Here is a 229,750-nt window from a genome sequence, read left to right on the forward strand (position 1 = left end):
ACAAGTGGATCAAGTTTTATTACCATGTATAAGCAGATTGGTTTCTAGTAGGAATCCTGTTTTTTTGTAAGCTGAATTGAAACATAGCAAATTATACAAATTCTCCTGTTGAAAGAAACTTATCAATTTACCATATCAGTTGTTGGAGACAGACGATACAAATCCAACGAAAAGATTTCGAGCTGTCAAAGTACATGTAATGAAAAGTGTTAAATTACAAGAAAAAGTCCTATTTGCTTTATTCACATGAGCTGATAATTCTGATCGACTTACCCCGTCGTACCTTATTCAACATGAAAATTCACTTTAAAAATTGAAATTATCTGTCTTCAAAGGAAATGTTGAAACTTATTCCAAAGTGATGTTTTTATTTTAGATAATTCGGTGGACTGGGGCAATTGAACCTTTTCTCCCCTCAAATTTGGGCCTGCTAAGAAGTATACACGAGCTTGAATTCATAGGTAGTTAAAGAGAAATTGTGTGAAAATTTTCCTGATTTCTTTTCTCTCCACGACATGGCAATATCTTTGTGAAAATACAGAGCCTGCTTTGCAGCTTAGTTTTTTAAAAGCATTTCTTGAGTTATTAGCTGAAAACTTTAGTTGATAGATGAGCTATTTTTACATTTATATATTATGTGATTTCAAGGAAAGTCAAGGCATGATTATTTTAAGGACATTCAATATTTTTTACAGTATGAACCGTCTGATAATCGAACCCAGATTCCTTCAGAATGGCTTTTCTTTGACGTTGGCACTTTAAATATATCCTGTTCTGTTATACACCATTGCAGTAAATCCATAACCCAGAATGCCGAAAAATCGTTCTCCGATTTCCTAACGCGACCAAAATTCACGCATATGTTCGGGCAATTACCACATAATATATTGTTTTCGTTATGGCAACGAACCGAAATAGAAACGATCCGCAGAAAAGGTAATCCATCGATCCCTCGGTAGGGAGCACTCATTTCATCCCTTTCACAATTTTAATTCACTTCTCTGCCTGTGTGGCGTAATAAACATGTTGTGAAACCGCACCGATGATGTTTGTTTGTTTGTTTGCATCCAAACCAGCCAAAGCGAAATTAATGACACTACGGGTTAATGTTGACCGATTTTTCACTTCTAAACCTCTGTTACAGTGCTTCCCAAACTGTGCGCCACGGCAGTTATCCAGGTGCGTCACAAATTGATGTACAACTTACTTGGAAATCAGCTCATAATCATGAAACATATTTACATAATCACTTATTGCCATTGATTTGCAAAGCCCCTGATTGAAATGCGAGTAAGCTGAAGCTCAAAATTCTAGTGATTTAAATTTAAACTATTTTTAAATAGGCAAATTATTTGACTTTCGTTAGAATATTTATTATTAGCATTTTTATCATCATAGCTTCATCATTCGTCATTTCCATAAAATTGGAAAGGGCGCCACGATCAAAAAGTTTGGGAACCTCTTCTCTATTGCATCGGTACGGTGTTGCTGCTGACTGGTTGTATGAATGTCGGTAGGTAATAGAGTGGTAAATTATGTGTCCCTTTTCATTGCAACCAGCAACCACTCATAATGGGAATAACATTAATAAAATCATCATCTGAGCCAATCGTTTTGTATCGGTTGGTTCCTCCGCTCAACTCCAGGAACCCCTCGAGTGTGATCTTCTCTCCGGCATAATGCACCCAATCGCCAGTCGTCGGTGATAAATTATCAAAACCTTTGTGGCTAAAGAATATTAGTCCTTGTGGAGTGAATAATATAAACATTTATATTTTATTTGTATGGTCCTCTTGACTTATTCACAACTCACCCAGATGGTATGTAGGGCTGAGTAGTCAAGAGGGGAGGTGGTATCGCATTTTGCACGAGAGCAGCGAATAAAAATCCAATTGAATATAAACGGCCATGGCTTCATTCTTCCAGTAGAGGCGATTCTTCCTTCCCCTTGGCTCGGCTCATCGAGATGCCGCTTTTGTTCGTCGGCTCCGAAAAGTGGAAGTTTATTATTTTCAGATTTGACATAGTGTGAACAAGAAGATTTATAGCTATTTTTCACATGCTTACCCTGGTGAAAGGTGCGCGATTGAAATATAGGGTGTTCTGTTTGTGAATAGAATTACTTAAATTTATAAAAAATATAGTTATAGGAATTATATGTATTCATTATTCCAAAAGAAGTTTCGAAAAATTATATATATATATATATATATATATATATAAAATATATATAATATATATATAAAATATTTATTTAAGAAATGATGAAATTTGATCAAAAAAGGGAATTCAGTTAGTTTAATTTAAATTTAATGGATATTTTTAATACCTTCCAGAGCATAGTGTATGCTTCGTGATTGTCATTACCGTTGGACGGAAAAATAATCTAAAATCCAACGGTATTAAGTCGCTGCTGTTATTTATCAAGCTTGTTACAACTTGCGAAACATTTCCGATCATGGACCCATACAGATGGGATCGAAGCACATCGTGATTCGTCATCAAATGTGAACGAATTTTGCGATGTCTATCAGCATTAGACTGATGCAAATTTTGTAGTTTTTGCTCCCCTATGCTTAAACGATGTCAATTATGATGAAAATGATCCTCCCAAAATTTGAAGTGATTCGGAAGAAATTTGGTTGTGCACACGCTATTTGAAGTTTATATGGAGATTACTATGGAAAAGGCAAACCTTTTGTGTTTAGTCCTCTAACTGCTCGTCATAATAATCTACGGAAAAGTGAACACTCTCATCTCATGTGAAAACTTCCCAGCTACAACTTTGCCGAAGACCACATTTCGATGGGATGTAAGGATAATTTGTTATTTTTGATAACAAAGTCTAAATCATGCTGGGATGATCATTCAATTACTTTCAGAGCAACACTGCTTTTTTGCTGTAGAACATAGTAGCCTGGATTAATTTGATCTATTCTTCCCGCCAGGAGCTCCAATGTTGCCTGACGAACAGTTGGTGAAGCATGCCACATGCAAACCAACTTTATGATGATGAATAACAATTTATCCTGAGGTCCAATCAAAAAGTGGTCTTCGGCAAAGTTGTAGCTGAGAAGTTTTCACATGAGATGAGGGTGTTCACTTTTCCATAAAATATGATCACGAAAAGATAGAGGGCTGAACACAAAAGATTGGCGTTTTCCATAGTAATCTCCATATAAACTTCAAATGGCGTGTGCACAGTCGAATTTCTTGCGAATCATTTCAAACTTTTGGAGGATGCTATTTACCATAATTAAAATCGTTTAAGCATAGGGGAGCAAACATTTTAAAATTTGCATCACTCTAATCAGCATGTGTGTATGTGTGTGTTAAGCGAGTGAACAGTAGTTTGTTGCTGCTCAGTCAAAGATGGTTATCAACTGGTGAGCTCGTTTTATGATTTTGTTTTTTTTTTTTAACAAATTACTGAGGTTGGCATGATTTATCAATTTTCAGAAAATCACATTTTATTGTTAAAAATTTTAACCTGTTTAGAATTGAAGGCCGGAGGAGATTGAAGAACTTGTTATTCATGATAATACCAAAATATTTTGCCAATATTTTTCTAGGGTCATGGTTTTAAGGGCATTTGCGTCTAATGGGTTTGAAGCGCCTTTATTTTTTGTTAAAGTTTAATGGAAAATAAATACAGAGGTTAATAAGAATGGTAGACAACTTAAATCAATACCAGCTCATATGTTTTTAGTAAAACAGAGCAGCTTATCATACTTGAAGGTTCAAGCGCGGTTGTCCATAATAAGTTGGTTATACCAAAATATGTTTAAGTTTCTAGCGCTCTAAGCATAAATCCGACTGTTTGAGGCAAGGTCAATGATTAATCTCACCCCATCGTAGACATTTTAAAATCTTTCATCACAGATATATCCAACTAGGAGACTGCATAATATCAATTGAATGAATGCTTCCAATTCCTCTCTAGTAAGCAGAAAGTAGCAGATAAAAATCATGTTCAAATTGAAAAATAGAGAAATTTAAAAGTAGATGGAGTACCTTGTACCGTCAAATGGGGTATCTTGCAGCAGGGGTGAAACATGCGACACTTCGACATGTAACCGAATTGTCGTTTGGTGCAGCATTGCGTTGAATTATTATAATTTATTCCGCCGTTTATTGACCTTAGGTATACAACAGAATGTTTTGGCGAGGGTTTGGGTATTGTTTCTTTTTTGATTGATTTGCTGGAGATGAAAAACAAATTACACATTGGATTGTTTGAAGTTAATGCTGAAAAACGTTCCTCGTACCACACAAACGGGGTTCTCCGACATTACCCGGAAAACCATTACCCGGAATGCAATTTACCGGAAGAACATTAACCGGAAAACCGTTTACCGGAATGAACCATTTACCGGTTGTGCTATTTTTCGCCGAGTGTCAATTCACCGAATGTCGTTTCTGTAAACGTCAATCAACCGAATGCAAATCCTCCGTACATCCTTTTTTCTAGAATGACCCATTTCTCGCATACTTCGAGATAACGCCCTAAAAGTCATTGGTAACAAAGTGCGTAGCTCGTTGTTTCTGAGCAAATGAAAGAAATAGCATTCAAACCAACATCACGGGCAGGTAGATATTGATCCTTTCTTCCCCATAGCGTTGTTAAATAACATGAAGATCCATTCAAATGCTCAGAAACAACGAGCTACACACATGGTTACCAATGGCTTTTAGGGCGAGATCAGAAGTTATGCGAGATTTTAGGTCATCTGATATTCACCCTTCTTTATTTGGTTGGCGGTTCTTTCGAGTTCCACCGATCTCGGCATTTTTGGCATAATGTTTTTAGTCGAAAATTACCAAACATTTTCTTTCTTTGATTTCTTACTGTTCTTTCTAGTATATATATCCTGTATCCTGGCATTGGATTCGGGGTACAGACATTCAGAGTTATGACATTCGTAGATAAATGCACAATCAAGCAAATTCAAAGGAAAAGTAGATCTATTGAGGTTCAATATTTCGGAATCCAGAGATGGACGTCACAATGGCGCATAGTGTCCCTACTCTCGATCACCGAGGCACTCTTAGTTTCGTCTTGAATTTTTAGATTTCCTCAAACCATAAAGGCTCCTCTAAATCAAGGCGATTTTTTTTACGGCCAGACTATTGATTCACTTCGGCTGTGGGGTTTTTCGAAACCTACTTAATTCATACTTGGCCACAATGTGCGTCGTACTGTAGTTCCTCTTTTTGCATGATTTCAAATAACTCGGCCGAGAAAAACCTGTGGAAGTGCCCAAGTAGCTCTGCACCCTATCAGGCGATTCTTTTCTAATTGAATCGCAAATAAATTACATGTGCAATTGGTGTCGTAATATTCGTAATTGCTATCTGCTCCAGTACTTAGTAGTGTACAAATTGACCATATGAAAGTTTTGTTAATTTGATACTTAAACACTATAAAAATTCAAAAATGTTCTTGACTACCCTTGTGGGGTAGCTTGCAATAGCAATTTTGAGCTCAATTGTTTGATATTTCTTGCCGTTTGTTTTTGAAAACACATGAAAAGGCAAAAATTGAACATATATTTATTTGTTCAGTAACATTAAACCTTTTGTACCTCAATCAATTCAATACACATTTGGTACTAAATATTATAAAATTTACATAAATCGCAAAATTATGAGGTTTAGTTCTATTTTGATCATAAAATAATGAATTATTTTGAAAATCTGTATAAAATTAATTTGCAGATCTGCATGAAATATGATGAAAGTTGTGTCAAAAAACCAACAGAGACCAATGTAAGACATACATATCAATATGTGATACGTCGCTTTGATTTAAACATGTGTAAAAAAATAAATTATGTGGAGTAAAACCTAAAATGTCATTGTATTTGAAGAAAAAGTTGCATTAAAACGTTTAAATGACAAAAGTTATGACATGCAAGAATTTATCCGTGTGGACACCCTATGCAATGCCAATGGAGTTTTCAATCGAATTGGTTTAATACTCATAATTCAATCAGAATAATAATTTTAAGATTAAAGTAGCCTGTGTCTGATTATTGTCATGCTTTTACTACAGAAAATTGATAAATGATCATAATAACACGATATAGGATTTGTTTTTAATAGTGTACTTTGGGTAGCACTGTGTGTTGCATGTTACCCCACATCAGAGGGAGCATGAAAAAGGCATATTTTTCGTCTCTCCTGATCACAGAAAACCAAGTACTGATAAAATTAATATCGCGTATACCAGATGGTTTTGTCTCATCTAATTTCTCAAATTTTTCATCCATGTAGCTTTGAAGTTGAAAATTGTTGCAAGTTACCCCGTTTGACGGTACCTTCTAATGCCGCCCCTAAATGCTTATCTTTGTTAGATACGCGTATTTCGACTACCACTTGCAGTCTTCTTCAGTGTCAGTTACTCGTATCCACTGTGGATACGAGTAACTGACACTGAAGAAGACTGCAAGTGGTAGTCGAAATACGCGTATCTGTCAAAGATAAGCATTTAGGGGCGGGATTAAGAGGTACAAGGTACTCCATATACTTTTAAGTTTCTCTATCGAGATTCTACTCAGAGGATTCAAATACTTATTGATGTATGTAGTGAAAAATAGAGTCTCAACAGAATAAACAATACAAATAATGAAATACATTTTTATTTTGTTCTCCTTTTTCATATAAAAACTGTCTTGTTATATCAAAACGTTTGATAAATCAAGTCACGATTTCATTTCTGAAAGTTTTGTTCACCCTATTGCATAGAAGTTTCACGTTTACCTTAGACTACATGGAAAGTTCTATGCCTCTCACACGCAATGAATCACTGTTTGCTCATCGGAAACCCAGATTGATTAGACCCTTACCAACTTTTGCCTTGCTTCAAAACGCTTACGATAGGTCCACCTCTAGCACCCTGTCCCTTCGCCATTCACTGGCGCTAGCTGCAAAAGGCAATCGAACAGCAACATAAACCAAAATGTTGATAGATTAGCTTTGGCAACTACCGGACGACCGCTTTTAACGAGAGTGGCGAGAGCGAGCGGTTTGGTATCGCATTGCAATCTAAATGCCGCCAGGTGGTATCATTTGTATTCATATCGGATGTTTGCATAATCTCCTGACTGACCAAGCCATCGTTTGAATATTGATCACCACACTTCAAGAGTTAGCTGATCTTGTTTGAATGATGAATAATGTAGGGCATCAGGTTGATTGGGTCTCTTGTGTGACGCTTGGCACCGATGTTTTCGATTTACCTACTGTTGACATATTAGCCAAAATCTTTCATAACTTCTGAGTTAATCTGATCTCTTTGTCTGTTCCGATCTCTTCGGTACAATGGCTACCATTGACATTTATGTCATGTCAAGAGCACTGAACAGTTTTTGACGAGCTTGTGTGTACATTGGACACGCGTCAGGGATCAGAGGCTTACACGTCATGACGAGGATTGACGCGACGACAACGTAAACTTGTCTCGTGTCTTCAGTCGTTCAGCGAAACATGAAAAAGGTCGGCACTTCTATCATCGCAACAGCACCAACGGTGGCAAAGCGACGACGCGTGTCTCTGACTTTGGATGGTTGGCGTTACGTGCCTTCATTTTAACCACCCTAACGTCGCACATAGGAGCAGCTGGGCTCAATTCATGGCCAAAAGTCGATTGACGTGGCTTTTCTTCGTCTGAGATACTTGGAGGTATGTTTTATTAGGTTGCGATATTATAAATACAATTGGACGTTTTTCTGGAATGGTTTCTCAATTCAGACATTTTTTGCACATATTATTTCATTTACTGTAAATCATAGTGGAAAAGAATATAACAAATGAATTAAAAAGCAAAATATTACTTGATGTTTTAACATTTAGATAGAGAGTGTTTTTTACCTTAGATGATACTTGTAATGCAAAAATGTTTCAATTTTAATGTATGGTGAGTATACGCTTAGTAGACAAGACTTGATAGCCACACTAGTGTTTTTAACAGCCGTGTTGCTATAAATCATTGCAAAACAATAAGGCAAACGACCGCTTAAGCGATTAAAACCTCTATAAACCAACCAATCAACGAACGAACCAACTTTGCAATCATGGAGGTCAGGAGATATTTATCTAAATAACATTGATTGACAGCTCAATTTTGTCAAGGAAATGATCAAAATACGGTAAGTGTTCCCTTAGTTGCGGTTTTGCCGTTTTCACTGATTTCTTTACATTAGCCACAGAACCGACCCTGCCAATCGACGTATTGGCTTGTTGATACACGGAATAGTTGAAAAGAGCGTTCAAATTGTTTTAAAACTCATGAAATACCACTTAAATTGCTTAAACTTTTCTTACTTGTACCAATAGTTGCGGTAAAGTGTTCCTATGGTGGAGGTTCCCATAAGAAAACAATAAATACCGCAACTATAGGAACACAAATTAGAAATATACCGCAACTAAAGGAACAGTGTACCAATAGTGGAGGTATTATTTTTCTCTGACGTGCCGTGCATTACTGCGATGAAATTATTTTTCTCATTAAGTAAATGGTCGTTACTTCCCGTTACAACATTAACATTTACATTAATTGCGCTTCTTAAAATGAGACGAATCAATAAAGTTCAATCGTGCTTAGTGCCTCCACTATTGGTACATCTACCCTAAATAGTTTTATTGAATTTAAGCTTTCCTGCACCTACAGTTGTGATATTGTACCTATAGTAGCAATACTAATTTTTATTGAATCAAATATTTATCAACTATTTACATCAATCGAAGGCTTATTTATAGGAAATATATAAAAGTATTGATAAAATTCGATTTTGATTTGTGCTTTGCCTGCATTATGAAACTAGTGCTACTATAGGGATAGAAATTATAAATTGCGCTACTTTATGTTCATGCGTTCCTATAGTGGCTCAAGCAATAATTAAAACACTTATATGATATTTTTTTGTGGTTTTTACATTTTTTTATTTATTTATTTATTTATTTCGTCAAGCATAGGTAGACTACATACAAAAATTACAATACTTTCTTACATGCTATGGATTACTTCTATTGTTCTTTAGTTGTGTTTCAAGCTGCTCTTTGGACATAGTAATGCCAATGAATTCGCAATGTACATTATACTGACGCACCATACGATTTATTGGTCCGTTTTGAGCATAATGCGTTGATTTGATTTTTTCTGCATGATTTTTCTGAAAATAATTTTCTTGTTCTTAAATGCCGAGAGGGTGTGTAGAAGTTTAGTTGAGAAAGAAGTGCAGCAGAGTCTATACGGTTCGAAATAATGTTTCTATGCGTTCTTCGTGTACGACATGATACGGGTTCCATACTAGGTGACAGTATTCCAGAATTGGTCTTACATATGTAGTATACAATAGTTTAATAGTATATGGGTCTTGAAAATTGTTGCTGAACCTCTTAATGAAGCCAAGCATGCTGTTTGCTTTGTTTATTATGGAATTATAATGTTCTACAAAAGTGAGTTTAGAGTCTAGGATTACGCCCAAATCCCTTACAATTTTACACTTCTGCACTAGTTGATTTCCTAAAAATACTTCAATTGGTGGTGTTACATATTTTCGACTAAATGCTATTGAATTACATTTTTTTATATTGAGCTGAAGTAAACTTTTTTGGCACCAAGTGAAGAATAAGTTAATGTCATTCTGCAATTCTTCTGCTTCGCTAGAATTACTTACTTCCATGAAGAGCTTCATGTCGTCTGCATATATAAGACATTTTATTTTTCTAAGTAAAAAGGAAGTGTCGTTTACATACAAAATAAAAAGAAGTGGGCCTAAATGAGAACCTTGGGGTACTCCAGAGGTTACAGAAATGGGTGCTGATAATTTATTTTGAAAGCGCACAATTTGTTTCCTATGTGATAGATATGACTGGATCCAACTCAAGAGTCCTGGCTCCATTCCTATTTTTTTGCAATTTGAAGATTAATAATGGTATGTCGATTCGGTCAAATACCTTACTGAAGTCAGTGTAGAGGGCTTCTACGTGCTTGCCATTGTCCATTGCGTTGAGAATAAAAGATACAAATTCTAGCAGATTGGAAGATGTTGAGCGGCCTTTAAAAAAGCCATGCTGCCTACAAGTAATTTGGTTTTTTATTTGCTGGAAAATTTTGTCGTTTACGAGAGATTCGAAGAGTTTGGGAATACATGAGATAATGGCAATTCCGCGATAGTTCCGTATGTCAGATTTTGTACCTGATTTGAAAACAGGCACCAAATATGAGGATTTCCAAGCTACTGGGAATTTTCCATTATTTAGAGACATGTTGAAAAGGCGTTCTAAGGGAAGGGTAAGTTCTTCTGAGAGATTTTTGAAGAACACGGGTGCAATGCCATCCGGTCCTGCTCCCTTAGTTGCGTCCAGGTTTTTTAGTGCCGATAACATTTCTTGTTGTGATAGTTTTTCAATAGATATACTATTAGAAATTTCTGGGAAAAAAGAAAAGAAATTGTGGTCGCGGTCTTCTTCAGAGTAGGTGGTATACACTTCTTGGAAGAAATCTGCAAAGAGGTTGCAGATATCGGAAGAGTTTTCACCTACGTTTCCGTCAAAATGCATTCGCGAAGGGAAATTGCTACTTTTTAATTTTGTGTTTACATAATTAAAAAAAGTTTTTAGGACATGATTTGACTTCGGATTCGACTTTACGATTATATTCTTCATGTGCGGAGTTAATGGCTGAGTTGAGTTGGTTACATATGTCATGATAATTTTGTAAGTTGGTGGCAGTATTTTCTTTTTTGTATAATTTATGCGCTTTCTGTTTCTTGTTCTTTAGGTTTTTCAGATGTGGGCTAAACCACACCGGTAATTTGTTATTTTGTATACGTCTTTTTCTTCTTGTTGGCACAGTTTCATTAATTATTTGTTGAATAATTGAATGGAACTTGTCTACTTAGGTGTCGACATTTCCTTCAATACTTATGATATGTTGCCAATTAATTGTACATAGTCTACGTTTGGCTTCTTTGTAATTTGCTTTATTGTATTCCGGCACTTTCTCGTACTCCCAGTCGCTGGGGAGAGAAGTTTTATGTATGAAGATTGAGTATTCAATTGCTGTGTAAAATACTTCATTTTTCCATAGAGGTGATAATGATGTATACACACAGAAATCTTCAGTGCAATTTGTAAATAAGAGGTCCAAGTAAGAATTTTGCTGTTTTTTACGTGATTAATTTGATTTAGGCCAAAATATGATGTTTTGTCGAATAAAAATTGTAAAGTACTGTCTTTGCCTATGACTGGGAGTAAATGTGATTCATTTTCATTGTCTGCAATGAAGTCGGCATTGCGTTGGTTGAAGAATTATTCCTACAACTCCTATTCTTACTAATCGCTGGCATTTTTTGTTAGATTTCATGCAAATACAGTCAACTCTCCCGAACTCGATATTGAATTTGATACCTCCCGAGTTACAGAACACTCATTCAGCATTATATGCGCTATTAACCCCTCTACCGGTAGCTTTATTTTTTACCGCTAAAAAAAATATTCAAATCGCGATAACTTTTTTGTTTCTCGATATTTTTGCACCATTTTTTCACAAGCTCTCAAAAAGCTCTTCTAGCTTTAGAATATGTGTCGAAATTGATAATTGATCATCTGGATCCAGAGATATTCCAAAATTCCTTGGGGGCCGACGCGTAGCCATAACCCTCGTAAATATCTCAGGCTACTGAATTTTATCGTTTTCGGATATTTACTCCTCGGAATGATACATTAATGCGAGTATGTTGTGAAAAAATGAAGCAGCCGCCTTTGTGTTATGAGCATTTATGTTTCTGGTACACTGGAACCTCAATTTACGAATCAGATTGGGGGTGCGTAAAACGAGGGAGCTTAATTCGTAAAACGAGGTTTTGGCTTTTGGAGTCCACTTGTATGATATTTTTATTACTTAGAGAAATTATGCTCTTTTAGTATCAATAATATATTATTAATATATTTGGTTCTTAATCAGGCTAGATTGTGTGCAAGTTAAGGCCTTCCAAGAACTTTTTGGAGTTTGGACATATGATTCTACATGAGTTAATGGAGATCAATATATATCATTTCTAAGTAGAACAATATCTCACAATACTGGACCCTAGAAGATTGTTATGTTTTGAAGAATCGTTCATATTTCCAGGTCCATGTTTTGGTAACTAAGTGAGTACAACAGGTGTTCTAGTTCATCATAAAACTTCCTGGAATATATATCTGCAATGTATTGGCATATTTAGCGATCCTTCGATGATTTTTTTTGTAGATGGAACGGGCGCTTATCTATTCATAGCAGTAAAATGAGTATTGTTATATTTTTTCCGATGTCTTTAGTCCTCCAAGTACTTCATCGAGTATAGGCCTTAGGATCTACAAGCGTGATCAATGGTATATCAATAGTTACAATCTCTTAACCAGTCATTTAAGTCGTCGGAATATTTTGTTGGTTTGTAAGGATGTTTTGATCTTGGTCCCCCAAGATCTATAGTGAATATAGGCCTTAGGATCTACAAGCGTAACCAATAGATGCTTTTTTGATATGGCACACATCCTTATCTATTCATAGCAGTAAAATGAGTATTGTTATTTGTACCGATGCCCTAGGTACTCCAAGGACTTCGTCGAATGTATGCCTGAGGATCTACAAGCGTGATCAATGGTCTATTGATAGTTTTTTAATATGGTACAGTCTCTTAACCATTTATTGAAGTCATCGGATTATTTTATTAGTTTGTACGGATGTTTTTGGTCCTCCAAGGACCCCATTGAATATAGGCCTTGGAATCTACAACCGTAATAAGTATTTTATGGTTGTAGTTTTGAAATACTCCAAAGGACTCTAACCATTTATGTGAGTAAACGGTGTATTGTATTAGTTTGTGTAGACGTTCTTGGTCCTCCAAGATCTCTATCAAATATAAGCCTAAGGATCTACAAGCGTAACCAATTATCAATAAATAGCTCTTTAATATAACGAAGGCCCCTTACTATCCGTATTAGTAAACGAAGTATTGTATTGAGTTGTACCGATGTTCTTGGACTTCCAAGGACTGCACGGAATATAGGCCTAAGTATTTTCAAACATATGTTACGGTATGAAATCTTAACTCTCCATATAAGCAACTGGATCAATGTACTGATCTGTACTGATGGTCTTGAATTTACTTCGTAAAAAAGTGACGTCCTTTGAATTTAATTAAGAACAGAATTCGTTAATTAAGGTTTCAGTGAATTGGGTTCCAAAATGGCGTCGGACATTCTTTATCCCCTCTTAGTGTCCGTTCCGAAAATACTCATTTTGCAGGGGTTTCCAACGATTTTTCCCAACAAGAGGTCGCCATCTTGGATTCCATAATGGCGTCGAACATAGATTTTCGTTATCCACTCTTCGTTCCCGTTCTGAAAATACCAGTATTGTAAAGATTTTCTACGATTTTCCCCAACCGGAGGTCATTCCATTATATAATATCCAACATAATTGTCTAACTCGATTTGTACACTTCGTAAAAAGTAACGTAAATTGTAATTACTTTGTTAAAAAAGTGAAGTAAATTGAGTTCAGTGCTGGAAAAGATCGCATCACAAAGCAGCTCACGAGTGTACACCAACGCATAACAAACATCACAGACTCGCGAACTGGATAGGTAAGCCCGTATCCGCCCGCTCGCGAGAACATGTCAAAAGAAGTAGCAACAAGCTCGGGAACGTTTACTCGCGAGTAACCGAGCAGGTTGTGATTTATTATGGTTCTGACAGACAAATTAATTGCATAACCATCAAGTCGACATTAAACTACTAAATTGTAGTCAAAAACCCTTGGAAACCATAAATCTTGGAGGGGAATCAGCTGTTTTCCCAAAAATACAATTTGATTGTCGCTGTCAACTAACGTACCGTAATCCGGGGGCAAATTGATCACTATTTTACAACTTTTTGTTGTGTTATCCTTCGGAATTCAAATATTGTCAAATAAATTTCGACAAAATCAGTACTCCATTGATCTTTATCAGTTTATGGAATCGACTGTTCGTGAAATAATATTTAACATGTCATAAAAATAGTTTTAATATTAAAAAAATAAAATGACACATTGGGGCGAAATTGATCACCGTATAACGAAGCAGGTTTAAGAATAAAACAATTCTCTATCTACTAAATTTGAGTCTCCTGAATCTGAAAATGATGTTGAAATTCTTACAACTCGAGTATTTCATCATTTTATTGCAAAATTAAACATTCGAAATCTGTGTGATACGCCTAAATGTAGGCAATTTCTCTTGAAATAAGCACATTTTTTTAGAATAAACGGTTTTATGGGTTAAAAACTATCCTTGCTATGCTGTATGATATTAAAAATGAGTTCAGTAGTTCATATTTGAGCTTACACAACATTTTGAACACTCAAAATTAACATGCAGGCATAGTACCAGTGGATTGTTTAGCATCGACATTTCCAACTGTATTGCTTACACCTTCAAAAAGTGTGAATATTTCAATGTAAAACTGACCTTAATAAAAATGAAATAGTTCAAAATCATCATTAGACATCTATAAACTAGAAAATATGGAATGTCTGTGGTGGAAACGAAACCGTCAGCATCCTTAGGAGAAAATGTTTTTTGGTACCGACCTGATCAAATTCACCCCAGTGATCAATTTTCCCCCGGATTACGGTAACGCCTCCGTGAGGAGAAAAACAAAAATTTCTTCCATGTTATTTCGCCAATGTTATTGTTTGACATGGCTACTTTCTTCGGTTGAAGTCAACTCGAACTGACGACCCGGTGATTTTCGGTGAAGATGATATATGCTATGCTACCTATAAACAGATACGTTGCAGGAATTTGTAGTGCAAATGTGGGCATCGATCAAAATTCATTTAATCAAGGTAAATAAATCACCTATTAAAATCATTTGCCTAATCTATGTCAGTAAAATCATGATTGTGGATCTATCGCGCTTCTTCCAATGAAGCATACAAATAATTTATTTGCTCTGGCCGGTTTCCGTCGCGGCAATCATGTAACTCGTAATCTCTAAATCAATTTGTTTAGATACCAAAATCGAAACACGAGAGTAGAAAAGAGACAAAAAATCAGAAATACAATACCTGTACTACTGTTTACTACCTGTACTGTACTGTTTTTCATCGCACTCGAAAAGCAATGAAACTGCATTTCGATTGCTTAGAAACGCAGTTGAAATACTCAAATAACACAAAGATTTTAAATGTCAGTGCATCTGCTACATTCTACAATCCAGTCGAAAATGTTGAAACAACCTTTTTTCTTATCATTTTTAGACTTAGCATATCGATTTGTTAGGCTCAGCTACCAGAGATCATGGCAGAGCCTAGTTTTTTCTAACCTGTGCTCAGCGTTATTTGTAAGAATTTTTGACAATTGTTTTGACATCCAAAATACACACAGTTAAATCAATGTTAGGGACAGTAATTATAAATAGGTTAAAAAATAGATATTTTTGGATCAAATTACTTGGATTAAATTGCATGGAGAATGTTTTGCATAATTTTAAGATTACTAATTACTCGAAAACTGTTGATTCCAAATGAAACACCCAAGAAACTACTAGCCCACTAGTTCACGTTTTCGGCCTTATAGGGCAATTCATTTAACTCAAAATTTTACCGCTAGGTGGCGCCAGTGTGCATGAAACTTTTACTTTTGTTTTGCAGATATCTCATGAGCCTATCCCCATAGAATGATGACGATTTCGACAATGTAGTTCAGTAGATCAAAAGCTATAATTAATTGAGCAGTTTGAGTTTGGGGCCCAGATAGCCGTAGCGGTAAACGCGCAGCTATTCAGCAAGACCAAGCTGAGGGTCGTGGGTTCGAATCCCACCGGTCGAGGATCTTTTCGGGTTGGAAATTTTCTCGACTTCCCAGGGCATAGAATATCTTCGTACCTGTCACACGATATACGCATGCAAAAATGGTCATTGGCATAGTAAGCTCTCAGTTAATAACTGTGGAAGTGCTCATAAGAACACTAAGCTGAGAAGCAGGCTCTGTCCCAGTGGGGACGTAACGCCAGAAAGAAAAAGAAGAATTGTTTGAGCAAGTTGATTGAAAATTTTGCCACTAGGTGACGCTAGCGAGCATGAAGCTTTGCAAAAAAATGCTCACTAGAGCATCCCTTCTAAGTGGTCAAAATTCTGCGATATCAGCAAAACAATAGTTTTATGCACACTAGTACTGCCTGGTTGCAACATTTTGAACCCCATACCTCAAATACAGATAGCTCTTCAGTTACTGAACAACTTTGCCGAAGATGCCATATTTGCAAGTGGTCAGGATCCTGATATATCTGCAAAACAAATGTTACATGCTCACTGACACCACCTGATGGCAACATTTTGAATCAACTAGCTCGAACTATGATTGTCCTTGGCCTACTAAACAACTTAGTCGAAGACGCCATCTTTGGAAGGGGCTAGGATTCTGAGATATCCGCAAAACAAAAGTTGCATGCTCACTAGCACCACCTGGTGACAAAATCTTGAATACAATGTTCCTTTGAGCTACTGAACAATTTTACTGAAGACGCCATCTTTCTAAGTGGACAGGCTCCTAAGATATCTGAAAAACAAAAATTCCACGCTCACCAGTGCTATCTGATGGTAAAACTTTGAATCAATTGACTCAAACAATTGTGCTTATTCTGCGCGGCGTGTGAGTCGAGACGAGTCGCTCTCACCGCGAGTGACGTGAGACGACTAATGTTAATCAAATGGGAGCGAGTCGACAATTGTCACCTTATTCGACTCGTCTCACCTCACCAGCCGCGCAGAATAAGCACAAATGTGAGCTCTTGAATTATTGAAATTTTTTGCCGTAGTTGCCATCTTGGTTATGAAATTATCTAATAAATATTTACAAACCAAATCTTTCATGGACACTATTGCCGTCTGATGGTGGCATTCCGTAACTGAATGAGCACTGCATGTCAGCCTAAACGATGATAATGTTGAATAAAGATGATAGAGATGATTTTTCTATATTTAATCTAGATTCTGATGTGTTTTATTTTGAACACGAAAATCCGTGGTTATTGTACAAAGTACAATGCGTGATTACTCGCGTTAAAAAGAAATTGCACTACACCCAAAAGCCCAAAGAGAAAACTGTAAAGTTACTATAAGCCCCTGTCAAAAAGTTATGCACCATTTGATCTAGTAACAAAGTACTACATGTTTTACAATTATAATTGATTTGGATTTTTATCAAATATTTCCAATTGGTGACCCTAAAACTTTTACAGGCATTGAATAGATTTACGGTCTTCACTATCTTTTTTCTATCAAATCAACCCATAATAGATAAAAATCACGTCATTGATGAAGGACTATGTTTATCCTAAGATGTGTTTTTGTAATGTGATGATGATTCCTAATTTAAAACAATAAAATCTTTGCTTTTACGGCTCATGAACAAAATATATGTAATTCAAACGCCCTTAAAATTTTTGACCTTCAAATTGGTCCAGTTACTCCTATGTGCGTCGATGTCGACTGTTGAGAAAATATCCTTCGCTTGCCGCTCGAAAGCTACCTTCGATTCACACTCGAGTAGCGACAATGTTCTTATCTCGCTCATCTTGAAGTAACCCCTGTTTTGTCTTTATTATTTCTGAAAATTACCTGAAGAAGACCCATTAACTAAATTATCCTTTTCCAACGATTGCTAAGAAGGACAACAGTAAAACAGAAAAGTAACGCAATATTCTGAGTGATTTCGTTGGCCGCAATCAAGGATCGCTTTTTCCTGTGGGCAGGTGTTTTTTTTTCGATTGTGGCTGAAAGTGTAAAAAAGGTTCCCACACAAAACCATTATTCCGATCGTTTACGAAAATTGAAATAATCCGTTTCGTTATCAAGATCACTCCCACCGCGAGAAAAGCGACCGAAAATGAAAATCTCATTATAACTGGGTGTTCGCACGCACGTTTTCCAAACAACCCAGCCGCCCAAATCCCATGTCAAAACTCGTTACAATAATTTTTCCAACCAACTTTTCACTTTTCATCGCTTCATTGTGCCCGCGTTTCAATTTGCGCTATCAGTTTCCCATGGCAGCATCCTTCCGGGCTTCGACACCATCAACGAACAGGCCGTCATCCCTTATCCCTCATCCCAGTCAGTCAAACAGTCATTCAGTCAGTCAGATAGTCCGTGCCGTGAGTGAGGAATAGGCGAACCGGAATTGAATGCCTCGCCTCGGTGGTCCGTTGAGGATTAATACCATCCTCGCCTCAGTTAGTCGTTCCCTTGTATGGAGGAAGTACCGTAAACCGGGGTAATTTTGATGGATGTTTTTAGGAGAAAATTTGATCGTTTTTGCATTCTATTTCAAGGGTTTTAGTTTTATATTTTTAAAACAAGTTGGAGAAAAGCACTAATTTTCTTCTTCTTTTAAGAGGTCTGTACCTATTTTGGGATTTTCATACAAAGGTGCTGGGTCTAAAATTGGTGCTCCTCCCCTATTGGTATCTTAGTTATCGATTGCAATTGGAATATTAATTTTGAATACGCAATAAATTTTCATAGTAGGTTGGTGTACCAATAGCTGCACAGCTAAGAACAAATATTCGTTAAAGGACGAAACAAATTGCCATCGACATTTTTTTTTTTGCAATTTCTCATCATAATAGGTTGTTTTTCATTACGCCAATCTGTCATGGAATAGCCTACTTTCATGCACTAAATTATGCCGTGTCGTAATATTCAATACGCAACTAAAATCAGTTACGTAATGATTATTACCGAACGCTTGTTCATTACGCAACTGTTTTGAGTTCCGTAATGAATCATTACACAACAATTTTCAGAATTTTTTAAATAATGGAGAATGCATCCCGATATGATTTCTGATGCCTTCAAGTGATCTTCTACGAAATTGCAAAAAATATTGTACGCAACTCGTTGCAGAGCTCGATTTTTACAGCACTCGTCGAAATTATACAACTCGGCAAGCCTCGTTGGATAAATGTACGACTAGTGCCGTAAAAACCATCATTCTGCGACTTGTTGCGTAAATTACTAATACGACATATGAAAGCTTTTTATCTTGGTAAGAAACAGTAGTTTACGGAACAAGTTGCAGAATGATGCTTTTTACAGTACGAGTCGTAAATTTATCCACGAGGCTTGCCGAGTAGGATAATTACGTCGAGTGCTGTAAAAATCGAGTTCTGCAACGAGTTACGTACCACATTTTTTGCAATTTCGTAGAAGACCACTTGAGAATATCAGAAATTATATCGGAATGCATTCATTACCATTTTACAATTTCTGAACAATTGTTATGTTAATTACGCAACTCAAAACAGTTGCCTAATGAGAAAGCGTTGCGTAACAAGAACAGAATCGCTTCACAGTGATCAACTTCACCCCATTTCTCGGTACCATAAAGCATCTACCACCGAGTTCTGGATGATGATGATGGTAGTGGTTGTGGTATATTTCAGTACACCGAGCGGAGGATGGAAGATTTTCATTTCGAACCATAATAGAATTCAATTATATTTGCACATTCAATTCATTTCGGTTGCGCGTTATCTCGCGGCGAGCAGGATTTCCAATTAAACCGACTCGGATGGCTTTGAAAGAGGGGTAGTTGGATGGTTGGGTCGCTATCGATACATTTAGTTTTTTTTCACAACAGCATAAACGTTTCGAAAACTGTCTTTTTCATGGAAGGTTCGTGATGTTAAGGTGAAATATGCCGGAATCTAAATATGGCTGACACAATGGCCGGCTTGTATCTCTACTTACGATTACACTTATCTGTAGAAATAACAAGCATATGAAGTCTATCTTCATATTTTACATTTTTTTTTCTAGAGCACAAATCTAAAATAGAAATTGCACTGTCGTTTGTCGTTCACGAGATTTGTGCCGTCAAAGTTTTGGTACATTATGGAATTTGGATGCCAAATGCTTCACTGATTTGCAGAAATGTAGTCGCAATAAGTCTAAATTTTTTGTATAATTCACATCGAGTATAACTCAAGACATGTTACGGAAAATATCATTGAAATCATTGAACCACTTCTACCAACCCCTCGTTCAGAAATGCATGAAAAAGATTCTGCGCTCATTTCCAGCTTTACGGGATTTGCCTTTTGTAGAACTGGGTTGCACCTCCTGTGGCATGCGGCTCTCCGTTTTTATTTTTTCGCTCATCCCTCACAGCTTCACAGCTCAATAAATGCCAGTCAGCATTTGGCACTTGACAGCGCGATGTTGACTTCTATCAGCTAGGTGGCTGGTATATGTATAATTATAAGCGTTGAACGTAAAAAGCCGTACCCATTTCCGATTTTTTCCCCATCTATTTCTATAGGGAGGCGAGCACCCTCTACGATGCGGAAGAACCGATTACACTCTATTAATTCGATGTACGCAACACTACTTTCCCAATATGTTTTTGCACTTGAGAAGGGATTTATCGTATCCCTCGTCCTTGGAAGTGCTGTTTGCTCCGATTCAAATGCTTCACTGGGTAAAGATCTCAAGGGATAAAAGTCACACCACAAACTGTTAATTTGGATTTGATATTTAGGGTGACGATTGCTTGTTGATATTGGAACTTTATCTGTCGCACTTCTAAACGGAATCAAGTTTCGTAGAAAGAGGCAAACATAACAGGGTGGTTTTCGATGTTTGTAGGTGTTGATAGCGTCATGAGTAAGTGATAATCTTATGGAAGGGGGAAATGTAACAATCGTAAGTCAAGAGGGCATGCTTGGGAGAACAGATGACTTGTGCTGTTTAGATAGAAGCAGAGGATTATATAGTCATGATGCTTGAACGATTCGATGTAAGGTCGGTGTAGCACAAATTGTTGATTGAATTTTGCTATATGGTTCCATGAAACGGAGGCTTTTGTGAAGAGATTATCTCATCAACTTCAGAGACATGGGAATTTAGGTGTAATCCTCAAGTAATGGGACTTGATGGAATCACGAACCTTTTCTTTTTCACTGAACTGGAACTTCGCAAATAACACAAATTAAATCAAAGTTTTTCTCAAACCTCAACTTGAACCTTCATTCACGTAATTTCTTTGTACGTAAATTTCAATTATCTACGTATTTTAATTTACCGGCTGACTAAGATTATCCCAGAATTTCGTAGGAATTATATCTAAACAGGCACAGACAAATATGTCCTACAAGTGTTTAAGCCTATTCAAGACTTCTATTGGGAATAGGACTTTACTGCCCATAACTGCATATGTGTAATATTCGACAAAAGTAGGCACTGAGTAAATGGAATACCAAGTGTGCATTTCATTGGAGTATGGGAGGAAACTAAAATTGCAAAAAATTACCAGGAACTTAAAAGTGCTTATTTGAGGCTGATATTTTGTACAACTCATATCATATACTAGGTAAATAGTCAGAAAATAATTCTGATAGAAATTTCATTGATATTACATTACGAGGCACATTTATAATCCCAATGTGACTGTTATGCAGTTATAATTACCAATGTGACAAAACAACTTGGTATTTTTTCGAATTTTCTAGAACAATATCACAGATTTAAGTTAGTTGATCGAAAGTATTTATCATTTGATGACTCTCCATGGTATTAACTCCAATTTGTCAAAAATGTCGAATGTGACTGTTTTGCAGTTATGGGCAGTTTAGGTCTATTAACATAACCAACGATCTCTCAAAGGTTGTTGACTTACTTTACTTTTGATGGCGTTACGTCCTTCAATACACGACCTGTGCCACAATGTTACGCCAAGTAACTCGATCCATGGCTGCAAACCTCCAGTTTCTCGATCGCCCCACGCTTCCAAGATCTTGCTCCACTTGTTCAAACCACCTAGCTCGTTGTGTTCCTTTTCGTCTAGTACTGGCCGGATTCGAGGTGAACACCATTTATGTCGGATTGTTGTTCGGCATTCTCAAAGCGTGCCCCGCCCATCGTACCGTAATCCGGGGGCAAATTGATCACTGGGGCGAATTTGATCAGGTCGGTAACAAGAAACATTTCCTTCCGACGATGCCAAAGATTTCGTTGGCACCACAGACATTCCATGTTTCCAAGTTTATAGATGCCTAATGATGACTTTGAACTATTTCATTTTTATTAGGGTCAGTTTTGCATAGAAATATTTACACTTTTTGAAAGTATAAACAACACAATTAGAATTGTCGGTGCTAAACAATCCACTGGTGCTATGCTTAGATGTTAACTTTGAGTGTTTAAAATGTTGTGTAAGCTTAACAATGAACCACTGAACCCTTTTTTGATATCAGTATAGCAATCATAGTGTTTTGCTCATAAAACCATTTATTCTCAAATAATGTGTCCATGGAAATTGCCTACATTTAGGCGTATTAGGCAGATTATCAAAGTTTAGTTGTGTAATAAAATGATCCAATACTCGACTTGTAAGAATTTTGATATCATATTCAGATTCAGGAGACCCAAATTTAGTAGATAGGGATTTTTTTATTCTTAAACCTGTTTTGTATAGTGATCAATTTCGCCCCTATGTGTCATTTTTTTCATATTAAAACTATTTTTCTGATATATTGAATATTATTTCATGAAAATTTAATTACATAAACTGATAAAGATCAATGGAGTACTTGTTTTGTCGAAATTTATTTGACAATATTTGAATTAAGAAGGACAACACAGCAAAAAGTTGTAAAGAAGTGATCAATTTGCCCCGGTTTACGGTACCCTTCAGCTTTGGCGACTTTGTGTATACTGGGTTCAGTTGCGCAAGCTCATGGTTCATTCTTCTCCTCCATACGCCGTTCTTATATACTCCGCCAAAAATCTTCCTAAGCACACGTCGTTCAAAAACTCCTAGCGCTTGCAAGTCCTCTTCGAGAATTTTCCACGTCTCATGCCCGTAGAGGTTTACCGATCTTATCAGCGTCTCGTACATGATACACTTAGTACGGAGGTGAAGTTTACCAGACCGCAAGGTCTTATGGAGTCCGTAGTAAGCACGACTTCCGGCAAGGATACGTCTTCGAATCTCTCTGCTGCGGATGTTATCCGACGTTACCAATGATCCGAGGTAGACAAATTCGTCCACATCCTCGAACTCATCTCCGTCGATCATTACGCGTCTGCCAATGCGAGTTGTATCGCGCTCGGTTCCTCCAGACAGCAGATATTTCATCTTCGACGTATTTACCTTCAATGCAACGCATTCTGCTTTAAGAAAAACCGTGGCCTTGTCGAAGTCCTTTACGTGTTTCAAACGAATCCGGATGGTGGGCTTCGTAGCCGTGGGTTAGCGGCGTCAATCGTTTAGGCGTATTGTGCTACGGAGTGTGGGTTCGATTCCCGCCCCAGCCGGAGAAAACTTTTCGTCAAACGAAAAATTCTTCACTGGTCCACTGGTCGTTCCGTGTGTCCGTTGTCTAATGTTAGTTATGTTCAGTCTGTGCAGCCTATGGCTGAAGACGGCGTTGATTGTCTTTATAACGCACCCGATATCTTCGCACAGCACTGTACACTATCCATCGTTGCCTTGATCAATTTAGTTAGTTTCCCGGGAAAACCAATCTCGTTCATAATTTTCCATCGCTCATCCCGGTCGATGGTATCATAGGCCGCTTTGAAAGCGATGATGGTGCGTAGGGACTTGATATTCGCGACAGTTTTGGAATATCTGCCGCAACATAAAGATTTGGTCTGTTGTCGATAGCTTTAGAATACAGGACGCTTCGTCGTGATCTACTGGTTCCCCTATGACTTTTTTCACAAGTGTCGGATTGTTTCGCGGTCTTCGGCAATATTCTTCATCGTAAAAATACCTATCGAGGTCTATGTTTAGAATTTTTATAGAGGACAATGGGCGACCTCTGGCGATTTTTCTTTGTAAAAGTAAGTTTTCCCATAGTAAATCCAATACAAACTTTGAACGGCTGGCGCTAAAATATAGTTTCTCCGATCGAGCTGAAATTGCACAGATGTTATGGGACCTAAATGCAATCCAAAAAGTGGACTGGAGCGAGAATCCAAATTTTGTCCCACACTACTGTATAGTGTATAAATATCAACTTTGTTCATCGTCCCAAAAATTATTGGTTACACTTGTAGATCCGATGGCCTTTGTTTAAAGGTGTTCATGTATAATTTCAAGCTCAAAATATGACAGAATAAATTTTCAAGGTTGGATTCTTCTGTTATGAACTGAGAGCTTTCTTAGCCAAATGGCCATTATGCTCTATGCTCTGAGAAATCGAGAAAAAATTCCAATCAGAAGAAAACCTCGTCCGGCGGGATATGCGACCCTAAACTTGGTCTTGCTGAATAGCTCAGTGTTAACCGCTATCGCAATGTGGGCTCCAATTGTGGGTATAAATTATGAACCGTCACACAAGCTTTGTCAATCAAGTCTTATTTTGGTCTTTTTGATGTTACGTTAACGAAGGTTTCAGTGTATTTGATATTTCCATCGTGAATTCCTGCTTCGATAAGGGTTGTACAAAAATGTCCAAGAACTTGTGCAATCTGACAATTTAAAAAAAAAAACATCCTGAGCAAGCAAAAGCATAGTTTTTATTAAATATTTCATTTCAACTACTGCAACACAGATTCAGTAGCCATTATAATCTCATTAGCTTGGATTTACATACACATCAGATCGTTTTCAATCAAAAGACGCCGTCACATAAAACTGCTAATCTCGTAAAGCATAAGATTGATGAAATTATAGTTGAAACCAGCCGCTGCAAGAGAAATAGTCAATTATGCTCGGAGTTTTCTCGAACCCTAATGTGAATGCTTCACAAAAATCACTGCGTGCTCTCAACTACAAAGTGTAGCCTGACAACACGCACATCTCTTGTCTGGGGAGTACCCGCTCTCCGACGCCTAATCTCCACTATAAATGGCATAAACTTGCTCATAATTTGCTTCAACATCGTTTTGCACTCGAAGACGTTCAATTATATGCTAATTATCATCCCACGAAAACAGACGAGTTTTTGCTTCCACTCGCCAGAAGAGATTGGCAGTGGACATCCACCTATGCACAAAGATCCCGGAGTAATCGGGATGCCCCGGAGCAATCGTTTGTTTTAACGCTTTTCATATCTGGTCCCTTTTGCCAGGGTTTTTGCGGATGCGAGGATTTGTCCGGGCTTAGAAATGCGCTCGCAGGCACAGGTTCTTCGTTCGATGCGCTTCCTTTTAGACGCGATTAAGCGTAATCAAAGCCAGTGCTACGCGCAAGCTAGCAGCCCCCAGACGACGTCAACGATGATCGCACACGGTGTTCACAAGACCAGTATTATCAGAAAAAAAAATCCATTCAATATTAGCCCACAAGATGATTTAGGTAACGGCACATCTTGGAAAAATCAAAATAAAATTTTTGGGCCCGTTTTGAATTTACGTCCTTTTGATGATATAGGACTACAAAACGAAAAACAGAAAAATTTACTCGTTTTTTTGCATCTACCGTTATAACATTGCACTATGGTCCAGAAAGCAGTTTTACGCGGAAAGATTTTGAGCTTTAGAATGAAACATTAGACGAAAACGGTCTTCCACAAAGCTGTTTGTATTAGTTAGGCCTTTTGTTTGGTGTTATTGAAAATTATGGTGGTCCATGGTGTAACTACCTATCTTATTTGTTGAAATTATATTATAATTGGTTCAGCAAAGTTGTAGTCTATTCAATGTCGAACAGTTTTGACAAAGAAAGAATGTTTGCATCTCTTAAATTGACCGATTTAGAGCTTTTTTCCTACGGTGATATAGGGTGGTCCGAACAAAACTGGTTTTCTGGCTCTAGCGTTTTCAATTCAAATATCTCATCAAAGTAGCCTATGAAACACTTTTAGAGCTTCAAGAAATGCGTAAGTGGAGAAACTCGATATCTTTTTCGTTTGGGAGTCATTGTTATTTTTCTCACAAAAACATCCAAACAATGATTACTTTAAAAACAATGAATCTAGACACTTCTGTTTTTTTTTCGTTTAATAAGTAATAGTCTCAAAAACATCTAAAGCGGGTATATGAAGTTCTTCTTAGCTTTGTTAATCTGTGACAGTAGATCAAAAAGAGCGTTCAAAAAATATTTCACCGAATTGACAGAAAATTTCAAGCACCTACTTAATTTATAGAGAAAAAATATGGTAAAATATTTCTTATAGCTTTCATTATTGGTTTAAATTTGAAATGGATTCACAATTTTGATCTTTTTACTTTTTAGGGTCCTAACAGGCGTGAAGAAAAAGGTTTCTATGACATTTTTGAGGCATTTGTAGTTCTCTATGGAATATGTGGCAAAAACATTCAGAACCACGAGAGCAATAATTTGACAGCCCGAAACACGCAAAAGAAAGAAAGATTTAATTTAAAGTAACAGAAAACATCAATATCGTTTATTCAAAGGTACACCGAAGGTTGTAACAACTTCTATGTTTTCTGGTAACGCATACATAGAACAAAAATATGGAACGCTTCGCTGTTTCTTGTTCCGAACGAGTAAATGTCAGCGAATATAACAAGTCGCGACACACATAGGCCAGAAGAAGTGGTTGATTTAGAATGAAGTTATAGCATAGAAACAGTAGATTTCGTTTGAAAATTGACAAGTATTTGAATGACAAATTCATCCACTATGTATCGTTTAGCATCACCCCACATCAAGGCGTTGATAGGCGTGTGGTGTAAGTACGAGCCTATAGATCACAAGGTTCTTATTTCGATTTCAGGTCACCGCGAAAACATTTTTTAGTTTCATAAGGCAAAGTTATGAATTTCAACCCGATTTCTTGTGGTGAATTTTCAAAAGGGATTGCTATGTATTTCGATAGTGTATTTTCATGATAATAGTTACATACTCTTTACAACGTAGTTAGTATATGTACCGTAATCCGGGGTAACATTGATCAGTTTTTATGATATTTCTTGAATATATCATTTAAAAATGCATATATTGCGAATTTATTATTTTTAATACATGTACTGCCGACTATATCTCGTAACTATATACTGTATTTTATTTTTGGAAGAACAAGCACGTTTAAAAAACGTGTTATGCGATTTTTTTTATTTAGCTTAACTAAGGGGTACACAGCAAAAAAATCGTAAATTTACGTGACACGTAAACTTTTATGATAATCATGTAAAACGAGTTATAACTGAATATTCAACGATACATAATGTAAGCTGTCTCATTGCATTCAAAAATGCTTGCAATCTTGAGTGAAACTGAAAGATTTCATGATCTTCTATCCAACATTTGCCCATATTGCATGCTTTCTTGCATCTAGAAAGTGAAATTGCAAACAAGAATGCTCGGTTTTCATTATTTTACGCTGAATATTCTGTCATATATAATGCACATGGATGAATCGACGGCTTGTCATTTGATGTGCATTATTTATGATTGAATTTTCAGCGTAAAAATCATGGAAACCGAAACGTTTTGCATGTAACATTCTTTAAGAGAAGACGTTTCGTGTTCAATATTAAATATTTTGCTAGCAATGTTGAATATAATAGATGTGTTTGTAGGTTTTATCATTGAATAATACATGACAAAAGGCTGTGCATGATTAAAGCTAGAATTACGTTACGTGTAAATCTAAGTTTTTTTTTGTGTGTAACATTAATCACTAATGTAAAAAACGTTCGGTAATATTGAAAATGTCGTTAGTTGGTTAAATCATGGCCCCTGAAGCCGAATTTAAAGGCTAAATGGTAACAAGTCATTAACTTTTTGAGTTGTTTTAAAATTAAAACACCTCGAGCCGCGGAATACGCCTAAAGGTAGGCAATTTCCTAAGGAAATTCTACATTCTTAACCCGTATAGGCCTGAGTGAGAACCAAAATACTAAAACCCTCACCGCTCAGCGAATTGTTAATGGATTGAAATGATTTTTTGACAGTATACTGGCACACATATCTAGTTTCTAGAAGTGGACAGAGGAATGCGGAAATATTCTTGTGGCCGGAGTTATTCCGGTGGATCACTGGGTCAGGTCGGGCGAGAAGGGTACTGTACGTTTGTGCTCCACAAGGTAGGCAAATTTCATGTCATAGATAATTTCCGGAATCGGCTATAATGTGGCCACTACATGACGGAATTTTAAGAAAATTGCATCAGTGTAAACCTTTTGAGGTACGATTGAGTTGGATAACAATGAGTTTTGCATTGGATCAATACTACAAATGATCATTTTTGAGTCCCGGGACGACTCAACCTTATGATAAAGTGGCCAATTTGTATCTAAACATCCGTGCCAAGCTTATGGGAACGCATTTTAGTGCAAAATTATGTATGATTTCTACTTTTCGAGAATTGAAACGGTTTAGTATCCAAAAAATCTACAGCCGGTTCTTCCGGGCATAACGTCCAAATGGCCACATCCGGTATATTTTAAACGGTGCAAAACTCTTTATTTATAATGTTGAATATCAGCTCTAAATGATTTATGCAAATTAAAATTATTTTCATTGCAAATAAATAAAGGTAACTTGGCATGTCCCAAAAAATAGCCCTATTTTATCCGACTTGATCCAGTAATCCACCGGAATAACTCCGGCCACAGAAATATTTCCGAGTTCCTCTTGCCACTTCTAGAAACTAGATACCGTTTTGTCTCAAATTCCGAACAGACTCATATTCCGAACACTCGGTTTTTGTATGGCGATTTGGTTGAAATGTTTCGCTGAAATATGTCACCAAATAACAAGGAAATGGCAGTCAATTGCAATTCAGTTTTAACCTTTCCAATATAATTTTTACCGCGGGAGTAGTGATGACTCTCGAGTTAGAGGCCAGTAGAACAAGCTCAAATGAATTTATTTTCGAAATTATTCATTTGAATACGATTTATTCGTGCTGTTCGGAATTTGAATCAAGGTGTTCGGAATATGAGACAGAATAAGCACAGTGTTCGGCATTTGAATCAATTTGTTGTTCCATACTTTAACGTAAAAACAATGCTAAAACTAATTAAATCAACATTATTATTGGTACACCCAACACTAACAGTAAGGCTTTGCGAAGAAATTAAAATTTACACAAATATCAGCTAATTTTTGCCAATCAGATGCATTTGAAGTCACTATTGGCCTTAAGTGTTCGGAATATGAGTCAAAACGGTATGTGATCCAGTAAACTGACAAAAAATCATTTGAATCCGTTAAGAATTCGCTGAGTGGTGAGGGTTTAAGTATTTTTGTTTTCACTCAGGCCTATACGGGTTAACGGTTACTCGGTAATGTTGCCTAACTGAACATACTTATGAAGGTTTTGACAACGGAATTGTTTCCGGCGATGCCATTTTTCCTTGCTCATATCGTTTGCAGAACTTATGTGAAACATGAATCTTCAGTTGTGTCATCCTTAACCATTGAAATCATTGTTTCGAAAACTTGACAAATTTACGCATGACGTAAAAGCAATTTTCGCAAAAATCTTAATTTTTATTAGCTTATGAATATAAGAAGGGAAAGCAACATTCATGTAGGAAATATCCCTAGTTATTACACCATTCCATCTTCAATCAATCAAATACGCGTTTTTGATGAGAACTTCGGATATCGCGAATAACGTTTCTTACGCGGCAATTATAAAACAAGAGTATATTCTACAATAATCAGACTTATCTAATAAAACACGACCGATCGGTAGCCCTCGCAGTTGAACACTACTCTCGAGTGATTTTGCTCCTTCTCGGGAAGACCTATATTACCTTGAAGTGTGCAACAGCGAGAGCCCGTGACCTTATTTAGGGGTACACTGGATATAATTCCAACATTCATGCTTTGGAAATAATTCATCAATGAATGATGAAACCAACTTATTACGAGATGAGTCATTCCGAACAATGTTATCCCACTGAAAAATGATACCCTGGTTTACAGTACTCGGTTTATGGACAAAAGGTCGAAAGACAAATGGTCGAAAGGGCAAAAGGTCGAAAATAACTTGCTTTGTGAGAAATCGACCTTTCGTCCCTTCTTTTTTTGTTCTTCGACCTTTTGTCTTTCGACCTTTTGCCATAAATTCACCCTATGACAACTTTCAGTCATAAATTCACCCTATCACAACTTTCAACTCACTGCTCAGAACCTTTATAGGCCAGGGGAAGTGGTTCACCTAGAGTGAATTTCTGTCAAAGAAAAAGTAGATTTTGTATGAGATTTGACAGAAAAATGAATGACAAGTTCATCCACTTCTCCTGGCCTATTATGTTTTACAATTTTCGTGGGTCAGAATTTAGAATGCGGGGATCAGACCTGATACAGTTGGACATAGAAAAATTTGAACACCTCGAGTTGTGTGCGCATAATGCACTTTTACAAGTAGAATAATAGAGTCAATTTTGAAGGCCATTAGGGTGCGGCATTTTTTTCAAAGTTCTCAGAACCAAAAATTCTTGTACTCCTGTGAATTCAAGTCACCTTAAAAGAGAAACCTCAAAGTTTGAGCTTAAAATATTAACATTTAGGGGTGGCGCAAGCGTCTTGAAGGTGAATTTTCAAGTTATGAAAAATGACCTTCAGTAAAGTCACCATAACATTGTTATTTTCCAACCAATTTTGAATCTTAGCACCATTATCTTCAAAGTTAAATTTATGGAAGCTTTGTGAAACATAAAATTTGTCTTAAAACGAAACTAATCTTAGTTAAAAATAGTTTCCCCAAATTTTTCCTCATTTTACTAAAAAAATCATCTTTGTTTGGCCATATCTTCATGAATACTCAAACGATTTACATGTTTATGGAGCTATTTAGTTGTTTCAAACTGTTTATACAACACATTTTTCGAAAAAAAAAAAATGGTTTTGACTTCGTAATTCAATAAAAACTACTCAAATATACGATTTTTTAATGAAAAAATAAAATTTCTTTGAATGGTTTAAGTTTTTTTTCAAAAAATTGTATTTTTTCTATAAAACTTCAATTCATAGATTATCTTGTTTGCATTTATGTTTTATCTTATTGTTAACCTATAATTGGATGAAAAACCGAATATAGTACTCTAGTGGAATTAAAAGATATAGTACTGAATTCGGGTTTTACTTATCTTGTTTTAATTACGAATCTGATAGTGTATATATGTTTTACCATGTGCAGAAATATCTTTGATTCAAAATTATTGAAAAATATGTTGCAAAGGTTTATCAAATGAGAAAAACCAGTTTCAGCTTCAGAAATAATAACTCGAAAAAATGGCATTCTACAAAATCATGTTTTTGCGAAGTTTTTGTTGAATAACTTGGTCAAAACAATATTGTAGTGAAATGTGTTGTATGAACAGTTTAAAAAGCTTCAAAAGCATGTAAAAAGATTTGAAATCGGTGGAGTATTTATGAAGTTATTATCAAACAAGGAAAGGATGAAATATTTATTAAAATGAGCAAAACATTGGAGTAAATTGCATTTAATTAAAACTAGTTTTGTTTTTTTTCTAATTTGGTGTTTTACAAAGTTTTTTTGAAATTTAATTTTGAAGGGAATGATGCTAAAAGTTTAAAAATTCGAAGTTATGAATACTTCACTGAAGGTCATTTTTATAACTTGAAAATTCAGCTTCAAGTTGTTTGCACCACCTCTAAATGTTAATATTTGTGGCTCAAATTTTGAAGTTACTCTTTTCATGCGATTTGAATTCAAAAGAGCACACGCACCCTAATGGCCATGGGTTTTATGAAACGGTTTGTTGTGACTTCCAGCTATAATACATTCCTTTGGATAACATGTGGTTTAGATGATACAGTCGATGACTCCGATTGATAATAAGTTGGTAAATAATTCAATAAAAAATGATCAAACAAGAGAGAACTGTTTTCATCCTGTTTATCGCGTGAGGTGAGGTGAGACGAGTCGACTTAGGTGACAAATGAAGACTTGCTTCCATATATGATCACCTCGTCGTGAGTCAACCGACTCGCAGAATACGCCTGAATGAGAAAAAATGACATCAAGTAAGGTCAACAATGCAATCCAAACAACCAAAGTACTAGCGTCAAAATGTCACTCTGAACAATAATCTGAAAAATCCTTTTTCCACTAAATTTTCGACTAAATCCCTTTCGACCAAATGTCCTTTCAAAGAAATTTCTGTTCAATCGGACATACTTTCCACTGAACTTCATTTGAGCAAACGTCATTCGACTAAATGTCATAGATTCTCTTTCACGAACGATAAAAGCCATGCGTGTTGTGTGAATGCGGGCGCATACAAGGGGTAAAGCCCGTCTTAAACTATAATAACATTTGAAGAGTGGAAATGAAGGTAATAAAAAAAATACTTTGAATTTTCCATTCCGTTATATGGATTGTGACGAACTAAACGTCACAGTCCTTATAAAGATTAATTGGAATTGATTTTTCACGCGCTATAAAACATTACGGAAACATATTCTATGTTTATGATATAAAGCATCAGTAACTGTTAATAAAAATATCACTAACTGCTGTGATAAAATATCACTTTAACTTATAATGTGTGGAAGTTTCAAATTACTTTTTCAAACTTGGTCAACGTACTAGCAAGAAGTAGAATATCCAAGATTCTAAGCTTGGAAAAGCTTTAGAAATATATGTTGTATGTTAACCAAGACTATTCTGTTTGCCTTTCGATTTGGTTTCCGGATAGGATTTGTCTCACAATGATTTTGCATACAAGGCTATGAAATGATCAATGATTATCGTACTCTCTTCGAATTGAAGAAAACTTATTATTCTTTTGGTGTTGTACGCTCTAATCACAGTTTTCTGCTCTGCGGATTGTAAGTCACTGTATTTTGATTTCAAGTGCCATGGAACAAAATAATAATAGATGCTCCATCATTTTCATTATTTGCTTCCAACTATCGCCGCTTTTGCTGTCATTAACTTCTTTTCATTTCGTATACTAGATTACAGAGAAATAGAAAAAAAAACTAAATTAAAAAAAGTATCATTTTAAGCATTACTCCGACGAAATACTTAATTTGTGCGTTTGCATGAATGTATGTATAAAAACGAAAATTTTCAAACACTTATTCTTAGGGTTATCAAACTTTCTAAATTGTCCTACAAAAAATATTCTAATTGTATGATGATATTCGTATTGCCTCATAGTGCTTGAGCCTATGAGTATTAAGTATCAAATACATTTATACCATGCAATTATGATGTTTTTGAGCACATTTAAAGACAATTAGCAATATTCGAAAACTATGTTGCTATTCTTTTTTAGATTTTGTGGGCTAATACCATACAAAGGGCAAAAACTTGAGAACTGGCTCTACATTTTTATTTTAGCTGGTAAACTACAGAAATCAAACTGATTGCGCACAGATTTGATGAAGAGTTTTCCGATAATAACGATCTGGGAAGCACCGTGTGATCATCAAGCGATCGAAGACGTTGAGGGAGGCAAACGACACACAGCTCACAGCAATCAAATGCGGCAATCCTCAGACGTGTCTCACAGACCCTTCAATTTCGAGCTTGTGCGTTTCAAATTATGCTTGAATGTTGCTGTCCGGTGGCGAGCGAGTGCAGGTTCCAAGCAAATATCATCAAGGTCTCTTGTGGCAGACTTTGGTCGGTTGGTTGGGTTGGCTGGCACGGAGGTTTGCAAAATTCCATTTAATTTTCATGCAGTAAATTGTTGGATTGAAGGATTTGTTGAGGATCTAAAATACGCTGCATTAGAGTATGACCAGAGGGCTCGAAAGAATTAGGTTAAGCGCACTGAGATCCGTATTGCGTTTAGCAAGAGTTGAAATGGAATTGGTCTTCGTTAACCTTGATCGAATTATTCGCTCCAAAAAGAAAAAAGGAGATAAATAATAAGTTTTTATCTCTCTTCTTTTGAAAGCTGTCGTTCAAGCCAATGGCTATGTTTTCAAAAAAACCTGAAATTTATCTCAATAATTTTCTTTCTTGTAAAATTTTGTTATTATACACAAGCATCCGATTTAATCAGAACATATTTCGTCTTCTTTTAAAATTTCAGAAATGCATAATACTTTTTGTTTCTCTTTTTTTAGATCTCCCATATTTAAAAAATACGAAAATAGATTTGCACCAAGTTTGGTAGCAAGTGAATGCAGCAAAAAGATCATCGCAAAAAGTTATCAAAAAGTCTTCATCGCTGGAATAACCTATATTTTTTACAAAATAAGATGGCTTCGTTAGGCGAGTAACTGATTTGCTACGATTGAATCAACATTTTATTAATAAATATACAATCGTAATATTAGGTTTTCACAAATTTTTGTGTGATCGTAACGGTATTCCAAGATGAGCTGATTTCTTAGTTGGTTGTTAAATAGTTTGTGGAGTTCAGTAGATGACTTGGTGTATTATTTTATGTAACTTTCTATCCAGCACCCCCCACTCGTGCAGGAAGCATTATCATAAAGGCAAGCAAAAATACTCATCTTTGGGATGCATAAAATTACCTCCGAAAACACCGACGATTTGCTTAGAAAACACAAACCTTTTAACCAGTTCTTAAAGTGCAGAAGAAAAACTGCCCTGCATGGAATCCGACAATCAAAACATACGTTGGCGTGCCGATCTAATTTCGTATATGAATATTGCTTCTTCTGCAGCCAGCTAACTCGGTGCTGGCGCGACTCATGCGTGTTCGGCGATTTTGTGTAGAAGTTGCAATCAAGGCTGATGCCCGAAGGATTCGTCCTGAGCAGAACGGGTTATGAAGAATGTATTTATAACGATTTGTCGGAAATAATTGTGGGCGTAAACAACTCAAACGTTTTTCAATTGTACTTGCTTTCGGTGCCTGTGCAATATCCGAGTAACGGTTCCAAACAAATATTGGAGGCGTTTGAGCGAACGGGTTGAACGCTAAGAAACGCCTAAAGCTATGCATGCGCGCGGTCACGCATCAAGCTTTTAAGCGCATGTGGCTTAACCGGTTCTTGCATTTACGGTTAAGACGGTTGAGTAGTTAAGTGCGCATGCAACTTGAAGTGGGATGTACTGGGAGTTAATTCACGATTGCTTGCCAGGAGGTTTGAGAGAAAGCGAAATCAGGTGACGTTAAAGTACCGGACCAGGTGGAATTTACTACTCGCTCCTAATGACAGGACATTAGGAGAATTGTACGCTGGAGACAAAAGCCGAAACATGTAGCAAATATACCATGAAGAAAGATTAAGAGTTGGCTTTCGATACGGAATGGAAGGCAGAGAGAAGAAAACGAGCAGATGAAAATATTGAAGCGTATATGCGCAATCGAGTGGGAATAAGTCAAGCATTAGGGACCTAAAGGCAGAAAAAGTCACTTCTTTTTGGGTTACATTAGGATAATTGCTACGTTGCAACATTACCACTGAGTGTGCTTCCTCGGCCAGAGGCTGCTTGATGGGCTGGATCCTGAGCCGAGCCAACACTTGCACTTTTGTTTTCGAATGAAGGCAACGGCAGCGCAGCGGTCGCATCAATCCGTCACGAAAAAATGACGTGTCAGCCTGTTTCTGCTTCCTTTTGATTGAGCGCTCATCATTCGTCCTACTTATAGAGGAATTCGGGGCAAAAGTTCGCAGTGGGTCTATTTTAGCATACGAGGTAGAAACACACTGGTATTACTGTATGGGTTTGACGCCTTATATGGTCAGTTGTTAGGTGATATAAATTTAAATAATTTCATAAAAGTACTACGATGTTATAAATGGAGATGTGTTATTAGTAGTTCTGAATTATTATCTGAAAATAGTTCAATAACAGTTTTGTATGGTAGAAAAAAAATGAACTTTAGTAACTAATTGTTATATTCTGATTGATTTTAGGATACATTTAATTTGATCTAAAGCTTCAAGTGCTCCTTTTTAAAGACAGTTTGGGGTCATCCATAGACAACGTGCTTTTTTATGGGGGGAGGGAGAACAAAACGAAACATAATAGGAGTCAGAAGACAAGAGTTTGATTGTGATAGCATTAGAGCAAACATTTCTCTAAGATCTAAGACCTTTTTGAGAATTCTTTGTAACGTTACGACAAGTACCGGGTATCCCCGTTGGTTTGACCCCAGTTGATCTGAACACTTTTTAATTTGACCCCAGGTCATTTGCACATCGTTCAGATTAAAAATAGTTCAAACGTCATTTAGCTCATGGAACGGAGTAAAGTGAAAATGAACTTGTAGAATGGAATACATAATCACAACAAAAACAGCCAAAGAGGCAACCATAAATACGTTTTTCTGTTGTTCATATGGTCGGCGTTAAGTCAGAGTGGACCAAGTGACATTTTTGATATTTCGAGAAAAATGGGTTTAAAGTCTAACGCTATGTAATTTTTGAACTCGTTATAATTTTGGTTCAATATTTCTACACGTCTTTATATTACTTTCAAACAATATAATGTGAAGTGATAATCATGAAAAATCATAATCCAAACCTCTGATAGAACGATTTTTTGAGTGACTAAGTGTACTTGGTCCACTCTGACTGAACTAAAGACCATCGTTCAGTGAGTTGGTTCACTCTGACTGAAAAATTTCTTGAAAAATAACAATCATTGATTGCTTGCATGGTCAAATTGGGTGCATATCTCTAAGATAAACAGATTATCAAGACCCTTCGACACCAGTATCGTAAATTCTTAAATAATTCATATAGTAAATACCAAAATCAGTGGCATTACGATAGCTTGAAAATTAAGGTTTCGCAGGGTCAGGGCATTGAAGACCAGAAATATTCAAATATGCGTTCAGTCAGAGTGGACCAAGTGAAAATCTTGAGTACCGGCCAAAATATGCTGGTGCAATAAGCGGGTCCTAGGACATGCCATACATACACCATAGAACTACTGTAAACTTCTATCGGACTCGGAAATTGACTCAAAAAATGCAGTAATCAATCATTTTATTGCTTTTCAACAGTTGGAAATGTTTTTCGTTTCCTTGCATTCCTCAGCGCGCTGATCAGTTTCGCTGTTATGGTAATAAGCACTTGGTCCATTCTGACTGCACACTTTTATCGATATATGTTGATCATCCAAAGTAAATTTATTACATATCACTCGCAGTTTACAACATTTTGCAATTCTGATCAAAGTGTAACGGAGGTAAGGTAATTTTGTATCTAATGAGAGAATAATCCAATTTTCCCAAGTTTTGTACTTGGTCCCCTCTGACTTAACGATGACCATATGGTCGGCGTTAAGTCAGAGTGGACCAAGTGACATTTTTTATATTTTGAAAAAAAAAAACGGGCTCAAAGTCTAACGCTTTGTAATTTTCTTTACTCAGTGAAATATTGGTTCAATATTACTAACCATCTTTGTGTTACTTTCAAACAATATAGTGTGAAGTGATAATCATAAAAAATCACAATCAAAACCACTGATAGAACGATTTTTTGATGGACTATGTGCACTTGGTTCACTCTGACTGAACTAAAGACCACCGTGCAGTGAGTTGGTTCACTCTGACTGAACAATTTCTTGAAAAATAACACTCATTTAATGCTTGCATGGTCAAACTGGGAGCATATCTTTAAGATAAACATATTATCAAGACCCTTCGACATCATTGCCGTAAATTCACCAATAATCCACATATTCAATCCCGAAATCAGTGGCATTACGATAGCTTGAAAATTAAGGTTTTTATAGTCAGGGCATGAAGACCAGAAATATTCAAATATGCGTTCAGTCAGAGTGGATCAAGTGAAAATCTCGAGTACCGACCAGTATATTGTCCAATAAGCGGGTTCTAGGACAATCCATACATACACCATAGAACTACCATAAACTTCTATCGGACTCTGAAATAGACTCAAAAAATGCAATAATCAATCAGTTTATTGCTTTTTGTCACTTGGTTCACTCTGTCTGCATAGAAAACCTACTCAAATACGGTAAATGGTCAGATATCAAAATAAAATCCATCGAATTATGCCATATTTATGAATTTCTATTAATGGATGGAAAGAAGCATCATTCCATGTCGAAAAATCTGGAAAATAACTTGAAATGTCTTGGATTTTCTAAACTTTCTCAGCGCACTAATCGTTTTTGTAGTTATGGTAAAAAGCAGCTGGTCCATTCTGACTGCATACTTTTATTGATTTTTATAGATCATCTAAAGTAAATTTGTTACATATCTCTCCCAGTTCTCAACATTCATCAAATTGGATCAAAGTGAAATGAAGATAACATTATTTTGCATCTAATGACAGAATAATTCAATTTTCCCAAATTTTGTACTTGGTCCACTCTGACTTAACGCCGACCATATGGTAACTAGAAGTTCAAATCAAAAATGAACCTTGATGGTTTGCATGAGATACCATCGAATTAGCGAGGGTGCACGGAGTTACTTTATGCATTTTTCATGATTTTCTCTAAGAATTTCATCAGAAATTTATCCATGTATTTGCCCAAATGTCCAGATTTTAGTCCGGAAATTTTTAAAAGAGTTCATTTAGTAAGAATTTCCCAAGGAATTGCAATTGTCAAGGACAGCTTAAGAGTTCATCTTGAATTTTCCCAAGGAAAACCACATAAATGAAATGTCTCCAAAGATTATTTTAGAAATCATCTGTCTCCTCCTAACTCCTCCATGATTCTATCCAGTGATTTATCCATCAATCCCTCTGGCACATCCCCCAAGATCCCCCGTCAGTACGTCTTCTAAAATTTACATCGAACTGTATTAAATTATGAAGATTGATTAGTGTTTTGAACTTAGGGTTCATTCATTTATTTCATAACGCTGAAATTGGCCATTTTGGGCACCCACCCACCCCCTTGTAACGCTTTTTGTATGAATGTTATTCAATTTTTGTATGAACTGTAACATCGCTAGGACACCCACCCACCCCCTCTAGCGTTATGAAATTTGTGAATGGGCCCTTATGTTTACAAACTTCTATCATTATCGTTTTGTATTTCAAACAAACTATGGATGGTTCGTCAATTCAAGTGTTGGCATAAACCCTTGTTCTTATTGAATATAGTTTAGTTATACATAGTCTTCTTTTCTTGTCTTTACTAAAAATAACTTTTGAATGGTTCGACATTTGAATGTCGACATATTTTGTTAATCTTCTATAATAGTACCGTAAAACGGGGTAACTTTGATAGTTTTTTCGAAGAAAACTTGAATATTTATGCATGCTGTTTCAAAGAATTTAATTTCATATTTTTAAAACAAGTACTGGTATCCTAACTATCGATTCCAGTTGATAGATTTCCAAAAGATTTATTCTTAATGGATTTATAATTTTTCATATAATCGAAAGTCGGTTTTCTGTTTTGGGGTAACTTTGATAATGAAGCATCACTCGAACAAAATTGAATGAATTATAGAACATTTGTAGGGCGTTGCATATCTTTAGGCGTTTAACGCTATATGGAAACTTCTGACTTAGATTACAAAAATGGTCCCAGTTTGTAAAAATAGTATTCGCTAAGAGTTTTGAGACCGAATTCGAGTTCTACTATAACTAAGCTATCAAGTATAAGTGACGAATTCATTATGACTTCATCAAATAGTGATCGTATAAATTTTCCATATTTGCATATAAATCCTCTAATGTACTTGATTCCAACGGAAATAGCTTTAACATGAAGTGTCATACTAATACTTTTTACTTTTGCATTCGTTTTGCTTAACAGATTAACAGGAACTTTGTTATTTCGTTTAGTATGTTGAGAGTCTCGCATTATCAAAGTTACCCGCATTATCAAAGTTACCCCGTTTTACGGTATATCTTTTCACAGCGAGACAAAATTCGAAAAAAAATTTAAGTAAAAATCGTATTTTTCCTCCTTATCCATGGATCGCATCACCGACCAAAGGTGATTCCCAGATCTTTTTCCTTCTTCACTAATGAACACCCTTTCCGTGGTGATTGTGGAGATGCAGAGGTATTCTCGGTCTCTAGAAGCAACAATCATTACACCCATTCCAACTGACTGTAAGGACTTGGCCGGTGCCGTTATTGATCAATAAGCAAAATCTCCCATCCCTTATTCATTTGGATCGAAGTGCAATTCTTACCAGTTCCGAAGTATTCAATCACGGAGTAGCAACCATTGACATGTACAGTAAGTCTATGCTATGCTAAATGTTATATATTGAAATACAAATAAAGCTTTGAAAAAATATAGTGAGTAGTGTTTGATCCGTTGAATCTGTTGCATGCGCCTTTGAGGGCGAGCGACGGAATCCGGATCAATTGTGTCCGGACACAACACTATGTTAGCACAAAATATTAAAAATGAGTCAAGCATTACGAATGATGTAAAGTTTTGAAAGTTTTCATACAACAAGTGTTACGGAGGGGGTGCGAGGTAGTAATTAATTTCTAATTTTAGATGCTGCTTTACAAGCCGAAATACTTTTAGTTCCGAGACAACTTAGGTGCGAACTTTTGCCCCGCAGTCCGCTACGTGATTCGGTTGGCTGCATACTCCAATGCTTTGTGCGGTGGCTAAGGGAAGGATGATACTTCTAAAATGACGGCAAAACATGTCAAAATAGTCGAATTATAAATTTATCGCGGCAAATAATCGTGGCTGAAAACTGTATCTAATTGGCATATTTCTGAGCGCGGTTTTTGTCTTTGCAACTTGCGGCAGTGGGCAAAGTAGCTAATGTAAAACGGAAGTGGGAAGAGAAACCTATTAAGGAAGCTGCAGCGAGACGGGCAGGTGAAAACGATTTGTAGGATGAATTTTTCTTTGCTTAAAGTGTGAGGTTTGTTGCGGTATTATTTTAATTGCTGTTGAAAAGGGTGTTACGAAATGGAACCATTTTACTCATACGCTCAGAAAACTTGCACATCAATTGGTCGGCGTTAAGTCAGAGTGGACCAAGTGACATTTTGAATATTTTGAGAAAAATGGGCTTGAAGTCTAACTTTTTGTATTTTTTTTACCTCGCTAAAATTTTGGTTCGATATTTCTACACACATTTGGGTTACTTTCGAACAACATAATGTGAAGCGATAATCATGAAAAAATATAATCCAAATCTCTAATAGAACGATATTTTGATGGACTATGTGCACTTGGTCCACTCTGACTGAACTAAAGACCACCATTCAGTGATTTGGTTAACTCTGACTGAACATTTTTTAGGAAACTAACAATCATTTAATACTTGCATTGTCAAACTGATTGAATATCTCTAAGGTAAACAGATTATAAACCTCCTTGGACATCGTAGATTGTTCAATAATCCACATCTTCAATTCCAAAATCAGAGGCATTACGACAGCTTGAAAATTAAAGTTTGAAGGGTCCGGTTATTGAAGACGAGAAATATTCATTCATGCGTTCAGTCAGAGTGGACCAAGTGAAAATCTTGAGTACCGGCCAAAATATACTTGTCCAATGAGCAGGTTCTAGAACATTCCATACAGAAACTATAAAACTACCAAAAACTTCTATCGGACAAGTAGATGAAAAAACCGAATTTAGTACTATACCATTTAATTCCACTAGAGTTTGTATCCTTTGACAGATACGGGTATTTCGCCCTCAACTGTAAGGCCGTCTTCAGTGTCGTGTACTAGACTCGACTTCAACTCGACAGTTCAGGTCGAAATACGCGTATCTGTCAAAGGATACAAACTCTAGTGGAATTTAATGATATATTACTAAATTCGGTTTTTTCATCAACTTATAGGTATTCTACTAAACAGCTCGAAGATTTGGTATCATTCTATCGGACTCTGAAAACGATTAAAAAAAAAATGCAATAGTGAATCACTGCCGTTATACGCATAACTGTCCCATGTTCCAAAATATGCAATCGAGAAAAACGCGTTTAAAGATTTTAACACATTTAGGCCTCGTATTGACCAGGAGTGTGGTTAATTAAAGTACAATCTTCACGATAGTATAAAGAATACCGTGTTCATTCGAGTCAAGGATTTGTATTATGGGAATAAAGTAAATTTAGCTACGAAATTTAAAGTGGGACTGTTATGCCTAGAAACACGGGTTTTTTGGTGAATTTCTACGCATAACAGTCCCACTGGTTGTAGTGACAAATTATGTGCTAAGCATACTGCTGTAGATGACCGTTCTTCCGTATAGATTGTACCGAATGTAGAGGACGTATATTCTCAAGAGTATGTAAAGGCAACTAATGAGGGCTCAAGTGACATGTGCCAAACGGAGCCACGTGTGGAGAAGTGAAGAAATAAGATTTTATAGTTTGGGATAATCAGAAAATGTATGAGTTAGTGAAAGAAAGAGTGGATGAGTAAGCAAGATAGATAATATGTAAATTCCTATATCGACTCTTCCGGCTACAGTCTTGACAGAAACTCGTCTTCGAATTCAAGGTTATTCTGCGGAGTATATATTTAACTCAAAAATCACGACACAAATCTTCACATGATTTGACACTTTTTTGGACTTGATTTGCAAAATCACGATATTTGATAAATCGCAAATTCAGTTTTAGAACCACCAACATATATGCCACTTGCACCGAAGAACTAATTATCCGGAATAACCCAGTACTTATGTGACCAGGTCATCCAAAACCTCTTGAACTATTCTTCTTTGACTTGATTTTGACTTCTTCTTGACTTTATCAAGTTTGATATGTCGCAAGATAGGTCTCAGAACCGCCAATATAATGGCCACTTTCTCTGGGAAACAGGATATCCAAAACAACCTGGCATGTTATCAAGTCATCCAAGAACTTTTGAATTACCCTTCTTTAGCCTTGATTTGGGAATTTATGAAGTGTGATGTTGCCAGCTAGGTTTCAGAACCGACAGTTTAGAGGCCATTTTCTTCAGGGAACCGGGAATTCGGAACAATTCGACATGTGGTCAAATAATTCAAATCCATTTGAACCACCTTTAGGCTTGATTTGCAAATTCATGAAAATTGATGTGTCACAAGCCAGGTTTCAGATTCGGCAATATAATTACCACTTCCACCAGTGAACCAGTATTCGGAACAACCCAACATGTGGCCAAGTCATCCAAATACGGGCGAACTATTTTTATTTAGACTTGGTTTGCTAAATCATGAAGTTGATTTGTCGCAAGCCATGGACTCAAAACTGAAGTGATTACCTTCAAGTGGGATTATTTCAGTACTCCCCGTGATGAATCCAAAATTACGGTAAACTTATAATCGATGACCGTGGTTCCAAAAACTAGAAGAATTTTGTGATCAACCCTGAAAATTCAACTGAAATTTATTGGAAAACGGATGGGAAATAATATTTTGATATTGAAAATTTCAATCAGCCTGACGTCAAAGCTCTCATGAATGATGAATGTATCCCCATAATACAAACACATAAAACAGGTTGTGTTCCATATGGGGTGCAAATCCAACGTAAGAAGATGTTCAAAACGATTTTCCCAAACACCAGCTTATTCAAAAACTGCCTACTGAATATTTTGTTCGAGATCAGCGCAGCGAATTGTATAGTGTGACAGTTATGCGTAGAAATACAGTAGTGGGACAGTTATGCGTGGAAATTCAACAATGGGACAAATTGAATTACGTGCTTTTTATTGAGTTTCCGAACAAAGTTAATTTTTGGTAAGTGTAATCTAAAACTATAGGGGGAGATCCCCCAGTACCGGACACTTAAGCCACTTAATTCATAATTCGAAAAATATTGGTTTTGTGAGCTCGTGTTACCCATTTATGATAAATATTATCATTTTTATAGTGTATAAAAATAAATTTGAAAATATAAATATGAATTATGACATTGCATTTTGATGATGTATTTTAGTACCAAACTGATCGATCTTGAAACGTGGCACCCAATACCGGACACGATCTGAAAATACGTCGAATTCTGTAAATTTGAACATCATTGAATATGTTTATTATAGGAATAGAATACAATTGCCAATTCAATGCATTTGCAACATTTGCAAGAACAATTTGAGTTTTTTCTTAGTTTACAAGATGTCCATCAAAATCCTCTTTCATATATGATGAAAAATAGCACATTTTACGATGTTGTTATGAATGTTCATTCTTCTTAATTTTATCGCATGTTTGATACCATGATCGACGGAATCCATGAAAAATGAATGTATTTTGAGACACTGGTGCAATAATTACAAAGATAACATTTAAAAAATCAAGCTGTCCGAAACTGGGGGACAGGATGTGCTTAACCCAAAATTGTAATTTGTCCGTATTTGGTTCAATTATGGTATAAAATACATTTATACTATCAAATTAGGATTATTTTCGAACATGCTTGCGTAATCCAAAGTATTTTTTCATATTCAAAATAATTACTCAAAAGGCTCAATATTTAGGCGATACGTCAATTTTTTTAAGATTTTCAAACTTTTCTACTTTTTTAAAAAGGCATGCATATTTCAAGGATGTGTTATTCTACGCAAACATTAGTCTCCATAATAGCTTCCTTTCCTTCTAATACACCATCTTGATTGGACCATGATTTCTCAATGTTTCGACTTTGTCCGGTATTGGGTGCTGTCCGGTACTGGGGGATCTCCCCCTACGTAAAAATAAACTGTTTGATGGCAAAAAGTCAAAATGTACAAAAAGTAACATGGGACAATTATGCGTATAACGGAAGATCAGTTTACTGCTATTTTGACACTTGGTCCGCTCTGTCTGCACAGAAATCGTTGCAATTTCTGACCACCCATCTATGGTAAATGGACAAAATTCAAAATCAAATGCATCGAATTAAGTCATATTTATGAATTTCTATTGATGGATGAGATGATGAATCATTCAATGTGTAAAAATTTTACAAATCACTTGAAATGTCTTTCGGTTCCTCGCACTTCTCAGCGCGCTTACCATTTTTGCTGTTATGGTAATAAGCACTTGGTCTCAGAGTGGACCATACCTGCATACTGTTATGGATTTTTATTGATCATTTAAAGTAAATTTGTTACACATCTCTCGCAGTTTACCGCATTCATCAAGTCTGATCAGAGTGAAATGCAGGTAAGGTAATCTAATAAAAGAATAATCAATTTTATAAAAGTTTTGTACTTGGTCCACTCTGAATTAACGTCGACCAATTGTATGTTGGTTTGATGCTTTGTCATGACAGAGCTTATTTGGATCACAAAACTTGCAGTCATTTGGATTTCAAAGTTTGGAGCCATTTGGATGAAAGCTGAGACCAGTTTGTATGGGAAATGAAAGCTAAACATTACATATACTCTGCAATTGGATTAAATGTAATTTGCGAAAAAGTTACACGTCTTCTTGGTGAGAATCGAACTCACATCTCCCTGTTCACTATAAAGGGTGCGTTAATACTAAGTCACGTGATGACTCATGGACGCAGAAGTTAACCTGAATTCGATTTCAACTCAATAATCACGTGGTCTTCTTTCGCAACGATGAATTGATGCTCCCGAATAGCAAATTTTCCAGAAACATTTTTGGCACTCGTAATTGTCATAACATTATATATGTCGGAGTGGTAAACAAACTAATCATCTGATATGCATCCTTCTTCGAGTAATTGGTGGTTCTTTCGAGTTTCACCTCTCTCGGCATCTTAGACCATATCAATATCTCCTTCTTGGAATTTTATGTCGTCCTTTCTAGCTTACCACTCTGTTAGTGAAGACTAGTCTTGCACCGAAGAGAATTAAGGACTGTTCATTTTATAAAGTTGACACCTTATTTATGCCTGGGGGCCCAGATAGCCGTAGCGGTAAACGCGCAGCTATTCAGCAAGACTAAGCTGAGGGTCGTGGATTCGAATTCCACCGGTCGAGGATCTTTTTGTGTTGGAAATTTTCTCGACTTCCCAGGGCATAGAGTATCTTCGTACTTGCCACACGATATACACATGCAAAAATGGTCATTGGCATAGGCTCTCAGTTAATAACTGTGGAAGTGCTCATTAGAACACTAAGCTGAGAAGCAGGCTCTGTCCCAGTGGGGACGTAACGCAAGAAAGAAGAAGAAAAACCTTGCTTATGCAATATTTTTTTAATTTATTGATTAAATCGTATTCGGTTTTCTTTGCATCGTTCAACTATTATTCTACAAAGTTATGAAAATAGAAAAACTTGCAAAATGCTTTTGGATGAAGAACCGAATAGTTTTTCCAAAAACTCCTAAGAAGAACTGTTCGTCAAAGTTAAGCATTATTTTTTGTATGAAAATAATCCTATTTTTTATGAACAAATTGTATGTTGGTATCCTTTTCTACTCTACTAAAGGTAGAGCTTTAAAAACATCACTATTCTCAGACACTACATAGCAAAAAAAAATCGTAAATTTACGTGACACGTAAACTTTTATGATAATCATGTAAAACGAGTTATAACTGAATATTCAACGATACATAATGTAAACTGTCTCATTGCATTCAAAAATGCTTGCAATCTTGAGTGAAACTGAAACATTTCATGATTTTCTATCCAACATTCCTTTTTTGGTGTGTAGGTCACTTTAGTGATTTATTCATTTTGATAGAATATGCAAATACATCATCCGTTTAGTCCCAGCAAAAAGTAAAAATAAAAGCGTGTTAAAAATTGGTTTAGATTACTTATGAAGCAATATTTGTATAAAAGAGAACTAAATCTTGAGTTTCAATTGCATTCTTAGGTACAAATTTTACTCTTAATGGTCGTTTTATTGAATAATCTCATACTTTTAAAATCATGTACGCATAGGGTACCAATGGTTGTAACAGTAGATTGGACTATGGAATAAAATGTACATTTTTCGATTAAAACGACATGCGCTATTTTCCGTGGATAGATCGCCTCTAGCTTAGTCGATTTTCCAAATTTCAGCTTTTGATTTTATCAAAAAGTCATATAGATAATTAAGTTTACTCAAAAAAATTGCTTCCTTGCACCAATAGTTGCCGTCGTGTTCCAGTAGTGGATCAACGGATGGAAGCAGTTTTTAAAATGGATGTATACAAATGAAGAAAAGTCCCAGAGCTGATCTTTATGCTTCATTCGAAAGATATTAGTTGCTGTTCCGAGGGAAAAATGTTAAACCTATATAAAAATTTAACATTTTGTTTTAAATTCCTTGTATCATTCCCGAACGTCTACTACTGGAGCACTAGCGCAACTACTGGATCACGTGTACCAATAGTGGCTCAAGCGATTTTATGTTAAAAAAATAGTTTTATCACTCTTATTATATTTTTTACATTTAGTAGAGGTTGATTTTTTTCTATTGACGCCAAAAAGATCTCTGTTAAGGCTTTTCGTTATTTTGTTATGATTTTTATAGCTTAGGTAGTCCACTAATGGCACCGGCACCTTATTTATCGATCTACAGCTAATTGTAGGCATTTTTCTCCAAATATTTTGATCGGAAATCTTGGAAAAACATATTATGAAAATAATACTTGGAAAATAAATTCGATTTCATTACAACAGTGCTGCCAATTTTAATTATTGTCATTTTGCTTTGAGACGCACGCTATGTCTGAACTAGACGATTATCAAAATCGAATGTACATAGGATTTTTTCTCGCTAAATGTTAGTATTTGGTCTATACTTTAATAATCTGAAGGTTTTAAAATATTCTATCGGTGAAATTTTTTCCATACATTTTGTATGGGCTGAAATGCGCCGAAAATCGCGTTTTTCATAGGTTGTAGTATGAAAAATAGCTAAAAAGTGTAAAGTATCAAAATTTCACCGATGGAATATTTTAGAACTTTCCGATTATGAAAATATAACCCAAAATCTGAACAATGGCGAGAAAAAATCCGACGTACATTCAGTTTTTGTAATCTGCTGGTTCAGACATAGCGTGAGACGTCTTCTGAATATAACTCTTCTGAATTGTAACTCCAAAAATAACTTGATATTTTGCAGCAGGCTTTTGATTGTTGATGCTTTCGAAGTATAAGCCTTTTTTTGAAAATAAAAAATATAGATAGTCGAATTTTCCAGAACATTTCTACTTATCATTGATTTTGATAGCCTCCCAAAATCGATCGTTGTAAACATTGTGCCCTATTCATGTGAAATTTAATTGTTTTGGTGGCTTTTTTATTATTACAATATTGTACAACATTACTCGAACGATGTACAGAAAACCGATTGTGATTTCATTAATAAATTAAAAAGATATTACATGTTCAAGGTATCCACTTTTTTAAAATGAACAGTTCTTACATTTGGGGAAAGGGTAATATTAAAAACTAGCCTTCCGGGAATGACATTCTGGGAAACGGTATTCGGAAAAAAGGAGCACAATCGCTGTACCAATACCATTGTTGTAATACCAGGAAGAAGCTCAACAGAAGATTTGGAAAAAATGAAGATGATTCTGAAGATGGATCCCTGATATTCTAATTAAAAATACATAGAATATCCAATGTTGAAACATTGGATCGATCGAACAAATCGTTACAATCTATTGCCATGTGTTTAGTAAATATACAGTATGGCCCATAAAAAAATGCGAAAATCGCCATATCATGTTTTACGGTAGTTTTTACTAGGAAAATGTGAACTAAACATAAATGTTATTCATTATTTGCATTGTTTAATCTGTTTAAACTCAGGTTTTCGCTTTGGACATGATTTTTATCTGTTACTTTCACCTTACTAGAAAGAAATTGGAAGCATACCTTCAAATTTTATCATGCAGTCATCAAGTTCAATATATTTGTGATTAAAGTTTCTAAAACGTCAACAATGGGGTGAGGACCTTCACAGGCCTTGTCTTTAGCATTCGCCTACATCAAATGATAGAATGGATTCATACCTGGATCATTGGAGTCATAAACATGTTATTGAAAAAATTGCTCATTTTGGAGAGCCGTATTTGAACCTTCATATAAGTGTAATAAGCGGCTCTGTATTGCTCAAAACCTATGAGCTAGTATTGATATAAGTTGTCTCTAACCGAAGGAACAATATTTTTCCTCAAAAACTTTTATAAACCTCTGTGTTTATTTTTTATTAAACTTTAACAAAAAATAATGGCATATCAAACCCATAAGACACAAATGCCCTCAAAAATAAGACCCTGTCAAAATATTTTATAATGACCATGAAAAACACGTTCTCTAAGAAGTCCTCCATCCACTGATACCAAACATACTAATATTTCCAACAATAAAGTTTGATTTTCGAAGGTGGAAAGTTTATCACCAGAGTATACGACAATCAGACGCTGTTTGTTGCTTTGAGCGGACAAAACCTTTGAACTTCTCTACTTTATTACATTATTTTGGACAGTAAGAAAATTATGACAAAAATTTTCCTAGATAGCAAAGCATTGAAGACGTGAGCGAGCATAATGAGCATGAACTTTGCACAATCAAAGCGACCATGTTTCCCGAACTGTGCTACTCAGTTTGACTCCAGTTAGTGATCATGATCGATCACTGTTGGGATAAACAATGAGCTCGGATTTTCACCTAGCAACACTAAAGTGAAACACTACCACGAGCCACGATTGCTACGAACTGGTTCAAAACAAAGCAAACCAAATTGAACCTAAATGTCACTGAATTTTCGAAAAAAGATGTTGTGGGAACTTCAATCTTCGGCTTTCTGCAATGACATTTCAATATAACACGCTTGTCTTGAACCCGTATAGGATGGACTGAATTTTGCCTTTGACAATCACAATCTTTTCCATTAATTGATGCCATCGACTCATAGATCAAGCGTAAGGCTTGTTGGTCGACTTGCGGATTATAGAATTATGCTTTCGCAAACAAAAACATCCCAATCTTAAATCACCAATTTTCTATGGCAGTCAGGTGCAAGAATAGCGGGAATCGGAATCCGATAATGAATTTTCCGATACCTAGTTGAAAACAGTCACTAGTTTTACTATCAGGATGACTGAAGTGAGCCACACGTACAGCGCGATACAAAACCACAAAACATGGTGGACTGCCATTTTCATTCTTAAAATCTCCCACCTCCCGCCAACCGACTTCGATATCAGTCTCAAGCGAACTCCATGTGTCCGTCGCCTTTAGCCTTACAGATCTGATTCATTGGTACTGAAAATGGAAATCAAACTCAAAACAGCTTAATATAAACACTCCGTATCCCTGTAGAATTCTCGAAAGGGGGGAAAATTGCCTGCTAAAACTACAATTGCTTCAAATTCGTCGATGGGCTATCGTGATCACTTGGTTTCTAATTGCTGATCTGCTCTGATCACGTATGGGCGTTCTGATGAGCGTCAATCCTCAACGAGCTCGCCAACTCACCGCCTACCCTTTAGCTGAGCATCAACGATGCCTAAAATCGACTGATTTATGCCCGACCATGATATCCTGGACATGATTAGTTGGAAGTCTACCAACATTCAGGCATTTTTATGTATAGGATGATGCTGGAAATCAACTCATGACACTTTGAACGGTAGCCATTTCAATATCGACCCCATCTCGATAAATGGAAGGTAATATGTTGTCAACAAAATGTGAAGAATAGCTTGAGCATGATTGCAATTCGTAGTTGGTAGTTGGTGATTGACAAGAACAACCAAAATTGCACAAGGAACCAACAAACGGAGCTAAGAAGAAGGAAGAGGGGGGGGGGGGTGGATTCTTAGAATTCCAAACATTACAGAGTCAATAAAGACGCCGACTACGTCCTTATGGTTACTGGCGAAGGGAAGGAATCTTAGGTTGACATCCATTGTTACTAAAGACCGAGTATACCTCTGCATCTTCTTGGTTGTCTCGGGAAGGAGTTTTTGTTATTGGGAAGGATTCAGAAGCTACAAAATCTGGATTTACTTTGATAAGTGATGAGTTTCACGTAACTTCAATTGAAAAAGTAACCAAAGATGACGACTGAAGGAAGATGTGTTTTCATGTTACAGTCGTTAGGTAATGAAAGGATTCTTTGTGATATCCATTATTATTAGAGACCGAAACCAATGTTCAGAATAGCTTAATATAAAATAGTTTTACCAAATTACCACCATGATAGTGTGGTCTACATAACACATGAAAAAGTAGAATTGCGCAACCAATAGTTAATAAGCAAACTGGTGCAACCATTTTTGAGTAATGGGTATTTATGTTTCTGTTACCACTCTGACCGTATAAAGATCTTTAAAAGTTCAAAAACCATAATTTTATAATTTACAGATTTCTGGAAGACCACTAAACCGATTTGAATGTTTTTTAGAGAAATTCCTCAATACCACGTAATAGCACATATTTATTTTATTCAATACGCGAATTAAACCAAAATGAAGGCAAAGAAAATTTATGAGTTAAGTGCCGGTCCCTTAATGAAGAGTTTCTTGAAAAGCTTGTGACCAATGATCAAATTGGACACATATTCTAAAAATAGAAGTGTTTTTTTAGAACATATGCTAAAATGGTGCAAATATCACGAAAAATTAGAAATATGATTGTTTGAATATCTGACATTACGTCTTTACTGGAATAAATCCTGCTTCTCAGCTTAGTGTTCAATGAGCTCTTCCACAGTTGTTAACTGAGATTTTTTTTTGCCAAAGTTGCCATTTTCGCATTCTTATACCGTGTGACAGGTACGATGATAGTCTATGCTCAAGGAAGTCAAGGAATTTTCCATTACGAAAAGATCCTGGACCGACCGGAAATCGATCCCAGACACCTTCAGCATGGCTTCGCTTCGTAGCCGCGGACACTAAACAATCGGCTATGGAAGTCCGATTATTTATTTTTATTAAAATGGTGCTGCAATGTTAAATGGTCTAAAAATACAAGTTTTTTCTTTGTAGATGAGTGGTAAAGCATTTCATGTGAAGAGTTTGACGATGACGTAACGTTTAGTAAGGAAACCATTAATAAAGGTTAGAGACTACTTAGAGGAAGTGTGTCAAATTACTCAATATCCTGAAAATTCAAAGAGAATTTGAAGAACATCGTAAGTGATCAACAAAGCTCCATGGACTCTTAGTTTGTAAGAAAATCCAAACCATATTTCCTGTAAACGTTTACGTAATTAATGAAGGACCATTCAAAACGTAGAAAAATATGTACCTGATTTGTTTAAAATGAAAGTTTTTATTTTCTTGTAAAATTTGTTGGTTTTAAATAACTCCTCTATAAGCAATTAACAACCAAGGAAAAGTGTGAAACTCGGACCACCAACAGTTTCACATTTGATCAGTCATTTAGCAGTTTGTTTGCAGTTGATTTAACAGTACGTAGGCAGAACGGGTTCAGTGCCGCAAAGAAAGAGACAGCCTACTTGCACAAGATGCATGTGAAACTAAGACAACTATCGGTGTGAATAAAATGAAACGGCACTAGTATACGGTTCCGATCGAATCTTGAGGGCGGAGCATGGAAGCATGCTGTGTGCAAATCCTCGCCGCAGTAGAATGAGAAATCCCAACAACGTGAGCCACCACACAGAGAGCGAGAGCGAACGTTGCATGGTTTGGTGATGAACACGCTCGCCGTATAGATGGGCAACGAGAATGCATAACCAGCACGCGACACGGCTTAGCTCCCTTCTTTGCTCGCTTTTCTGAGGCGTTTGAAAGCGTTTCGTTTTCCGGAAGAGGGTCACGAGGCACGTTGATAGCCGATTCGCCGTGGAAAATTGGGAAAGAGGATTGGATGAGCGAAGATAATGAGTGTTTCTTGGAATAGGTACATCAGAATAATGAATCGTCTTATGAAAGAGGAGAAAGGTAGGACATTCAACAATTCACTGTAATTCTACAGATAAATGAAAATTCAATCCGAATGTTGCCTTCAATTGTTTATCGATTACTCTACTGTATAGCAGGAACTTACATTGATATCAATTTTTATTACCATAATGTTTTTGAAATTGCTTGAACATATCATACACCTTGCAAAATTAAAATAGAACCAAACTATCTTTCCAGTACTACGAATAAGTTAAAACTACAATTTGAACTTTAACACTTCACTTTTTACAAAAAATAAAATCACTAGTTAGGCGAGCAAATACCTTTAAACTCTAATATGTGTTGCTTATTTTGACAGATAGGCCTATTTCGTCTGCGACTTACAGACTTCTTCAGTGTCGAGCACTCGACACTCCTGCTATCTGTCGGATTGATTTCTCTCTTTAACTAATTTCTTTATTTTGATTGGAAGAATGAGTTTTTACTATGGGATAATAAGTTTGTACTTACATTGCAGTACTAGCGTGTTTGGAACACATCTCGAAATTTTTCCATAGTAATTGCCATATAAACCTACATTGTCTTTGGGACACCTTTAAATCACCACCTAGAAAGCTGAAAATTTCACAGAACACTATTTTTATGATAAGAATTATAAGAAACATATGGGAGATTGGATTCTCAAACATTTTTAAATTTTGAACCGCCCTAATACACCATAGGTTTAATATTATTAAATAGGGTAAAATTTCAAATTAATTGTAATTTGTTTTCGTGTTAGTTAAACAGTTTTTGTTGTTTTTGAAACAGAATGCAACCCTTCTGTCACTTTTTGCAGAAAAGTAAACCCATGTAAGCTTAAGTGTAGGCACACGGACTCTTTCTCCGTTATGACGATGATGGCTCTGTGATAGGGCCCCTTCCAACTACGAAGAAGACCAATAAGATGGAGACGCCCGTGGCCTGACTTGTCATTGTCCGATGGTTGGTCGTTAAATTAATTAGGAAAGGGGCTTGCTTCTTGTGCTGGACCCGCCGCTCCAGGGGGAAAAGACAACGACAACGAATGGCAGAGTTTCGTTAGCTTGCGCTTCGTTGTTACACTACTGGCAGGCACATGGACAGAAGAACATAGAAAATTGATTGTTCGGATGTCAGGAAGCGATAAGGGCGATTCCCTCTACCACCCAAATTTCTATACCACAAACTTAGTGGTGGAATCGTTTGTGAAAGGTGATGCACATTGCCAGGGCTGAAGATAGCAATAAATGGCAGGAAGACGTACATAATAGCTTCATTTGCGATGGCATGGCATGACACTGTGGAAAAGCGTTCCGATAAGGCCATTTTGTGGCACGTGGTGCTAGGATGGGGTATGAGCCGACCTATGTCTATGGATAATGATAAATATAATTGCGGTTGATTCTCGGTTAGAACACCATAGATATTGCCATATTTTGTCTGAAATGGCTTTTAATAGAATTTATTAAAAGAGTTTTAAGCTATTCAATATGGGGCCCAGATATCCAAAGCGGTAAACGTGCAGCTATTCAGCAAAACCAAGCTGAGGGTCGTGGGTTCGTGTCTTACCAGTCGAGGATCGTTTCGTAAAGAACATTTGCTCGACTTCCCAGGGCTTTGAGAATCATCGTACCTGCCACACGATATAGGAATGCAAAGAAAGGTTAATTGGCATTCGGTTAATAACACATGCAATTATGGCTGAAGAAGTTCAAAATTGGATTACGTTTCTTTAACCCGTGTGGGCCTGAGTGGAAGAAAAAATACTGAAAAATACCCTCGCCGCTCAGTGAATATCCAACGGCAGCAAATATTTTTGTCGATATATAGGTAGGGTCGATGTACCAATAGCCGCATAGCTAAGAACAAAAATTCGTATAAAATCGAAAAATAACGCTATCGTCATTATTTTTTCATCATCTGAAAGCTTTTTATCTTGGTTTTGTGGGAAAAATATGAAAACTACGAAAACTCAAATGTTTGCATTTATCATCGCGTGTGCCACTATAGGAATACATGTGCCTATAGTAGCACTATTTCTAATTTCTGTTCCTATAGTAGCACTAGCATCCCGGCGTTGGCAAAATACTTATCAAAACCGTATGTTTACAAAACTTTTATATTTTTCCTACAAAGTGTGGATCAAAAGCTTTCGTTTGATGTAAAAAAAGTTCTTGATTCATCAATTATTTTGTAAAATAAAAAATAGTTTATCTCAGTAGTGCTACTATAGGAACAATAGGTTTACTATAGGCGCAAGGGAGCTCAAATTTTAAGCAAAACTAATAATTTAGGTCAATTTTTGAACAAAACTAAGCTGTGTATCAATGGTACTTAGATAAATAGCTCCTGACCTTCATGTCAAAAAATGTTTTGACAAGGTTTATAGCAAAACGGCCGTAAAAAGCCACTAGTGCGACTATAGGGGACTGTCCACTAAGGGAACACCGACCCTACACATATCTAGTTTCTTGGGTCTTACCCAAGTGGTTAGAGTCCGCGGCTACAAAGCAAAGCCATGCTGATGGTGTCAGGTTCGACTCCCGGTCGGGCCAGGATCTTTTCGTAATGGAAATTTCTATGTCTTCTCTGGGCGTAGAGCATCATCGTACTTGCCACACAATTATACTAAGCAAACAAATTCTCACTCAGATTTTTTATCATTAGAATGCTCTTGATCTGCTGAATAGCTTCGCCGAAGATACCAGCCTTCTATCTCATCGTGATCTTGAGACATCCATTCAAGACCAATTTTGGCCTCCTCGCACCCACGTTTTTTCCGTTATCTTGGCAAGGAGAAGGGGTCAGGGGGGATAGCCCACTGGGCTGTGTCGATTTTTTGCAAAAAATCGAAATCAATAACGTGCCTGATAAATCAAAAATTAAAAAAATCATTGCAAAATATAATAATTTATAAAAATCATTTAGTTTGTGCGCTATCGAATTGAAGTTTAGTTTGGGAATTTAAATTTTACAGAATGGAAAAAGTTGCATTTTCAAGAATCATCGAAACAAAAAACCATTGCAAAGCAAAGTTAAAAATCCGGTCGCATCTTGATGAATTCGGGCACACATTTGCGATGGTTTTTGTCGAAGATACGAATTAGCTTGGATCAACAGTACGGAAGTTATTTAACTTTCAAGTTTGACAAATCTTTGCCACATGATTGATTGCTTGTTAAATCGGCAACACGGAGAGAGCACTCTCAAGCCTCCCCCAAATCAACGCAATTTTTTTTATCAACGATAGCGACGAAAAATCGCCGTAATTTAGTCGTTGTGTCGTTGCAAGTACTCTTATATGACTAGTCCAACGTGACGAAAATTGCATCGAAATCGTGCCGCCTTGGCTTAGGCACGCTCATTAAACTGTGCATGCAGCGAAACAACAACGAAACCGCGGAGATTTTTTGTCGGTTTCGCTGAAAAAATCGCATTGGTTTGGGGGAGCCTTCAAGCAAAAAGGGGTTGTGGTCGGCGTTTTATTTTTCACAGACTGATAGAAAAGAGGCGGTGGGTGACGGATAGATTCGATTTTTAAATGTTAAATTTGGTCATAATTTTTTCACGTTATATACAGTATTGGACAAAACATTTGCAACTTTTTCGATTTTTCATACAAAATGGATCAACTTTGGAGGCTCAGATCTCAGTTATTTGTGGACCGATTTGAATGAAATATTTTTGAGAGATTTTTCCAGTCACGAGTTCAACAGCAATAACAGTTTGACTAAACCGAATGTTTTGACATTTTTTTTTATAATTTACCTAACTTAAAAAGTTGAAGGAATATAATTATAGGGGGAGATCCCCCAGTACCGGACACCTAAGCTTCTAAAATCATAACTGAAAAACTATTGATTTTTTGTGGTCTTGGTGCCCAATTATGATAAATATTATCATTATTGTAGCGTACAAAAATAAATATGGAAATATAAATATGAATTTTCACATTGTATTTTGATGATGTATTTTTGTACCAAATTGACGTATCACAAAAGGTGGCTCCCTATACCGGACACGATCTGGAAATGTCCCGAATTCTAAAAAATTGTATATCATCGAATGTTTTTACTTCAGGAATAGTATTTTATCAATAATTCAATGCATTTGCAACTTTCACAAGAATAATTTGAGCTTTACTAAGTCTGCAAGTTGGTTATCAAAAAACCTCTTTCTTATATGACGAAAAACAACATTTTTTATATGTTGTTCTGAATTTTCATTCTTCTTATTTTTATTGCATGTTCGATACCAGGATCGATGAAATCCATGAAAAACGAATGTATTTTGAGTCACTGGTGCGAAAATTACAAAGATATCATGTAACAAATCAAACTGTCCGAAACTGGGGGACAGGAGGTGCTAGACCAAAATTGTAGTTTGATCATATTTAGTTTAAATATGGTACAAAATACATTCACACTTTCAAATTATGATTTTATGCGATCATGCTTGCGTGTTTTAAATTATTTTGCCATGTTAAAAATAATTACTAATTAGGCTTAAATTTAGGGCGATACGTCAAATTTTTAAAAATTTTCATTCATCTCTACTTTTTTAAAAAGTCAAGCATATTTCAAGGATGTGATATTCTACGCAAACATTACTCTCCATTATAGCTTCCTTTTCTTCTAACACACCATCTTGATTGGATCATGATTTCTCAATTTTCGAACTTTGTCCGGTATTGGGTGCTGTCCGGTACTGGGGGATCTCCCCCTAATATATTCGGCAAAGTTGTAGATTTAGACAATATGAACAAGTTTGCTGAAGACTATTTATGTGTAGGGCTTTCCTATTTTCAGATAAATCATTTACAATTTTTCGTAAAAATTTCACTTGAGTCAAACCGTTATTACTTTTGAACTCATGATTAGAAAAATCGCTCAAAAATATATGATAAAAATCAAGTTATGTCTGATGTGCTGCGAAAATTTCATACAAATCGAGATCTGAGCCTCCAAAGTTAACCATTTTGTATGGGAAATCGAAAAAGTTGCAAATGTTTTGTCCAATACTGTAAGTATAGTGTCCTTGGGAAACTGGTTAACAAGTTCAGGGGCTACACAATGGTGGGTTCAGCAGGAAGCGTTGACATATTACGTAACGTAAAAAATAATTTTATGTATATGGAAGTATTGAAACGTGTGTGTTAATCGCAACTTCCACCCTACTATACTAAGCTTCCATCCCACTATACTGATTACACGATTTGTGAAAGGCCCCCTCTGCTCAAAATTTGAACCCACTGTGTAATCCGTTATGTGACGCTGGGCTTGTGCATTTAATCTTTTTGGAGATGTTGTCGAATAGGTCGTATGTATTACAAGATAGCGCAGTAATGTCTTTGGAAAAGTTTTAGTACTCAGTACGATCTTCTCTTAGATATCGTTCAAATATTACGTAACGCAACAAGGGGAGATAAGGGGTCTCACATAGTGTTACGGTTCATACAAAACATTAAAATTTTCCACGCAAAAGCTGTTACGTGGGGGAAGAAGGGGTCGTAAATTGACAGTTTTTGCTTTAGGTAATATTTGAATAACCCCTTAGAAGTCAAGAAACATCTTTTAATTTCAGCACATGGTTGGTAGGGGTGCCTTTCTAATTTTCTTTATATGAAGCTTATGGGAAATTTACTTAATCTTTGCATCATGTACTATCCAAAGATCCTGACGATTTGGAAGGTTGACGTCTTCAACAAAGTTGTTCAGAATGTCAATGGCTATCATTATTTGAATCAATTAATTCGACATTTTGCCACTAGGAGGCGCTAGTGATCATGCAAGTTTTGTTTCGTAGATGCCTCAGGATCCTAACTACTTAGCAAAATGGCAACTTTGGCAAGGTTTTTAAATAGGTCAATGGTTATCATTATTCGAATCAATTGATTCGACATTTTGCCACTAGGCAGCGCTAGTGATCAATGCAAGTTTGTTTCGTAGACATCTTAGGATCCTGACTACTAAGAAAGATGACGCGTCGTCAAAGTAGTGCATTAGATGAAGAGCTGTAATTATTCGAACCAATTGATTTGACATTTTGCCACCTGGTGGCGCAAATGAGCATGCAATGTTTCGCAGATATCTCTGAATATCTGCGACTACTTAGAAAGATGGCGTCTTTAGAAAAGTTGTTCATTAGGTTAAGGGCTGTCATTATTCAAATTTATCAATTCAACTTCTGTCACCAGGCGCTTGTGAGCATGCGAAAGAAAGCGTCTTCGTAAATCGTAAATATCTACTAAGAAAAAAGGCGTCTTTGTAATTCATTGGGTCAAGGACCATCATTATTCGAATAAATGGATTCGACATTTTGCCACCAGGCGGTACTAATAAGCATGTAATTTTTGTTTCGCAGATATCTCAGTATCCTGACTCCTTGGAAATTTATAATAACATTTTTTACAAAGTTGTCCATTAAATTAAAGACGGTCATTATTCAATACAAACGATTAAAATTGTTGCCACTGGGTGGAGCTCCAAGCATTCAAGTTTTGGATTCGCTCATAAAACTTTCGAATATATCGCAGGAACCTAAAAGAATGGAAAGTTAGCCTCTTCGACAAAGTTTAAAAGATTTCTATACGTTGATTCTCCCGGTTGGCATTTTGCCCTTTGAAATTTTCTCCACACTAGACAACAGACTAACATGTGACGCTCAGTTGTACAGTCGAAAAACATCCCACAAAAAAAAAGTTCAATAGACTGAACCGACAATCGAGCACATTTCTTTACATAATTCAATTTAATGCCTGACGATACTCACTGAACGGCCACGATGCCCACAAAGTTGTTTATTAGGACAAGAACTATCAATATTCGAAACAATTCATTCGAAATTTTGTGGCGCTAGTGAGCATGCAATTTTTTTCGAAGGTGTTTTGAAAACCTGATTAGTTATAGAGAAGGCTGTCATCTTTGGCCAAGCTGTTCAATTAGTCTTAACCCCTCTACCAGCAGTTTCAATTTTTTACCATAAAAATATTTAAATCACTATACTTTGTTTGTTTCTTGATATTTTTTTTCATAAGCTGTCAAATAATGATGATGATCATTGGTCATCCAGTTTTGAAGATATTCCGATGTTCCTTGGGGACCAACATTTCCCATATAAAATTACTTTAGGAATCATTCTCTTTTTAGTCAATTGATAGATATAAAATATGGGCTATATAATGTTAAGAAATAAGGAACTTCTAAAAAAATCGTTTGACTTGTTTCCAAGAAATCTTACAAAATTATGTTTTTTAAACTTCTGTGGGTCTATCTACGCCCAGTGTGGTACCACAAACTTAAATGCTCGATTTATGGACAAAAGGTTGAAAGACAAAACGTTGAAAGTACAAAAGGTCGAAAGACAAAAGATCGAAAGACAGAAGGTCGAAAGGACAAAAGGTCGAAAATGATTTGGTTGATCGGAAATTTTTCCATCTTTGAAAATATATTTTCGACCTCTTGTGCCTCCTTTTTCGTTCTTCGCCCTTTTGTCCTTTCGACCTTTTGTCTTCCGACCTTCTGTCCTTTCTACTTTATGTCTTTCGACCTTTTGTCATAGACTTAAATGCTCATATCTAAAAAACGGTTGTACCAAATCGCTTCATTTTTACAACAGACACTCTTCAAAGTATCGTTTTAAAAAGTGAATAATCTAACATGAGAAAAATCTATAGCCTAAGATATTAAAGTGGGTTATGGCTACGTGTCAGTCCCCCAAAAACTTTGGAATAGCTCCCAATTCAGACGAGACGACCAATGGTTGAAATCAGATTCTAAAAGCAGAAGATTTTTTGAAAACACGTGAAAAATATTGAAAAACGAAAAAGTTATTGCGATTAACCTTTTGATCATTTTTGTCGAAGACGCTATCTTTCTCAGCAGTCTCCGAAGATATCTACCAACATCCTTAAAAGTGGACATATCCTAAAAGTAAACCAAGAAAGCTGTTTTTTTTTTTTCAAACGATGTGCACAGAATACCACCGTTGCTTTGGTATGATCTCGGATGGCCTTCTCTTGGTCCTCCGGAAGATCCAGAATCGTAAAAGTAGATATAATCCGCAAATTGACAGTTGGGTATTTTTTTTTCAAACGACTTGCAGTGGTGATCTTCAAATTAGTATGCCATCGTTTCCTCGGTATGATCTTGAAAGGCTATTTTTTGGTCCTCCGGAAGATCGAAAGACAGAAGGTCGAAAGGACAAAAGGTCGAAAATGATTTGGTTGATCGGAAATTTTTCCATCTTTGAAAATATATTTTCGACCTTTTGTCCCACCTTTTTCGTTCTTCGCCCTTTTGTCCTTTCGACCTTTTGTCTTCCGACCTTCTGTCCTTTCGACTTTATGTCTTTCGACCTTTTGTCATAGATTTAAATGCTCATATCTAAAAAAACGGTTGTACCAAATCGCTTCATTTTTACAACAGACACTCTTCAAAGTATCGTTTTAAAAAGTGAATAATCTAACATGAGAAAAATCTATAGCCCAAGATATTAAAGTGGGTTATGGCACGTGTCAGTCCTCCAAAAACTTTGGAATAGCTCCGAATTCAGACGACCAATGGTTGAAATCAGATTCTAAAAGTAGAAAATTTTTTGAAAACACGTGAAAAATATTGAAAAACGAAAAAGTTATTGCGATTAACCTTTTTAACATTTTTGTCGAAGACACTATCTTTCTCAGCAGTCTCCGAAACATCCGTAAAAGTGGACATATCCTAAAAGTGAACCTAGAAAGCTGTTTTTTTTCAAACGATGTGCATAGAATACCACCGTTGCCTAGGTATGATCTCGGATGGCCTTCTCTTGGTCCACCGGAAGATCCAGAATCGTAAAAGTAGATATATTCCGCAAATTGACAGTTGGGTATTTTTTTTTTTCAAACGACTTGCAGTGGTGATCTTCAAATTAGTATACCATCGTTTCCTCGGCATGATCTTGAAAGGCTATTTTTTGCTCCTCCGGAAGATCCTTAACATCCGTAAAAGTAGACATATCCTGAAGAGTATGAATTTTGTTGGATTATTTGTATTGATATATGAAACAGTAAAAAATTAAAGGAGGAATTTCCCGCAGTAATCGTCTTTTTCGATGCAAAATAAAAAATGCAGCGGATTTCTTGCATCTAACGCAATGTTTCCAACCTTGGTTGGGTAAATATTCACATGTTTTTCTAGTACACCAACTTTAAACGTTTCTTTCTTAAATTACAGGCTTTCATGAATCAGAAGCAGAAATAATCATTCAGATCATCGATGCGGAAATCGTCCAACAAATGAATAACAACGATGATACAGACCCAGTGCTTTTAAGGTGAAGATGAATCGAAGCGAAATCTCAAATTTTCAAGAGCACAAATCTGGAGAACCGAACACCCGTTTGAGCTGAGAACTTAATCGATTGGTCACCACCAGCTAGTGATCAATCGATTAAGTTTTCAGCTTAAACGGATGTTTGGTTCTCCAGATTGGCTTGGCTTCGATTTATCTTCACCTTAAGCAGTTGGGGTATAAATGGCTATATCAACGCCAAATCAAAAGGATGACAGTGACGTATTTTCAGTGACAACAATTAAACTCCTATACAATTTTATTATCAATACAACATTTTGTGATACAATTTAACACCTCAAAGCATTCGGTTCTGTAGGTCAATAATGCTGGAAATTATCAAAGAATCAAAAGAAATGATACTCAACACCAAGAGATACATTGAAAATCAAGTAAGAGCTCACTTCCAGTGAGCTTGAGCTTGAGCTTGAGCTTGAGCTTGAGCTTGATTGGCCGCCCGTGGATGCACTCCAGTATCGCCAGATCAGCTGCACTTACACAAGGAACCAACCGAATGACTGCTTGGGACTAACAGGCATCCTCAGTGTATAAGTGCTGGTGATCTTCTATTTTTAGGCAACAATGGCACCTGCCACGTCAGAATGCAGACCAATGAGGGGAAGGGGGAGGAATTGATGATGCATTGAACTGACTCCCACGTAGACCGTATATTCCACTGCATCCACGTCAGTTCATGCGGGAGTGTATGGATTGGGGGAAAGGCATGGCAGAGAGGTTTGCTTTTGTGGTTAGCAGACTGCCTATGTATCAGGCGTAAGAAAGGCGTGCGCGTGGAAGTAGGAAGCGTTAGGGAAACGGTTTCTTGTCCGTCTCTGGTTCTAGCGTTTGCTATGAACGAATAGTATGAGTGGGATATATTTAGAATGGAAGATAGAAGCAAGTGAGAGATATACAACTACAAAGTACGATGAAAGGGACGGGCCTGGGATTGAACCCATGACCTTCTGCATATGAAGCAGAAGCGGTAGCCATCAGACCACCAACCCCGTCACAAGTAAGAGCTCACTTCCAGTTCCAGTAAAATCCAATTATCGAATGGTGAATATGTTTTGGTTGATTTTAGTTCTAGCAAAGTTCTAAATTATGTAACCATTTTCCTCAGGGCTTCAATTTGCTCCAATTAAATTTTTAAATTAAAAACAAACACTAGGCTTCAACCCTAACTTGAACCATCGTTAGCCTAGAAAAACCTTTTTAATTTATAAAAATGTTCCGTTCCACGGAAAATATGTATGTTTGTGTTCCTGAAATCTAGACACTACGGCTTTATTACAATAATCTTTTAACAGCCAGTGCTAGTATGATAAGAATATGAGACATCTTCTTCTTATTATCATTAAGCTCCTACAGTGATGAAACAACAGGCCAAGAAAACCAAGTGTAAAACTCCCATCAAGCTCATCGAAAAGCAAGCAGAAACGGAAGCATGGCATATCTACTGCCACCGGAGTATGTAGCCACGCTGCTATGTACTCAACCGACACCATAGCGCAGCATAAACTTTGTCACACATCATCCCGCTACCGTTCCACCACCCTCCCATTCTGACTATTACAAGCTCGTGTTCTGATCATCCCACCATCCATCGTCACCTCTCCGCATCATCACCGTACACTGTGGGCCAGAAATCAGAATTTCGCAACGAAAGTCCAAAAACTTTTTCTAATAAATGAATTTGGTATGTGAGATAAGTAAGACAAGAATACCATGTGATTATTGAGTTTGTTAAAACTTAGACTCAGTTTTGGTTTGGTTTGTAGATAAAAATTCTTTATTTCGTCTGTTAGGTCATTATTGGTAGTCAATGTTCGATAGCGATGTAAATAATCCAATGTTTATAATTCAATATGATTCACATGATAATCCAATAGCATTACTCGCAACACTGAATTCAAGTAAGAATATTTATGAACCTATCTGCAGCAGAACATTTATAGCGCCCCGCATACAACCTCGTATGCAAGTTCCCGTTGGATCTCGTTTGGGCATTATTGGAATGACATGACATACGTCATCAATCCTTCAATGCTGGATTGTTATTATTTTGATCGAATCTGATCATCGCGATCTCCTCGCGAATAGTTCCGCGATATTTCAACATTTCCCCTCAATCCGGACATTAAGGATGTTCAGCAGTTTCCTATGTTGAGCAGCTGGAAGTCCTTTGGTGAATGCATCAGCTGGTTGATCCACCGTCGAGATATATTCTATCTTTAGCTTCCTGCTCCTGACGAGTTCCCGGATGAACATGAACTTCAAATCAAGGTGTTTCATTCGTTGGTGACTTCGAGGTTCTTCAGTGAAGTTTATGCATGGAATGTTGTCTTCCATGATTATGAATGGAGAACTTTCTATGCCCAGTTCATTCAGAAGGTTTGTTAACCACAATCCTTCTTTAGCAGCTTGACAGAGTGAAATTAATTCAGCTTCTGTTGACGACAAACTAACCGTTTGTTGTCTTTTGGTTGACCAAGACACAAGATTGCCGAAAACAAGAAACGAATTTCCAGAAATTGATTTTCGATCATCGATGTCGTTGGCAAAATCGGCATCAGCAAAACCCAATAAAACGTTTGAGTGTTCTCTATTGCTGAATACGATTTTTGTGTTCATGGTTCCTCGCAAATAACGCAAAATGCGTTTCAATCCTGTCCAATGTGCATTTGAAGGGGAAGCTTGGTATTTGCTTAGGATATTTACTGCAGCACTGATATCAGGGCGTGATACTAATGCTAGATATTGCAAGCAGCCAAGCAATTCTTTGAATGGATGTGATGTTAATTCATCATCATATGACTTGACCCATCGTACATTCGGATCTAGTGGAGTGCTAACTGGTTTTGATTCGGACATTCCAAATCTTTTTAAGATTTTCTCTGCATAACCTGCTTGAGATATTTCCATGATTTGGTTCTGATAATCTCGGTGTATGTCCATACCCAAAAAGTGTTTCACTTCTTTTAAATCTTTCATTTGGAATAGCTTCCCAAGTTCAGATTTTATCCAGTTTAGTTGTGATTCCTGTTTTCCAAGAATGAGTATATCGTCTACATATAAAATCAAAATCAAATCTTTTGCTCGAGACGTATACACACAACAGTCACTCTTTAATGGAATAAAACCCAGCTTTTTAATTTCGTCATCGAATTTCCTGTTCCAAGATCTACTAGCTTGTTTTAAACCGTACAAACTTTTCTGTAGACGTACGATTTGAGAATTACCTATCTCATCGTTTGGAAGCTTCATGAAGATCGTTTCCTCTAAATCTCCATAAAGAAAAGCTGTCTTAACATCCATTTGATGAATAAAAAGTCCATTCTTATTTGCGACTGACAAAATTGTCCTAACGCTTTCCATTCTGGCTACTGGAGCAAAAGTATCCTGGTAATCAAAACCAGGTCTCTGTGAGCAACCTTTTGCAACTAGCCGTGCTTTATAGCGGCCATCGTCTTTCACCGAAAAAACCCATTTCGAATGAATAGCTTTTTGGTTCCTCGGTAAACAGTTGACCACTGTCCAGGTTTTATTTTCATGAAGAGAATTTAATTCTTCATCGATGGCAATTTTCCAATTCTCCCAGTCCTCCCGTTTCTTCAATTCGGCTACTGTTTCTGGAGCATCTTCATCGAATGTTGCAGAAGCTATCTTGGCAGAACTCGGTTGGAATCTTTGGGGAACTTTTCTTTTCCGTGTACCACGTCTTAGCTCTGATTGCTGCTCATCGATGCCCTCATCCTCCTCAGCATCCGCGAAAACCTCATCAGACGTCTCGATTATTACAACTTCTTCTGCTTCCACTTCTTCCTCAGGCTCAGGAAGTCGAATCACCTCTTCTTCATCATCTTTGTTTGTTTTGCTCTCATCTTCGTTGCAGATTGAAATTTCTTCCTCCTTATCTTCATTTTCGCAGTGTTTCTGCTCCCTCACAACAATTGGTAGATGAACATCTTCGGTTGTTGTATTACTGCGAACAATTGATTCATCAAAGACAACGTTTCTGGATATTTCAATTACTCGGTTGTTTTTATTCCACAACCGATATCCGTTATTCGCATAACCTACGAATGTCAATCGTTTTGTCTTCGAATCAAGCTTGTGACGTTTCTCTTTCGGAATTTGCTTGTAAGCATGGCTACCAAACATCTTTAGATTACTAAGGTCTGGTTTCCTGCCATTCCACATTTCAAAAGGCGTCTTGAGTTCAACAAGAGCATTTGTCGGAGACCTGTTAGTGACGTAAGCAGCCACATACAATGCTTCTCCCCACATTTCTTTCGAAAGTTCACTTTGATGGAGTAAAGCTCGAACCTTCTCCATTAGCGTTCGATTAATCCTTTCACTTACTCCGTTCTGCTGAGGAGTATAAGGAACGGTAAAAATCATTCTGATACCTTTATTCCTACAGTAGTCTTGGAAATCTTTGCCAAGATATTCTCTACCGTTATCGCAACGCATTTTAGACAACTTTTGACCAAAGTGAGCTGTTGCCATTGCCTCGTATTCTTTAAAACGATCGAATACGTCACTTTTTCTTTTAATGAGATAAACAACAGTGAAATGGGTAAAATCATCGGTAAAGGTGACGAAATACCGATACCCATCGTAGGTGGATTGCTCCATATACCCGCATACATCTGTATGCACTAATTCAAGTGGCCGACTTGATCTGGGTAATTGCATAGAAAGAAACTTCTTGCATGATTGTTTGCCTGCTAAACAACTCTCGCAAACTTCATACTGTTTGACTAAATCATTTGATGAAATATCTATTCCATCAACCATATTGTTTTTGAGCAGTTTTTCAAGCCCCGAAAAACTAAGATGACCGAGCCGTTTATGCCAATCGGTTAGACTTACCTTCCTTTGACTAAACAACGCTGCTAGGTCGTATGTAGTATGCTCCAAAAACATATCAACGCAATACAAACCATTTTTATCTTTCCCTTCAGCGATAACCTCGCCTTTATCTTCAATTCGAACCTCTTTATCCTGAAAAGTGACCCTTTTCCCCATGGAATTAATCTTTCTGACTGAAAGGAGGTTTTCTTCGAGATTGGGAATGAAAAGAACATCGTACAATTCAATACGTTTTATTTTGTTCAAGCCAACAACCGATTTCAATGTTACCTTTCCTTTCTTCACAGCCTGTAGGGTCTCCCCCGACTTTGCTGTGCTGATGGTAACCGGTGTTACCAGCTTCACCGCTCTCTGTAACAATTTTTCGTCGTTCACCATGTGGCTTGAAGCTCCAGAGTCCACAGCAAACGATACCTTCCGAGATTCCTTCTTCTTTTCTCCTGCTAGCATCGCATGACCTTGGTGATGAACAAACCGCTTCTTCTTCTTCTTTAACGCCGGGCATTTATTTTTGTAGTGTCCTGGCTTTCCACACCCAAAACACTCAATTACTCTTCTGGTCGTTTTTAGCGCCACGTCTGGCACCACTGGCTCATCATCGACCTCCATCGTCTCGCTTTGCTCCGCATCCAACAGCATTCGTTTTATCTCCACTAACGGCTTCTTGCAGAGTTCATCGCACGGCAAAACGGTCAATGCTCCCTTGACGTGCTGATATCGCTTCGGTATGGCTATCATCAGAGCGGCCATCTTCTCCGATTGATCCATTCGAGTACCCATCCGATCTAGCTCCCGGATTATCGTCTCGTACTCGTCGAACAAGGCCGAAATAGAAGTATGTTTTCTATTTTTGATCGAAAACAATCGATCACGCATGGCAATCATAACGCCCGTTCCAACTTTTTGGTAGGTTTTCACCAATAGATCCATAGCCTCCTTTGCGTATGAGACTCCGATTAGCTTGTTAAGGACGTCATTGTTCACCCACATAACAATTTCATCCAGAGCGTTCATGTCGTCGTTGATTCTCTTACGCAGCTTTGCCTTTCTCACTTCCTCTTGGGCTTCCGAATTACCCGCCACGGGAGTGGCGTATTCTTCTTCGTACGGAGTACGAACCAACGTATGGATGAGGTCCATCATAGAGAGGTGGTGCTCCATCCTCCACTTCCATGCCGCAAACATCCTCTCCGACCCATCGAAGATATGGGCACGATCTCGTACAGCAACGGCGGTATACGGCAGCTGCCGTTCGAAGGCTCCTCTCTCGGTCCGATTCTCAACCTCCTGTCGCTGGTTTGCAGGTTGACCACCTGCCTTGACTTCGACATCGTTCACAGACATCTTTCGATTTCTTCAAAAAAACTTGATCGTTGAAGAAAAATAAATCTTGCTCAGTTGACTACTGGGCCCATAACCTGTTAAAACTTAGACTCAGTTTTGGTTTGGTTTGTAGATAAAAATTCTTTATTTCGTCTGTTAGGTCATTATTGGTAGTCAATGTTCGATAGCGATGTAAATAATCCAATGTTTATAATTCAATATGATTCACATGATAATCCAATAGCATTACTCGCAACACTGAATTCAAGTAAGAATATTTATGAACCTATCTGCAGCAGAACATTTATAGCGCCCCGCATACAACCTCGTATGCAAGTTCCCGTTGGATCTCGTTTGGGCATTATTGGAATGACATGACATACGTCATCAATCCTTCAATGCTGGATTGTTATTATTTTGATCGAATCTGATCATCGCGATCTCCTCGCGAATAGTTCCGCGATATTTCAACAGAGTTGAAATCGAATTAAGGTTAACTTCTGCGTCCATGAGCTCTCTCGTGGTGTTAGGGTAACGCGCCCTATCTAGTGCACAGAGCGTCGTGAGTTCGATTCTCACCGAGAAGACGAGTAACTTTTTCGCAAATATTAAATTAACTTGTCCATTTATTCCGTGCAATTGCAAAGTATATGCAATGTTTAATTTTTCGATAGTTGCTAAAACTTCCCCTCGGCTTATTAGTCGTAAACCAGACATCATAATTAAAAAATTGAAAAAGAAAATTTCTTTATCTCTCTTACTCCAATCGGAATTCTGACATGATTATTTCTATAACCGACAGATAATGGTAATATGACACCTACTTGAAGAAAGGCCAATAAAGAATTGACAGACACATACTTTTACATTTTTATGTAACTATTAAAAAAAAAACTTTGAATAGTTTAACGCGTCGACGTTTTTGGAAAGATCTGATAGAGGACTATACATTTCATCTATATGACGTAAAATTTGAGCCCTTTTTACTAATACAAGGCTTTTCCTGTGATAATCATGAAGATGCAGAGGTATACTTGTTTTGGATATCACACACATTTCTTCATTTGCCCAACGACTGTAACACATACCGTAATATGAAAACATAACAAACACATGTCCTTTTTTGTTATTTAATAAGCCTTATACAGGTCGGACTCGATTATCCGGGGACTCGGTTATCCGGGATTCGATTATCCGGAATTTTAGACTCGATTATCCGGAATTTGTTTTTTGATGTTCTTGTTTTTCAAATTTTATGCATGAATCTAAGGTAATTTGGTATTGCAATATACAATATGAATGGTTTTGCAGTTTAGAATGTGTTTAAGAAAAGGGGGGTTGAAAAAGTGATTTTTTGTGTATGCCGGTATTTTTTTTGTAATTTTTTGGCTTTCTCAATTATAATTGTCCTCCCAGTCGCAACACCATCGGTAATTTTTTTTCTCGTAAAAAGACCCCAACCGTTCGTAGAGAAAATTTCTGGCATCGCCACCACATCATATAAATAAAACAACGAAAAAAGATAACGTTTAAGTTCTAGTGTCAAAGATTTTAATATTTTTTTTAGTGATTCGATTATCCGGAGTGAAAAAAAAAATCGATACTCCGGAAAATCGAGTCCGACCTGTAATGGATCGTCAACCAGTCGGTGATTTTCGATAGCGATCGATATCGCTTCGTTTTGAATCCGTTACAATCGAAATTGTTATACTGGTTGGTCTGGTAGGTATTGACATATTTACATATCAGATGTCTTTTTAATTGAGTCTACAGAAATCGCATCACTTATCAAGGTAAACCAAACTGTGTAGCTTTTGAATCCTTACCACTAACAAAGTCTTTCCCGTGTCAATATGAAGCTGCAGAGATATACTCGGTTTTTAGTAACAATTAATGTCACACTAATATTCCCTCCATTCCCTAATGATCGAAAGAACGTGGTCGGCGTCGTTATTGACTTCAAACAACTTGGAATTCTAGAAATTGTAAATTGAAGATGGCAAACTAATCATAAGTTTCGAATGTTAATTCCTTAAGCAATGTTGATTGTTCTGGTAAATCACGGAATAGGAACTATGAATCATACGCCCATCAATTCTCATGCTCATGCTCATAATGAAAAAGCTTGATATTTTGTCGCGAAATTTCAATTTCGGCCCCATAGTTCCATAGCATGGCAGAACTCTATGCGTGTGACCGACCAACCAACCAACCGCCCGACCGGGGGTGCTACTCTATTTGTCATGCTACACGCCTAGCGCACTTGCGCGCCAACATGGTCGTCTCGCTTTGGCATCCGGCTCCGGTCATGCACGTTTCGTTCACTCTCTGGTCGCGCGCTTCAATGTTCAGAGAAGCATAGCGTTGCATTGGACGGTTTCGAAGGATGGTCGCGCTTTGCGCCTTCGTTTTTCCGTCCTCTATGTTGCGGGGTTTCGCCTGCCTTTCCTCTGCCTACTGTGACTGTGTCTCTCGTTTCGGCGAGCGTGTGTTGTTTATCCCATCCTTACAGCCGTGTGCCATGTGCTCGGCTCGCTGCGGGTTCGCTTTCCAGTCGAGATTGTGAAACGGAACGTTTCGTTCGCTTCCCGCCGCTCGTCCGCAGTTGATACGAGGTGCTGGTTTTTTACCGGGCTGATTACGGGCTGATTCGTCGCCTGTCACGAGGATTTCGAGAGTTTCCGTGAAGTGCGTACTGTTCTGGGAAAGAATACTTGATTGGTTTGTGAAAGGTTGTTTAAACTTTGATCGACATCAAGATATTGTGGATTTGGAAAAGTGTCATGCAGAAACATAACTGTGATTGTGAAGTGGTTTGTGAAGGATACTAATATCCTTAGTAAAAGATCAAAGAGGATTTCATAACATGAAGCTACTATGCATTTGGCTGTGATGAGGATTAATGTATAATTAGAGTTTATTCAAAGGATTCAAATGTGCGTCGGTGACAGATTTTGCGACAGATTTGATTATTGAAAATTGTTCATAGGCGATTCGGCAACTCAAAGAACAACTAGCAGGTATGTTGAAATATGTAATATATCAAATATATTGATGGAAACTTACAAATTGTTGAAGATTGAAAAGTTAAATGATACTTTTATTATTTGCATTGCTCCCTAAAACTTAAATTTGAGGCTGTATCCAAATACAGTGTAGTGAAAACTGAGGGCGGAAGAAAAACAGTATGAAATTAAGGTGATCAATAATCACAACCAAACCTCAAATGTTCAAGAACACTAATTAGAACAACTAGGATGGGTGTAGCCTTAGTAAACAGTCTCCTTTAGTCGCACTAGTAGCTTCTTATGGCCGTTATGGAATAAATTATTGCAACCTATTTTTTGCCACAAATATCTGGAATTGTTTATACAGTAATGACCCGATTTTGTCAGCCCCCGATTTTATCTACCCCCGATTTAAGCAATTTTTTGGACCCGATTTTGTCAACCCCCGATTTTTTCATCCTTTGTTCCCGATTTTGTCAGCCTAAATTTTTTGTTTTTAATTAGACTAAACACGTCTAGGGTAGGTGTACCAGTTATGGACATAGTGGTTCCCTATTTCGCCATACGGGATAATTTGAATGTTTTCCCATCTTGAAAGATTTTGTGTGTTGTAGTAGTAAGATTTAAGATATATCTTAATTCCTAAAAATTCAAAAATATTAAAAATGCGAAAGTTATTGAAATTTTACGTACAAATAAGGAACCACTATGGCCATAACTGGTACACTTTCCCTATACTGGCAATATTGGATGCATAATGTCAATTATGACCTTGGCCACGTCTATACAATCATCTAAAGATCGAATTTTTGAAATTTGAAATTCTTAATAATTATACTAGAAACCTTGGATTACGGTACAAAATGGAAGTAAAAAAACAATGTTTATATTAACAAAATGATGAAACTAAGTCCTTAAGTTAAAATTAAACTTGAAACCAGTTGAAAATGTTTATCCCGATTTTGTCAATCCTAAATGCGGCATGGGGCTGACAAAATCGGAACATTACTGTATAAGTACCATTGATTCACTGCTCAAATTTGTCCAGTTCTCTTTCATCTAGTAGCGCTATTGTACCTATAGCTCTAGGAGCTCTGCTAAGTGAAACTATTTTTTTCTTATTAAGCTAAATAATGAAAGAAATAAGATTTTTTTACATAAATCAAAAGCTATCTTTAAAAGAAAAAAATATAAGTATTGTAAAAATTCGATTTTGATTTGTGTGTTGCTTGCGCCGTGAAGCATTCTACTATAGGAACCGAAAATAGAAATAGCGCTACTATAGGCACTATATATCCCTATAGTGGCTCAAGCGGTATTACATTGAAACTATATTTTGTTATAACTAAATCTATCTTTTTAATTACGAAATCATTCATTGTTTTCTGCAGCGAAACAGTTCCATAGCATGAATGTTGCCTGATTCATAAGAAAAATCAAATTTCTAAGACAAAACAAACAATTTTTATATTGTACCAAGCCTCAAGTTTATTTATTATTGAGAACGAGCCTTTTTACCCAACGTACAAATCATTGGTAAAAAATACAATTTACTGAGATATAATACAGTATTTTGCACTATGATTCTACGAAACCATTTCGTTGCAGAAAATAACGAAAGATTTTGTTGAGCAAACAATTAGTTTCGTAACACTAAAAAATTTTCATCCAGTGTGAATGCGAGTTCTGGACGAGTGCAGCAGTTATTATGAAATAAAAATAGCCATCCAATCCTTAAATGCCAGATGATTTCTATATCTATTCTACACATCTGGACAGATAAAAAAATCTTTGGTCGAAATTTTGAGTTACGCCCTCTTAAACATATAACTGTCAAAAACGTTGATTTTTAATTCATCAACAATTTATTTCAATACTGGAAGCCGGTTTTGGAATGTTTTCTATTATATACTTACTTTTGATGGCTCTACGTCTTTCAAGACATAACCTGCGACACTATGCTACGCCAATTGCAGATTTGCGATAACTTTAAAGTTTGTTGATGAAAAGCTCTGAAGATCTAGAAAATTTGTAGTTACTTTCTAGCAGTGGTGCAAATTGCAGATCAATCTGAGCTAGGGCGATTCAAATTTTAGAAATGTTTGAAAATCTTATCTCCCATATGCTCCTTACCATCCTTACCATAGAAATAGTGTTCTGTGAAATTTTCAGCTTTCTACGTGGTGATTTAAAGGTGGCCCAAAGACAATGTAGGTTTATATGGAAATTACAATGGAGAAATTTTGAGAAATGTTCCAAACACGCTAGTACTGTCATGTAATTACAAAATTTATCATTCCATATTGAAAACTCATTCTTCCAACCCTAATGATGGATGTTGCTGAAGAAACAAATCCCTTTTGAGCTAATTTTGTTTGGGGGTTTGTACTTGTTTGCAGGGTTATAATCCCATATTAAGCAAAATAATAGCAAACAAACTCATGAATATCTTTTCTGCTACCCGTCAGATTGGATATTGCTCTTCAGCAAATCTCTTTATTATGGATTGAAGAATGAGTTTTTACTATGGGATGAAAAGTTTGTACCTACATTACTGTTTTAGCGTGTTTAGAACATAGCTCAAAATTTCTTCATAATAATTTCCATATAAACCTACATTGTCTTTGGGCCACCTTTAAATCACTGCCTAGAAGCCGGAAATTTCACATAACACTATTGTTATGGTAAGAATGGTAAGGAACATATGGGAGATAGGATTCTCAATCATTTCTAAATTTTGAACCGCCCTAATCTGAGCCCTAGAAGCCAAGATCAAAGTAAACAAACTTGACAATTTTTGATGCAAAAATGGCCAATGCGTCTGTCTATTTCTTTACATACTACATTATTTGCTCGTAGGTCCAGGCAAGCGGGATGACACTTAGCAAAACAAGAGAAAAATCTGTAAGAGCTATTTACGATTTATTTTTTTGTAGTCGAAATGGTTGACAAACCGATTTAACATGTCTAGTATTTAAGCAACACAGATATTGATTTTTTTAGAGATGTAAACAATTCAAATTGTCAAACAATCACAAAGTAAGCCTTTTGATTACGAGGTTTTCTTCATGACGTGTAAGGCAGTAATATAATATATCATACTGCAACTAAAGTTCTTCTGAGCTGAAAAACTTTGGATATTCAATATCAGAAGTTGACTGTAAATCTTCTTAGGGTTGTGAATAAATAAACTAATCAAAAAAATAATAAACCTTGTGAAATGGGTCATGAAGGTTTCCAGAATTCATCTACCCTACGTAAACTGTAAACGTTTTGTAATGTATCTTCAAAATATAAAGATTATTATGTTGAAAAGGGAAGTTTGTAAGTAATTTCAAAATCAATCGGCTCTGCTATACTTTCTAGAACTTGAACCTGCACATAATCAGTTAATCGTGGTAAGTTCTTGTAGAATTGAATGATTTTACATAATCAAAAACATTCCAAACCGGCTTCCAGTATTGAAATAAATTGTTAATGAATCAAAAATCAACGTATTCTACAGTTATGCCTTTAAGAGGGCGTAACCTAAAATTCCAACTAAGGATAATCTACCCAGAGGTGTTAAAAAGGTATAGAAACCATCTGGCTTTTTGATAATAACGGTAAATGAATCACCGTGAAACTATTAAAACTTGTCAATTAGAAAAAATGGATTTCAAAACCTTACATTATTACACTGCTCCATGAAATTTCAATGAAGAAAACAAAAGATGCGCAAAAAAGCATAAACAAATCAAATATTATGATTTTATACTGCTTGACTGTTCATCTGTTTTATAAATCATTAGTTTATGAATTTATAATCTTTTTTTTTGTAGTTTTGAGCACAACGTGTTTATTTTGAAAAATATATATTTTTTTTACTGATATGTCTTTCAGTTAGTCATTATTATCGACAGGCATGTTGATTTTGTAGCATGCAATTTCAAAGTTATATATTTCAGTCATCATAAGTAATATTGATTCAGTAAAGTATCACAACTTGCGCTTACATGCAGAAACTATGCTGATACTTTTTCAGCAATGTCAATGCAAAACCAAGCGATTTTCTTTAATTAAAATGCCCAGTACAAATTTCAATGACGGCCTACTTCGCCTTAAACTCAATGTGAAAAAATGAATAAATAAACCCCTAATTTTACCTTGAGATGTGCTCTCCTTTTTCTTGAATTTGATTCCAAAAATTTGGTAATGGTGCTTAAATGTACGCTATAATAAGTGCCCGTTACTAGTCTGTGTTCAAAATGCTAAAAATATTGTCATGTCCTAAGAAATTGTTCACCCAAATGCAGTCAATTAAATAATTTGGTATAAATTAGTAATCAAATATTTTAAAGTGGCATATGAAAATATATTTTTAAGCCGAACAAGTCGCAAGAAAATAATAGGCAACATCTCTTGAGCATCAAATATTTTTCGATTGTGTATGTGCTTTAAGTCAGTGTCTAAACTTTGTTCCCGAATTTTGTTTTTCCTTTCAAAATGCCCAAGTTTGAGGATATGTACCTTAGTTTCTGGTAGTCCAAATCGGCTGAGATTTGAATGACAAACTACCATAATTTGAAGTTTGATCTGTAGTGAATTATTTAAATTACAGATATTTCCCAAAAAGTTTTAAATTCAAGAGTTAGTAACTGTGAGGTTTTTGGTTTAATTCTTAAACGGTCAGTTGTAACCTGTTATGTATATTTCACAAACTCGATGGTTTCTCCTATACATTCAAATAAGCAAGAGCTTACAGTATTAATTATATGGAAATATTAGTATTAATATTAGAAAAACGTAACCTTCAATGATAGCCCTTATTTTGAATGAAATAAAACTGGATTCATATAAATTTTAAATAACTAATGAATTATTTTAAATTCTGATACTGAACACAAAATTTTACAACAGTCTACGTGTACGCCACACTTGACCACAGAAATGTTGAAGTTAATGAAAAGTCAAACTATTTTTGTCTACGTGGTAATTTGACGGTTCCCTTTGAATTTGTTCAACTGATAAACATGCCGCTCTGCAATAAGACTATGCTGGAATTTGAAGCGTGGCCAGATTAAGAACTTTTCTGGTTAAAAATTGTGACTCCTTCCAAAAAACTGAGTTGTTTGTTTGATTACTACATAGTATATGAGTACATAAAATAGTCAAGATAGTTTTCGTATCGTTATCTGGATCTGATCACTTTGGCAAATTGGATCAGGTCGTCACCGGTCGGCACTAAACAGTATTTCCTTCCAATGATGCTGAACAGTGCTGTAATCATTTGACGTTTCTCATGCCGTTCGTTTCGCTTCCAAGTTCAGCATTCAATTGTATTCACAGCACGAGCAGTAGAATTAACATCGACAAACACAAAACCTGTGGAGTGAATGTCGACTGACACGATAACATTTTGCATAAATTTCAGAAACCTCCGGCCATGAACATCAAGAATAGTTCAATCTTGCTTGTTATGTAAAATATGGCAAACTTACTGTGAAATCAGCTCTTATTACTCTTATTAGCCCTTATTACGTGTGCCTACAACTCTGTTTCATTGGCATCATATACATTCTATGTTTGTTGGTTTATAGATGTCTACACAGAAAAAAATCCGTTCTCGTATCCGTGAACAGCAGACGTGAATTCGTCAACAAGCAAAAATACACCGTGAACTAAATCATGTTTATGTGACCTTTGGTGGTAGTTCATGGTGTATTTATGACAGTTCACGTTTTCCAGAACTCTTTTTTGAGCGTGTAATAGAGATATTCAGTTATTTGATTTTTAACTAGTGGTCCCGGCAAACTTCGTCTTGCCATCAAGTAGGCTGCTGAAAAACGTCAATGCTTATCTTTGACAGATACGCGTATTTCGACTACCACTTGCAGTCTTCTTCAGTGTCAGTTACTTGTATCTCGTGGTACACGGTACTCCATCTACTTTAAAGTTTCTCTATTTGAGATTCTGCTCAGAGGATTCGAACATTCATTAAAGATCTTTTTACTACCAGCAAAAAAGTAAAGTAATAAGCGTGTTCAAAACTGGTTTAGATTACTAAAAAAACTATATATGTATAAAAAAAAGCAAAATTTTGAGTTTTAACCGCATTCGTGGGTACTAAATTTACTCTTTATGGTCGTTTTATTGAAAAATCCCATACTTTTAAAATTATATACGCATGTTTATCGATCTAGAGCAAACTGTAAGCGTTTTTCTCAAAATATTTTGATAGGTAGTCTCAGAATAACACATTCTGAAAATAATACATGCAAAATAAATTTGATTTAATTCAAGCAGTGTTCCCAATCTTGATGATTGTCATTGTGCTTTGAGTGGTCTTCTGAAAATAAATTATTTGTAATTGATGATGCTTTCTAAGTACAACCATTTTTTGAAAATAAAAAATATAAATTGTCGAATTTTCCTGCCGATTTTTAATAATCCTTGATTTTGATAACCTCCAAAAATCGACCGTTCTAAACGTTGTGCCTTATTAGTGTGAAATCATATTAATTTGGTAACTTTTTTATTACCACAGCATTGTACAATATTAGTCGAACGATGTACAGAAAACCGATTTCGATTTCATTGATAAATTAAAAAGATATTGCATGTCCACTTTATAAAATGAACAGTCCTTAACATTGCCTAACTTGCCAATATTTCAGAAGGTATACAGTGGGGGACCGAAATCCGTACAGGCTCAAAATCCGTACATTTTATACAAATAGTACTTATGCGTTTTGTATGAAGTGTACGGATTTAGATTTATTTTTCTGGCATACGGATTTCGATCCCACACGGTAGCAACACTACTGTTGGAAAGGCAGTACTAAACATTTTGCTCGTGCAAAGCGTATTTGAAATGTTATCTAAGGTAGAGTGTGAACTACTGAACTCATTTTCAAAATCATTCAGCATTATAAACATAATTTGTTCAAATACACCAGTTCTAAAAATAACCTACACACTACTCACCAAAAGTATGGAATTGTTGATGATAAATCTTCAAGCTGTTTTGTGGAATACCAATAAATAGATGGAAAACCGAAATTAAGACTTAAACCGAATTTAGTACTATACTCAAGTGGAATTAAATGGTATAGTACTAAATTCGGTTTTTCATCTTCTTATGGAATCGTTGCAATACTGAGTATTGCAGTTTTCTCTACTAAAATAAAAAAAGACTAGTGACTCAAGGTAAACTAGCATCACCCAAAACTATGTAAAAAAGTTTTCTCTACTAAAATAAAAAAAGACTAGTGACTCAAGGTAAACTGAAATTTATTTTTGTAATCCTGAAATAATATTCATTTTGGGTAATGCTTAAAGGTGCTGCAATATCCAGTATGACTGTTGCAATGCGCGATTACATACTTATGATGGGTAGTGAAAATTATTTTTGTTGAATTGTCTGCTAATTAGTGATCGAAGAAATTTTATATGAGGAATGGATGTTTCCCAAAAATCGTTTTCATAATCAGCATCGACGGAGATTACCAAAATATAAGAGTTTTTGGGTAGGGAAATAATGGACATATTAAGAAAATTCTCGTTTTAAGACCATAAATGGCAATATTTTAAGTTACCCTTGATTAATTCTTAAGTTATGTATTAGCACAAAATGATGCATTCGTTCATGGTCACAACAATAATATCAGATGTCAGAAAAACGAGATAAAAAATTGTGCCAAAAACCGACATGGCAAAAATATCTCAGGCAATTGAACAGTCTCATGAAATTTAGTGATTTCAATTTAATAAATAACTGTCAATCATTCTGATATGTTAAAGGGCTCTTCCTGAATCACGCTAGCAAGATAAAAAAAAACTACTCTAGGGTGCTGAAAAATTATATTCTACTGACGCCTTGCTTATATGCTAGCCTGGGACACGGTTATATAAAAAATTTGGATTCTCGCTCCAGTCCACTTTTTGGATTGCATTTAGGTCCCATAACAACTGTGCAAAATTTCAGCTCGATCGGTGAAACTATATTTTAGCGCCAGCCCTTCAAAGTTTGTATGGGATTTACTATGGGAAAACTTACTTTTGCAAAGAAAAATCACCAGAGGTTGCCCATTGTCCTCTATAACATAGGTTCCCAAACTTTTCGAGTCCGCGACCCACCTAGCCGTCCGGCACATTCTTCGCGACCCACCAGGTGGAAAATGTTAAAAAAAACTAGTTTAACCAAGAGAAAAAGTTTTAAAACTTCTCAACTTTATCATGTTTGTGATTTTTTTCGGTAGTTAACAGCAATATTAAACAAATTTTTGCTGAGCTGAAAACTTTAGCGTTGAGTGTGCTGTTTATCACTGCACTTTCAGTGTCTGTAATAAAAATATTTTAACAAATACTTCACATTTCAGTTTTTGCTAATTAGGTGTATGTTTCATAAGTTTTACATGTAGTATGTAAATCTCGACATCTGTCAAAACTCTTTGTACAGTAGCATAAATGCTAAAAAGTTCTCCGTTTTAACGCAAACATTTCCTTTATGAGTAAAAGGTTTGTTTTTAATAAAATAGTTTGGCAGCTGTTCTGTTCTGTCGATGACAGTTTCAATTTACTAACATCTTTCCAAGAAAATTTTGAAGCCACATCAAGTGTCTTCACCATTAATATCTAATGATTGTCAGGCAGTCTAAAAAAATGCTAAAATCTCGCATAACTTATGATCTTATAAAATTCATTGATAAGCGAGTGTGTAACTAGTTGTTTTTAAGCTAATAAATTGACCAATATAAAAATTATCACCACTGGAAGATAGAGAACGATCATTTCTCCATTGCAACATTGTTAAAAAAAACGTTTTAAATTATTCGTTTACTCAGTAACTACAAGCTATACACTTGGTTACCAATGGCTTTTAAGACGAGATCATAAATTAAGCGAGAAATTATTAAATGAGATTTCAAATTTCAATTTAAAACCGTTTGCTTCAATTCGAGGAGACATTTGAAAAAATAGAAAAAAAATCTAAGAAAATTTATATGTATTAAGATTTTTTTCGCGACCCACCAGAGAGCATCTCACGACCCCCCTGGGGGTCGCGACCCACAGTTTGGGAAACTATGCTCTATAACAATTCTGAACACGTCCCTTGATAGATATTTTTACGATGAACAACATTGTCGAAGACCGTAAAGCAATCCGACGCTTGTAAAACAAGTTATGAAGCAAAGACTATTCGGAAATTTTGCACAATTTTGTTATTATTGTTATTCCTTTACGTGTTAATCATCGTTGCCTTGTCAAAAGGTTTTCATTTTTTTCACAAGTGACGGATTGTTTCTCAGTCTTCGGCAATATTCTTCATCGTAAAAATACCTATCGAGGCCTGTGTTCAGAATTATTATAGAGGTCAATGGGCGACCTCTGGCGATTTTTCTTTGCAAAAGTAAGTTTTCCCATAGTAAATCCCATACAAACTATGAAGGGCTGGCGCTAAAATATAGTTTCACCGATCGAGTTGAAATTTTGTACAGTGGTTCTGGGACCTAAATGCAATCCAAAAAGTGGACTGGATCGAGAATCTAAATTTTGTCCCACACTAATATGCATATATATTTCGAGCTGAGAAAAGTTATAGCCGAATTTCCAAGGACAATTAAGACAAAACTAAATTGTTATACCGTCAAACAGTTCATGTGCAATACAGATTTCATACAATGTACACAATGTTGATGAAATATGCATATTCTCAGAAAATAAGAGGGTGTCCATTTTGCTTCGTGTGTTTGAAAAACCTCTACTCCCCCTACATATAAAATTGAAAAACTAAATGTTTGGGTTAAGTTGGGCGTTTCTACATCATTGGTTAGCAATTTAAATAGAAGTAATTTTCGTAAACTTGGTTTAAATTCTAGTAGAGCCCGTAACAAATTATTTGGCAAATCACGAAAGCCGTTTGCAGGAAGCTTTAAAAACGAATGAAGTACATCGATTGCCATCACCAACATTCACCGTTTAGATTTAAACTTTTTTTGTGTACATTGACCAGAGTTTCTCTTTACGTCGTTTTTCTCTCTTTTCGAGCTTGATCTTTAATGGTCAAACATTGAGATCCACTTACTTCGCCTGGGTTAATGCTGCACCCGGTCATCGTCATCATCAGCGTCGTCAAACTCTGCCATCGGTGGGTGATGTGCGTTGGATGACGTTGTTTTCTGTGTTTAATTTGATGAAAGAAAGATTTTCGTAGCGCGATAAGAACCAAACCAACCAAATGAGGTGGAAAACATAAAGGGGATGTCCAGAATGATCGCATGGTAGAAGAGAAAGGAAGCGCTTCTGAAGCGCCCCCGGAGATCGAGGCTGTGGAACTGATTTGCCTACCGAGTTGTGCACAGTGAAAAATATATTGTAATATCACGTTATTTTAGCTGCACGTCAGCCCTGTCGCAAATGTGGTGTACAATTACACCTGTTACACGTATAAAACCAACCAGAGATATATTTACTCTTGTGAAGGCGTGCTAGAATCGAAATGAAAACCGTGAAGGGGGTTCTGTCGATCACTAGTCTTCGATTTTCAGTAGTAGCCGACTGTATGTAATCAACTTGTAATTGAAAACATGTAATTGTACACCATATTGGCGACGCGACTTATGTTCAACTAAAATGATGCAATATTACAATTCTTATTTTACTGTGTGTATGGTAGTGAGTATGAGGCGAAAAGACATGTGGAAGAGTGAGGGCACAAGCTTCCGCATGGCGTTGTGGCCCAGTGGTTTAGCCAATTTTATACAGAAAATTTCCTGCTAAGCTATAATCTTTTACGGACTGGCATGTTGATTCCCTAAATCAATAAATTTCGGGTAAATAAAATTTTATCTAATCTTTATTGTCCATCCTGTATGCTCATCATTCTGAAAAACACTTGGACACTGTCCATGGTCCTCGCTGCACGCATGAAAGAGCGTAGCGATACTGTGGGTGCTTGCCTGCCTGCTGCGAGAGCAGGAAAGAAGGATCGGATACGCCGAGATTTGACGGCTTCTGATCTTGTCTGGTTCTCTTTGTGCTTGATATCCCGCGATGAGCATGCAGAGAGCTACTCAAGACGGTACAGCAACGACTGGCTTTCTTATCGACTCATTAATAGACAATAATTGTTTGTTTAAATTTACATAAAGGCATTTATCATTTGGCTGCTCGGCCTGCGATGGGGAGCCGTGCTGAGCTCTAATCAGGTGACTTGTCAACACAGATGAATTAATAGAAATGCTCAACTGGAGAAGGACACACACGACGTTGACGTTGTACCCAGCGGGTGCGATGGCGCTACTGGTTGAGATTGACTTTCGAACTTGAGTTATGATGGGTGATATGGGGTTGAAAATGGGAAGTCATGATTTTGTAATGGTGGGAAAATGGAAGCTATTACTAATTAGCGACTAATGTGAGAAATGTATATTGACTAAAAATAATACAATATAACAAAGCGCACTAGTGTAACGTGTTATACTTTCTGAATAATCTCGTTTGAAAACATTCATGACTGTGCCTCGCTCCTAGAGAGGAAACAATTACCGTTTTGATTCATATTACGGACACTTAAGGCCTCTTTGAAGTGTGTGCTACCTAAAAGTATATAAATTAAATCAATCTTGCCGATTCCTTAACGTTATCATACTATCAGGACACTCACCTTTCGAATGGTAGGTGAAGATTTGAATTCCACAACTTCAACTAATTTCAATAAATAGAAATGTGTGCCCTCTTCATGATTCTTATTCCGGACACCACCTCACTTTTGCTTTCTATTCCGGACGCTTTGATTCAAATTCCGGACAGCTCGTGAAAAGCAAAGTTGGAAAAGTTGAATTGTAAAATAAACACTAACAGCCATTAGAAAAACGTCAAAACTAGTTGAGCATTGTAAATTTTCATGGATTGCCATGGATAAATCATATTAAAACGAGCCTCTAAATTGGGAACTTTTGAACGGCAAATTTTGAAACATTTCAATGGATCATTAAAATAACCAAAACGGCCGCTATGGAAAGCATAGATAGCGCCACCGTAGCCTTGTGTGTTTGACAGAACAGCAATGCTGTCACAATGTTAAATCCCATATACAGTGGCGCCTTTGTTTTGATGCAGTGAGCACTGTCAAAAACTACATTCAATGATCCATTGAAACCTTTCCCATACAAAGTTAAGTGTCCGGAATTTAAAGCTGTCCGGAATTTGAATCAGAACGGTATCAAAACTGTCAATCATATTTGTCTCGAATTTATATTTTTTTTTTATTTCTTATGTTGGTGCAGTGTTGACAGACCCACACTCATCTTTTATTTCTATGGTTTTGTCACAGACAAAGAAGAAGACGTTAAACTCTCACCATTGTCCATCGACTACCTTTTTAACGGTCGATACAAAAATATGGTAGGTGACCAATCTGTCACCCGTTTCACATTCTCCAAATTCACCACATTTTCCCTCGGTACTGGACAAAATAATGAAGCAATCTTATTTTCGATAAGATCTCATATCCATTTTTTGTATTCTAAGAGAGTGCTGCCAACCTCGAATATAATGTGGCGAGATACCTTTTTATATGGAATTCTCTATAATTTAAAGTAGACAAAATTGACCCGCTTATTGAGCTTCATTGATATCTGAAATGATTGTTGCAGGCTTATAAGTTCTATTTATTGCAAGAAAAAGATTTTGTTGTAAAACATTTTTTCCTTAACACAATTACCTGTCTTGAGAAGAAAATGATTAAAATAAAAAAAATACCATTTTTATAAATCGAATTTGAATTTTAAATATCAATAATTTTAGGTCACATATAAAACTTTTTATATTAGATTGTCTTTAATCTAAAATAAACTGATTTTATCAAATTGACTTGCTCATTGACTTTAATTAAATTCTAAAAAAAATATGACTTTAATGTTTTTTTTTTATTTTTCAAGAACTTCATACGGCCATATTGGTACCAGAAACAAAAATGTTCATTACTCAGAATTGGTTGAACCATTTTGCTTCATTTTTTCACAACATACTCTTATTGAAGTGTTGTTTCGAACAGCGAGTAACCGATCATGAGAAAAATACTGCAGACTGAGATATTTACGTAAATTATGGCAAAATGTCGGACCCCCAAAATTTCTGAATATCTCCGGAATTAGACGCCCAATGATCAATCTCAACACAGATTCTTAAAACAGAGGAGTTTTTTGAGGGCTAAAAATATGGTGCAAAATATCGAACAACAAAAAAGTTTTCGCTGTTTGAATATTTCTTTGTGGTTAAAAAATGAAGCTTCTGGTAGAGGGGTTAACAGCTAGAAGTTTGGTGTCCTCAGCAAAGCTTTTCAGCAGATGAAGGGCTAACTGGCGGTTAAGAGACTGAACAAGTACCGACAAACTAAACATTACATACACTTTGCAATTATGGAATAAAAGGACAAATTGATGTGAAATTTGTGAAAAAGTTATGCGTCTTCTCGGTGAGAATTGAACTCACGACTCTCTGTTCACTAGATAGGGCACGTTACCTCTACACACTACACTGAATTCGATTTTAGTTCTATAATCACGTGGTCCTCTTTCGTAAAGCGCACCTTTTTCGACCGAATTAGATGCCCATCCAAACACAATGCTTTCTATTGTATATGCAATGCCTAGGGAGACTGACTGAGAATTCGTTCGCAAGGTGGCGCTAGTAACGATTTTTTTAATCGTATGTATCTTAAGATCCTTATTAAATAGAAGGTTGATGTCTTCAGCAAAAATGTTCAGCTGATCAAGAGCTATCTTGTGGTTGAAAAAAAAAATGTGACTGGAAACACATCCGTAAGGTGTCACAAGATTCTCTTTAGCTTTGCCGGAGACAACGATATTCCGGTGTCTCCCGCAAAGATGTTCAGCAGAAAGGGATATCTGGCGGTGAAAAATGTAACGCACCTTCCTCAAATTACGCAACGCTCAAGGGGGATGGGGAAGTAGGCTTGAGCGTTACTAGACAGGCCTTAACCTGCTGAACAGTTTCGCCGAAGACATCAACCTTCCAGCTGACGAGTATCTTGATATACGGAAGATAGGAAAAGTGTTACTAGCGCTGCCTAGCAGATGAATTATTTATAAGATACTTTGCTGCGATATACTGCCCATAACTGCAAAACAGTCACATTCGACATTTTTGACAAAATGGAGTTAATACCATGGAGAGTCATCAAATGATAAATACTTTCGATCAACTTACTGAAATCTGTGAGATTGTTCTAAAAAATTCGAAAAAAATACCAAGTTGTTTTGTCACATCGGTAATTATAACCGCATAACAGTCACATTGAGATTATAAATAAGCCTCGTAATGTGATAGCAATGAAAATTCTATCAGAATTATTTTCTGACAATTCACCTAGTATGCGATATGAGTTGTACAAAATATCAGCCTCAAATAAGCACTTTTGAGTTCCTGGCAATTTTTAGAAATTTTAGTTTCCTGCCATATTGCCATAAAATGCACACTTGGTATTCAATTTACTCAATGCCTACTTTTGTCGAATGTTACAAATATGCAATTATGGGCAGTATAGTTCATGAACAGTTTTGCCAAATATATCAATCATGTAGCTGACCAAGATCTTGAGATACACATGATTTAATAGAATTTGTTACTGACACCACCTTGTGGCCAAATTCTCAATAAGATTTTTCATTGCCCTTGATATACTGAACAACTTTGCCGAATACACCTTTCTTATCGGGATCTTGAGATATTCGATAAATGTATAATAAGAACAATTTTGGACCCCTCGTGTCCACGCTTCCGCTACCCAGAAAAAGGGGAGGGGTCAAAGAAAATGAATCACCGAAGCATTGTAAGACCACTAACAGCAATTATTTTAGAATTTCAAATTATTGATCTACGGGTGTCTAAATCGTGGATTCCTCCCGGGATTTTGAGGGTTCAACAAATATTTTTTATTGCCATATTCAAAAAAAAAAAAAATAAAATAAAATAAAAAACATAAACAAAATTTGTTTCTATGTTATACACGATATTCAAGGGACCATCGACTAATAGAATTATCGAGTTGTAGAATATACCACCACACGGGTAGAAATCAGAATCCAAAAACAAGATTATGAACATGATATCAAGATTCCAGAGTGTTTTCAGCTTATGACCCAAATTGCCGTAACGCAACACACGCGTCATGTCTTAATTGCGGATTGTCCGGAATCATGAATCACATGCCCAAAATCATGGGTCGCACATCCGTTTGTGATCGACAACATAAAAAAAAAGCTAGAGCGAGATTCGAATCAAGAACCTTCTAATTGAGAATCTCACTCTGGATGTTACGCTTGTGAGGGAATCATGATTAAGACTCCAGGAATCATGATTTGTGGTCATGGTATCATAACCTAACTAAATTAGGAATTTCATAATTTCTGTATATCTAATACATTTATGGCCGACCTGTGGATTATAACTGAATTATTACAGAGTTTGTTACTTAGATGTGACATTTTGCGCAACAAAGTATGTTAAAATTGTGACTGGTTAGTAGTTAAAATAATTAAAATTATAACAAACCGCTTGAAGAAAAAAAATAGCGAGCCAACTTCATGAATTCTAAGCTTTTCGCTTAAATTGGCTTATAACTTCAAAACTACAAACTTGCGATCTTCAGCTAAAATGTGTATCATTACTTTCTCTGCAAAAGAAATTGGAAAAAGGAAAGTAAAACCAAAGTAACAGATTTTTTGGGTCCACCCTAAGTTTAAACTTTCAAAATCGATTAACTTGGCTAAAATGAAGAGTTAGATCGAAAATGGCTTTGACAAAGTTGTTCAAAATAACATTTTCTAAAAGTTGGCAGAAGAGCGCTGCCACAAATTTTCCCAACCAAGAAAGCTTGAGTCACAATTCAAACCTAAAGGGCCACCCTATTCAACTTTTCTCTTAGGATCGCAGCAAGACGTGCGCGCGGGCGGCTGCGTGACTCACTGGCCTCTCTTCAAGTAGGTGTCATATCATCATTTTCCTTTCCTTTCCTTGTAACGAAAAAGACGGGCGTGGCCGGCAATGGAAATTATCATGTCTCTGCATCTCTGACTTCCAACTGGATAATTATTTCATCCAAAATAGTTTTACATGAGCAATTGGAATAAGTGTTGTAAAGTTTCTTACATGACAGTTTTTAGTATGCAATCTACGAAATACTCCATTTCCACGCAACGCAACGCAACAACTCTAGGGTCAGGCGGGGCAAGATGAGCACCCTAAGAATTAGCGCGATTTAAGCCTACTTAAACGTTCTTATTTTGGTAAAATTGGTAACCATCCTTATCTTTTACATTATTACTTTCACTTCCAACCATTAAAAGTTTGAAAAGTGAAAAAAAGTTTTCCAAATAATACGCTAAAAAATAGCTTTTTTATCATCGGTCAAAAAAACTGCGGGGCAAGATGGGCACCCCCATAAAAAGATGCAATTTACTATAGAAAACTATTATTTTTCAATGCTTGCAATATCCCAAGATATTATCTTTAATATCTGATAGTATTTATCTTCAACTAGCTTAGTTTTTGAAACTTTTATCAAAAAATAAATACCTTCTCATAGATTGCTAAGATTTTATTTAAAAATCGATTAAATTTGTTGTTTGTTTATATTTTTTTAGAAAAAAATGTTTGTGCAAAAAGGATACCGCAAGTCAAGCCCACAGCTAAATGTGGTTCTATAATTTCACACTTTTACTTAATTTTGAACATGGTGCTCATCTTGCCCCAAGGGTGTAAATTTATTAATATAATCAAAACAATTGAAATATTTTTTAAATTTGAAAAAAATTTTGCTCCTGATTATCTACAGAAGATTATTCTATAAGTATACGGCCAAAAACGTATGAATTTAATGGTTTACGCAACAAAAATATTATTTTTAAATGAACAAATCTTATATGAAAAAGTAAATTTTTGGTCTTCTATGTATTTTTGACAATATTTACGTTGTGCTGTTGATTTTTTAGCTGAAATTTATGGCCATCATATCAATTTAATGATATTCATCAGAACCCCAAATAATTTATTGAAAAAAAAAAAATCGGTAGGAACGACACAAACTAGGGGTGCTCATCTTGCCCCACATTCCCCTATTCAACTTTTCTCTTAGAAAACTCAAATACGAATAACTTTTCCTGCTAAAATGTCGACGGTGTAACCAACATTGTAGATTATGTCAGTGCTAAACAACACACTGATGATAAGCCTGCATGCAAGTTTTACGTAGATAAAATGTTGTGTTATGTTAATTATGACCTAATGAATTCGTCTCTAAAAAAAAAAGGCGTAGCATTTTCGTTTTATGAACATAAAACCGTTATTTTCTCAAAAACGTGCTTGTTTTAAAGAAAATTACCAACCTCTAGGCGTATTATTCGCAATTTCAAAGTTTATTTTACCAATTAAATGATACAATATACTAGTTTTACGTGACACCTTTTCAGATTCGGGGTTCCCAAATTTAGTGGATAAGGTAATTCTTGCACATGTTTTGTAAAACACTGAAAACATCTCTTCGTATTTTATCCAAAATCCATTTCGTAAAACAAGATTTCATACATATAACGCTATTTTAATTCATTGTACGAATTATTTGTACTTGACAGAATTTCACGATTCAGTGACTTTACGAAATAATCGTAGATGAATTGTATAGTATTACGAAACTGATCGTTTAATCTACGAAATCATTCGTTGTTTTCTGCAACGAAAGGTTTCGTAGACACATTTCGTAAAATACATTATGACACGAACGCAGCCGAGAGAGGTAAGAAGAAGGGCGTATAAATGTTTAGTACATTATAACAATCATTGTTTGTTTTGATTTCGAGCTTGAATCATTTTACGAAGCTGGTTGCAAACATTTTACGAAACTGTTTCGTTGCAGAAAACAACGAATAATTTCGTAGTTCAAACGAACGATTTCGTAATATAAAACAATATATATTTTCAGTGTATGGTGATCAATTTCTAATAAAAAAATCTTAATTTTTGAAACTATTTTATCAATTGTTAAATGTTGTTTAAAAATCAATTACTTAGATTAACAGAGATCGAAGAAGTACTGATTTCGTCCACACTAGTTTGACAATACCTACCTGCAATCTTATTGATAATATAACATAATGATTTTAGGGCGGCCGGGACGTCAGTATAATCGCCCTACCCATTTGAAGAAGAAAATCTCAAGTACTACTCCATATATCGATGCGAAAAGTTTATCACTATATTCTGTATATGTAGTGTATAACCCATTACATTTTCAGCTTCATCGGTTTACTAAAACTCGACATTCGCTGCTGCAAAGTTTCGATGATAATTGTTAGAGCGAGACAAAAGATAGGGAAAACAACACGGTTTTCCGTGTCACCTCAAATACTGATTAGTTTGCCCCCGGTTCAGGGTATCTAGGACTCCTGCAAGATGATGTGCTGAAAAGTTTTGTGAAAAAGCATCTCATAAAGGATTCATAGCGGAATTCGTTAAGGTACCTTTAAAACCACAAAAATTTTGTAGCTCTATAGTATACAACATAGCCATATAAATGTTTTACAAAAAATACTCAATTGTTTGAAACCATATAGGTAATCCAGAGATCATAAACTTTTTCTTCACAGTATTGTAATACAATATGTTGACAAATGACACAAACAACAGCTCTCAGGAACGCCATCCAGGCTGCACGTAACTTCGTTTAATTTAAACCGAAGCCTTCAAGCTCAAAGTTTGACCAGATTTCAAAGCAACAACCCAGCCAGCCAGCCAAATCGGTCGACAGCGCGGGCCACGGCAAGCAATTTGCATAATTATGTACGTGTAAACTACCCTTGTATTATGCTAATCCAGACGTTATACTTTTCGGGTGGCGTTTGCCCTCTTCCTCCACCTTGCACCGAATCCTATGTGGCTTTGTGCCGCTCGAGTAGGAATTCAGGATCGAGGTATGAGGTTAAAAGTTGCATTTTCAAGAGTGGGATATGGAGCTTGGAAAAAAAGTGGTTTCACTTTCGGTTTCAACACGGATTATCTTCAGGCGGCAAACAACAACGGAAAATACATGTTCGTGCCAAAAGTTGACGGCTGTTTGGTGGAAATTTGAAGCTGGTACACAAATCGCATATTATCTCCGCTTGCTGTCGGCGGGCAATCTTTGTCGTTAGCAGTTTTGGTATGTTGGCAAGAGTCGGTGCACGGTTGAATGGTGTGAAAGAGGAATCGATTTTCTGGACACGGTTCGAAATCCATCATTTTGAACATATGTAGAACAAGTAAACTGTCAAAACAGTTCAAACATTTTATGAATTCGAATACAAAAACCGATTTATCCAAGCGTTTAGAACAACGCTCTAGATCCAAGTTACTGATATGAAAGGAACGTACGAAGAATTCAGGAAAACCTCAGAGAAAGGGGTGAGTCAGAGCCAGTATGCTTTGTCGTGACACATTCCTGCGCTAAATCGATTCAAATTTCCTTCCAATATTTATGGTTTCACTTCACGCGTACTTGTGACTAGGCTTCACTTTTCACGGATGGATACTATACGGAAGGCTGTGCTCGTTTGGAGGGTCCTCGGCGGCTACCGATAGCTATCGTTTATGCAGGAATTTGACTCACGGAGCTGTGCATTCTGACTGTATGATTTATCGAGGGAAGAATGAGCGTTGAAGTCAAGAACGTGCCTGAAATGGCTAGGCTTTTGACACCTTTTGAGCTCCGAATATAAGCAGTTATATGTAATCGAACAGGGTTAAGCGTGGAGTTATACGGTGACGTTTGAATCCTTCTGAAAGTGAACGTGTTTTGATCATGGGGAAGCATTCAAAATGTAATGGCTGTTTTGCACGCTATTTGAAATGGTAAGTTTAACACCTGATCATTGCCGCTGGTTTGTGACACCATTTGGAGTGCATTTTCCAGCGGTTTCAAAACGAACAGAATTGATGGATGAAGGAATAATTTCAAATTAAATGGGTATGCTGGCAGTAAAATCAATTTAATTAGAGGTTCATATTTTATTCATGGTTTGAATGTGTAGCACATACGGTTATTTGGAGCTGGAGATAGATTTCGATTATATTTTGATGTTGAAATGAAGATACGCTCTTGAGTTGAACAGTATCTCCTAGTAGATTAAAAAGTGCTAACAAGAATATCAGTATTTTGAGAGCATATATTTTGTCGCTGAAAATCATCTGCATAGAAATTGGACCGAATTAGTGATTTCTGGTACACATATGTCGTAAAGTCACTTGAAGTATGTCAATTTTTAATGTTCTGCTGGTAACTTACCGTATCCCTCTGTCGACTCATGTTATGTTTTGCAAAGTTCAGTCGTCTGTCAATGTGAGAAAAAGTCAAGTTTGTAGCTTCCACATTCTTGACCCTTTTGATGTGCGGACATTTTACTAAAACCTGACGAACTGTCTCCCTACTAACCTCCAAATTGAGTTCCTGTTTAATCTGTTTCAATGATTTCATGGAATTCGAAGCAATTCTAACAATTTCTCGTATGTCACGAGCGGAAAGCTAAGAGTTACCTGGTTTAGTCAATTTCTTGCCATTTCCTGCGGGATTTTTCAAGTACGATAACACAACTTAATAGGATCCACCAATACGGCGTACTATTTCTCGGATACCTACGTTTCCTTTCTCTGAAAGATATTTTCCCTTCGATATAATTATCGATTGTTGAACAAAACACTCTATAAAAAACACAGCCGAAATTGACAAAACAGCCAATATTGAAAGGCATCCTAGAAATACCGGAACATCTTCCAGTATTTTCTTGTCAGCATTACGATTTATATCATATCAGTAATATAACATAAATATTAAATTGGCCAGGCTTACTGTGAAGACTTGGGTAATTAAAAAATACGGCAATCAGTTTATCCACGTGTGAATAACCTGATAAACGCAAATATTTGAATTTTAATGGAAGGAACGGGGACAACCGTACCAACCGTTTCATTTCAGGGAGATAGAAACAATCGTTGAGAGTGGCGTGCTAAAAATGTTAATGTTCTTTCCATGTGCTGCTTCTCCTTCTAATGGGATAGGACACAGGCATTTCTTCCTTGTGCCCTGGTTCAAGAGCCTTGGCTTAAGCACCAATACTCGCTCTCTGGTAAAAGATAAAGATCTTCCGAATATGCAAAAAAAAGATAAATAACTTAAAATTAAACGATTCCTGTTAGCGGTAAAAAACACACAAATTTAAAGATTATATCGGAACGAACTCACCAAATCCTGCATGTCAACTTCGCTACCTTACAAATGGTATTGAAGAAAATTCGGTGTTTTCATCTACCTTCACAAATTTTGTCACGCTAAATTTCAATTTTTCCGACACCCTTTCCCCCATAGTCACGCTTTTCGTATGAGTACTCTAAACGTTTTGTAAGGCCTGTCACGCTAAGCCTGATCCCCTCCTCTATCTTGGAGCGTGACATAATTTGTGTACGATCCCAAAACGAATAAGGGCTGTATAACTTGTTCTAAAATTAGGTTGTTCACAGACATCACTACAGAATTTCTTAGCATGTAAAAATTATAAATAACTTGAGTTCTCACTTCCACTAGGCGTGCCAATTGTTCCTGTTCAATAAGATTGAAACTACATCGTTTGTAACAATTGTTAAATAATTAATTAACTAATTAGTTCTGAAATTGTGTTCTTTCACCACCCAATTCACACTTTCGCTAGCCGAATTAAATTTTACACGCATACGAGCAAAATCGTGGCAGTTGATTAGAAACACGTCTGAACTAGCGCGCGGCTTGCTACGATCCTATCGATTGTTGAACAAAATACTTGAAACTTGGACACCGGATAAAATCTCGCGGAACATTACTAAAGGACCTATGTACAAATGAGAGATTCTCTCCTCTCTCGTTCTCTTTCGGTTATAACAGTGGAATACTAGAGGTTTTGGGAAGTTTTTCACTATAGATCGAGAGTCAATTTCCTTGACTAGCTTTTTATACAAAAAACGTAACAGAAGAGGTTAATGTGACTCAGTTATTAATGAAAGAGAAAGTAAACAAAGAGAGCCTCTCAATGTTACATAGGTCCTTTAGTAATGTTCGTGAGAAATATTTTCACTGTAAAGCTAAGTATGCTGTTTCGCCCAAGAAAAGTAAAGAAATTCCTTGACTGAATGGGTCAAGAAATTTTCTACAGAGAGCCCCCTTTGAAGTGACATTTCTTCTCAACTGCGTACTGCGATCAGAAAAATGAGATTTTCTTGACCATTTCTTGGAAGAAATTTTCCACGCATCGAGATAGGCGATTCCTTTTCTTGTCAGTAGCAAACCAGCCTTAACAAACAAGCAAAGACAGTCCAGATTTATCGAGATGCTTTCACCAATACAAGCATAGTTCAGTAGGGTGGGACAAAATTGCAATATTATTTTATAATAAATGACAAAAAACTAGGTGGTCTTAAGCTAACTGAACAGAGTGTATTAACCTTAAAGAAATATAACTTACTTAGGGCCGATTTCTTCACCTTCGCTTAAGCCGTAAACCACGTTTACCCATACGATTAAACCAGGTTTAAGGGCTAAGCGGTGGTGAAAAAACCGCTTATTAGTCTTGGATCTTTTTGGGCTATAAACTTCCTGCGCCAAAAAAGCGATCTGATTCAAAATCTCGACTAGGTAACCGGTAACAGTTTTGCACTGGTCAGATACAAATTCCACCAACTTTTTTTTTCTAGTTATAATGCAGGTATCATTCAGAGAGCTCTTTCCAGAATTGATCTTAGAAACCCGTCAGGTATTCCTTATGAATTTCGAGATTCTTGTAACGATTTCTCCGAGTATTTCTTCAAATGTTTCTCAATAGCTAACTTTAACTATTTCCACTTCAATTTCTGAAGAAATTACATACGGAATCTAAGGAATTCTAAGGAATGTCTGAGGCGTACTGCTTATTTTTACAGGATTGAATAATTTATCTGATATTCTGTTATTGAACACTTCATGAATACCATCATGGTATTCTCCAAGGATGCATTCCTGATGAGTTTATCAGGAGATTTTAGAAATACATCCGAGGATTCATTCAAAAGTTCACCCAGAGATAGCTCTGACAACACTTTTACCTCATTTACGGTTTTTTTCACGAATATCTTGTAATCAACACCAGAATATATTTCAGAAATCTACATACTGCTCCCGGATCTACCGAAGATTCTTCAATTTGATAAAAATGACGTCTTCGAAAAAGTTTTTGAAAATAACAAGGCCTATTTTGAATTTTATTCAACTCATTTAATTTTTTACTGACCTTGCCTTTGTTTCAAATTCCAATCAACTATCTCAGTCTGTATAGCAAAATGTACAGTCGTAGTTTTACAATTATTTATTCTCAGAGTGCAGATATTTTCCTTAGCTCTAAAAGCCCAAAACATACGTTTTATTTTAATCAACTGGTGCTCAGAAACAAATAGAATTTAGTTTTTTTTTTGCATGGGGCGTAAGCCGGAACCTTGGTCCGGAAGTAGTTTCCGGGTAGAAGCCGAAACCAAGGAACACACTTAAATTTAACCCGAACCGACAAGACGTCTATTTGAATATTATGAAACCATCTCAGAAACCCAACACAAAACATCAACTCTGTTTTGTCAATTTTACCCAGTCAACGTTTTGGTTGGTATAACTTTTGCTTCAATCGTAAAGAATGCATGAACAGGCTATATACCTACCAAAGTGGAGGCTATATGCGTTACTTGGCACGACTTTTTCAGACTGTCTGCGATCAGAAATACGATCCCACAAAATTTGGATGAAAATTAAAAATAAAAGTTTCAAGCAAGCCCCGAACTCGGGACCTCTGGATCAGGAGCACTTTATCACTGTTCCACGAAGGGATACATATCAGATGAGCGATTATTTGCCAATAATAATTCATGTTTCATGTACAGCGACTCATACTTTGTTGTTCCTTGAGGCCCATCGTCAGCAGATACCAAGTTTTGGTGGTAATTTTTGCAAAGTTATTGTGATTTCATACGATGTTTTCTGGATTGATATATGATCTGTCAGTTTATACAACATAACGCGATGAAGCTCAGAACTAGGAATGCTCGACTGGTAGAACTTCATGAAATAGCCTTAGCGTTACTTCAAGTGCAAGTCTTGCCTATATGAACACTTCGGCCAGATGTCCAGACAATGAACGGATTCTGGGGTCCCTTCCGGTGAATCCGGTTATTGTCTGGTTTCTGGCCGAAGTGTTCATACAGGCAAGAAGCATATTCTTATAGCAACACTTCTTGAAGTTTGAGCAATCGCATGCCTAGTTTTACCTGTTATTTAAGATTATCTTCTGATTCACTGGAAGTGGTCTCAAAATCCGGTCTTTGTCTGACCATTTTGACGAAAAGCCAATACAGATATGAAGAATGTTCCAGCAGCCATGCTGAGGTTATTTCATGGAGTATGAACAGTCACATGTCTGATCTTACCTTTAACAGTTGGTGACAAAAGTTAATAACTAAATGCTGATTTTCCATACAAAATGCCCAAGTTTGGGGATCTGTATTTCAGCTTCTGGTACGCCGAATTGGCTGAAATTTGGATGACGAACTACAAATAACCTGAAGTTTTTGTGTATACTGAGTTCATAGAATTTCAATAATTTTCCAAGAAGTTTCAGAGAGTTGGTCAAAGAGAAAAGTAAGTAACCGAGAGATTTTTCGATTTAATTAAAAAAAAAAACGGTGAGCTGTCAGTGGTTGGTATGTTCTGCAAGTTTGTGGAACTCCCGAAAGTGAACAACTAACCAACCAACCGCTTTTGATCTAAATCGAAAAATCTGTCGGTTACTTACTTTTCTCTTTGACCAATCCTAGGAAACTTCTCGGAAAATGACTGAAACTTAGTGAGCTCAGTATACATTAAACTTCAGGTAATTTTTAGGTTGTCGTCCATATTTCAGCTGATTCGTACTACCAAAAACTGAAATACAGATCCCCAATCATTTTGCATGGAAAAACAGCATTTGATTACTAACTTTTGTCACTGACTGTATATATGTTTGTCTCCTGGTTCACCGAAAGAACATTTGCACATTGTCTGGTCATCTCACCTGAAATATCAATTCATGCAAGAAGCATGTTCTCACAGTAGCGCTAGTTTTGAGCTGCGTCGTCATCCATGTTTATCTTCTGGCTCACCTGAAGTGACCTTATAACCTTGCTTTGGCCATATGGTAAAAATGATATTAAATATTTAGAGTAGATGCTATGTATTGGGTTTCTGAGATGATTTCATGACGTTCAAGAAGCGGCATTGTTGCTTTGGGTGAAATTTCCAGTTTAAAAACCCCACTCGCAGGAAGTCTAACTCATCACCAGAGTTGCACAATATCGGTCATATCAGCTAATGGCTGATGGACTAAAACTATCAATATCAGTTGCGAACTATCAATATCCTTTTGATCTGACAACCAACAGCGGTGATGCGACATCGCACTCTACATCACTCTAGATGGTAATTACCCACGATATTAATGTTTTTCAGTGACCAACAAACAGTTTCAATCCGTCTGCAGCACTATCAAGAATATCGTACTGATAAATTGCCATTGCATTTGCTTAATTTAAGTTGTTGTTGTTGTTGTTGTTGTTTGAGAGAGATGTTCGTCCCTTCTTAATTTAAGGCTAAACTTTACCCATCAGTGATATCCATAGTCTATCGCTATCAATGCGTTGGTGATGGAGTAGAAAGCATGATGTTGATGTGATATGGAATGATTCTAATTGTATCGTAGTCAGCCTATACAAATCAGCAAATTTCAAGCGTTGATAGTGACAGCAAGCAACTCTGCTCATCACATTGACCAAAGTGAAAACCGCATTCCGTTAAACCGATTTGCTTCTGAGCCGCAGTCGATTGAAAACAAAAGGTCTGTTCCTGGGCTTTGAGGGTTAACTATTTTTCAATTTCTTACAGTTTTTTTCTTTTCCAGTTCCGACAAGTTTTCGGGTATCTAATATCAAGAGACCGCTCTGTTTGACCTACATAGACTTTACTTCCCATATATGCATAGTCGACGTATGCGCCAATGTGACCAAAATGCATTTTTTTATTGTGATAATTTAGTCTTAGTGTGACAATACTAATGGTGAATCTTAGTGTCTAGATCAGTGATGATGGACCAATTTTCAAAGAAGAATGTGCTGTGGTTTTCCAAACGTTCTAGCTTTTAGTGATATTCTGCTAAATCGCATTGGCACGGAAGTTTGCGAATGCCTCCACTCGAACTGGAGTGATCATCTTTAACAACAGATACCATATTTAGGAATCCGGTGAGTTTGTTCCATGATACTCATTAAGTTTTGTTTAAAAGAGCATAGTTAAATCGTAATAACAGCTACAGTAGCGATTCGTCTGTTTAATTCGTAAAGTTAGCTATCGTCGGTTCGGGATCACGCATAAACGGGTAAACCGCATTTGGAAGAAAATACGTTTCGAATTTGCTACTGTTTTCACATTTTCTCTGTTTGAAACGTTTTGTTTTTATGTGTGTAGGGCAAACCTGAATTTATTGCTTATATTTTGTTTCGGGAAAATCTTATGACCCTGAAAAGGTTTTAAGCACAGCGGTTGTTTTTTTGTGTTTTTTCTCCCAGTATTGACACTTCGATATCCCAGAGCAGAAAACTTTTTGATTCGCGTTATATTTCGTTCTTTTGTTTAGTTACACGACCCTGGATGGATCTGATTTGCTTCTAAATTGTTACTAAGCAGATATTTAGAGTCTTCTCTACATCAACCAAACCAGTTTATAGTACTATTCGAAACGAAATAATGTATACAATAAATAAAATAAATATCTTCTCTTTTGATTTCCGGACTTCAAAAGATAATAATTATAGAACTTTAAAAACAATTTTCCTCGGTATATCGTTAGCTTTTCAGGCGAATCCTGATCATATTCTTATTCAAATAACCACGTTGCACTTCTGAGGGCGTCGCTGAGTCGGTGGCCGCTTATTAAGTAAGTGCTACATCAACATTTTCTTCGCGGGAATAGCGATATTCATGCTTGTGGTATTCTTGTTCAAAATTGGATCAAGGTTTATTCACACGCCTTGTTCCTGAAAACAGTCAGGATGAGATTATCAAAGAGACACATGAATGTTGCTAGTATACAATCTACGAAGTATACCGTAACTACGCTAACGCTAGAGTGATAATGGTTTCCTAATGAATGCTTTTCAAAGAGTTCATAGAATATATGTACAATTTTTGGTTAATTCAAGTTCATCTTTATTGATAGTTTCATCTTGATAATTTTTTCAGAAAATTTGTATTAGGATGCACTTTATTCCGAAGCATATGCATGTGCCCGATACCTTAAAAAAAAAACCCTGCCAAACAGAACCAAATGCGCCAAGTCAAAGATCCGTCTCCCTAGGTACAGCCATTCTGTTCTGTTTGCTCACAAAAACATGGCAACGATTTTCGCCATGTTTGCCGCGGTCTCCCGCTTCCACCGAAAATCACCATAAAACACTGATATGGACGCAAAAAGTTCTGCTCTGTAACTGGATGTACTGCCGCCGCCGTCTATATCGCCACTTGAAATTAATACAAAACTTCAGCTTTACGACTTTATTTATATTCGGAGTACACATTTTGGGGCAGACCCGGTACAAGCCGAGAGTGCCTCCTTGGTTTCCGTGGTGTTGCCGCCGCCGTGGCCTCCGTTTCAGCACCGCAATAAGTTTTGGTCATCGCCAGCCTCGTTGTTTTACGATCTCTTTTCTGGTGTAGTAGGGTAAACGGTTCCTTAGTGGAGGTAGCTCTAATAGTGGAGGTAGACTATGTGATAGTTTTATATAAAGTACGATGCAGAGATGATACAAGCAATCGAATAATATTCATGAAATTTAATTTTTGAGCTATTTAAAACAAGTATTTTGCTTTAAAATTTGCTCCTTTGCTCCTACAGTGCTACAGATATAGTGGATTGTAGAACAGTGTTTGTGCAAGGGTTTCTGTAAGAAAATTCTGAATAAATCGTGATTTTCATACATTTTAATGATAGAAGGCTATAAAATCTATCGAATGATAAATGTATCATGACATATATATTCCTGCTGTTTTTCCTTAGGCGGCTCCACTAATGTCACATCTGCCCTATTGTACGAAAAAATCAACAATTCCAACAGCCATACAATCGGCGGGCGATTTCAATTAATTAAGTGAAAAATGGCATGTTTTTCCTTTCCGTTCCACAAATGGGTGAGTGATTTGCTAACCTATAGGCGACTTCCACCATTGCGAACATTTACCGCCGGATGAAGCTTCATCGTTGAATGGGTTTTTTTTCGGGCCTATCACGATCTCCAGGGTGGCGATAGTGGAAAATTTAACGACCATTCGCTGTGTGGTGATGGTTTGACCGTTGAACGATGAATACTTTCAAGACACAGACATTGATTAGCAATCTACAAATTGGATTTGTCGGCCAAAGGTGGTGTGCATTCGCGACCCTTAGCAATTCTGGTACTATATGGTCGGCGCTGAACGTTTCCGACATATCCGTTACAATGGTAGATTACAACTAGGTACCTTCATAGGAGGTGACGATGGATACGCTCTGCTCTACATGTCGAATAGTGAGGCAAGTAATTTTCACACCTCTCCGGAATTGTAATGTACTCGCGATTATAGCGGATCGACTCAACATACAAGGTTTCAAGTTGCCAGCTTTGTTCGATTGAACGAGATACAACAGTACATCAACACTGCAGATGAACAGTATTCTATAGGTACCATTTCCAGCGTACAACACTAACGCCGCACAGAGGAGTAACTAAAACGAACTAGTGGCTTTGAGTTTTGAATTTGGAAAATTAGGTTTTTTTTATAAAACATAACATATAGTATGTTGTAAGTTGTGTCCACATTGAGAAGAAGTCAAACTGAAAGTCTCAAAAAATAAAAACAAACACTAAAAAATGTGATAAGATTGCCTAAGAGTTTTTATTTGTTTTAATTTATTTCCCATTTCTCCCTATTGTTCTTTTGCAATTCTCGTTTTATACAATGATTTTTTATTAAATTTCTATATTTTTATACTTATTGTAACAAGAAAATCTTCTGCACAAAGCTTTTCAAAAACTATATTTTATTTGATTATTTTCAAATCAGTTTTAAATAACAAAATATTAGTACACCTTGAACAAAACCAAAAAGTTACCGTATAGGGCACGATGCGGCAAGTTACGGCATAAAATTCTTCCGCATCTCTCCAGCCTTAGAATTTTAAACCTGTGATGTTTATCGTGCATTTCAACTTGAATTCCTGATCAATTAACCTTTGCGTACTCAGCGTTTGTTTTTGAGGTTTCCAAATCTTCTATCAGCTTTTAAAAATTCATTTTCAAATCCTTTTTTTAAGTGAATGGCATCCGATACAGCTTTGTTGTAATTTGCAAGAGCTACATTATGGAACCGCACTGATTGTGGATTCCTTTGGGGTAAAAACCTGCTGTAATACAATGTGTCAAAACATTTTATCAGTAACCTGATTAGATTTGACATTTTTACACGTAAAACACTATCGATGTATACAATGATATATGTATAACACAAAATATAAAGGTATTATGTTTGGTGAACTTGTTAATAGACCTGATATCTTCAACTCAGTGAATATTGAGCACGAGAACGAGCATGAGCATTGATGACCGCTCAATTCGTAGTTGCTACTCCGTGATTGATCAGAATAATCTACAGGGAACCAACAGATGTAGCTTGGGAGTAGCAAACCATCTTCAATGTACATTGTTAAGGACTCTTAACTTAGTAATGTCAACAACGGCGCTGGTCACGTCCTTACAATCATTGGGGAAGGGAAAAAAGTTTAATGTGGTATCCATTGTTACTACAGACCGATTATACCTCTGTATATTCATGGTTGTCACGGAAAAAAGTTTTATGAGTGGGAGGGTTAAAAAGCTAATGATTAAGATTCACCTTGTAACCTCTGTTTAAGAAGTGTTCTTTCAATGCGTCGGCATATTAAACGTTGAACTATTCAAAGGTTTGAACCCCGAAATTTCATAAAACATAAATAAGTGCTTATGTCGACACTTAAAGTGGCGAATCATCCATAGTTTGTTTAAGAAATATATAGAAAAAAATATATTCCGAGATACAAACATGTTATAACAAGCATGAAACGAGCTCACCAGTTGATAGTTCTTCCTCGACTGAACAGTCACAATATTGGTTTCAACACGCATAAGATGGGATGTAAAATCACTCCGATGGCACGCGAGTAAAGCGCTCACTGAAGAAACAAATCAGTCCGAGGGCACGATAAAACGAATTGGACAGCTTGGGCCTCCGACAAAAAAAAAACACAAAAACACTCTGAGTACGCGAAAAACGAATCGGACAGCTTGGGTCTTCCCAAAGCACTGTCCAAACAAACGAAGGCAACCGACGAAAAAAAAAACTCTGATGGCGCGAAAAACGAATCGGACAGCTTTGGCCTTCGCAAAGCACTACAAAAACGAACGAAGCTGACCTACGAAAAAAAAAAAACATTCCAAGCGCGCGAAAACGAATTGGATAGCTTAGGCCTTCGCAAAGCACGAAGCTAACCGACGAAAAAAAAAACAACACTCTGAGCGCGCGACGAGTCCGATTGGTCGTTTAACGAGAAACTTGCAACGATCGACGCGCCACCATAATTCACTTAACGGAGGGTATTAGAACTAAGTTGGAGGTGATGATTTAAACATTGTTGACGTTGTTGACGTTTGATAACGAATAGCTTGGACCTTGCCACTGTCCAAACAAACAAAGCCAACCGACGAAAAAAAAAACACTCTGAGCACGCGAAAAACGAATCGTCCTTCGCAAAGCACTGCCCAAACGAACGAAACCAACCGAATCGGACAGCTTGAGTCTTCGCAAAGCACTCAAGTGGATATTGTACTTTAAAATTCACTCGGCAGATGACGCTGCAGCCACCTCCTGGAAAAGTTGGAAGATCTACTTTGACAATGCCAAGCCAAAGTTAGTAGGCACGTGATCTGATCCGGAACAAAACAAAATAAAATGGTCGCGAACATCCCAGTGCTGATTTACTCGCATGTGTTATGCTCGCGAATAAACGAAGCTAATGTGATTCGTGAACGATTTCGGAGCTGTTCAAGGTCAATTGCGTGTTTGAAAATAAAAAGCTATTTCCCCTTCGAGATTTCTGGTTTTCAAGGGTTTTCGACTACAAATTGACGATTTGATGGATACACAATTGATTTGTCTGTCAAAACCAAAATAAATCACATCTTTTTCGGTTACCAGCGATTATGTGAATGCTCGTGAACTTTTTCTTTTTCTTTTGGTATGTTCTCACGAGCAGGCTTGTGTGAACTTACTCATACCAAGCGTGTTCACGAGTCATCATGTTCGTTTTGCCTTGGTTTACATTCGTGAGATACTTCATGATGCGAACATTCCCACCACTAGCGTAGGTTCGACTTCTGCGGCAGCCGGTGAAATCATTTCGTCCAACGAAACATTCATCACTAGGCTGGTAGTTTCGTGTTGCCCGTTGCCTAAAGTTAGTGATCGTTCAGTCTCTGAAGGTGGTATAAATTGTTATTTATTTATTTGTTTATTTTATTTTAAACTTATTATCGCTTGTGAGTTTGAGTTACAGGCTAACAGGTTCAAAAAAAAAAAAAAAAAATAGATTTTTCATGGTTTCCAAAATAAACAAAAAATAGAGAATTATATATCGGCCCTAACATGTTCAAATTCATGTCAAAAAACTCATGCCGTAGGGTTAGATTTTGATACATGATTTTGGGACTAACAGACACACCCAGTGTATAACTATTTTTAGGCAATTTGGTTTGTCCTTTCGACCTTTTGTCCATAAACCGATATAAAAAGAGCGAGCCTGGGATTGAACCCATGACCTTCTGCTTATGAAGCAGAAGCGATAGCTATTAGAACACCAGCCCTATCTATAAGATAGTAGCCAACGTTCGGATGCCGTATGGTTGAATTAAGATTCATAAGTTTAAGAAATAGGGGATTCTTTGTGGTTTTAAGTAAAGTAATTTTTCATTGAAAACAAATATTTCTATATCATTGCTGCAGTAGGCCTTGACTAGGAAACACGTATTTTTTTTGCACCTGACAGTTTTCTCTTCTTTCAGGAGGAAAAAAATCTCGGAGTACGGATACAATTGGTTTCGTGTTTCATGGTGGCGAATGTTTTTGGATGCGAGCAAAGCAATTCAAGATTCGGATTACGTTCGATGATTGGTTTGGATTGGATTGGAGAGCGATCGAAGTTTTCTGAATCAAGTACAGATTGTGGGCTTTGGGAAGTTTTCAAGCTTGAGGTGGTTCTCTCTCAAGAAAGAATTCATCAAGTTCTCTATTGAATTTGATAAGTATAATTTTATTTATTCTCTTATTTTATAAGTTTCAGTTGTTATTACTTCTCGATTGTTGATTTTTTTTTTTATTTATATTCCCCGTTGTTTTCCTAATATGGAAACTGACGGGGAATCCTCGAATTCTAAAGAGGATGATCATTCGAATCTTCCTCCTTCAGTTTCTAAACCATTTAGAGTCAAAATTTTCCCATCTACTTTTCTTGGTCCTTATCCTGTTTATTTTAGAAAAAAGGATAAGCCAATTAATGTTCTCTTGATTTCTGCAGAAGTTTATAAAAGATTTAAATCTGTTAAAGAAATCAAGAAAATTTCGTTAGATAAATTAAGGGTAGTTTTTGGTTCACGTGGAGATGCTAATACTCTGCTGGAATCCAACTTATTTGGTAGTTCATACCGTGTATACGCCCCTTGCGACTCATGTGAGATTAGTGGCGTCATTTATGACGAATCTTTAAGTTGCGATGACATTAAAAACTTTGGTTTAGGTTTTTTCAAAAATAAATCCATTTCTCCCGTCAAAATTTTAGATTGCAATCGTTTATCTAAATTAACGTTCAATGGCAACAGTTCTAGTTATATTCATTCTAATTGTATAAAAATAATATTTGCCGGATCTGTTCTTCCGGATTATGTTTCAATTAATAACGTATCATTTAGTGTAAGACTTTATTTTCCTAAACTTATGCATTGCACTCATTGTCTTTTATTTGGACACACTTCTTCCTATTGTTCAAATAAACCTAAATGTTCCAAATGTGGAGATTCTCATTCTTCATCTGTTTGTGATAAACAATCTGATGTTTGTATTTATTGTAATCAGAATCATTTTTCAATTAAAGACTGTTCAATTTATAAAACTAATCAACAAAAATTTAACCAACAAATTAAATTTAAAAATCGATGTTCTTATTCAGAGATTTTGAAAGCATCTGGTGATTTTAATTCTTCCAATATTTATGAAGCATTATCTGATTATGATAATGATGACTTGAATGAGGATTCTAATAAATTTATATATAAACCTCCTATTAAAAGAAAAAAGGGCTAATTTATTATCTAACAAACATAATGCAAACTCTGATCCTCAACCATCAACATCTTTTGATAAAAACTTTCCTCCACTTAATGTTTCTTCCACTTGCCATACGATTCCTGGGTTTCAAAGAGTAGAGAATGACAATTCCTTTAATAGTAATAATAGGGATAATGTTGATAATTCATCCAACAATAATGATAATAATGACATTTTGAATATTTTGGAACAAATAATAAATTTATTAGGATTTAGTGATTTTTGGAAAAATTTGATTAAAAAATGTTTACCTTTTTTAGCGTTTATTTTTGAAAAGTTAAATTCTTTTGGACCCCTCCTTTCTTCATTATTTTCAATGTAATGGCTACTTCCAACAAATTAAATATATTACAATGGAATTGTCGTAGCATTATACCCAAAATTGATAAATTAAAAGTTCTGTTATTTAATCATAATATAGATATATTTTGTTTAAATGAAACTTGGTTAGTGGAATGTAAACACTTACGTATCCCTACTTTTGATATTATTAGAAAAGATAGAAATGCTTCAGCTGGAGGAGTGGTGATTGGTGTTCGTGAAAATATTCAATTTAAATATTTAAATTTACCTTTTGATTTTGCAATTGAATATATTGCTATTTCTGTTAAACATTTGGGTAAGGAATTTTCTATCATATGTTTTTATATTCCTCCGAATTCTCCTTTTTCATTATCAGAAATAAAGGCTGTATTAGACAATGTACCTTCTCCATTTTACATATTAGGAGATTTTAATGCCCATAATTCTGCTTGGGGTAGTAGGAATAGTGATGGTAGAGGTAATTTGATCATGGACTTGGTTGATGAATTGAATTTGAATATTCTCAATGATGGATCATTTACCAGAATTGCTGTTCCTCCTGCTCATCATACTTGTATTGATTTATCTCTTTGTTCTAATAGTTTAACGTTCCTTTCTTCTTGGAAAATAATTAATGATCCTAATGGTAGTGATCATTTACCTATTTTGGTCGAGATTTGTAATAATGACAATAAACAAACAAATAATGAATCTCTTAAGCCTGATTTATGTAAAAATGTTAATTGGTTAAAATTTTCGGATCTTATTTCATTTTCGTTAACTCATTTTGATTATTCATTATCTCCACTTGATAATTATAAACAATTTTGCGAGATTATAATTAAATGTTTAATAAAATCTCAAAAATACAAAATAACTCCAATTTCTTCTAGAAAAAAATGTCCTTCATTTTGGTGGGACAGTGAATGTTCTATGGCTTTAAAAAATAAATCTGAAGCCTTTAAAAAATTTCGTCGTTTTGGATCAAGGGAAAATTATTTTTTATATTGTAAAGCTGAAGCTCAATTTGTTCTAATTACTAAATTTAAAAAAAGGAATTATTGGAGAAATTTTATAGAAAATCTTGATAGAGAATCTTCTCTATCTTCTCTTTGGTCTGTTGCTAGAAATTTAAGAAATTGTAATTCTTCTTCTCCAAATATTCAGGAATATTCTGAAGAATGGATTAATAAATTTGCCTCTAAAATTTGTCCTGATTTTGTTCCTTGTTCCATAAATTTTAAAAATTGTCAGAGATATAATTATTTTCCTGAACTTAGTGCTTCATTTTCATTAGGAGAATTAGATTTAGCATTATCTGTTACAAAAAACACATCTCCGGGAATTGATAACATTAAATTTATTGTTTTGCAAAATTTACCACATGATGGAAAAATACATTTGTTAGAATTATACAATTCATTCCTTTTTCAAAATATTCTACCTTCGGAATGGCGTTCTATTAAGGTTGTCAGTATTGTAAAATCAGGCAAGGATCCTTCATTAGCTGATAGTCGTAGACCAATAAGTTTATTGTCATGTCTTCGTAAGCTTATGGAAAGAATGTTACTTAATCGTTTAGAATTATGGTTTCAGAAAAGGTTGTAGCACTCGTGATTGCACTGCTCTTCTAGCTTCACAAATTAATATTTCGTTTAATAAGAAGCAAGATATGGTTTCAACTTTTCTGGATGTTTCTGGGGCTTATGATTCCGTGTTATTAGATCTACTTTTTGAAAAATTTAAAAATTTCAATATTCCAAATATAATTGCCAATTTTTTATATAATTTATTTTCTTTCAAAATTATGCATTTTTTCCATAATGGCTCTTCCAAATTGATACGATATAGTTATTTTGGTCTTCCTCAAGGGTCTTGTTTGAGTCCATTTCTATATAATTTATTTACCAGTGACATATCATCTGTTATTCCAAATGGATGCTATTTTTATCAATTTTCCGACGATAAAGTTATTTCTATCAGCGGTAATAATAGAGAAATTATTCGTCATTTTATGCAATGTGCATTAAACAATATTGAAATTTGGGCAAATAATAATGGTTTTTCTTTTTCTGTTTCTAAAACTAAATTTATTTTATTTTCTCGTAAACGTTCTATTGTTAATATAAATTTATATCTTAATGGTCACGAAATTGAACAAGTTGATGATTATAAATATCTATGAATATGGTTTGATTCAAAATTATTGTGGAAAAAACATATTCAATATATCCAGATAATTTGTGCAAAAAGGATAAATTTCCTTAGAACTATAACAGGTACTTGGTGGGGGGCTCATCCTACTGATTTAATTACACCTTACAAAACGACCATTAGATCTATTATTGAATATGGATGTTTTACTTTTGTAAATGCAAGTCAATCGCATTTTTGTAAGCTAGAAAAGATTCAATTTCGGTGTCTAAGAATTTGTTTAAAATTAATGAATTCAACGCACACTCAATCTATTGAGGTTTTAGCTGGAGTGATTCCACTTAAAACTCGCTTACATGAATTAAATTGTAAATTCATGTTGAATTGTTTTATAAAAAAACACCCAATAATTGATGTTTTGAAATGTTTAAATGATATAAATCCAACTTGCAAAATTTTAGATTCATACAAATATTGTTCTTCTTTAAATATTGTTCCTACAACAATTTCTACATTCAATTATCATAATTTTGACATTAATGTTCACTCGTTCCATCCAATGATCGATTTATCGTTATATGAAGAATTAAAACAAATTCCTAGTAATGAGTATTTTCGCTTCGCTCCTTTATTTTTTCGGCGTAAATTTGTTGGATTAGATTCACATCAATTTTACTTTTCTGATGGATCATTAATTCAAAATGTTGCTGGTTTTGGAGTTTATAATTATTCTTCTGCTTATTTTTTCAAATTACAATATCCTTGCTCAGTTTTTATAGCTGAACTAACTGCCTTGTATTTTACTTGTTCTTTGATAAAAAAATGTTCTCCAAACATTTTTATTATATGCTCAGACAGTTTAAGTTGTTTGAAAGCACTCAATTCCGTTAATTTCAAATCTAAAACTCATCACATTATGTTGTTGCTGAAAAAAGAATTATGTCATTTGAATTCTCAGGGTTACATTATTAAATTTATTTGGGTTCCTGCTCATTCTAATATTTATGGTAATGAGCAAGCTGATTCTTTAGCAAAATTAGGAGTTCGTTGTGGCAGTATGTTCAACAGACAAATTTCTTCGTCTGAATATTTTACAGATTTAAAACAATATTCTTTAAACAATTGGCAGCTTTCATGGGACTTAAGTGATAAAGGACGATGGTGTCATTCAATTTTACCTAATATTAGTCGATTTAGTTGGTTTAAAAATTTTGCTGTCGGAAGAAATTTTATTTGTACATTGTCGAGGCTTATATCCAATCATTATGTTTGTAATAGTTATTTATATCGTATCAATATCAATGATTCTAATTTGTGTGATTGTGGTGTTGCTTATGAGGATATTGACCATATTGTTTTTCATTGTACGCGTTTTGCTATACCTAGAATTGCTTTCTTTAGAAATTTGAAAATATATCATCGTTTGCTCCCTCAATCTGTTCGTGATATTCTGGGAAGTAAATTCTTACCCTCGTTAAAAATACTTTATAGATTTTTAAATAATGCTTTGTATTACGTATGATTCTGCTTCTTTCTTTTTCTTTTTTTTTCAGGTTTGATGGAAACATTTTCAACACACCCATTTAATGATGGCATCAAGTAGTTTTCGAGTCATGGCCCTTTTTTCAAGATTTTTGGCTCTGTAATGGATAAATGCCGCCTGAGCCTATAGATTTATTTTTTATTATTATTACCATTTTATAATGTTATTTTGAAAAGATAAAGAGGTTTTGTGCCTTTTTGAGAAGAATTTCAAAAAGAAATCACTCAAAGGGGTTTTTCCCTCTTTCAAAATTTTTAGTTAAAAAATAAATAAATAAATATTTCTATATGTATCCTACATATTTGCATTGCCGTTCTGAAACTGTTGACGAGGAAACCAGCCAAAAAGTTTAATTTTTCCACACACAAATGCTGTTTATGGTTTGTAAGGAACACACTAGCATTTTCTTCCTTAATTAAATGCTAACAAATTTACATTCTTTGAAGCTGTGAGATATCGAGGAAACACATTTCAAGATTTGTTCTGAATCCACACCAAAGACTTTTATTTTGTTACTGTTGAAGGTTTATGGGAATATTACTATTGATAACAATTTCGAGTCTGAATTATAGTACCTTGGGATACCTTGGGCGATTATGGGTTAAATTTTTGAAAACTCATGTCAAAAACAGTGGTATTTTTAAACATACGTTCACCTCAAATGAAAAATTGAGCCTGCTAGCAAAACATAAGTCCGCGCTTAATTATCCATGGACTGTTGAAAAAACTTATTTTTCATCAATTGTTTGACCTTATGGCGAGCCTGGGCTTGTCAATTTATGTCAATCAAAACTTTTTTCAATTCTGTTGTTGGCATATTCTAACGAATTACTTTACTTTACGTTTGATGGCGCTACGTCCTTCAAGGTGCCCCAATGTTGCGCCAAAAAACTCGGTCCATGGCTGCTTGCCTCAGCTTCTCGATCGCTCCACACTTCCAAGATCCTGCTCCACTTGGTCAAACTACTTGGTCGTTGCGCCTCTCTTAGACTTATACTGGTTCGGGATGCACAAATTTTTGCAGGAATGTTGTTCGGCATTCTGACAATGTGACCCACCCATAGTACCCTTCTAGATTTGATGACTTTCTGGATCATTGTCGAGTTGCATAGCTAGTAGTTCATTCTCCTCCTTCATAAGCTGTTTTCACATACTCTGTCAAAGTTCGTTCTGAGCACAGTTTGTTCAAAACGTCTAGCGCTTGCCGGTCCTCTTCAAGCTTATGCCCGTAGAGGACTACCTTATCTTATCAGCGTATCGTACACTTTGTACGGGGATAAATTTACCAGATCGTAGAGTCTTGTGGAGTCTATAGTAAGCTCGCTTTCTGGCCATAATACGTATAGGAATTTCTCTGCCTCCAACGTTTTAATAAACGTTCATCTTAAATGAACTCAAAAACTGTTTATTTAGAACGGCGTGATTTTGGATCTAATTAATTTATATTTTAAGGTGTATCCCAATTCAGCCAATATTATGACATAAGAAGATAATTAAAAAACAAACATTATATTGACCACGATTGACCCAAATCACTCCTGTGTACACCAGTGTGGTCACTGGACCATAGCGTGTATGCGCTTCTCAGTGCAAAATCGCGAACGCTATCACGACATCTCATCAGCAAAAGTCGTGGTCGTCTCATCAGAATCAGCTTCGCGCGATGTCCACGACGACTGTCCATGGACTGCCCAACCACCGTCATCAACTAGCAACTGGTTCACTTCGGGCGAAAAGTCGCGCATATCGAAACGCCTAAACAAGTGTTTATTACAAATCACTCTTTGAATACATTAATATTTATAAACAGCGCCGTTTGGCGAGGACTAGTTTTTGCCGACCTTTTCGTGGATTGGCTGCTGGGGTCTGTCGCGATGCGATGCAAGAAGGAACCTCTCTTGGGAACTTACGGCGAGGTTCTATAGCGAGCGAACGTGTTGGCGGGCAGTTGGTGGAAATACAGTGCGAAACCGGCCGTTCCACAGTAGTCTAGGTTTTGAAAAAAAAATATAAATAAATTAGTAACGGGGAATGCTGAGTACAGGTTAAAATGAGTTACTGTTCAGAAAATTCAATGTTAAAAAGCTAAATTGGTGTTTTGGTAGCAAACGTTCTTGAGATGTTTAGACTATAAAACGGAGAAAAACATGTTGATTTTGAAATTTTCGTATGTGTTCTTAACAATCTAATATTGCTTGACTTTGTTTTTAAACCAAAAATGTTTGAAAATTGAATTTTTGTCAGCTTTTTAGAAACTGGACCTCTGCGAGTACGTGGTTATGCACCGAAGCTTTACACGCGAGTGAGTCTCACGCGTAGGAATCGGTCATCGTGAGCGCACATACGTGATTGGCTGTTTGTTTAGAAACTTACACCAGGTACCTAGCAGAAAGGGGAGGGGGTAATGCATGGCGAGCCGGTTTAGCACCTTATTAATCTAAACGACACATGAGCTCGGTAAACGTTTTAGCATGATAGAGGGCCATTCGGTGGTGAACGGTATACCAATCGAGATCTGGATTGTAAAGCCTGAGATTATTGAATTTTATTGACAGAAAGCGGCGAGCTGTATGAGCATCGACGCATGATATGTCGGCTCATGGCGTGAGGGTGAGGGTATGTTGGTAAGGTACGTTATTTGGTTTACAGACTTCAGACCCCAGTGAGATCGTGACAATTAGATTGAAACGGTTGAAGTGATTAAATTAAATGTCGCGGCCGGTATTGAAGCTTTCTGTGTGTTACATGGTGAGTGTAAAGTTAGAAGAAGTAGTGTGAATATAGGTTTTCTTTAGGAACAAATTATAAGTTTTCGTTTTCAAAAGTTGGACTCAATATTATATTTACTTTTATACTATCAAGGAGGTGATAGCATACTTTAATTGCACACTATTTGGCTATAAATCAAAAACCAATTCTAGATTCTAACTTCTAGCTTCTAGCTTCTAGCTTCTAGCTGCTGGAAGCTAGCTTCTAGCTTCTAACTTCTAGCTTCTAGCTTCTGGCTTCTAGAATCTAGCTTCTAGTTTCTAGCTTCTTGCTTCTAGCATCTAGCTTCTAACTTCTAGCATCTAGGTTCTAGCTTCTATCTCCTAGATCATAGCTTCTAGTTTCTAGCTCCTAGCTTCTAGCTTCTAGCTTCTTGCTTCTAGCTTCTAGCTTCTAGTTCCTAGCTTCTAGCTTCTTGCTTCTAGCTTCTAGTTTCTAGCTCCTAACTCCTAACTTCTAGCTTCTAGCTTCTAGCTCCTAGCTTCTAACTTATTGCTTATTGCTTATTGCTTCTTGCTTCTAGCTTCTAGCTTCTAACTTATAGCTTCTAGCTTCTAATTCCTAGCTTCTAGCTTTTAGCTTCTAGCTTCTGGCTTCTATCTTCTAGCTTCTTGCTTCTAGCTTCTAGCTTCTAGTTCCTAGCTTCTAGCTTCTAGGTTCTAGCTTCTAGTTTCTAGCTCCTAACCCCTAACTTCTAGCTTCTTACTTATAGCTTCTAGCTTCTTGCTTCTAATTCCTAGCTTATAGCTTTTAGCTTCTGGCTTCTTGCTTCTAGTTTCTAGCTTCTAGCTTCTAGATTCTAGCTTCTAGCTTCTAACTCCTAGCTTCTAGCTTCTAGCTCCTAGCTCCTAGCTTCTAGCTTCTTGCTTCTAGCTTCTAGCTTCTAGCTTCTAGATTGAAGATCGTAGATACTAGATTCTAGATTCTAAATTCTAGATTCTTGATTTCCTTACATTTCTAACAATGCTAGTTTTACACAAATAAATTATCGAAAGGGATAACAGTTTTAGTGAAGTACCTTGCACACCATTATTACCCGATTGCAATATTCCTTCAATAACCACCATTTTAAAATGTGAGTTTACTGCACTCAGCAACGTTGAAATTTGTTTAATAATAAATGTATGATTTAAAGAGACTATATTCATACTTCAAGCAGATTGAACAAAATTACAAATTATACTCAATGAAAAACCCATTAAAACCATCATCAAACTGATAGCGCCCGGCTTCCGAAACCAAATCGTTCAAAATTATGCTTTCATCTCAATCAAGTGGATCATATTTCAAACAACACCTCGACCCCTCACGCTAAAGCAAAACAGTAGCCCCACACTGGTAGCATATGCACCGTTGTCTACCCATCAATAAGCTCACGAAAGCCGCTGTGTTTTGAACCGAAAAACCGATTATTAAAAATAAATTGAAAAAGCTCTGGCTTGACGCATCCAATTCTCACTCCATCGAGCATACTTCCACACCGAGACAACACGGACCAAATCGAACGCAGTCGATCAGAAGCTCACACGCCAGGGAATCAATCGTTATCTGATTTCATCGCATTAATTTCATTATTTATACATCCATGGCCTTTTCTTCTTCATCATTATGTTTGTCCGACAAGTTCCACTGCTTGGACATGGCGAGACTCTGCTCCCGGGCACGTTTTTTTTTATTTATCTCCGACAAATGGACTTTCTGAATGAACTTTGGATTGGAACTGGGAACGAACATAAGTTGTCAGCACCGCAGGAGAGCTGACTATGGGATCAATCTCGGCAGGAATCATGCTTTCGCTTTGAGACTGAACAGTAAAAGTTCCTGTGCGCTTGTTAGCGACGAAAAATTTGTCGATATATTTTACAGTGACCACACAAACGGCAGCAAAAGGACCGATTTATGATTATGGTTTTTTGACTGCGTAGTATGTAGATTTGTTTCACGGGCTTGGGATATAATGTTCACCAGTGTGAAATATGCAGTTTGGTATTTTATAGTTCCTGCTTTCTGTCGACGATTAGACTTACAAATGAATTATTAGTCGGTTTTTGTTTAGATGAACCATGGGAATTTTGATCATTGAGACCGAATCATCAGAGAGCAAGCAATGGCGCTTAAGCCTAGGCTTATCAGCCGGGAAAAATGGCCTTTGTCCCAGCACAGAGAGGTGATGAGTGAAATCAACTTATTAAGCCACGTCATTCCCAATAATTTTCCATATTTCCTGAACCGGTTGCTACAATTTATCTTATTCTTACTCTTAGAGATACTGTTAATTTTTAAATTGATTAAAACTCAACTCAACTTGGTCGTTTATATTTTCGTCATATTACTAATATGGTGCAAATATGAATGTTGAGAAGAAAAAAGGAAGGATTTATCAAAATACTGACTTTGTATGCGAAAATGAGACATGGAAATCTTCCTGATTGAACAAAAGGTGCACTAGAGCATTTGAAAATTGGTAGGTTCAGAAGGAATGGGATATTATGTTAGGATTTTTTTTTGAGAGAAAAGCAAAGAGTGCATTAGTCAGAATAATGAGTTCATTTGCAGATCAAATCTTAAGTGAAGAAAACGTTGAAATGGATGCATTTATTTACAAAAACTTTGGTTCAAGCACTTTTTTAGAAATGCCATTTGGACAATTGAACGAAGCTGTAGGAAATAAAAGGTTAACTCTTCAATCCGCTTTATGACTGGGTATTACTTTTTCAGCTAGGAAATCAAAATTACTTTATTTTATCCCTCTTTCGGCAGCATCGTTTTTTTTCTATCTTTATTAACGATATTTTTAGCCCTGGGCTAGTTCATCTCGGGACCAACGGCTTTACTTCCTTTCCGAAGGAAGTCATCACTGAAATTTTTAGTGACTATCTCGGGGATGGGATTCGATCCCAGGTCCTCGGCGTGAGAGGCGTGTGCTCTAACCACTACACCAGGTCCGTCCCCAGCAAAACATAATTTGAATTTAATTTTTTTTTTCGAAGATAAGCAGTAGTATTAGATTTATCCCAAAAATGGTTTTCGCACAGATCCGACACCAACATATATTTTGGAATATAATTCATTTACCTTAAGTACTGTAAAATCTCCAATTTTGATTATTGATATTATTACTAGAAACAAATTCAAGAAAACCGTAAAAATGGATAGGGAAGTAAAAATAAGTAAATTCGAATCTTCATAGACTTTTGATTCCTCGTGCTTAACTTTTTTGTACCTTCGATTGGATGAGTTAATTTGAGAAGAGAAGTTGAACAATACTTGAATTGTTTTCAATAAGAGAGGCTCACACTTTTATGAAAAAGAGATAACTGTTTAAAATTTTGAGCCTTGCCAACTAGTTTCCAATAATTTTACTGTAAAGTAATTGTAAAAAATCTGTAAGTTTTTAATATTGACTGTGCTCAAATGTTCAATTATCATTTAATAGGCTTAAGCTATCAGTACATGGTGCCAAATATTTGACTAAGATCTAATTGCGGTCCAACCATTTGTATGACCCTATCAGATTTTTTTTGTCAAACAAATATTTGAAATGACATACTCGCGATCAGGCTTGGTGTGCGTAAATTCGCGCCCGCCTACTCGAGAGAACATACCAAAAGAAACCGCGAAACGTTCGCGAACATTTATTCGCGAGTTACCGAATAAGGTGTGATTTATTATGAAATTGACAGACAAATCAATGGTATATTTATGACATCAATAGAAAATCACCAATTTTTAGTTAAATCCTAAAAAAACACAGAAATCTCGGAGCTTTTTTTTTCCAAAAGCGCAATTGACTTTGTGAATACAGCTCCGAACACGTTCAAATAAGAGTCGTTTACTCGTGAGTACAACAGATTCGAGTAAATCAGCCCTGCGATGCTCGCGAGTTTTTTATTCCGGTTTAGCAGACATGTTCGCCAAGTATCACAATTGAACTAGGATATCTTGCACCCAAATGTACCCCGTGATTTTTTTCTTTCTGACAAATTTCTCGTTTCCCAACCCTTTGTTGTACTCTGTAATCATTTTTTCGGCATTTTCTAATTGATGGACTCTTTGAGCATGTCCAACAAAATAGCTGAATTGTGATTAAGAAAACTTACGAACAGATGAAAGAAACTCAAAGCTAAACATTCAAAACTACTGAACCTTTGAAACAATCCCATTGCGCCTGAAGCAAATGCTTCGGTTTAATATATCCAGTTCATACAATAAACGCACCTGACTTACACGCAAACGAATCATCACCTCGATCCTCAAGCGGAGCCCTGGTCCAGCCGCAGCGGTATGCTAATTTAATTCGCAACTTTATTGGCCTAAGAGCCGACTATTTTATCGCCCCTAAACGATCTTGAAAATTGTGAGAAATTGCAGATCCGCTCGGAATTAAGTTCAACACCCGACGAGATTCGTTCGTTAATTAGCGAACTTTGCTCGTGTAGTCAAGTTTGTGCTACTAAATGAATTGGTGAAAAACTGGCAGGATCTCATGAGCTACCGTCGGTTATCTAAGTTAACTTGCATATGGTGCTTAAATTGTTTTGATGCTAGTCTGTAACTAAATTTAACGATCCTACAGCACTTATAATTTGTAACACTTTTTAATGCAATTAAAATAAATTAGACGCTCAAAGCAGAGCTGTATCATAGCTCATGCATGAATGAACTCCCCTTGGTAAGGCATATCTTGCTATCCAGCGAATCAATCTTTTCGTGTTCCTCGTCGTGACTTTTGATACCCACTTCTCAGAACTAGCGGAAATATGAACTTTCATTCAGCTCTCCGGTCAATCTTTGCCTCGAATCCTCGGGTCGTAAACCCGGGCAGATCATTTCATTCGTTACCCTTGTTCGGCCAAGTGGCTCCCGCTCATCGATGTACCTTAATCTCCCAGGTTTTTTTTTCGTTGGATCATGAAACGAATGACAGCGATGTGAAGAAGCGATGACGATGCGGTGATGGACGACAGCAGCGTCCAACATTAATTTTATGAATGAAAATAAACCAAACAACTCCGCGTAGGACACAGACAGTGACAACACAAAACCAGGAGACGGAAAAACAATTAAAAGTCAACTGACCGCGAGAAGTTGTCTCTGCAAGAGTTAGTGACCACGGGTGTTGGGTCTCGCATAGGGGAAGATTGCTAAATATGCTAACTTATGCTCATTTGAGAAACAACAAATTTTACTAGAAACATGTAACACGAATAGCAGTTGTTTTTTTTTTAATATTTCTTAATTTCAAAACAGGAACAGAGGAGCAAGTTATTCGAAGTAAAATATTGATTTTTTTTAATCATTCAAAATAGGTATTAGTTTAAAACATTAGGAATATTCCTATAGTGCTTTTTATCACAGCTTTGATCGAATTTACATCGAGCTAAAGCTAGCTGACTGAAACGTAAACTGTTTATTTTATATACTGATTTCATTCAAACTGAGTCCAAGTGTTAAGTTATCACTTATAAGACTAAGATGGTGCAGAATAAGAAAATATTCAAAGAGTATTTGGATACTTAACCTCTTAATTTTTTTCATTTATTTAGTTAACGTATAAAGAGATAACCCTGAATCAACAATTTCACGCCACAATACTCAGTTCGTGGCCGCATCTCTCCATCCTCGGATTTGGCCCACGCTCACCAAATCGATGCGCATTTGAGCCATCCACCTAGCTCACTGCGTTTCACGCCTTCTTGTACCAACCGGATCCAAAGTGAACATTATCTTTGCAGGGTTGCTATTCGGGGTTCTTTCAACATGCCCTGCCCATAGTATCCTTCCAGTTTTGGCCACCTTCTGGATACTGGGTCCGTCGTAGAGTTGGGCGGGCTCAACATCATCTCAACTGGTTCATCCTTCGACGCCACACATCGTTTTTCTGCACACAAAGATTGTCATAAGCACTTGACGTTCAAAGACTCCAAGAGCTTGCAAGTCCTCTTCGAACATCGTCCACATTTCGTGACTGTAGAGGACTACCGGCCTTATAAGCGTTTTGTACATTTGATGCGGTTGTGAATCTTTTTTGACTGCAGCTTCTTGTGTATTTCACGGCTAACGTTATTGTCAGCCATCAGCAAGGATCCAAGGTAGACGAACTCGTCGACCACCTCGAACGTATCACCGTCTATCGTAACACTGCTACCTAGGCGAGCCTGTTGCGCTCGGCCCCAGCAACTAGCATGTACTTTGTACTTTGGTCGCATTCACCATCAGTCCAACTTTCGCTGTCTCGCGTTTCAGGTGAGTGTACAGGTCTGGCCGTCAATGTCCACATCATTTGCGAAGCAAACAAATTGGCTGGATCTCGTAAAAATCGAACCCCGGCTGTTAAGCCCGACTCTCCGCATAACACCTTCTAGCGCAATAACGGTAAAACTTTCCACAGCTCTACGTGGTCGATACTATCGTATTCCGCCTTGAAATCGATGAAAACGTGATGCGTTGGGACCTGGTATTCACGACATTTTTGGAGGATTTGCCGTACAGTAAAGATCTGGTCTGTTGTTAATCGGCCGTCAACGATGATAACTTCCCACGAACTCGTTTATTACAGGTGACAGGCGACGGAAGATGATCTGGGATGATACTTTGTAGGCCACATTTAGAATGGTGATCGCTCGAAAGTTCTCATAATCTAACACAACTCGCCTTTCTTGTAGATGGGGCATATTACCTTTTCCTTCACTCCTCCGGCAGCTGTTCTGTTTCCCAAATTGTGCCTATCAGCTGGTGCAGACAAATGGTCAGCCTCTCCGAGCCCATTTTTATAAGTTTAGCTCCGATACCATCCTTACCAGGCATCCTTAACCTCCCTCAAAGTCTTTTGGAATATGCTTCGTTGTCCCGATTTTCATTGCCTGTGCTCCCAGCGCCATCCAGGTGTTCGTCGAAGTGCTGCTTCCTCCTTTCGATCAACTCGCGCTCGTCCATCAAGATGCTCCCATCCTTATCCCTGCACATCTCGGCTCGTGACACGAAGCAGTTGCGGGATTCATTGAGCTTCTGATACAATTTACGTGTTTCTGGAGACCGGCACAGCTGTTCCGTCTCCACGCACTCCGTCTCCTCTAGGCGGCGTGTTTTCTTCGGAAAGAGGTGGGTCTGCATTGCCGTTTCCGTCTATAACGTTCCATGGTCTGCCGGGTTCCTTGCTGTAGCATAACCACCACGCTGCATTCTTCTCCTCCAGAAACATCCTACATTCCTTGTCGAACCAATCGTTCCGTCGACTCCGTCTCACGTACCTGACATTGCTCTCAGCTGCATTATTGATAGCTGCTTTCACTGTTCTCCAGCAGTCCCCAAGAGGGGCTTCATTCAGCTTATCTCTTCCGGTAATGCAGCCTCGAGGTGTTGCACGTATGCAGTTTGCGACGTTCGGTTGCTTGAGCCGCTCTAGGTCATACCGAGGCGGCCGTCGGTACCGTACGTTGTTAACGTGATCGATTTGTAATTCTGTCTGCTGTGGTAATCTCCAGATTGTTCCCAGCTCATGTGTGTTGCTGCAGCTCTGGTAGATGGTATGGTTACCTCTAAACGTTTGCACCATTGATACCTTTCAACACACCTTGGCAGCGCTATGATGACGAATCCAGTATGCGTGTGCTCCCGATGAAGTTGAAAGGTTCAGAGTTCCAGGTACCGAGCTTCCATTGGCTAGCCCCTTCACGTCGCTGTGGTCTTCGTCGATTGTCCCGGTTCGTATTATCTCGTTGATTTTTCGTTGCTTGATTTTTTACGGTTGACTCGCAGGGCCTGATATCAATCTCTTAGATTTCCGGAGGACCATTCCCCTAAAATGTGCGTAGGGCCATAATGCGCAGTTTAGCTTTGAGGCCTTCTCTGGCACTCGGACGATGATCAGCCGCCCCTGATATAGGGAACAGACGCTGTTGTGAGCCGCTCCTAACAAACAAAAGCAAACCCCCCCTGCCCTGTCATCATACACACTCCGAAAAAATCATGGGATTTTACGTCTTTTTGGATGCATATAAAAGAAGCGAACCAAATGACATGAATTTGTGTCCCATTTTAAATACGATGGTGTCTGATTCGGGAAATGTCAATCATAGCGGCATCGTTTTCATGTCCTTCATCATGTAAAATTACATTTTTATACATTTTTCTGCGTTCATGAGTCCTCTTATGGCGTAGGGGTAACGCGCCCTAACTAGAGATCAGGGAGTCGTGAGTTCGATTCTCACTGAGAAGACGAGTAACTTTTTCGCATATCTTCACATCAATTTGTCCATCTAATCCAATTGCAAATTATATGTAATGTTTAGCTTTTCGGTAGTTGTTAAACTTCAACTCGGCTGGTTAGCCGTAAACCACGATTCATAATTAAAAACAAGTATTTATCGAGCAACGGACTCATGTTCCGTAACAAGTCGTTTGAGAACGTCACGACCAATTGGAAGCCCACACAATAGAAACCTCAGCCAGTACAGTTGCTGGCTAGTGTTGTGTGCTATTTCATTACCTTAAAAAAAAAGAATGCGTTCTCGGGCTAGGCATTGGATATAAATAGAAAGCGTTGTGTTTGGATGGGCATCTAATTCTTCCGAATGAGGTGCACTTTGCGAAAAAGGACCACGTGATTATTGAGCTGAAAACGAATTCAGGTTAACTTCTGCGTTCATGGGGGCTCTCATGGCGTAGGGGTTCCGCGCCCAAACTAGAGATCAGGGAGTCGTGAGTTCGATTCTCACTGAGAAGACGAGTAGCTTTTTCGCAAATCTTCACATCAATTTGTCCATCTAATCCAATTGAAAATTATATGTAATGTTTAGCTTTTCGGTAGTTGTTAAACTTCCACTCGGCTGGTTAGCCGTAAATCACGATTCATAATTAAAAACAAGTACATTTTTCTTCCAATACAGAACCCATTTTTACGTCATTTCATCACTTACATCATGTGTCATTCAGTCATAATGTGAATTACGTCCGGAGTGATTTTCATTATTTTTTAGAGTGTACTATTAAAGCTCCCACCGGACTTGGTTACGCGATCTTCCATAAGGTTGCTCGTTCCTTGGCAGTACCGCGAGGAGGTAGGGATAGGAGTTGCTGGGCAGGAGGCTAAGAACCGCACAGATGGATCGATTTTTTTTCTTTCAGGTACCGTAATTTCGGGTGAAATTGATCATTTTTTACGGTTTTTCTCGTCTGTTTTCTATAGTGTTGACAATTCCAAACAACTGAATGCAAGTAAACAAGAACAAAAGGGAGCCTCATACACTCATGTACCGAAATTTTGTGACAAATGTAATTTTAGTGTTAACAAATATCTCTAAAATAAAAAATCAGGGGATTTCATATCGGGGTGAAATTGATCACTTGTTAATTTCATTATTGTTAGTTTTCGAAACAACTCTACATGATAAATTTGAACTCCCTGAATCCGAATATAATTGTCCAATTTTTAACAATGCAATATTTATATCAATAATGAATATTTAAATTTCAAGAATTACGCGAAAACCGCCTAAATGTATGCAATTTGCTAAGCAATTCAATGATATCTAACAGAAATTTGATTATTTCAACCATATGAGCTAATTGGTACAAGTTTTGGTGCTTAAATCTGGTTTGGGGATATATCTTAAGCATCCTCACAAACTTTCAGGTTTATACCATGTTCAAATCCTTGTTTAGAACTAGAAGTTCATGGATGTTCGTCAATACTGCACAGTACATGATTTAGAAATTTTACATTATTTTCATAGTAATAAACATTCTTTAACACAAAAAAACTTCACAACACACAATTCGACAATAGCTACGACAAACAACGTTCATTTACTGCAGGTTACATTGATATTTGTGCTCCATTAGGAATAAATAAAATCGTGCGATACGATGATCAATTTCACCCTTTTGATCAATTACACCCGATTTTACGGTACGCGAGGAACCAATGGTACACCATGCCCAGCCATTTTTTCAACAGAAAAAATATTCAAAAATTTTTTGTTTCTCAATATTATTGCTCTATTTTTTCAAGTTCTCAAAAAACTCTTGAGTGGTCAGAATCTGTATTAGTATTGACCATCAGTCATTTGGTTTTGACTAGAGTGTCCATTTCCCGGCCATTTTGCTCGTCCCGGGATTCGGGACAAAAATCTATGCTTATCCCGGGAAATCCCGGGATCCCGGGATTTATCAAATTTTCAATAAAACTAGTATTTCGGTTGAAATGGAAGTACAAATTTGACAGTACAATTTTATTTTTCACTAAAATAAACGGGCAATGTAACTTTTTAAAATAATATGTTAATTATAGCAAATGACATTTCAGATAAGGCTTTCTTATTCTGATGAAGTAAACTAAAAAAAATCAAAAATTAGCTTGACTAATTACGGGTTTGCTATTGATGATTTCAAATTCTCTATAACACTATTATGAAAGGAAGTATGATAAAACCTTAAGTCATACTATGAAAGCCATTTGCTTCATATATTTAAAAATTCATAGAAACTTTAGAACAAAAGAAACTATTAGAGATCATTGAAGGTATTGTATTACTGAAAATTGTTGACTGAAGTTTTCTGCAGTGAACCGCAAGTCAGTCCCATTTGCATTTTGGTCAAAATTGAGTTGATATCAGTTTTAATTATATCTTTAAATGGTCTTTCAGCTGCACTAACGAGAAATCACTTTTTGAAGGATAAAAATTAGGTTTCTTCCTCGAATTGTCCCATAATGAAAAGTAAGCGCATGTCAGCCCCACTGCAGATTTTTGCATCGTGTAAAACAAAAATGAATCGTTATTTATTCATCATTATATTTTTCTCGTAAAGGTAACGGAGTGAAATGCAAATTTTGAAAGATTCATTGAGTTCGAAACATGTTCCAATCTCCTGGAATTTTTTGAATATTCGAATGGAAAACGAGATTGAAAACTTCTCAGTCAATTTTTTCAATGCTTACTTTTTACAGATGGTACTGACTTGCGATTTGCGGCAGTATAGATGTACTTTCAAATTTGTTATCCTCAGCATAGGCTTATAAAAACCGCTAATGTTGAAACGAAAAGCATTAAAACTTTGCAACTAGACAAATAAAAATAATATAAGTTTCTTACTTGGTAAATCGATCTTTTCATGAAAATAATTACTCGTTTATTCTCTTTTTCATTATGCTTTTCTACTTTATCAAATAAGGTTGATTGTGAGGAAAAATGTCATTGTTTTTCATTGAAATTTTGTAGTTTTCATCAAATTCTACGTACATTTCGGGAAACCTGGGATTCCCGGGATGTCAGAAACAAAATCCCGGGAAACGGGAAGTCCCGAAATTTGTCAAATCCCGGGATTTTTTGTCCCGGGATGTCCCGGGATGGACACTCTAGTTTTGACGATATTCAGATACATCTTGGGGGACCTACAAAATTTATGTGCGCTGTCTAATGTCAGGTATTTTGGAGTTTTCCTGAGATAAAACAGAAACTAATCGTTTGGATTTGCTACAAGAAACCTTAAAATTAAAATATGATGTTTATTTTAAGTTTTCAAGATCTTTTTCGGCTGGGGTAATACCAGAAACATAAATTTTAATTACTTAAAACAATTGTACCATTTTGTTTCATTTTTTTTTCACAACAGGCTCTGATCAAAATATTGATTCGAAAAGCGAATGGCCGAGCATGAGAAAACTTGAGTGCATTTTGAACCCCTTTACCCTACAACTAACGTTGCGGTAGCATCAGGAGCCGATCCGTGGATGATCACTGCCGACGTTTAGTCGTCATCACCAATGTTCCAATGACGAACCAGTTTCGGTGTACAAAGTGATATAAATGCGTAAGAAATCGTAAATGTTTATCGCTTTTCCGATTCGGGAAGCTGACCAGGAGTCCCTTCTCTGATCTCCTCGTAGAAGGGTTCTTTGTTTCCGCGTTCGAGCGTTGTTGTCACGTTTTATGGCATCTTCTGTGGGACAACGGTAGCAGCAGTACGTCATCAATTAGGAGGATCATCATTGTCTTCTAGCGGCTATTGAAAGTAACTAGTTAGCGTTAAGCCTTATGGGGATGCTGGATGGCTCCCCGATGGGCATCGAAATAAAAAAAAATGTAACTGGAAAATGTTTTGAATAAGGTTGGCTGGCTTGTAATTGAGCTAAGTTTGATTATCTTTTTATGGATTCAAAACATAAAATTAATTAATATACACGCTTTAATGAGATACGTCCTGCAGAATCCGTGTGGAACATTACACGATTGATCAAACTCAACTTCAAACAACAAATCTGTATAGGCTGCAAGTAAAATCGCAAGGGTTTCTAGAAAAGGAAAACGAAGTAGTGCTATCAGGGTATTGAATTGTGAAATGTCCTGAAGACCTCATCAAATAAAATTCTGTCGAACAATTCCAATCCTAACGCCTGATAAACAGGAAATTTGCTTACCAAACAAGCTGAAGTTTGCATTTTTTGCTCCCGCTTAGAGTTGTTTTATTTTCATATATATTTTTACCGTAAAAATATTGTTGTCCCAAATCACACCCCTCCATTAAGTTGGTTCAAAGAACATACTTATGATCCATAGGTCAGAAATTAATATTTATGAAAAGTCCGAAAATCAACAGTTCCTGGAAGGTAGTGGTGCGTTCATGGCTCTTATAAATAAATTTTGCACCACAGCCGTTGTCGTCGTCCTCAAATTTATCGGCGGATCCTTGCCCAAAAAACACTTGCTCCGTGAAAGGGTACACAGATTTGCATAACCATGTCCTAATCTACATACGCGCAGTGCTCTACTCGTGGCAAAAGGCACCGTCTTTATTTGCTCTGCGTGCCAGGACTATGATTAATTAAAGTAAATCAATCATAAAAAAGATCTTGAAACTTTTATGCGCTGGATTTACTCTGTTTGCGTAGGATTTGGTTTTACTGCTTTTCTGTATATTAATGTAATTTACTTTAATCACATTCGGCGTAACAAAGGCAGAAACTTCCCCCGTCCAAGACGAACTTGAAGGGCATATTTCGGGCACCTTAATCCATCCCAACTTTACATGACCGGTTAAATTTTAATGTCACGATGCCTAATGAGATGTGTACGTTTTGTTCAGAAGGTCTACAAACGTAAAGCGCGTTGAATGGGTTTTATGTCGTTCTTCACTACCAACAGACCCATTATTCATGCTCTGACCGAAACGAGGACCAATTCAAACTAGCGTGCGATTCGTGCTAAATTGCGAATTTGTTAACCAAATCTGCGTACAAGCCTGGGCGGCATCAATTGCCTAGGTCTTTGCGGAAAATCAGCAATTGTATTAACGAGCCCTCTAAAGACCCTCCCGGAATTCGTTCGAGGCTACGCGTGGGCGTCGCAGCGGAACCGCTAATATGGCTCCGCATGGCGCTACTAATAAAAGAATTTCCTCGCCACGGGGGTTGCGCTCCCCTATACATGAGCCGAAAAAAGAAATCAAACAAGCACGGCAATTACTACCACGGCCGGGGCGGGAAGTTCTTGTGTTTGCTTCACGGTCACTGTTTTTTTGCGACTAAGATACAAAAACCTTGCCGGTCATGGTAGGGTTGAAGAACCTGTTTTGGCCATATCGTCGAATATAGTCATAGTACACACTAAGCTCATTTTACGGATTTCGGTGAATCTTACTGTAATCTCAACAATATTACCGAAATCGGTGCGTCTACCCTATGTGTTTTCTTTTCCCGAAATGATTTTCTAAGGTGAGTGCTCACTTTCCGCGAGACCTGATCAAAAATTCAAATGATACGCACTGGAAAAGCAAACACGCACCCCCAATCAGAGGCAGGCGACTCACGACGATAAACCGCGAGGTGTTGGATCTGTGTGACGCGTGAAAGCGTACCAAATCGAGAAAGGAACATTATAGCCTCCCTACACCGCCGATCGAAATGACGAAATTCACTCACCTTTTATGTGCGGTACGCATATTTTCTAGAACATTAAACGAAGCACCTTTGGCGGGCTCGCTGACGGTGACGATTGCGACTCGGAAAAACGCGTAATCCGTCCTGGGCCGTGGTGTTTTGACGGTTCGCCAGTTCGTTATGCTAATTTATTCGTCTTAAAAGGCGTTAATTAATGGAATTATAATATTTTCACAGTGTCCGGGGCTGTGTGGGTTTGACGAAAGTGTGCCCTAGCTGCATAATCAGGTGCCTAATACGACCTACGGTGCGCTTTCGGGATTAGCATCCGGAGCGTTTGAATTACGAAGGGAATGGTTGAATTGGGAAAACCCTTAAGGAAACCACTTCTAGCAACAGTGCTTATATGAATATTTTTCATCAGTTTTGAATATAGTGGGGCAAGGAGTTGACACACTGTTGTAGCAAAGTTTGTGTTTTGACACACTGTTGACAGAATGAGTGACAAACTGGTACCTGAACGTTGTGCTGTGAATCGATAATGGTTATGCGAATAAAGGTTTGATAGCAATGATCGTATACTTAGGCTGAATTCTTTGAATGTCAACCCATTGATTAGCTACAATCACACTGATGACATTTTTCCTCACATCCACTTATTCAAGCTCCTGACATTATATATGCCTACACTTACTGTTAGATAATTTACCTGAAACATGAATAAGGGATCAATTTTGTCAAACTATCAAAACTGCCTATACAACTTTAGCGTAATCAGGCCTTGCAAACACTTAAATTTCGAATGCTGGGTGTAGATTTGGATTCCACAGCTTCAATTCACTTTAATCAACAAAAATGTTCGGCCTTTTCATGATTTTTATTCCGGACACAACCACACTTTTGCTTCATATTTCGGACACATTGATTCGAATTCCGGACAGCTCATGAAAAACACAATTAGAATAGTCGAATCATTGACTAAATGCACTAATCCGTTAGAAAGACGTCAAAACTAGTTGAACATTGTAAATTTTTATGGATTGCTATGTAACATGTTTATAAAAATCATCTTTCAAATTGGGAACTTTTTGACGACCCATTTTGAAACATTTCGAGTGAAATCTTTCCCATACAAAGTAGAGTGTCCGGAATTTGAAGCTGTCCGGGAATCGAATCAAAACGGTATGACCTTTTTCAAATAAATTCTTCTTTTTCTTCTAGCTGGTTATAGTTCCACAGTTATTAAGTACGTGTAACCCCCATCAACCATCAAGTAGGCTGTTGAAATACCACGAAACCGTCCTTACAAAATGACTGTTCCATTCACTTTCGTTTTTCTGACTTTCTCGGTGAATTCCTGAGATTTTTATGCTCAGAAACACGTCGGAGCCCTACAGGAACATAACTATGAGAGAAGTTTTTGAATCCGATAGTTCGTTCTCAAGCAAATTCATGACATAGAAGTACCATTCCATTTTTATTTCTATACTAGTGGATTCTACTTCATCTTGTCATCAAGGAGGCTGTTGTAAAACGCCACGAAACGTCTCGCAAAAAATTACAGTTCTTCTCACTCTTGTTTTCATATTTCCCGGTGAATATCCTGAACTGTTTATACACAAAAACATGTCGGAGCATTTCAGGAACATAACTTTTAGACAATTTTCTAAATCCGATAGTTTATCCTCAAGCCATTCCGTGCCATACAAGCACCATTCCCTTTTTATTTATATTGAACATACTAGAGTCAGCCCACCATTCAAAAAAAATACGCATAATTCAACAAAAAGAATGGTTTGCAGAGGCCTATTTCAGTGAATGTTACAAGTATGTAAACATTTTATACAACGAAATTAAGTGGAGTGTTTCAACTATCATATAAGTGAATTGTTTCAGCGATCAAAACCGACCTTGAAAAAGTGTTCGAAATTTATCGTCGACAGGCTTTAGTTGGCTCGGAAAACGTTGTATTGCTACTCAGTAGGCAGAACAGTTGTGCGTTTAGCGCTATGGTTACGGTGTTTTAACACCTCAAATTAAACAGGAAATATCAATCCTTTTGGGCTACTTTATAGTCCTTCGTTACATCTGAAAAAGTGGACAAATTAACCTATAGAGATATTTTTGTTTTAATGTAAATGCTTCTAGTGTGCGATTTGCCCTTTGAAGATAGCACCACACTGGACAGCGGACTAGCATGCAACGCCCAGTGGCACAGTCGAAATACATTCCTGGTGAAAAGTTTTCCGGGCTGAAGCGGGAATCGAACTCCTTGACTCGATACGGCTATACTTTTTGCAACACTAATCGCACGGCCACGGAGCCCACATATATTGTAATATCGTTTCTTCCGCATTATCAAAAATTGACATTTTAAAGTGCTTCAGAAATCCTGTAACGGTTGTGCTACTTTCCCTCGAATGTCGGTTCCCTGAATGCCAGTTCCTCGAATATCCCGTTTTTTTTTCGAATAGCCCATTTCCCCGAAAAGAGTTTGGTACTCATAAATACGGTAACTTCATACATTTCATGGTGGTAAACGAACTGGTCATCTTATATGCACCTTTCTTTGTTCAATTGGCGCTTTAGAGTTGCTTCGACAACCTCATATATGCCAATATGTGTTTAGTTGAGACTGATCACCTTCTTTTGATTGCTTATCGATCTTTCCAGTACACCACGCTCTTAAATAACACTATTCTTGACCTTTTTGAACTGCATCACTTTTCGAAGAAGCGGGTTGCTCGGGGAAACGGATTGTTTGGTGAAACGGGTCGTTCAGGGAAATAGGGAAACGGGTTAAAGGGCGAACGCGAAATTATTGCGACACATTCAACAGGGCATAACTTTTCTACCATTGGGTAAAAATCAACTAAATTTTGCACACTTTCTAATGTGTATTGTTTACATGCTGTCGAACTCGAAGTCGCGTATTTCGATTCAACGAAAATGGAGGTGAACCAACGCGAGAGAACAAATTCTTTCCAAACACCTGGAATTTCCTGACCTGTCACACCGGCAGTTGGGAAAAATGTTGAACATTCACCATTCAACCGTCTCCAGAGTGTTGAAGCGATTCCAGTAGCGGTTGACGTTGGACCACGGCAAAGGAGCTGGACGAAAACCGGGACCGGAGAACAAAAAAAAACGGAGGGAAAGGTGAAGCGGATGATTTAAGCAAATCCCAACGTCTCAAACCGTAATTTGGCTAAAAAGATCGGCATGTCGCAGAGCTACGTCCAAAATGCAAAGAAGAGAGCTGGACTACATACATGCAAGGTACAGAACTTCCCAAACCGCGATGAGCGGCAACAATCGACGGCTAAAACTCGGGCACGGAAGTGCTACGAGAAGATTCTGACAAATTATGGCTGCTGTGTGATGGACGACGAAACGTATATAAAAGCCGATTTTAAGCAAATTCCAGGGTTGGAGTTTTTCCCCGGCAAGAGCAAGTTCGATGTGGATGACAAATTTAAGAAGAAGAAAGTGTCGAAGTTTACCTCCAAATATCTCATTTGGCAGGCCATCTGCTCTTGCGGACTGAGGAGTGAGCCTTTCGTGACAAAGGGCACTGTAAATGGCGAGATCTACAAATCTGAGTGCCTCGAGAAGCGCTTTTTGCCGTTCTTGCAGCAGCACGACGAAGCTCCGCTATTTTGGCCAGATTTGCCACTATTCTAAAAGTGTCCTGTAGGCAAATTCCGGCGCGTATTTTCTTCGAAGAAAAGAAAATTTTCTTGTTGGTGAGTAATGGAAGAAAATTTCTTCTCTTCGAAAAAATTGTTCATCGGAATTCACCTACTGGAGTGATATGAGACCAATTCTGTCCATTTCGTTCAAAAGAACATGAATCCGCCATACTGTCCGGAGCTGCGCCCGGTGGAGCAGTACTGGGCAATAATGAAGCAGAAACTTGGAAAAGCAAGAAGACAGTCAAAGACGGGAAGGACATGTTAACAAAATGAAAAAAAAAAAAAAAAAAAAAACTGAGAGACGGGTACCGGATGACACTGTAAAGACTTTGGTGGAAGCAAAAATGCCTTCAATTTTACACTCAAGGTTCCATCGATTAACTTTTCTTTTGATTTTTGAAGTAAATATATGTATAAAACTACCCTAAAATTTTGGTTTGATTCTAGAAATTATAAGAAAATTGGCATGACATTTTCGTTGTCGCAATAATTTCGTGTTCGCCCTTTATTCAGGGAACTGGCGTTCGGGGAAAAGTAGCATGATTTTTCTCTATTACCCAGGGCATAGAATATCTTCATGCTTCTATAAACAGCCAATTAGCAAATAGAGTTCTATTTTCTTCTTCTTCTTCTTAGAATTATGTTTACACTCGGACTAAGAATGCCCATATGAATTCAATTTCGTCTATTCCAATTAATACTCATATTTATTTTAATGAAACGTTTGATTTATTGAAAATTACATCAAGAAAATTTTGGTAGGTCAAACAGTAATGTAAGCATTTTTAATAAATTCTAAAATTGATGAATTTAAAGTTGTAGTACTTATCCTGGGAATGTTTAATAATCAAGTTGGTAGAGCAGCTTTAGAACCAGATATGAGAAGGGTCTCCAACCTCTTCACGGGCTGCACAAATTGAAGCTGTGGGCCGTATGTGGCCGTGCGTTGAGCATGCCCAGAGAAGTCAAGGAAATTTAATTTCCTGGAAAAAAATCCTGTATAAAAGAGTTTTATGTGAAAAACCGGAATAGAACGAAAAAAGCTCTGAACCCTCGGTGTATTTTTCATACAACTTTATAACAAAAAAATAGGCATATCTCAAATTTTAACTGGAGAAAGCCAAGACTTTCCCCTTCCATTTGCTGCTAAAATCAAAATAATCCCCCCCGATGGATTACAACTGACTAGTGCACATGCTTTTCAGCTTAGTGCTCTATAAGGACTTCAACAATTAGTAAACGTAGTGAAAAGCGCAAATAATGTCAAACAAACTTTGATTAGTAACAAGAAAAAATACTTGCAATCTTTCGATAGTGGTTGGTGTTTGTGAGACTTTGATAAAAGATCTCAAAAAGACGTTGAAATTTTTAGTTTTGTAATAGTTTTGAAAAGGCTGTAAGAAATTTTAATACCTTCCAATAAAAATTACAATTATTATGACTTTTATGAGACATAAATCAATTTTGTCTGCTTTGGAAATATAACTTAGAAATTTTACATTTTTTCCAAACTTCAAAACGAAAATTTCCATGACGTACAAAAAGTCACACAAAAAGAGGGCCGAAAACGATGAATTTTAGTGCAATCAAACTTGTTTGTCAGCAGAACTCGAATAGGTTGCTATGGTCTGTTAAGGCCTTATAGAAATGGCCAACTTGAAAGACTTTTGATGGAAAAAAGTGCTCATTGAAAAAAAAAATCATTTGAAATCGATTGAACAGAGAAATGTAAGGTAAACCAGAGCAAGTTGAAAGTTGAAAATGATATGCAATAATTTTAAACGAATAGTAAGGACTGTTCATTTTATAAAGTGGACACCTTGTTTATGCAATATCTTTTTTATTTATTTATTAAATCGTAAACGGTTTTCTGTGCAGCGTTCAACTATTATTCTACAAAATTATTAAAACAGAAAAACTTGCAAAATGCTTTTGGTTGAAGAACCAAATAGTTTTTCCAAAAACTCCTAAGAAAAACTGTTCGTCAAAGTTTAGCATTATTTTTCGCAAGAAAATAATTTTAATTTTTATAAACAATGTTGTTATCCTTTACTACTCTACTAAAGGTAGAACTTTAAAAACATCAATAATATTCCACCATTCTCTGACACTAGGTCACTATTAGCATTAGCATTAAGGTTAAACATCTCGGAATCTAAAAATGGCCGTTACACTGGCCGACTTGTGCCCCTACTCACGTTTTCAAAGGCACTAAACTGGAGAAATAGTTGGCAAACGTTTCTGATCTTCTTATTTTAAGCTTTCTGCTAGTGCACGAAGCCAAAATAAAAAGTTCATTGTTGTTGGATGCTTTCTTCACGAGATTTGTGCCCTTGAAGTTCCAGTGCAATCGTAGAAGTGGATTCTAAACTGTTTCACCTTAAGCATTTCGCACAAATTCGTAGGTGGTACAGTCCTAGACCATTGTATGAGGGTTGCCTCCTTCCCGTCCGTTACCAAAGTCAGAAATTTGGGACTAACCTCTAACTCTTAGACAAGATTGACGCATCCTCCAATAATCGAGAACTGTCCTGGCCACGTCCTTGTGAAAGCTGGGGGATTAGAAAGGAATATTGATTGAACACCTACTTAAGAAAGATGCAGAGAACTCTACGACCTCTCATAGGTGTTACAGGAAGTTGTGGAATGTTGATGGTGCCACTGGATACGTTCGGTAGACGTTCTGGCCGACAAATGATTAATATTTACGCATTGTGATCATGCGCTGCTAATCAGAACAAACCCACCAAATTCCTTTTTTGAAACTCCTCTGCAATCCATTGCTCCTCTAATGATGAACAATAGCGTGTGCCGTAACATAGAACTGCCCATCAAAATACAAGCACCGCACGAAAAATCGACAAACAAAAAACTGCAGTTCGTAATCCATCCCGAACCGAGCATCCACAAACCACGTTCAATTTTTGAATCAACACGCTTAACACACACAGGAAATAAAAAAACGAGTCGCGCGAAACAAATTCAATTGCTGGAGCCATCACAGAGCACTAAAAACAAGACTCCACAAATCATCTTCAGATATAATCATCGAAAAAAGAAAATCACATTGAAAGACATGTTTCCACAGAACAATTGCACGTGGCATAGCACCATCCACCGAAACTCATTCTTTGACACTAGGTCACTATAGTGATTTATTCATTTTGGCCAAACTTGCTGATACACCTAAAAGGATGGGTCCCAGCAAAAAAGTAAAATTAAAAGCGTGTTAAAAATTGTTTTAGTTCACTTATGAAACAATATTTGTATTATAGAGAACTAAATCTTGAGTTTTAATTGCATTCTTAAGTACAAATTTAACTCTTAATAGTAGTTTTATTGAAAAATTCTATACTTTCAAAATCATGTACGTATATTTATCGATCTACAACAAATTGTAAACGTTTTTCTCCAAATATTTTGATCGTAAACCTTGGAATAACATATTATGAATATTATACGTTGAAAATAAATTCGATTTCATTACAACAGTGTTGCCAATTTTAATGATTGTCATTGCGCTTTGAGACGTCTTCTGAAGATAAAACGTTTGTGTTTTTATTGTACTGTAAATGTGAGGTGGGGACTAGATAAACAACTCTATGATGGCATAGGTTATTTTTCATATATATACTATATTTGTTCTTCCGTCAGGACGTATTTTGAACCTAAAAATTACACTCATACCAGTTACCTTTCAATTTAAAATATTTTTCTTAAAAAAAATCGGTGAAAATATGATTTTATGATATCTGGTAAATTGTTGCTCCAAAAATAACTTGATATTTTACAGCAGGCTTTTGATTGATGATGCTTTCGAAGTATAAGCCTTTTTTGAAAATAAAATAGATAATCATATAAAATAAACAGTCCTTAATAGATTTTGGCTAACTTTCTGCGCTCCAAGTTTCTTGTGACTGTAAAGTAGATTTTCCAGTTGAACATCAATTGAAAATTTGGCATCTTGGGCAGTATCATAAATAAAAAAATAGAATGGTTAGTGGCAAAAAAAAATATTGGTATTAAAATGTTCTTTAAATTTCTTTATTAAATTTTTATATCACACCACCATCAATTTCAACAAGTAACATTGTAAAACGAATGCTACAATTCCAATAAATTAGAACAAATTACCACGCATCTCCCTCACAAACGCTCCCCATTCACTAATACTAACACTTTCCAACTTTTCTTGCCTCCCCTTCATTTCTTTGGCAGATATCGTCGGATTGGCGGTTATCGTTTACCATCGGTACTTACTGAGCTCCCGCAGAGTGGAAGAAATGCCCCATACCGGTAAGTGGAAACGGCTATTAGATTATCGCTATAATCACAGTAGTGGGTTCAAACGCGCAGTGTTTTTTGCTACTTCGTGACATCGACATCAGTCCTTATGGATCTAGCAATACACACTTCCAGGTCGACGGTGGCTACGACGAATTTGACTGGGGTTGTCGGGGTGGGGGCACTACTATTTCCCATCCCAATCAGGAGCGGAGAAGAGCAATCTTCTCCAATCTGTTTGGCGCGATCAACTTACCGCCGCCGCTTGGCAGCTGCGATTACACAAATCGACCAAGGCTATAAATAATGCCTCTCTATGCCTTTTTAATATGATTTTAATATTGGTTTAGCGCGGGCGATGTGGTTGCAATCTTCCAGCGTTGACTAAACGGTGCCGACAGGCCATCGTCGCATCATCTTTGCTCACGAGGCTTATGATTACCAGTGGACGGGACGGGGGCATGAGATGTTGGCGGCAGGAAACGCTTGATCTTGCGGGTGCACGTCAACCAGGGCGCTTCTTGATAACACTCATTGGCTGATGGTGATCATAATCGAGAAGTGATTTCTCGCGGCGCCTTCCGTGAAAAAATGGGTTTCCGACGTTAGCTGGAATGTGGTATTGTTCGATCATATATGATAGTTCTGTTTGGTACTCAAAAAACTAAGATTTAAGCAATGTTATAGAACCGATTGGGATGTGTTGTTAAGTCGGACATGACCATCAGCACAAATTATGTCCAACTTTCAAAGGCGTCTATCCCATTGTTTCAAACCCTGATGCCACCAACGAATGTTCCGATACTGGGCGGCAAATTTTCACTTACCTCGTTTGCAAATGATTGCCAAAGCACGATATCCGATACATTGATAGCTGATCATCATAATCGGTATGATCGTTGCACGGTACGTGTTGTGAAGTGGCCTCCGTTCTGCTGCCGCGGGACTTCGGCAGCAGAGGTAACTTTCCGAGCAGAAAATCATACCAAACGAATGCCATATGAAGGTATTACAATTTAACACCAGCATACTACAGTATGCTCTTCATTATTGCGATGTTATTCAATACTGAACAAAGCTATGTAAATTTTCATGGAATCTTCACTTCTAATAATATTTTTGCAAAAAAATAAAAGGAATAGTCTTTCAATAGCTCATTATGTTTTTATAGCTTAATCTAGTATTTATCGGATCTTCATACTTATCCAAAAAAATAAAAATTAAAAATAAGTCAAGGTTCGGTTTGGCATGTGATTTTTATAAGTTTGCTATTTTCTTCTGATCGGGTTACCAGCCCAGTAGTGGTTGAAAAAAGCTCCACTAGAAGCGCACCGACGACGGTGGCAATTATCGCACACGGTGGTAAACGTATTAAAATGCAATTTCAATTGAACTACTCCCCCCAAGATAGAAACTGCAGTGCAATGCGGTGCGGTCCTCATTGAACGATAAATTGTGATTAAATTGAAAAATAATACGCTTAACGCGGTCAAAGCGGTGGTACTACTGTAATAAAATAATCACCGATCGGGGTGGTTGAGGTCGGTCAAACGCTTGGCACAGATTTTTATCCAGCTAGGATTCCTGTCTGGGTTACAAGATCAGTCGTACCACATCAGCGAACAGGTATCCAGACCTCGGTTATCGCAACGGTAATTGTTATGAGGGTTTGATAAGCTCTGGTGATCCATGGTCAGCTTTCAAACAAGACTCTGCTGAAAATAACTAGGTTGAAATTATGGTCTTTTTGAGGACCTTTTCGTTTTTTAAGTTTGTCTGTGTGTTGTAAGTAACACTATTTTATGAAGTTCTTCATTTGCAAACCCCCTTTTTTAAGAATTTAAATTTTTATTGCGAAAAGCGATAAGAAAATTGAATGTTGGCGGATGCTCTCAAGAGCGAGTCTTATCATCACATCCGTAGAATCTTGTAGCTGACACGTTGTTGAGGCATTTCAGTAGTAACGGTTTTCTTGCTCATGGATTTGCCGAAGACGATGTACTTTTGATAACCGGTATGTGTTTTAGCGCCTTTTGTAAAGTGCTCTTCAGGTAGTTTAGGTTCAGTGTCACCAAAAGGGTTTAAATATTGGATAGTTCGAATAAAAAAACTCCTTTCCTTATGGCGGAAAGACAAAAACTCATCGAACATACATAATTTTGCACGGAGGACTACCAAGAAATCACAACTAAGGGTTGCCATATTTAGCTGCTGGATGAAGAAGCGGAAAAAGGGCAATAAGCCAGAAGTACAATAAAAACAAATAAGTTGATTAAGTCTGCTGTAGTAAATTATATGATGATAAGACATCAAAGTTTTAGCAGTTAGAAAAAGGACATGTAAGATCTCGAAAAATCCTTCTCAAAATATAGTGAACACGAGGTCTCAATGCTTCCCGTTTTCAACGGTTACCAGGCGGCGTACGATAATGCTGATTGCGTAGAACTATGTTATACGGAGAGCTGTAACAGTCAAGCAACGATTTTCAGTATATCCAGTAAATACGATTGCTTCGCGCTTGAGATGGACTTTGTTGGTAGAACGCTCAAAAAGGTGGCATATTTGTTTACCTAACTGAAATTTGAGGTAGTAGAAGTCGAACTGGTGGTCAATGCATCAAAGACAATACGATACAATAGGCGGAGCCGTGCCCTAAAGTGTTTGCACCTGTTGCCTTTCCAATCTTTTGCCTTTTCTATCCAACCTCTGTAGACTTTTTGATTCGGTTGAGAGATTAAAATTTTGTCATTTCTATCCAGCATCCAAACATATTCAGAACAGAACCTTAATGTTTGCACATTAAGCCACGTCACTTATGTTCAGAACAATAATTGTAATGCATGAGATTTTTACAGAACAGTGGCATCTCAAAACCAGCCCATTGTGTTCCGAAGGTCTTAAAATACATTCTTGTCAAATTTTGGTCTACATCAATTTGAATTTTAAATTTCGTTTAAACTGCAGTTTACAACTTAATATTTTTTAGTTATCGCAATAAAGGCAGCCAATAATCGTTCTATGAAGTTGTCGACATTTGCATATTAGCAGCCACGGAAAGAAACAACGTACACCAAGGGTGTGAGCTTCGCTCCACGGAATGCCACCAAGAAGGTTCTAATTTACCCCGTACCGCATTATGTTCAAGATTTAAATGAGAAACGTACTTTGTGACGTCCTAATCATAGCCCTGATTAGACCGGGTAAATTGCTCTGTCCTCTTTCGCAGGACAGTTTCCAATCAATGCGGATGAGCATATTTTATGTCTTGTCTGTCGCAACATGCCCATCAGAGTTTCTCATCATTTCGAAACCGAAATTTTTGATTGCCAAAGTAAACAGCGTTTGATAAATTTGATCAATGATGAACGCTCATTACTGCTGACATCTTCCAATGGCTTCGAAGCTCGGAGCGTTCGTACGTATCCCGGGGCATCATTGGCAAGTACCATTATCTACACCATATAATTTGTCGCGTCAATATTTGAATTTACGCCTCGCACGCGCCGTTTCTGACCACAGCTCGGAGGCCTTGCTCTTGTCCTGTGCCGATGACAGCAAATAGCCTCGGAGCATTTAATCATGTCGTCCGGTTTGGTGCACATGGTTGCCAGGCTTTGCTTCCACCATCAAGGATGGAAATAATTATGCTTTGTTCGGCAGACGTGGCACGGGGAAAATTCGCGTTGCTTAGAATATCGAGCATTGTCGCCAAGGGCAGCTATACATCAAAATTTACCAAATGCTGATGAGTTAAAGATATGATACAAAACACATGCCTGCTTATGAACCTTCTTATAGGACAGTATACTGCGAAGGGCTGAATCGAAAACACTGTATCTTTCATTGGACTAGATTGCTGTTATGATTTGGATTTATTCAAATAAATATTTCAGAAACAACTTTGGTTCAGTGCAGAATGATCCGAATCCACAATTTAGAATAAAAAAAAACTTTTTTCTTTTTGCTCGTTAATTTTAGACGTAAGATGTCTTCAGAGAAGTTATTAATAAATGAGTTTTATATCTTCTTAGAACAAAGCTAGGCAGGATAGTCTTTATGAAAGACATTTTAATTCAAACTCTTTTGTTTGATGATATTTGTGATTGCGTTCTGTGTAAACTTTTAGAAAATGTCATCACGAACAACTTTGTTTACACATTTATTTCATCGAACTCTTCTAAATCAATTTTTAAGTTGTTAAACCCGGCTCTCCACATGATACCTTCTAGCGAGATGTTGAACAGGAGCCACGAAAGTCCATCACCCTGTCGAAGTCCAAGGTGGGATTCGAACAAATTGGAATGCTTGCCCGAAATCTTTACGCTATTCTGCGCACCGTACATCGTTGCTATTATTAGTCTCACATCCCGAGCAAGCTGTACTCGTCCATGATTTTCCATAGCTCTTTGCGGTCAATGCCGCTTTAAAATCGATTAGCATGTGATGCGTTGGGTTTATGGACAAAAAGTCGAAAGACAAAACGCCGAAAGAACAAAAGGACGAAAGACAAAAGGTCGAAAGGACAGAAGGTCGAAAATGATTAGCTTGGTGGGAAATGGTGCCTTCTTAGAAAAAAATGTTCGACCATGTGGCCTTTTTTATCTTTTGACCTTCTGTCTTTTTGACCTTTTGTCTTTCGACCTTTTGTCATAGATTTGATACGCTGGGACTTGGTATTCACGGCATTTCTGGAGAATCTTTTTTTTTATCTGTTTCTGTTCGGGATGAACCACTGCGACCAGTTTTCTTTGATCTTTTGTGGTATACCCGTGTCCTTTGTTTAGTGCATGTCGTTCTACTCCATTACTATTGGGAAATAATGAAGTAGGATTGTACGACATTTCCCAGAATGACGTTCCCCAGAACGACATTCTCCAGAACGCCATTCCCCAGAATTGGACATTCCCCAGAAATCCATTCCTCAGAATGGGACATTCCCCAGAAAACCATTTCCCAGAATGGGACATTCCCCAGAAAAAAAATAACAAGACATCTTTGAGGTGTTCAAATCCAGGAAAATGGTAAATAGTAAATAGTGAATGCATCTAACTGGAAAATTCGAGGAAAACCATAATTTTCATAGGTGAAACATTTTCGTATTGTATTTTTTTTAACGGTAGGACTTTCGGTTCGTTGCAGTCTTTCATTTATTCAATGGAGAATCGTTAAATCAAAAATTCTTTAAAATTAACCATCTATGGTCGGAAATGTGATTCGAACCATTTGGGCGATTTTTATATATTTGACGATTTTCTCGTCGAAAAAGTTAAAATTTAGCGTGACATAATATGTGTACCATCCCTAATTATTTAGACAATAAACCTAGGAAGAACAGCATATGTTCAAAAGAAGGGAGAATATGCCATGAAAGCCGAAAAACAAACTCCATTAATTTACTTTGTGACATATTGCACTACACCAATCTCCCTTTGAAAGTACAATTAGAAAGAACAGCCAATTTTAAAAGAAGGAAGAATAACTATGAAAACAAAAAAACAATAGCTTGGATCAATTTTGATCATAAAACACAGTATGGCATATGTAGGAACAGCTTATGTTAAACGGTTGAGCTACTTTTCCTCGAATGTCGGTTTCCCAAATGTCGTTTCCCCGAACGCCAGTTCCCAGAATGCCAGTGCCCCGAACAACTCGTTTCCCCGAATAGCCTAGTTTCCGAAAAGTTTTTAGCTCTTATAATTATCATAACTTTTGTGTTTTGAGGTGGTAACGAACCGGTCATCTAATATGCACCCTTCTTCACTTGATTGGCGGTTCTTTCGAGTTTCACCATCATTGGCATTTTTGGCAAGATATATTTAGTCGAGGATGACGTTCAAATCTATATTATCTTCTTCTTTTAATTGCTAATCATTCATTCTAGTTCAGCACCCAGTCTTTAAAGACTATTCTTGCACCTGTTTGAACTGCATCACTATTCGGGGAAACGGGTCATTCGGAGAGGTGGCATTCAGGGAATTGATATTCAGGGAAACGACAGTAACACAATTATGAAATTAATTAAGACACAATTAAGAAAATTTTTAAACAGCATTTTCCTCCTAAGATTATGGTTGGGTCTGCCGATGATCCACTTAGTCACAAAACCACCTCTTTCCCCCTTCGTGATTTTTTGACCGTACAAACTTTTTGAAATTTCAAATTTTAAACCCATTCTGGGGAATGTCCTATTCTGGGGAATGGTTTTCTGGGGAATGTCCCATTCTGGGGAATGGATTTCTGGGAAATGCCCCATTCTGGGGAATGGGTTTCTGGGGAACGTCATTCTGGGAAATGTCGTTCTGGGGTTTGACTTTCTGGGAAATGTCCTACAACCATGAAGTAGTCGTTTTTTATACAAATATTATTCTTTTCCATTTTGCATAGAGCCTCTTTAGAAAAAGATACCGCTATTTATACCTTTTGGAGAAAACAGTTTGTCACCATTAAACTTTCAAAAGCGCGCCCCTTAATAAGGTTCGGCCACTAAGCTGGTTGAATGATACTGATTTTGACCATGCATCGGTACTCTAGCGTATCAAATTATTGCTTCTACTTATAAGGTTCAAAGTCGTTTTTTGAAACTGTGAACAGGTTTCATCCCATGAAACATTTAGATTCCTTGAAATAAAAAGCTTATTTTAGAAGTTAAGAGGTCTGCTACTCCACTGATTCGGAATCGTTTCCCTCCTAGATATCGAAAGATAAACTCTTGAACTCGGAAAGAAATTGTCTCATGAGTTGAAACCAACCTCAGATGCTGATTGAGCCATTTTTTCACTTCGACCTCCTCATTATCTAGGACAAATAGGTGGGTCTTAGTGCCTTGCACCTCGAAAAGGTGATCTACCCGCGTTACGGGCAAAACGGGTACCAGATCTTCATTTGGTCCGTCGTCGAGCGGCCGTTGATGAAACCAGCTTGTTAACTTCCCACAAACTCATTTGCTATAGGCGACGGAAGATTATCTGGGATGGCACTTTGTAGGCAGCATTCAGGATAGGATCGCACGATAGTTTTCACATTCCAGTTTCTCGCCCTTCTTGTAGATGGGACATATGACCCCTTCCTTCCACTCTTCTGGCAGCTGTTCCGTTTCCCAGATTCTGACAATCAGCCGGTGCAGACAAGCGGCCAACCTCTCCTGGCCCATTTTGACCAGCTACCTTGTTGTTTTTGAGCTGGTTGATGGCATCCTTAACTTCCCTCAGGTTAGTTTCCTACTTCCGCCGTGCTGATGTAGTCACTTCCTCCGCTGTCGTGACCCTCTGTGCCAGTATTCTTCGTACCATTCAGGTGTTCGTCGTAGTGCTGCTTCCACATTTCGATCATCTCACGTCTGTCCGTCAAGATGCTTCCATTCTTATCCCTACACATTTCGGCTCGCAGTGCGAAGCCTTTTCGGGATGCGTTAAGCTTCTCGTAGAACTTTCGCGTTTCTTGTGAACAATGCTGCTACTCCATTTCTTCATATTCTGCTTCTTCCAGGCGGCGCTTTTTGTCCCGGAATAGGTGGGCTTGCTGCCTTCGTTTTCTTTTATATTGCTCCACGGTTTTTTTATGTTCCTTGCTGCAGTTGTCTCATTGTCTTTGAAATACTGCTAACAAAATATTACCGAAAAAAACTTTATGAGTTATTGGTAACATAAGATTTCACAGTTTTCCCTTCCATTTTAACTGATAAGCAACAATTCCAAACTTTTCAATTCAACCTTCCAAACAACAATTCCAAACTTGCAATGTTTAGCAAATATGTGTATTATTTCTTTCTCTGCATTTTTTTGTTGATCACATTCACGTGCACGATTTTTCGAGTCTATCCTAATTTTAAACTTACAGGATCGGTTCGAGTTAGAGTTCAGCTTAGTAACTCAAATTAAACACTATCTCACTGAATAGCAAAATGCACTCTCACAGATTCTTGAGCATGAATAATGAAAAAATAATAACGCATTAAAAGCCTTTGAAATTTTTGGATTTTTATAAAAAATTGGCTCGCCACCCTATATTGTATGTTATGTGTTTAGTTGACTGTATATTATCTGTGATTTACCACGCGATTCCACAAATTTGGGAAGGCCTTGTCTAAAATCAATTTAAACAAGGAAATAAGTTTGGCCCTACAAAATTATTGATTTGGACCTACAACATTACATGGAAAACTATTACCCGGAAAGCAACTTACAGGAAATCACCGGAATGAACCATTTACCGGAAATCCATTACCGTAATCCGGGGTACCATTTATCAGTGGGATAACATTGATCGGAATGACTCATCTCGTAATAAGTATCATTTATTGACTGACGGAATCCTTCCAAAGCATGAATGGCGCTTCTTCTTCCCATATTCATAAGCTAATAAAAATCAAGATTTTAGAGAAAATTGCGTTGAAGACATAGTTTTCCGATTAAATCTGGTGTTATTTTTCGAATTATATCACCAAAAAAATACACGTACAATTATATTTTGATATCGTGATTTTTTTTCATAACTCAGGGCCTACATATTCGTAACGATAGAGTGCAGCTTTTGCGCAAGATTTAGCTGAGGTTGGAAGAGCTGAATACCGCCGATCGAAAATTATTCCTGGTTGGAGATTTTCCAGACTTTTCAGAGCTCAGAGTACTTTCATACTTGTAACATTATAAACGAATGCAAAAATGATTAGTAAACATAGGCTCTCAACTTGAAGCTGTAGAAATGCTTCTGGAGTACTAAGCTGAGTAGCAGGCTTTGTCCCAATTAAGTCGCAACGCTGGCAAGAAAATAAACATATTTGGTCTAAAGCAGCTTGGATATGTCATCCAAGGAAGTGTCTATTAAAATCAAGAGACTCGAGAATATTCATGGTTTACGTAACATTATTTGTGCTAAGCGCCATTGAAAGAGAATAAAAATTGTATTTAAATTTACTATAAATATCGTTGAAAATGGAAGATTTTCAGGGTAAGGTAAATTCAGGTAAAAGGTTTTCCGGTAAATGGTCTTTCGGTAAATTGCATTTCGGATAATGCCTTTTCTGGTTAATTTCTGGAATAGAGTCCAGTCCTGTTCCTTACTAAATATTTGTTTCAATGTACTAGCACCGAGACTATATGAATAAAAATTTAATATCTGTGCGAACAATGTTGAAATGAATATCCTTTAGGATTGAATAGTTTTTCAACATTTTGCTAGGGCAAACAAAAAACACTTATCCATATTTGGTGTGAACCATAAAAACAAGATCTGAAATCACGTAAAATTCACCCAAGTGAGATGGCCCGCAACTGATAACGGCTGCTGTGCCTGATCCTTTCGTAAAACATGATTGAGTCGGTCGGCTGGACTGGTCGGGGCCGTTGAGCTCCCTATCGATAATAAAAAAATAAGACACATCATCAGAGTTTCTGCACCTCATTAATTCGTTTCGCTTGGGCAATCAAGAAAGTGATGCTGCTGACGCGTCGTTCGTTCCGGGGCTGCCACTATAAATCACCCAGTTTCAGCCAGTCAGCCGACCAGGTTGGTTGACCCATCTCCCAATTCTTCACCGAGCGTTGACGGGAGCCGCGTGGTGGCGCAAAAAACTGTCAAAAAATTAGCAAACAAAGACCCAGATCTGGTTTTTAAATCAATTTAACGACACATTTCGATTTTGTTCACGATAAGACCGGTGAGTATGCTACAGAATGTTTGTCATAATCGGAGATGCTGGAACGATCATCAGACCCAAAGGTGTCCGAAGGGGGAAGGGAACCAGAAACCCGGTTCCGTTCGTCATAAAAATATTTGCCATGCGAGAATTGATTGATGGAACGTATAATTATGATGTCTTGCTTAACGCTTCTGCGCTGGAACGGAGACAAGTTCCTGGCGTTTCGCTGTGTTCAGCTCCAAAACTGAAAACGTTATAAATGGTGCTGCACAAGCTCTGAAATATGTTTATGCTTTTAATATGGACACACAAGAAATCATCGTCGTTCGTCAACGGTCATGGTTTCGATGGCATAAATGTGCCACAGATGCTTCCCCTTCGGAATGCGGTGATCGTCGTTCTGCTATGGCTCCACCACCGAATGGACGTCCCCTATGCGCAGGAATGCTGAATGTTGCGACACTAAATAATGCTACGGTTGCTTGTGGTGGACAATTGTTCCAGTGTTTAGTAGAGATGTGGACAACACTAGAAGCAAGTGGCGTTCAAAAGTGGAAATGTTGTATCATTGAAATTGCATGATATGAGAATCTCCCTAGTCTAATGATTTGATTTTAAACGCAGTCATGAGTCCTTGGAAAAACCTTTTCTTTGACATATGTAAATACAATCCTATTCTCTTAGGAATACTTGGTCGGGGTTCTGCTAAACCGCACCAAGTGCCAAAATCTTTATTCCGAGATATTTTACTTTAAAGTGTTTTCCTGTACTAGTTTATAGCGGACGATAAATTTAATTTTTTTATCGCTCACATGCGATTAACAGTGTCCAATAAGTACGCCGAGATTAAATATACTAGTAAATCATCGAAAATTTACGATGTAATTGGGTTTCATTAAACAATATGAAGCACTCAGTTCTCTCTGGCTGAACAAAAATTAAAAAATATGGTTCTTGGTTCGGTATGGTTGGGTGTATTCACAGTTTTCAACAACACAAGTAAAATTCGAGGCAAATGATGTTTAGCATCACCGTGCATGTTGGAATCCATATCACAAGTGTTTATGGGAAGGATTCGTATGTAATGACTCAAGGTTCTCTCGTGTTCATACATAGATGATCCTAATGATCAAAGAAAACCATGAATTCGCTCTGCCAAAGCGCACCAAGTTGCTCCCATTTGGTGCACCTTTGCTGATCAAGTTCACAGTTCAATGCGTGAAGTGTTCACCTTGGTCATTTTATTTCAGATGTACATAGACCTACTGATGTTTTACTGCAATATAAAAATAACCACAGAATCTAAAAATTGTTTGATTTCCATCGCCATCGGATAGAACATCAGAAAAAAAAGTTTCATCGAGATTCGAACTCGTGTCTTATGAGTGGTAATCTAGTGAGCTACCACTAGGTCATCTTCACTTCTTGAAGGAATGGTGATAAACTTGAATCAAGTAATGTGCACTTTGTTTGACGGGGTTTGAAGGCGATAATGCCATTTTCTGTACAACTAAAGCGCACCAAGTCCAACTGAGTTGTTTACACAGTATCAGATTAAATAAATTTGTTTTTCATTACGGCTTCTGTGTGATAAACATATTATATAACAAGCAAATGTAAGTATTCGTTGCATGTAAATGCCTTTACTTCATGTCTAAATGTGATTTTCAGATAAACAGTACTTAGTGCGGTGTGGCTGGATAAAATTTCAAAGAAAATAGATCAACGCCACCGAAACAATATTTAATTTTAAATAATCAATTGCTGTCCAACTTTATTGTCCTCTGTTTCTATGAGTTGCTTGGAATGGATAAATTGTAAGAATATAGAAGGAAATTGGAAAAATATAGCTTTTTATCTGAAAAATGAATTTCCTCTGTTGACGTGCGTTGGTTTATGGTTCACTCTGGCTGAACAAAATTACAGTTTTACGAGTCCTTCCAAACAAAATTTTTGATCTAAGATTACAAGGGATTGTTCAAATCACTCGATATTTTTATGGTAGAGAGGTTATGATTATTTAAGTCCTTTGGTGTAAAAAACTCAATTTGGGAAAAAATGGCACTTGGTGCGGTTTAGCAGAACCCCGACCACTTATCCTTGAATGGATTAGAATTGATTGTGCATCCACGAATTCATTTGAGTATGCGTACGGACTAACTAAATTATCAATGCGCCAAAACACTTAAAACTAGCTTCGCATAATAAGTTTTATACAGTGTATTCTGTGCCTTTTCGCCTTTGGCTACTTTTAATAGACATCAATCTGTTTCTTTGGATCCTGGCTTGTTTGTACTGAGATTGCAAATATATTAATCCTGTCTAATGTGGGTGTAGTGACTATGGTCAGGGCAGTTTAGAGCAGACATTTCAGAATTCGTTCTCATCCGATTGTGAAGCATGATCGGCAAAGATTGCCAGTTGTAACAGGCTCGATAAATAGCAGGATCGAATGCGAGCCCCAAAGAAAGATAATAAACCACCTTTAACTTGTTGATTTACCGTTGAAGGTTGGAGTTTTATAAGAAATGTCAGTCTCTTATCTAATCAAAGCTGTAGCCAGTCGGTGTTAAACAGGTGCTCATGATGTGTTACCTATCATGATTGTAACAGAGAGCGAGATATGTGGACAAAGGGGGTCACACATTTCATAATGCTGAAGGGGATAGGTCTTTGTAATGTTACAACTCATACAAAATATGAAGAATATTCAGGTAAAAAGCGTTTTGAGGGGGAGAATTGGGGTAAAAATTGTGATTTTCAACGTAATGAAATTTTGTGAATGAACATATAGCACCTGCGCACGAACCAAACGTTTTTTCATGTAGCTACGAGTCTCCGGTTTCGTCTCGCAGTATAGTTACTGCAGAATCGATTCAATGGGTAGTTAACAGTTTCGCTCCTTTTCAATTTCCAGGAGCAGATGGGATTTATCTGGTTCTGTGAAAGATAAGATTTGAGATTATCAATCATTTTCTGCAAAAATTACAATTGCGTATGCTTTTAATCACTTTTGTGGAATCTCGTAGCAGATAGGCTAATATTGCATCTCAATATAGATTCGTCAACCACTATTTAGCTTTGATACTCTTTAACGAATTCAAAGCATTTGTTTCCTTATGTTTAAAATAAAATCAATAAGTAGATTTGAATATTTTGTATCCTTTTAAATTCGCCGTAATTGCTTATCTTTTGATAGATATGCGTATTGAGACTACCACTCGCAATCTTCTTTAGTGTCAGTTGCTCGGGCCTCCAAGGAATCTTAAAATATCTCCGAAACCAAACGACCAATGATCGACATTAATTCTAAAGATAGAATGATTATTTTAGAACTTGTGGAAAATTGTACGCAAATTTAGAAAAAAAAAACGTGGTAATGCAGTTAGACTAAAGGAAAGATATATTTTTGGTTTGATGCATCCCGCTCGAATGTCATTCATAGTCAGCATAGGTTGATTTGACAAAATTAAATACTTCGCTACTGCAAATATTTCCACTGGCATCTTCCCACACGGTAAGCACCATAAAACAGTCCTTTTCTTTAGAGTCTACTGCATTTTTGAGCCCAACTCACCAGGCAGAACCTATGATTATCTTCTATTCCCTTTCAACCCGTGCTGATGGCAAGGATCCCTATAATTTCAGCCTGTTCTCAGGCTAATTTTGCGGTTCTAAATTCTAAGCGGAGCATATCCCATGCAATGATTGCTCAGGATAAACGCCGCTCAGGACCAAAGGCGTAGGGCTTGAATATTTCATCGTCAATCGTCCACACGCGTCCACGTCCTGGTCGCGTCATTCTCGCCGATGGCATCGATCTGTCTGCCATTTCGAGGAGACCGTCAACCGTCCATCATCGTCGTCGTCGTCGTCGTCGTCAAAGGAAAGCTGAAAACCGAGAGCAATCAATTATTTGTTGATTATGTTTTCAAGCGCGCATATTTCGGTCTACTGCATCTCGATACACTTGCACAGTGCTGCCTGAGCCATAAATTTGGGATCGAAAATGTTCTGATCCAGAAAAGTTGGTTTGAGAGATCTTCACAAAAGTTTTTCCGATACAGCAATGGTTTCTTTGTCAATAATTTACCTTAAGAAAAGTTCTACATTCATTCTTCTCTGAAAAAAAAATAATCATATCTCTAAAACCCAGCTTTTGATAATGAATTCAAGCTTCGGGAAGCACTGTGCACTGTCCTGAATCTGGCTGTCATGCACATTCGAATGTGATTAGACGTGTGGCATTCTAGGACCTCATCGGAGTTGCATCTGCCCGCTCGGAGCTGGCTTTGACCGGGCCTCGGAGAAGGACACCGTGCCCAATCTGTGGTCACCGGGGGCCGTAGGCCTTCACGTCTGGATAATGATATCGGAGGACGGCAATTCCGCACTCGGATAGGATTGCACCGTAGGTTGCCATCGTTATCCTGGCAGTGCCATAAAATGGGACTATAAATTAGTGTAGGGATAGAACGGCGCAAAAAAAAAAAAAAAAATGACGGAAAATTATGCTTTTCTCCTTTTTCGGGATGACGATGAGAAGACAGCTTTGTCTTCTCTAATGATATCGATGTTTATTGATATGACCGTCAATTAGGAGATGGTAAATTGATGAGGCTCCACAGCGATCGATGGTACCCGCAAGCGGAGAGCGCGCGTAGGCTTTAGGATTTTGCACGGTTATAAAGGCATAAATCCACGTATGAATTGGATGGTAGATGTGGAAGTACATACATTGTTGCCATATTGGAATGTTGCAGAAATCCTATGGAACCGTATTCTGAACTACAATGTTTTGAAGTTTAAATCGAAGTGGATTGGAAATCTTCTTCATTCTGGCGTTACATCGCAACTGGGGCAGAGCCTGATTCTTAGCGTAGTTTCTGCTAATTGAGCACTTCCACAGTTGTAAACTGAGAGCTTTCTTTGCCGATTGACCGTACAAATTCGTAGGTGGTACAGTCCTAAACCGTTGTATGAAGGTTGCCTCCTTCCCGTACATTACCAAAGTCAATGATTTAGGACTAACTCTTGACTCTAAGACAAAATTGACGCATCCTCCAACAGTTTAGAGTTGTCCTGGCCACGTCCTTGCAAATGCTGAGGAATGGGAAGGAAGGGGTAATTGAACACCTAATTAAGAAAGATGCAGAGAACTCTACGTCCTCTAATAGGTGTTATGGGATATTGTGGAATGTTAATGGGATGGGAAAGGCCATAGGATACGTTTGGTATACGTTCTGGCACCTATGAATAATATTTTGGTATTGGTGCGTATTGCAACAAACTCATCGAATACTGCATTGAAAACTGCTCTGCAATACCGTTTTGTCTCAAATTCCGAACAGACTCATATTCCGAACACTCGGTTTTTGTATGGCGATTTGCTTGAAATGTTTCGCTGAAATATGTCATCAAATTAGAAGGAAATGACAGTCTATTACAATTGAATTTTAATGTCTGCCAATCTGTTTGATACCTCCGGAGCAGTGAAGATTCTATAGTACGAGACCAGTAAAAATAGCTCAGATAAATTTATTTGCGAAATTATTCATTTGAAAACGATTTATTCGTACTGTTCGGAATTTGAATCAAGGTGTTTGGAATATGAGACAGGAGTTATAGTTATGTATGACAGTTAGAATATGAGACAAAATGAACACCGTGTTCGGTATTTGAAGCAAAACGTTTACCATAAAAAATGGTCAACAGTTAATTTTACTCAAACTTAGCAAGAAATTCCTTGTTTTAAAAATATCATCTGATTTATACCTAATAAAAGATTTCAAGTCACCGTACTCCTTAAGTATAAGTAATATGAGTCAAAACGGTGTCTTTATTGTAAATTGTTGGCTGGGTACAGTTCTTTGCTGCAATGATGTCTTTGTAAAATAAACTCTGTATTATGTTGACTTCTCAATAACATTGCAACCCCGTAAAAAATAATCAGACAACTCACCGCATTGCTGTAGTTACTTCCGAGAAACGCCATTCAATCCAGACGCTGAATTTTATAGGCTCTTGCGATTTTCAGCTTCTGAATTTCGACGTCTCCTTCCATTGACCTTTTACTACCTGGTTACGTCTCATTGCGCCAAAACCGAAAAGGGTTGTTTGAATGTAAATTTTAGGATCGCTCGTTAATGGTACCGACCTGCGGAGGCTCGTCTGCCACCATAATTACTCACTTTTGTGGCACTAATTAAACCGCTAAATTCGGCCGCTATATAGCTCTGAATACTTTACTCCTAAAAGCATTGAAATGCCGCGTGAATCTGCACACCGATTCGCAAAAATGTCTTGGACTTCTTCAGCGTAGAGACGACCAATCGGGAGGCACCTCAAGTCTCTACGAGATCGTAAAGCATCAACAGCCGCACAAAGTTTCCAACGAGACTGACATAAATTTGTAATGGCAAGCGTAAAACTTGCCTTTGAACAGAGAACTCGCAGACTGAGAAAATCAAGTGCGAAGAAGGCTACTACTTCACGGAATGACAAACGGCACCCTATACTTAAATGTCGAGCGTATAAGCACACTGTACTCGTAGCCGCGGTTTTCGCGATTTAGCTTCTCAGGATCAACGGCACAAACCGCACCTCTTTTTTCTCTCGCGCGAGTCTGATTTTTTCTTTCATTCCAACCTTCACTGTGTACGGTCCCAGGTCCTCTCTGCAGTCGTAAACCTGTAAACGGAGAGTTTATATAAATGAATTTTAATTTCTTGCCATTTTGAAAAATCCATGCGCAAACAGTTTTGAATCGGTTCTCCTTAGCAAACCCACTGAATAGCGCCCGAACCAAATGGCCATCATATTAATTAATGCTATATGTTTCGTTGTTTTCACTTCACTAACTCGTTACACGACGACTCAAACCACCCAAAATGCGAAACTGGCGCGTTCTCAAGGATTAATGGCCACTCATCTTTCATCACTGACTGATGGTAAGGGTCTTCGCAGGGGTAACCGAAGAAATAATTGGCTAACATTGTGCGTGCAGAGTTGGATGAGTGCTACGCTTCACACTTGGGAAGAAAAAGTTTTTCGTGCTAATTTTATGCAAACTGATCCAAACCCGTTTTCGAAAGTTTTTGCTTAAAATGTAATAACAAGGCCCCATTTTCTTCAAGCATAGATACATTGTTGGTGTGAATTGCTAGTTGGGGTTGTTAAAGATTGCTAACAAACCAGGGTCTCAGTTAATGGGAATGAAGTTGAATTTATTAAAATGACGATTGAAAACAAATGCATCTATTTGGATCGTCCTGACCGAAAATTTCCTAGTTCACAGCATATTTAAATTAATAATTTTGTAGCAAAATGTGGAAAAACCGTGAAACTAAAGAGAGTTTTTAGACGTTTTGAGCCCCTAAATCGCTAGAAACCAATAAAAATCACAAACATGAAATACTTACTTTACTTTTGATGGTGCTACGTCCTTCAAGACAAGACTTGCGCTACAATGTAATGCCTACGAACTTGGTCCATGGCTGCTTGCTGCCAGTTTATCGATCGTCCCACTCTTCCAAGATCCTGCTTCACTTGGTCAAGCTCGTTTCGCCCCTCTTCGTCTTGTACCGGCAGTATTCAAGATGAAAACCGTTTTTATGGGATTGTTGTCCGGCAATCTCACAACGTGGCCCGCCCATCGTTTTCTTCCTGATTTGACGACTTTCTGAATTCTGGGTTCACCATAGAGTTTTTCTAGCTGGTGATCCATTCTTCTCATCAATACGCCGTTCTCACATACTCCGCCAAAGATCATCTTAAGCACATGTAGTGCAAAAACTATTTACTAGCGCTTTCGTTATTGAACAAAACGATTTTTTTGATCAGTCGTTTTAAAATAATCTTTCGATTGAAAGGTTCTAAAGCCATTCGAACAAATGTCCATTCGATCAAATGTCTCTTCGACCAAATGTACTTTCGACCAAATGTAATTCGACCAAATGTCCTAAAGCCCATTCGACCAAACGTCATTCGACTAAATGTCATACGACCAAATGTGATAGATAAATCTTGGTCGAAAGACATTTGGTCGAATGACGTTTGGTCGAAAGCACATTTGATCGAACGGACATTTCGTCGAATGGACATTTGGTCTAAAAGGTTTAGTTCCAAACGAAAGCATATAATACTTGGTCGAACCAACATTTCGTGGAAAGAATTGTGGTCAAATCTAAGTACTGAAAACTCTGTTATTCACCCGAGGTCACTGTCAGCAAAGCCTAAGGAATGTTATTAAGCTGGAAATCACAATAAGCCCATAGGCTATAAGTAGAGTTACCGACACTTAACATTCACTTCGTAATAAAGGTTTTCCTTAAAACAAATTTCTGCTGCTGTTTTAATTCTGATTTCCGCATTCAAAAATCTTACCCACGCCCGTAAGCTGCAAAACCCGCAATTCAAAGAAAGATCCCGATCACTATCTCCGAATGCTTCCATCAGATGAAGATCAGCAGTTCATTACGAAGAACGATGACATTTCAAAAGAATAATGAATAATAAAAACATTATGTTCACATCGTTGAGTAATAAAATAAATTGTTTAGCAGTTTTTCATATAATGATGGTATTACAAAGAATAAAAAATTCACTTGAACTAAATATTTCAGTCAATTAACAAAAATAAACTGCTATTGAAAAGTTCATTTGAATCATCATCGAAGTCTTAGATTTTGGCATAACTTCAATTTACAAATAAATTGAAGTATTGAATTAAAAACCAAGAGTACACAAAATGTTTCATTTTTTTTAAACAAGACCTAATGATTCAGATTATTCAAAACAAAACGAAATCTTACGAACTTTGTAAAACTTAGAACATTAATCATTTTACCACATGATCTTTCAATAAACCATTTAAAAATAAGCTTTCAACCAAATTTCCGTTCATCTAAACTTCATTCGACCAAAATAAGTGTTCCAAAGCATTTCAACCAAATGTTCATTCGAACAAATGTCCTTTCGACATAATGTACTTTCGACCAAATGTCGTTCGACGAAATGTCCTAAAGCCGTCATAGATTCCTTTTCTCGCATTCCATAAGGTTTGCTAAAGATATAGGATAAGTAGGCATGAAAGGGCAATAAGTTTCACACTACAATATGTTTGCATTTTTTCTTCAAATCTGGTAGAATATTTTTAAAAAATAGAAAATAAATTCATTTTAAACCAAATGATATCCATCTTCATTTGATTTCAAGTTGTTTCTTAATTTTTATCAAATTAATATTTTGAAAGGCTGTGAGCTGTAGCTAAAATTCTGAGTGTTCTATATCACAAAATCAAACACAAGCTGCAAACTTTCTCTTGTCTTGGCTAAAGATTACAATTTCAGTTAACAGTTCTACAACAAAAATATTTTTGAATGCACTAAAACCATATGAACTGATGAACTCGTAGTTATAACAAGATGCTTCATAATTTTCTGTAAAAAAAACTTGAACAATCCAAAAAAGTTTGATCTTTTTCACTAAAGTAGTTTTGAGTAGTTTTTGTTGAATGACTAAGTCTAATTTTTTTAATTAAATGTGTTATACATAGTTAAAAACAAATAGAATTGCTTAAAAAACTTGAGAAAACAAAGTTAAGATTAAATAAAGGTTGTTTTATGAAAATGAGAAAAGATTAAGAGAAAACTAGGTTTAACTTTTTAAGAAAATTTGATGATCTACAAGCTTTTCAAAAAAATTAATTTTGTGAGGAACGGTGCAAAAAGTTTTAAATAAGTAATTTTGTCAATATCAAGCTATTTTTATTTTGAGATACAAATGATTGTTTGTAAAATAGTTTTTGAGCTCTTATGATTTGATCTATATATTAAAGATGCAGAATAGGCTTTAGTGGCAGGGTGCTGAACTATAAATAACTGTAAGCAATCAAAAGAAGGAGATAACTGATCATTCTTGATTAAACACATATTGCCAAAAATGCTGAGGATGGTAAAACTCGAAAGAACCGCGAATCAAATAAAGAAGGATGCATATCCGATGACCGGTTCATTCACCACCTTGAAATGCAAAAAGTTATGACAATTATGAGTGCGAAAAACTTTTCGGGGAACTGGGCTATCCGGGGAAACGGGATATTCAGGAAACTGTCATTTGGGTAACTGGCGTTCGGAGAAACGACATTCGGGGAAAAGTAGCACAACCACTTAGTTAAAGCTAGAACATAACAAGGATCTTTGTTTAAACATTCGATTGAATTTCCAGTTTATGTTTTAGCATGGTGGTTTATTCCGTTAGTTTCCAATAATGCTCAATTTGAATAATTTCAAATGTTGATAATACTGGGAAATTTGGCAGTAAGATTCATAAGTTTGCAAATTATTCCACACAAAAATAAATATTTGTTGGGAAAAACTTAAATTTGACGGAAAAGGCTACATTAGTCAAAAAGTATATTCGAATAATATAATTTTGAACTCAATTCTTCGCAAGATCTTAATAGAATACTGAATGGCATACCATTGCAGACAACCACCCTATGCATTTCATTACTTCGTGCCGATTTGTGCCACAGCAAAAACATGATTTATGCCATACGTTGGTTGCACTTAGCAAAAACCAAAAAACAACAGAAGTCAGTTTTAACACTTGGCACCGCACCGCAAATCGCCAAAACTACTCGAAGTGTTCCGCCGATCATCCACGTTCGCTTGGTGAGTGGAAGCTTCGAAAAACTACTGCAGCATCGAAAACTTTTCTCGTCGGTTAAACCGTCCTAATTGAATAATAACCCCAAAACCGGCACCAAAAGCATCCATCCAGTACCAATACCATATTTTTGCCTCTGCAGTTCCAAAAACTGTCGACAAAACATTGTGTCAGAAAGGAGGTTGGTTTGCGGTAAGAATTATGGACACATGTGCTCCGAGTGGGCAAGATGATTTTTTTTTTCAACAACAGAGATGGATGCATGAAATCATTTCCCAAAACGTTGAGGTCGGTAATGTTTGCATCCCACGAGCTTAACTTGCTTGTGTCCGTGTTTGGAAAGTTACTTTTGAATTGATTTTGATTGCTTCATTATACGATTTCGAAATATGTGCCTACGGGAGCTCATGAACGTGAACCAATAAAAGAAGCGCAATTTTTTACAGCTGTCTTCGAGGGGTACAAAAGTGCAGCTTTTAAAATGTACATGATTAATTTGCAGTCATTCGACAAGTTGTGATTATCTTATCAGTGACAACATTGAATTTGAGACCAAATGGGCCCAGGAGATGTCTGCCTTTAGATAACTCTTTGATAAGTACCAATAGCTTGTAAAGACGATAATTATCTTCCATCCAGCCCACAATTATCTCTCATTACGTAGTCACGTGCCAACCAATTGCTTTCGTTGATCTTCTTTGGAAAGTAAAGAATATCCCCTTCAATATGCACTTTGAAAAGTCTTCCATTCATTTTGTTCGCCATTCCACTATGGGCAGTTTGTGTATAGACTAGCGGTCAAAAATATTTTTGCCATCCCATGGGATTCATGGAGTTTGTAATGCAGAATTGATGTTTGTTTTAAAAAACAAGCTTTTGAGACACACTTTTGTGGAATAATGAGTGTTGGTAGTGAATATGCCTATAGGCCATTTATGCGGCCATTATGCTTATCAGAACATTCAAAGTTATGATTCATATTATCATTTTGCGATATCTAGTTATCCTCTGAAGTAATCTTTGGCTGCTGAAAGGAAAATTGTCAAAACATATTGAAAATAATCAGAAAGCTCATGATAAAAAAGTGCAACTATGAGCAGCTATGAACACATAATATTTTGGTTTACATCTAGTTACTTCTATATACTTTAATTTATAAAATGTAACGATGCAATACATTTCATTCAAAGATCTTGCTCTGATGTTCCAGGAATATCTTCAAAAAATGTTCACTATGGAATGATGAGCAAGAAAATCTTATCTGAACTAGTCATTTTTCCGATTATTGGCCCATAGTGTCCATCGCTCGAAAGGCTTCCTCAGTTTTCCTGTCCTTTTTCAACAATGTTCTTGCACGTACTCTACATCTGCAGTATACAGGAATCTCATTGAACAGTTTTACCGCCGGGGATTGATCAGTGTCTGCTGCTTTTGCGCAATGAGAGAGTGTGTACTTACACATACCCCGACTGACTGGGCGTGTGATAATTTGAAAATCCATTATGCCATCTTTACTTCCACCAGCAGCATTGCATCCTGTCGTCGGGATCTGCACTCAGACTGGTATTCTGGGGAGTGGTAAACGAGACAGAAAGCAAACATACACGGTCGATAGTGCCTCTGGCAACGGAGTCGGACGTTTAACCGGCAGCAGCGTGATTCGTCTCCTTCTAATTACGTCGACATGCGCTCTGATGGTTTTGGATGCAGCTATGGGACTGGGTGAAGAAAAGCGAATGACAGCAAGGGGCTTTAAGTAATATTGGTTTTTCGGTGGGTAAAACTGTCACAGATAAAATAAATAAATTTACAGTTAGTTGATATATGGTTGTTCTACTTTTCCCCGAATTCTGATTCCCAAAACGCCAAATTCCCAGTTTGTCAGATTGTCAGTTCCTCGAATATTCCGTTTCCTCGAATAGCCCATTTCCTCGAAATGTTTTTGGCATTAATAATAATTGTCATTACTTACATATTACATATAATATGCATTCTTCTTCATTTGTCGGTGGTTCATTAGAGCTTCACCGTCTATGGTTGAATACCATATCAGCAATTTATAAGAAATTTCCATAAAACAAAATTCTGACTTAAACCATGTGGGCTATGAGTTCGAACAAAAAGGATTTCTTATCGAAAGTAGGATACGCCGTAAAAAAGAACGAAGGTTAAATATCGAGAATTATTGGTTTCTGGTAGCAATCATATCGGAACATTAATATTAAGAAAATATCACGGGCAGTGCGATCAAACCATACTTTCATACTTTTAATCATATCTTACACAAAATGTGCAAGTTTTCAGTGCAAATATTTTAAAAACGCTTAACTTAATTTTATTTTCTGCTGTGTGTCCATGCTCATAACTTATCTTGCCACTAAGAACATCATCAAACAAAAAGTAAAAAAAAACTTATTGTCCTGCGGCAGGCACGCAATTCAGCTCAAGCTTAGTTTCTGGGCGGCATAAAATTACTTCCCAAGCAATTGAGGCCAGCAAACCACTTGCACTTTCGTTTGCGTAAACCCAAAGATGTATATACCTACCTGTTTCGGCATCACGTTAGATACCCGAAGCAGACACTGTCAAATCAATTACCGCGAACTGTATCATGATTTTGAGCGTTCATCGAAAGCCGGTGGCACGACGACGGGACGGGCGAATCAGCCGGCGGAATGTGTCTGGTAATGCTACGACTGACTGGGCCAGAAGAGCAAACTCGATGATCGAGATTAATGCGCACCGATATCGGGGTGGGTAATTTTGTCATTATTGCGACAGGTGCTGTCATTGTGGGGCAGGAAAAAGATAGTTTCACGATGGTTGCAATACAGAATGGAGACATGATTTGGGTAGGTCCTTGAGCATTTTCTTTCTCTTCGTGGTGTTATAAGCCAACTGAAGCGAGTCCTGTCTCTATATTGGTGCTCTTTGAGCTTTGGAACAATTCATTTTGTCGAACGATATCCTTTTTTCTTATAGAACGATGAATAAACAAAAACAAATTTTGAAGTATCTGATCCCCTATGTTTAACTGAAGTTTGTCATGGTCAAAATCATCCTTTCAAAGCTTGAAATGATTTTGAAGAAACATATTTCACGCCATTTGCAATTCATTTGGAAATAACTATGGAAAAGACCAAACTTTTGTGATTGGCACACCAGTTTTTATTGATAAATATCATATTATACCAACAAAAAAAAATTAAATTGAGGAAAAAAATTGTAAAATTGTGAACTTTTTCAAGGAATATTATGGTATAGAACTAGTGGGCCGAATATAAAAGGATGGGTTTTTCATATCAATGTTCGTACACATTTAAAAATAGTAACCTTGTGGATCCAGATTTTTATACTTTTAGCAAACATAAAATGACAAACCCACATGCGTGCTCATTAATAACGCGATCGTTGATATACTCTTCTTGCTTAGTTAACTACCAGAGATGTATTTGCTGTCACAATTGATGTTCGGTGACCTCAAAATAGGAAAAATTGCTCGGTTTGTTTACCCTGTGATGGATATTACACAACGGATGATTTAAAATGAATAATTGTACACTGAGTAAAAAAAGGCCTTCCGCTGATTGTGGACAGTGATGTTAGTGTCATCGCATCATCGCTCATAAAAAAATACAATCGCCCATCCTTCATAGTATCTACCAGAGAAGAAGTATAAGACACAATCAGTTACGATTTGACGAACTGGGATATATCAAATGACGAATCTTCATCTGATCATCGCAACATATTCTTTCAATATTTGGATATTAGTTCGCAGGCTTTGCATTTTAGGAACCCCACCAATTTGGGAATCGGGATTATTGAATTGGTTGCGACCAAATCTCATGGAATCCATGTGATTTGGGTGATGTCGTGGATACTTCAACGTCCAACATTATGGAAGCTTTTAAAAAAGGTTGTCCTCGCGATCTATGAAGACTACAAGAGGTACCTCAAGCTGGAATTCGTGACTTGACTCAGGAAACAATGTAGAAGGAGTAAAAACAGACGTCGTTCTACTGGATAAAAGTCTTTCAAGTCAGCTCACAAGGCCGTCTTGTAAATCTTTTCGATCTTAAAGATCTAATCTTGTTAATCTTCTAGAAATTAAAGATGTTTCTAGCTTAATTGAAGTTTATCGGCTGAACAAAATTGTTGCCAAATTAAAGGATTTCCAAATAAACAAAATTCGCTTATTTAATGGTGACATTACTTTGACTATTGAGGCCAGGAGACTTTTTTTTTAATTATCGGACGATTTGGGCCGGAGGTTCTCCGATTTGCATGAAATTTTCACCAGTGGTAGAGCTCGTGGATACATGACCAAAAGTGCAATTCAAAAAAATTATAGTGGCCTATTTTCCCGGAAAACTCTAGATGAATTTTCACAATTTTTCTATATACCTCAAACTTTGAAAATTCATATCTCCTGAACTATGCATCGTAGTACAAAAGTTTTTTAGTGAAATCGAAAGGAAATTTTCTCAGCAATCTATTAAAATATAAAAAGAAAAACATTTCTCGGAAAATTTTTCACCATGGAGAAAATTGACGGAAAAATAGCGAAAAAACTATCGTCTGTATGATGAAAAATTAAAAAAAAAATATTTTTTATTTCATCAATCCATACTCTAACTTTCGTCCATAGACGCCAAAGTGGTATCTTTTACCGTTTAGACGACAGAACTGAAAAACCGATGACCACCCGCACGCTTCCAATAGAAAAATGTGTTCTATTGTGGGCCTCATAACCGTGCGCTAACGCCGCGGCGGCAGTAATTTACACGCATTGTAAGTGTAACGCAATAAACCATCCTTTCCTTTCCAATCAGAAGAAGCTTTTCGTCAATCGGAGCACTCTCCTTTGGTCTGTTGGGTGTTTTGTATGTCCTTTATTCGTAACCTTTACTATTGAGACCAACACTGCCGTTCTACGCATATTTGTCCCGCGGTCCATAAGGTCTACACAGAACATGAGACAAGTAGGCGTAGAGGGGCAGAACAGTCTTTAATTGAAAACGATCCTAACATTTAATAATAAAGGTAATAGGAACTGACCCTCAGCAAGCATGGGAAAATTCACTCACTCACCCGAACGCCACCGATGAAAAATAGCAAAAAATCTGCTGCTATCGAACATTCAGTGATAGCTGAACCGTCCTAGGCGGAGTGTAGCATGAAAGCGTCGAAACCGATTGTGTAAAGGCTCCCCCAAAACTACGCGACTTTTTACGGCGACAGCGACACGATTTCGTTGTTGTGTCGCTGCAAGCACTCTTCTATGGAACCATCTTGACTGACACGACGCGAATCACTGCGAAATCGCGTCGCTGTGGCTCATCAAACAGTGCATCAGCGAAATCGCGTCGTTTTTTTTTGTCGCTATCGCCGTAAAAAGTTGCTTAGATCTGGGGGAGCCTTAAAAGCGGCAATCGGAAGGAACGCGAAGAGAAGTGAATACCAATACACTTGTATCTGCGAGGCACGAGTTAATGCACTTAGCATCCATTCGCCAAATGCATTGAACTGACTGAGAGGATTCCTACTCACTGAATCATTCCGTGGTGTGGACTGCCAGTCAGTGAACGGTCATTAGCACTCAAACCCGAATGCCATTCGAACGGAATCAGAATGTAAACAATCATCTGGACAAACATTTCAAAAGGGCACATCGACATTGGTAAACATTGGCTTTGCAAGCCGCTGGTGAACCCAATTCAACTCGATCACGCTCACCAATACCACTATCAGGAAGAGCTAACACCAATCTTTCTGATAGTGGGGTAAGTTTGCGTGGGCGGGCTAAAAAGGGCTCAACAGCAACGTTTCTGAAAAAAAAGCTCAAGATCTCTTGGGCCCTTTTAAAATTTTTGTCCTTTGTCCGAATTTTGGTATTGCATTCGACTGATCAGATGCCGTTTTTTGTTTCGCTTAGTGCTCGCCGAAGAAACAGAATGGTCACTGGAAATTAAAACGTTCGGCTTGGTTAAAAAAACGGCTTTCTCGCTCCCGACCGTGCGTGGAAGTATTTGCATGTATATAATATCAATCAACTGTATAACACTCAGGGACGCTATCTATTGTTCCATAGATAGCTGCTGTGGAATATTCCACTGCCAGTCAGCGTGCAGCCTTTACAGTTGGCGCCAACTCAACAGCGCGCCAAACTGTATTGAATAATTATTGTATGTTTTGTCTGGCCGTATCGTGCGCCTATATAAGGCGCACCCATTGAATTTGTAAGAATGTAGTTTCTTTCGTTTCTCCACCGAGTAGGCATGCTGCCTCTCAGTGGTAATTTATCTGTTAAAGTGAAGCCGTTCGCTTGATTTGCCGTCCGTTGTATCGTGAAAGGCACGAAACACAACGTAGGAAAGACGTCCTGGCCGAAACAACATATTAACAATATATTCACAAGTTTTCAAAGAAAGTGGATCTTGAGATTTGATCATTCAAACGTTACCATAATGATTGATTGTAACAAGAACTTCCCGTGCGGCTTTCATAGATGCTGTTAGCTTTAATACTAAATAACGTTGCTGATGAAGGGCACACAAAACACCCAACAGACCAATGGAGAGTGGTCCGATTGACGAAAAACTTCTTCTGACTGGAAAGGAAAGGATGGTTCACTGTGTTACACTTACAATGCGTGTAAATTGCTGCCGCCGTTAGCGCACGGTTATGAGGCCCACAATAGAACACATTTTCCTATGGGAAGCGTGCGGGTGGTCATCGGTTTTTCAGTTCTGTCGCCTAAACGGTAAAAGATACCACTTTGGCGTCTATGGACGAAAGTTAGAGTATGGATTAATGAAACAAAAAATATTTTTTTGAAAACTTTTCATCATACAGACGATAGTTTTTTCGCTATTTTTCCGTCAATTTTCTCCATGGTGAAAAATTTTCCGAGAAATGTTTTTTTTTATATTTTTAATAGATTGCTGAGAAAATTTCCTTTCGATTTCACTAAAAAACTTTTGTTCTACGATGCATAGTTATGGAGATATGAATTTTCAAAGTTTGAGGTATATAGAGAAATCGTGAAAATTCATCTAGAGCTTTCCGGGAAAATAGGCCACTATAATTTTTTTGAATTGCACTTTTGGTCATGTACCCACTAGCTCTACCACTGGTGTAAATTTCATGCAAATCGGAGAACCTCCGGCCCAAACCTGTCCGATAATTTAAAAAAATGCCCGCCAGTATTGTGAGTAACTCAAAATCTCATTACCCATGATAAGGACAATGGGAAATCGCGGCAAAATTCAAAATTTTGCGGCTTTGTCGTGGTCGCACATTTTCAGCCACATTTTAGCGTTAGCGTAGTTACGGTATATTTTGTAAATTGGATACAAGCAACATTAATGGTTCGTTTGATAATCTCATCCAGACTGCCTTCAGGAACAAGGCAGAGGGAATAAACATTGAACCAATCTTGATTAATATTATTGCAAATACATAATTCAACTAATTTTAAAATTCTATGCCTAATGGAACAAACTCACCGAATTGATGCAGTGTAATCTTGTCTGTTCGCTCCGGACGGAAAATATGGTTCGTCCTAGATTCCATGGCAGCTAAATCTAATTGAACCAAAGCATCAGAAACACAACACTCACTTCACTTCCTCCTATTTTCACTAATGTTTCCTTGTACATAACAATTACATGTAAACAATGTTCAAATTTATAAATAAGCAGAATAAAAAGTTTTTTTTTAAGGGCAGAGAATTTTTTTTTCGGTCGCACACTTTCAGCCACATTTTATACAAAAATACATATTTTCAGTTAAGATGAATCGAAGCCAAACTTCAAATTTTTAAGAGCACAAATCTGAAGAATCGAACACCCGTTTGAGCTGAAAACTTAATCGATTGGTCACCACCTGCTATCGATTAAGTTTTCAGCTCGAACTGATGTTTGGTTCTCTAGATTTGTGCTCTTGAAAAACTGAGATTTGGCTTCGATTCATCTTCACATTAAAATAGCCTTTATATGAATAAGTTTTGTGGAATTTTATTATAATGGTTTTTTTTTAATTATGATGATTAATAGTAATGCAAAATATAAAACAATAGTAGGTAGCTTGCCTGGGAGACGTCCAAGTTAAAACTAAATGGTTATAATATTTTTCAAAAGAATTGGGCTTCAAGATGCATAAACCATTTTCATAAGCAAAAACTGGAATTTACTGTATATCATTCATAGAAATTCTTCGTATATAAATAATAAAACATCATTCCGCAGCATTTTCGAAACTTCGTGGCGAAGACCAAATTTCGCGTATTTCCATTATCCATTACTCATGATTGAAATTTTTTATGCGTGAGTTGTCAATCACTCAACTCAGCAATCATAAAATCATGGCTGAGTTGGCTCATAATCATTCAGTTCACTCACACAAAGGATTTTTGTTGGTCTGGTTGAATTATAGTAATTCTTTCTAAAGTGAACAACAACATTCGGCTTTCACGATTTTTGGAGAGGCTTCATGACTGAATCATTTTTAACGGCTTGAGTGTGCTTAAGTGATTTTGCATGAAAAACTCAAGCATGAGATTTTCGAAGCAGATCTCTAATAAGTTTGCTCTCGCGGGAGAGCTCATTGATTGAGATGTGAGTGTGAGACTGTCAACACTGATTGAGGCAAGTCCATGATAATCGCTTTTTAGCTTATAAATATAAACAATTCATAATATTCTTCAATATCGTCAGAGTTCGGTGACATACTCTAGAGCAGGGTTTCCCAACCAGTGGTGTGACAAACCCCCAAGGGGCTGTGACGATCCTTCAGGAGGTCCACGAAGTCATTATAGATAAGTGTCGTGATTAATTGATTGATTGATTGATAATTATTGTTTATTTTCGAGATGCAAATTTTTGATTGTTTTAGAATGCAGGTCATGTTTATTTACCCCACCAAGGATGCTAAGGTTTCTAGCAGACTTTGTGGTGAGATATTTGACCGATATTTGTACAAATGATTCTTGGTAGAATATTCTTGACGAATATCTCACAAGGTTTTTGGAACTTCGATGGAAAATATGCTCCAAAGAAGACTATGAGTAATTTTCTAATAATGGGCATTTTAGCTTCCAGTGGTGATTTTTGGTGGTCACCTAACAATATTTTTGAAAGAAGAAAAGCGAAAACATCTATTGACATCTTCGTGAATTTTTGGTGAATTTCTTGACGATACTCGAGGAAATCTTTTCAATATTGCAAAAATCTTTTAGGATGATTTAAGGAAATCTTTAACGTACATCTGTTCGATTTTCTAATGAATTGATGGAGATAAGCTGTTGGAATTTTCCCCCGAAAATGACCTGCAAGATTTGTTGTTGGATTTCGGCCAAATTCTTAGTGCACTTTTCCACAGGAACAAAGTTATTATGTGTACAGTCAACTCTCCCTAACTCGATATTGAAGGGACCATCGAGTTAGGGAGGCATCAAGTTACAGAACACAAAACCAGTGCAACTGCGATCAAAGGGACCATCGAGTTAGCCATGAAAACCAACTTTTACTATGGTTCTCTAACTCGATATCGAGATACGGAGTATCGAGTAAGGGAGAGTTAACTGTAGTTCATTTTGTGATTTTTCGTAGGTTTTCCTAATTTTATATAATTCAGAATCGGTGCTAGATGTTTTTGGGTACCCATTGAATTGTTGTTATTACAGTCAATTCAGTTTGATTCTAATTTTAAACTGTATTGAGTTTAATTGACTCAGTGCTTCTGTATGGCCAAAACCAATATTTTCATAAACATAGATTTAAGAAATATCCATTTTCAGGAGTTCAATATCACCAGAGCTCTATAGCATGCTTTGAAGCAGCGCGCTTTCTTTGCTTCTTTGAGAAGTAGTGAAAAAAATACTAAGCAGAGAGGCAATGAAAAATGAGCAAGGAAGATGCGACACAAAACACAACAGAGGAAAATTCCTTTAAAAATGAGTGCCATTACCTTTCCGCAAGGCCTGTTTTGTTCGGAAGGGTCACTCAGGAGTTCTTTCGAAGTGTGAGTAAGGGTGAACATAGAAGCAAGAGAGAAGAGTATCAGAAAAAATTATCGTATTTCGATGCACTCTAACTCGAATTGTTTGAGGATTCGTGTAATGTATTTTGAGTTCAATTTTTACTCCTCGAAATTGCCTCATTTTTGCATGAATTTCTGTGAAGCCTGCAAACATCTTAAACAAAAAGCATTTTCTTGCTCTTAATGTTTATGGGTACCGAGTTTTCTGGGTATAAAAATACGTGTAACATATGTCCACACAAACTTCCACTTGTTTCCACTTTTGCTTGATGCCGACAAAATTGCCCTTGCTTCAAGGGATCATCCAATTGCTTGTAACTTCCCTTACAGGGGATTTCCCACACAAATCTGTTCACGGGGAGAATAGACACCTGTCTATTTGGAAAAAGTATGCTAAACAATATTGTGTGTTACACTGATGGCTCTCGTCTTGCCGGTAGAGCTGGCACTGACGTATATTCCCGTGAGCTAAGAGTGAACGAGTTTTATTCACTTGGTAGGCACTGCACCGTTTTGCAAGTAGAAATATTTGTTCTTACGTGTGGAGGACAATCATGATTTCAACAGCATGTAATGGGTCATATGACTTGACCAGGGGAAAAGCATGCATTTTAGACCCACAAGAAATCTGTGACACTTTTCGGATTTTCATTCAAAGTAGGCCTAAAACGTATGAATGAGTCGAAAATTAGTACTGGGTCGAAAATTGGAGCTCTTCCCCTTCTTTTGTTAAGATTGTCGGGCAACAATTTAAACTTTTTCTTCGGCCAACTCAAGATGAAAGCTTGTTATTGCCTGTCGAATTCATATTGAGGAACTCAATTCAGTAAACTCTATAAATCTTATATGGGTACTTGACTGTTCTTCCATCGCTAGCAATGAATTGGATAATGAGAAAGCTCGCAATTGATCATGACTTCATGGGCTCTGAGCAAGTAATTTCAAATTTCAAGTGCTGGGTGAAGCTGTAGACCAATTCTTGAGCGATAGCTCATCACAAGCAACACTAGAATTATTTGTGGTCGTGTCGTCAAACAAAATTTAGCATTACTGACCCATCTCCAAGGGTTGCAAAGTTGGCGAAGTATCAACCAATTATGTAAAAGCAAAGTTTCAGAGTATTGGCCAGAGCGTTGGTTGGCTACTGACGACTCAACTATCAAATGACAAATGTTCAGCGTGCAAACTCATTTGTTTTGAATCCGATTGTGGATCTTCGTATCATCTAATATGTAACTGTCCAGTTTTGAACAACTGCGATTTAGACATATTGTGACAAGCCTTAGAATATTTTTGAAGCTTTCATGCAAAAAGTGTGACATGGGAGGACGTGACATAATTTGTATACCGTCCCTTACATGGTAAAAACTTAACAATTAAGTTAAACTGATTCCAGAACTGAAAGCAGTACTGTCAATGTCTACCGTCAGGAGAAAAGTGATAAAACAACAAAGAGCCGCCAGCTAGTGACCAATCGATTAAGTTTTCAGCTTTAACGGATGTTTGGTTCTCCAGATCCGTGCTCTTGAAAATTTAAGGTTTGGCTTCCATTCATCTTCATCGTAAGGTAAATAACTTGCTGTTTTGAATCATGGTCAAACTTAACATCAATCAATCTAAACAGATTAGATACCGCAAATATCATCAAGCGCTTAAGCGTAAATATAGCAAAACTCACGAAACGTAGGTTAACCAAAAAACCACCCAGAGTGAATTAAACTAATGGAATTTATAACTATTATTGTAGGAAAATTTTAACCGTTCCCGTAAAATAAACGAGTTGAAAATCCCGGATATAGTTCGCTGTCGTTACTGCCGTAACAATAAGTCTGATTAGTTTGAACGGAAAATGGTTTATTTTGCAAAACAAATGTAGCGTCCTGTTCATATGTCAGTCTTTATAATTTTTATTCGTTTTCAAAGCCACTCTTATGGAATTTATGGTAAATCGCTTTTTTGTGTGCTCCTACTGTTCAAACAGTTAATATGGATATGTACTGCATCCAAAAGTGCCACCCTACTGAAGACTCCATCCAACGGAATAATCTCACTTCTGGTCCATCTTCTTTATGCCCTCCGAGTTCGTCACCTTTTTTGCTACGCACACTGGACAAAGTCGACCAACGACGACTTATCGTAGCCACTGGCACTGACCAAACTTGCTCCGTTAACTCCAGACAGGCACACAAGGAGCATGACTCCGGTTCGATTGGGTCGAAAATATCGAGAGAATTATATTTACAGATTAGCTAATTTTTTATCTGTCTCATAATACACGTTGTAATAATTTGAAGAATTTTATGCGCGCGAACAAAAAGAAATCGAAATGTTCGAAAAAATTCTCCAAGTCCTTCGGCAATGCTGCTGCCGCCGTTGCTACGCTCCGACTGCATCGCTGCCTTGAAGGTGATGAGAAATCACTTTAAATTGGATGCTTTTTCCTATTCATGCTACTACTTCTGTCATGGAAAGGCTCTCTGCGGTCGCTTTGGCCCTTCGTCTCCGGTGCTGCTGTTGACGTTTCTGGATCTGGACAGCATCGGTTGCGCCACACAGCACATTACCAGTGATATAAAATGCGTGGAAGCGAAAAACTATAAACGGAACATTATTCATTCCTGCACCCGATATAAATCTCGAACCGAGGCGTGTTGCTTTTTGTTTGTGTGTTTCTGCTCGGGCATATCTACCTATCGCTTTAACCGGGATGGGAGCTTTGCGGGAGCTACAGTAAGTATTGTCGTCATAGTGTGGTTGATCATCATCTTCGTCGCGTTGCCTCCCGTTCGACTCGAAGTGGTTCGTTTTTCCACCTTGGACAATTAATTGACTGAGAAATAGATTTATGCAACGGCACCTCCTTCGAGCTGCTACCGAGTGGCAAAGCTTCTGCGCATTAGGGTGGTTCACATTAGACGAATTCCATATTAAATCGGTCAGTAACAGCACATGACCAGCACAAGAATAGCTGTACTCTTTTCTACTTTCTTGCGTTATGTCCCAACTAGGACAGAGCGTGCTTCTTTTAATGTTTTTTTAGCTCTTCCACAGTTAGTAAGAGCTTTCTTTGCCGATTGACAATTTTTGAACATGTATCGTATTTTTTATAGGATTTTTACACTTCTAGCAAAGAAAAATTTCCTACCAAGCAAAATATTTTCGACCTTTTTTCCTCTCGAATTTTTGTTTTCCGACCTTTTCATAAAGCATGGCAGGGTGTTGCTTAACCTATCATAAGGATGCTTTGAGGTGTATTAGTTTTTATTTAGTTTTGTGCCCTATATTATCTCACAAAACTAATTGCTTAAAATCTACATATCTAATGCACTTCAAGACCATAAAACGGCATTCCTTTAAATCCTATCAAGCAAGGCTGAAAAAAGGTATCGGGGCAAAATGATGTGTCAAGGGTACTCCTCAATCATACTTTCTCTAGCTTAGTTACTTTCCTGAAAATCCAGAATCATCCACTGCCTTGCTTTTATGCCAATTCGAAGCTTACAGGTATGTTTTAGTTATTGAAATTCAAATAAATTTCGAATCACCCTACTGCACATCGCATCGATCGGGAGGGTTGGGTGAGAAAATGACGAATGTGTGTTGAGCATACCTGCATCGTCATAGGTGCCCCCTGTGAGCGAAGGGGCGAGCAATCCGAATCGGTCGTCAAGAAGGAGTTGCGTGGAATGGTGTGGTATGTTTCAACAACTCGAAGGAATTCGTCTTCACGGATTTTTCCTCGGTCCTGGGCTCTGTTGGTTGGTTCGAGGTAAACTGGCACAATTAGAGGTAAAAAATGCCAATCAAATGATATGGTGCTGGTGTGGTTTTGTCAGTTTATGTCCAGCAGCATGATTGAAGCTTGGAATTAATTCATCGTGAATTTTTTGCGGAGCCAAGGCCCGGTGGCTACACATATTTGCTGCCGTCATGCCTTTTGTGGAGTCTAGCTGAATTCCATAGCTTGAGCTCTGCATCCCAAGTCCATAGATAATTCATTACGGTTGCTATAGTTAATACAGCATCCTAAACAAACACGAAACTGTTGCTTCAATAAGGTGTTAATCATCGCACTAGACCCGAAAATCACGAAATTCGAAACCCAAAACGTAAGCGTAGCGTAATTGGCTCTAAATCGCTATCTATCTCAGAACCCCTCGGTAGTTAAATTAAATTATTCATTTAAGTTACCTGAGAAACCATAACCCCAAAAAAGGTAGATCTGAATATTCCTTGCCCAAGCTGAACAACAGCTAAATTCGTCAGAAGCCGTGGCACTTGATCTTGAACCATCAAATGCTCGACAACAAAGCGTTATATGCGCTGCAAGGTGTTCAACCACATTTAATACTCCTAATTAAGATGGAAACAGAGAGATTCACGGAAAACAATCTCGGAGCAATCCAAAACGACAACCAACAACGGTGATGGGCCAAGACGAGCGCTAAAAAACAAACTGGTACGTTGGCCGTAAAACGCCGGCATCCAGGGATCAACATGACCTGCAGCCTCGATCCAATTGGTACAGGTTGCAGTGTTGTTGCCGTGTTGACCTCTGTCCAGAAATCGATAAAATTTACTCGATAATTACTTCTCGTGAAGCAGCAGTGGCTTTATTAATTGCTTGTCAGTTACTTCATATGGACAAGAGCAAACCACTAGTAGCTTATTTTAGTGCATCCAATGTATAACATTTATTCACTAATGGGGAGTGGCCTGTTTTGCTTGATGATGTTTCGCATAAGGACTCTTGACCTAATGAACTTTTCTTATAAAGCAATTTTATACAATAACAAGCAGAATTTTAAATAACACATATAATTTTCGTTATGCCAAATGACAATTATGCGTGAAGTCCAGACTCAAAATCATGTCTCTATGTGAAATGTGTAATGACAAAGGATAATTTTTTATTGCTCCTTCTATAGGGTCTCCCATTAGGGACCGTTCAAATATTACGTAACGCCTTAGGGGGAGGGAGGGGGTCTAACATAGTGTTACGGTCCATACAAAAAATTAAAATTTTCCATACAAACGCTGTTACGTGGGGGTGGGAGGGGGTCTAAAATTGACAAATTTTGCGTTACGTAATATTTGAATGAACCTTAGGTATATTATACATAGATGACCCGATTTTGTCAGCCACTTTTTCAAAAGGTTTTTCAGATCGCATTCAAAATGTAAGCAAGTTATCAGTTCTTTCTTCCCCAAGTTATGCATATTCATAATAATTTGAGTTGGGTTCATACAATTTGGAGAAGATTTGATTACCGTTTTGATTCATATTACGGACACTTAAGGCCTATTGGAAGTATAGCACAGCATAGAGCATTCAAAATAAATCATTCTGTATGATTCCTCAGCGTTATCGAGCGCCGGAAACCCTTAACTTTCGAATCGTGGGTGAAGAATACGCTTCCGCAACTTGAATAATTTTAAATAAATCGAAATGTATAGCCTTTTGATGATTCTTATTCCGGACGAGTCCTCACTTTTGCCTCATATTCCGGACACTTTGATTCGAATTCCGGACATCTCATGAAAATCAATAAGAGAAAAGTCAAATCATCAAATGAAATTGTTTAACCACTTAAGAGACGTCTAAGGCAGTTGTGCAATATAAATTTGCATAGATATTTATCAAAATAGCTTATTAAAACGAGCCTCGAAAATGTGAACTTTCGAATGGCAAAAATTGAAACATTTCGTGTGAAATGTTTCCCATACAAAGTAGAGTGTCCGGAATTAAAAGCTGTCCGTAATATGAATCAAAACGGTATGAAACCGTGAGAACAAAAAGATCTCCGCAAAAGGGGCTGACAAAATCGGGTCAGTACTGTAATCAAAGTTTAAGCCGAAATGTCAGCGTTATCTGTTTTTTTTTTTGTTGGGGGATTGAAACTACTGCGTCCATTATTTAGAACTTGAACATAAAGCAAGTAATACGTGAACATTTCTCTCCCATTCCCAAATTGACCTGCAACCTGACGCAGTCAGTGCTGTTACTGTTTGTTTTAATAACGAGAGCACCAAATCCTACACATTGGAGATGCTACTGATCCTGAGTAGCATCTGTTAATTCCCTGCGTAAGTACGAATTGCAATAACGAAGTAGCAACTGTGGGCAGTCAATAATGCTCATGCTCTTGCGAATGTTCAAAACTCGATTTTGGAACTTCGTATTATCAGATGTGTTACAATGGTTTATTCAGTTTCCAGTTTAGTTTATGTCATAAAAAGCCTCATCGATTAGTTAAAAAAAAACCTTCATTCTTCATCTCTTCCAAGTCTATGAATTCTCCACTTTCAGCGGTAGCTAATTATTGCGCAAACAGATTAAAATTTCTCGCTTGTCACACATTTATTCCAGACCAATAAATTCCGCCATAATTGTATCTCACCAGTGCCGCCAATTGACGAGCGTTGAAATTCCATATCGATAATAAACATGTTTTTTGCGCAATTCTGAACCCCTCCGGACTAGGTCTTCGGACAATTCCATCGAACATTTTCCTCTGCTTGCCCCTCAGAATCCAATCAAGCGCAATTAGCGTTCTCCAGTGGCACTTTAAGCCTCAGCTTCCTTTCGACTCACTCGCATCTTTTCTTGGTTACCGTTTCAGGTCAAGCAGGTGTCAACCAGCTCGGCGGTGTTTTCGTCAACGGTAGACCCTTGCCGGACATCGTTCGCCGGCGGATAGTGGAACTGGCTCTGATGGGCGTACGACCTTGTGACATTTCCCGGCAGCTACTGGTGTCCCATGGTAGGTTCTGTGGCGATCGGCCATAAAAAAATGGTTGCATATTTCTAATTGTAATTTATTACGATTGCTCCTTTTTTTTCTTTCCGCTACCACAGGCTGTGTATCGAAAATTCTCACCCGATTTTATGAAACCGGTTCGATAAGGCCTGGATCGATTGGTGGCAGCAAAACGAAAGTAAGTGCACTAAGAACGGGAAGCTTTCCGATGCGATGGTTGGGGAAATCACTGTGGTTTGAAGGTGGCCAAAACCTCAAAAATTGAAGTACTTTTCTCCAAACGGAATTATTCGACTCACTCACCACTTTTGTGACCTAAAATTATATATGAACTTGTGTTGTAAAGTTAAATGCTAATTTAATCTAGTTTACGTTCGTGTTTAGTTTATGTTTGATGATTCATATTTGAATGAACAGAAAAGAACAAGAAATATTGAAAAATTTGAAAAATGTTTGATTATGGCAAAAACTATGTAAATTCAGCAACATTTACTGTTTAAACTTTAAACGAAAAATCAAGGATTTGGCCCAAATCTATTCTGGATCGTACCGCTGTGTCGGGGGTGGCATCGAAATAGAACCGTTTTGTTAGCTTATCAAACCGAATGAATCTTAATTACCTCCCCATCGGAGCTAAAAGCAGCAACAACCTGCAAAAAATCGTTTAATAAAAGTATGAGTTTCCACTACGCACCGCATTAATGAACTGTGAACAAAGCGCAAATGGAACGATGAGACGCGTCATGCAAATGTGTCGCTTTACTTGGGAGGGCGTCTATTGGAAAAATGCTCTGACCACCTGAGTGGTGTTCGAGTGGGTGGGAATATGATTCCTCCCTGTTGCCGATAGATTGGTGTCGATTTGAGGGAAGATTGTTGCGTGCAGCAAATTATTTGTGTCAGAGGTATACGGTGACAGAACGAAAGACAATCGAGGGAACGGCATTTGATCCAGCCACGGTCAGGTCACAGCCTGGATGGTGTACTGTGGAAAGTGTGAAGGGGAAGATGTGTCCAGGATGATAACAAAATATATTGTCCATAATTACTTTTTACGCGATTCAATACATCACTGTCAAGTTGCGATGATTATCCAGGAAATATTTTTTCTATTAGGGTAGAAGCACCGGTTTTGGCCATACGCCAGTTTTAGCCATAGTGGATTAAACACCGTTTTACATAGCCAATCGGCATGAAACCTTTTGTGTTTAGTAGATCACGTTCACAAGATAGAGCAATATCCATTTACTCGTCCGAATTGATTCAAAACATAGGGAAAACAATAAATTTTCCTTATAATTTTAGCTCCCATACACCTAATTTGGCCAGGGTACTCTTTATTTGGCCACTCTCATAAGAAATCAATGTGATTGGCCAATTAAGGAACCAAAGTTTGATCTCTGGCCGAAACTGGTTCTGGTGGCCTATATTGACCAACGAGGTTTTCAAGGCGAAAAAATAGATTTAGCTCAGTTTCGATATTTTACATACATAATAAGGATTGAAAGTTTGCATTTGTCGTAATTAGCTTCCCATATAATTTTTATTGACATTCTCTCTTAGACAGGCCAAAATCGGTGCTTTTACCCTATTCTATTTCAGTTGCGCATGCAATTGAAAAAAATGGAAAAATAAATACTTTGATAGGATTTGAAATTCACAGCTAGTGGACATTTGAACACATTAAACATTTAAATGGAGATGAATTAAACATTTAAATGAACTAAGAAATTTAAAAACTTGATTTGCATACGAATGTTTGAAAAAATCCAGTAGAGTGGAACATGTTTCAATTTAACTGAAGTTTGGTGTGCAACAAAAATATAAAAATGATCAAACATTTCCATGATTGTCTTACAAGGTACAAAAATCTGTAGTGAGACTGACTCGCGGTTGCTTGGTGTTCTTTTCCTAATCTTACCGAACGAATCATGTTGCCAGGTTAATGCAGTTGGATGATCTTTGGATGATATGTATACTCTACTAAAATCAAACTAAAAGTTATTCCATGCCAAAAATGTATAGCACGTGAAAGAGAGCATAACGGATTTCAACCAAATTTGCATCATTCACTTTTTATGTGAAAAAAAAATGCAATTTTCATGCCCATCGAGTTGAGAAAGCAAGGAAAATATTATATTTTAGGTTCAGTGTTTCCAAATATGTATATTTTCAATTTTCAAAACATAAAGCGGTTTTTTAAAACAAATATCGAGTTATGGAGAGAAATTGGTCTATCACGTGACATCGAGTAGTGGAGATATCGAGTTATAGAAATATCCACTTATGGAGGGCACAATGTATGGAAATATAAAGTTACCGAAAAATCTATCGTGTTATAGAGTATATCGAGGTATAGTAGAATATCGAGATTCGACTGTATAGTATTGTTATGAAAATCGCGTGGCTCAATGCCAAGTTAAGGTATTCAGGGTGCGGCATCATTAGGCCGAAGTACGTTAGGTCGAATAGGCCACTAGGCGGAACGTGTCTCAAGGCTGAATGTGTTGAAAATGATGAAAAAATATTCTAGTACTTCCTAAACTGTGTGACGCAAACTAATTTTCAACATAATCTCAGAGAACCTTCATAATCATTTTGTGAATAACCTGAGTAAAATATGGTAAAATTTTTCCTTCAAAGTCTAGGCTTTGAAAATTAGTTGAAATAATTTTTGCGGGAGCAAATCAGTTGAATAGTAGCCTAAATATGTAATTTATTTTTAAAAATATTGTTAAGACCAAGAAGGTATTGCTATCATCACTTTCTAATCAAATTTGGCGCAAACAACTCATACTCATTTTCACAGCATGGGCGAAATGAGCTGACGAAATCAGGTTTAAGATTAGATGGATAGGTTTTTGCAACAGAGGACGGTAGTATCCTGAATTTCAGATTTTCGGAAACACAACCATTATTCGAGTGACGAACTCGCCAAGGGCCACTAATATTAAGCAAATAATATTAACATAACCATTGGCTTTGAACGGAAATTTTTTGAAAGGAAAGCGGGAAAAATTTATTTGTCTATATTCTGATTAAGTTTCAAAGACAAAATATTACCTCTAAAGGTATCTATATAACAGTAATATTTATTTATTTTTTTCTATTGATAACCATTTTGAATGGTACATTTCCACGATTCTACACATTTTTGATATTCACTTAGATTTTTTTTTTCATTAAGTTCTGAATATTGAATTTTCGTCATTTTAAATTTTTGATTTTCAACGTGATTGAAATCTAAAAATGCGTTTAGAAAAGTAGTGTGTTTTTAGAAGTGTGTTTGTACATCTAAACGACGATTGATATTAAATTTGACAAACTAATGCAGTCAACTCTCCCTACCTCGATATTTCATATCTCGAAATCGAGTTTTAGAGAACCATATTAAAAGTTGTTTTCATGGCTACTCGATGGCCACTCAGATCGCAGTTACACTGGATTTGTGTTCTATAACTTGAAACTTCCCTAACTTGATGGTTCCTTCAATATCGAGTTTAAGAGAGTTGACTGTATATTGATAGACGATTAAATCTCACGAAATTATATACTGTTCATATATATAAAGTAAAGTGCGCCGTTTTGGGTAATGACAATTTTCATAGTATAATTTGAATGCTTGACGATTTTATAGTCTATTTTCAACACATCATATTATATCATTGTGAGACTTAATTCTCGGCTAAATATCCCAATACTGTTAAATACCCAAAATAAAAATTGAAATTCGTTGTGTCATTTGAAGGTAACTTCTAATCTATAAAATTAAGCTGAGAAAGTATACTCACATAGTATTTCATGTCTAGTAATACTTTTTGACTATTGTCTTACTCCTACCTGTAAATATAAAATTAAGTAAAATACTAAAAATATTGTATGATCATGCATAAGTAAGCTCTACGAATTCATCTTTCTCATTTTGGTGCGCAGCGCTATTTCCAGAAAATTGGTAAAGGGTGTCACGATCTTCACAAGTTTGGGAATCTGTGGAATAGCCTATATTAAATTAGGAAAAAAATCTGGTTTGAATGTTTCGGCCTGGTGACCCATTTGGCCAAACAAACTTCGGCCTAATAACTCATTCGGCCGAACAAACTATTTTCTAGCGTATAGTCGGGTCTCCTTTTAAACGCATTACTATAACGTGCACTCCTATTACGCGCACTCGTATAAGACACATTAGAGCGTTATAGGAGACCCAGGACTTATGGGCTTTCATCACTTTGGGGGTATTGTTGAATATCTAGTATGCCAAAAAAGCTAGCACAGCTAGCTTTTAGTTGAGAACGTGACCGGTAGGGACGCTTTTTCTGATTTGCACTGTATGAACCATGAAGGACAAGAATGCAAAATTTTGTAAATTTTGTAATGCACTTAGAAAAATAGCCTCAAAGTTGTTCAGTATGGCAAGGGCTATCATTTTTCCTCGCATTGTCACGTTTAAGTAAAAGTGTGACAGAAAAATACATGCGGTAAAATATTTTCTACAATGCAATGGGATAAAAGTGTGGCTAGTATCCTAGTATATTCGTCGGATTGGGGGATTTTTTTTAACAATTATTTGATATGAGAAAGAGTAAGGATACTTTTACTACTCATATGTGTTATCGTTGGCTATTTGTTTGAACCAAAGAAAAACAATATACAGCCAAACCTCTTTTTTCGCTCCAAAAATTCCAACTTACACTCCTGCCTGATAACGAGAACCAATGTAGTAGCGTTTTTTTGGTACGGGACCGATGAGAAGATGACGGAAATCGATGTCTGATGCCAAAATCACTTGAAACCACACAAACCGGAAGTCGCCATCTTTGATTCCAAAATGGCTTCAGATTATGGTTTACGTTATCCCTATTGATACTATTGATATTGAAGAACCATAGATAAACCCCACCTCTTTGTAAAACTTCTTGAGAACAAACGAAGAGTTTTGTTACGCTTCCAATTCTTTTTACGCTCAAAATTCGAACATACGCTCCCTCTTTTTACGCTCCAAATTCCAAATAACGCTCCCTCTTTTAAAGCTCCATTTTTTTTTTGCGCTCCCTTAGTTAGGAGCGTAAAAAGAGGTTTGGCTGTATACTTAATTTTATTTCGTCATAAGAGTTAACAAAAATTCCATGCTCACTAGCGTCGCCTAGTGCCAAAATTTTGAAACTTTTGGCTCAAATAATGTTAGCCCTTGTGCTACTGAACAACTTTGACGAAGACGCCATCTTTCTAAGTGGCCACTGGCAAAACCAAAATATCATGCAAACAAGCGCCGCCTGGTGGCGTAATTCCGTATTAGAATGACCACCGCATGTCAGCCTTGAGCTTCTGAACAAAATTTTGCATTCTTATCCCTCATGGTTCATATAATGCAAATCAGAAAAAGCACCTCTACCGGCAAAGTTCTCAACTTAAAGGTAGATCGTACTTAAAACTGAAACTGCGCCGATAACTGTACTGTGCTATCTCTTTTGGCATACGAGATATTCAACAACACCCCCAAAGTGATGAAATCCCATAAGCCCTGGGTCTCCTATAACGCCCCCCAACCATGTGTCTAATAGGATAGCTGACTGTACTTTGCCTCAACGTACTTCGGCTTAATGACCTGACATCGAGAACAATCAAAGTTCGACTGTGTAACCGTTGATAGATTACCATTTTCAGTTTAATAATTAGGCATGTATTTTTAATATCTGTAGTAGGCTCATTATTGACTTGTAGTGTTGCCAAATATGCTACATTTCAACTTTTCAACGCCTTCGAGCACTCTTTCAAACACCTTTCTCGGATTTTGGTCTTATAATGAAGTACCAAGTACCAAGAATTATATGCTTAGAATTTCCTTAGAAAATCCTACTACAGACTTTGTGACAATCTTGTCCTACATTTTGTAAGAATACTGCCCAAGTTTTTCGTAAATTTCATGTGAGAATACTACCTAAAATTGTATAAGATATCAATCTGCCCCTAGATCTGCCAAATATTTATTGTAATCTTTCTGATGTATTACGATTATTCTTTGTAGTCTATTCGCCTTATTGTAGTAGAATTCACCTTAGTTTTGGATTGATTTTGCTTGGTTTTTTATTGTTTGTAGACAATATTTATTCGAACTTTTGTTTTTTTGAATAATGAAGAAGCTTAATAGAAGACATATCCTGTACTTAATCTATATAAAATGAAGTTTTTTTTTAATTAAACGTTTGTATGAATAAAAAACTAAATCAAACATATTAAGGAGGATCAAAAAATGATGTAAGGAGTCTTCAAAATAAAAAATATCTAGGATTGGAGTAATATAAGCCTTAGAACATCAGAAGTATTTTTACAGTTTATGTTTTATTTGGTGCGAAATCCTCAATGTTGTAATTACATGTGTAAATCACTTCGCGAGATTTCTGCTCTCTTAATACATACCGTCGGGTTGTTGCTGAGTTGGGAGGAGTCATATATGATGTATTCTCGCGTTCCACCAACGGTTATTGCGCTGTGTGTCTTTCTCATCGGATCCCAAACCTTTACGACCACTGAGCAGAGCAAGTGAGACAAAGCTAGTTTCGAGTGTGTTCGGAAGCTGGACGTGGCATAAACCGCAGCACCATAAATCATAGCAATACTCACAATGTTGCCTAGCTCACGACAAGTGGGTCAGTTGGAGGAAGTTGATGATCTTTGTCGTTAGACTCTCCGTTGTTTGTGAACATAAAGGGCCAACAGGGATAAATAACGCCTGAGTGGGGTAGAGTTTTAAATCAAATTTAACGATCGTTATCTGATCACCGGATCGGTACGAACAGATCTGCGGTTCGTGCTACATGCTAAGCGTTTTTCGGGTACAAGTAAGCATGAGTTTCATGTTCGTTGCACACCCGCTGGGGAAATGTAGTGTGAACACTGCTTCGACCAGGGTGGTAAATGCAAATCAAGCGATGGATGAGTCAGATTAGCTGCGTGGAAACATTTGCATAAATTAGTGTTGTCCGTCTGAGGATCCTTGCTACTCGTGCCATCAACAACAGTAGTGCACTCCTCGAGGTCAATTCACCTGTTTTGCTTGCGGGATTCATTTGTATACATGTTAACAATGCATATATCGGGCGCCAATACCTTAAAAAAGTTTTTTATATCATAAATACATATTGTTGTTGTTGTTGTTTGAGAGGGACTTTAACCCGAAGGGCATTCATCCCTTATCGCAGGATAAATACATATTCTTTAAAATATTCTGCAACGTAATCGATCAAAATCTATCGTATCTTCAGGTCGGAAGCTTTTATCAGTACACTAGAAAAATATTGCTTCACACATAGTAATGCCTTCTCGATACGGCTAATAAAGGTGTTAAAGTTCTCACACTCAGTCACGAATATTGTCACAGTTCAGTCACTGTCGGCAGCTCCACTAAATGACGTGCCAAGCAGTCTAGGCCTTCCACATCATCGATTTACCTCCACACCATAAGCACCATGTGGATATTCCCACACCCCCCCAAAAAATGTCAAATCTGAATGAACCGGTGAACCGATAAAAAAAACCTCTAAGTCACTATGGAGCTGGTGCATAAAGGTTATGAGCTGCGATAGAAATCCATGCTGCTTGCTATTCCCTCAATGTAAATAAATCACGTCATTCGCGCGGTCTGACTTTATCGCATTTGATCAACGTGCTACCATCGAACCACTGCACAGCGGGTGAAAGCTGACCCGAAGCTACAAAGAATTCTTACGAACACACTATTTTTTATTCGCCAGATAGCTGTGTTGAAAACTGCGCCTCGAGTGGTTCCAAGACCGCCCAAGTAGTTAAAACACGCCTGTCTGGCGCATAGAACTTAGAACTGTCTCAGCTTCTACAAAAAGATTTTTTTACTACTTTTGATCAGCATTTGTCCACTGTGCTCTGCGCGCTCGCGCGGGTGTAATGTAATGAATAATTTTCGTATTTAGTTTAATGTCGACACTATATTACGCTGATCATCAATCATTTGAGCTACTCACTGTATCTGGACATGGCCGTGCAATAGCATGGTGATAATACTCCCATGTGTGTGTGTGTTTAGCTAAAGAGAACAGCGGACCATAATCACATCGCGCTTCGCAGCGGCACGGCCAAACCGTATCGTGTCGTGCAAACGAGCTTTCCTTTCCGGCCGATAGACCTTTTGTGGCTACTTCTTTGCATGCGTGCATGCATGCTCAGGTGATAAGTGATAATTATTAACCCTTGTTGTGGAAGTGATTTACAGCTGGTTGATGGGTTCGATTTTGATTACCAGTAGCATGGAGAGTAAATATTTGGCGGGTGACGATATTCAATATGAAAGGGAGAATTGACAAAGTATGTTATAATTATGCTCGTGAATTGCTACATAGTACAGTAGTTAGAGTCGCACTTATAGAATCTGTGCAAAGCAATCAAATTATGGAACCAATGCTTGCAATTATCATGCTCAATACTTGATTTTTTAATGCAGAAATCACTAAAAATATATTGCAAAAGAATCTCCAGAAATCCATGAATTGCTGAATGATTTCTTTCCACACGATTTTTTTAATTAATTTTATGTATCGTATATTAAAGTAATCCTAGTTCTTTAGTAAAGCCTTTTCTTAAGAACTGTTGGAAGGATACTGCGTGGAATCCATAGACGAACTGTTGAAGTGTCTTTAAATCTCTGTAGAGCAAAAGTACTAGTTTTTGACCTACAGAATTCTTGTGACAATTTTTGAATTTCCATGTAAAGTAGGCTCAAATCATATGGATTTGACAAAAACTAGAGATTACTAGCGTTAGAGTGGATAAGGAGAATGGATCTTTATTCTGAGTAGGGAAATGTGAAGGATATTTAGGTAACACCACTAGCGCATGACGGCTCCACCATAGTATCATGTCCGAAAGAACTTTAACCCCTCTACCGGCAGCTTCATTTTTACCGCAAGAAACAAATTCAAGTCATGATAACTTTTTTGTTTCTCGATATTTTTGCACCATTTTTTCACAAGTTCTCAAACAACTCTTCTAGTTCTAGAATTTATGTCGATAATGATCATTGGTCATCTGAATCCAGAGATATTCCGAAATTCCTTCGGGGACCGACGCGTAACCATAACTCACGTATATATCTCAGGCTACAGAATTTTTATCGTATTTCGGATGTCGAATACAAATATTTGTTACTGATGGAACTCCTTAGTTTTCATCTTGATCACATTACACGACTAGGGTGGGAAAAAATTTCTCTATGAAACAGCAAGACACCTTAAAGGATTTGCAGGAATATCCACAGCGGGGAATCAAATACTTAAGGTATACCGACGAAGGTAGAATCCAGGGTCGATCAAGTCCTACAACCGCAACGGAAGCCTTTTTCTGCGATTGTCAGCAATAACGCCGTACAGTCGAACAACGCTAAGTGTCTCTCGTGTACGGAGATTCATGGAATCCACACGTATCCAAACTTTCTGAAGCAGACTTTCAGTCGACAGTCCTTTCTGCAAGCTCAATCACTCTACCGCAATTGTCTCAAGCGTGGTCATCTAGCTCGAGAATGTTCATCCAAGTTTTCTTGTCGGTAATGTAAGGCTCGACACCATACATTACTGTGTTTCAAGACAGGAAAGACGAACGAAAGCCAAGAACCTTCAGGGAAGGCAAGTCTGCGAGACAGCGCTCAACAGATCGACACAGGTGTAGATTCGCAGGCAGCGAATGCCTCAACGGTTGAGCCTACTTTTTCCACCGCGGCACAGTGTGTTTCATCAAAGATTGTTCTGGCTAAAGCAGTCGTTGTGATCGACAACGACCAGCGATCCTGCTATCCAGCACGTTCACTACTGGATTAAGGGTCAGAATGCAAATTCATCTCTAGAAAACCTGTACCAGATGATGAAGGTTTCCGTTCAGAAGGCCATCTTTTCAATTATGGGTATTGGACTGTATATCACAAGAGCGTCTCGTCATACTCATAATTGAATATATCGACTTAACCGCTTACCACAGTGGTATCCATACGGTCGAATACCTCATCCATCACTAACAAAACACTCCTTGTTCCAAGGTAGGTGTGAGAAAAGCAGGAGATTCTTCGGGTTTCTAGTAAAAACGGCTAACTTATTAACCTTCCTTCCTCTCCCCGATGGACATAAGGACGTGGCCGGTGCCGTTATCAACAGTGTTGCCACAAGTACAGATTTTTCTGGAAAGGTACAGATTTTCGAATAGTTTTTGGTACAGATTCTGTACGGTACAGATTACAGATTTTAACCGAAAAGTGCAGATTGGTACAGATTTTTGGAATTGGCGATTTTTGTAACACAAAATCCAAAAAATGCTTGAAATTTGAAACTAATTTCCACGAAACTTTTGTTGAAAAATGCTATTTCCATAGAATGCTATTTCCATAGAATTTAACATTTAAAGAGTGAATTTATTTCAATAAAAACTGTGTTAGATTTCCAAATAAATTAGGATTAAATTTTCTTTTAACAATGGATCATTAAAATAACCAAAACGGCCGCTATGGAAAGAATAGATAGCGCCACCGTAGCCTTGTTTGTTTGACAGAACAGCAATGCTTTCACAATGTTAAATCCCATGTAGAGTGGTGCCTTTGTTTTGATGCGGTGAGCACTGACAAAAACTACATTCAATGATCCATTAATGTTGTGTGTGGTACAGATTTTGGGTACAGATTTTCAGAAACTCTGGTACAGATAAAAAAGATTTTTGAGCCTACGGTACAGATATAAATGTGGCAACACTGGTTATCAATCTATAAATATGCTTCTTTTGACTCCCTTTTAATTTGAGTCGCATGACCGCTAAGGCCATAAAACAATTAAAATAAAAACAATCACGGTCGATACCTTCTCCTATGTATGAAAAATTTGGCTAATAAGAAATGCAGTTCTAACTGGATCATGTGATGACTGGCGGGAAGAGCACACATGATAAAGACAAACCATCTTTGACTGCGTGTTGATTCCCAATAGGGAAGTGGTGGTAAAATGAACAGGGGTGGTAAAATGAACACCGTGCCTTTTACCGAGAAAAAACAAATGTCGATGATTTTTTATCGCGCACGGACGATTTAGACCATAAATCTGAGTGTTCGAGTTGATAAGGAGTTCAGTTGAAGTGAAAATATCAACGAAAACTAAGATTTTAGAAAACCACGTTTCAAAATTAGAACTGACGTAACTTTTAGCTCGGAAGACTTGAGGCTTTTCAGTGAGGTGAATATCGTTATGGTATGATGTCAAATCTGATACCTTTCGAATTCTTTTTGAATGGGTTACAATCATTATTGGATGTATTTTCGGTGGGACAATGAAAATTTTCAGAAATATTTGTTTTGCTCACGTTTTTTGCATGGTGTTCATTTTACCACCAACCCCTGTCCATTTTACCTACATAGTGCAGGTAAAATGAACATTTGCATCGCTTTTTGATAGTGATGAAAATATGTGAAAATTTAGCTATTTTAGTCTGAATTCATGTCGCTGCTAAAGATTAAATCCCTATTTTTGATGTTGTGCGATTGAACTATACAAATTTTTCGTTTTTATATCGAAAACAAGATGATTGCCTTAAGGTGTTCATTTTACCACCCCTTCCCCTATCAGTCATCGATCGATAGAACCGTTCGGTTGATTGCCGTCAGTATAAGAGCACATTGAAGCCTCCTGTATTTTGCCTGTGTTGGTAGCAAAGCTCAAAGCTTTGAGCCAACCCTTTTCCAGTAGAGAAGCTAGGCAAAATACAGGACGCTTCGATGCTTACTGACTTTAAAATGGCTTGCTCAACTTTCACCACCTAATTAAATTTCAATCTTGTCGCTCCCTTGCGACGCCTATCCACCTATTCATTTCCATCATTTGTTTCTATTGACTTCCTTCAACTTTGAGTCGTATGACCGCTAAAGCCTTAAAACAATTAAAATATAAATATCAAGGGTAGTGTGATTTTACATTGAAGATGGAAAAAAGCTTAAACCCATACTTCATCTTGAGTGGTTCTCTGTGCAATATAACTAGGGTTGGTGTTCCCTTAGTGGACAGTCCCCTATAGTCGCACTAGTGGCTTTTTATAGCCGTTTTGCTATAAATCTATTCAAAATATTTTTTGACATGAAGGTCAGGAGCTATTTATCTAAGTACCATAGATACACAGCTTAATTTTGTTCAAAAAATGATCGAAATAATTAGTTTTGCTTAAAACTTGAGCTCCCTTGCGCCTATAGTAAACCTATTGTTCCTATAGTAGCACTACTAAGAGAAACTATTTTTTATCTTACGAAATAATTGATGAATTAAGAACTTTTTTACATCAAACGAAAGCTTTTGAACCACACTTTGTATGAAAAATATAAAAGCTTTGTAAAAAAAAGGTTTTGATAAGTTTTTTGCCAACGCCGTGATGCTAGTGCTACTTTAAGAACAGAAATTAGAAATAGTGCTACTATAGGCACATGTATTCCTATTGTGGCACACGCGATAATAATTACAAACATTTGAGTTTTCGTAGTTTTCATATTTTTCCCACAAAACCAAGATAAAAAGCTTTCAGATGATGTAAAAATAATGACGCTAGCGTTATTTTTCAATTTTATACGAATTTTTGTTCTTAGCTATGCGGCTATTGGTACATCGAGCCTATCCTGATTGATCACGGAGTAGCAACTACGAAGTGTATGTTACTCAGTTGATCGTTTTTTTTAAGAACGCCAAAGTTTTGCCTGGACTTAGTGAATCGAAGGATATCGCTCGGAAACGGTTGCGAGCGGTGGAACGAAGGTTGGCAAAAGACGAATGTCTTCGAAAACAGTATATCGACTTCATGATCGAATATCTGGAGCTCAGTCACATGCGTTTTCTGCCCCACCATCCAGTTATCAAGGAGTCAAGTACTGGTCTTTGATGCGTCCAGCAAAACGTCTACGGCGTTGAATGATGCACTGTATGCTGTCATTCAGCAAGCATCTGAGGTCAACCGTTCTCCGCAGTAGAATTCGTCAAGTTATGGTCGTAGCTGATGTCGAGAAAATGTTTCGGCAATTATGCGTGCTACAATGCGTGCTGTGGAGTACGCCCGATGGGATGGTGGTCACGTTCGAGCTTCTAACTGTGCCGTACGGCACGAAATCCGTACCATATCTCGTCACTCGAACCTTAAAACAACTGTCATTCGATGAGTGAGAAAGGTTTCCATTAGCAGCACCGATAATCGAAGCTGACGTTATCTCTGGAGCAGACGACGTCGAATCTATGAGCGAAGCGACAAGTCGATACACTGATGAACAGCGGTGGATTCAAATTACGAAAGTAGGCTTCCAATCGTCCTAAGGTGCTTGAAGGCATTCCTTGCTAAAATCTTGCGCTACCTGTTTCAAATGGTATTGATTGGGACCAGAATGCAGAACATGGAACATGAACAGCTTTCGTTGCAAACCGAGTTGCGAAAATTCAATGGTTGACGGAAGCTGATCAATGGAGACATGCATAAAATTTGCTGATTTGTACAGGCCGACTGCGATACAATTCGGATCAATCTATATCACATCAACATCATGCTGCCTACTCCATCACCAGTGCATTGATGACGATAGACTATGGATATCACTGATGGGTTAAGTTTAGCCTTAAATTACTCAAATAAAATGGCAATTTATCAGTACGATATTTTTGAAAGTGCTGCAGATAGATTGAAACTACGCGTTGGTCACTGAAATCCATTAATAGCATGGATAACTACCACGTGATCACTCATTTTGCAGTGATTATGATCTAGAGTGCGATGTCGCATCACAGGTTGTCAAAACAAAGTGATATTGATTGCTCGCAAGTGATATTGATAGGTTTAGAGCATCAGCCATCAACTGATATGATTGCTATTAGGCAACTCTGGGAACTACCAACCCTACTGACCTAATTTCGCGTGGGATTTCGCCAATCTGCATCGTTAAAATTGATATGGTGTGGCATGAACCTATCTAGCTGTTGGCAATTCCCAAAAATATGTCTAAACTCGTGGCAACTCTCCCAGAAAAGGAATTGGAAAGGCGACGCAATGTGGTAACGTGCGTTGCGTCGGAGAAGTCTGGAGTAATTTCTGATTTTGTAGAAAATTTTTCGTCGTTTTATAAAAAAATTAAATTCGGATAATCGCGTACTGGTTACGTTTCCTGAACAACTTACGGCGCCCAGTAAATGAACAACGAATAGGATTTCTTTCCTCCTGTACACTACACATTGCAGAACTAATGATTGTCCGCAAGGTTCAGGCGGAATCGTTCTCGGACGAGATAAGTAAGCTAATGTACATCTGTGGCATGGAATTCCCCTCTTCGATGGTTCAATCCTTGAATCAACGCGAATGGTATCCTACGAACGCAAAAGGTAATTTCGTTATGCGTACATTCTGGTTGTCTGGGAAGCGTAAAGGTATTGGGGTAAGGCGATTTAGGTCCGCGATTTTACTTATGATCATCTGCCTCTAAATCAAAAGTGATAGCCGTTAGACCATCATCGTGCATATACACTAGTGTGGGACAAAATTTAGATTCTCGCTCCAGTCCACTTTTTGGATTGCATTTAGGTCCCATAACAACTGTGCAAAATTTCAGCTCGATCGAAGAAACTATATTTTAGCGCCAGCCGTTCAAAGTTTGTATGGGATTTACTATGGGAAAACTTACTTTTGCAGAGAAAAATCGTCAGAGGTCGCCCATTGATCTCTATAAAAATTCTGAACACATACCTCGATAGGTATTTTTACGATGAAGAATATTGCCGAAGACCGCGAAACAATCCGACACTTGTGAAAAAAGTTATTCAATGAAAACCTATTGGCAACGCGATGTTGATTAACACGTAAAGGAATAACAATAATAACAAAATCGAGCAAAATTTCTGAATAGTCTATGCTTAATAACTTTTTTCACAAGCACCGGATTGCTTTGCGGTCTTCGGCAATGTTGTTCATCGTAGAAATGCCTATCGAGATTTGTGTTTTGAATTTTTATAGAGGTCAATGGGCGGCCTCTGGCGATTTTTCTTTGCAAAAGTAAGTTTTCCCATAGTAAATCCCATACAAACTTTGAACGGCTGGCGCTAAAATATAGTTTCTCCGATCGAGCTGAAATTTTGCACAGTTGTTATGGGACCTAAATGCAATCCAAAAAGTGGACTGGAGCGAGAATCTAAATTTTTCATATAACCGTGTCCCAGGCTAATATACACTCCCGTGCATAAGTTTGGGTTCACCCCCTTAAAAACATGCAAAAGTGTTCAGTCCATATCTCTGTGATTATACGTCCAATTGAAACACTCTAAGCCGCATTCGAAAGGCAAAGAGTTATTCTTACTTCGTATGTATTTTTCCAAAAACATTCTTTAACTTTGTATACTAAATTTTTACTTAAAGTTGTGACATTTTTAAAAAAACACACTGAAAAATCATATCTAATTTCCTCAGCATTGGATCGACCAAAATTTTAAATCAAAGTATCATTAGAATCGTAATCTTATATTCTTCGAAGAGACCACACGAAATTTTGACGGAAAAATTTGGAAAGTATTCAAAATCAATAAAACAGTGAGTGAAGTCATCGTGCAAAAGTTTGGGTTCACCCCTCAGTATGGTGTATCGTGCAAAAGTTTGGGTACACCTTAACTTACTTAAATCTTTGAAATCTCAAACCAATCATATACGCGCCATTATTTGCGCTAAGAAAAGCTTTAAATTAAAATCGGTTGACAAATGGCAGAGTTATTGACAAACATGATGTGTGTGCGGCTCAGATGAACCCAAACTTTTGCACGATTTGCATCATACTGAGGGGTGAACCCAAACTTTTGCAAGTCATGCGTGACTGACTGTTTCATTGATTTTGATTACTTTCTAGATTTTTTCGCCAACATTTCGTGTGGTCTCTTCAAAGAATATAAGATTACGATTCTAACGATACTTTGATTTAAAATTTTGGTCGATCCAATGCTGAGGAAATTTGATATGATTGTTCAGTGTGTTTTTTGAAAAATGTCACAACTTTAAGTAAAAATTTAGTATACAAAAATCAAAGAATATTTTTGAAAAAATACATATGAAGTAAGAATAACTCTTTGCCTTTCGAATGCGGCTTAGAGAGTTTCAATTAGACGTGTAATCACAGAGATATGGACTGAACACTTTTGTATGTTTTTTATGGGGTGAACCCAAACTTTTGCACGGGAGTGTAACATGAGATTTGGAAAAAAAATAGTTACTTTTGATACTGTGTGAGGACAAAAAAATGCCAACAAGTCGGTTGTAAAGCGAAATTTATATAAAAAAGAGAAACATACTGAAGCGCAACACTTACAGACGGATTATCCTTGAGAATCAAAAGGAAGTCCATAGTTGATCACGAAAACAAAAAAAAATCGATGCTTCTGATAAAAACATGGAAGTTCTCTAAGCGCACTAAAGTTTGGAGCAGGTTCTTATAAAACAATCTAAGTCATTTTAAATAACAGTACTACATTTACTAAAATAATCCAATAACAGCAGTGTTTCTTAAAAAAATAAGATTTAAAATTTTACACACAATCTCCTCTTCGTATGGCTGCTCTTAGATCTCGCAGGTTTTTCTGAATAATGAGCACATTAATCGTTCCAAATTACATTATTCTATTATAGGCACTGCCATAACATTCGAATAATTCTATCACTCATCATGGTTCAAATCGATTTTTGTTTCGCTTGCACTCGGTTCCGTGCCCTATGATTACCCCCATCCAGCAATATAAGCAACAATGAATGACCGTTAATAGCATAAAATCAAATCACATCACCGACAGTGCAATCACCATAGACCACAACGGCGAAGACTACGAAAGGTGTTAATCTCACCATAAATAATAGAATTACACGAAACGAAGGAGCGCCCAGCACCAATTTCGCTCCCAGTCCAGTTCGATTGGGGACTGTACTTGCAATGCTGCTTTTCCCAGTCTGATTTCTATCAAACCGCCAAGCGCAGCCGTAGTCGTTGATGCTTGCTAGAACCTTTGCGACCGAACCGTTGATTATGATAATAAAATAATTTCTAGTGTTTTCCCGACAGGGATTCACTTACTTGCTACGGGGCAGACTGGTTCAAGATATTAGTTGACCAATTGGTTGAAACCAAAAACTTTGAATTTAATTCCATGCTAGAACAACAGTCGTACATATTTGTTTAAATAATTATTTTAAATAAATTTGCAACAAGCAAAAAATTACTTCATGTATATAACAACACTTCTTCATGAAAAACTCAGGTTTACACCCGATAAACACCACCAAAGAACAAAAGTTTTAATTTTTCGAATCAAGTTTGAATTTGCTTATAATCTCGGGTTGTAAATTTTGCACATTCAGAATTCGAGATAGTCTACGATTATTTTCACCTCTGATGTGCTTTTTCCGTGGCAAACATTGTGACTTATTGTTGGCATCCGACCCGCAATGGCCACCGCTCAGTTGAGGTAAATGATCGATTGTCGATCATAAAGATTTATAGCAAAGGGGTCGGACGCGGCGGAAAATATTTCTTCAACGATTGGCGCGAGTGGGGGCGCAATAAAAAAACAAAAAGGTTACAATTAAAATAATTTGTACTTTCAATTTGCATACACTGCTCGCGGTTGTTGTCCCAAGGTGGTCGGTACTACAATGGGGAACATTAAATACTGATTCAGGTGTCTAGAATAAAACTTGTAATCATGTTGATGTAAACGAATTTGATCGAAGGCAACCGAATGATAACATTGTGACAGCAATAATAATGGTCAAAACAGCGAAAGGTGATTGAACAATTAATTTTAATAACAGAGCGGATTTGGAAAGGTAAGGGCGAGTGGAATGGTTATTTTTGATTTTGTTGTTCGCGTCACCTTCGGTCAGATTTATTGGGTGACTTTAAATGGTCATTGTACGGCTTCACACCCACAATAGCATAGTAGCGCTAGGTTTTTAGTAAAACGCTCACTATTTGGGGCGTGATATCAGTTCGGAAACGCGATAAGACCATTTTATTGCCACCTTCAGGAAAAGATTTCCTTGCCTGCACGGCACATTCCAGCCCATTTCGCTTCGGAAGTTCCATTTCATTGAGATAAAATTAAAAGCTTTCCACAATTAAATGTATCCGTGAACGTTTTGTTACCCTTTAAGAATAACTTTGGGAGCGGGGGTGTACCGGCAATTATACGCAAACCCCTAGTTAAGGACGGAACCCTCAGCGATGAAACAGTTCTCATTGCGTCCAAGCACTAATTTTCAACCCCAAAATTGCCTTATTTTCCAGTCTTTGATATGCCTATGGTAGAGGATTTCTGGGAACTTCTCGGAATAGTTTGCTGATCGGAGGCACGCAATTTTTCTGTTCCAACGTAGAACCATTGGCGATAGTTTGACACGCTTTTTGATGATTGTTGTGCTATATAACCACGAATAGCTATGAATATTTTGCTAAACATTCACATTTAAAGCAGATTGGCGAAATGGGCATGACTGTTTATGGTTTTGTTTTTTAATTCAGCTTGAAGTATATGAGATAACTGCTTTTGTATCAAAAATAACTGAGTACGAAATCTAGTTTAGGGACATGTCTTAAGTATCCTCACAAACTTTCAGGATTATACCATGTCCAAATCCTTGTCTAGAACTAGAAGTTTATTGATGTTTGTCAACACTGCACCGCACAAGATTTTGAAATCTTTCATTATTTTCATAGAAATGAACATTTTTGAACGCAAAAAACTTCACAACACACAATTTGGACATACTTACAACAAACAACGTTCATTCACTGCAGGTTACATTGATATTTGTGCTCCATTAGGAAGAAATAAAATCGAGTGACACAGTGATCAATTTCACCCTACTGATCAATTTCACCCGAATTTACGGTACTAATGATTGGTCCTTGTTATATTTTCGTTGGATATTAGCCCAATCTTCCTGCATAACATTTGGGCTCCAGGGGACCCGGATCAGATATCTTGACGGAGGCCCTTGGTACAAATAATACTTAGATAGATTTTCGAAACGTAAAGATAAAGGAATAGACGATTGTCTAGCTTTGCTTTAATCAGATATTCAACTAGTCTTTAAGATGTGTTTGATAGAATAGTAGTTTCAGTACCCTGACAGTAAAATAAAAAATAATAGATGAATTACCGAGTATCTTAACCTTTTTAATTTTTTTTTCAGGAGCTTTCTTTTTTTATAGGATTTTTATTGATTTATTGATTTTTTCATAGGATTGAAAATAAATTCATGAGATATTTGAAATGGGAGAGTAAACAAACTCAAAGTTAACTTAAGTTACCAGTTGGGTTCTAATCAATCATTGGAGGGTTTTTAGTTAATAAAAAATAAGTTGTATTATCAGGAGATCTGATGAACTGAAATCCTGAAAAGAGCCCTCATCTGCTGAAACCTGACATTGAAGTTGTTTGACAAATGGTAATTGGTATTGGGTAAATGCACCGGTTTTGTCCAGTCTAAGACAAAATGTCAAAAACAATTATAAGGGAAGCCCTATTTATACTACAAATATGTCGAATTTGGGCTTTGAAATTGTGAGCCGAAAACCAGGAAGGAGCGTCCAACATAGCCCTGGTCCTCACAAGTCCCTACCTCACGCTTCCTTGGGTCAAACGATGACAAAGACCGCCAGCTAAGGGTTGCGTACTTTGCTGGTAGTGCAGCCTGGGCATTGTTGTCCTTCTGACATCAGCTAGAGGAGGTGCGTCTCGAGCGTCTGTCCACCAAGGAGGTACGGCTCAAACAGCGTCTGTTCTGGCATCCAGCGGCTGAGTATGAAATGCTGTATCACGTCAGCTACACCTAAGGTGACAGCCCCACAATCGTGATGTAGCTATCGCGACCCTGGTAAGGTAGCATATCGAATACCACGAAAAATGGAGAAAGGAGAAATAACGAACGATATTGTCGGCAACCGACCTGGCAACGAAATAAGGACTTTGATTGGATACTCGGTACCTGGAATGTCAGGACGTTAAATGAGCCCGGACGATTGAGCCTTTTTGCTTGTGAATTCCAGAAGGTTGGAATGAGCGTGGCTGCTGTTCAGGAAGTAAGATGGCGTAGAACTGGAAAACGTGAATTCAGGGTGGTGGATCCCATCGTCAACACAGCTTTCAAATACCAGAGTGTCAGCGATAGAACAGAGCATGGTGTCGAATTCATAGTGATCGGGAAACATACGAAGAGAGTTCCCAGTGAACCACGTATCGTATAAGAATGTGCATCCAAAATCACATATTCGTACGTCAAAAATCAGAATCGCATAAGATGCTATATTAAGCGTCATCAATGTCAACACAAGTTGTATATGAATCCCCACTACGATTCATAAACGACAATATGTGTTGACAACAAAACATGTCGTAAATAGTGCAACATAGAATCGCGTTAAGTTGTAAAAACTGACAGATCGTATATCAATCCAGAAAGCATCGTATGGAATCGCAATAAGTTAGCAAAAATTGCCACCCAAACTTGGTATCTGCTGATGATGCGCCTCAAAGAACAACAAAGTATGTGTCGCTGTACATGGAACATGTATTGATCTTGGCAAAAAATCACTTTCCAAATATCTAACCCTTGGTGGTACAGTGGTAAGGTGTCGTATTCCTAATCCGGAGGTCCCGCGTTCGAGACACTCTGGAAACTTTTTTTTTATTTTCATCCAAATGTTGTGGCATCGTATATCTGATCGCAGAAAGTCTGAACAAGTCGTGCCAAGTACGCATATAGCCTCCACTTTGGTAGGTATATAGCCTTTTCGTGCATTCTATACGATTGATTTGGTTCATATAGAATGATGTATAACAGGAGTTATACCAACCAAAATGTTGACTGGGTTATGAGGTGGAAACCGGTTAATGAACGAATCTGCGTATTGAGGATATGGAGCAAACTCTTCAACTACAGTCGGATCAATATCTATGCGCTGACAAATGATAAACTCGACGACACGAAGGATACGTTTTATGATTGTCTCGACAAGACCTACGGAGAGTGCCCAAAACACAACGTAAAAATTGTTATCGGGGATGCTAACGCTCCGTTCGGAAGAGAGGATTTTTTCACTACCAAGGCGAATACAAGGACACAGCGACCGTTGCGTTTCAATATCCAGCGCTTATCAACAGAAAGTGTAGCAGACGAGTACCGCCGGAAGCTTGATGAGCGGATAAGGGGATACAACGTGGGCGATAACTAGTGATAGGCGATTTTGAATCGATGTTCCGAAAATCGATTTTCTCGTTCCGATTAATCGATTTTTTAAATCGATGTTAGGAGCACTCAAAATCGAGTGAATCGATTTCCTTCATTCGATTTTTTGTTGCGATTCGAAAGGATGAAGTTGATAGGATTTTCAATGAGTTGTTGAGCCATAAACCTAGTTTTGCATCAGCCTTGAAGTGGTTTATATATAATTTTCAATTTCAAACGTTATTCAGTTCGAGGAATTTTAAATATGGTATGCAAATTCATTTGATCTTATTTGTAGAGCATATTCTCTTTAATTTTTCATATGAGGTTGAACATCGAGTCGATTCAGGAACATCGATTCGAGTGATTCGATTAAATCTGTGAATCGATTCGACGTATCGAATTTGAATCGATTCAGTAACATCGATGTTCTGGTCAAATTTGCCCAACGCTGGCGATAACCTCAACAATCTGTGGGAGTGCGATGAGCACAGCAGCACAGCACGAGATGTGATAGGTATTGCTCAGAGACGACCCAAAAATTGTTGGTTTGATGAGGAGTGCCAGAATGTGGAGGATGAGAAGAATGTTGCCAGAATCCGGATGTTAGTTTCTGGTACCCGGCAGAATAGAGAGCGGTACAAGAAAGCTAGAGCAGAAGAGAAAAGAATTCACCGCAGAAAGTAAAAGCACCATGAAGAAGACATCATTACTGAGGCTCAAAACAACATGTAACAAAATGATATGCGGAGATTTTACGAACTGGCTTCGATCCTATTTAACTGGTCGTAGCATGTCGGTAAAAATTGCAGATCATGTTTCGTTGCCCTTTCCTGCTTGGTCCGGCGTTCCACAAGGCAGTCACCTTGGCCCATTCTTGTTCCTTTTGTATATGAACGATGTCAATTTCGTCCTCAAATGTTTGAAGTTGTCATATGCTGATGATGTAAAACTTTACTACACGATAAAGCAGCCAAAAGATACTGTGTTCCTGCAACGACAACTCGAAACATTTGCTGAATGGTGTCGCTTAAATCGAATGTTGCTGAATACTTCGAAATGTTCGGTAATTTCGTTTGGGCGCAAACAATCTATGATCCCGTTTGCCTACGCCTTGGCAGGTGAGCAACTGCAACGCGAATCGACTATCAAGGATTTGGGAATTATGATAGATTCCAAGCTGACTTTTAAGGACCATGTTTCATACATTGTGTCGAAGGCTTCTGCACAGCTAGGTTTCGTGTTTAGATTCGCCAAAAAAATCAAGGATATCTACTGTCTGAAATCATTATATTGCTCAATAGTACGCCCTATATTAGAGTATTCTTCGGTTGTCTGGTCACCGTATTATCAAAATGAAATTCAGCGCATCGAAACTGTTCAACGAAAATTCATCCGTTTCGCTTTACGTCATCTCAGATGGAGGGACCCATTGAACCTGCCTAGTTATAGCAGCCGCTGTCAATTGATTAACCTCGACTCTCTCGAAGCAAGGCGCAACGTTGCCAAGGCCTGTTTTATTGGCGATCTTCTGCAAGGCAACATGGATTGCCCTGCGTTGCTCAACATGCTAGACATCAATACACGGCGCCGCAATCTCCGAACGCATTCGTTTTTCAACCTTTCTGTCACTCGTACTAATTATAGCCTTCACGAACCAGTCCGAAGCATGTCGCGTTTATTCAATCAGTGTTATTTTGTATTTGACTTTAATGTATCGCGTGAAAGAAATAAGTGTAATTTTAGACGTGTCTTATGTTAGTAAAAATTTGACTTCATCACTTTATGTCTTAGTTTTAAGAATTTTGTCATTGGGGTGACCATTTTACCTGTTGACTAATAATAAATAAATAAATAAATCAAATAAACTGTCAAAAGCGTACGGAGAAAAACAGCGCTGTTTCCAGTCATGTGCAATCACACAAGCGCGTGTGAGAACATATTAACCATCAGCAACGATGGACGAGCTGTGGAGCCCCCGACGCTAGATGAGGCTAGTGATATGTTCGTTATGAGCATCCCTAACGATGTGTCATTTGACGTTCGTCTATCGGACGAACGAGCGCGAGAGCCGAAGGGCTCGAACAAGAGAAAAAAATAAATCAGACTTCAGTCTGTTCTGATACTCCACTTGAAGCAGAAGTTATTTTAAAAACCCTCTCATCACGTCCGATCATCAATCCCTCTGTCCGGTATGGAAACATATAAAAGTGGCGACGAGTAAATAGCTTTCGCGTGCAAAGTGATAAAGAAAATACACATTTTTACCACCAAAGTGCTTCATTTCGCCGTGGGACGGGCACCGGTTACCGGATAAACGATTCAGCAGTCTCGTTTAGCAGCCAGAGAAGGACCAAGCCGTCGCAAAGGTTCGGAAGCTCACGGTGGAGTTTTTCGGGTGGCTTCCGATAGATTTCTCGGTTGGGTCAACGAAAGGGTTTTCGACGCTGTGAAATCTAGAAACAGTTGAAAGACGATTGTCCTCGGTTATTTCAAAGGAATTCAGGCATCCGGTCTACCTTGTTCGACGACCGCTCAGGTTGAGTTGCAGAGGTGAAGCAAAGATTGTGCTAGATAAGAACATAATAGCGGAATTTGGGGCAAGTCTGCCATAGGGGCAAGTGTGCCACCCCTGATTTTTGTAAAAACTACAAACTATATTTTTGATTTGAGCTTAACAATATGTTCCCTTATAGTCCATAATACAATGGTCAAAATATGACGCAAATTGCTCTATTTTTCACGTATTTACATCGACTTTTGTGAAAACCATAAAATTTCAGTAATTTTTTATAAGATTTCGCTGTTTCTAAATAGCATGGTGAGAGGTAAATTAATAACGAATTTTTCAAACGTACTGTACATTGTGAAGCTATACAAATGTGTAAGTAATTGTGGCATTTAAACGAAAAAAATATTTAGTTTTACATACAAAATCCATTTTGGTTGAAATCTTTACTTTTTGGGGCAAGTGTGCCAACTATTTGGTAAACAAAAATGGTTGGGGTGAAATTCATAAAAATGTAAACATCATCAACAAAATCATGATAATGAACCAAAATGAGGCACCAGTAGTGGTTTTTGAAGTGTAGAAAAGGAATAGCGAACATTTTTGCTCCCACAATGATTGTTTTCTCCAAATATTCGATAATAACACGGTTTTAGGCGTTTTAAGAACTATTTTACTTATTTTCATCAATATTTTACCTCTATTTAGTGCTGATCTAGTATAATATTATACAGATCCTCCATAATGAAAGAGTAATTCATATATCGCATTGAATGGAGACAAAAAAAAAACGATTTTAGTTATTCGAATTGACTAGTAGAGAGTTCCACATGTGATGAACCTTGTTATAAAGCATCCCCTCATGACGGTAAACCTAAAAATATTTTTAAAATTGTCAATTAGGCTTTGCTTTGTTAGCAATATTAACAGGAAATAATGAAAATTTCATTACAAGTAGAATTACATGAATGTTCATTCGATGGCCGTCTTGCCCCATAAGGGTGGCACACTTGTCCCATAGTGTTGAAAATCAGGGTATTTTGGATGATATTTGAGGAGCTCCAAAACTAATACTTTTTGAAATTATTTACTTTTTAAATGGCACAGTGCTTATGAAAAGATGTGAAACTAACATCGTGAGGCTGAATTGGCGGGTTTTTTAAGCTTTAGACAAAGTTAGAGAACAATTTGCTTAAGGTGGCACACTTTCCCCAAATCCCGCTAGGTACAATGAGTTCCACCATGGCCTTTTCTATGGAGCCTTATCGGCGTGGTACATCGTTTAACGATTGGTACACCCGCATGAAATATTTTTTCCGTGTAAATGATGTAAAGGAGGAGGACAAATTGGCATACTTTATTACAATTAGTGGTCCGGTAATTTTTGCCGAGATAAAACTTCTTTATCCTGCGGGAAATTTTGAGGAAGCGTCACTGGACGATATTGTTTCAAAGCTCGGACAAAACAGATCCCGATATGGTACAAAGGTACAAATTTGCTACCAGGGTCCAAAATCCGGACGAAAGTACGGAGGATTTCATTTTGAATCTGAAATTGCAAGCCGAATTTTGCGGTTTTGAAAGCTATAAACAGGTTGCTATCCTAGACCGCGTTGTAGCCGACATCAGGGATAAAAACCTTAGACAACGACTTTTGAGTGAGGAAAAGTTGACTCTGGCCAATGCCGAAAAACTTATAGCTACTTGGGAAGTAGCTCGAGCTAATGCCGGTACAGCTGAACAACAAAATGGGGGGCACTCTAGTTTGGTAGCAGCACTATACAGCAGTCCAAGCCAAAGGGTAGGAGCAACGGCGTCAAGATTGGCCCAAGTCTATCGACTGGCAAGAGATGATGAGGCAGATGGTACTAGCAGTAGAGGGCCCGTTAAAAGTCGTTTAGGTTTTAGACCGACGGAGAAATGGCAGCAACCATACCGAGGGGGACGTAGAGCAGATGGAAGTAATACCCAAGCACGGGAGGGACGACAGGGGCATCGGCAATGGCAGCGACCCGACTATTCCCAAATGATCTGCAATTTTTGCGGAATTAAAGGCCATATTCGGAAGAAGTGCTTCAAGCTGAAGAATTTACACCGTGACGCAGTGAATCTGGTTGATTCATATAGACCAGGGCCATCGGCGGACAGGCACATCTCCGAATTGCTGGAAAGAATGAACACCCAGGACGACGATGATGTCGAAGAATCTGAGTCAGATTTCCATTGGAAACGTGGTCGCAATGGCCCATCGAACGCAGATAAGGATCTGTAAGGCGGATACAACCTGGCAAGGGCCGAACGTTTTGGTAACCAAGCAGAAGCAAAACGGTAGACACGACGATAGCATGATTCTTCCCGACGTAGAGCCGCCGCCTATGGGCGAGGATCCACAGATACAGGCTCCGAAGGGAGGTCGAAAGCAACCGATTCCTGTTGACGATATAGTTGAGCTCCGTAGATCAAAGCGTTCGAAGAAAAGTAATCGTAGAGATGAATATCAATACAACTAGCATGATTTAAAGTTTTCGGATTAGTTTCAGATCAATTAACATTGAATTCGATTCTTGTCTTATACATAGTTTATTGTATTTTCTGATCATAATTTCACATTCTGAATAGTTGTAACTTCGTGAAGGGGGAAGAATTGATATGTTCATTATGAGCATCCCTAACGATGTGTCATTTGACGTTCGTCTATCGGACGAACGAGCGCGAGAGCCGAAGGGCTCGAACAAGAGAAAAAAATAAATCAGACTTCAGTCTGTTCTGATACTCCACTTGAAGCAGAAGTTATTTTAAAAACCCTCTCATCACGTCCGATCATCAATCCCTCTGTCCGGTACGGAAACATATAAAAGTTAGAAATGAAAAGACGAGCTCCCTGCCGAACTTTTCAAGCACGGTAGTGGGCAGCTGTACGAAATACTGCACCGTACTCTGTTAGGGATATGGGAGGAAGAAGAATTGCCTGCTAGCTAGCTGGAGGGCCTACTTTTAAGAGTTGAGGATCATCCTTTTCAAATGTCACAACTTTAAGTAAAAATTAAGTATACAAAATTCAAAAAATGTTTTTGGAAAAATACATAAGTAAGAATAAATCTTTACCTTTCAAAAGCGGCATAGAGAGTTTCAATTGGACGTATAGTCACAGAGATGTGGACTGAACACTTTTGTATGTTTTTCAGGGGGTGAACCCAAACTTATGCACGGGAGTGCATTTAAAATGCAAGCTTATGTATGTGAAATATCGGAACTGAGCTAAAACCATTTTTTTGCTTTGAAAATCCCGTTATTAAATAGGCCTCTCTATATCTAAATTGGCCACACACATTGATTTCTCACGAGAGTGGCTAAATTAGGAGTACTGTGGCCAAATTAGTTATATGAGGGTTGTAGTGTAGAGGAAAATTAATTGTTTTTCTCATATTTTGACTCAATTTGGTCGAGTAGGTGAATATAGCTCTATCATATGAATGTGATCTATCGAGCATAAAAGGTATCATTCTGATTGGCTATGTAAAACGGTGTATAATCCATCGTGGCTACAACTGGCATTTGGTCAAAACCGGTGCTTCTACCAAATGAATAAGCAATGATAAAAAATTAGACTCATGGCTAGTCAATTTTTGGATTATGTTCAATTCCCTGAATGTCGTTTCCCCGAATATCATTTCCTCGAGCGCTAAAATCCCGAATGCCCAATTTCGACGAATGACAAGTTTCTCCGCGGAATAATGTAGTTCAAAAAGGTGCAAGAAATAATTAAAAAGGTGATTCAGCAGCAAACAAAGGAAGCTATCATAAGAAGGGTATTTGTAATCATTCTTGACTAAATACTCTATTGCAAAAAGGCTCTGAGAAGTGCATCTGGGAAAAACTGCACATCAAATAAGAAGGATTCATATCAGATAGGCCTATTGATGTAAAGTGATCGTCTAGGTGTACGTATGAGTTAATGATAATTATGAGTGTCAAAAATTTGTCGGACAATTGGGATATGCAAAAAAGAAGGATTCGAGGAAGCAACATTCAAGGAACTGCCTTTCTTGGAAAGTGGAACAACCTATTTTTTAAGTCAGTTTTAATCGGAGGGTTCTATTATTTAGTGCAGATAGGAAATTTGCATAATTTTATGTGATGGGATTAGTAGCAAGTAAGTGTATTCCATTGCAAATGTATTGAAGTGAAAAGCACGATTTGTATTATTTTTTCTTGAAAACTTTTCAATACACCGAACTTAGTTGTTACAAAGTAAATTGTTGTATAAAACATTCATCCATAACCCCATCATCCACAATCTTATTCATGATGGAAACAGCGAGTTACGGAAATAAACTTCCTCACGGTTGTGGTCACCCATAGCCGCAATAATTCTCTAGATTTACGACTGCAATTTCCCGATTGGCGTAGTCCTGATTTACATAACAGGGTGTAAATTTGTTCAAAATTTTGTCCCATAATTGCCATCGTAGCACGATAAGGTTTATATTTATGATCCACCATGGGATCTGGAAAACCTCCATCGGGTTACGGCAATGCCTTTGATTGTGATGAATGGCGACTTGCACGCTTCTATCACCCCTTATATGGGTAGCTCCAGTGGGTTATAATTGAAAAAGTGTTGAAATTATGATTAGCGTCTTTTGTAGCAGCAAAACGGTCACGAAACGAATGCTGACTCTTGTTACGGGTATTGCATGCATGTCGTAAAAATGAGCCACCAATAACTCTACTTTGCGTTTTTTTCCTTTTACTGTCGTTACAGCAAGTGGCAACGCCAACCGTGGTGAAGAAAATTCTACGCTTCAAGCAGGAAAATCCCGGCATGTTTGCCTGGGAAATTCGCGACCAGTTGCTGGCCCAAAGGATTTGCGATCCCAACACGATACCTTCGGTGAGCTCGGTCAACCGGATACTGCGAAATGGAGGACTCTGGACGGACGATATGACTTCGAATGGTGAGTATTGGATGCGACAGATGTCTATGTTGTTCCTTCAGTGACTCTAATTATACATGCCTAATTTATCATGTTTTGCCCCAACGTTTTCCTTCTTGACGAAAGAGCTGTAAAGTAAATTTCCTAAAATTATCATTAACTTTATCAGAGCTGTTGTGTTTATATCTTCACCTTTAGTCAGCTGAGGTCTACCCTCAAAGAAAAAGTGTCTCTGTTAGGGTTGAGACCACACTAAACGCGCACCGGTTCCAAGCTTCAGACCCCGGGCAGCGGACCTTAAGTAATGAGTAATTGCACTAATATTTCTTGCTCGCACGTGCTCATCGTTGATGTTTCACTTCGCTTTTACTCTGTTCCGAGTTGCCCAAGGTGGGGAAAGACATGGCGAGATAATGATCATGTTTGTAAAAGCGTAATCGCTCATTGAGCTTACACTCGCAGTGTTCTTCGGTACACACTTTTGGCGATACCGATCGACAGTTGAGATCCAAAGAAGTTATCATTAGTGCCTTGTGCAGTTCCGACCTTCCAACCCGTCGTCGTCGTCGGCAGGGCTAACGATTCAAGTACAATTCGATAATAATTGTCCTACTTGTGATCAGTTTGTAGTTAATCAACGGGTTTTAAGCAAAATATGATAGCGTTCGAGGAAACCGGCAGGTTCACGTTGCCTAACAGGATGTTTCCGTTCTGAGCCCGTTTGCGTGATTGGTGTCTGTGGGTTGGTTTTTATGCCAACCGTGTGTGTGTAAAAAAACCTACGATGGTGTGAAAAGAAGGCGCGAAACGGCCGACCTCAGTCTTTCATCATCGCGGCATGATATGCAAATTTTTGGCTACAGCTCCAGACGGTGTGCTTTGGTTTTGGGGCGGATTGAAGGTTTATCGAGGAACAGGTGATGATGAATCTACGGCTGAGGCAATTACATTGAATCTGAAGCAATAACGTTGGCTTCGATTTGATTTTAAAGATCCAGTACAATATTAGGGTAAAGGTACCGGAGTTGTTCATGATGAAAGGTGTCATAACAAACATTGCTGTCGTGAATTAGTAAATTATGTCTCGTTTGGCTAGGCTTACGAATTCTCATGATGTTTGATGTTTCAAAATAAATTTCCCACGCCTACTTCATACCTCGATGACTTCAGCTACATTGACGTGCGTTTTGTAGAGGAGCATGCTCATCAGTATTGAGTGTTATTTCTGGAGCAGTCCGAACCTTCACGATTCTTAGGTGTTTCTGACTTCCGCTTCGTACACCACCTTTGTGCCCGTATGCAGAGGCTATCCATCAATTACGTAACAAAATTCTCGGTTTTTACGTAACACAATTTTGTTATTTTTCTCGAACTATTGATTAACTATTGAATATATGCACAATATTTAATTTTAAAATTTAAACCTCAATGTTGAAATTTGATGTTTTTTTTTGTTGAAAATTCATATGCTTCAAATTGAATTCTGGACACCGAGTGTTCGCGAAGTACATTCAAGTTTCGTCTCGAACACCATGTTCTACAGGAAAGTAATATATTACCAGTTTTCAATACTGGGTCGCGAAAAATAAGCCGGTAAGCTAGGTGGGTCGCGCAACCAAAATGTTTGGGAACCTATGAAATATACTCATTTGAACTGATAAAATAAATGATTTGATAATTTAATTTAATAACAACCTACACACCAAAAATATCTTAGATTTACACGTAACGTAATTTAAGCCTCAATCATGCAAAGCCATTTCTCATGTATCATTCAAAGATAAAACCTATAAACACACCTATTATATACAACATTGGAATTTGGATTCCTTAATATTGAACGCGACACGTCTTCTCTCGAAGAATGTTGCATGCAAAACGGCTCGGTTTACATGATTTTCACGCTGAAAATTCAATCATAAATAATGCACATGGAATGACAAGCCGTCGATCCATCCATGTGCATTATTTTTGACAGAATATTCAGCGTAGAATCATGTAAACTGAGCAATCTTGTTTGCAATTTCACTTTCAAGATACAAGAAAGCATGCAATATTGGTGAATGTTGGATGTAAGATTATGAAATGTCTTAGTTTCGCTCAAGATTGCAAGCATTTTACGAATGCAATGAGACAGTTTACATTAGTTATCGTTGAATGTTCAGTTGCAACTCGTTTTACATGATTATCATTAAAAAATGCGTGCAATGTAAATTTGAGATTTTTTTTGCTGTGTATTGAACTCTTTTGAACTTTCAATTCTGTCCTAATAATGATAATTGCATAAATTCTAAAAACAAAACCTCGTAGACCTCTCCGTTTTGTCTAAGAATGATAGTTATTTAAATCACATGAGCTTCATAACGCTACCGAAAAGCGTTGCAAAATAAACCATTACATAACTAAAATGCGTTGCGTAAGAGTCATTACCAAACGCTTTTCAGTTGGGTAATTGACTCATATGACAATGCGGAAGAGTAGGTTGGCGTGATAACAATAGCTTATTACAATGAGAAATTGCAAAAACTACTATTGTCATATTTTTCCTGCTGTCAAGAATAAACATCAGGGAATGCTATGATTGCTGAAATAAATTTCAGTTTAATTGCTTTTAATAGCCTTGCATATCCTTCCTGCATAATGCAATGCAATCCTGATATGCAAAATTCATATCCTTCAAATTAAATTCTGGACTTCTTCTGATATCTTGAAAATCCAGTCTACTTATGGAATTTCGAAACTTCTCCTCTTTTCACTCGAGCGTTCGTGAAAATTTCATTTGTTCAAATCTTGATGGTTGAACTGAAGTTCTAGATTGTCCTTGAAAACTAACCAGTAATCAGGATTTTCCAAAGCTATTACGCACGGATGGTTCTTATCCACGCAGCAAACTTGCTATTTCTGAAAAAAAAAAACATGTTCAGATGATCGTTTATTGGTGTATTACCAAAATGTTAGAGGACTTCGCACCAAGATCTGGACGCCTCTGAATCTTCGTACAACATTGTAGTTCTAACCAAAACGTAGCTGGATGGCAACATATATTCAGCTCAGATTTTTAGCGATAAGTACATGGTGTTTTGAAAGGATCGCAATTAGATTAATAGTGCGAAACTTTGGGAAAAAATGCATCTAAATTGCTGTTTCTACTCATTTATCATGCAGTATTCATCCGTCTCCTATCTACGAAACACTGAAGCATTTTTGGGTTAGAATTGAAACTTCAGCAAGAAACATTATAGTTGGAGCACTGTACCTTCCACAAAACCGAAAGTCAAACTGTATGGACATAGAAGCGCATGTACGATCTTTTGGTTTGGTTGCTTCCACATTGAAGTCTTTAGACATGTTTATTCAACTTGGTGACTATAACCAACCCGGCATCGTTTGGTCTCAGCTCTGTCATTCTGCCTTGTCGCACTTAGTCGACGACTAAGAAGCTTTTCTCAGATTACGATTTTACGATTTTCGCCCGAGTTCATGAAAAGATGTTAGTCATGTGATTGACCTTTCCAAAATCACCTACAATCAAGCGCCCTATGAGACATCAAACAAAACTTCCAACCAGTATCAATGCTTTGATGTTATTTGACTTTGTCTCATGTAGATCAGCTGCATCCTAACGCCCTGTAGGAACATCAATAAGAAATTAAAAGTTTTAACGCCCTGGTGTAATGAGACTATGTCTCACGTTGATCAGGTGCATCTAACGCCCTGTAGGATATCAATTGAAAAACCCAAGCTGTATTAACGCTCTGGAGTAATTTGACCTCATCTTTTAGCCCTTTATGAGATTAATCGAAATTGTCAAGCTTTAACGCCCTGGAGCTAGTTGACCTTGTCTTATGTAGATCTATGTCCTTGTCTAATTTACATGCACATGGACATCAATTGGAAATTCCCAGCTCTTTCAACGCCCTGAAGTAATATTATCTTATCCTATGTAGATAGATCAGGTGCAAACGCCTTGTTAGACATTAATAGAAATTATCAAGCTGCATCAATATCCTGGAGTATTTAACTGTATTTCACATAGAGAGAACAGTAACATTTTAACGCACTGTAGAAAAGCAATCGTAGTTTCCGAGCTGTATCAACGCAATATATTTGATCCTCTCTTATGTAGATCAGAGTTGCTCGCTGTAACTATCAACGCCAAAAAATTGCCCACTGAGGCAAAAATCTCGCATGATTTTCATAAGATCACACTAATGAACGTATTTTTTATATTTTTTTTGTCGGTTCATAAGACACTTGTGTATTTCATACGACGAGATTGAGATTTATAAGACTAGTGTAATGATTTCATAACTTCAATTGTCAATGTCATAAGAACGCTTATGAATCCCATTGATCATCATTGTGAAAGACCACGTGAGACAAATTTTCTAAGTACATCAGAAATTCAATATGGCTACCGAACTTGACGTGTCTGACTTGTCGCTGGCTGCCTCCGTTTTTAATGTATCAAGGGGTAAATATTTCCTATTTATCATAATTTACGCTGTAACTGACACTTTATTTCCATCAGGTTGTGGAATTGGATCCGACAAAGATTTTTGTATGAAAATTCAAAACAATCTGTGTGACGCTTAAGAAATCATAAGCCCCCCTCATCCCTTTATGGATGCCCCTAACGTAAACCTTCACCAATTGAAGCGTTCTTCAAATTTTTCCTTTGCTATGATTTACTGTTTCGCGTTAAAATATGTTAGCCAACTCAAGAAATTCAAATTGTCATTCACTTTGTCGTATCGCAACTCGATTCTTATGCTTGCAGTAAAAAGCTTTAATCGAATTGCGGCGTGACAAAATGGATGAAAATTTGATTTTTGCTAGTTGGTTATCAAATCGGATTAGTATAATTCATTCATTGAAATTTATAATCTAAAGCTCAAATTACACAAGACAGTCTTATGGAATCAAGAATGGATTAGAACGTAATTCATAAGACTATCTATGGCGGTTCATAAGATCATCTTACGAAATTCCTTCGAGGTGTGTTATGGAAACAACATCTGCCGAAAATCATACGATGGTCTTATGAATTTCAAAGATTTTTCTTGTGTCGTAATTCCATAAGCAAATCTTATGACAATCTTACGTGCGTTTTCCTCAGTGCCGATTTCGACAGGCCGACTGCGATACAATTCAGATCATTTTGTATCCCATCCAGTGTCGTAAAAATTCAGCCGAATGATACCCGATCAGTGCGAAAACGAACAAAAACAAACTCCGCTAGCAAGAAGCCAATCTGACTTCGAGTGCGAATGCGACGAGAAAGAGAGTGGGTGCAACACACGCACACATTCAGTTTCACCCACTGTTGGTGTCATTTCAAAATTCAGTTTCACCTAGAGGCACTGAAATTGAAAATTGAATATAAAAAATTACAAATGAATTTTATATTACTGGTGTAAGAAAACGGCAATGTGATGCCTCCAGTTGATGAATCATGATTGTCTTTTAATAAAAAATACAACTTTTGCAATTTCCGGATGTTTTGTGGGGTATTCTGACGGAAATGATTTTTTTCACTAGTGAAATTGAATTTGAATGTCAGTAGTGGATGAGAATAAGTGTAGCAAAAGTAATTGAAAAACTGAATGCACGTTCTACCAGATTCGTGCATGTATTGTCAAACAAACATTCACACAAAGAAGAATTCAACGATGACAGAGCCTACTGAGGATCGGCGTTGTTGACTGTATATTGAAATATGCAGACACTGATCCCATCAGCATCATGCTGGTTATTCCATCACCAGTACATTGATGGCGATAGACTATGGATATCACTGATGGGTTAAGTTTAGCCTGGCAATTTATCAGTACGATATTTTTGACAGTGCTTCAGTTAGATCGAAAATATATGTTGGTCACTGAAAAACTTTAATAGTATGGATAATTACCACGTGATCACTCATTCTGCAGTGATTATGATTAGAGTGCACTGTTGCATCACTGCTGTTGGTTGTCAAATCTAAGTGATATTGATAGATCGCAAATGATATTGATAGTTTTAGAGCATCAGCCATCAGCTGATATGATTGATATTAGGCAACTCTGATGTAGATCAGCTGCACGTCAACGTCCTGTAGTATATCAATAAAAAAATGCCATACCGTTTCAACGCCTGGGAGTAATTTGACCTTATCTGGTGTACAGGGTGATTATTAATTCCTGTCAGTAAAGTAAATGATCGTAGATAAAAGATGTTTGTATGAATTTTAATTTTCAGCGTACATCCTGTTTTGTACGTCTATAAAGTTTGTTTTGACAAAGTAAAGATTAAATCTTTTTTTATTTACCTCAGTTTTTAGTCATATGTGTTGTTTAAAGGCATAACACTTGGCACGCACGTTTTCCACAGATATGTATTTTTGTCTAAAGTCCGGTGAAAAATTTGCCTGATTAAAATAGTATGTTACCAAAATCTTTCAGACTTACTAGGGAATAGCATAAGACTGATTATGGAACATTTTAGCGAAAAAAATATGTCTTTTTGGTTAAAAAAAATATGCTTCTGAATAACGTGCGTGTTAACTGTAATGCTTCTGAAACAACGCATGTGGCTGTAAATTAAAGTAAAAAAATAAATATGTTATCTATGTATAGTGAAGACCAATGTAATAGATGTCCAAAACTGGATATGCACTGGTAATTAAAATTCATACAACCATCTTTTTTCTAGGATTACTTATTTTACTGACAGAAAATAGTAACCACCCTGTAGATTAGTTGCTTACCATCGCCCTGTAGGACATTAATTGAAAACTGTCATGCTGCATTCTGACACCCTGTAGAACATCAATTAAAAATTCCAAGTTGCATCAATGCTTTTTTATTTGTTATTTGACCTTGTCTCATGTAGATCGATCTCAATTATCAACGCCCTGGAGTAATTTGAACTTTTTCCATGTCAATCACGCCCTGTATGACATCAATCGAAATAATCCTACAACAAAGCCCTGTAGTTTTTGACTTTATTCCACACAGATCTTTGCGAGATCTGTAGCCTCTTGACGCCCTGTAGAAAATCAATCGAAATTTCCTAGCTGTATCAACATCCTGGTTATCGTATGTAGATCAAGTGCATTTCAACGCCCTTTATGACATTAATCCAAATTTCAAGCTGCATCAAAGCCCGAAAGTAATCCGAGAATGTTTTATGTAGATTAGGTACATCTCAATAACCTGTAGGACATCAATTGTACCTTCCAAACTGTATCAACGCTCTTTAACAATTTAATATTTTTCACGGAGACCAGGAGCATCTTAACGCCCTGTAAAAATCAATCGAAATTTTCGAGCTGTAAAAACGTCCGAGAATAATTTGCCCTTATTGGCCTGTGTGACATCAATCAAAATTCCAAGCGCCCTGGAGTAATTTGACTATATCTCGTATAAACCAGACGCATCTTAACGCAATGTATCAATTGAAAATTCCAAGCTGTATCAACGCCCTGGAGTGATTTGAACTTGTTTCATGTAAACAGCTGCACTTGAACGCCCTACAGGACATGCATTAAAAATACCAATCTGTATCAACAGTAAACAATCGTCTGATCGACGATATTTTTAAACGTACGGATTTTATAAGCTCCCGAGATGTCCGTCGACGTACTCAAATTTTTATTCGATCTATTTCATTTAGGTTTTTTCGACCGTGCGATTAAAGTATTGGTGGCAATTTTCTTATGAAACGACCTTCCTGGGAATAGAAGCGCCCTCTGAGCTATAGAAATGCCTTGCCCTCAATAAGGTCGAATAAGAAGCTCAATTTTTCATCATAATGAAAAAGGTTTTTTGATAACCCACTTGCACGCTAAGTAAAACTCAAATTACTCTTGTGAATTTATTAAATTGGCAGTAAAATACTAATCCTAGATTAAGAACATTCAATGGTGTACAAATTTACAGAATTCAGAGGCATTTCCAGATCGTGTCCGGTATTAAGTGCCACCTTTTAATATTGGTCAATTTGGTACTTAAATACATCATCAAAAGGCAATGTCAAAATTAATATTTAGCTTTTTTTTAAAGCTACAAAAACGATAATATTTATTATAAATAGGCACCAAACCGTATAAAACAAATAGTTTTTGAATTACGAATTCAGCGGCTTAGGTGTCCGGTCCGGATCTCCCCTATCCATTTGCTATACTTGTGTTTTTTCGATGATCTTTCAACACGAAGGTTGCAGTTTTGTAACTACTCATTCAAGTCATAGCGTCATTATGCTTGATTGGAACATGTAATGTGATCATATTAGATCTACATTATGTAGCAGAAGTGCTTTCCAATGACAAGTCATTTTCTGGTTGAAAGCTACTTCTGTTAAGAGCAGTAATTTAGCCCTAAGCAACCTTAGGTTTTAGTATCATGACAAAACTTCGGAATTCCAGAGGTAATGGTTGAACTTGTAAACTATTAATTTATTGAGATCCTATCTAATCACCTAAAACATTTCCAGTAATTTTCCGATATCAACTAACTAATCAAAAACCAATGTTTTCGCTCTCTATTTCAGAACAAATGATGCGTGATCAGTCCCATTCGGCATCCTACATGCCCACGAAACCTCCCATGACGCATCCGTTGTACAGCCAAACTCTCGAGCAACACCACGCACTCCTCAACCAGTATCGCTACAGTATGGCAGCGGCCGTATCGCCAGATGGAAAGCCAGTGCATCCACACCCTTACAGCACCGTCCCTGGAGCTGTACCCCCGATGCAGAAAACCGCCGCCGTGAACATCATCCAGCACGAAGGCCACACACCAACCAAAGCAGATCCCGGTAAACAGCTACCTGCCACTGGATCACCCAAAGGCGAGTCCAAAAGTGAACCAACCTCATCAAGCTCCACTCCGGCCACACTTTCGCCTCAGATGGCGTACCTGCCGAAGCATTGGATCTGGAACACCAGTCTCTTCTACGCAGCCAATCGCAGCATTGCGGCTGGAGCTGATCCCAGCGTGGCTTTCCCTCATGGATATCTAGCGTATGGCAATCCGTTCGCCACTTCAGGTGGATTCGCCGTGCAACGGGACAGCTACAGGAATGATGGAACCAGCTCCAACACCAGTTCGTCACCGGTTCAGATCACTGATGTCAACTCGGACGATTCCTCCGATAACCACGATGATCTGCGGGTAGGTTCAAAACTTTTAAGTTTCTAATTAAGCCAAACTAATGATTTTATTCTAACCTCAGACAAGCATCTGCAAAAAGCGCAACCCATACTCGATCGAGGAGCTACTCAAAAAGCCCGAAAAACGTCAAAAGCTAGACTCGGTGACCATTACCTGCGTGCCACGGACCTCTCGTGACGGGTACCAATCTTCACCGTCGGCATCGCCATCGAAATCGACCAGCCCTCCGCTTCAGTCGACTCACTATCCAGCTCCACCCAGTTCAACGGGATCGATCGACCTCCACGAGGGAATCAGCCTGATCAAATCCAAACCGGAAACTCTCAACGAGAACAGTGTGAATATTGAAATTTGTGATTGAACTACCGTAGAGTATTTACTGATTGCCATAACAAGCGCATTTGTTGAATTAGTTTTGTACGTACTGTTATCGCTAGATGGAGAATCCATTCGTTTGTACATATGTGAACCCTTAATTGTGAGAAACAAACAATCTCCCGCAAAGTAGAATCTATAAATCTATCAAAAGTACTAGGATAAGTATAATTTATTAACCAGTTAAGACCCGTACTGTTGGAATAGATCCGTTCTAAAAGAAGACTCATGTATAAATAAAAATAAATCAAAACATTCAGACTAGTGTGAATCAAAGAAAATCACGGAAATCCACTGCTCAAAACCCTCACTGTAATATAATGTAGACTAATTGTTTTAATAAACAGCCGAAGCGAATTACTGTAATAAATTAAAAGAAAAATAAATAATTTGTTCTCCTCTTCATCCATCCATCCCTTATGGTACCCATGTAGATAACGCACAGTGGCTCAAAGCTGCCCAAAAGCTTTTCTTTCCATTCTATAACGTCGAATAGTAAATCTCCAAAATTTTAAATCGATGTGTATATTTCAATTTTTAGCAACATTTTAACTACAGTGATCAAGTCAAATGTACTGGAAATGACTGATTTTTGTTTAGAAAATAATTTCAGTTACTTTGCTTTTCAAAATCATTTCATTAATTTATTGAGCAAGATTTGTAAATTTATCAAACTTTTGCATGAAATGCAGCCACTGTGTGACGGCGACAACCGAGAAGTCGCCACGACACGGTCATATTGTATCATTTTTGCTGGTTTCGCCACCAGAACGGCAGCCAGCCCCATCAACAGCAACAGCGTGTAATAATTGCGACCGGTTTTTGATCCACTTGATGAGTCCTTGCAATCTGCCACGGTTATCTCGATGGCGAGATCTTCGGGTCCCCCTCGGAGATTGATCAGATTGGAGCAAATCACATTCCTACGATACGATACAGCACGGCACGACATGGGGAATTGATGGCCGGGGGCAGTTTAATTAACTGGTCGAGCTTTACGGTCGCAAATATTGGTTGAGTGGCTCTCCGATGTTTGGCTGATAATTGATGATCAATCTCACGAATGTGATTCTTCGGATACGCATGCTGGGAGTTTGACCATATTTGTTTTTTTTTTATCAATAGAAGCTCAAGGGGCCCAGATTTTTGTAGCGGTAAACGCGCAGCTTTTGAGCAAGTCTAAGCTAAGGGTCGTGGGTTCGAATTCCACCGGTCGAGGATCTTTTCGTGAAGGAAATTACCTTGACTTCCCAGGACATCTTTGTACCTGCCATACAATATACACATGCAAAATGGTAAATTGTCAAAGAAAGCTCACAGTTAATAACTTTGAAAGTGCTTACAGAAGCTTAGAAGCAGGCTCTATTCTAGTTGGGACGTAACGCCAGAAATAAGAAAAATAAGTCAATCCGCACTTGAGGCTTGGTTTCAATTTACGAAACATTTTTTTTTCAGGAATCTTGTGAAAAATCTGGTGTAACAGTTTTGAGTCAACATCTAAAATTGCGCTGAAGCTTCAAAGGCACAAATATCGCGAAGAAAGCATTCAACATCAGTGCACTTTTTATTTTCGCTATGTACACTAGCAGAAAGCGTAAAATAAGAAGATCGGAAACGTTTGCCAACTATTTCTCTAGTTTGGTGCCTTTGAAAACGTGAGTAGGGGTACAAGTCGGCCATTGTGCCGACCATCTTAGGATTCTGAGATGTTTCACCTTAAGTAACCCGTATCATTTACGGGCGATCACCATTCTTGATACAGCCTACTAAGGGGTCGTCCAGTCCATAAATGACGTAGCATTATAGGTGGGAGGGGGGGCTTCTCGAGTTTGTGACGATGTGTGATGAGAGGGAGGGAGGGTTCCCAACTTGTGAACGTAGCATTTTGAATAATTTCGTTTAAAAGAAAAGAAAAATTTAACAAACAGTTTATTATCAACCTTTTTTGTCTGAATTTTTAAACTTAAGTTAAAAATGATGATTCAATTTCATAACATCAATATTAAAATATTGAAAAATTTGTAAGAAATTTATTATTTTCCTGACAATTAAGCAGATTTTATAAAGCTTCAAATAGCTATGTGAATTTCATATTGTATTTGTGTCCAAACTATTTCATTTATAAATCAACAAATTAAAAGTTTAATAAGTTAAGAAAAATCAATGCTTTATTGGCTTGGAAAATATTGTTTTTCCATTTATTAACAAGACATAGAATAAACTGTTTCACTTTTATTCACATTTCTTGTTGGAGCTTTATTTCCTCAAAAGGTCATTTAGGTAAATGTTAACGTTATTATAGTAAAACAAGATATTTAAGTGCCTTCAATGTTACAGGAGATCTCCACTCAGTCAACTCAAAAATTCATTTTGATATATCAATGATCTTGATGGAACAGCCTGGATATTAATAATCTGGATAATCTTCCCAGGACTACCAGAATCCTCATTTACCATTATTTTGAGGATTTTCGTGCATTGTATTTTCTTTCAAATTTATTGCAGTATTTCTTAACAAATAAAGATGGTGTCCTATTTGTCTTAAATATTTAAGTACAGAAAACGATGATGAAGTTTAGTTGAAGTAGTTTGAACTTGTTTTAGGTTTAAACAATAGCAAAAGTACTACAAATCTAATTCAACCTAAATTTAACCAAATTAAATTTAAAGTGCGAACCAAAACTATGGATCTTAAACAGGAAATAAGTTAGTTTAAACTGTTTTCCAAATCATTTTTGAGCGCAACGCTAATTATCATTTGTAAGATTATCCTGACGTTTCAGTCAGTAATTAGTATCAAACTTTGAATTTCTGGATATAAATGTTTCGTTTTAGCCCAATTTGTGACGATATGCTACGAGGGGGGAGGGATGTAAATAATCAATGAAAAAATGCTACGTCATTTGTGGACGCCCCCTACGTGTTATGTTGTTGTTCCATTGTCTATCACCTGTAGTAAAGACGTTTTTTTTAAGACACCGACACGTTAATGCTTCCAGTGGACGATTATGCCCTTTGAAGGAAGCACCACACTAGGCAACGGACTAGCATGCAACACCCAGTGGCACAGTCGAAATACGTTCCTGACGAAAAGTTTTCCGGACTGAAGCGGGAATCGAACCCACACTCATTGACACGATGCGGCTAAATGCTTGGTAACACTAACCGCACGGCCACGAAGCCCACAAGTTTGTGACGAATAATAATCAACGGACCAAATCATTACTATATTGTTAAACCTTCGAAAAGGCTTAACCCAAGATCGGTCGCATGCGTGTACTGAGTACACGCACCCTGAAAAAAGTTCGCTTTTCATGCACAGCTCGAGCGAGGTGGTGTCGGCAATGGCTGAATGCGCGACCGCTCTTGAGTTAAGAAAGCGATAGAAGTTGGCTTTCATTTCGCGAAACTTATTTGGCTATCCTCACTACATTAGTGTAAAGGGAAACATGTCGGAATCCAAACATTGCCATCTCACGACTTCAAATACACTATTATGCAGAAATAATAAACGTACGAAGTCGATTTTCTTTTTTTTAACAAAAAAAATCATACATTTTCACTCTTCATGTCTCGATATCTCCCTATTTCGATGTTATTTTCATTCCTAATTTTCTCTCCGTATGTTAATATGCCTATTATCAAAGGTTACTATACTAAATTTTGGGGATTTAAAACAATGTGCGAAGACAAAATGACGTCTGTTTGTTTGGAACGGTGTGATTTTCACTCTAGTATTGATTAAAAATTTGTTCTATTTGTCGATCTTTGATGATCCCTTCGATATCGAGATGTGGAGAGTCGACTGTACTATAAAAGCATGAATCTGATCAAGTAACATATGTTGTTAGTTTTGGTGCTACTAAAGGAGTAGGGTGATGTGCTAGTATCCATCGTATTAAGCTTTGATCAGTCAGAACCTGGAATTTTCGCAGTATTGCAGTGAATGAACCGATGCCAAACAATTCTTTCCTAAAACGGCTTTCGCATTGTGCAATAAGATTTTGATAAATCTTGATCGTCTATTAGAAATAATGCAATGAAATTATTACTTGCCGTTTTCTCTATTCGTCGTATCGGTATCGTTTTCCTTTCTGTCGCAATCAGTTTCAAGATTCGTCTCACAATTAACATCTTATTGTGATATAATTAGTGGCCAAAATACAACATATCAACGCTATAATAAAATGTTTTACTATAATAACTAGATCTACGGCATCTCCCTCCATTCCTTCAGCATGATGAAATATATTAATATCCTTTAAAATTCATTGTTCGCCATAAAAATTCAGCCCGAACATGTTAACACAATTGCTTTTGACCGAACAATCATCACAGCTGTTCACAGTGCAGTAGTGCAGCGAAAAAAACAACCGTGTTCTACGCCGAACATCGCGCCCAAGCTTTTTTTTCTCAGTTTTACGGTTTGAACTTTGTTAACTGTTCTCAATTATACGCGGTCGTTGAGGAAATTTCATAAAACTTCGTGAATTAAATATGGTAGTTTTATGGCGTGTGATTGGAATGAAATCCTTCAGTGAAGAAGTACGAAGAATTTTTATAGTGAAAACAAGTGCCCAGTGAAGTAAGTCACACAGGGGGCGGTAATAAGTTTGTTTCGTAAAGTGGTGTGGCTCAGTCGATCGCTAAGCATTTTATTCGGATCGTGTTCGTCCATGCGATTTCGGTGAAAAAGTGCAAAGTGAATAATTGAACTCAAGTTATTTATCTAAATACAGTAGTTTTATTGCATTTTTGGTGTACAAGTGAACGAACCAGGTTTCACAAAATGACACTTGGAAAATCAATCTCTGTTGCAGTTAAGTTTGAATATTTCAAGTTTAATACGACGAACCGCGCTTACGAAGAAGTAGATCGAATCCCTATATGGTCACAAAATTCGTTGTATTGAAATGCTTCTTAGTATGCCAGACGATTCGGCCATTAAGAACCTTCTATGCCATAGTGCATCATGAGAATGTCCAAGTAGTTTTCTATATGATTTCAACATCAGCGAAGAAGTCAAATTGACTTAAACGTGTGAAAATTTTAGCTCGTTTGTTAAACCTGGCCCAATTCAAGTGTTACGTCTGTTTGTCTATGTATAGCTTAGCTTAGCTTAGACTGACTACACATATCAATGGTTGCTATTCCGTGATTGACCGAAGTCAGTGAAAATGCACAAAGAATCAACTAGAAGATCGGCTGGGATTGGCCATAATCTTCTTCAGTATGCATAATTCAGTGCCTCTATTTATACATGGTCAATAACGGCGCCAGCCACGTCCTTGCAGTCAGGTGGGATTGGGGGAAGGAATTTTAGTGTGTAACCTTTGCTATTTGGAGACCGTGTTTGCCTCTGCATCTCCACAAAGGTTACTGGGAGGGATGTTTGTTAATGGGGAGGATCGTTGGGTCACAGGATTCACTTTGATAAGCGATTAAACCATGATAAATAAATATTGGTGAGATAAAAACATGCTTATATGTAAATATAATATTTTCATTTGATATGAACAATACCTATGTAGAGAAAAATTATGTCGACACTTGACGTGACGAACCTTTAAAAGTTTGTTGAATAAAGTGAACCTTTCGCAAGTCTACACTCGTAGTGTTGAACCATTCAAAGTTTTTTTTTTAAATTACAAAAATAAAGGTAAAGAGAAAAAGGTGTTTTGAAAAAAAAAATTAGACATAAATAATTTATGAATCAGAGTCTATGTCGACACTCACAGTGACGAACCTTTCATAGTTTTTTGAAAAATCATATTTACGTCTCACCGTTGTAATGATTAAAGGTGCAGTCATACATATTTTATAGATTAGAAATAGTAGCATGAAACGAGCTCACCAATTGAACCGTTATCCTTGAGCAGCAATAATCCACTTTCAGCTTCACTCGTTTGCTCGTCTATATAAAACCACTCAGAGAAAATAGGCACGTCACCCGAGAGGGAAAACAACTGACGACTGTTCGGGCTTTCTTGACGCACTGCCCAGGAGCAAGCGTCAACGTCGAAAGATCAAAAAAGAACTAATCGAACGCGGCACTTTTTCACTTTACTCGACTGATGCGCGACATGTTTGATCCTGCCCTCATCGCCGGCCCCCGCAGGAGCAAGCGTTAAGGTCGAAGGATCAAACACAACTCTGTTACGTCTGTTTGTCTATGTATATATGAAAAACTGTTTCATTTGTAATCCCCCATAGTCTTCTGCGGTTGATACTATCGAATACCCCATCATATTCCTGGCTCTAAATGGAGCATCACAAAACAACAAAGTCCCAAAACTTTTAATGAAATCTTGTTTTTATTCAATTACACGAAAGAGCATTTAACTGCAACTACTTTAACAATTTTTCCCGCTCAAAACGGCTATAGGGAGCCGCATCCTATTTTTTGCCCTTTTGATTCACTTTAGCAGTGGGATTTTTCGAAAGCTACTGAGCTCATATACGGCAACAATATGCGTCGTATTAAAGTGCTTCTTATTGCAAAGTTTCAGACGATTCGGCCGAGAAAAACCGAGAAGAAAGTTTAAGCCAAGGGGTGTGACACATAAACATAAGAATCTAAGAACCTAGTCTAGTACACGACACTGAAGACGGACTTACAGTTGAGGTCGAAATACGCGTATCTGTCATAGGATACAAACTCTAGTGGAATTAAATGGTATAGCACTAAATTCGTTTTTTTCATCTGCTTATAAGAACATGTTTTTCGGACTCAAGCCAACGGAAAACATTAGAAAATTGAGTAAAAATATGTTATTGGTCTAAACTTAAGCGTTTGGCACTAAAATTACGTTCATATTACGAGACGTTTTTGAACAGCTGATCGCTAATTTTATGAATGAAATTTTGAACGTGTGAAAGTAACATCAACATTAGACTGGCCCTTAAACAAAAAAGTTGTAAAACTCGATGGGGCACCCCCAAGATATGAGCCTTAGGGTAAGAAAAACTCTCTCGAAATTTCAATTCAATTGGTTGCTCCACCAGCTGGCGCATTCGATTTGAACTTTGTATGGGATATTCGTTTCAAATATATTGAAAATTGACCCTATATCACTGTTTCGTTCCGTATACTAATTGTTCGCGTTCAACTAAACTCAGAATGACAAATACACTAGTTGATACCCCAATGAACATAATTGCAGAAGGTTGTATCTGGGTTTAGACTCATTTTCATTACTACTTCAGTTGTTGAAAGTAAGGCTTAGATCAGCACTCCCGTACAGTCACTTATATGCATGCGACATGTGCCTCAGCTCGCCCAGCGTCATAGGTGGCTATGATGCGCTAAGTGGCTACCTCCAAGCTATGTTTAAGAAACACAAAGCAGTATTGCATGATGTAGGGGGACTGGGGGTAGTTTGCCCACGTTAAGGAGAACAGCGGTTTTAGATGTGAAAAACATTATTTTATGATCTTTTTTAATTATGGTTGGATAGACAAACATGTTTTCTACCAAATAGTAGAAACAGATATCCATTTTAAATGTTCTGGGGTTTATGAATTAATTTTTAAAAAATGCTTGCTTAACTGCATATGTATTGTTTTGCGGGTTAAAACGCCCCGCTTGAGATCGGCGTTAGCCATGCTGTAAACGAACGCACACAATCATGCTTATATATGGGTTGCATACATCCGGGCGTTTGTTCAGATGTTATTTTTCAACTAGCTTACCCGACGTGGCTAGCCACGTTCCAACGAAATTTTAGAGCAAAATGCTACGTATAATCTTTCAAATCGCATGATACTGATGACCGCAAAATCGCCTAAATTTATGTTCTGGCCATACTCCATCGAGAACGTGGGTTCAATACTGTTGTAGTAATCTAATCTGAAATAATTATATCCGTATATGCTGTTGTAGCGTTTCTTCTGCTGTGAAATATTTCAAAAGTTACAGAATCTTCTAGCATATTCTTCGGAATAGCTGCTACAAAGTAGTATGATTCATTGATATTTTTCAAAATCACAGTTGTGGTGAAAAGACCATCGACTCAGGAAAATATCGAGTCAAGGAACAGGAATGTTTTGGAAATCTATAATTTGTTTTAAGGCGAAGTAGGTCGTCATTGAAATTTGTACGCGTCGTTGATGATTGTTGCTAATTCATATCACGATTTCGAATCAAAGAAAATCAGTTGGTTTAGCACTGACACAGCTGAAAAAGTATCAGCATATTTTATGCATGTTAGCGCGTACAGTGACACATTTTCAAGTCAATATGAACTATCAAGACTGACTTGTTTTTTTAATTATGAATCGTGGTTTACGGCCAACCAGCCGAGTGGAAGTTTAACAACTACCGAAAAGCTAAACATTACATATAATTTGCAATTGGATTAGATGGACAAATTGATGTGAAGATTTGCGAAAAAGTTACACGTCTTCTCAGTGAGAATCGAACTCACGACTCCCCGATCTCTAGTTGGGGCGCGTTAACCACTACGCCATGAGAGGACTCATGAACGCAGAAGTTAACCTGAATTCGATTTCAGCTCAATAATCACGTGGTCCTCTTTCGCAAAGTGCACCTCTTTCGGAAGAATTAGATGCCCATCCAAACACAACGCTTTCTATATATATCCAATGCCTAGCCCGAGAGCGCATTGCTGGCTAGTGTAGTGTGCTATTCCTATACCTAAAAAACAATGCGCTCTCGGGCTAGGCATTGGATATATATAGAAAGCGTTGTGTTTGGATGGGCATCTAATTCTTCCGAAAGAGGTGCACTTTGCGAAAGAGGACCACGTGATTATTGAGCTGAAATCGAATTCAGGTTAACTTCTGCGTTCATGAGTCCTCTCATGGCGTAGTGGTTAACGCGCCCCAACTAGAGATCGGGGAGTCGTGAGTTCGATTCTCACTGAGAAGACGTGTAACTTTTTCGCAAATCTTCACATCAATTTGTCCATCTAATCCAATTGCAAATTATATGTAATGTTTAGCTTTTCGGTAGTTGTTAAACTTCCACTCGGCTGGTTGGCCGTAAACCACGATTCACAATTAAAAAAACAAGTATTTATCGAGCAACGGACTCATGTTCCGTAACCGGTCGTTTGAGAACGTCGCGACCCATTGGAAGCCCACACAATAGAAACCTCAGCCAGCGCAGTTGCTGGCTAGTGTAGTGTGCTATTCCTATACCTAAAAAACAATGCGCTCTCGGGCTAGGCATTGGATATATATAGAAAGCGTTGTGTTTGGATGGGCATCTAATTCTTCCGAAAGAGGTGCACTTTGCGAAAGAGGACCACGTGATTATTGAGCTGAAATCGAATTCAGGTTAACTTCTGCGTTCATGAATCCTCTCATGGCGTAGTGGTTAACGCGCCCCAACTAGAGATCGGGGAGTCGTGAGTTTGATTCTCACTGAGAAGACGTGTAACTTTTTCGCAAATCTTCACATCAATTTGTCCATCTAATCCAATTGCAAATTATATGTAATGTTTAGCTTTTCGGTAGTTGTTAAACTTCCACTCGGCTGGTTGGCCGTAAACCACGATTCATAATTAAAAAAACAAGTATTTATCGAGCAACGGACTCATGTTCCGTAACCGGTCGTTTGAGAACGTCGCGACCCATTGGAAGCCCACACAATAGAAACCTCAGCCAGCGCAGTTGCTGGCTAGTGTAGTGTGCTATTCCTATACCTAAAAAACAATGCGCTCTCGGGCTAGGGATTGGATATATATAGAAAGCGTTGTGTTTGGATGGGCATCTAATTCTTCCGAAAGAGGTGCACTTTGCGAAAGAGGACCACGTGATTATTGAGCTGAAATCGAATTCAGGTTAACTTCTGCGTTCATGAGTCCTCTCATGGCGTAGTGGTTAACGCGCCCCAACTAGAGATCGGGGAGTCGTGAGTTCGATTCTCACTGAGAAGACGTGTAACTTTTTCGCAAATCTTCACATCAATTTGTCCATCTAATCCAATTGCAAATTATATGTAATGTTTAGCTTTTCGGTAGTTGTTATCAAGACTGAGTTTTATCACTTTGAAATGCAAGCTGAAAAGTCATCATTGTTGCCAAAATGAATGACGGGCTACTTAGCCTTAAGTATGCATCTAAGAGTCGATATCGAGTCATTAAACATCATGGAGATTTCGCTGTAAATTAATAAAATCGTATATTTAGCGAACATTCATCTCATTCACAGGCGTTGCAGAATTCGCTCTCATTTGAGAATGAAGCACGATCAAAGCAAGCAAAGAAAAACATCGCATCTGTTGCGGTCCACGATCGTCATTGTATCGCAAGGTGTAACAAGTCTGATAAATGGAAGCAGCGAGCGAGAGCCCCAACGAGAGAGCGATGATAAAATCCATTTTTCCCGCTTGTTTACCGTTGGGGATAGGTGTTTTCTTTACTGGCACGATAAACAATCCACGAACTTCCAATAACAACAGTGTCCCCCAAGCTTGGAGCATGTTTAGAGGGGTTTTATCATGCACTACTATCCCCCCAATCTGATCAAACTTGTAGCAGTATACGATAAACAGTCTCTCATAATGTGCAGCATGTTATGATAGTTACAGAGAGCGATACGTGAGAGATTCTCTCAATTTTCTCAGGATTCAATCCCTGCTCATTCATCTTTATCTTGCTTTTAAATTTGTCAAACTCGTTTTTGAATCTGAGTTGGAACTGGAGAAACCCGTTTCACATTTTCAACTCCAATCCGATTCAAGTTCGACCAAATTACAATTTGCTTGAAGTTGATTTGTTCACGTTATAGGCACCAACCAAATTCCTATACAGAGGACAATGATGAAGTGTTCGAGAATATTCCACGAATTGGAATGAATAAAGCTCCAGAGAACTCCAGAATATTCTGTCAAAAAGCTGTTGTAGTGCTCTACAATTTGCAATTGTAATGTTTCGATAATAAAATTGACCGTTGTAGTGCTCTTAAATTACTGTTGTAGTGTTCAACGAAACTTTTCGATGAAACATTTCAAAGCGTTACTGACAGACAGACAACGCTGGGATTTTATATATATGATAATAGTATACATGCTGATGCGAAAAATGTACATTTGTAAGGTTCCAATTTGTGCGTAACCTCAACGCGGCATTACGGTTGATAGAATTTGAATTCAAACGGCTGTTTTGGTGTTATGAAATAGGGGTGGGCGTTTTGTCCCCAGAGTTGATTAAAGTTTAAGTCCTTCAATAAGCTTTTTGAGGGTAAATTCAACATATGTTTTGCACGTAATACAAACTATGACAGTGCACAAGTTGGCTCTCGAAAAACGTTTTCATACGATTTGATCGATTTGGTTGATAAAAACACATAAAAATATATTGGGAAAAGCATTTTTATCCATTTTCTATGATCTAGGATGAAAAAAAGCGTTCTAAAACACATCGTTCGTCCAAATCGATGGTGGCGCGTTTTGCCCCCTATGGGCATATTACCCCCAGTTCCCCTATTTCAGAGAGTTAAAACTCCAACTGGACCCTCCCGGGGTCCATAATAGGAATGTTTACAAATTTGGCGTTTCGCAGCGATCACTCTGATGCACAATAGGAGTCATGCACATATTACGTCACGCTCCGAGGGGGTGGAGAAGGTCAAGCCAAGCGTGACAAGCCTTACAAAATTTTCGAAGGACTCATACAAAAAACGTGTTAAAGGGGGTGGAGGGGGTCGAAAAAATCGAAATTTAGCGTGACATAATTTGTGTACCATTCCAATGAGCCGGTTTTGGCGGAATTAATTTGTTATTCCATCGTGTAAGCATACGATTTAGAGCCAAATAAGTTTTGCGTGTAACTTTTTTGATACAACTTAGTCCGAACAAGTTGAGGTGAGGACTAAATTTGCATGGAATTTGAAGTGGAAATCTTCTATCAATACATCGCATGCAATCACTAAAAACTTGTATCGTCAAAAGGCGAAAGAATATGAACACGCTTGTAAGCTACTACTTAGGGCCCAATGATTAGTCCTATTCAATGCATTCAGGGTACAATAAAAATTTTATGGAAGTTTCTTAAATTCAATGCATCAGTCAGGACTTCAACCGTAATCGATGTTACATTGTACTAAATTAACTTATTCGGCGTTCACGTTAGTTGCGGTACAAATAGAATATTAAATTGTTTATTGTTCGTTTAGTTGAGGAATAGATTCTCGTGCACATTTTCAAGGTGGATAAATAAATACTCACACGTCAGTTTATATGGCACTTTCATAGAAGCACGCACCTTGCATTCAATGTACAATCCAATATAATGCGTTACATGTTACTTGTTGGTTTTGTTAGCTACGACGCCATCCAATATATGGGAGAATATTTTGGTGTGACAAAATTATTTAGGTGTGAGTCTATTAGAGGGCAAAATCCTCAATATTACTTGCCGTTTTCTCTATTCGTCGTATCGGTATTTACATTTGAAGAACTTTGGGTATGGATCAATTTGCTTAGAACAATATTTGGAACCACTGCTTGGTGACCTTCGAAGTGCGATACACAACTTCCCAATAATCCATTTATCAAAGCAAAGCACAATAATTTTTGTAAATTTATGAACATGCTTTAAACTTTCAGAAAACAAAATGCACAAAACAAATGCACGAGCAATGCACATTGGTCCCAAAGCCATATCTAGGAAGACAAAAATGATTCTGCCTAAACCGTTAATTTTAGATACATGGTGTCTTCAGCAAAGTTTCTCCATATTTTTCAGACATTTTTTTCAGAGATGTGAAATTAGGGTGGCCCACATGGTTTACGAGATCAGCACATAAACTTTTTTGCTGACGCATTTAGGACTACACAATGTTTTAGAACAACCGATTTGGAGCAACTTTGCCGAGGAACCCAAATTTCTATCTCTTATGGTTCGCGAGTTATGATTTTTTTTTTAACAAAAAAGTTAGGGTGGTACTGAAAAATCAGTTTATTCTAGATAATTTTTTATACGATAACTTCTCGCAAAAACTTTGTTCCGAGCACATTTAGAACTTTCGATTGCGCATCATTTTGCCGAAGAAACTACTGTTCTACCTCTTACGGTTACAGAGTTATCAGAAATTTTCTTCGAAACAGTGTTTGTTTTCAAACGCCGATATCTCCGAAAGGCGCAAACGGATTTTCAATCTTTTGTCGGCATTAGAAAGATTATCTCTTTCTCTGTTTATGGTGAAAAAACTGTTAGGACGTTTTTTGTTTGAAAAGATTGACAAAATTTTGAAAATAATATGTTTTTTAACCGAAAATTGTTCATAACTTGAAAATATTCGAGATAGCTCTTTGGTGCCTTCAGCAAATATGTGCAAAATTGAAAGTTCTGAAAGTGCTTCATACAAAGTATTCATTAAAAATCATCGCTTTAAGATATATTCACCATAAACCGAATTTTATATGGTGAAGAAAGCGAAAAATGAGATATTTGCTGGAACAACCGGAATAACTGTATGTAGATTCATTTACAATTGAGAAAGATTGCATCGCTGCCTAGCGCCCTGAACTGAAAAAATGGTAAGAAACCCGCATCTTGTCAACTTTATTCACAGAAGAGAGGATCGATGAAAAGAAATCGATCATGCGACTTACCGCATTGCAATCGATTATAGCATACTTTAAGTACTTTTTTTCCGTCCGTTGAAAATAAAATGACAATCAAATGTCTAGAAGCGTTGGGGCACAGATAACAGATGTCTATGCTAGAACAAAAATGTTCCGGAAATCTGTGTAAAGTTTCAAACTTCAATACGTTGGCTTCAATACGCCGCCACACAGCGGGTTGCGTCAATCAGTGGTGAATATAAGTATCTTGAAATGTTTCATACTCACCACTCATATCGTCATGGGAACTTAGCGATAACAGTGCCACCACAGTATTGCTACTTGTGTTGCCATATAAAATGACCGTTTATTGTCTTACACAGTTTTGTAATCGGACTTGAACATCTGTTATCTGTGGTTGGGGCATTCAAAACTGTATCACAGTTATGAATTAAAGATAAGACCATTTCGGAAAAAACGCCAAAACGTATGCTCTCACTAACACACAATTCGTTTACATCACAGATAATTTGCTGTTATAGTGTTCTGATCCATAATATGAGTTGATTTGAGCCATAATAAGGACTCTCCTCTCCCACTAATCCTTATCTGTGGGATGGACGTCGTTTGAAATTTCGATAGAAATCGGCACATTTTCTTAAATAATCGTGAATTTTGAGATATATTCCCGAAAACAACTATATTGTGCAGTTCCAGGGAAGTAATTTTGTTTTGCACAGCTTTTTGATGATTGTTTATCAAATATTATTCTTAAAATTGACCCTTAGTTGATCCATAACAACTAACTATTAACTGCAAATTGAAGGCGGAAAGAAGGTTTATATTGATGGGACACTGAATGAGCCGTTTCCAAAAATTATGTGCAGCAAAATTGTGCTGCTTCGTCCTGAAAGGTATATACACTTACCTTTACCAACCCAAACTTTTTATTTTGCCTACTTTTATTTAAGAGGAAAATAACCATCATCGTTTTGCAAATTTTCAAAACCAGTTTTTTTGCTCAAAATTCAAGCAATGCTCATTAAAATCTATCATTACATTACACTTACTATCTGAAATGCGATGATAGATTTTCATAAGGATTGTTATAAATTTGAACGAAAAAACTGGTTTTTAAGTTTTGATGATTGCTGATGACTGAATGATGGATTCTTGAGCCTTAAGGGACCCATCGCACGATTCCGGGTTTTACTAAAGAGGACTTGCTTGCTTGTGCGTTGTACACCATCCCTTCAAAGCTCGTTTTTGTATCGCTGTAGGTTGTTACTCTGTCCAATATATCGAATATGCCACAACTTCCGCTTCAGAATGTCAACAGAAATCTCATATTACCCTATCCCCTCTTGACATATACACTCCCGTGCATAAGTTTGGGTTCACCCCCTCAAAAACATGCAAAAGTGTTCAGTCCACATCTCTGTGATTACACGTCCAATTCAAACTCTTCAAGTCGCATTCCAAAGGCAAAGAGTTATTCTTACTTCGTATGTATTTTTCCAAAAACATTCTTTGAACTTTGTATACTAAATATGTACTTAATATTGTGACATTTTTCAAAAAACACACTGAAAAAACATTACTAATTTTCTCAGCATTGGATCGATCAAAATTTTAAAACAAGGTGTCTTTAAAATCGCAATCTTATATTCTTTGAAGAGCACTCATGAAATTTTTGCGGAAAAATCTGAAAAGTATTCAAAATCAATGAAACAGTCAGTCAAGTCATCGTGCAAAAGTTTTGGTTCACCCCTCAGTATGGTGTATCGTGCAAAAGTTTGGGTTCACCTGAACTTACTTAAATCTGTGAAATCTCAAACCAATCATGTACGTGCCATTATTTGCGCTCAAAAAAGCTTTAAACTATTAAAATCGGTTGAAAAATGGCAGAGATATTGACAAAAATGATGTGCGTGTGGCTCAGATGAACCCAAACTTTTGCACGATTCGGATCATACTGAGGGGTGAACCCAAACTTTTGCACGATGACTTGACTGACTGTTTTATTGATTTTGAATACTTTCCAGATTTTTCCGCCAAAATTTCGTGGGGTCTCTTCAAAGAATATAAGATTACGATTTTAAAGACACTTTGATTTAAAATTTTGGTCGACCCAATGCTGGGGAAATTAGATATGATTTTTCAGTGCGCATCGTACCTTCGTGCTGTGCGTACACGAATTCTCTCTGCTCTTGGAAGTTTTCTTAAAAACTACCTAAAGCAATAAAACAGTACTTTTCAGTGCTACAAAAACAGTACTTTTCAGTGCTAAAATTAAAAACGGTACTTTTCAGTGCTACCCAAACAGTACTTTTCAGTACTATTTTTTCTACTATTGATCCCTTTACGATCCTTGTTTGGACCCGTGCCTTCGATTTTTCGTTGGACCCGTTGGCGAAAGCTAGCGGTGGTAATCCTTCTTGGACACCGTCTTGGGAAAAAACCTTTCGAAGGTCACGTCTTCTTTCGTTTATTAATTAAACATGGTATCAACAACAAACAAAAGGAAGGGTGAATCTCTGAATTCACTACTTCCTTCCAAAAAAGTGGGTTTTAAAACTGTCACTACACGTGGCAAGAATGGAAGAAAGGACGCTTCCCCGGAATGCGAACTTTCTTCCAAGGGTGAAACGAATAATTGTATCGAAATGAGCAATCAGTTCGATGCTCTAGACAAATTTTCCGAACACCAAATCGAAGCAGCCTCTAGCCCAGGCTCTTTGATTCAAGTGAGGAAGCAAAGAGTGCCGCCTATCGTGGTCAGTTGTTCCGAATTTGCGGGATTTAGGCAGGAGATCTTGAACTCCATTAGGGGAATCAAGGTTTCCTTCCAAATCGCAAAGAAAGGAGACTGTCGCGTTTTGCCGGAAACTCTTAAAGATCGTGAACTTCTTCTCAAACATCTTGAAGAGAAGAAGCACACATTTTTTACTTATGACAACAAAACTGAACGTTTGTTTAAAGTTGTCTTGAAAGGTCTCTCAAGTGACTATAAGTCACCTGAAGAGATCAAAAATGGAATAAGTGATTTACTTGGATTTTCCCCAGTCCAAGTAATCATTATGAAAAAGAGAACCCAATCTGGCATTGTTCGGAAAGGGCTTTCTCAAGAATTTTATTTAGTTCACTTTAACAAAAAAGAACTAAATAACATTAAAGCTTTAGAAAAAGCAAAACTTTTGTTTGATGTCCGTGTGACATGGGAACATTTCCAGAAACCTGGAGGAAATTACCAGAACCCCACTCAGTGCCGTCGGTGCCAAAAGTGGGGTCATGGTACAAAAAATTGTCGCATGGATGCTAAATGCATGATTTGCGGAGGTTCTTCTCACGCCAAAGACGTCTGTCCAGTGAAGGAAGATACCACCAAATTCATATGCTGTAATTGCGGGGCTAATCATAAGTCCAATTTTTGGAATTGTCCTTCACGCAAAAGGGTCATTGAGGCTCGTGCCAGGCAGATGAAAGATAATATCCGTTACGATAACGGTCGTTTCCGGAATTTGCCTGGAAGAGTATCGAACAATGCTCATTTTTCAGTTAACGATCGCTTGATCATGAATCATACCCATCAGGAAGATCATAATCATGCTCATTCACAAACTAATTTTAATCCGTCGGGTAGCCGTTCGAATCTTTCAATTTCGAATGCATCTACCCACGTTAAATCCTTTGCCGATATCGTAGCAGGAAATTCTACCTCCTCCCCTGTTCGATCAATTGGTACCCATTCTACTTGTTTCAAATCAAATGGAAAAAACCCTACCGCCACAGGTAACTCCGCTTCTTCGTCTACCGGAAATTCTAATGGGAAATCACATGACATGTCTGCCTCTGATTTTAATTTTCTAACTGAACAATTGAATCTAATGATTGATGCAATGTTCAAAGCCTCCACTATGACTGAAGCAGTCCAAGTAGGTGTAAAATTTACAAATCAAATTGTTATTGGATTACGTTTTTCTAATGGATCCAAATAATAATTTAAATATTTTAAATTGGAATGCTCGTTCTCTGAGTGGTAAAGAGGACGAGCTGTTTAACTTTCTTACGGTTAATAACGTTCATATAGCAGTTATTACCGAAACGTATTTAAAACCTGGATCTAAACTCAAAAGAGATCCTAACTTTTTTGTTTATCGTAATGATAGACTTGATGGGGCATGTGGGGGAGTTGCAATCATCATTCATAGGCGTATAAAACATCAACTGTTTTCATCATTTGAAACTAAAGTTTTTGAATCTTTAGGTGTTTCTGTTGAAACACAGTTTGGTAAATATACCGTTTTGATTCATATTACGGACACTTAAGGGCTCAGTGATGTATAACCGATTGAAAAGCATATAAATTGACACATAATATAAGATACCTGTGCGTTACCAGGCTTCTAAAACACTCAGCTTCCGAACGGTGGGCGAAGATTCGGATTCCATAGCTTGAATTACCTAAAATAAATAGAAATTAATGATATTTCCATGATTCTTATTCCGGACGCAACCTCACTTTTGCTCCATTTCACGGACACCTTGTTTCGTATTCCGGACAGCTCTCGAAAACCAACACTTAACTAGTAAAATTATAAATTAAACTCCCGCAATCGAAAAAGCAATGTCAAAACTAGTTGCGCAAACAAAATTTTTCATGGGTTGCTTTTTAAAACTATCATCAAAACGCGCCCGAAAGATAGGAACTTTTGAACGGGAAATTTTGAAACATTTCAGTTGAAACCTTTCCCATACAAACTAGAGTGTCCGGAATTAGAAGCTGTCCGGAATTTGAATCAGAACGGTACTTTCATAGCTGCCTATTTGCCTTTTCAATGCTCTGGACAGCAAGTTAATTTGCTCCAAACTGACTTGCGTAAATTGACTCGCAATAAGTCAAAATTTTTTGTCATTGGTGACTTTAATGCCAAACATCGGTCATGGAATAATTCTCAAAGTAATTCCAACGGCAGAATTTTATTTGATGAGTGCTCTTCAGGATATTTCTCAATTCAATACCCTGATAGCCCCACATGTTTTTCCTCTTCTAGAAATCCATCTACGATTGATTTGGTCTTAACCGACTCTAGTCATCTTTGTAGCCAACTGATTACTCATGCTGATTTTGATTCTGATCATGTCCCTGTTACATTTCAAATATCCCAAGAAGCGATTCTCAATCCTATCAGCTCCACTTTCAATTATTTACGAGCCGACTGGAATATATATGAAACGTATGTTGACTCTAATCTTGATGTTAACATTTCTTTAGAAACTAAACTTGATATTGACAATGCTCTTGAAACTTTAACAAATTCCATTGTTGAAGCCCGGAGCATTGCAATTCCAAAATGTGAAGTAAAATTTGAATCCGTGATTATAGACGATGATCTTAAACTCTTGATCCGTCTTAAAAACGTGAGGAGAAGGCAATTTCAACGCACTCGCGATCCTGCTATGAAAATTATATGGCAGGATTTGCAGAAAGAAATCAAGAAACGTTTTGCGCAATTAAGAAACAAAAATTTTGAAAATAAAATTTCTCAATTGGACCCTGGCTCTAAGCCCTTTTGGAAATTATCTAAAATCTTGAAAAAACCTCAGAAGCCAATACCGGCATTGAAAGAGGAAAACAAATTATTACTAACTAATTGCGAAAAAGCTCAAAAACTTGCTATGCAGTTTGAAAGTGCACACAATTTTAATTTAGGACTTACTAGTCCAATTGAAAATGAAGTTACTCAGGAGTTCGAAAATATTCTCAATCAAGAGAACGTTTTCGAAAATGCCTGGGAGACTGATTTGGAAGAAGTGAGAACTATTATTAAAAAATTCAAAAACATGAAAGCTCCTGGCGATGATGGAATTTTCTACATCCTCATCAAGAAACTTCCAGAAAGTAGCTTATCATTTCTAGTTGATATATTTAACAAATGTTTTCAATTAGCATATTTTCCTGACAAATGGAAAAATGCTAAGGTTGTTCCAATTTTAAAACCAGACAAAAATCCTGCAGAAGCTTCTAGCTATCGTCCAATCAGTTTGCTTTCCTCCATCAGTAAACTTTTTGAAAAGGTTATTTTGAACAGAATGATGGCCCACATCAACGAAAATTCAATTTTTGCCAATGAACAGTTCGGATTCCGCCATGGACATTCGACCACTCATCAACTTTTACGTGTAACAAATTTGATCCGTTCCAACAAATCTGAAGGCTATTCTACTGGTCTTGCTCTTCTAGACATAGAAAAAGCATTCGACAGTGTTTGGCATGAAGGTTTGATTGTAAAATTAAAAAAACTTTAATTTTCCAACATACATTGTTAGAATAATTCAAAGTTATCTGTCAAATCGTACACTTCAGGTTAATTATCAGAACTCCAGATCTGAAAGACTTCCTGTAAGAGCTGGTGTTCCTCAAGGCAGCATTTTGGGACCAATATTATACAATATTTTCACATCTGACTTACCTGAGTTACCTCAGGGATGTCAAAAATCTTTATTTGCGGATGACACAGGCCTCTCCGCCAAAGGACGAAGCCTGCGTGTCATCTGTAGTCGATTGCAAAAAAGTTTGGATATTTTTTCTTCATACTTGCAAAAATGGAAGATTTCTCCTAATGCTTCCAAAACTCAACTAATAATATTCCCACATAAACCAAAAGCTCTTTATTTGAAACCTTCAAGTAGACATGTTGTCACGATGAGAGGGGTTCCAATAAATTGGTCAGATGAAGTTAAGTATCTAGGGCTCATGCTAGATAAGAATTTAACTTTCAAAAATCACATTGAGGGCATTCAAGCCAAATGTAATAAATATGTAAAATGTCTCTATCCCCTTATTAATAGAAAATCAAAACTTTGTCTTAAGAACAAGCTTTTGATATTCAAACAAATTTTCAGGCCAGCCATGTTGTATGCTGTACCAATATGGACTAGCTGTTGTAATACCAGGAAGAAAGCTCTGCAGAGAATTCAAAATAAAATTTTGAAAATGATTCTGAGACTTCCTCCCTGGTATAGTACTAATGAGTTACATAGAATATCCAATGTTGAAACATTGGAACAAATGTCAAATAAAATAATAAATAATTTCAGGCAAAAATCGTTACAATCTTCTATTGCCACGATTTATGCGTTATATGTTTAGGTTAAGTTAGGTTAAGTATATTAAAAACGTTTTTTTTTCTCTTATAAGCAGGTGAAATCAACTCACCTGTAAAAAAACTGAACTGCTACGGCAACTGAAATGTAATATGTTGTTAACAAAATGTTAATTAAATCTTAAATTTGTTTTACCAAATTAGGATGATAGTGTTGCCTAATAACACAGAACACCTAGATATAAGAAATGAATGTAATGTTTGGAATGATACTAATACAAAAATTAAAAAAAAAAAAAAAAAAGATATGATTTTTCAGTGTGTTTTTTGAAACATGTTACAACTTTAAGTATAAATTTAGTATACAAAATTTAAAAAATGTTTTTGGAAAAATACATACAAAGTAAGAATAACTCTTTGCCTTTCGAATGCGGCTTAAAGAGTTTAAAAT

The 229,750-nt window shown here is 37.3% G+C and overlaps 1 protein-coding gene across 1 annotated transcript; it reads left to right on the forward strand.

Annotated features, from left to right (window-relative positions):
* The first annotated feature begins 70,686 nt into the window (after positions 1 to 70,686).
* On the forward strand, positions 70,687 to 209,011 carry LOC110676949 (paired box pox-neuro protein). Its single transcript, XM_021846942.1, has 7 exons — positions 70,687 to 71,138; positions 133,235 to 133,312; positions 170,276 to 170,416; positions 170,512 to 170,591; positions 198,955 to 199,147; positions 207,659 to 208,284; positions 208,346 to 209,011. Exons 2-7 carry the CDS (start codon positions 133,300 to 133,302, stop codon positions 208,643 to 208,645), a joined length of 1,353 nt encoding a protein of 450 aa, XP_021702634.1. The 5' UTR covers positions 70,687 to 71,138; positions 133,235 to 133,299; the 3' UTR covers positions 208,646 to 209,011.
* Positions 209,012 to 229,750: the final 20,739 nt, after the last annotated feature.

The sequence above is a fragment of the Aedes aegypti genome, chromosome 2, assembly GCF_002204515.2.
Source record: "Aedes aegypti strain LVP_AGWG chromosome 2, AaegL5.0 Primary Assembly, whole genome shotgun sequence".
Lineage (NCBI taxonomy): Eukaryota > Metazoa > Arthropoda > Insecta > Diptera > Culicidae > Aedes > Aedes aegypti.

Excerpts from the sequence above, each read along its gene's own strand:
- LOC110676949 (XM_021846942.1), top strand. Across the intron at positions 199,148-207,658 it reads GGACGATATGACTTCGAATG|AACAAATGATGCGTGATCAG; the intron begins GTGAGTATTGGA and ends TCTCTATTTCAG. Across the intron at positions 208,285-208,345 it reads ATAACCACGATGATCTGCGG|ACAAGCATCTGCAAAAAGCG; the intron begins GTAGGTTCAAAA and ends TTCTAACCTCAG.